The 269,084-nt window shown below is 40.3% G+C and overlaps 11 protein-coding genes and 1 non-coding gene across 17 annotated transcripts in view; 6 read left to right on the forward strand and 6 right to left on the reverse strand.

Moving 5' to 3' along the window:
* Positions 1 to 9,910, forward strand: part of fbrsl1 (fibrosin-like 1) — a 264,670-nt gene extending 254,760 nt beyond the window's left edge. The window contains 9 exon segments of the mRNA XM_054610592.1: positions 101 to 196; positions 1,664 to 1,735; positions 2,047 to 2,076; positions 2,386 to 2,457; positions 3,227 to 3,359; positions 4,144 to 4,227; positions 5,465 to 5,548; positions 6,350 to 6,602; positions 7,444 to 9,910. Of these exon segments, the coding sequence (XP_054466567.1) occupies positions 101 to 196; positions 1,664 to 1,735; positions 2,047 to 2,076; positions 2,386 to 2,457; positions 3,227 to 3,359; positions 4,144 to 4,227; positions 5,465 to 5,548; positions 6,350 to 6,602; positions 7,444 to 8,743 (2,124 nt within the window). The 3' untranslated portion in view covers positions 8,744 to 9,910.
* Positions 9,911 to 21,815: 11,905 nt separating this feature from the next.
* Positions 21,816 to 35,287, forward strand: chfr (checkpoint with forkhead and ring finger domains, E3 ubiquitin protein ligase). Its single transcript, XM_054610563.1, has 18 exons — positions 21,816 to 21,914; positions 22,687 to 22,807; positions 23,568 to 23,667; positions 23,771 to 23,880; positions 23,969 to 24,028; positions 24,130 to 24,327; positions 25,558 to 25,641; positions 27,059 to 27,224; positions 27,370 to 27,524; positions 27,847 to 28,009; positions 28,488 to 28,687; positions 28,921 to 29,049; positions 29,320 to 29,403; positions 30,292 to 30,362; positions 30,654 to 30,741; positions 30,849 to 30,956; positions 31,108 to 31,180; positions 31,920 to 35,287. The coding sequence occupies exons 2-18, from the start codon at positions 22,702 to 22,704 to the stop codon at positions 31,960 to 31,962; spliced, it is 1,938 nt and encodes a 645-aa protein (XP_054466538.1). The 5' UTR covers positions 21,816 to 21,914; positions 22,687 to 22,701; the 3' UTR covers positions 31,963 to 35,287.
* Positions 35,288 to 38,686: 3,399 nt separating this feature from the next.
* Positions 38,687 to 57,941, reverse strand: si:dkey-112e17.1 (uncharacterized). Its single transcript, XM_054611424.1, has 7 exons — positions 57,782 to 57,941; positions 49,295 to 50,267; positions 47,306 to 47,357; positions 46,393 to 46,516; positions 44,973 to 45,115; positions 41,500 to 41,742; positions 38,687 to 40,149 (listed from the first exon to the last, which is right to left on the reverse strand). Exons 2-7 carry the CDS (start codon positions 49,501 to 49,503, stop codon positions 39,442 to 39,444), a joined length of 1,479 nt encoding a protein of 492 aa, XP_054467399.1. The 5' UTR covers positions 49,504 to 50,267; positions 57,782 to 57,941; the 3' UTR covers positions 38,687 to 39,441.
* A 2,228-nt stretch (positions 57,942 to 60,169) lies between these two features.
* On the forward strand, positions 60,170 to 76,606 carry golga3 (golgin A3). 2 transcript variants are annotated; one of them, XM_054611370.1, is made up of 24 exons: positions 60,170 to 60,387; positions 61,376 to 61,657; positions 62,848 to 63,129; positions 64,133 to 64,245; positions 64,906 to 65,639; positions 65,817 to 65,925; positions 66,305 to 66,611; positions 66,747 to 66,949; positions 67,051 to 67,188; positions 67,407 to 67,568; positions 67,661 to 68,029; positions 68,482 to 68,559; positions 69,684 to 69,947; positions 70,150 to 70,244; positions 70,596 to 70,812; positions 71,332 to 71,475; positions 71,626 to 71,823; positions 71,925 to 72,041; positions 72,334 to 72,473; positions 72,585 to 72,717; positions 72,939 to 73,061; positions 73,195 to 73,359; positions 73,845 to 74,011; positions 74,613 to 76,606. In XM_054611370.1, the coding sequence occupies exons 2-24, from the start codon at positions 61,504 to 61,506 to the stop codon at positions 74,803 to 74,805; spliced, it is 4,605 nt and encodes a 1,534-aa protein (XP_054467345.1). In that variant the 5' UTR covers positions 60,170 to 60,387; positions 61,376 to 61,503; the 3' UTR covers positions 74,806 to 76,606. The 2 variants fall into 2 exon arrangements, with proteins under 2 accessions (XP_054467345.1, XP_054467346.1); XM_054611371.1 differs by having other exon boundaries at positions 62,848 to 63,003.
* Positions 76,607 to 77,061: 455 nt separating this feature from the next.
* Positions 77,062 to 87,912, forward strand: ankle2 (ankyrin repeat and LEM domain containing 2). 2 transcript variants are annotated; one of them, XM_054611556.1, is made up of 13 exons: positions 77,062 to 77,151; positions 78,909 to 79,418; positions 80,058 to 80,252; positions 80,835 to 81,019; positions 81,651 to 81,839; positions 81,940 to 82,062; positions 82,440 to 82,503; positions 83,187 to 83,366; positions 83,467 to 83,569; positions 84,068 to 84,258; positions 84,542 to 85,412; positions 85,749 to 85,880; positions 86,914 to 87,912. In XM_054611556.1, exons 2-13 carry the CDS (start codon positions 78,920 to 78,922, stop codon positions 87,122 to 87,124), a joined length of 2,943 nt encoding a protein of 980 aa, XP_054467531.1. In that variant the 5' UTR covers positions 77,062 to 77,151; positions 78,909 to 78,919; the 3' UTR covers positions 87,125 to 87,912. The 2 variants fall into 2 exon arrangements, with proteins under 2 accessions (XP_054467531.1, XP_054467532.1); XM_054611557.1 differs by lacking the exon at positions 77,062 to 77,151 and adding an exon at positions 78,148 to 78,227.
* Positions 87,913 to 89,039: 1,127 nt separating this feature from the next.
* pgam5 (PGAM family member 5, serine/threonine protein phosphatase, mitochondrial) lies at positions 89,040 to 93,277 on the reverse strand. Of its 2 annotated transcripts, none has more exons than XM_054611026.1 (6): positions 92,725 to 93,277; positions 92,144 to 92,319; positions 91,753 to 91,878; positions 91,019 to 91,113; positions 90,136 to 90,266; positions 89,040 to 89,576 (listed from the first exon to the last, which is right to left on the reverse strand). In XM_054611026.1, the coding sequence occupies exons 1-6, from the start codon at positions 92,952 to 92,954 to the stop codon at positions 89,426 to 89,428; spliced, it is 909 nt and encodes a 302-aa protein (XP_054467001.1). In that variant the 5' UTR covers positions 92,955 to 93,277; the 3' UTR covers positions 89,040 to 89,425. The 2 variants fall into 2 exon arrangements, with proteins under 2 accessions (XP_054467001.1, XP_054467000.1); XM_054611025.1 differs by having other exon boundaries at positions 90,136 to 90,269.
* A 2,217-nt stretch (positions 93,278 to 95,494) lies between these two features.
* On the forward strand, positions 95,495 to 154,606 carry zdhhc8b (zinc finger DHHC-type palmitoyltransferase 8b). The gene is made up of 11 exons (XM_054610443.1): positions 95,495 to 95,819; positions 140,669 to 140,790; positions 143,246 to 143,403; positions 144,284 to 144,456; positions 144,670 to 144,772; positions 145,212 to 145,303; positions 146,806 to 146,938; positions 148,110 to 148,215; positions 149,173 to 149,279; positions 149,470 to 150,536; positions 151,112 to 154,606. Exons 1-11 carry the CDS (start codon positions 95,716 to 95,718, stop codon positions 151,242 to 151,244), a joined length of 2,298 nt encoding a protein of 765 aa, XP_054466418.1. The 5' UTR covers positions 95,495 to 95,715; the 3' UTR covers positions 151,245 to 154,606.
* A 557-nt stretch (positions 154,607 to 155,163) lies between these two features.
* Positions 155,164 to 159,346, reverse strand: ranbp1 (RAN binding protein 1). Its single transcript, XM_054610444.1, has 6 exons — positions 159,186 to 159,346; positions 157,789 to 157,922; positions 157,487 to 157,644; positions 156,958 to 157,086; positions 156,711 to 156,779; positions 155,164 to 155,483 (listed from the first exon to the last, which is right to left on the reverse strand). The coding sequence occupies exons 1-6, from the start codon at positions 159,198 to 159,200 to the stop codon at positions 155,335 to 155,337; spliced, it is 654 nt and encodes a 217-aa protein (XP_054466419.1). The 5' UTR covers positions 159,201 to 159,346; the 3' UTR covers positions 155,164 to 155,334.
* Positions 156,381 to 156,509, reverse strand: LOC129101885 (small nucleolar RNA SNORA77). The gene has a single exon (XR_008531702.1). It is a non-coding gene; the product is annotated as a small nucleolar RNA SNORA77 (small nucleolar RNA).
* An 879-nt stretch (positions 159,347 to 160,225) lies between the features above and the next one.
* On the forward strand, positions 160,226 to 166,035 carry trmt2a (tRNA methyltransferase 2 homolog A). Of its 2 annotated transcripts, none has more exons than XM_054610669.1 (12): positions 160,226 to 160,313; positions 160,968 to 161,603; positions 161,975 to 162,083; positions 162,407 to 162,588; positions 162,761 to 162,875; positions 162,990 to 163,105; positions 163,243 to 163,354; positions 163,523 to 163,645; positions 164,013 to 164,088; positions 164,555 to 164,671; positions 164,758 to 164,854; positions 164,998 to 166,035. In XM_054610669.1, exons 2-12 carry the CDS (start codon positions 160,981 to 160,983, stop codon positions 165,152 to 165,154), a joined length of 1,827 nt encoding a protein of 608 aa, XP_054466644.1. In that variant the 5' UTR covers positions 160,226 to 160,313; positions 160,968 to 160,980; the 3' UTR covers positions 165,155 to 166,035. The 2 variants fall into 2 exon arrangements, with proteins under 2 accessions (XP_054466644.1, XP_054466645.1); XM_054610670.1 differs by having other exon boundaries at positions 160,293 to 160,342.
* Positions 166,036 to 176,791, reverse strand: dgcr8 (DGCR8 microprocessor complex subunit). The gene is made up of 14 exons (XM_054610668.1): positions 176,670 to 176,791; positions 175,315 to 176,279; positions 173,606 to 173,768; positions 172,506 to 172,648; positions 171,971 to 172,310; positions 171,636 to 171,833; positions 171,201 to 171,302; positions 170,782 to 170,880; positions 170,285 to 170,367; positions 169,974 to 170,074; positions 169,199 to 169,305; positions 168,907 to 169,034; positions 168,560 to 168,673; positions 166,036 to 167,978 (listed from the first exon to the last, which is right to left on the reverse strand). Exons 2-14 carry the CDS (start codon positions 175,999 to 176,001, stop codon positions 167,895 to 167,897), a joined length of 2,349 nt encoding a protein of 782 aa, XP_054466643.1. The 5' UTR covers positions 176,002 to 176,279; positions 176,670 to 176,791; the 3' UTR covers positions 166,036 to 167,894.
* A 1,035-nt stretch (positions 176,792 to 177,826) lies between these two features.
* tango2 (transport and golgi organization 2 homolog (Drosophila)) lies at positions 177,827 to 196,176 on the reverse strand. Of its 2 annotated transcripts, none has more exons than XM_054610757.1 (10): positions 196,036 to 196,176; positions 195,767 to 195,826; positions 195,419 to 195,545; positions 190,725 to 190,813; positions 188,823 to 188,942; positions 188,346 to 188,463; positions 181,982 to 182,049; positions 181,646 to 181,796; positions 179,693 to 179,797; positions 177,827 to 179,242 (listed from the first exon to the last, which is right to left on the reverse strand). In XM_054610757.1, the coding sequence occupies exons 3-10, from the start codon at positions 195,472 to 195,474 to the stop codon at positions 179,122 to 179,124; spliced, it is 828 nt and encodes a 275-aa protein (XP_054466732.1). In that variant the 5' UTR covers positions 195,475 to 195,545; positions 195,767 to 195,826; positions 196,036 to 196,176; the 3' UTR covers positions 177,827 to 179,121. The 2 variants fall into 2 exon arrangements, with proteins under 2 accessions (XP_054466732.1, XP_054466731.1); XM_054610756.1 differs by having other exon boundaries at positions 181,646 to 181,799.
* Positions 196,177 to 269,084: the final 72,908 nt, after the last annotated feature.

The following is a 269,084-nucleotide window of genomic DNA, read 5'->3' on the forward strand; positions in this document are numbered from 1 at the left end:
CTGTGGTCTTGTGTGAGCATATGCTCGAGTCCTATATGTATCTCTGTTTGATTTTGTTTTATGTCTTTTTGTATCTCCCACCCTCCTCTTTTCTCCCCAGTTCTTCCCCTCCTATCCCCCCACCATGCCAGGCATGCCCCCGATGCTCCCACACTCAGGACCCTTCAGCTCGCTGCAAGGAGCCTTCCAGCCCAAGGTCAGCCCCACATCCCCGCCCTAAACCCACAATCCACAAACGGGCAGATCATTTAAGGAAGCATGGACTTAAAAGAAACCACACAAGCTTGTACACAATTGATTTTTTGACAATGACATGCACATTTAGGGTCACCTTTTGTCAGTGCAAAAACAATTTAAATTCTTTTGTATGATAAGGGTACTTTGCAGGGGGTCAAAAAGGCTACACACATTCGAACATAACTTAAGCAACTAATTTAGTAGGCAGAAAAACGGTGCTGTAGTTTTGGGTTGGGATGACAAAAATTGCATATGCGCGTACGTCATAACTTAGATGTCCTTGAAGGGTATATCCATAGAACGAATAGGAAGTAAAGAAATGTAGGCCGTCTGTCTGGTGAAAAAGCAGTAGAGCTTTGTACACTGAAGATATGAAACAGGATTTAATTCACCCTTACCCCATCCTATTAAAATCCATCTATAACACTCAGACTTGACTGGACCTGAACCAGGGTCAGAACTGAGCGAGCCGTGGCAAGCTATTCCAAAGATGAGAAATAAATAATGTGTGTCTGTTTAGGAGAGCAAAGGAGAGAGGATGCAGGGGTGGTGGTGGTGGGGATGCGAGGGACGGGAATAAGTGTGAGCCTGTCTGGCAGATGCCCAGCTGCTGTGACCCGGTGTAAGCCACCAATCAAAGCTGGCCTAAATCCGCTGGCCATATTCCCAGGGGGCTCTTTCATGGGGGACCCTTTTGTTGAAGGCCCCTCCAGATGGTTCAAGGAACAGTCCAAAGCCTCTGCTAAGTATTCTTGGAGAGGAGCTGGTGAGGGGGGTTGGGGGGGGGTCTTGGGATGTGTGTTTGTTTGTGGGGTCTGGTGACACAGGTCAACCTGCAGGCTCGTCCTATCCCTGATGTAGGAATGGATTAATAAGGCTGATCTGGGCACTTAGAGAGGAGATCGGAGAGATCAGCGATGTGTTGCTCTGGCATGACTCAGCGCCTGCAGGATCATCACAGTTTTATCTACTGACGTCAGCCATACAGTAGCAGTCATTGAGGATAAGTGAGCTATAGTGCTGCCGAAGGAGGATATAAGTTTAGAGTGATGCTATTTTCATTAACTGTAGGATCCTTCAGTGCTTTTAAGACAGAGCTTCCTGCGTTCCCATGACCCAGACATCAACCCTGAATTGTACTACTGAATGTCTGGAACGTAGGGGAGGACATTCAGAGTGAAACCTATGATTGCAATAATAACTGTTATACTGTATTATGTAAGATATCAAATTACAATTAAATAGAGGTATTCCTTTTTACGCTGAAGATACTCATCATAAAATAAATATGACTTCATATAATTATTTTGAGAATAATTTAATGACATTAAAGTGTCGGTAGTAGACAGTAAATAAGACATTCAGTTTCTCTGTAGATCTGGTTGATCACCGTGTATCCTTTTCCTTTTGTCTCTCTTTCTGTCAGGCATCTAATTCCATCGACGTTGGGGGACGTCCTGGAGCAGTACCTCACACACTCCTACAGAAGGATCCACGGGTAAGCATCAGGCAGATAGCAGACCGAAGCAGTCTGCTCTTCCTCGGTGTCTTTTGGGGAAAGCCAGACATGCCGTACATACCTCATGTGTCTCAGAAAAATGTCAATGTATTTATTTGCATCAACATCTTTACGAGACAAGAAATTTCTCCTTGTGCATCTCTGTGGACACATTTATACAAAGTGCTTGAAAGAGGGAAGGGAAAGTGAATCGAGTGTCCAAACATTGCGATTTTTCAGCCAGCAGAACTGCACATTTTGGCTATTTATCTTTGTTGTTGATGATAATGATTGTCCGTTTGTCCATACAGATAACAGATCCATTCAGGACACCTGTTAGGGTAAGTTGTTGCCCTGTTCATGTTTTGTAAAATGTTTCATCTCTCTGGCCAGGCCACAAAGTCTAAAACTTCAAATTCTTCATCAACTCCTGATCAAGAAAATTCAGGGTATTGGCTGCATTTAAGGATAGCTTTGAGGTCTCTATTGAGCTAAAGTCAGGGTTAGATTTTCTAAATCGGTTGCCTGGTTGAAATTTTTGAGGAGTTCCCACTTTGTAGTTTGGCCAGAAAATATCAATGCCAGAATCCATTTTTAGCTCCCTAAAGCGAAGCCAGCAGGCTAACCTCAGTTTCTTTCAAAATTTTTAGAAACCTGGCAAGTGGTGCGCAGTGCATGTCCAGATCGCATGGCAGATCTACCACCACCAGCAGAAAATGAAGGTGCGTGAGATGGATAATGATGTCTTTCAGGATTTTTGCTGTCATGTAAAACCAGATACAGTATATTGTTAATGGAATAAGTAGGGCTGATCATGTCATAGTTGGATCTCTACCTGTAAAATATTCTATAATCGTGTTTCTGGATTCAGAAAAAACATCTGGGTGGGAAAAGGCAGATAACAAAAACATAACGGAATGCTGTAAAAGTTAACAACAATAAAAAATCTAACAGAAATGGTGTCTCCTCTTGTTCAGTGTTCTCCAAGACTTCATCACATTTTCAGAAATACAGTTAACAGCAGACGTAAAGACTCTGTGCATGGCTTACTCCACCTTAAGAGAAAGTTCATAAACCTCCACATATAAAGCACTTAGTGACAGAATATGGAGTTTTGTTGACAATTTGAACACAAAAATTGCATGTGTGGAAGTACTCCTCTCACTGACAGAGGATGGTGTGGCCTTGCCATGGAGATCATCTGCTAATGCCTCTGGCCCAGTGGTGTCAGTCCTTCTCAGGCTTTGAACACCCGTTACCAAGGATTTAGTGTCCCTAATCAGCTTACATATATTTGTTATAACACAGTTGGCCAGAATTGGAGACATGGAGCCATTGTTGATGTATCTGTCTTCCTCTGATCTCTCACCCAGAGTAGCCGAGGATAAATCCCTCTCAGTCTGTAGTTGGAAATGTTTGGTACTGTAGTCTACCGACCTAATTATCTTTGTCTGTCTCCCTCTCCTTTGGTTTGCCTTTTCTCGATTATAGCAGATGCAGCTGGATCCTCACAAACTAGACATGAATGGAAAGCTGGACCTGTTTAGTCGACCCCCAGCTCCAGGAGTCTTCCCAGGGTTTCAGTACACTCATGACCTGGCACGACCCCTCTTCTCTTCCACAGGTCAGTAGGGTCTCCCAGTACCCAATGCAGGGTGATGAACTGCATCTTATAGGACAAATTATTTCGAAACACTGAAATTATCCCATTGTCAAAGCCTTCCAGTGCCGATTTTGTCTTTATGCAAATGAACATTTATAGCTGCATGTCATAATTGTTCCTTCAACACTAATGAAAAGGCATCGTTTATTTCCGCTCATCTCATGTAATGTTCGCTTAATTACAGGGCCTTTGTTGCAAATGTTTTGCCAGTAAAGGGAGTCAGATATGTCTATGAATATGGATGACTCCAGTTAGGTAATTGACTGATTTGCCCTGCATTGGAGGGCAACAGAGAGGCGAACGGCCTTTGACTGGTAATTATGCAGTGTGTCAGAGGCACTGCTGTTATTGGTTCTTTCATTAACAATTCATGGAATATGGCTGAGGGTAACTGTGTTTTGTGAAGGAGGCCAGCTTGTTGCACAGTCAGAAACTGACCTCAATAAGCAACTATAGACTCACACACTGACACATCACAGCTGCAACGCATTACTCAGCCGCCTCCAAATTCCTCTAGCTTACATGTATATTCAACAAGTCTGTGATGCTGTTGCAGAAAATATGCTTTTAAATGTTAACCCACATTTACATTTTTAGTCCTGGCTAATCATAGGGGTCAGAATGGTGATTGTTTTTGATGGATAGTAATTTTGGTCTGTCTCTGCATGGCTGGTTTGAATGTATAACTGTCTGATTCGTCTGATTGGATAATAATGACACTGTTTTATCCTCTCTGCTTTGATAGGCCCCGGTCACCCCGCTCCCTCTCCGTATGGCCACGTCCCCCACCCCAGCGGCTTCCTGCCTCCTAGCCATTTGGCAGGTAAGTGTAAGTAACCCCATGTTCAAATATTTTTATACACTTAGCTCCTCTCCCTCTCCTTCTCTCCCTCCCTCACTCACTCTCTCTCTCTTTTCGCTCATGTTTGGAACACATTACAAGCCACCAGGGTGTCATTTGAAGCCTAGATATTTGTAGTTTTCATTTTAGGGTTAATATGGTGTCCGGTTGGCCACTGTAGTCAGTCAGTTGCGGCAGTTCTTGAACCAACTCAAGGTTAATGGTAATGAGGAGTGAAGCCATCATCGGACGGTATGATTCATAACAGTCTTAAATAACTCTGTCTGGGTTCATTAAAAAGACTTAGCTAGCCTAGTATTTAGTCTCACTTGTACAAACTATACGCATTGCACGAAATATACACTATTTTCTTTATGCTTGAAAAGTAATTCAAGTAATGGAGGGTAGTTAATGATGTTGGTGCTTTATTTGTGCATTTCATTATTTTTTTTATGCATTCATTTATTTTCCACATGAGATCTGAGACATTGTTTTGGTTCAGAGTGGCAAGTTGATTCCATGGCATAAGCCCTTGTGTCGATCCATTTTGTGCTTGTGAATACATGGTGCACTGAGGAAGAACACATTTTTCCTGACCAAGGAATTCATATGTGAGGCCGAGGAGATTTCTTCATTGTTGTCTTTTCTAATATATTAACAAGCCCCAGAGCTGAAAATCCTTAAACCCTAATCTGTTGATAAATCCTGCATTTCCTGATGGATTTTTGGGTGATTTAAAATGGGACTGCAAATTATCAGTTGATGAATGTTGTTCATTGACTTCTCAGGGTAAATGTTTGTTTTATTCCTATAAATTAGGAGGCTCTTGTCTGCGTCAGTGGAGCCCATCAGACACAGATTCCCCATATAAATCATTGTGGTCTGGCTAGCCTAATTTTTTTTACAGCTTTTAATTCCCCTGTCCTGACACTATTGTCTATTTTCAGCTCAGCTCCAAAAACTCAATATTAATTTCCCCATCAAGCAATGTTCTTCCATTCGCCCTAGCAGGGTCAGGGACACTCCACTCCAGTTAGTGGCAGTGAATCCAGGATCCAGGCGACCTGGCTACTGCAGGATTACCAGGCAGAGAGCTATGGTGGCAGCGCTAAAAAAACAGAGCTCGCTTGTAAGAGAAAAGCCGAGTGGAACGGGTTGGTGTTGGGGTGAGCACCGCCAGCCAAACCCCCCCCCCTTTTGCTAATCCCTGTTTGGCATTTTACAGATCCTTTCAGTCGCTCCAGTTCCTATGGCGGCCTCGGCAACCTTTCAAGCAGTGCCTTCGGAGGATTAGGCAACCCCTCGCTTGGTAAGCGCTGGCCCCCTCTCCTCCTCCACCGCTTTCAATCTGGCCCCCGTGGCCAGTAACAGAACAGAGTAGGACAGCGTTAGACCACAGGGAGAGCCAGGAGGGGAGGAAAAGAAAAAAATCAAGACACTTAGCTCTAGTTTCTGTGTCAAAACAGCTCTAGCCCAGGGAGGCCCAACAAGGCAGCACAACACACCACAGCAAACCTCCTCCCTGCCTTCACTTCATCCACCAACCATGTCCCCAGTTTGGCTTTAATCTGGCTGCGCTGCTGCCAACAGGCCCTCTCAGGTCTGCTGTTTGGTGGCAATTCATCTATTAATTATTTGACAAGCCCCTTCTGCACCGCCATGGAGGGCTTTCTCTTTCCCCCCCTGCATCATTCTCTCTATGCCTTTCTCTCTTTCTCTTTATCTCTCCTATTCTTGTGTGCCAAATCGGTCACCCTGTTGTGAAAATGGATGTGATTGGAATAGACATGCTGTGGAATGCTAAGGTCTCCCTTGGCTTTTCACAGCCCTCAACTCCAGAGGGCAAGTGAGTCTCCCCTGTTCATCCAGTGCGAAAAAGGAGGGGGTGAGAAGCCCTTTAGCCCAAAAGCAAATGAGTAGATTTTTTTTTCTTTGGTGGGGGGGGCATTAACCTCTACCTCTTTCAAACAGCTTCAGTGAGAGAACCTCCAGAGACAAAGACAAAAGCAGCTTTTGTTGTCGAGTCTTTCTCATCTTATGTGTCCTCAAGAAGGTTTTGTGCCCAATTAACTTACAGTGGCTCCCACGTCTGTGTCCCCCTTCTCTCCAGGGTCCAACAGCATGTTTGGCACCAAGGAGGGGCCAGGAGGACTGCCCACGTTTGGCAGCCCCCACCACGACACCTGGAACAGACTTAGACGCACCCCGCCATCTTTCCCCACCCCGCCGCAGTGGCCCAAAACCGCAGACACCGAGCGAAGCAGCTCAGCCAACAGCCATGAGAGAGAACGAGAAAGAGAAAGGGAGAGAGAAAAAGAGAAAAGGGACTCGTCCATCGGGAAGGAGGAGAAGGATAAAGACAGGTGAGTTTGAGGCAGAAGCAAATTAACATTTTCTTTTTTATGTACTTCTTAGGTATTAATTGGGGGATATTAGATTTAACTCTGTGAAAAATGATATTTCTACTATAATGCGATTACTATACATTTTTTCATCACAAAGAAGTCACAATTCAACATTTGACCTGGGACGTCGCTTCACAATATTGTATATGTGAATCCAACAGGAAGGGAACAAATCTCCTCATTTTACACAATACAAATGTGAAGAACAGACAGAGAGAAATTTTGAATGTTTTTATATACATAACAAAACTATCCTCATAAGCACTCAAATACATGATCACAACTCTAAAGAAGAAAATGATCCCTTTTCCAGCTAGTATTAGCATATATATGAGATGATAAATGATGTTTGGACAAAACGAAAAAAACACTAGAATCACTCAAATCATCTATGGAGATGGAAGATGTACTCTCAAAGACAAAAGAAAAAGTGTGACAGTTCTCCAGTCCATTAGTCTTATCCTTGGAAACTGAAATTAACTGAATTTGTGGATCCAACATGGAAACAGACACAACTCAAACAGGCAACAAGCAGCTCTGAGAAAAGTTATCTGTCAAAAAAGAATCGAAATGATCTCTGTTGATGATATTCTAGCAAAACGTAGGGTTTATTCAAATTTAAAGGCAATAAACATTATCAGAGGAGGACACGAGCATGCTAACTTGTGTTGTTTGAAAAGAAAATTTGATTCACATATTGTAGAAATGTAATCAATGTAAATCATCTCTAAATACAACCCAGCTATATGATGTTTGTTTAAACTGGCACTAACTAAACCGTTCTATTATGTCCTTGCAGGGATTCTGTGGATCGCAATCGTCACTCCAACCGTTCATCTCCGGCCTCTGCGCCAGTCAGCTACCAGATCAGCAGCCTGATACGCTCAAACAGCCAGAACTCCTGTGATTCGGGTCGACATCACAGTGGCAGTGTAGATCGGGTCCGTGAGGCGGAGAAGGAGCTGCTGGAGCGCCACAGGGAGGCTTCCACGCTGGGTGACGTGAAGGTGAAGGAGAGCCGCTCGCCTGGCAAGGAGATGCTAGAGAGGAGATCTTCAGAAGACTCCATCAAACCCGCTCAACGCACTCCTTCACCATACTCCAAGGCAGTGATCAACGAGCAGGGCATGAAAATGGCAGGTGGGCCCCCGCCTACGCTCAAGGACAGCGAGAGAAAAGAACCCCCACCTGCAGAGCTCCTCCACAAGGTGAAGAACGACATGAAGATTAAGGAGGAGAGGAAGGAGGAGCAGGAGGTCATGGTGGTGAGTTCGGAGCCTGCCCCCCAACCACCGGCCCAAGCGCTCCCCGCTCAAATCAGCCAGCCTTTAAACCCTCACCACCACCATCCACCTTTGTCCCACCAGCACCCTCTTCCCTCACAACGTGGCAATGACATTCCGGGACCTGGCTTGCACGGAGTCCCCATGGGGCACTCTCTGCCCCTGTCAATGAGTGCCATGCCCCAGATGGGCAGCCTCAATGTGCTAGACCGGGCGCGCATGGCTCCCTTTATGGGAGTGAGCCCTCTGGCAGGAAGAGAGCGCATGCCCCCCCAGGCCTTCCCTTGGGACCCTCTAAGAGAGGCCTACCGCAGCCTGGACCTGCAGCGGCGCATGGACTTCCAGCTCAGGGCGGAGCAAGGACATCGCTTCCCCAGTGTGTACGAACAGGAGCGAGCCTACCGCGAAAGGGAGGCTCACGACTACTCCCACCACGAGCACCTGTTAGAGGTGCGCAGGGAACACGAGAGGATGAGACAGCAGGCGGAGGAGCGAGAGCGCCTCCACCTGAGGGAGGAGCTGGACAGAGCACGCCTCCATCAGCTGCACCAGTCGCCCATGGAGGGCCATCTACCCCACATGGCCCCCTTTATGCCCCACCTAGGCGGCATGCACTATCCTAGACTCAGCCCCTCCACAGGACACAACGGCCCTCTGAACAGAACACCCCCGACCGCTGCACTCAGTGCGCCCCCGCCCCTTGTACCAGCCGGCAGTGCCAGGCCAGCTTCACCCAGGAGGACTACCCCCCTCACCACCCAGGACCCACGGGACTACTCCCCATCTCGCAACCCCAAAGAGGTAGAGGCTCGGTAGCTTAGAAAAAGTGCAGAGTCTCACTAGACCGCACTCAAAAGCCCCACTCTCCTAATCCGAAATCTTCTTGTGAACAAAATGCACTGCTCTTAACCAGATAGGAGCAAAACTCCCTAAGGGAAAGGGTATGATTGTACAAAGTAAAGGTGTGTAAGGCTGATTAAGCACATGCCATGACTTTATTTTTAGTGGACTGGAGGTTGGATAATGTCGGTCAAGAGAACATAAATATGTGTATGTTTGTATCCGACTTAAATATTTGATAATTATTAATATATTAATCAAATACCTTTTTTCAGCTCCGTGCAAAAAGAAAGGTCCTGAAATGAGTTTGTACATTTCCTATCCTTGTTCCATGTATAGATATCATTTCTATGAATTTTATGTATTTTGTGCATAAGTCATGCCTTTTACAATATTTATCCCAGTTGATTGTGAGACATATCCATTATGACCCACTGTAAAGACTGGATTTGGTTTCAACCTTCAGTAATTTCACCTCATGGTACCAGGATATCCTCAATGATGACAATGTACAATGTTACATTACCGATTTGTTTTGTTCATTTGTTTTGCCTTTGAGATATGCAGATAAATATATATTACGAGATCTTTGTTCAGTCTCTGTAAAGAAAACTCATGTAAATAACTTGTTGATATTCCTTCGCTGCAAAATGACCGTGTAAATTTATTAGTCTTTTTAACCATTTCTAGAAAAAACAAAAATAAATGAAACATGGGGAATCCCTTCCCTGTTGAATGCCTGGCCGATGGATGAGAAGTACAGTGAGAGGGTGTTGTAGGGGGGCCTAGAAGGATCATCTGCAATCTATGCAAAGCAGCACACAGCACCCTAAAGAGGAAATCACCCGGAGGGAGCAGACAATACTGGTGATACTGAAAGATACTTGGATCAACACGTGTTTATAAATAATGATGGAATTATTAAAAGACTTCCAAGTCAAAAACTGGACCAGCCCCAGACAGAAAAGAAGGGGACACTTTTAGTGGGCGGCAAAAGGACTTTCTCTGTCAACCTTGTGGTGTTGTGCAGTTGTTTTTCTTAGACTCTTGTATACAAAACAAGTAGAGTTTTAGGCGTGCAAAAAAATGAAAATGAACATTCTTGGTTTAAAATGTACGGAATAAAGTTTGGACCTAATGTCATACATGTCTTGTCTTTCATGCTGACACTCATCATCAATGCTGACTACAACTTCTGAATCTGTCTGTGAGCCAAACTTACCGGGTGGAATGTTGATGTTAGGCTGATAGGATTGCCAATAATGCTTGTGCCTCCATTTTCAGCTTTTAGAGTATTTGCTCATCTGATATCAGGCTATCAATTTGTAATCGCAAAGGCAACAGACTTGGCCGGCAGAGTAGCCTATGCCATGAGATCATTTGACCATAATCTGTCATGCATGGGCTGCAGAGCTCTTCAGAGGGGGATCGATGAGATTGGGCCAAAGCAATACAGGGAGGGACTAATAGGACATTGATTTTGTATGAAAGCAGGTTTTGAGTGTTTGTGTTGCAGGTAACCGGTATTGACTGGCAGCCCAGCCGCATATTGACCCGCGGTCTGGACTCATTAAGAGGAGCAATGCCTTGGAGGCAGGCTATCGGAGGATGGAGGAGAGGCTCCTCTCTCTCTCCTCATACGCACCCCCCCCCCCCCTCTCCTCATGCTCACCACTCATCTGCTTTTCTAATAAGGCCGGAAGGCGCTCTGGAGTGGGCCGCGCGGGGAGCCGTGAGGCGCCCCGTCCTGTTATTGACAAGACCTCGGCTGTGCTTGCCGCCTGTCCAGAGACGGCCAATTCATCCTGATAATGCCTCGACTACTCATCTCGCTGCTGTGTGCTGCGAGACACACCAATCCTGTCCCATGGTATCATCCCATAATGACAGCGTGGATCAAACCGTGGCCAGGTCATTAGGGGATGTTATTGAAAATCAATGGCGCTCCTGTGTCTCACACACTCCGGCTGTTTTTTTTCTAAAAGGGCTCCTTGAAAAGACTGTTTGCCAGAATGAGGCTGGTGTATTGGGAAGCCTTAAATCACTATCACTTTCAATTTAGGCTCCTGGTAATTGAGCCACATATTCCTCTGACGGGTAGCATCTGTCTGTGGCCAGCTTCACTTTAGCTCTGTGTGCTTTTAGTCCTAATCATCTAGTCAACAACAGGTACTTAACCCCTGTACTTGTTACAGCATAGCGATTTTTCCTGTAACTATTATTTACCAAGCAAGCTTTGGAAGAAGAAAAACACACCTTACATTTTCCCCCAACTCAATCACTCTGTCCTGTGCTCTATCCATTTTACGGCTGAGTGTGGAACGGCCCTCCGGAGATGAAAAGCTCCATCAATTTCACTCATCGTCTGGCAAGGTCAATTTATTTCAGAACACAGTCCATCATCAGATGGGAATCAATTGACACATTGCCTAGCATATCCAACCCAAGGTAGGTTATTACAGCTTCTGCAATTGTCAGCTATTTTCCCGAGCTATTCTTCACATGCCCAGGCTTTTGTCTTTTTTTTGTTGCAGCGATTGTTTGGGATTTTCTATTTTTACTTGTTCATAAATTGGAACACATTTCCTGGTTGATGGAATATTGTTACTATGGCAGAGCTCCCCGTAACAGCATGTCAAAAAAATGACTGTGATACAAGATTGAGGTTTTTTTTGACACGTTTTTCCACTATAATCCCAATTAATAGGATACTGTGGTATCTGAGGTAAGACATTGTTTTATTGTTCCACTAATCCTCTTCATTTATCTGTGAAAAAACTCAATGCTGAGGGTTTAGGATTGAATTTTCATGGTCTCAAATACCTCCAAAAAGTGCTTGGCACAGAGCTCACCCCAGATTCTGCGAACAGTGGAACAGGCCTAAGGGGCTTTTATAGAGCACAATGGCAGCTAATAACACAGTGCCAAGCTAATAAGATGGGCAACAAATGAATGGTTCAGCCCAAGCTCCTTTTCTCTCTTGCTCACTCTTCCCCCACTGATAAAACATCTATGAAAGCGCTTTTGTGCCGCTATGTAGTGGCTCCCTAGACTTTTCCCCCAGCGAGAGCTAATGCATTAGTTCCCATTTGAAGGCTGTTTTGAAATGGAGATTGGTAATGAGACGGGAGGCCCCTGCCACGATCACATTTGGATTGCTTTGGCCTCCGCTGGGCTTGGTGATTTGGGAGACAGTGGCTTTGCTCGGAATTCAGCCCATCTCTCTGCAGGGGTTAGAAAACCCTGACGAGAGCCATTCTAAACCACTACTCTATATCTGAACTGTGAACTGAGGGAGAGAGCACCGAGTCAAGGGCTTTGGCTGTGGATCCCTGTCGCAGCCCTCCTTGTAGACTACATGTTGTTTTGACCACCTAAAAAGGCTAGTAGCATACATCCTTCCATGTTGCCATCTTTTTTTAGCCCTCAATGTCAACAGAGCGGCAGCTGACAGAAACCAGGCCAGTCAGCGGTTAAGGAGCTGACTTGGAAACAGCCAAATGGTGTGAATTCCAGACCCCGGTGACAAAGTGCTGTCTAATGTCTTTGCACCTCTGTCCTATGACAAATATTCCGGCTGTCTCACAACACCACCACCAATATGGCTGTACAAGGAGAGCAGCCAATGCAGACTTGGATGAAGCATATACTGTAAATCACACACACAGGAACCTCAGAGAGCATGTGAAGCAGGGAGGAGTGGAAGGGAATGAAGGGAGATGGAAAAGAGTGAGCTCCAGAGCAGTCACCACCACCACCAGCCAAAATAAGTTTTCCACTTTCATTCAATTTTTGAGGATTTTTCCACCCTTAAGTGGAACCTCACAATCTCCCACACCGGCCATATTATGTACACAAACCATAAAAAAATGAATAACATTTATGCAGCTGGGTGCATCTGGCAGATATAGTTCTCTCATTCAGGGACCCACAGGATGGCACCGTGCCGCCACACAGCACTCTCTGTTCTATGTATGGGCACTAGACAAGAGAAGACTTAGGGGAGGGGTGGGTGGTGTAAAGGGAGGCTCTGAAAAGCTTCAAATGAGTTTTTATAAAAAAAAAAAGAAAAGAAAGAGAATTCAAGGCAAATGGAGGCCATACGTGGCTCGTCCAATTTGGCACAGCCGACGCACATGATTAGCCGTAGAGACGTTAATCAAAAGTGGCTCAGCATTTGAAGGGGCGGTGAGAGGCACTGCCAGCTGGTGACAACATGGCTTGTGTGCACAGGCCAAGAGTGAAGTTTATTTGAATATGGATCTTGCCGTGACCGTATTTCTCCAGAGCTCAGTTAGCAGAGCGTTCCTTGGCTCATCAGTGGGATCGCCTCAGAGCCGCTTGGCATCCGGCAAGGCGGAAGTTTTTCCAAGCCGCAGAATGAGAATTACGATTTAGTCCATCCCCTCTGGTGGTGTGGGCATATTCATAAGCATTTATTCAGTTTGACACTGGCAGAGACGCAACACCTAGTTATTGGCGTCCATGTGTGAGGATTTCCTTTCCAATGTGAAATTGTGAAATTGAGAAAAAGGTTGTTTTTACAGCCTATAAATGAATAACATATTTAAAAATAAAACATCCTATCTTTCCACATAAAACCGTGCTAAACCTCTACTAAAAACACAGAGCTTAAATATTAAATTCTCAGTGTTGCCTTAGAGCCAGGGCTCAAGATGGAATCAGACCACCACTAGTTGGAATAAGACCACCAGTACTCTGAACCGGCAACAGCACAGCATCTGTATTCAGCTTTGGAGAGTAATGGGGTGGTTTCTGTTAGGTTTAATTTGATAACTAACATATTAATTTAACTATGTTTTTAGCTTGTTGATAGGGTTAGGCTAGGGTTTGGATGGCGGTAGTTAACAGATACAGTTGCTTCAAGTTTTAAAACTCTTTATTCAAAATGTTCTGGATACGCCCCTATAACTTCAGATGCTAACGTTTCCTGCAGTCTGATCATATTCCATCACAACAAGCGTAGTCAAGAACAGGAACAGCTTTTGTTAAAAGCGAGGTATAACTCAATAAATGTCTTGATTTATACCAAAAGATTTTAAAGCTAATTTGAAATAGCTCTGGCTTGGTTTTTAAAGTTACCATTTTGATATTGGCCTCTAGTTCTCTAAATAGTAGCTTAGTCATTCATAATGAATCAGTAACTTTTGATTTTCTTTCAATAATTTCAGCAAAATTATGTCAACAATGTTATACAGACTTTCATTTTCATAGAATTTTTATCTGGAACATAATATTTCTATCAGTCAGTGTTGCACCACTACCAAAGGGAGACATTGTTAAAGGAAATTCCTCTCCTCTGAGCATGTGAACAATATATATATATATTCAAATTAACGTTCTTATACACTTCATCTGTAGTCTCTTTTTTATGATATTCTATTTCTTTCAGTTTGATACTGCATTAAGGCACTCGACATCCTTTTGTGGGGCTGTTCTCTTGATTCATATTGGATTCTTATTGCTTCTTTCAACAGAGGAAGGTACACAATGCTATGCCCAGAATGGCCGCTGGTTTTAGAGTGCATTCATCTCCTCCACAAGTTATGACCCTCACTCACAATAATAAGGTCAAAAAAGGCATAGGGGTCATATTCTTCATAAGACTGGCTTCGACAGGGCTTCTCAGCATTCCAGGCCTTGCTTTGCCTGCCTCCCTTGCTTCTTTGTAAATTTGTCTGGCAGCAAACATGCTTTGAAGGGGTCTTATCTCCAATCTAGGCAGGAGTTTCATGCACCAAGATAACTAACCCCATCTTATCTCGCTGTGTTCGTTAATGTCACAGCTTAAGGGGCTTGTACTTCCACTTGCAATGGGGCTTGCAGTGCGGATTGTTTGCAGATTAGTCAACAGAGGCCTCAGGAGGTCTTGGAACATTTTCAAAATGCTTGTCTTGTCCCACAGACGTTTGTGTATGCGCACATTAGCACGTTGGCTGCCTCCCGCTTTCCTGTGTCAAATGGCAGGAGTAGCGAACCCACAATGGTTGGTAGGCATCATTACACACAGTGAGATCTATAGTAATACACATCACATCAGACAAAGCAGTCGTGCAAGCCAAAACAAAAATGTGCATGATAGCCTCCCAAGGCCAACTATGTTGTTAGATGTTTTGAAGATGACTTGTTATTATTCTGCTGCTGATTAGCAGATATCCTTAATCAGCGATAAACCTTCTGAAACTACTTATTTTGGAGCTTACCAACCTCGGAAAACATTCAGCCTGTAATGTTTTTCACGTTTTTTATCCAGTCTATGTGGCCAGATTCATGATCATCCCTTTGTGACACAAGAGACCAGGCAGAGCTCCATTGACTTCAGCCATCTGGCTATCACACACAACCCTTGGCTACACAGTGGCTCACTCAGCGATTGATTGGGGTGTTGAAGGCCAGCTATTTAACACATCAGAACAACAAGTACTGCTATCAAGCTGGCCCTTCTCATTCCTCGTTTCTGCGCCGCCCAAGAATGTTTCTTATCTCTTCCCTTCTGCTTGTTGGTTTAAGCCAGACAGCATATGCCCACATTCCCCCTGTAATACACCGTCGTGCTTTTGGTGCAACCCTGACAGTCAGACAGGTTGCAGCTGAGTTCTGATAGGTGATATAACCCATGTGTTGTTTGGTAAGAAGTGGGCCTTTAAAAAATAGAATCTGCTTCCATATTGCAGCCTCTGGGAGGAATAAAAAGAAAAAAAGGCATTTTCTTCCCAACATGCTCTCCTGGTGTTGCACCAAAAGACTGACAGATGAAAATAAAGCCCTGAGTTCCATATCATTAAATCCCGCTCCCTCACCTGATTACATTCTTATTAGTGCCTCCATTCTTCTCCCATTATTGTTATTTCTAGTGAAACAGGCCTGATAATGTGCACTCGCTCACTCAATGCACAACCTGCTCATTCCCATCTCTGATTCTTTGTTGTCGGCGAATGGTTTTTAAATGAAAAGTCTGAGTGCGGTGTAATTATAATTCTGGGTCTATTATAGAATCAAATATCACAATGAATGTAATTTTATTTGCTTGTAATCTCTCTCATCCAGGCTAATAGGCGTTTTCAAAGGGCATGCTCGGGGGGGTTTAAACGGCGGACCATCTCTTCAGAGAACGGCTGCTCTGCTCTCTTGCTCCCCGGCTCTGTTCTTTTGTCTTTGATATGCAGGCAAAGAGCTTGACAGTCTAGGAGACGTGGGAGATTTGTCGGCCTGTGATCTCCATGCCTCTCTGACAAATGAACGCCTTTGGCAGAGCTGCTGGAGGTTCGGTTTCTCTGCCCTGCTGGAATCCTGATGAGACTACTCTGGAGCTGCTGGTAATGAAGTCGGGGCACCGGACCAAACTGCTGCCAGAAATGACCTTTAATCTACACACATGCAGGTCATTGGGCATGCGATGATTGAAGATGGCACATACACCTCTGTGCTATTACATCTAGTACATCTTTTGTTGATATGTTACAAAAACGGGCCGAAACCACACAATGTAAATTTTTATCAATGCATAATTCAATAATCTCTGCTTCTTGTTTACGGCAGTGCCAAATAATTTACATCTAATATTTCCTGACTATCAGTAATGGTGTAATGTTTTATCTGTATAGTGGGGTAAATTAGGATGCAATCACCATCCAGTCAGTTTTCATTAGATTTAGACTTAAATGCTCCACCAAGCACACAATTGCTTGACATTGATTTTGCAGATTCTTTCAGTCCATGTAATTCCTCATACAGTGTATAGTAAAGATCGCTCATTTGGTGTGTCTGTGCAAAGTAAGATGTTAACAAATTATGAACTAAAATTTTGAATCCCCAGAGGATAAATGTTCTAATTTCAGCGCCACAATGAGCAGGAAATAGCTGATATTGATTCTGGACGTTACAATTCCACACTGAGGAATCTCTAAACCACAATACCCACTCAGTGCAATACAACATGGTTGCCTTTGATTTCAGCTCTGGGCTTTAAGGGGGCTGAGTAATGATTCATTGGAAGAACAAGCACTACCCCTTGTGGCTCAGTTGGCCCAGTGCAGCATGGGTAAATGGCACCTCCAGCTGCTTCTGGGCCCCTCCTGATAAGTTAACCTTGTGATAACATGCTAATGCCTGATTAATGTTGCCGTAATTAGACACAGCTTTTCACACTCAGTTAAGAGGACATCCTCCAGCAATTAGCCCGAGCCAGAGAGAGATAATTTCAGAGAGCACAGCGGAATCACGTTCCTCAGCTCGCCTGCATTCCCACTTGGCAACATTAAGGTTTATTTTCTCATTATTTCATTTAATTACTCGTTTGATGTTTTATACAGCTGCCACAAGTAATCTTTGATACAATTAGAAAATGCTGATTGACAGCGTGGGTGTGGGACTCAATACCCTGCATTCAATTTGCCGTTGTGACCTTATCAGAGGATCTGCAGAGGAGTTCAACATTGAATGCCAACTAAACATATAATAATTTCCCGTAAGAGTATATTCTGTATGGATGGCACACCTCTGTGTGTAGGCAAACGTGCCTGCATGCATGTGCATCTGTAGGTTTGAGTCTGTAAGAAGGCAGCATGTGTTTGTGTTCCCCTCACCAGACATCTAACAATGAGGAATGAACGCATTAGTGGGGAGAGGCCCCTGTATTCACCCGGCTCCACACTGCCCATTAATAATGCACTGCCAGGGAATAGATGGGGGTTTGCAGGGATTAGTCCTCCATTAAGGACTCACTTGCTATTTCTATTAGAGAGACATGTTGGTCTATCTTAAACAAGAAAGATCAGTTCACTTGCTACTGGACTATAAAAACCTTTATTAAAAATGTCAGTGGTTTGTTAGAACAGTGGAATCCACTATATATGTGGACATGGTGAATGCAGCTAACATGAAACAGTAAGAGGTTTAGGTTGATATGGTGAAGTTGTTATCAAACAGTTGCAATTTTATACACATATACAGTTAAAAAGCAACATTATCATTAATTTGGAGTCATCTTTGTTTCCACCTGCCTATGGTAAGTCCAACATTCACTCCCTTTTAGTTCTGTTTTTGATCTTTACCGAATCCTGAAGGAAATGTCTCTTGTCTCTCTGTCTCTTCAGCTGTTAAATGCTCCACTACGTTCACGAGTTAATTGCTAACTGTGTCTGTCTGCTGTTTGGTGCTATGCAGGTAGAACGACATGGGATCCGTGAGAGTGAACCAAAATATTAAGGTTGTGGGCTGAACAGTTAAACGATGAGCTGAAACTCACTCCGTAATGCCCGAGGTAGCTGAGGATTCAGGTGGTAATCATCCGTAGGTGGATCAATAACGAGTTAATTGTTTCCCATGCCATTTGCTACATTGTTACTATGAAAATATTGTTTTAATTAATAATTTTATGCTTATAAATGAATGACTATAAAGTACAGCAATATATGTAAACATGGGTTAGAAACTAAACTTGCATGTTAAAATGACAAAAAAAAAATGTACACATACAAGTTTACAAGGTTTCTTTTTTTTGTCATTTTACAGAACAGAGCTCCACAATGAAATAAACCGTAAGATGTAGTCCCTTCACGACTCACACACATAGAACATATAAGCAAACATTTAATTAGAATATAATACAATTAAATTAAATTAGGCAGTTAACAGTTAGATCTTTCAGATCATCATATATACTTGGAGAGACTTTGGTTTAGTGGGAATATTACAAAAGATAATGGTATAATAATTTACAAAATCAGCATTACACAAAGTTCTTTGTCTGCAATTTGACCTTATTCGGTCTCAAACTGTTCTAATGAAATAGTCTGAGAAGTTTAAAAGGGAAATAAGACTGAAAAAACTGCTTACAACTCATAGTTATCTGAAATGCGACAAGGGGCCCCAACTACACACAGTTTTTTTGTATTAGGTCACTGCCTTAAAAGGTTGGATTTTTCACGATGCACTATATTTTATAAGCAACATATATCTTATGTAAAGCTACATAACTAACAACATCTAGTAGATAAATATAGTGGAATAAAAAAGTGTAGTTAGGTTTCATATAAGTAGCATCAAATGGAAAAACTCAAGTAAAGTCCAAGGATCCTAAAATTGTACTTTCCTTGGATATTGATGCATGATTTACTTGAGCTGTTACATCTGGATTGTGTAAATGATTTAAATGGTGTGTGAACACCAGTAATCTAATATAGATTCATATTCTGGATATGAACAGATAAAGATCTACAAATGGACTCAAACGACACCCAGGGACATTGAATGGACGGTTTGTGATCCTTCACAAAACCGAGTGAGCCTTCACTCACAGTGCTAAAACTGAAATGTTCTTTTTTTCTATGCAGCTTTTGCTGTTGCCAGTGTTTTTTTGCCATGATTACGTGAACTCAATTGTGGGTTTTTTCATCGCACACTGATGTTATTAATATAACAACATATTCATGATAATTTAGTTGGAGATGCATAATTAGGCAGAGAGGTGTGGTTATCATTTGAATGCACATTTTGGTCATTTATTAACTTGATGCACAGGTGAGACGATGCCAGAAGCCCAATATGGTGTTTATATGATCATTTATTTATTATGTAGACCAGAGGGACCCTGTTGTTTCTGAGTAGAGGCCAGCCACCAGATGCAAGCATCTGTTGAATAATAATCTTGTGTTTTTTCCCCTTTTTTTTACACTAGGAATATACAAATGCAAATTATATAAAAATATAAAGTTGAACTGATTCCTCATGAACCAAAATAAATGATTTGAACCCAAAGTTAACTTGATTTTACGATTTGAGTAACATAATTAAGAATGCAATAAAGTAAAAAAAAAAAAAAAAAGAGAACAACAACTAATGCTTTATTGACAATAGCCTCAAGGGGTCATAGTTCAAACGTAAATAAAGGAATGGGAAGTCTTGTTTTGATATTAATTGGCTTCATTTTTCTTATTAACATTCATCCTTATGACTATTACAGATATTTAATGGATGTTAGTGGAACTCTTTTTGTTAAGTTATCTTCATGTGTGAGTGCTGAACACAGTGAAGCCCAGTGTGATGCTACCTTCCTCACTCTGCTGCTCAGACGCTGCCAGAGGAAGTCTGAACAAAATCCCTGTGAGGTTGCCACCTTGTTGAAGGAGCAGCTTCGGAGGAAATAATGATCAATTCCCTCAATAGTGATGATGTGATGGAGGCAGAGAAGCGTGTGGCGGATCTGAACAGCACTTCACGGGCTGTCGGCACCTGTGAGAAATGCTGTGGATGAAACACTCAAGCAGCAGCTTTTCTCAAGATTGCATGATCCTGTTGCTCCACTACCTGCATGTGGCAGTGATGCTGTTCATTCCGCAGTATACCTGAAGGGTCCGCAGGAAATCGTTGAGTTTGCAGAGTACATCGAGGAACAAGTACCAGAATTTTGGCTGCAAATTGCAGAGATTATCACTCCAATGTGCAAGGGAGGCCTCCACATGAGAGAACTATTTTGACCTCATGAAGGCCGTTGTGTCTCTTGGGACGACTGGTGTGCTTGTGGCAAACATGACTAAATTATTAATCCTAAGCATCCCGAATTTGAGGAGAGGAAACCACATAAGCCCCTACTCCTCACCCCCACCCCTCAGTCCCATTATCATCCACAACCAACCACACTGTTACCTCCAGACGCACACACCAAGCTTCCTGTTCCCTCACTCTGACCACCTCATATCTCCCTTCTTCCAACATCCCCATTTACTTACAGGATCTTATGTGTTAATTCTAAAACAAAACTGACAGAAACTTAAAAAATGTCTGCTTATTTCCCCCTCAATTCCCTCAAATTAGCGATACAACTGCAATCACATTCGCATTTTATGTATTTGCCTGATGCCTTTATACAGACCAACTTATGCAAAAGCCTAAAGTGCAGCCATTTCTCATCACTTCTTTGATTTGGGAATTCAGACTGATCTAAAGTGGAGGCAAGGCTTTAGAGCCAGTAGCTGCAGAGAGAGAATAATGCCCTTATGAGTCTAAAGCTGCAAAATAGCTGGTAAACGGAGTCCTGTTAAATCATACATTCATATTTTGGTTTTTCGCATAGGGAAATTAAAGTGTAACAGTTACCACGATAACCTTGAATGCAATATACAATATAAGCATTTACTGAACTAAATAAGTACTACTTAAGTTTTGTGTGCAATGGTTATGGTAATTGTAAATATCTTTTTTTCAAAACACAATTTCTTTATTTTCTAGCATTAACTTTTCTGGTACAATCAGTGACGGAACGTAACTACATTTACTGAAGTACTGTACCTGAGTAGAAATTTGACATACGTACCTTACTTGAGTCTTTTCTTTTCAAGCCACTTACATCTATTGACAGAAAATGAATTGGCAACAGTCAATTAATGGAGAAAATAATAAGTGCATGAATTAACCAACTTCAACGGTAAAATCTTGCTTTTACATTAATTTATCAGTAAAAATAACCTGATATTATACGTAATAATGACTGTCATAGGAGGCAGTTTTCTGCATTGAGTGCTTTTACCTCTAATACTTAACACTGATTATACTGAAATACTTTTGCTTTAGGTAACATTTTATTTTATTTTTATTATTATTTATCTGTTATTTATACTGTTATTTATCCAGCACATTGCACTGCACCTTTATTGCACTGGACCTTTACTGCTTCTTTTGCACTTCTGGTTAGATGCTGAAACTGCATTTCGTTGTACTAGTAATGACAATAAAGTTGAATCTAATCTAATCTAATCTAAAATGTTCAGTGCAGTAAGCCTGAAGGCCTATGTATATATTTTACAGTACAGTATTAGTACTTTTGCTAAAGTAATAAGATCTGAATACTTCTCCAAAACTGGGTGCAAAAATAGCAAATTGTGCATTTTTTTTAATTTTAATGAACTTAAGCATGTGCCACTTTTTTTTTTTTTTTTTAAATGCACCAGTGTGTTTTGTTTTGAGGATGCCAGCCTCAGCACACCAAGCGGCCCCTCCTCCATCAGCTGATGACGGCATAATATCAACTCCGAGCCAGGCAGGAAGTGCATCTGGTTTCTAGCTGGACTATGAGGAGACGAAGCTGTTTCTCACAGAGCTACCGGGACAGCAAACTGAGCGTTTGACGGTAAAGTGACCGTCTCAGACACGTGTAACGTTACTGGCGTTTAACATGTTTGCTGTTTGCTTCCGGATTGTCTCTTGGCTGCACAGTGCGGCTGGCTGCTAATGTTAGCAGCCGCGTTAGCACAGTGCTACTATTGACAGGGAAGCCTGGATAGGTCTCGTCAGCAGGCTTGATGAAAACTTTTTTTCTGTTTAATGAAGCCTTGTTTATTTGATTATGTTGCATATCTATCCTGAAGTTGCTATTAGTATTTTATGAATGCATGAGCTTCACTTGTGAATTTGGCATACATAAAACATTATATATATATATATGTTTCAAATCAAATTCAAAGGTATAATTGGAAAACTAAGAATGGATCAGGTTAGGGTTGCAAGTTGTAATCATATTGGTATAAGTGCAAACTTGTTTTTTTTAATGAATGCTTTAATGAAGAATGGATGGGTGGATTCATAAACATTTTTTTGTGATAACATGAATTTTAAGGGTATGAATGCTGAGTGTTAATTTAAAACATATTTTTTTCTCTTTACCTTAATTGGAATCTAAAATTTAAAATCCATCTGGCTGGCAAAAAAAAACAAAAAACACTTAGTTTTATGTTTGAAGTAATCTTACTTACAAATTTTGGTTTCACCAGCATAGCCTTCACATAAACGTCACACCCATGGCTAATTTCACTTTCTTTATTCCACCAGGAGCCTCACAGTCTATAAAACAGTGCCATAAAAGTTAACCCTTTCCAAACTTGTTTTCTCATCATTTCTTGCAGAGAAAACATTTGAAGATGGACGGTTATCAAAGAGGACGGCCATGGGGAAAGCTAGTCAAAGTGGAGTCCAGTGAAACTGTCCTGCTTTTCAACAGGGAATGCACAGTTGGCAGGAAAAAAGGTAGGTTGATTTCTATATGTAACGGATTATGGAATTGACATTAAAGATGTAGCTACACCTTCAATCGTGCGTCTTAAAACTTTTTTTAACTTTTTTTAACCTGCCATAAAAGCTCAAGATGTGGTGATGTCTATTAACAAAAGACTGTCCTGTCTGTAGCATAGACATTGCTGTCAGTGTCTTGAGCCCTTAAAAAAACCTCCCCCTTGAAAATACAAAGCCTTCTTTAGTGCACCAAACTTAGACAGCCCCCTTGTGATGATAACAAAAGGCGTCCATTGAGAACATGTGTGCAGAATATTAAGTAGTTTTTTTTGTGCATGGGCTTTTGCTTAAGAAAAGGTTAGGCCTATATTTCCCCCTGTGTCTGCTTTGTTGTTGAGAGCTTTTGGGGGCTACTATTTTGCAATGCAAAGCGACTAGCCCTTAATTGGTTAGCATATGTCTGGGCAGGATTTAAAAAATGTCCATGGACCACAGTTTCAGGTGAATTTCAATAGAATGAGTTTGAATTTCCATCATGTTTATTTTAATATAAAGGCTGAAGATGTAAAACTACATTGCCATATCAACAAGAGCTGAGAATTTGTTTTGAATTAGTCAGAGGGTGATAAATGAAATGAACATATAATTTTCTCAAACCGATGCATATATTACACATTATACATTCATTAAGTAGATTCTGTCTTAGAGAGCCAGAGTAATCTGTATCGTGTCTACTGTGTTTTTTCATCGTGGTGTTTTATTATTTTGCTGCCAGGATGTTATCTGTCCTTCCCAGCCAACAAACTGGTCTCAGGGGAGCACTGCAAGATTGTGCAAGATGAAAGCTCAGGGCTGGTGTGGCTTGAAGACACAAGGTACCAGAAATTCAATTAAACAAACCATATGTCTGAATGCACAAAACCTTTTTACCTTGTTCAGTGACATGACCAATTGCATGTTTGTCTGTATGTTCTGTAGCACTAACGGTACAGTGATCAACATGTCCAAACTGGTCAAGAAGCAAACTCACATGCTACAGAACGGTGATGTCATCTACTTTGTATACAGGAAAAGTGAGCCAGAACAAAGTGAGTTGTTCGTTTTTTTTAGCCGTTAATGTTTATATAAATGTATAAGAAGGACAGGCGGATAACATTTTCTCTTGTCACCCTGTAGACATTGCCTACGTTTACCACTCAATCCAAATGGAGCATGCTAATTCGGAACATTGTTATGGTAAGTAGCCAGGTAATTCCTCACAAACTCTTTTGTCGAATGTAAGCACTTTTATTCCACAGCTGTCAGCTACTTACCCTGACTCTCTATGTAAACTTCAGACATGGAGAGGTCAGCCCACAGTCCTGCCCCTGTTCCACCTTCAGAAGTGTCACTCTCTGTGGAGCCTGTAATGCTCACAAAGGCTTCTCGTGATCCAACTCTGGAGGATCCTCAGCCCTCCACCTCCTCTTCCCACTTCTGTATCGGGAGCCCTGCCACTTCTGGTTCCGTGGCAACAACAGCCTGTCCTGCTTCTGGTAGGTTCTCTTCTAACACATTACTGAAGAGGCGTGATTATCAGCTCTCCCTCTGGAAATTAACTAGGCATCCCTTTTTTTTTATACGTTACACCCTTGTGAAGACGTAGAGGAATTATTGCTAATGAATATCTACTGTTTTAGCTCCTTAGGTGGAATGAGAGCTCTGTGGTTATGTTCTGGTATGCTTCTTGTCTGGGTACATTGACTCCCAAGAGTCTCCGCTGGTTGCCTGGTAACGCCATGGCGAAGGCAAGACTCCAGGAAGTGACTTCTTCCAGGCAAGAAAGAGTCCAGTGCATAACTCCCTATAAGATCCCAACATGTTGCCTTTGCTGTCTATAGGCTGTAGCTTCATATTTAAAGGACAGATAGGGGAGTGTGATTGGTCTTCCGTTAAGAGAGAGCACAAGCATATTTCCCAAAATAACAAACTATTGCTTTAAAGGCACTAGTAACAACAGTATAGGTTATGTTAAATTAACCCAGGAGTAGTTTATTTTTATTGTCTTGAGTAAGGGTGCTTGATGTGGCCTGAAACTAATATTATGATATTGCTGAGTATTTGATATGATAATAATATAACTGTAATAATATCATTTCAGTTTGTGTGGTTATATATATATATATATATATTCAGTCATCCCCTGTATTGTTTGTGTGTGATAGGTGATGGAATCACAGGATGCTAGAGGAGCAGACAGAGAGGCAGAGCCAGGGAACAGTCATTGATGTAAACAGACCGGCTGATGTCAGTCAATTGATTGCAACTGATCAATACTGAACTTTAAATCATCTTAAACTCAGACTGTATTGGGCAAAACAAGTCCAGCTGATGATTATCACACAGCCTTACACATCTGCAGCGAGTTTGCTCTCGTCTGCTTTATACGTTGACTGAGCCATTTCCATCAACTTTTCGCAACCTTTAAGAAGGTTGTTTTATAATTTATGTGACATTGGGACATGCTACTCCGACTAATTACCCGTGAAAAGACGTATGTTTGATCGAACTAACATCAGTCACCCGCGACTTGTCTCGTGGTCAATGTACTTCCTAGATGATGGAGTACGTTTCCTTTGTTGTGTGTTGTAGTGCTTCTCCTCTTTTTCTCTGAAGGTAATGTTATCACATCCCTTCCACACTACAGATGTAGCTTCTTATTGGAACCAACGCCTCCACAGTGGAGCTGGTATATGAAGCAACTTTTTGTCTTAATCTTTTATCAGACCAGGCTAAAGATACTGCCTCAGCACAGGACAAAGACATGGACAACATGGAGCCAGAAAGCAAGAGGAGGAAAACTGAAGACGGTAAATTATTTTATTACGAGATTAATTAGATTGTGAGTCCTATTTTTTTTTTAGGTGACCAGTGCATGCAACCTTCTGATTGCTTCCTGAACTTGAAGTTTCCTTTGCCTGTAATTGGTATTTTAGTGATGGAGTGTACGCTGCTAAGTTAAGCAGCGCCAAGCCAGATGTTGGTATTTAGGGTCGGAGACTTTTCACTGATAATAGACATCTCTGAACCACATCTGTTTCTGGTGTAATCCAGCTGCCAAATTGGGGATTTAATAAGAGCAAACTATATACTTGGAGTAAATGCACAGAAATAACAAGATAATGAAATGCTAATTAACTATGTTAATTAAACAGCCCCCCAGCCAGTAGATACAATTAAATCTGCAACATGAAATATAATTTAATGTGGTTAAAGCAGGAACATCAGTATGCAGTCGGCTTTTATCAAATCATTTGGTTGATACAAGAAGATACAGTACAAGATACTGTATCTTCTTGTATCTTGTCCACACAGCTGCTTGATACTGTATGAGGAGCTTCTCCTTGAGCTCTTTAATTCCCTGCAGCCATCTGAGGGCAGCAGGACTGTTAAATATGCAGCCTCTGATTAGAGTGCCATGCTAGCGCGCAGTGCCATTACGCGTGGCCGTCCACTGTGTTTACCTTTTATTAAATCACCTGCAAATAACAGTAAGCTGCTTTGGGATACTATGTATTCTGCCTGTTTATGCGTGAAACAGCGGATTACGGGAGCTCATTAATCCTGTGCTTCAAAACCTCCTTTCACACTTAAAAAAATAGACAGTGCAAAAACTGCTTTATCGCATTGAAGATAAGCTTTCATTGATTAAAATGTGAAATATGGTAGAATTAAGACTGAAAAAGTGTCAGATTTATGCAATTATATCACAAAACATTTTTTATTTTATTATTATTTGCTTCTATCATCATTTTACTTATTAACTGTCAAAACCCCACACCATCTTCCTCTAGTTGCAGATTTGTGGTGTTGAGCATTCACCTTATGCTAGTCTGCACCATTCAGACAACAATATGATTTCTTGGAGAAGCCAATTCTTTATTAGTTGAACTGACATTGTCAGGCTTCACTGCGATTGGCACATTTGATTCAGAGCTATGAGACTCGTGAAGTGACTGAATGAGACTGTATTTTTGAATCACCCAATCCTAAATTATTTTATGCCAGCCCTTTGGAACTTTGCGCTGCTGCAAATACATGAACCAAGATAGCAGGTGCACTTGAGATGCCCGTACAGTCTGTGTGCCCAAGAACTACCACTTCACACTTGGACAAATTACCAGAGCGTTACTTACTTTTGTTCCAACCACAACTTCTTTTTAACCTCAAGCCCAGCTCGGACGGGTTTTTTAAGCCAAAACTCATATACTGTTATTGTGTTTACAGTCAAAGATTACAATTTGGACTTGCCACACACCTCCAGCACAGAACTGGTCTGTTCACCTAAGGGAGCTCTTTTGTCTAAACCACCTGTGGAAGTGACTAAGACGGACAAGATGGAGGAGAGCCTGACATGTGTTATTTGTCAGGACCTGCTGCATGACTGTGTCAGGTAAGATTTCAAGGACCCTTCCATCTGCACAGAAATCCAAGAATGGGGGCTTGATCCCTACTTTGTGGACTTGTAAGGCACTTTGCATACATGCAGCATGTTACCAAAAGTTTGTTTAATTCTAAGTCCCTTGTTTTTGCTTTAGCTTGCAGCCTTGCATGCACGTCTTCTGTGCTGCCTGCTACTCCGGCTGGATGGAGCGCTCTTCTCTTTGCCCCACATGCCGCTGCCCTGTGGAGAGGATTCGTAAGAACCACATCCTCAACAACCTGGTGGAGGCATACCTCAACCAGCACCCAGGTTTGCACAGATAAAGAACAATTTTATTCACTCATTATTTTATTCAAAATGCCAGCACCTTTATTGACTTCAACTGAAAAGATTGTAAATGGATGTAAAAATAGCAATTACATAACAAGCATTTGAAAATTGTCAGCAAAATGCAAGTGTAGCTGAGGTTTTTGTTTTCTACCAAAACTGACTTGATTCAAACAAGAGAGAAGGAATGGCATGTAAGCAAGACCTGCTTACCTTGTGTAATTCTAAAATGGTAGACAAAAATCTCATTAGATACTGACATTGTATTTGTGTATGTGACTGTGTGTCCCTGTTTGTCCCTCAGAAAAGAACCGCAGTGATGAGGACCTGAAGAGCATGGACAGCCGTAATAAGATAACTCAGGACATGTTGCAGCCAAAAGTGGAGCGCTCCTTCTCAGATGAGGAGGGAAGCTCAGATTACCTCTTTGAGCTCTCTGACAATGACAGCGACTCCTCAGACATGGGGTACGGTCTGAATGTTTGTATTCATAGAAAAAAAAGTGTTGGTTTTGGCACCTGACTTTGATTTTGTGTTTTATATTAGTCTCAATCTTTTGACAGAAATGTATATTATTTTTATTAAAATTTTAGCCATATGATTTTTGTTAGTTTAGACAAAAACTAAAGACCTTTAGAAGTTTTCATCACTTTAGGAAACATTGCTAGACATGTATTAAACTATATGTTGCATAGGCAATGATTAAACAAAATTATTTTAAAAAATCTAAAAAGAAAATATATATGCTGAATGTTCTTTAGATGGCCATACATATGCACACATAGTGTTTTCATGCACTGTACGAACAAAAAAACATTTTACAAACATTTACTTAATCTCATGAGAATATCATTTCTTGGAAAAGCCATCAATGTTTGCTGTTTTCTGCTTGTGTAGTAAATAACTTCTCCATGTGATGGTTTTCTTTTTTGTTTTTGTCCCCAGTCAGCCTATGGTTATGTGCCGACAGTGTCCTGGCTACAGAAAGGAGGCCAGTCAGGTGCTATTTGCTACAGGTTCCAACTACTGGGTGTCTGGTCTGCCAGCACCACCGCCTATACCTCCTCCACCCAAACCACCAACTGAGGAGGGGTCCCCAAAGCCCACAGGGGAGCAGCCTTCAACATCCTCTGCCATCCCCTCAGGTGATCATGGGTGTATATTAGATGGGAAGATCAGTTGCTAAAGTTAGAATTGTCACTCAATGGCAAATTGCAGGTTACAGCCTTCTGTTATAATCCTAATACCAAAAACAATAAGATTTACAGTGTGTTCTGCATTTGGTAAAAGCATCTGAAAACCCACATTAGCACAACTAAAGATCCTCCTGCCTTCTATTCACGTCTTAGCTCCCGCCGTAAACCTATTTCTGCTCTAGGCCTGTCTGCAGCTTCTCAGGAGTACCGCTGCCCCCCCCAGGGCTGCCATCTCATCTGCACCTGCTGCCTCCAGCCAATGCCGGACAGATGGGCCGAGCCGAACAGTGAGCAGGTTATTGCTCAACGATGTGAGTGGTTCTTGTTAGTCCCTCTGCAGAGATGTTATGTTGTATGGTTGATACAATTATACTGTCATTCAGAAAACTGCATTAACGTAGAGTTAAATAGAAATGGAGTTATTATAGGACCAACTAAAATGCATGGCTAATATAAGCCAGTCAGTGCTGATAGACTTCAAATTGTTTAACATTGCCATGCATTCACATGTATGGATAGATTGTCATACAAACCCTATTTTACACCTCATGCTGTATGCATTATGTGCTGTGTGTTGGCAGGTGTGCTGTGCCAGCGTCCCTTCTGTCATATGTACTGGGGTTGCCAGAGGATCGGCTGTCAAGGCTGTCTGGCTCGATTCAATGGTATGTATCTGTTTCAGCAAAACAGCCCCAGGGGATCTCCACTGTTAGGCTTATTGCTGGGTAGTTGGCTTCGACCAGTATGGGATATTTTTTGGCTGATTGCAATATACCTTTTAGTTGACGGGGCTGATTCCCAAATAGTGTCCAAATGCAATATCTGTCATTGCGATGACTGTCAGCCTCAGACTTATAAGCACAGCTTGTTTCCCACAAACCTTTTTCTGCATATTTGTGTGAAAGAAATGTCAGCAGGATAAATGTAGGTGCTTTTAGAACAAGCACTGTATAGCATGTACAGACGTAATCACTAATTGTGCAGCATATTTTAGATATCCCACTTTAAGTCATAATAATATAATAAACATATACAGTTTTAATTTAAAAGCTTTATACACTGTTCAGCAGTAATGTAGGGCAACACAGTGATTTATGTCCAGTGTGGAGGAGACCTATGCTTAGAAGCTCAGATGAACTTAGAGTCCTGTTCACGGAGCTGCTTTATTATTTCAACACGCCTGTTAATTCCATCTTGCTAAATCTTGCATTATTGTGCACTTTACACTAGAACAGGAACCTGTTACCTGTAAATCTGCTCACTTTTTGATGCTGAGCTTCCAGTTTCTTTTCGCAACGTCTAGTGGTTTCTTCTATGCTTATTGAACTGTTGCTAAGAGATATCTTAGTCTCTTTCTGCCTTTTCAGTTGTCAGTCTGGTTGAACCATTGTACAGCGTTTTGTTCTCACTGAACAAAACATGTTCTTTTTTTTGGTGGCGATTCTTAACTTTTTAAAGGATGTGCAGCTTCTCGGATGTATTTGTACAGCTATTTTAAATGTTGTAGTTTGCTAAATGTTTGAAAGTTCAAATTCACCATTTTTTTTTTTCAGAGCTCAATCTGACAGATAAATGCATGGATGGTGTGGTGAATAACAATAACTATGAATCGGAGATCCTCCAGGTAAGATGCTAATTGTATTTGTTTGTATATTAGAATGCATTACATGTTTTAGTTATTGGTAGAGCTTACTATTTATAACCTGGGTAGTTGATTCTAACTGCTGCCAAACTAATTTACATTCATGATACTCTAGAACACAACTCTCTGGATCTGTGTAAGAAAAAAAATCAGTTCTCCAGATTACAAAAAATATGAACTTTATCAACTAAAGCTTCTACCAGCAAACATTAGACTCTGTTATACATACTATGTTAAGATGCTGTTGTTTGTGTGTTTCCATCCTTCCACCAGAACTACCTGTCTTCCAGAGGGAAGTCATGGAGAGATCTGCTACAGGAGTCTTTGCAGGCCTTAGAGCAGGGAAACTACTATCTGTCAGGTGAGTCTTCAGATCAAAACCCATCGCACTTAGTGGTGGACTTTGAAGTCCACACTGTCGTATAAAGAGAGAGAGAGTGGTTATATCCTTGATTCTGTCTCTGTCAGATTATCGTATCTCTCCAAATGCCATCCTGTGCTTCTGCTGCGGCCTGCGAGCATTCAAGGAGTTGGCCTACAAGTACAGACAGAACATCCCTCCGCATGAACTGCCAGGTTAGACAAACCAAAATCATTTTTAATGCCATTTCTGACTTTTAGGCAACTTGGATACAGAAAATTGTTTTTTTTAAGGATACAATTTTCCCTTATTCCAACTGTTCAAGTAATATCCTTGTAATAAACGTATTTGATGTTCTTTCCTCAGCTGCTGCAACATCTCGTCCCGACTGTTACTGGGGACGCAACTGTCGTACGCAGGTGAAGGCGCATCATGCAATGTAAGTCTTTTTACATATAAAGCACCACATAAACACATTTAGAATCAGGTGGTCTATCTGCCATCTAGTGGTTATATTCAGGAGAATTGTGGATTTAACTGACAACAACGAAACACCATAAATGACCCCAGTAATGTTTCCAAAGGGAAAAATATGTTGTATCTTAAAATGTTGCAGACAATGTATTGCTCCTCTTCTGTATTTACTAAGTACATTTGTCTTGCATCTCTGCTATACTGTTTGTTGATCAGTAGCCATAATTAATATCATGCACTGATCAAAAGTAAGTGTACTAAAACGTATCATCATGATCATCATATGAACTTATAAATGTTAATATATATTAAAGGTATGTATAGCAGTTTTTTACTTTTGATAGACTCCTGTTAATTTACAGACATTTATTTTGAAAAGCCACACCTTTAGAGCATGTTCTGCAAGCCAGCTGTATTGATATCATCGTACAATTTTTTTTTTTGTGGTTATTTATTCATAAATCTATTGTAAATAGTATTAGCTATACTTTAGACTGACATGACAGTGAGACACTGGGTGCCAGCCCTGTGCACTTTTTCTACCACAAGAGGGAGTCCTTGTATAAACCGGGTCCTATAGGCCCTCATGGCTGCTGTTTTAAGACCTGTATGGGAAGCTTCATCTCATCTCTTTGGTTATGTGTTTTTACATGCAGCTCTTAATTTGTGGGTTTTTTATTTTTTATTTTTTATTTTGATTTCAGGAAATTCAACCACATATGTGAGCAGACACGTTTCAAGAGCTGAAGGAGCAGAATGGTTTGCTTCTCCACCCAAGTGTCAAATGAAGATAACCGAGCATCTCGTAGACACCATCTTGTTGAATTTTGTTGTGTCCATTGTTGCTAATTGCCTTCCAGATGTTTTGCAATAACGTAATGCAGAAATTACAATCATTATCCATTTACAATAGTGACCAGTGTCTCACTCGACACAGGGGCTGTGTGAAATAATACTATGCACAATAACATTAAAGTTCAGTGTTTACTGAAGGTTTAAACTGATTTTTAGAGTGAAGAACTGGAATATTTAGCACAAGTCCTCATTTAAATTTAGATGCATTTTTCAATAGCTCATGCATTTGCCAATTCTACCAGGTAACCACATACTAGAGAAATACATTATTTGATGTTCAAAAATACTTCCTAATATGTCCTCCAGCCTATGCGACAAAAATGTTTTCTCAGATAAAGAGCGACTGAGGCAATCTGTATGGATCAAGGCCATTTATTTACGCTTGCACATGTTGCTGAGATTGTTTTGTATTTTGTCTCCTCCAGCCTTGGGAATTGTGGCTTTAAACACCTTGCGTACATTAACCTTCTTTAATTGTGATATATTTTAACAGTCTAATGACATGTTGAGTTAAGAATTCAGGGCTTCCTACATAATGTTGATGAAACATTACAGTAGTAGTGATTCTAGTGCTACAGTTTCATACCAAGACACAATCAGTTTCCAAGATCCAAACTTTATTCTACATTATAAAGTGTAAAAGTCTCACCTCTGAGGGACTTTTCTTGTTTAGCCAGTGCATTTTTGTGTTTCCAGACAAGGGCAAAAAGCCAAGCATACATACTAGGGTAGATTTATAATCCCATGTGATATTTCTAGAGGATTGGGAAGGGGATCAATGTGTTGTGACGCTGTCAGAGGGCATAGGGTCCTCTGTTGTATGCTTTTCTCTGGATAATCATCTCCAAGGTGATTAACTTGCAGTGGGGACACTTTCTCTAAACCTCACAGTAAGGGCTGAGCTGTGATGAAATGCACAGTTAGTCCAAGTAGAGTCTTGAGAGGAAAAAATAGCTTGCACTCCAGGCAACCAGTAGTGGTTAAATATGCCGTAGGGATGTTGCTTTTAGTGGTCATAGAGTAGAGTTTTCTTATGCAAATTTTTACAGAATACTAACACAGAATTCAGAATCAACAGTTTAAAGAGTCGTGCCAAAACAAACGTTCTGTAGTCATTTGGGTTTCAATTTTAGATGTTCTAGCTTAACTTGCCAGAATTTCGATAGAGGTTTATTCAGATAGTTTTTTTCTGTTTAGTTTCCGTTTGGATTTTCTCTGGTTCCTCAGGTACATATAGATACTGTTTTGTTGTTTTGATTGCAGGTTAACTACTTTGGTGGTTAAAATAATTCTGTGTCAACATGTCACTCAACAATCATGTTGCATTGGATGGCCTCTCAATTTATGACTATCATCCCCCAAGTGTCAGTACGTCCCCATCATGAAAACATGCCCAGCTAGTGATATCCCCTGTAAAAACAATCTAATAAATTAGCCTTTTGGTTTTTTGGAAATTAGTTTCTAGATATGAAATTTGAGGATCACTATTGGTGTGTAGAAAATGTGTAGAATGGGGGACAAAAAACATGTTAAAAGCTGGCCTTAGCGAAGGCCATCAGTTGGTTGAGAAGAATATGCACTAAATGTGTGATATCTGCACATAGCTTGTCCCACATAAACAAAAAGGCTTATTTTTCAGTCTTCAATCTTGAAGCTTTTTCATGGAGCGATAGTCTGGTTATGACATATGATGTGTGGTCATATGAAGAGTTTCATTCCAAAATGATATGTCCATCATCAGGAAGAAATGCATTGGAAGAAAAATATAACTTATTTTTAAAGGACATCCTTGATACTTTAATTAACTTCTGCATTTTTTATTATATAGTATTAGTAACATTAGCTATAGCTTATATGGATTCAACTTGTATTATTTTTTTTTGACTGTAGTTTCATATAAATGTCTTGATTCAAAGTGTTTGTGAAAAATGTGATTTTGAATGGGCACTTTCCTGGCCTCTGCAAGTTAGTTAAGTGCAGTTCATTTGTGGTGTTAGCAAGGTGGTATAAGTGTGTCTTATTTTTTTATTTTCCTACCCCCTCAGTCATGGTGGGTCTACACTGGCATTCCTCAGCAGCTCAGGCCCTCAGCACAAGCCCTGTCGATCCCCCGACAGAGTGGCTGGGTTTAAATTATTCCCTACCGGAGATCTGGGCGCCCTAAGCCAACAACAGAATCAAGCCGCTCCAATCAGGAATTGGTAATAAAGAGGCTTAGGAGGAGTGCTTTGCAATCTCCCTGTGGTGGGGTGTTGGAGGGCATGTTGCATGCTAATATTTACTCACTTGTTGTGCATAAGTCTGGACCGGGCTGCTCAGCAGTATGGAAGAGGCAGGTTTCATTCTACCTCATCAAAGCTCCCAGAAATATGGGAGACTGAAAAGGCATCAGTCACAGTCACATCAGTTCAAAGCTGTCACATCTCTCAATGGGAAGGGTGAAAGTCCTCACTGATGATGCCTGTGAACTTTGTATGCAATGCACTATTTGAATAGTTGGTTTAGAGTACCTGAGTTCTAGTTCAATTGCTATAGAGAAGCACTAGGCACATTAAAAAATGTTATGAGGACTTGTGTTTGAGAAATATGTCTGAGAGTTTGATAAATGCCTATTTAGCCTTTTATGTTGTATTAGCAAAGCTAAAATATTTTTGAAATTCATAGGGTTCTTATTTTCGGATTAGATTAAAAGACTGATATATAGAAACTGATTTGCTTTTGCCAGTACCTTCACTTAAAGTCGTGTATTATTGTTACTTCTCTTTGATTTCTATATCTACTCTGTGTATCTCTCTTTGTATGCTTTTGACACAAGAAGGCTGCTTTCATTTTCATCTGCTGATGGTGGAAAGTTTCGGTGTTTGCCTCAAATCAATTTTAAAGGGATACGTCAGTATTTTCAGAATCATGATCCAGTTTATTGGCAAGTAGGTTTTTACCCACAAGGAATCTACTTTTTTTCCCAGCCCTGTTTTCCCATGTTTTTTTGTCCATGTGACTAACAGGGACAACATTTTTGAAATTGGTCCAGTATTGAGCGAGAGAGCTGCAAATGCAAAACAGAGTGCAATGTAATCCTCCGAGGGAATTGAGCACAGTCAATGTACGTCCACTAAAAGTGCTAGTTTTTGCCACTAACTATAATTGTTATTATAAGTGTCTGACAACATTATGGAAAAGACCCTTCAGAGAAATAAAAAGTTTTTCTTAAATCTTTCAGGATTTGTTTGGCTTGTATTGTGTCTAACCAAGTCTCTCTTGAAGAAAAGTCTCGTTCTGAAATCTCAAAATCAGCTAAATATTTAGCCATGACATTGAGTCTCGTTTAGATAACGATAAGCTACGCTTTCTGTAGTCCTACCAGTCACTGAGTAGCATCAAATGAATCTGATTAGAAAGTGCATCTGAGAGTTGGGGGCAGAGAATACTTATTCTGTTGATGTTTGCAATCAGTCACCTTTTTTGAAACACATAATACTCCAGCAGTCATTGCAATGGCACAGTAAGCAGAACTATATTCTACCTTTTCCAAACACAACTTGTGAAAAAGGAAAACAACTACTTGGAAGACCATATTTGCAAACAGGAGGCTACAGTATATATGCGTTGTAATTATTTAAACTTAAAGAAGCAGGTTGTATGTTTCAAAAAGGGACCAGAGTTCAGAAGTGCAAAATGAACCGTCCAAAGTCCCTGCTCATTTCACAATCTCAAAGCCCGTCTGGTCACCTCTGGTTGGTCAGACTGCAAAGCACTATGGCACATTTTTTAACATACTATACTTGTACTAGACATATTGATGACATTTTTATGACACACCACATTATGTTTACTTTTTTATCAAATACTATACCATGACTTTTTTAATTTTACTTTTTAATTACATGATATTCTTCAACATACTATACTATGACTTTGGTTATATTTTTCAACATACTATACTGTGACTTTTTTTCATGATATTTTTCGACATTCTATACTATGACTTTTTCGACGTACTATACTATGACTTCTTTTCATGATATTTTTCACCATGCTATACTATAGGAAAACCTTTACAGTAATTATATGAATTTAATTTCACGTGTCTATTTACCATGAACACATACTGTAGATTCACCTCTGTTGTTTACCATGACTTTTTTCATGATATTTTTCAACATACTATACTATGACTTTTTTTGATATTTTTCGACACTATACTATGACTTTTTCAACATTCTATACTATGACTTTTTTAATGATATTTTTCAACATAATATACTATCACTTTTTTAATGATATTTTTCAACATACTATACTATGACTTTTTTTCATATTTTTCGACACATGATACTATGACTTTTTCATGATATTTTTCAACATTCTATATTATGACTTTTTTCATGATATTTTTCGACATTCTATACTATCACTTTTTTTATGATATTTTTCAACATACTATACTATCACTTTTTTAATGATATTTTTCAACATACTATACTATCACTTTTTTAATATTTTTCAACATACTATACTATGATTTTTTTAATTATATTTTTCACTTTTTTTCATGTTATTTTTCACCATACTATAATATGACTTTTTTTTTTTTTTTTTCGATGATATGACTTTTACAACATACTATTCTATACTATCATAACACTTTTCTACATGCTAAACTATTACTTTTTTCATGAAATTTTTCGACGTATATGACTTTTTTCATGACATTTCTTTTGACTTGCTATATTATGACTTTTTTTGGACATTTTTTGGACATGCTATACTATGACTTTTTTCCTGACATTTTTCGACATATAATATGACTTTTTTCCCGATTTCTTTTTGACATATTATAATATGAATTTTTTCATGACACTTTTCGACATATTATAAAATGAATTTTTTCATGACCTTTTTCCTGAAGTTCCATAATGTTTTTGACATGCTATACTATGACTTTTTCATAATTTTTTTTTGACCTATTATAATGTTTTTGACATGTTATAATATGACTTTTTTCCTGAAATGTTTTGGACATGCTATACTATGACTTTTTCATGACATTTTTCGACATACTATACGATGACTTTTTTCAAAACATTTTTCGACATATTATATTACTTTTTTCATGAAATGTTTTTGACATGCTATATTATGACTTTTTTCATGACATTTTTTTGACATGCTATACTATGACTTTTTTCATGACATATTTTTGACATATATGTTTTTTTTCATGACATTTTTTTGACATATTATACTTTTTTCATGATGACATTTTTGATTTTTTTCATGACACTTTTCGACATACTATATGATGACTTTTTCATGACACTTTTCGACATATTATAATATGAATTTTTTCATGACATTTTTCGACATATATGTTTTTTTTCATGACATTTTTCGACATATATTACTTTTTTCCTGAAATGTTTTTGACATGCTATACTATGACTTTTTTCATAACAATTTTTCAACATACTATAATATGACTTTTTTTCATATTTTTCAACATACAATACTATCACTTTTTTATATTTTTCAACATTCTATACTATGACTTTTTTTCATGATATTTTTCAACATACTATACTGTGACTTTTTTTCATGATATTTTTCAACATACTATACTGTGACTTTTTCATGATATTTTTCGACATTCTATACTATGACTTTTTTTCATGATATTTTTCAACATACTATACTATGACTTTTTTTCATATTTTTCAACATACATTACATTACATTAGTCATTTAGCAGACGCTTTTATCCAAAGCGACTTACAATAAGTACTACTAAGTACATACGATACTATCACTTTTTAAATATTTTTCAACATTACATACTATCACTTTTTTATGATATTTTTCGACACACTATACTATCACTTTTTCATGACACTTTTCGACATATATGTTTTTTTTCATGACAGTTTTCGACATATATTACTTTTTTCCTGAAATGTTTTTGACATGCTATACTACGACTTTTTTCTGACCTATTATGTTATCACTTTTTAAATATTTTTCAACATTACATACTATCACTTTTTTCATGATATTTTTCGACACACTATACTATGACTTTTTCATATTTTTCGACATTCTATACCATCACTTTTTTTCATATTTCTCAACATACTTTACTGTGACTTTTTAAATATTTTTCAACATACTATACTATGACTTTTTCATGATATTTTTCAACATACTTTACTATGACTTTTTTCATGATATTTTTCAACATACATGTCACATATTCGTATAGTATATTACTATTCCATATTAAAGTCAGTATAATATTTAATCATTATTAAAAAGACATAGTATGTTATGTCTTAAACAACACATAAAAAGTCATAATAGATTGTCATAAAAGAGTCTAGTATAGTATTGCCTAAAAAGTGATAGTATAATATGTTGTTAAAATCATAGTATTGCATAACATAGAAAAATGCTTTTAAAAAGTTGTTATAGTATGACACAAAAAATAATTGTCCAGAAACAAAGAGAAATGCAGCACCCAATCCTGACTTCTGATTTTGGTGTAACTTTGTTTGACGTTCCTCCTACCGATTGTGTAACATCTTCAGAACAAGGACACAACATGTGAATGACATAGCCTTTATTAGAACTTAACTCATGACTCATTTTAAATACTCTTGTGATTTCTAGTTCTCTCTTTATACTACATACAAGTGAATATTAGTACACTATATGCTTTTACTTTATTTACTATACTTTTACTATATTTAGAATTCCCTTTGGTAATCCAGTATCAGCCTTAGGAGTACATACAGTATGCAAACACTGTTGCAACATTAATATTAATGTATGTTCTATGCTCTGCAGCACACTTCTGGGTAATAAGTATAAGCATATGTAAGCTTGTGCTAAAAAAATACCATATGAAGAACCACATTAAGGAAAAAGCAGAAAACTGACACACAGCAGCTGTTGAAAGCAAAGTGCAATGTTTGGAGTATTATTACTCACTGAAGAGCAACAAACTGGTCAATAAATCTTGTTAAAAGTGCTCCTAAGAGTTGAGGGTCTGGAATACTAACTCAGAAAATACTTTTTTGTTCATGTTTGCAATCATCTTTTTTTTTTTAAACACATAATACCACAAGACCCATTGGCATGGCACAGTAAGCAGCATAATATTCCATCTTTGTCCAAGTAAAACAAAATAAATGGAAAACAAAGAGTGAGAAGAATATATTTGCCAGCAGGAGGCTACAGTATACTTGTGGTAAACATTTTGTAAAAATGATTTCAGAAATTAAAGAAGTAGGTTATATGTTACACAAAGTGAGTTCAGAAATGCAAAGCTGGCCCACTAGAGTCCTTGCTCTCTTCAACAACTTAAACCCCGTCCGGTCACATCTGGTTGGTCACACTGCACAGGACTGTGGACTGACTGAGAGCCGGCTTGCTGTCATAGACTGTGCGTGACTCGGTCATGGTGTTGAGTGCGTTGGAAGTGAGTGGACCAACCCCTCCTGACACCTGGCTCCCCCATGGCCTCCACTCTGGTCTGGCCCTCTGGCTCCTTGGGCTGAAGCTAGTGTCTCCAACGACAGGCTCCTTCCCATCAAATTTCCCCTTGACCAATCCATTCGACATGGCAGAAGCAGAGATCTGGTCCAGGTGCTCAGCTGAGACAAGAGGCTGCCGGTCCTCCTCCTCAGAGATGGCGAATACAGGCACGCTGATGTGGTCACTCTCACCCTGGAACTCACGCCTCTTTCCTGCCTGGCCGCTCTCAATTTGACACAGGATGGAGGGAGAAGAGCCAGAGCTGGGTTCTGAGGGGGAGCCCTGGGCATGGGGAACCCCAGAGGCTTTAGTTAGGTCTGTCGTCCCGGAAAGCAGGCCGAAGCAAGGCCCTGTGAAGCGGGAGCGTCGCAGGTTGCTGGTGGAGTTCAGACGTCGTTGCCTCTGGGCCGGCTGCGAAAGGGGGTAGGAGGCATTGCTGATGGCTGAGTCAGAGATGGTGCTGTTGTCTGCCTTGGTGTCCAGGTGAACATCCGAGAAGACCCTCCTGCTGTCCTCCCCTCTGCAGTCAGCTACCAAATTGGATGGAGCCTGGAATGATATGACATGATATTCAGAAATTTTGAATTGTCGGGGAAGAAAAAAGCACAGGTGTAATAATAATAATAATAATAATAATAATAATAATAATAATAATAACAACGCTAAAGATGGTTTCATTCCATTCAAGTCTCTCAGCTAGCCATGCCAGTGAGCCAGCATGCACGATATCAGGACCATGTAACTTTTAAGACCTACATAGACTACATAGAACTAACCATTCTGAAACCCCATTACAACAAGAAAATACTGTTTGAATGCAAGGAGAGGAGACAAGTATAAATGTTAAAAAAGTGTATTGTTTCAAAAAATCTGGAGTCTGTGTGGGAGCATGGAGGCTGACCACTCGCATACTTTCTGGAATTGTACAAAGATAAGGCTATATTGGGAAAATGTTAATGGTGTTGATAAAAACAATATTGGTATATGAGATCCTGAACACCTGCCCGGTGATGTATCTTAGGAACATTGAAATATTTGTGATTGGAGAATACCTCCACCTGACTAAAGTTTTACTTGCAGCAAGTAAGAAAGCCGTTACCAGAAATTGGCATAATGTAAACATTCCAAAAATAGGAACAGTGGCTGGAAATTGTCCAAAGCATCATCATCTGAGAATGAGGGGAGAGTACATTTAATAAGAACTGGAAGAAATCAAACTTTTATACCGACCAAATTAATGTCTAATTAAAATATACTTTTATATAGAATGTATATAGACATGTTTCTGGACAACTACTCAGTGTTATTTCTTTTTTTTTTGCATAACCTACTGTATTTAAACTTATTGTCATTAACACAACAGACGCACTTTGCTCTGTCAGCTCAGTGTAAGCATCGTTTAGGAAACATAGCTTGTTGATGCTATTGCAGTCATTTTACGTCTTAAAATCAAATTTTAGTTACATAAATTACATCACATAACAGGACAGAGTAATTTGTCAATTATAAGCATATTTTCTTAGTTACTCCTGGTAGTATCTAGAAAGTTTGTTGCTTTATATGTCCAGGTTCTGAGATATCAATATGTGAGATATCTGCATCCATCTCAGTAATATGTGAAAAAATAAAAAGTGTCTTTCCAGAGACCATGTCCTGGTTACTCTAGATAATGTTGACAGCCTCATTTCAGTTGTATCACAGGAAGTTAGTGAGAAATATTTTTACTTTTGGTGAACTGAACTTTAAGTCAAATAAGAATACCTGATTAAAACAACTCTATAGACAAGATTAACAAATTAAATTAAAACTAATTAACTGAATATAGTACTGAACACTCATCATCCTCACATGCCATAAATGGTTCTGGGTGTGAAAACATCAAAATGTTGTTGTACTGACGCTATCGACCAGCTTGGTGAAGGGACTGTTGGAGTTCCAGCTGCACCACTTCTTGTGCAGCTGTGGTAGTGGAGGGAGGAAGTCCTGGAAGGTGCGTACGCTCCACGCTCTCGGTCTGGCACAGCTAACGCTGCCTTCCTTGGCAGACCTGGTACCAGTAGTTGAGGTGGTGGAGTCTGGTGAGGGCCAATCATCTGCAGAGCTGGGGCCGGTGTCACTGTGACGCAGAAACCTCTCCCTTTGCTGAGACAGATTGAATAAATTTATAAATTCAACTGAGTAGTAGGGGCATGTAGGGCTTTTAAACAAGATATGGTAGCATGTCCACTGGAAGCCATGTTGTCTTTAGCTGCCTGAACATTTTAAAATTTGTGTTTGATGTATATGATACCCAATTGCTCAGTGTCGAGGAGCATTTTTTATGGCCTTCTATACTATGCCATGAAAAAGGTATTTTTAATGACATGCTATACAATGACATTTTTATGGCATTTTTAAAGACAATTTTTACATCATACTATAATATGACTTTTAAAATGTATAAAATATATAATTAAACAACATAGTAAACTGTAACTTTCTTAATGATATGTTTATGGAATGCTATACTATGACGTTATTATGGCATACTTAACTTATTATAACTTATTTTTTTCAATTTTGTTAAGACAAACATACCATACTATAACTGTTTTATGCCATGCTATATTATGACTTTTATGACAACCTATACTGTACCTTCATGACATTTAATGGCACACTATAATATGACATTTAATGACTTTTTCTTTTTAATAACACACTATTCTATGACTTTTTTATGTTTTACAATACAATTACAATATTTCAAGATAAAGTAAATTCTGACTTTTTCTAATTTATTTTTTATGGCATGCTATACTTTGACTTTTTAAAGATAAAGTAATGCTATGCTATTACTCTGACTTTTAAAATAACATTTTTATACATACTGTATATATACTATTTGTAATCAAATAATATAAATTACTTTTATGACATTATTTGAGATACTATACCATGACTTTTACACATAAAAAACTATGACTTTTTAATAAATATCTATGCCATATTATACTAGGACTTTTTTAATTAAGTTTTTTTAAAACAGAGTGTGCAATGGCTTTTTTTATATGGCATTTTTTAAAGATTTACTATTCTTTGATTTTTTTGTATGTCTTTCTTATGCCATTTTTTATGGGATGCTATACTATGACTTTTTAAATGTTAGTTTTAAGTCATGCTATACTTGATTACTTTTTATGACTTTTATAGCATACTATACTACTTTTTTGTGACTTACTATACTATGATTTTTTATTATCAATTAATTTTTCAATACATTTTATGGCATACATTACTTTGACTTACTTTATATTATGATTTTTTTTGACATACTACACCATGACAATGTTATGATATACCGCACTATGACTTATTTATGTGTTTCATGGCATACTATATATTTTGCATTGCCAAACAACATTTTATAAAATGACCATTTTCAATTTAGGAATTGCTTTTTTTAAATAATGTTTCTTAATATAAAGGAAAACCAATCTTCCATGAAGGCAGGTGAACTGGATTTTTTACCTACCACAGCAAGCATTTACTCTTTATTTGGCAGATGACTGGTGCCAATTTCATTCCCTGCTCTCAAACAGTAAGAAAAATACGCTTTATTTCCAAACTGCTGTCAACTAGAATCAGCCCTCACATAGTAGTATCATTGCATGCAGCAATGTGGTCGTTATGGTAGGGGTATGGTAGAAATTGACTGGCTGCCAGTCTGCTAATTGCACCTACTACATTTCCTCCTAACTCCTGAATTTCTCGCTGCAGATTGTGTTCTACATTAATGGATTAACTAGAAGGAAGTGTACTGATTAGCTTGGCCCGCTCAGTCACACAACCAGCCAGCCAAGCATTTGTGACTCACGTACCAATCTAATAATTATTTATTAAGTAAAGTAAAGCTATCAAGAGTACAGCAGGGGTTTTGGATTGTTTTCAGTAATTTGTGCTGTTGTGTATGCACACCTCTTACCATCTGAACTTCACATTACAGGTCTAAACAAATTACTATTTGAGAGGACACTTTACTTTAGACATGTATAGGTCATATTTGCTGAAGCAACCAGGACAGGCTAATTTACATGTTGGATGTGCAAAGGCGACGTTATCCTTCCTGATAGGTCAGCTGCTGTTGATTGGGAGGGGGGGGAGGGTTTTAGGGGTTGCAACCATCAGACAGAGAATGAGTCCAGATAATCCTTTACACAGAGTCACTAGCAGCTAGCTTTGTCTAGACAAGAATTAGCTAGGGGTTTAAATAAAATGTTCTTTTAGTCACTAAAGCTCTGCAAACACAATGGCAACTTTTAGATTCGACCCACGAGGTGAGAAATCAGCCACCTAACACAGTCGCTTACAAGTCTTGGTTCCAAAGGTGGGGTCTAAGACCCTTAAAAACCTGAAAAAGCTTGATACTCTCCAGAAAAACAGAAACAGTTGAATTAAGTATCTTGAATTTAGGACAGTGAGGAATGTACAAGAACATTTTGATCCAGACTTCTCCTGATCCAGGTTTTAAAGTCTTTTTGTCCCTTTATTGTTACTAAATCGAAGCTCTCCTTCAAAGAGGTCCTCTGCAACAAAATGCTATCAGATGGGGGTTCATGGCTCAATGCCCATCTACATATTTGCGGGTGTGTGGCATGAAAATACCACACTAACCTGGAAGTCCACCTAATAATGACATTGAGAAGATGAATTTGGTGATTCTAATGACCTTGGCTGCTGTTAGCCCAAGCATTTCTCAAACATTATTTACATGGACGTCTGCATCAAGGACACACACAGGCAGACCACACACTGTGTGCCAAAGCGTGCATAACACACACACAAACACACAAACACACACACAATTGGAGCTGGGAATCTGGCTCTGTAGATAATACTCCATTAGCCTAGGCTGCAGAAAAGCTTGCCAGTCCTTCAAAAAGCTGCCAGAGCGGTTTTATGCCAACTCTTATTCCAAGAGAAGACAAAAGAGAGCAGAGAAAAACATGCTTGGTTGAACTGTTTTTTTAACCCTTCTCCAATCTTTTAATTATACTCATTTCCCATTTTTGTCCTCATAGTTTTCATAGTTTTCGACGGTACCACACATGTCTTATTAGGAACACTGGGTCAATTCAAAGCAATTAATGCCCTGTCACCTCTGATGTTCACAGGTTCAGGGATAATTTCCCAAAGCAAGGAGATCACCCACTGCGAGTTTGGCCTTGAGATCAAAAAGACAGTTTCACTCTCCACTGTATAGCATCAAGGCTACTTTCAGATAGAGCTTGTGTTGTGGATCAAGCTACTGAGATTGCCATCCCTAGAGTCTGTTGTCAACCTGACTAGGTGACAACATAGACAACTGAAACCTGCAAGAAACTGGGCCTTACTGTGTGAGGCGAGAAGGGTAGCCTGTTTGGGCTAGTAGGTGAAGATACAATGAAAACCTCATCTGCACCAAGGTCGAGTTCAGTCAAACCGCTGCAGGAAAGGTCCACCTCTGCACTTTGAGAAATGTCACCGCCTGCAATGCCTGTAGAAACCGAAAAAAAAAAAAAAAACTTAGACACAAAATATATTAAGTGTATTAATGACATGGCCATGTTTTTATAACAACAACAATGCTTACTGCAATAGTACAAATGGGTTGGAGTAAAGAGCAGTTTTATATCAACATGGATATTGTGTGTACATTTAAACTTTGTACATTATAGAATCTTTGTACACCATTGAAATGTTATTTATACCAATGTGCTGCATTGATATGATGCTCCCTACTTCTTTAAGTAAGGACTGTTTGCCACTCAGAAACGCAGCAGAGTTTATGATGCTGTACTGCAATTTAAATGGTTCAGTGAAACAACATGCAGAGTAGGCTAATCTCAACTCCTGTTTATAAGCAATGTGTTTTGGTGTAAACTCCTTACACCGTGACTGGAGCACACAGAGAGGGAGACTGTACTCCCCTGTTGTTCCAACTACTCCCAGGCTGCTTTGTGGGTTAAATGCCACAACCCACAAATCTCTCAGCCTGGGTTCAGTCCCACTGAGAGAGAGAGAGAGAAGCCTTTGGATTGTTCCAGGATCAAGCCAGTGTGCTGCTCCTAAACTAATGCAACTACCCTTTCCATTAAAAACTCTACAGACCCACACAGAGTCCACAGAGGGTTTCTCAGTTTGTTTTAGTTCAAATTTATACGGCACAACATTTATAAACGCAATAGTGATGTGAAAGCTGTCATGCTCAGTATTTGGTAAATCTTTCCCAGGAAAACTCCTGGAGAAAAGTCATCAGAAATATGCTTGTATTGAATAGAAAAAGAAGAACTGGGCGGCTAGCATGAGCAGAGACAGCCACCATTGATGAACATACAAAGAAAGAGCACCACCTACAGATACACCCCAGCAGACAATCACAGCAATTTGGGTACATTCCTCAAACCCCAGGCATTCACTTTTAAATGACAGCACTAAAACTTTAGTAGATCAGTGCTTTGCCAGAAAATGAATTAATGGTAGGATTTATATTCCTGAAAGTATTATTATCATTCCTTAAATTATTGTAGTCAAAAGTCTAAACACGTTATGTAAATATAAATCAAAATGTATGACATCCACAGTATCATACAATTTATGGGCTTTGGGTTTGCTGAAATTCCTCTTAATCATACAGTGTATCTTTAAATAGGACATTTTTAAATACTTTCATCATCAATACAGTAACTTTAAATTTTGCAACAGCAATCCAATATATCGATGGATCCATTGTGTGTGTGCAGTTATGTGTGTGCAGCTGTATGTCGTCCTAACCTGTGTGTGGCGGGCTGTCATTGTTGTTGTCCTGCTCTGTGGTTGCTTCCAGGTTGCTCTGATTCTCAGCAATCAGCTGCAGCTCGCTGACCTCAGCCACGGTGTTCTGGACTCCCTCTGGCACCTACAACACCAGCATAACACCATTCAGTTAATCTACCACGCATCACTAATGATACCAAACATGTTAAGTACAGGTGTTCTCAGAAGCAATGTCTTGCAATGTCTCAATATCATATTTCACATAGTGCTCTCTGGAGCCACAAAAGGCTTCATACAGCTGTTTTTTCCCATTTGCAGTTGTACTCCCAGACACCTGTAAACTGACTCGGAATTCAGCTTTAGTTAAAATGTATTTATGTTGATTCAGTATTCTGAAAATCAGTAGGAACATAGACCTGTTGATTGTTTAATATTGGTTAAAAACGAGCTAAATAAAGTACTGTGATGCCAGATGTAGGCTTTAACATTATTGATATACAGCCTTCAGGGAGACCAACTGCCAAAATATTCCTCCTCTGACAGCATCATAGAAATTGATGTGAAGAGTCTGAATGACACCAAGTACCAATTTCAGCAGTTTTCAACTCATTATTTCATGACGCAAATCACTATACCCTGCTTCGTCATCATGTTGATCACCCATTGTTTCCAAACTGTACGACGTGATGTGAACCTTAGGTGGTGCGACTCCGTGGGGGGTGGAGGGGCAGTGCTACAGCAGTGGACTTCAGAGGCAAAGAATATTAAATGAAATGTCCAGTGATCCCAGATAAAGCTCAATTCAGAGGACTGTCTAACTGGCAAATAAGGCAATAGAGAGAATAAGACACGTAGTAGAGCAAGAGAGTGGCATGTGGAGAGGACAAAGGGAGAGGATATGGGAAGAAAGAGGGAGTAGTAGTGTCCCTACCTCAGAGTTGCTGGATGCACAGGAGCTTGCTCTTTTTGGACACAGTTTGGGTCTGAAAAACATAGAGTACAACAACAATTTAGTTTATAATTAAAGACACATTCACAACCAGCTTTTGTGAATTTTTTTCCACTCTTCTCAGAGTTTTCCACAGAATAAAAATCACTCTGGTGTTCACAATTTGACCAGAAATGTAAAAAATGGACACTATCCCATAAAACTATACTGAAAATGTAGCTTTTTTACATAGTAACCACCTCTCTCAAAATATAATAACTCCCAACATACCCATGGCTATTTCCCCTCAATAGTTGCTCTATTGTGCTGTTGGATGATGGAGCAAGATGCACCACGATCTTGCATTCTCACATGCCAAAACTCTAGCAGTTCACAGTGGTTGTCACGGATATTTTTTTGCTATGTTCTTTTTTTCCTGTAGCCATGCATGGCTGTCACGTTTTCACTGCCGATAGCAATGTCAAGTATTTGCTTCTACAGACACACTGGTGGCAATAAATATTAAATTATTTTATAACTGAGAAACTAACTTATATCACTTGTCTACTACTACTACTACCATGCTTTCCTGTCCTGTTCTTGAGTCCACATGAACAAATGAAGCATGCAGAAATGCAAGTATCCTCTTAATAATAATTACTCTTACAGCTGAATGAGTTCATTACCAGCCACCGGTCAACTGAGGGCAACCCTTGCTATGACTCTCATCCTTTTCTGACCAGAGGGGACCTTGTGAGTTACTGCTGCTTTAAACTTGCAAGATCTTGCATTGCACACCAGTCTAGTTGTTTCCAGTTATTTTTGTGAACTCATTTAAATTAATAGGGAACAACTGAATAAGAAAAATAAAAACAGCTACTGAAGCTGCTTGTGAGTTAAAAAAAATAAAAATGCATTTCCTAGCTTCTGAATTGCTGTTGTTGCTAATTACACCCTCATTTTATTGAACATGTGTTTCTAATTTCCCTGTCATTAATAGTGAGAGCCTGTGGAGTTATTGTGCCTAACAGATGAGTTGGAGACACTGAGTTGCATTTGAAATTAACACAAATCATATTAAACAGGGGTGTTTCTCACAACAAGCTGAATACTATGGCAGACACAAATCTAAACCTTCCTGGATCTTTAATCTATCTGGACTAGTAGTGTAAAACAGCCTGCTTGTTAGAACGGATAGTATTACAAACCTCCAAACTTAACCCCTCAGCCTGTGTTCATTGTCCCTTGGGATGGACAAGAGGGAACAGCTTGTAAATTACACCTTTTGATTGTCTGACAATGCCACTGGTACCAAACTCACATTGAGTTTTAATTCTCCTTGTTGTCCCTGTTTCCCCGCCCATTCACTTTCATGCAGCCTCTGTGTTTTTGTGTGCTGGAATTGATGCCAGGTGCTGTACCTTGAATGCCCCACTGTCTATGGTGAGAATGCTAAACATCAAGGGAAGCCGCACAGTTGCAGCCAAACCCAACTAATCACCAAGGGTCACCACATCAGGGACTGACGCTTCCAGCTGAGTCAACATAACAAGGTGGTGATTGTGTATGTACGAGCGTGTACATGTCTGTGTGCCTGCGTTTACTGTTAGACCAACCCATTTTCATTCATGGGAGAAATCATAGATAAGACTTGTGAATTTTGTCAGGAGAATTAAAGCTAAGGACTTAAATTGGTGTTCATTTTCATAAGTCGTGACTCAACAAAAACTTCACCTAGTGGCTGATTTCAGACTTATAACTACTTCTCAGCTTGTACTTTGTTCTTGAGCTTATCTCTCTATTGCAAAAAGAAAATTCATTTAAATGACGTGTGTTTAGTCTGACAAATGCAGCTCAATAGTGGCAAATAGAAGTAAATAACCAACAGTATTTGATTTGACATTATTCTGATTCTGGTTTTTGTTCCTAATCTATTTGCCAAGCTATTTTTATCTTATCATCCTATGTATAAAGTGATTATACTGCTGTTACCTGAATATGATGCAGAGGGCACTTGTAAGTATCATTGCGAAGAAGGCAGCTCCACTCACAGCAGCCAGCAAAGAGTCTACCTTGCTGGCTGTGGGAGCAGAGGCACGCCGGTCCCCCCCTGGCTCAGTCAGGTTGTGGTAGTGGAAGAGAAGAGCGAAGCCGCGGCCCCAGTGGGTGGTGGTGATTAGCTCCATGATGACCTCCACCATCTCCTGGCTGGAGCCGAAAACCAGCTGGCTGCTGGGAGGCCGGTTGGACCCACAGAACCTGGAGGAGAAGGTGATGAGGTCTGAGATGTAGAGAACATCGTGGGGGCAGGCGTCCAGCACCGAGTGCTGGGTTTCTGGGCTCGGCGCTGGAGTGTCAGTGGAGTGTGGCGAGGCCAGGGTGGTCTCTTGCAAAACCGTGCTTGGGTTAGAACTGGGACTGAGGTCTCCCCTGAGGTGAAACGAGGAGACGGAGTTGACAGTCTTGTCTTCTGGAGGCACGGCCCCAGGTAGGAGGAGAGAGGGGGAGATGGCGAAGAAAGGCCAGAGGAGGCATCCACGGATCTTTTGGCAGAATTTGAGACTTTGGCAATCTCCATCTTTGTGGACTGTTCCTGGACCACGACTTGCTTGACCTCGCCATCTTGAGAGGACTGCTGAGTTTTTGCGACATCCCCTACACTTTGAACCATGGGCTCTTTAACTGCTGATGAAGTTTTATCTGCCGATAAGCTGCCGGGAGTGAAAGTCACCTCTTCGTCTGCCTCTTCCTCTGCAAAATTAGAGAAAGCAGAGTACTGTGCAGCGGAGTCACGGTTTTCAAACACATCAAAGTCAAATATCTCCAGAATAAGCTGGTAATCAACAGGCACAAAGAACTGCCAAACACAGTGTGTCCCAGAGGAGTAGTTGTAGGGGAAGCCAGGGGACAGAATGAGGCCTTGGACGTCCACCACATCCACTTTGGCACCACAGTCAAAGTATACCTGCAATATGAGTCACATTAAGTTAGTCGTGTCATAATTTTAAACCTGCTTTTAAGAAATTATTACAAAAGAATTTCCCACCTTTGTCCAGGTACTAACTGCCCCCCTTTCTGAGAGTGACAATTGATGTGATTCATTCAGCTCTACAGGTAGAGCTCTGCAAAAATACTGCCAAAGTTGGGACTTATGATTCCCACTGGTCCCACCCATGCAAACATTCATGTTATTCAAAAAAAAAGTGTTGACCAGTTTTATATGACATTTTGCCTAAATTCTAAGATGAGTCATGTCGTCAGATGTGACTTAAGTGATTAAGTTATCTATGTCAAAGGAACCAACACCCAGGGAAACAATTTGAAAATAATACACTTGACTTATTGGCTGATTACTCACTGACATAAACCAGCTTGAATCTGAACTATTCAACTCTTCAATTCTGCCTTTATATCAAAGCCTGTGTTTTGCCTGTATTGCCTGCTTGGGTAACCCTGGGGAGGGTATTTCTTCAAACATGCTGGCTGTAATTCATCCCAGGTGTGTGGGGGACCTGAAATCTAAGCAGGGGCAGATGTGTGGCTGGGCCAGGGAGCTGAGGACCAGACCTTTGTAGGGGGCCTGCATGTTTATGAGCTTTCATTTTGGCCTCAGTTCTGGACTGTGGGAAGGACCCAGACTGGAAGACCCCCATGCCAGACAGGTAACAAACCCCCGGGCGACACTTGTTCTCTGGACTGGGCTAAAAGTATAAGGGATATGTAAGGAGAGTAAGAGGGCAAGAAAAGCTAAAGTCTACTGGAGCCAGACAGGCACTTTGATTGCTCCATGGACCATCTATTCCCATCTGAATGCATTTATCAAAGGCATTCCTTAGTAGCAAAATCTACATGCAATTTTAATCATGACTGGAAGAGAAGACCACTCGCACAGCCCTGCAGACATCAAGAATAAACCAAAAGCCTTCTCCATAGTTGATACAGCTGACAGCCTCACAGCCAGGCAACAGCATATAACAGACACATGGGAGTTCAGAGAGGGCACGGAGGGCAGCATGACATACACAACTAAAGAAAATATGTGTCTGTGTTCTGTTGGGTGCTGGAAGTTAAGTGTTGTAATTTTGTTCTCATATTTGAATTTCATTAAAGAAAAGAAAAATCATAATCTACCCCCCAAACCATAAGGGCATACCACAGAGTAGAAATGTAATAAGCAACAGGTCTGAACTCGTACTTTCTTTAAACCTCTTTAAATTACATGATATAAGATAATGTATTCAAGTGTGGCATGTGAGAAACATTAAATGTAATGAAATGTTTGCTGACTCTTCTGCAAAATCTAAACTGCTTAATTGAATATTTAATTTTTTCAATTTACCAAATTTTTTATGTAAATTTTGATCATTAAAGTCCTTTACATTTTGCAGTTTTTCTCTCTGACTGACATTTGGAAGCAATTAGTTTGGCACATGGCATGCTACACTTGCACTGCCTACACACTCACTAGAAATTAATGTACTACAGCGAGGAATTACACGGATGACATTTGAACGGGGCTGAAGAGAGGCAGAAGAGAGTAAGCCGATTTGGGGTTCAGTGTTTGCAGCGAGGTTGCGCAATGAGGGGGAACCACTTCACAATATGGGGGCATAACAGGGGGGAAGAGAAGGACAGCGTGTCCTCTTTTAGGGCAAGAACGACCAGTGGGGAGAGAATGTATGTTTGTTCATACTGCTGCGTTGCTGGCCTTTTCTCAACCTCCCTTAAAGACTTGTGTCACTCAGTTTTCACCTTGTTTTTCACCAGATTCAACTTCAAAAGGACATAAAAATATCTGTTGTAAATAATTCTCATTTATGAATTAATATTCTCTTGTAAGATGGGAAATCTTGTATCTGATGAAAGAGAACTGTGCCATAGACAGAGACTGTGTCATAAGGACGAGGCGGCCGGGAGGTCCCCATCACCATGGGATGTGCATGCTAGACTACACATGAAAGGGCCCCAAAGTGCCAGAGTGTTGAGTGGAAATGGGACATTCTTATAATGCCAAACATCGTGGTTCTGTTACATCACAGGCCACTCCACTGGCAGGTCGCTAATTATTCAAGGATGCCTTTTCTCATGGTGAAACAATGGGCCGCGTTGCCGTTTTTGGTGAGCCACTACACAAACGGGGGGAGGGCAGATAATATTTTAATGAAGTGATGCTAATAAGTACAAGGCAAGCCTAAAGTTTACATAAGAGCCAGCCTGTCATTATGCCCCAGTTGTGCCACTGACAGGGGCTTGCCTGGATAGAAGTAGATCAACTGAGCACATAATTGTCTGAAATGACTTGTTCAGTGAAACATCAGAACAGCTGCTGTCATTACTTAGAGGCCCCTGACAAACGGTATTGTTCTATCGTTTTCACTCTGCGTCAGTACATTTAAAAAAAACAAAAAAAAAATGATGGGGTTCATATGTCTGTCAAATTACAACAGATGCATATTAAAATCCACTGACCGATGCTGTGGAGTTGATTGTTTGTAAAGTGTGAATGTTTAAGAATATAATTTGTTTTTAACTAAGATATGATTTATCGTAAAAATATTGTTTAAAACTAATGAAAACAATTTTAACCAAAACATTTTCTATGACAGGTTGCGTTATATATAAAGAAGGATGTTGTCAGGAAAAAAAGGAAAGAAATAAACAAAAAGGAAAATAGTACAACTGTGTACTTGAGCATTACATTGAAGTGCTGAGGCAAAAAACAAAACAATTGATCCAGCTTGTATCTGTAAACATAAAAAGGTTTTGATCTCCCTCGCAGCATAAAGGTGAACAACTCACAAAAACAAAAAACATTACTTGTCAGTATGCCTTTTTTTGACAAAACAGAAGTCTAACCTAACTGTCGGTTGTAACACAGATTTCTTTTTTTTAAATCACCCAGGCTGACAACACCGCTGTGAAAACTCTGCAACACGAGCTGGCTTCTGCTAAAGTACTGTTAATACACACAAACACACACAGACACACACACACTCTGCCTCTCATGCACAAACAGCCCCGGACTGGCTGATAAACAGGCAGGCGGGCCCCTCAAAAGGGGGCAGGAATCCTCACCAGCACTGTTTACTGGAGAAGAAAAGTGACACTGCTTCAGAGGGTTAGTGCTTGAGAAGCAGCAGTTCAGGGTGCTTTCCGATCGCACCCGAGTTCTCAGGTCAGGACCGATTTCAAAATAGCAAAGCTTTGTGGACCAATCGTTTTTAGCCTGCACTGAATTCATTTTCCATAATACTTAGTCTGACAGGGTTTGAGATCTGACTGATACAGACCTGAGGAGACACAATATTAAGAACAATAAATTCCAAATTTTACTATATATTAGAACAGACATAAAATATGATTACTAAAATAGAAAATGTAAGAATGGATGGTATAAAATCAATGGGAGGATGAGACATATTTTACGTACTGTGACTTGATTATTATCTGTGTTGATCACATCTGGATTTTTTTTTTATATTTAAGCATGTTTATGCATAATGTATCTATGATCTATGTTCAATGAGTGCAAATTTCCCTGCGAGACAATAAAGTACATCTTATCTTATCGTATCTTATCACAAATCAAATAAAAACTGGAGCTATTTGAGTTAAACAAGTATTGCCACTAATAAAAAGCACTATTTCTCAATGCGCAACAAGTGAACAGGAATGACACTATTGAAAGATACAGATAAAGATACAGACTGTCCAAACAGTAATGGAGACACAAGAGGTCAGTGCTTGCAGGAAACACAGAAAACAGAAAAATGTATTACAAATATACCAATCATAAACTGCAACATGCAGCTAAAAGGTTTGGATGAGGTCTTAAAAGGGTTTTAGACACAGAGTCAGCTGCTGGTTCTCAATATCAGCAAAATGCTTTATTTGTTTTTTCTATTTTGTACACCTGCTTCTAAATACACAGATAGGAAAAAAAAAGCTCCTTGAGGTCATTTTCCACAGCTGTAAAAAGCGCTGATACTCGAGCCCAGGACTTATCACGTATCTCCCCTGTGATGTCAATGCCTATCCTGATGGGCTCATGTCAGTGGCTGTAGTTCAGGCCAGGGTAAGTTTACAAACAACTGGTGCTGGCAAAAAATTAGGCTCAAGCATTTCTAGAGTCGTCCTTGTTGGCCACTGTAGTGCTGGATCAGCATATTTACACCACCGCCTCACGCATCATGAGTGACTTATGAAAGGCGTCTTTGAGCCATTGCATGTTTGATCAACATTTTATTTACAGAGCCATCATGGACATGGAAAAAGTAGAACGCTGTAAATTGTTACCGCTGTGGTCCTCAAACTCGCACAGATATGCGACTGGGGGAGCGAGAGGACAGGCAGACGCCGGCTCTCTCTTCCATGTTTGTGGTGTATAAAACTATTAACATATTTCCTCGAAAAAGGACGTGTTGCTGCTGTGGTAGTTGTTATGGTGAGTCTGTGGGACCCTGTGGTGAATCATGAGCTTATCTCCACGGTGGTTTCAACCAGTTTGGAGAAATCATTTCCAGATTTTGGAATGTGATCCAGTAAATGCATCCATGGTAATTAGTCTTTTCGGAAGCACCTCAGTGAGAAGCCCAATGGTGTAAGCTGGCCAACTGTGTGACACAGTTAAAGTGCAATCAGTCAGAGTCTAAATGGAGACAACACCCTTTCAAAGAGAAACCACAGCACCAAAATTGTCAGACAAGCTTATGTTTTTCAAAATCATCCATATAAACTTTGTTAACCACACAACAACAGCCTATTTAATGGATTTAGCCCCAGTGTCTCTCATGTATTAGCATTACATTCCAGAAAATGAGCTAAGCATTTTCCTTCTGTTCCGAAAGTATTTCAAGAATCACTAAAGACTTCTAACCATCTGGATGAAAAAGAAATTGCTCTGCTGCAAGACAAGTACGATTTATAACCTCCATTTCCTATCAAGGAGGCCAAAAATGAGATATTTCATTGCTGTCTTGTTTAACAACACAATACAAATATGAATGTGTTGTTTTGTTTGAAAATACAAAGTAATAAAATGTTAAATCAATATCTTACCACCATAAAAATCTAAACTGTATATTTAATATTATATACTATAGATAGTATTGAAAATTAAGTTTATTTTCTATTAAACAACCTACTGCATCTGAAAATCAACCATGATCTCCTGGTTCACTGCAGTTCACTGATACACAGTGACATGTGTATCTGTTGACTGAATGTGTGTATCAGATTGTCAGATGATTCATGGGAGGAGTAAACAAATCCACTGGGGTCCCACAACTCAATACAATTACAGATGAATGTCCCCTCTTTCCATCGTAAATAAAACCTTCCGAAAGACAGAGCGGAGCAACAAAACAAAGATGAAATTCATCCTCCCTTGTTCACAGTACTGAATTGTGGACTGACAGACTAGGATGCCTCCCATATTTTTCTGAGGGGGAAAGAATAAATTCCAAGCTTGTTTATGCTGTTCCAAAAATCAACTTAATACAAAAGGGGAGCAGAGAACAAAGACATCATTTACAGTGCCCCCTCAGGCAGATAATTGCAAAGATAGTGAGCACCCTATGCACACAGGAACTAAAGCTGGAGATGCTGACAATTCAATATACCAAGGGCTTTTGTTGTCTAGTTCCAAGAATTGTGCTGCTGAGCTGCCATTCTCCATCAGCAGAAGAGGATGACTCTTGACAGGTGGAAGCTTCTCCTAGCTGACAATGTGTTCTTGATGTCCTATAGGAGATCTGTCTGTGTCAAGGGTAATCCTTCTGTGTTATGACAGCACAGGGAACATTTTGGTGCATAAATAAAAAACAGAATAAGGGATTGGAAGACTGACAGGGGGATGCTGTTTAAAGTTTTGACGATTCGCCTCAATGACTCTACTAAAAATAATTATGAAGTACATCCCTGACATTTGAAGAATGTTGTTGCTTATTTTCATTTTGTAGATGTAAACATGACTGTTCCAGACAGCTGGAAATGTAAATCAACAAACCCTGTCACCCCTTTGTCACAAGTGTAGTTACTCTTATGGTTCAGGTATTCATTTATACCAAATGATAGAATGACACCTCAGGTTATGGCATCAAAAACATTTTAAAACTCAACAAATCAACTCTAAAGAACCCATACAGAACCAAGCCTCACTAACCTTGCAGGAGCTTTAACTCTACCTCAGGAGAAGCTAAAACATGCCAAACATAAATAACAGCCTGATTGAACATAAAACAAAAAGCAACCCTGGACTGTTTGGAGTCCTCTTTTATCAGATACAAACTTTTGATCATGAATTTCTTGCATGTCTGAGGCACAACTTGGGAACTTGCCTCAATGAATATGAAAAGTAAAACACAAGGTTTATATGCTCTCAATGTGGTTCTCATTTCAGAAGTTTGGACTCTGCACGCCATTCTCTAACTCTGTGTAGAGCAGTAACATCAAAACATGCCAGTGTCATCAAAACATCCCTTTGAGAGCTCTTGAGGATACAAAGTTGGGACATTTTAAAATATAAATATATATATAAATATATATATATATATATATATATATATATATATATAGTACCAGTCAAAAGTTTGGACACACCTTCTCATTCAATGTTTTTTCTTTATTTTTTTCTACATTGTAGATTAATATTAAAGACATCCAAACTATGAAGGAACACATATGGAATTATGTGGTAAACAAACAAATGCTCAACAAACCAGAATATGTTTTATATTTTAGATTCTTCAAAGTAGTTGAATGAGAAGGTGTGTCCAAACTTTTGACTGGTACTATATATATATATATGGCAAATGTGGACAAGAGTTATTCAGCATGCTGTAGAGTTTTTTAAGATTTTCAGATGATTAATTTCATAAAAATAAATAAGGAGACTGAACGTGAACCTCGCCATGCACTGTGGGCTACATGAGGCGGATGTGTTGGCTAAATGTTATGGACAGACACTTTTTAAAATCACAAACTAACAACACGACTTTGACAACATGTTTTAGGCAAATATATATATATATATATTTCTTACACTACTTTCGCAATGTCAGCAGCAGCTCAGTATGTGCTCGGAGTGAGTAATGTCAGTCTGCGTCCTAGTCTGTTGTCAAACAGAACGTGCGCAAAACCCAATTGTAAAAAATGTAAATTTAGAAGTCCGTCGCTTTCTCCCAAACTTTTCTATCCTGCTAAGCCTGAACTGAGACGTGTTTGGCAGGAGATTGGCATTGTGATACAGTCGGCATACATGTTATCTAACAAAATGCATTTACAGTAGGCAATTAAAATGTCAACTTTTAAAAGTTTCCTGAATACACACCTACCGCTTAACACTATCTACACCGGTGTATAGCGAGCGATCTACGCACGGAGCTCGCTGCTCGGCTCTCCATACATGTGCGCACGGTACTCACTGTAGGTGAAGCTTGTGAATGATTGTCAGCTTATTGTCAACAAATGTCAACTTACTTTCTGCGCAACGCATCCCATCACGAACAGTAGGTATGTTGTCATGAAAGCATGGGCCCCCAGCGACGTAACACAACTCATTTTCCTCTAATTGTTCCTTTTTGGTGCGACGCACAGTGAGCCGTGTCCCGCTCCTCTGCTTCCCTCTCATTCACCTGAAGTATCGGGAGCGCGCTTCCATCGTTCGTGGGCGAACTCGAACAGAGGGCCAGACCTCTAGTTTAAAACCCTCCTATTCTTGACTTTAAAGCTACTTTCCCTCTATATATGACATGTACTTAATAATAATGTATATATATGTATATATATGATGACCATACACTTATATATTTACAGTACCAGTCAAAAGTTTGGACACACCTTCTCATTCAACTACTTTGAAGAATCTAAAATATAAAACATATTCTGGTTTGTTGAGCATTTGTTTGTTTACCACATAATTCCATATGTGTTCCTTCATAGTTTGGATGTCTTTAATATTAATCTACAATGTAGAAAAAAAGAAAAATACTTTTGACTGGTACTGTAGTTCTAGCTATTATACTTATATTGCCTAAATTCGTTCCTTCTTCCAATCTAGGCGAACAGATACAGGAAAAGGAAAATGTTTTATTGTTATGCTTGCCTCATGAATTCAGCAATTAGTGATTGTATTATTTGTTTATTAGCTTATAGTATTAGCAATGACTAACTGTAGTTCAATCTAAACTAAATGAATGCATGAATAAACGTATGAATTTACAATTATTTTGTCCGTGTTTCACAATTATATTGGAGCCTGGGCAAGACAGTCTAAAATAAAGGAATTAAATATAGTCACTGCTGCACAATCATTTATAAAGACTTATGTATGTTTCCAAAAAAGCAGTGCAATTGGCCACACAGACTTTAAAAACGCCTGCTCCTAAACAAGTTTAGCATCTTTTATATGACTCTACCGGCTTACGTTTTGGGAGGAAGAGAAAAACGAAGCAATTATGGGGGAAATTAGTGAGGTTGTGTTGTTTTCACACCATCGATCAGCCTTTTATTTTTTCCAGGACAGAGTCATTGTTGATACTGTCACTAGATGGCACCAAAGTAAGAAAGTTAAAAAAAATCCTTCACCTTTTCATTAAAACAAAGAGATTTATCCTTGGCTTTATAGGTCTACTTTTATTTGCATTAAAAAGTGAATTTGTGGTGAATCTAACTAGTTTAACTTTGTCATTTGACTAGAAAAAGGGAAGATAGAGCTACACTATACACCTCATCATTGTTTGTTGTCTGCAGGTGTCCATTAGTGGTAGCACGAGGCATTAGATGGTGTCAGTGTAGACTATTTGCTTGCTTATAAGATAAGATAAGATAAAATAAGATAATCCTTTATTAGTCCCGCAGCGGGGAAATTTACAGGATTACAGCAGCATAGATATAGTGCAAACAAGGTACATAGTAGAAAAAACAAACAAGTATTTTAAATAAGTAAGTAAGAAAAATAAAAAATCCACAAAAAATAAAAGAAAATCTTATAAATACAGACAGAATAATTATGGTTATAGTATTGCACAGTATTACTAAGGTCAATATAATGGTTAATTTATGCATGGACCACCGACAGTTGAGCATTGTTGTTTCACCGAAACAGCTCACTATGTGTAGGCCTACATGAAAAAAGTGATTAGGCAATTATTATTTTCAAATAAAGGGCCTGTAGTTATATATACCATTTGAACTAAAATCCAGTACAATCTCATTAAATTGAGCAGTGGCATAATATAGCCTAATGATATGCAGCCCTTGCATTCTGTGCAACGTATTGTGGCAGGTATTTAAGAACAGGTATTCAGTGTTTTAGCCTATAGCTATAGCCAGTGTAATATATGAGGACCATACACTTTTATCTTTAGTTCTAGCTATTATACTTATATTGCCTAAATTATTTCCTACTTTCAATCTAGGCTAACAGATAAAGGAAAGGAAAATGCTTTATTGTTATGCTTGCCTCATGAATTCAGCAATTTGTGATTAGGCAAAAAATAGAAAATGTTATTTTTTCTACAGGCACTTCAACGATTCTTGCACACAGCTATGCAATTCAGCAAATTGCACTTATGACAGATAGTGACAGGCTTTTTTAAAAATAAAAATAAAGACCCTGTAGTTATATACCATTTGAACTCAAATCCTTTCTGTGAAATCCAGAACAATCTCATTGAATTGAGCAGTGGCATAATATAGCCTAATGATATGCAATGTATTGTTGCAGGCTCAGCTGAAACCGGCACTGACAGCGGATGACACTAGTGGCACCTGCCGCGGAAGGATAGCTGCAGGGCCGCTGCTGAAAGTAGGGCGCAGCTCTTTGAACGCATCACATCCGCCAGATTTACCAGGAGTCACCGTTCCCATTATCTTTTTAATTAACCTAACATTACCATATGCATTTACAATATAATCATCTTAAATATGTTTGTATTTAATTGCATTTAAAGCCCAAACGTCGTGAGCAGCAGACCCCGCAGTTTGATCTCCCAGATGTGTTTTTGCGCCCTCTTGTTTCCCGTCGGACAGATGAGGGACGGACACCAAACAGCCACGTAGTGAACGGAGAAGCTCGCTAAAGGGTGAGAGTTTGTTGTCTTTTCATACACTTGCTGAAATTGTCATTTTCTAATTTCCTCACGGGGTTTTGTAACACACTGATGCGGCAGCCGGTCATCTGTTGATTGATTTTAAATATTTGAGAAATCACTCCTGTGCTCGTTAGCGTTAGCGAGTTAGCATTTTTAGCTTGACAGGTCCCGTCGTAAACACGTATAGCTTGCTAGCTGCTGTCTCCCCAGCTAATCTTGCACTAAGTCTATCCTGCTTGTCATTAGCCTGTGGAGTTTAACTAAAGCCCAGTCAATATATCAGCCTTTACACCTCACGAAAATGACCTTTTATCAACTACTGTCTCGTTGTCATTGCTCCTGAACCGGTGACTTCATCAAGACAGTGTGAACCCCGTGATGGAGCATCTCCGCAGTGACTTAGACTCCGGGGTCAAAGGTCACCATCAATAGCCAATGCATTGTGACACTGTGATCGGGCTGTAAGTCGACAGCTGCATAAAGAGCTGTTAATAAAGAGATGACCTAATGCGTGACTCTTTTTAAAATCCATAAATGCAAACAAGGGGCCTTGCCTGTTGCCAAATGTACACAATATGTAAACATGGCTTATATTTGATCTGAGTTGTTGGTGCAAATTCTGAAAACATGCATCAGAAGGAGCAGCTGCGTATGTTGAAGTTATCTCTGACTCATCAACAGCTTCTACAGATTCCTACAAAGATTTAATTAAATCAGTTGCAACTGTTTTGGCCTTCCATAGTTTGTCGTGTCTGTGTCAAAGTAAAGGAATTCATTGTTAGTTTTTCTATATTTAACGAGACACAATCTACTTAACAACCAAGCCAGCTTTGTAAGCCCTTGACTCTAGCTTATGTTTGAAATGTGTAGTGACATAACATCCTTAGTGTCTAAGACAGATGGAGCTACAACTTCTTCTGTGATGTATTTTGATCTTTATAATGTGCCATATGTATTTATTGTTTTTCTATTTTTTTAGTGCCGTCTGTGTTCAGAAGTGTCCCTGGATACTGACATCCCAGCAGCTGTCCTGTCTCCTAAGAAGATGGTTCTGTGAGAGGTTCTTTCTTGAGTGGCAGCGGCAAATTGTGACTTTTCAGTTTCTTAATGGAAATGGATAGTAACCAATCAGAAGCAGCTCAGATGGAGGCTAATGCTTATCAAGAACACCATGTTATAAAATCCAAAGCGGAAGGTGAAACGCTATTGAAACAACAAGGGCTGGACAACACACAACATGCAAAAGGGGATATTCATAATGGTGAGTACTGACAATGTCTCGCCCCTAATCAAAATCACAAGGATTTCCAAGACTTGAAATCATTATGTGTTGGACCTGTTTATAACACAATATATTCCTTTGGAAATGACAGTCCTTGTACTGCGATTAGCACGTGTTCAGCTCTGCTCTGTAATATGCAAAGTTTTTTCCCCTTTAGGCATAATACAGATAACAGTTGTATGCTGCTATGCATGACCTGTTTTGGTGGCTACTACAAGGCCCGAGGCTTTCTACTGCTCTATGTGACATGGCTCTTTGAACTGATGTGATTAATAAAAGTTACTAAATGTAACTCTAATTAGTCATCTCAAGGCAGCCACTATGCTTATAGTCTACATTGGTTAAGGGTAAAAAGAAAAATACATTTGTCAATATGAAAATGAATTAATATATTTTCTGGGAAAAAAGGTAAAAGTCAATGCAGCCGAGAGCAATTTCCCCGACAATTGCCCACAGGAAAGTTATTTTCCCAGCATTGACATCACCACCCCCACTCACTAGCAAAACAGAACTCTCCATGACTACTGTGCTGGATTTGTTTGTCAGTGGTGTCTCCTTTAATTAGCATGTGGGAATATTTTTTCAGTTATTGGAATCCAACAGTTTCATAGTGGTATGAATGTTTTCTCAACAATCGTAACTATGTTGCTGCGGACTGTGAGGGTGTGGTTTGATCAGATTTGCTTCATTGTGGCCTGGCAACATAGGCAAACAATCCCAACTGTGATCAGGTTTTGATTTAAACTCTGATTGGTGCAAAGACATATGTGTTATTTTTCCAGCTAAGCCCTCCCCATTTCAAACCATTGAGAAGAGCATAGACAAAACAGCACAGACAGAAAGAGTCATGTAAAATAACCAAAACTGTTCCAAATTTTACAGAAAATAAAGTGTTTTTGTTTGGCCTAATTGCCCATAGTATGTGGCTGATAAAGAGAATAGGTTGACAGGGCCTTAAGATATGTTTATCTTGCAAGAAGGGCCCTAAGTGTGCGCCACGTGCTGCATTAATGTTTCCAGACATCTTTTTCGCTTCAGCTATTGTAGATTGACAGAGTTGCCCAGCCAGCTTGCCAGGTGGAACTCTTTCCCTTTGCAGTAGAGTGCACAAGAATGTATCATGAATAATTGTCAAATTCCTTCAGGCTTTCTTCTCACTACTCTTTCAGGTCCTATCTGTTCAGATGTGATGCCAAATGGAAACGGACTGGCAGAGGACTTTAGTGCTGAAGGGAACACTCATATAAATGGGTCCCTGCCTCTGGCGGCCCCTCCCCAGAGCACCAGCTCCCCTGTCAACTCCCAGACCCAAGAGCCCTCCCCAGGTTTGGCTGCTTTTCCACCCATGATGCTAGAGAAGTCTGAGGGGGCTAGTGCTGAGATCATGGTTCACAAGGGTGATTCATTGCAGTCGCTCAGACTCAGTATGCCTATGCAGGAGACTGAATTGTGTAAGCATAAACTTATGTGGAGTGAATGCCCCCTCTATACCCCCCTGTATTATAACCTAATTTTGCTGTGGGATGTTTTGCTTTTTTTTGGCTTATGTACACATCCATTTTTACTTCCTTTTCTGTGTATTATCTGAACAGAATGATTCAGTGAGACTTTATTTTAGTAGTTTGAGTCTACCCCCTTTCTGCACCTTGCATACATTGCATTTGATTGTTTGGTTAGAATTCGGTGTGGGTGCTTCATTTGGAACACTATTTGGACTAATGGCTGCGTTTTGGAACTAATCCCTGTTGTATGTCATCTGTTTGGAGGTATTTTAAAGTCAGGCACAGTTGCCTTGCTGAATGTTATGAAATGTAATATTTTTAGGCTTGGCACAAGCTGTGGTGATTTAGTTTGGATTAATCATTATATCTCCCACACAGAATATATGTAGCGCATGAAGAATCCTACAGCATCTATTTTGATTGCACATGAATATGACTGATCGAATGTACAATCTGTTTAATACATTTATACATGCCGTCATTTAACTCCTTGCAATATTTGCCGCATAGTTGTTGCAGTCATTACTGAATTAAAGTTTTTATATTCGCATACACTAACCGAGCAAATGGAGACAGTGATACAGCATGGGGCACCCTTTAAATATATGAGTGTAACCCAGTACTGTTGCAGTGCAGTTTGTGACTTACTAGTTTTGCTGGCTTGTGCCAAACACAGGTTACCTCCACAAGGATTTACATAGCTAACTCCAATTTGAATAATTTGTTTACTATTGCTGAGTGACCAGTGAGGACAGGATTCCGGACCTTTTAAAACCAACATTATAGAGGTATTTACATGGAATAAACATGAGCAACATACTGCTCATTGCTAGGATTATAACCTGAACAGTCATAATACCGGGTCTTGTGTAAATAAAGAGCTGTAGTGTAGTTGGGCAGTATGAAAGTAAAGTGATTTTTTTTTTTATGGCCTAACATACTTTCTTTTTAGCCAACCTGAAGCCATCATTGGAGATGGAGAATGAGGAGAAAATTCGCATGGAGGCTCGTCGACGTCTGGAAGACCAACTCAAACAGTACAGAGTTCAGAGACACAAGGAGAGGGTGAGTTAATGGATTAGCTGTCAGGTTACGGACAGCACCAGTTATTCTTCTATTTCCCCTTGAGGTTCTAATGTTTCCAAAACCAGTTTGGCAGCTTCAGCATTATGTTAAAGTGAAATTTCAACCATTAGACAACTATCTTAATTTGATTCTGCGTATGTGTCCTGCAACTTGTGCGTGACGGCTCATTCTCAGCTGATGTTAGTAGCTAAAAATTCTATTTTCTTGGAAAAGTAATCCAAAAGATAAACAGTTTAACCCTTTCATGCATAGAGGCCACTACAGTGGAAAGCTATTCAAATGTTGTTTTATTGTATATGCATGGGTTTTGATGGCATAGTTGCACATCAGCCACTACAGTGAGCGCTATTGTAGTGGCTGATGTGCAACTATGCCATCAAAACCCATGCATATACAAGAAAACAATATTTGAATAGCTGTCCACTGTAGTGACCTCTATGCATGAAAGGGTTAAGAGGTGTAGAGGCCACAACTTTCACTTTTGAGAAATGTTTAGCAGTGTTTGGCTCCATTCTTTATAGTTTCTGTCATTGCTATTTTATAATTTAATATGGTATATTGTGTGTTTCAAGCTGAGCAGCCTTGGGTAAGATTTGATCAGGGTTGTCATAACCATGGTTCATTTCTTTTTATTTCTAGTCTCACCGCACCACCCCCAAGAACAGGCCATTCAGCACCCTGGATCCAGAGCTCATGCTGCATCCTGAGGATCTGCCTAGGGCCAACACTTCATCTATGACCACGGAGTATTCCTTCCTGAGGACCAGTGTCCCCCGTGGTCCCAAACTGGGAAGCTTGGGAATTCCCCCCTCCAAGGAGAGAAAGTCCAGATCACCCCGCCCGAGCAAGATCCACTCCTTAGCCGACTACCAGTCTCCTGAGAATGGTGGTACAAGTGGAGGAGGAGGAGGTGGAGTTAGAGCAGCAGACTCTAACACCATGAACTCCCTCCAGTCCACCATTAGCTCAACGTCTACTTTGTCTGAGCTCAGTGTGATGTCGGAGGGCAGCACCTGTGAGACGGAAACACAGCCTGGTGCTTCTCTCAAAGTTAGGGACAATGTGTCAGAAATGGACGGCAGTGAATCAGGAACGAGGCCAGGGAACGACGGCAACGACAGTGACAGCTCGTCTTACAGCAGTGTGTCTACCAGGGGGGCATACGGGATGCTCTCCGCAGCGGTGGAAAGGCAGCAGGGGCCCTACACGGTGGAGGGGAGGGAGATTGCCGCTGAGGCCATGGGTCAGTTCCCCTCCCTGCAGGAAGTGTTGCAGGCAGCGAGTGAGGAGCAGCACCTGCTTGAGCTCGAACTGGAGAAGGAGAGGGAAGGGATTGGGGAGCCTCGAAGCCGCAGGGACAGTTTCTCCAGCAGGTATTTGTCAACATCAGATGGGGAAGGAATATAAAAATGACTAAAATCGACAGTTCTTGGCGTTGACGTTGAGTTTACAGCCAAATTTAAGCCAATATTACAGTTCTCACATTGATTGCTGGAACTTACACATTTGGCATTTTAATAAGACACTCATAATGATCACATCTCTTGCAGTGTTTCTCTGGAGAGTTCAGTGATGGGCCATGATGATATGCTGCAGGTGTTGAAAGAGAAAATGAGACTGGAGGGTCAGCTTGAGTCTTTGTCATCTGAGGCCAATCAGGTAAAGTAACATTGATTTCTGTGCCTTCTGCACAATCACCTATCCATGCATATGCTGTACAGGAGTGGACAAAATACCCATGAAAGTTTATTTTTCGTATCTAGTATCTGTTTTTTCATTCACCAAAATCTTTTACTAAAGTTACCTAACGGTGCTAATTGTGTTTGCATAAACAGTGGTAATTACAAATCAGCAAACACCGTAATATGTTGTGTGCCATGTTCAACTTCGCCTGCTAATGACTGCCAGTTCATGCATCGCAGCCTCCAAAAAGATTTAATTTAGATTAATGGCTGTTTATTTACTCGCCCAGATGACTCTCTACTGGAAGCCAAAACTAATTGGGCTTAAGAGCTGACCTCACTGTCCTTTCCTCCAGGCTCTCAAGGAGAAGACAGAGCTTCAGGCCCAGCTTGCTACAGTGAATGCTCAACTGCAGGCTAAGAAAGAGGAGGCTCAAGTCAGCCAGGAGAAGCAGAGTGCCCTCACCACAGAGGTCGGCACACTGCGGAAAAACTGCAACCAGCTAGAGAAGGCCATGGTGGAGCTCCAGGGCAGTCTGGAGAGCAAGAATGCCGGTCTGACTTCTCTAAGCAATGACCTGAAGTTGGCTGAAGACCAGTACAACAGGCTGATGGGGAAGGTGGAGGAGATGCAAAACACTGTAACCTCGAGAGACAATACAGGTGTGTGATGGAGACCCAGATAATAAATTAACTACTTATTTAATTGTGCTTTTGACTTAATTAACCACACAGCCCACTGGTTTGCATATCATAACTCGTGTTTAAATTACATGTTTTGGTTTTGGACTTTTGCAGTCCAAGAGTTGCGACAGCAGTTGGGTGGTCTTCAGAACCAACTTCAGCAAGTCCAGATGGAGCGCACCACCCTTCAGAGCCGAATGAAGACTTCCCAGGCTGAAATTGATTCACTTCAGCAGCTCAGACAGTGGTACCAGCAGCAGCTAGCTGTGGCCCAGGAGGCCAGAGTTCGACTGCAAAGCGAAATGGCAAACATGCAGGTGAGGTTGATTCTAATGCAGTTGGTTTTTCCATCATGGCTCGACATTTGTCAGACAATAGTTCATGTGACACTTTTTATCTGGTTTTTTTTCCCTCCCAGGCTGGACAGATGACTCAGAATGGTGTTCTGGAACATTTGAAGCTGGATAATGTGACTCTGTCCCACCAACTCACGGAGACCCAACACCGCTCTATCAAAGATAAAGAGCGTATTGCTGTTCAGCTGCAGAGCATTGAGGTATATCTCCAACATGACTTTGTGAATATGCTATCATCAGCTTTGTAATGTCTTTATATCCACTTAGGAAATAAGCCATATCTTAAGGTGATTATTCAGTCCAAGGACCTTAGAGAAAACCAGGCTTATTTAAATGACCACGACTGAAATGTTGTCTTATTTGTTTTTTTAAATGATTGTAGCACATTGTTTAAAACATTTTACTGTCTGTGATTTAGACCGACATGCTGACCCAGGAAGCTGCTTATAAGCAGATCCAGGATGCAAAGAACATGGTGGAAGATGATCTGCAGCGTAAACTGGAGGAGTTTGAGGATGAGCGAGAACGCTTAGTAAAACTGGCCAACACGGCCAGCACCCTGGAAAGGGAACTAGAGCAGGTAGCCAAGGCATTTGTTTACCACCTCGTATGTTCAGTAAAATGTGTTTTGAATTCTGCTCTAAACTGCCTACCACTCTCAAACTTTCTTAGGCAAAGTTGATCCTTTCTCAGAAGGACATTCAGCTTCAGTCCCTCCAGAAAGAGCATCTGGAGCTGATGCGCCAGCTGACCACCACTCAGGACAACCTGCAAACCAAAGAACAGTCCATCAACCAGCTAGAAGCCCGGTACTTGGAGCTGGAGGCCCAGCTGGCTGAGCTGCAGACAGAGGGCAGCGCCAAGGACGACAACATCCAGTACCTCCAAAACGAGAAGATTGTCCTGGAGGTAGCGCTGCAGTCAGCCCGGGCTGACAAGAGCCAACTAGACGAGGACGCTGAGCGACTCGGAGAGGATGTTCTGGTGGCTTCAGATATCTTGGATCAACTCAGACAGGATGTCCAGATCAAAGCCAATCAGGTATGATATAGGTGGGAGGAGAAAAAAATAGAACGGCAAAAGGAAACTTTAAATAATGGCATTAAAAGAAAACCCCAAGCATGATTGAACCATTACCAATGACTTAAAAAAAAAAAAAAAGTGGCATTCCCTTGTCCCTTTGGGCTTCAATATATTCCCATCTACTTCTGCAGTGACACCTTGAGTTACATATGTTATGGTCAAATACTGTCTCAGACATGGTGAGCAGTAATTATTTTGGCATAAAGAATTGTGGGAATTGCTGAGCTGCTAGTGACTTGGATAGACATTGCCATGCATTTCTCAGATTGCTCTTTTTTTTACCTTTTGTCATGAAGGTGTGTATTTTCAATTTGGCTAAAGCTGTAAAATTCAAGAATTTATACATATTTCCATTGGGTTTTGCTCAATCACGATGTATTGAATAATGAAAGGCCTTTGCTTTGTTACAGATTGAAGCGCTTCAACAAGAAAATAGTTCCCTGAAGAGACAAGCTCAGAAACTGAAGGAACAGTATCAACAACAAAAGGTAATTCATCCTCCTTACCCTTACAGACCATGAAACAAGGTACAGCTTTCTCTTACTGGGTAAAGCTTTTACAAGCCAGTGTAGACTTGACATAAATTTTGTATTTTTATTACATTTACTTATAAAAGAAATCTCCCAGCTAACTAAGGTTGATGCTGATGTTTTTGTGGGTGGATGTATTGTAGAGCCAGATGGCTGTCATCTCAGAAGAGTGCTGGTTGAAACGCCTCAGTGGATTGAGCGGGGGTGGATGTTACTCATTTTTCATTGACAGGCTGTCAGAAAGAGGGTGGAGTTGATTGACAGAATGACAGAAATATGAATAGTATTGGAGTTCTTTCAAGACTTAAGCTTTTTTAGACCCTTCAGACTCGAGCATTAACATTCATCTTGGTGCACCAAAATGTACTGGTGACTGCTTTCAGCAATCCGTGGAAAGCAAAATAGTGTACCTCTAGTGCCAAAGAAGAAAAAAAACTGGCTGCATTATAGACAAACTAATATGTCCTTTCACTGCATCTGAATAACTATGTTAATGGTATGTTAAAGTCAGCGATGTGCGAGGTCCACAAATGTAGCATGACTGATTAACTACTTGTTTCCCACCATCCTCTACACCTTTAACAAGTAAGATGAGATATTACGATGAAACGTCGGTTTTTGGTTCATAGCAAAGTGTGAAATATAATTTACTCAATTTACGCTCAAACGCAGGTTCCTAAAGGCACAAAAACATACATGACCTACTTAAACAGCTGAACCTAAATACAACTTTGTAAAGATCCTGTTATATTTAGTGATGTCTTGCTTTATTTAGTTTAATGTGTGTTTTCATGTAAGAAACCAACACAAAGCTATTTAGGCTGAAAAAGTAAAGCCTGTAGAATATGTTAGAACTTCTTATTTTTAGTTTGCTATAACCATGTGAAATGTATCTCTCTCAAGCTTAGAGATGATGCAGTGTGGGATTCAAATACTGCAGCCCTCTCTCTTGCACTTTTTCTACAGTATGTTGTTAAATAATTTTTCCTGCTGCCTCAGAGTCGAGACAAATATGAGGGGCACTCCTTGAGAGCAGACTATCCTTATTTCAATAATTAGACACATGGTTATTGACTTATCAGGTGATGGTGGAGGCCTACCGCCGGGACGCCAGCTCCAAAGACCAGTTGATCAGTGAGCTGAAGTCCACCAAAAAGCGCCTGTTGACGGAGGTGAAGGACCTGAAGCAGGAGCTGCTGAGCGCTCAGGGGGAGAAGCAGACGGCAGAGCTGGAGCAGGCTCGGCTGCAGAAGGAGGTGATGAGAGTCCAGGAGCAGATGAACAACATGGAGGCCCATCTGCAAGCCATTCAGAATGAAAGGGATCAGCTAGAAACCCAGATCCAGGTAATTACAAATATACTTGAATGTGTGCAATATTTCTTCTCAAATTTAGTTCACAAAGTACTTTAACAATAAAAGTAAAATAAATGTTGATGTCAATGTTCTGGGTTAAGTACACACGTGTTTAAATAACCAGTTTGTTGTCAGCAGGTATAGTGTAAATCATATTTGTAATGTGAAGGATCCTGTTTTTCTCCCAATCTAGTCTTTACAGTTTGATCAGAGCCAACTAGCAGCAGTCACAGAACAGAATGAAGGCCTGAGGAAACAGGTGGAGCAAATGGAGGGTGAAGCCAAAAAGTGAGTCATCTGCTGGATAGAGTTATGGAACTCTTGAATGTCTCCCACAGTAATGATTTGGACCATGGTGCATATCTCTGTTATCAGGTGCTATTTATAAATATAAATAAAGGCTTTTTATATAGTGCTTATACAATCCCTGATCCTTTTTGAAATGCGGTTTTAAAAAGTACATCCATCGGCATCACTACGCTCTGTTTGTGTGCCTTCTATGTCTGTAAATGAAATGTGATTTTAAAGATGTATCTCTCCGCACACCACTTTTGTTCATATGAATGTATGATCTGCTGTCAGAACGACCTGGTTTCCCCATGGACATTTTTAACTTAATTTCCTGTCTGCATCTAACAGGGCCATCACAGAGCAGAAGGTGCGCGTGAAGCGTCTGGGGACAGATTTAACCAGTGCTCAGAAGGACATGAAGGCCAAACACAAGGCTTACGAGAACGCTGTGGGCATACTGAGTAGGAGGCTGCAAGAGGCTCTGACTGACAAGGAGACTGCCGAGGCAGAGCTGGTCAAACTCAAGGCCCAGGTGTCTAATGGGGGAAACAGCCAGGCCTTACAGGTACTGTATAAAACTGCAGTTACTTGAAAAATAAGCATTCTACAGTGTGCAGGCTCTCATCCATTTACGGTCCACAGGAATTGAAAATAGGTTACAGGAGCGGTGTGACTCTTCCTACCATTTCACAAAGATTAGGAAGCCTAAGGTAGTTTGGATACAAGGTCTATAAAACCTGTTTTGCTTGCACTGAATACAATCAAAAGTTGTCAGTGTGGCAACTGTCGTGCAAAACTGAAAAATAAGAAACATTTTTATCTCCTCTTTGAATTTAAGGAGTACTTTATGCAGTTAGCTTGTTGTACTATAAGTGCTTGCCCATAGTCTTTTTTTTTTTCACAGAAACAATTACACCGTTAAAAAAATAAATTAATAGGATAGCCTTCAATCTACCCTTGTCCTTAACTCACATGTTGTAAACATAAAGATATTTGTCATTTCATTTTGAATAATTCTGGATAACCCAATGTGTTGAGTAACTGCAACGTATTGAAATACAGTGTGGTTTTATCTGCCATCCAGGAGAAGATTAAGGCTCTGCAGGCTGAGCTACAGGCTGTGGCCAGCAGCAAGACTATGCTAGAGAAGGAGCTGCAGGAAGTGATCAACCTCACCTCCACAGAGCTGGAGGACTACCAGGAGAAGGTCATGGAGCTTGAGGATGAGGTGAATAATGATCAGTCAAATGTTTACTGCATTTTTTTTTTACCCTTTTTGATGTCGATCACAGCCCTGTATGAGCAGTATGTTTACTCTTGTCTAGTCGCTCAATTCACGTATTTTACTTTGTATTAATGACATGAATTGATTTCACAGCTTCAAGAGTCCAGATGCTTCAAGAAGCGGATTCGAAAGTTAGAAGATGCCAACAAGAAGCTAGCACTGGAGCTTGAACATGAAAAAGGGAAATTGGCAGGATTGGCACAGTCCCACAATACACTGCGGGAACATTCCAACATTTTGGAGTCTGCCTTAGCTAAGAGAGAGGCAGATCTTGTCCAGCTCAACTTGCAGGTGAATAATTGAATCTTGTGTTTTTTTATTACCCCTGTATTGTAAAGTCTTGTGGGGCTTGTATGCCAAAATAGAAAAAAAAACATATTACTTTTTTACAGGTTCAAGCTGTTCTGAAGCGTAAAGAGGAAGAGGACCAACAAATGAAGCAGGTGGTTCAAACGCTTCAGCTTGCAATGGAAAAAGAGAAAACCAAAGTCAATGACCTGAAAGAACAGGTAGGAGCTCTAAGGACGCAGTATGTTCTCCTTTTCAAGTTGAAATGCAGACGCACCTAATTTTAATTTTGCCTTTCTAATGATTACAAAAGGTCTGTAATTTGAGTATATATTTTGACATAATTTGCTTGGCACAAGGCACAGAAGAAGAAGAAGAAGAAGAAGCCTTTAAGAATTATAAAAGTTAGAAAGTGGAAATGTGACACGTGTCCATAGAAAGTCCAGTAGCTTTCGTGAAGCATTTGGCTCTACTAGGGTCTTTCGGATTGTACTAATGTGATGTGTCCTTTAGGTGGCAGCAGCAAAGGCTGAAGCGGCCCACAATAGACGCCACTACAGGGCAGCTATGCTGGAGCTGTCAGAAATCAAAAAGGACCTGCAGGCCAAAGAGGACCTGGTCAAAGCTCTGCAGAGTGAATCCCACAAACTACAGTATGTGCATTTGACTGAATTATAGAATGCAGTGACTTTTGGCAAATTGCTTCTGTATCTATATATTATATCTTACCACTGATTTGTCATTAAATATTTCTTACTCTGCAGAGCTCAGGATGAGCAGCATTCTCAGGAGGTTTCCAGGTTCCAAGAGGATCTGGCTGAGGCCCATTCACAGCTCCAGATCCTCCAGAAACAACTGGACGAGGAACTGGCCAAGCAGCCCCTCACTAACCAAGAGGTAAGAGAACGACTTGCACTGAAATATTTTGCTGATGGTGACTGTTATTTAAAAATCTTTATGAAGCAAATGCTATAGACACAATGCAGTTTGTTTTATTATATTGATTTTGTAATACTTTTTGATTTATAATACAACATTTTCACCATGTACTCTTTTATCATTGTTCTGGGAGGAAGACTTTCAGTGACACTGATGTCTAACATTGATTGCTCGTTCAGGTTGAGGACCTGAAGTGGGAGGTGGAGCAAAGGCAGAGGGAGATTGATGCTCAGAAGCAGCAGCTGGATATGATGGAGCAGTGTCAGCACAGGGAGCTAGACAACCTACAGAGAGCTTTGCAGGCAAGTCTTCAATTTCCACTTGTAAAAGATGGTAACAAAGCGTGTTACTTAACTAGATGTTTAAAGAAATAAAACGTTTCAGTATTTGCAGATGCACGGAATAACTTATACTAAAGATGATTGTCTGTCTCAGAACATCAAAGTGGAGCTGGAGTCGGTACAGGATGATCTGAGCGGCACCAGGAAGGACAAGTTTATGCTGCAGGCCAAAGTGGGTGAGCTGAGGAACAGCATGAAGACGATCCTTTTGCAGAACCAGCAACTAAAACAGGACCTCAAACAGACTCGTCTGAGGAAGGTAAGGCACCATGTATTTCACTGTGAACATTTTAGTGCTTTCCAGCCACAGCAGCTTTTTAAATTGTGTGTAAACCCCTGAATCATCATTTGTCATCACATATGAACACTCATAATTTATGCCAATATTTCAAATCGGCCAATATTGGCCTCTAATCATGTCCAACTCATTAGTCGGGCTCTAGTGTTTTGGCATCAGGACTATCACATACTTTGACTATTAAACATTAGTATTATATACATATCAGCTATAATCAGACAAAATAAATTTAAATAATTTATAAAAAAGTGTTTTTTTTGTATTTTACATTGACAGCAGTGAGTACTCGCTATGTTTTTAAACCGCTGAGGTGTACCCATTCATTTCTATGACTAATGCATACAGAACAAAGCTTTAAAGACAAATGTTGCAAGTATAATTCCAGTAAGAAATGCCTGCTAAAGATAACAGACTAAATACATACCTTAACTGTTTTTTTGGAGCAGCAGCGTATGGAAATGAAGAGTGATGGAAACCCATCCAACCCAGTGACACCAGTTAAGATTCCAGACTGCCCAGTGCCCGCCTCCCTATTGGATGAGTTGCTGAAACCATCAACTTCTGTCAACAAAGAGCCCCTCAACAACCTGCACAACTGTCTACGGCAACTCAAGTAAGCCTCTTGTTCTCACCAAATGACTTGGTTAATGGAGCTGCATTTCACATTATGAACATAAATATTGCAGCAAACAACTATTTGCTAAGTAAAGATAGCAGAGTAAATTCTACCTGAACATAGAATGAAGTCGCTCTCCCTCTGTGTGTGTGTTATTATCTGAGCTTCTTCTTGCTTTGTTGAAAAATACAGGCTGGCCATGCATGCTTTTAGTGCATGTTAGTGAGCGTGCCCCACTGGTTATCCCACGACCGCTGCTCTGCACTGTTCTCCTACAGCGGTTAGCTAATAACTCCATCCCGATCAACATAGTCGTTGCGAAAGCGTAGTACCCACCCTCTCTTTATTACTCAAGTAAACACTGTCAGCACTTTCTCTTTTTTTTTTTTTTTTGCAATGTTAGCGCTGTAAGCACCGATAGCTATGTGCTGCCGGCTGGCCATTGCCATCGAGAGGCAATCAAATTGCTCCCAATCTCGAAATCTTGCACCTTTTTTTTTTTTAACATTATCATTGTACCTACATGAAGTTTTTTGTTGTGTAGTGCTGAGCAGCTATCCAAATGCCAGAATACATGTAATGTTTATTTTTTCATCAGGGAGGAGATGGACAGCCTCCAAAGGCAGATGGAAGAACACACAGTGACGGTACATGAGTCAATGAGCTCATGGACGAACACAGAGGAGGGACTTGCTCAACTGGAGCTTGAAAACAACATCTCCAAATCATCAACATCGCTAAGCAACATGGTTGTGGAAAATAACAATGAAGCAGAACAGCAGCAGTCATAATAGAATAACTTTTCTCAGGCCATAAGAGGGAGAGTGGAGTTTTATCCACAAAGGCACTTTTCAGCCCCCTATTCCCTTTCTCTTTTCTTAACAATTGCTGCCAACATTTGGCATTCTCCCATCAGCACAGACGTGCTTCTTCAGAGTAATACATTATATACCATAGCTTTATTCTTTCCTCTTTATTTGATAGTTGTTTATATTTTTGTTATGCTATTGTCACATTTATTTATTTAGAGTTAAAAAATGACAACTTATCTGACAGCCTCTACAAGAGGATCACCCATCTCCTATCATAGATACAGATATGGTCTAGTATGGACTGTTTAACTAATCTTTTAGGCCAGTTTTCCCCTTTTGAGTCATCAGGTTTTTTTCTCTAAAATGTATTCATCATCTTCCTGGCAATATAAAATCACTGGCTTTGTATGCTGCTTAATGATGGCTGACATTATTTAAAAAAGTGTTATGGTGACAGAAACAAACCCTTAGTCTGCCACCAGACTGGCTATGAACTGTTCTTCCATTTCTTTGTGCCTGTGTACGAGAGCAGTTTCTCATCTATGATTTAACTGATGTGGTTACACATCCACATGATTTCTAAGCAGTTGATGAAACATCAATCCTTTTCATGGTGTTAAAAGTCATGCGCAATTTTTTTTTGTATTGCCTCTTGTTAAACTGCAGTGTTTCTTACATTAATTGTAACCATATCACATTGGGTTCTTACACTTAAAACATTAATCTCAGTTATATATGGAGGTGTTTTGTCTAGCATGGACTGCAGTAATTTGTACGCACAAAAGCCTTAAGCAATCTCTAATATGCTGATAAGGACTCAGTTGGTTTGAATGAGCATATTTCTGCTGAGGGTGTGTAATATGTTATATTGTATGTTTGTGCAAATCCTTACTGAAGAACGGTTTATTGTAAAATAAGTGGGTCACATCAACGGAGAAAGAAAATTGTACAATGAAGCAGGAATGTTACTACTTCTAACAGCAGGTGCAATCAGTTGTGTTCATTTTCTGTTACATTTGGTACGTATTTACAAGAATTTACTACCCCTAAATCAGATGTTATACTTGTTTTATGCTGTTTCATGGATAAGGGGATAAGTTAATTGTTTCTAGAGGTTAATATATAAATTTCCTTTTTTTGTATGATTGTTAAGTCATAATTGTTTATTAGTGTAACAAAGATGAAATACAAAACATCAAATGCAAACAGCTGCACTAAAAAGTCAGTGTAGAGGGGCCATTCAATGGTACAGTATAGCTTTCTTTAAACAACCTCACTGCAGCTGCTGTGTTGATGTTCATTCCCACTCTAAAAAAAATGTTTAAACAGCAATGTATGCTTATGAATTTCCAAAGGGACAATACATATTTTGAAAATAATGCTTACTGAGGGAAATAACATCAAATGTATTGATATGCTGTGTTCTGAATTTTTTGTGGGGACTGTATCTTCCAAACTACCTTTCACTGTAACGTTAGGTAGGACGTAATAACATTTGCTCTACAGCACTTGCGCTCGTGTTGCTGTATCTTTTATCTTTTTCAAAGATTAGAACTGATTCATTCCTATGTTTTAACATTTGTGTTGGGGATGTGATTGTATTTGTCATAAAATTGCACTATTCATCTGTCGTAATAGCTTGCGCTCATTCATTATAGGTTGTATACAACAACTTCCTAAATACAGTACCAGTCAAAAGTTTGGACACACCTTCTCATTCAACTACTTAGAAGAATCTAAAATATAAAACATATTCTGGTTTGTTGAGCATTTGTTTGTTTACCACACAATTCCATATGTGTTCCTTCATAGTTTGGATGTCTTCAATATTAATCTACAATGTCGAAAAATAAATAAATAAAGAAAAAACCTTGAATGAGAAGGTGTGTCCAAACTTTTGACTGGTACTCTATCTATCTATCTATCTATCTATCTATCTATCTATCTATCTATCTAGTACCAGTCAAAAGTTTGGACACACCTTCTCATTCAACTACTTTGAAGAATCTAAAATATAAAACATATTCTGGTTTGTTGAGCATTTGTTTGTTTACCACATAATTCCATATGTGTTCCTTCATAGTTTGGATGTCTTCAATATTAATCTACAATGTAGGAAAAAAAAGAATAAAGAAAAAACATTGAATGAGAAGGTGTGTCCTAAATTTTGACTGGTACTGTACGTCCTTTTTTTTTTTCCCCACGTTGAAGTCGGTATTTTAATCAGGCACTATGTTGGACAGAACGGGGTCCTCGCTCTCTGCATTTTGAAAGCGTCGCGGTGAAGATACCTAGCCACAGTAGCCGGGGAGAGAGGAGGAGGAGGTGGGCATGGCACTATTAAAATGATAATATGTGACACTAGCAGTGCTCTGCAGATGATGTTGATAATCGTTTCAGGTTATGTGTTTGGTAAGAATACAGAAATGGTGTTCCTCTACGTCACAACCTATGCTACTGCTAACCAGTGGCTAGCGTCTTGCCATGCTAAGTGGCTAATGACTGTTAGCATGCGTGTCAAACTCCGGATTTTATAGCTAACACACGTTGCCCTCATATAATTCGCTTGCAACTTTAACTAACTAAGAATCCACTTTGGTAAATAAAGTTTATTTCAGTTTGTGAATGAATATTTAGAGGACCGTCATGTTGCCTCAGACAAGCCCGATCACGGTGGCCTGCAAGGGATTGTGCCAACACGGATATTCCTTTAGTATGGTGTTTAAACCCCACACTGCATTTCTACCAATGTGTTATTTCGTTTATATAAAACAGATGCATGTGTTGTTGACCAGAAGAACATAGAGTTTGCTAGGTTATCGTTTCCTTTGCATTAGTCACGTCTGCAATGGGAGAGTACGATGCTGCATTCAAAGCTTCAGGGAAAGTACGTAAATATGAGAGACGTCCTGATAATACAATTTTAAAAACACATTTCTGATATTATTTTATCCCAGATATCCATTTCCTGCGTAACTCGTGTCACCAGCAAGCATACAATTGCATGAGATTGTAGGGAAGTAGGGTATTAAGTTAACGTACAACTCAGTTTTGTGAGAATAAAAGTAATTGTCAAGACCGGTCACTGTTTTTGTTGTGATAAAGTAAAGTGTCCCAGGCCGGTTTGCAAAGTATCTTGTCAATCTCTGATTAGTGCCTTAGAGAGAAATGTGACCGTGCACTTGTTGTTTGGCTCCCTATCACCCTCCAGGTTTAAGTTTTCCCACAGCTCTGGAATGCAGCGTGCTCCCTCCCTTGGAACTGAGCATGCGCAGAACATGTTGTAAACAATGAGCGTATTCCAGACCGTCTCCAGCTTTGTGTCTGTCCAACAGTTTATCTGTGCAAAACTAACAACGGTTTCCCTCAGATCCGCCTGTATTAAATAAAAATGTTCCATGGTAAGTATAGGGACATGTTTGTTACTAGATGTCACCACGTGCAATTTGATTTTAATCGACATCTTCACCACCAAGACGTATCAAATGTGTTGCGTTACAGCCCGAAAACCCACCTCGAGTGACAGACTTGGGCGTGACAGCATGTGAATGAACCGACTCTTATCGTTATAATGCATCCAGTTTTTCTGTTTATTTGTTATAATTAGTATTTCAACCCTGTGCTTTACTCTTATCAGTGTTGATTTTCATCCGAGCAGTTTGGCTCATGCTCCCCGGCTGCTAAATATGGCTTGTTGGTTAGCAAGCCAGCTAGCAGATGCTAGTTCCACTGTAGTGTGGTTTTGCTCTTGTAAGGTATAAAGTGTTGGGTTATTCATGTTGGTATCTGTACCTGCAGTAGCACTTGCTTTATTGCAAGACAAGTATGCATTCTTTTTTTCTTTTTTTTTTTTTTTCTGTATGTGTGGCTGTTATTTATAAGTAGATGCTGTCATTTATTATAGTCTACCTGGAACTAGAGAACACAAGTGGAATTATTTTAATTAATTGAAACAGTATAATTCTGATCATGAGAAAAAAACAAAAAAAAGATATTTTTCTAATTTCTCTACATAGTGGTTATTTCATTTATCAACAAGTGCTGGTGGTAGTAACTGAGGTGTATTGTGTTTTGTTTTGTAGGGAGCTGAAGCATGGATGAGGTTCTGAGCAGGCTGAGGGAGCTAAGTGCTGCTGAACTGCGTGAGGAGTTTGCCCGAGCACATGTCAAGTGTGGTGCCATCACTCCTTCAACCCGATCCACCTTTGAGAGAAAGTTAGCTCGAGTCCTGGCCGGGCCAGAGAGCAGTGCCACTGATTCGGACAACAGCTCTTCAGCAGGTGTCTCGGGCGCTGAGGCCTCCACTGCAGATTATGCCAAACCCGTGTCGTATGCCACTTCAGCAGTTGCACCAACCACTGCTGCGACAAGCAGCAAGCTTGCTCAGGCCAGCGAAGAGTTGGACTTTGGCTACGGTGTGGGTCTCAACCCTCCAGAGGAAGAGGAGATCTCAGTGAACACAACCTCAAACAGCTCTGCGGAAGGCAGTAACTCTAAGGGCAGAACGGAAACCCCTTCAAAGTTGGCACAAGTGTCCCCAACCTCTTATTTTGGAGTATGCCCACTGTGGGAGGATGTTTTGGCTAGAGATGGTAAGACACTTGTTACTTGTCCAACAGATTTCAGTTTTACACATAGAGAGTTTGCATCACAGTTCAGAATCACTTGCCAGGTGGTCTTCAATTTGGGAGTTGAAGGAAAGAGTATAGATGAGCATGAAAAAATGGTGGTAAAGCCAGTATCATTTCACAGAGTCATAATTTTATCATTCAGAGAGGAAAGAGCTCTATTTTTTAGTTAAACTTCTGGCTTTATACTGATTTTGAGGCTAAAGTCAAGCCTTAAAGATGATCCTTCTAGTGGATGAAAATATTTATCGTTATCTCTTTGGTGGTAAGCAGCAAGGCAGCAGGACTGCCTGAACTCTCTGGAATAGATTATCAATCTAAATTTATCTTGAGCTTCCACAAAAATCAATGCTGGTAATGTTAACCTGTCTTTCATTGCAACTGCAAAAGCATTGGCACTTTGTAGATCCCCCATCAAAATATGATTTTATAGGCTGACTCGACAGAAATGAAATACTAATAAAACAGAATGTACAAAATCCTTCAGCTACCAATTAGAAAGTCACTGAACACACAGTAATAAATGAAACAAGAAATTTGAGCATGTAGAAAAAGTGGAAGGGGATAAAAGCTGATTCTCAGTGTGTTTTTATTTGTCTGTAGAGAGAGCACACGTATACACAGATAAGAAAGATGCCCTTCATGCTGTTAAGATGATGAAGGGAGCCCGCTTCAAAGCCTTCCCCAACCGCGAGGATGCTGAGAAGTTTGCTAAGGGGGTCTGTGACTATTTCCCGTCTCCCAACAAATCGACAACTTGTGTATCTCCTGTCAAACCAGGCCTGGTCACTAGTACAGGTAAGCTGATACAATTCTATTAAAAAAGGTGCCCTAATCAATACTCTTTATTATATATTTTATCAGAAGCTCAATCTGGGTTTCATCAAGTCATGGCACGCTGATCTTTTTGATGATGTAGAAAGCCAGTTCTCCAATAAACATGCACAATAACAAGGAACAGGGTTAAAACTAAACATGAACTTGTTTCCTGTCAATATAATGCTCTCTTAATAATTAAAAGAATCATGCTATAATGCATGTGTTTCCGAATAGAGTTATCTAAACGGTCACACTTTGCACCTTTGCCATTAGCAAGACCATTTTTTTAACCTACATTTTTTTTAACGTGTTAGTTGTCTCGTTTTCTGTAATTCGGTCTTTTACTGCCTGATAATTCAGTGTATAGCAGATGTTTTATGGTAGAACAATTAATCCACAAGACTGCTCAATATAGTGGTGAGATCCATCATTCTTTCCAAGTTTTGTCAGGTCGATAGTAGCTGACACTAACGGATGCGTGGGGCACACCAGCTTTAAACACTATTTTGAGTTTTTCACAGCAGTGCCTGTCCTTCACTTTCTTCTCCCTCTCCCCACCAGACAACATGGAGGTTGATACCATAAACCGGGAGCGGGCAAACAGTTTCAAGTGCCCCCGCGTCCAAGACCTGACCGCCAAACTGAGGAAAGCTGTGGAGAAGGGCGACGAGGTGGTCTTTAGCGAGCTGGTTTGGAGCAACCCACGCTATCTCATTGGTTCAGGGGATAATCCCACTATTGTGCAGGTGAGGATTTCTTTTCCTGTGATGTCTTGGTGTACTCAGTCTCAGATTGTCTATTTATTGCAACTTTCTGAACCAGTTTCTTAAACATAGAATGGATTGTAGTAATGCAGCATGTTTTGAGCTTGTGTGAGTAGTACTGTTGTGATTTCTCAAACTCTGTTTGCTATTTATAGCGATGCATTAGCCTTACTTAGAATGTTGTCGTTTGTTGATACATGAACATCTTTTCCACATTAGCGCCAACCTTTGCGCTAATGCCTTTGCCAAGATTGCAGTTGCTAAGATGAAGAGAGAAATATGACCAAGTGTATGTTTGTTTATGAGTCTATAGTATATAGTTTAGAGACACATTCAAGATTTTCTTTTCTTTTTGTTTGTCTTAAATTCAAAGTATTAAATCACTCTAAGAAGTTGGTCTTTTTAAACCCACATATTTGATGCTATTACATTGAAAATACCAACTGTTGTGATTAAAAAATAAAAGCTGGGGTGTTAAATCCCTTACTTCAGCAGGTGATGTCAAGGTCAAATGCTGCTTTTGCACGAAATGAAACATTCTTTCCTGTTGATAGGAGATTAAAGAGGATTATGTCCTGATCCATACAGTTGTTCCACTGTTTTGTCTGGTTAGGAGGGCTGCCGGTACAACGTAATGCACGTGGCAGCCAAGGAGAACCAGGCAGGAATCGCCCAGCTGCTGCTGGACACCTTGGAAAACCCAGAATTTATGGGGCTCATGTATCCAGACGACCAGGAAGTTATGCTGCAGAAACGTATCCGCTACATTGTAGATCTTTACCTCAACACCCCAGATAAGGCTGTAAGTTCTTTTACATAACCAGCATAACCATATTGAATTAGATTATTTCAAAAATAATGTTCATAGGGCTATGTTCATATTGTTTGTCTGTATGTTCCAGGGCTTTGAAACACCACTCCACTTTGCCTGTAAGTTTGGGTGCCCAGACGTGGTTAATGTCCTGTGCTCGCATCCTGACAGCGATAAGAACTGTAACAACAAGGACGGCCAGAAGCCGTGTGATGTAAGGAGTTTTATTTTTAACCCTTATTGAACTTCGTAACATGCCCACTGAGTAACAGAACCTTCAGCATAGCCTGGGTTGTCTTTGCTGGTAGTTATTCTACAGAAAGCTACTCTGCCTTGCGTAGTGCTGCTGAACACTCATTTCCTGGCACTCGTTGCTGAGGGGAGGTACAGCTATGCTCACTCAGATCTTGAAGCTGTGACCTTTTTAGCTTGCTTTTTTAGTCTTTTGGCAACAATCACTCACTGCACATTGAAGGCTAAAATTAGATTTAGAGCATGAGCAAGTTTATTTCCCCAGCTAATCCAGCAACAGTTGTATGTTGTCAGCTGCACAAACTATAAATCCCTACTTTTTCTATTTCTTTTCCACAGCTTATTTGTAGCAGGAAAAATAAAACCCAAGAAGTGAAGCAGAAGATAAGTGAATATTTGGAGGGTAAGGACACACACACATTTCTGAAACAAGCTGTTTGTTCCTCGTCTCCCCTGGTACCTGGGGGGCACAGGCAAGTGCAATTTAGTGTACTTTCACACAGTAAGGCCTGATTTAAATAGAAGCAGCATGTAACATCCTATAGTTTCAATTTGGCAATAGGCGTCAACATTGATTTCTCCTTTTTTATCTGTCATGTTAGCCATAGAAGGAATTGGCCTAAAACCATCATTAGCAGGCCGAGGTGCTATATAATTGGGTTAGAGCTTCCGAGTTACTTCAATAACTGTCTGTGGGTACTATTGAATACATTTCTAACTATTTTGTATTTGTATTGTAAATTACATTATAGCTCTAGATGTGTGTTTTTGATTAAATCCCTGAGAGTCAGCCTGAGGTGTGAAAAAATCAAATAGACGGATAAATCTGAATGTTTCAGTGTTAGCCTGGTTCTGTACTGAAGTAGTAAGAGCAAGGCATTTGGCATGAAGTTCTTCATACTGTCTATCTTTACTCACTGTGCTGTGCAAGGACTGACAACACCATACAAAACAGACATTTGACAACATGCCAAATTTGATTTTGTTTTGAAATACACTGCCAGATAAGGTTTGATTCCCACTGATGCCACCCTCAATGAAAATACATGTGTAATATATGATTTTAAATTGTCTGTTGTCTCACAGACCGCTGCTATATCCCTTTGCTGAGGGCAACCGACAACACCTCTCAGCCCATCATCAGTGATCTGTGGTCACCTGAGTCCTCAGAGAGTCTCTCGCTGACCCAGCGGCACACAAGAAGCCCAATGGATCCCGTGATGATGGTCACAGCCTTCGCTGGCCCACTGAGTCCTTCTAAAGCAAGTTATTTTTGTCTATGCTTCCTCAAGTACAACGTCTCATCATTGCATTGCATTACAAACATTTACTGACCAGCACATATTGTTTTTTGTCCTGTAGGCAGATGATTTCCGTAGGTCCTGGAAGACACCGCCCAGAGACAGGGCAGCGCTTTTCCACCACATTCTTAAGTCTGATCACGACCGTGGGGCAGAGAGAGTGGGCAGGTTAGTCCACCACCTTATTTAGCTTATGTTGTCTTTAGAATTTTCTATGTATTCTCAGATATATTGTGAGATAACTGCAGGGTGATGCTACTGGGCTTATTTCTGTGATGCATAAAGACCATAGTCTGGAGGAAATAATAATAAACATGAATAAACATGTTTTCTTTTGGGGATTACAGACATGTTGGGCCATGTGCTACACACCATGTGTTCAAACACGGTTCATTCTCTGTTGAATGTCATTTCCTTTCTCTGTCTCTCTCTCTCTCTCTCACTCTGTCTCTGTCTCTCTCTATGCCTACCCTCATTTGTATATATATTGGGTGGACAAATTAATAGAAACACCAGGGTAGCACAATACACTTAAACTCTACCACATACTGCACCCTCCAAAATTAGCATACAGTCAAATCCTCTGTAAAAGAGTTTCAACAAAAACTGAGTCCTGGAAATTGAATTTTTGTAATCTAAACGATAAGTCATCTTTTATATCTCCAGAGACCTGGCTCATGAGATGGGCCACCCATGGGCTGAGTACTGGGACTTTCTTGACAGTTTTGTGGATCTGTCATCAACTGAGGGGCTTCGCAAGCTGGACGAGTACCTTAGCAAGAAGGACTTTAGCCCGCGGGCTCATGAAGAGGCTGGGGAGAATGAGACCAGCAACAGGTTCAAAACCCCCTCTCCAGGTACCTTCCCCCACTCCATATCTGAGAAGCTGCAAAGTGCTGAAACAAAAAATGCGCTGCACACATTCCAGATCGCTTTCTCTGACTGTATCTAATAATTGGCATTGTTGCGTAATTAGTATTCTCAGATATAGCTCCTGTATGATACAATATCATATGAAATGACATGGAAAATATTTTACAAAACTGCATAATCTCCTGCCATTAAGATTTATATGAAGAGTACACTTTAATAATGAAACGTTTTGAGTCAATTTTGTACATGCATCCTCCCTGGTTGCAGGCAAGCCCAAAAAGTTCTGCAACTCCATCTCTGTTGGTGCCTTTCTGGACGAGGGTGATGACATCAGCCTTGAGGAGATGAAGAACCGGCAGAACGCAGCACTCACCTGCCTCAGATCCTGTGCTGCGTCAAAGGACTGCCTGAAAGGAGCAGTTGGTGGCCACGAGTTCCACATCCTGCCCATCCCACTGCACCAACGCGGGGCCGACCTGATCGAGACGGCGGCAGAGCAGGACCTGCTGTGCTGCTGCGACGACAGCCTTCTGACGCCCGGCGTCGTCTGCAAAAACGGGGTGTGCTCCTCCTCCAGAGACAGGACTCACAATGGGGAAAAGGTGACTCCTCGCACCTCTCCGTCCTCCTCCTGCCTGCTGTCGCCCATCTCCAATCTCATGGCAGACTTTGAGCTCATGTCTCTGCAAGAGCCGCTGGACAGCCCCGCCAGCTGCAGGGAGCGGAGGAGCAGTGGCGGGAGCCGGCACAGGGAGGTCCGGGACTCCCACAGCTCCTCCTTAGCCGCAGACCTCAGCTCCGGGCTGAACCGCCTATCTGTTGGTCACAGCAGTCAGGATGGTGAGACCGTGGAGGTGCCAGGCCGGAGAACAGAGGGCGGAGGAGCAGAGGAGAGGAGCAGCAGTGGCAGCTCAGAGGAGTACTTTGAAGCAGAGGAGAGTCTGGAGGTGTTGGGCAGGACTAGGGGGTCAGTGTCAGGGGGGCGCAACTTCTGTGCTCGGTCCAAGTCATGGGATCATGGGGGGAGGGACCTGAGCAGCTCAGGATCCTCTGGGTCCTCCTATAAGTCCTTAGATAACGCCAATGAGTTCCTACCCAGGACCCCGCCGCATATTAGAAGAGGACTTTTCATTGACGGGTGAGTATCTCTCTCTGTGGAGGGCCATGATGTTGTCTTAGTTGTTGAAAGAACTTATCGATGCTCAAATTGAAAATGTCTCTGATAATGTCTCACAAGATGTGTCAAAATCTGAAGTAGCGTTTCTTGTCTAATAGCTTTGGGGTGCTATAGTCTCTAATACTAAGATAGACAAGTAAACTGCAACACCAGCTTACAACCCACAATTTGACTGCTGTTTGGGAAATGTGACAAATGCAGCCAGTTACAAAAGGGTTTGATAATACAATCACAATCATAACACATGATGATAATAATACGTTAGATTAATCTTGTTAATTATTATTGTTTTTACAGGGATTCACCATCCAAGTTGGACAGAGAGGTCCTGTCAGCAATAGAAGGCTTGGACCTCGATCCCCAGAAGTATCCCAGCATTCACAAGTGGAAGAGCACAATGAAGTCGTACTCGGCGTCAGACATGCAGAGGTTAGTAGCCTTTGCTGACATTTCATAGCAATATGTTATTCTCTATTATTGGTGTACTGGCTGTACCGTGTGTTCATGGTGCTGCCCTGGCCTAAAAAGTGAGAATTTTGGTCTCAGTGGCTGATTAAATCCGATTATCAGATTATAGGCTAAACACTGTTATAAATATGTATTGTGTGGGGAAACCTATCCGTTTCAGAGTTCAATGCACGATCTCTGTTGTTTGTCTGTCGACTATGGTATTATTGACTACATTTACATTTTTACAGTCTTCATCATAAAGCATATTTAAGATAACATTAAATAATCCTTTATTAGTCTTAACAGTCTGTGTTCTCTAAGATTGCTCATACAGTTTTCCTACACCATGACTAATATAAAATGAAAAAATTCACTTAATATAGATTTGTAATAGTCCTGTAATTGACAAAAATAATGGTCACATATTATTACAAAAAGCGGAGTAAACATGGTTGGTACAATATATATTCAAGACAGATGTCTGGTGCAGAGGGCTTTTCAGCTCTTGCAGTTAAGATGTTTTGTGATTACAGTCACAAGACATAATGGGAATTAGTTGTGAGGTGAAATGCTGAGGGGCGGAGGGTTTTGTGCCAGACAATAAATTTGTTGCATTAAGACAAAATCATCAGATTCATCTCTTAGTAAAAAATGCCTGCACACTGACAAAGTTCAAAGAGGCTCTTAAGATGCCAAAAGAATGTGTTCATTTCAGGAAAAAAGGGGAAAGCTTCAGACATGGCACATAGCACCTTATATACTGATGATGGCACCAAAAGGTGTGTGGTGTGTCAGTGTGTGGGCATTATTTTAACTACCAGAAGGGAAAAAGGTATACATCTCAGCACCAGGTGCAGTAATTGTTCACCCTGTCAACCCCATGCAGCTAGGTTGTGGTTGTTTTGTGCTATGGGACGATAAAATCTGTACTCGTTTTGCATTTCAGCATAAGTCGCAAGAGTAAAAATACTGTAAAAGCAACTACTGACTGGTGTTGATGTGTGTCGTCTAGCTGGTCCAGCCCTGCGGTGGTAAAACCACGACTCAGGATGCAGCATCAAACTCTTGGGTCCCCGGTCAGCGGCCTGATGTCTCCCACCGGCCGCTTCAGTCCCGCCCGGCATGTCGCCTCGCCAGACTTCAGCCCCAGCCGTTACAGCCCTGCCAATGCTAGCTACATCCAGCGCATCCGCCTCAAGCACTTGAACGAGCCATCGATCTAACCGACCACTCTCCTCCCCCACTACGGCCATACCCTCTCCCAGCCCTTACCCAAACCTCCCTTTCCCACTAAAAATCTAGCTGCACCAAGGTGGCTACCACCAGAGCTCAGAAACCCCATACCTAACAGAAATATGCACAAGTGTCTGGAAGATTTGTATTAACGATGTATGGTACTACTCCTATGTAATACAGGAATTCTCATCACGTTGGGTTGTGATGTACACTCAAGACTTTAAAAAGGAAAAAAAAAGAAACCTTGATAATTTATGTACTGTACGGATGTGGGCCATGTTGAATTGACGGTAATGTTATTTGTGGCAAGTGTGAAGCACCTGTATCATAGCCTGAGTCAACTTTTTTGAATATTGTGAATACAAGCCGCACTCCCCAAAGTTAGTTCATCACTAAAACCTTAGTGCGGAATCCTCCAACAGGATTCTGTCACTGAGGATGTTCTTTTAAAAAAAAAAAAATTGACAATATTTTAAAAGTTATTTTTTGTATGTTGGTCAGTAGCACAAAAATTAAATGTTTTTATTAATGGTGTTAAAACCGACTGCCATTTCCTATGTTTTCCTCAGTTAAGGAATTGCCTTAATTTTCTGAAGTGATGGACCAGCTCTCTGTCAGTTTGGACACACTCTCTAGCTCATACGTGAAATATCTGGGAACGGCAACCTCACTGGCTGCGTCAGTCATAGGTGATTACGGCAAACATGGGATAAAACTGATTAGACTGAGATCTTCCATGTTCTTATTTTGTTCTTCAATAAATGCATACATTTTCCATCTTTTTTTTTTTCTCAGTGGTTCCTGGACACGTCTTGACTTTTCCTTTTCTGCCACAACCGGTAGCCTTAGACTGTGCAATTTTCTGTTGTTTCTCTAAAATATATTTCATTCACAAGCATCTCCCACAGTGTGAGAAAGCGTACAAAAAAACACATCTGGGAAGTGAAATTTCAAATTTGTCTCGTCGGGGCTAAACCTTAAAATTGCCAAGTCTTAGACAACCTTTGAGCTGTATTAAGAAATTTTAAACCACAAGGGAGCTGAAAGACTACAACTAAATAAACAAAAACAAAATAATGTATTTATGAGCTTATTATAGTCATCTTGTTAAAGAAAAACTGCCTTACGCTTACAGAGAACCCAACTGAATAGACGAGCGCTGCGTAGAGTTGGATGTTGATTCCCAGTGGGATCGGCAGTATTTACAACCCTTTTCACTTTACAAAAAGTAGTTTGATAGTGTTCATTTCAAAACTAGTAGTTAATAGAGATTTAATGCCCGAAGTTGTCATGAATCTTTTCAATGGTTCAAATTGGCTTTCAGTGAACTCATGTACACATGGCAGGTACTCAAAACTTGTCTAATGGTGGAATGTGAATGTACAAAAATCTGCTGTATCCAAATTATTTGTTACTCTAGGGATAAATTCACTGCTGTATGAGGGCTTATCAGCTAAGTCTAGGACAAAAAAAGCCAATCCTTTTAAATATTCAGATTTCCACTCTACTTAGGTTGAGGGAAACAAGTGTTCTGAATGTACATTTTTTTGTGAACTAAACCTTTTTATCCGAGAGCACAAACTACTTCACTGAGAAGATTGTATTGTCATCCTTGTGCTCTCAGGTGACAACACATCTGACTCTGGTCTCTGAATGTTTATGAATGTGGAACTTTGCAAAAATGCACCTAAAAAACTTAAAACATGGTTCTTGTGCTTTTAGCATTCTGTGCTTTGTTAAAAGTTAAACTTTCATGGTGAATTCTTTTTCTGTATGTCTAGACCTCATTTGCTTTCAACTAATCAATAAAACATCACTCCTACTTAATTGCTTATGTGTAAACATGCTTTTTCAAGATTTCAATTTATTTCAGAAAAGAAATGTGACGGAAACTGATGCATTTAAAATGTTCTTTTTATTTACTACAGCTGCACCATACAACACAATAATCCTCACACTTCAGCCTTGTGTCATGATGGATGTAATGCTAAGAGCGGGATTTGCATTTACAACAGCTATACAAATACAACTTTTTTTTTGGTTTAAAAATCTGTCTCGTGAAAAAATCCTCAGTTACATTCAGGAGCAGCTGTTGATCACTTCTGCTGGCATTCTATGGCACGGAAGTAATCACAACCACAGAGTCTACTATTAGATGATGGTAGTTAAATTACAAAATAAGAACATCAAAAGTAATTTTCAAGACACTTAAGGAGAAAACTGAGCTTTGACCCTGCAACTAACTGACTGGGAATCTGAGTCCCAGAAACCTGCCATGCGTTGGGCCGTCAGGTCCGTGTTAGTTTGTCCGGGGGCATGAATCCTGCGTCTCCCAGAGTTCTGAGGGCCACCCTGCCGCTAGGTCGGATGGTGAGCCATGTGATGCTGCCGTTGTTTAAGCCCATGCGTAACCAGCCCTCTGGAGGAAACTGTAGAGCCCTGAGAGAATAAAAAGAAAGATATGAGCACTGGAGCTACTATATACTTACAGCTCTTAATTAACACATCATTTGATATGTGTGATCTTGTCCTGGAGGTAGTCATTTGGAGGATTGTAATCCCTTGTCCTAACTAATTAGATGTACTAAATGTCAACCAAGATGCATAGTCAACAAGAAATGCAAAAAGCTGTATGCAGCATCTAGAATATCAACATTTTTTTTTTTATTGCTTATTTATAATACTTTTTTTTTTTTTTTTTTAATCTTGTCTTCTTCTACTATGTCTCTTGTGTGCACTTTACTCTACGCTGCTGTAAGCCTGCAAATTTCCCCACTGCGGGACTAATAAAGGATTATCTTATCTTAACATTAAACAGACATTTACTTATAAGAATTCCATTTAGAGCAAAATGACAAGAGTGAAGCAGACACTTAATCCAAAAAATCTCATGAAAAACAATGCTGCTTAGTTTATACACAATGGTTAGCAAAGCAACAAGACCAAACTCTAGCCTCGGCTGAGCTCGGCCCACCAAGTCCCGCCTGGCTAAACAAACCTGCAGACAAAATAACGGATGACATTGGCGTGACACACGATGATCTCGTAGCTGTCCTCCTTCTGCTTGGGGTCAGCCCGGTGGATGTAGCGGCGGAAGGCTGCCTCAATGCGCGCTCCATCTTCATGGTACTGCTGGAGGATGGTAGAGAGGTTGAAAGCCATTTTTGTCCAATGAAAGGGTTCTGTTTGAACCCCTCAGTCAGAACAGAGGCAATAGATGATGGTGCTGTGCTTTGTAGGGAATGTGTGAAGTTTGGTTCCAAAATAGGGACAACTATATAGAAAATCTTACTACTACTAAAGATAAATCAGCACTGAATCACTGAGGGCAGAAACTGTTTACATGGGTTATTTATAGGATTGAAATATAGTCCCAACTATGTATTTCTGTCATGAGACTACCATGATCTAAGTTCTTATTTTAGAAGGAAGGCACACTGTAGTTGTTGAATATTTTCTAATGGTTTGAATAAAACCATACTTTACCTGCATGGCTAGATATCATTGGGGTACGTTTTTTCCCCCCAATTGGGTTAACCAGACCCCTAAAGTCCTCAATAAAATAATAACATTTACCATCTGTTTTTTTAGTAACAAATTATGCAACAATGATGAAATTTACATTTCAATTAGTAAAATATAATAGAAAGATCAATCCTGAGTTTCCAGACTCCTTTAAACATGGCATTTTGGAATGTAACTCTTCCTATGACACATTCCTGTGGCAGTGCACTGATGTATTGGCTGCTTTCATTTTTTTGCAGCTGTAAGCCTAAACAAGCACTTCACAGGACACCTGCACAGTCGCATGGGCAGCAAAAAGGTTACCTAAACAAGGATAAGCAAATGTAGAAAATCAGTGTGCATGCATCTTCTCTCACCACAGCATCGGGCTTCCAGTGGGTGACCGGTGGAACGGGTTCGATGGGTGCCCCCTCTCTCAGAAGATCACAGCTCACGAGGTCCACTCCTAGACCTGTAGGACATTCAGGGCAGGGAGGAATGTTAATATACATTTGTGATGTTCAGCATTTCTGCACCGGCTTTAAATTTGTGCTGTATAGAATCTAGGTTGCTAAACACAAAAAAAGAGACAGTTTACAATAATGATAAACATGTTATGAATAATGTATCAAAACTCTTATGTTTTGAAGTATGAAAATGTATCATTGACAGCATATTGATATTTAGTGGCATTCATGCTGGCATTACATGGGTGTATAATTATTTGTAGATTTGATAGCTATTTTATCGTCACATAATTTGTCTAATAAACTCCATATTTTTATAACAATATAAACTCAAAAGACAAAATCAGAATTAATAACTTACTATGAGTCTTCAGCTAAACTCCTTTAGCTGAAGACTGCTTTTATGAACCACAAATATAACAATATGTGGATATACAGCTAACATCCAGTACACACTAGAGTTGAAAAGTAACATTACACCAGTACTGTGAACCTTAATAACCTTAAATGTTATTGTTGATATAAAAAGTATCCTAGGAAATCTTGTTCCCTTTATTTACTATCCACACTATTTTAGGGGTGGGGGAAAATAACTTGTGTTTGACTGTGCAGCTCTAAAAGGAAATGTGGCGTCTATCCAATACCTGAGAGGTGTTTGCTGATAATATTTGCCGTCTCTGTGGCCCTGGCCATGCTGGAGTGAATCATAACATCATACTTGAGTCCCAACGCTGCCAACCGCTGGCCCGTGAACTCGGCCTGCTCACGACCTGGAAATGGAGACACAACGGCCATTAAAACAAATGACTGATCTATCAGAAAAGGTCTGGAAAAAAAATATGTGGGTCGGAAAACTGGCAAGTAAAATGATTGTTCTACTGTCAGGGTGATACAATGCATGCATGTACAGTCTCAACACTTATTAAAGCTAGTTCCAAGCATCAATGTGTACTTGTGACCCCTCTGTTAGACAGAAATGACTCTCCAGACTGCTGCCTATTCAACTTTGCAGGCGACTTAATTGCAAATAAGTACCTAATGGAGTGAGGATTCTCTCCTTGTCGCTGCTGCCGCTCAGGTTGTACTGGGAGTGCCTGATGAGGAGGATGTTGCGTGTAGCTTTTGGTTTGCTGTTGTCCTGCTCGGAGCTGGGGTCTTCAGTTGCTGGAGCACTAGTCTTCTTCCCATTGGTCAGTGCAGATGGGTCTCTCCTGAGCAGAGGGGTGAGGTGAGGTGAGGTCAGATGATCTTGAGATTAAGTGGCTTTGTCTGTCATGGTTAACTTTAGGAATGGGAAAACTGGGTTAACACAATATGATTTAAGATCAGATTAACACTTTGAGAACTTCTAAACCTTTTGTTTTTAAGAAAACCTTAAACTAAACTCAAATAAAAAAAGGTTTGGGGGCAACATTATTGAACAATATGGATCACGACATCCTAAATATCCTTATGATCCACTCTTAGGTGTGTTATGCATCCAAAACAACAACTCAATTTAGCAAGAATTGTGTCAAATATGCACAGCCTGCTATTAAATGACTATTTGACAGATTTGAACGTGGCGTTTAATCCACACAAGGTGGTAGGAGGACAATGGCGGGAAGCACACGTACTTATCCCAGTTAAAGTCCCACGAGTGTCCGGTCGGTGCCGGTGTGTGGCTGGCAGGTGTCCACGCGGGTTGCGCCGCTTGCAGAACTGCAAATCTGGACCAGCGTCTGGCCGCCTCGCCGCGCTGTTCGCCGAAGTAGCCGCGGGAGTCAGCGGCAGCGGCGGCGAACACCAGCACCGCGGAGCCTCCGGCGAACCCGCAGACAAGTTTCAAAGTTCGCCTGTACGACATGCCGCGAGCCGCTGGGGAAGCAGACTAGTGCGAGCTAATTAACGCTAGCTGAGCTTATCTGGTTTACCGCTACGGAGGTGTTAACGCCAACGCGACTTCCCCTCGCGAATATATGGCTTTCTATTGACTCAATTGCGTTTAAATGTGAAATTCAAACTCCATAAAGAGATGTAAAAAAAACGCTTTCTGTGCCACGACTTGTACCGGGCGGTGGCTCTTTGCTGGAAACTAAAATTACCGATAGCAAGCTAATAAAGGAAGCAGTTTCCTACAAACATTACGGTGGCTCGCCCGAGCCTTTCTCTTTTTTTTTCTTCTTCTTCTGTGAGTTTTTTACGGTAGCTGTCATCCTGAGTGTCACATTACTGCCCCCTCCTGGAGAGAAATAACTCCTACAGTCTGAAGTGTTTGTCACATTTGTATTGTTTTTTATTCCATTCTCCTGAACTTGTGCCATGCAATTAAATCCTCTTTTGTTAAGTAATAGATTAGTCTTTCATTTCGCATTTGTTCCGTCCAGTATATGTGCGATGTAAATGTTCATTTATTGTCTTACAGAGCCTTCTCCTGGACTTTTGGGACTCATATACCACAAATAAAGATAAAGATAAGATAAAGATAAAGAGGTTTTTATTGTCATTGTAGTGATACAACGAAATTCCGTTTGGTAGCCCTCAGCCAGCCAGCAGCAGCGAACAACAAACACAATAACAACAATAATCCATGAGCAGAGTGCAGTGGGTAATCCAAGGTTATTGAGTTTGTTTACCAGTTTTTGGGGGACTCTTGTGTTGAAAGCAGAGCTGAAATCAACAAATAGCAAATGTAAAGTACATTGGTGCTATTAACTTTTAACTTTTAAATAAGGACATAACAAATGGCTGTTGCAATATGAAATTAATTCAACCACTTTGTTAAACCAACTACAGAGTGTAGTTTATTTTACTTTAAATCATAGGCTGCAGTGCTGGCAAACTAGCTTGTGAAGATACTCTATCCCAGTTTGTGTTGATTTTCGTTCTTGTCTTATCATATCTAATATTACTGTTAAAAACATTTGTGCTTTTTTTTTCTTACCACAGAATCATGGGAGTGCTACTTGTTTCGTTGGAGACAGTAAATTACATTTGTAGCCTACACAAATTGCCCATTACGCCTGTCTCTGAGCTTTTTGTTTTGATAGTATTTGTTGGCAAAAATGGCACAAAATCTGTTTTTGTTTAGGAAGTTACATTTTTATTTGGCTATTGTCTCATGTTCATTAAAAAAAAAATGTAAGCAACTTCTTGTATCGTTTATTGGATAGGATCGGCTCTGCCTATTTGCATCTTTCCCTGGCTTCCTGATGGAGGCAATAATCACCTCCTTCCAACCCGCTGATATTCTTATATCTTATATTTCTTTTAATTTCTTCAACTCTACTCTCTTACAAGGTTATAATTTACAACCACTAATGCCTTCCATTCAGCCCAAACCTTTACCAACACATAGCTACTCCAGTTCATTTAGTAACTGTCTAACAAAAAAAAATTACAACTCTCTCTCACCACCTCCTTTCACACTGTCTCTCCTCCCCTGACACTCCCACCCATGATCCCATTCCTTCCATTTCCCTTCTTCCGCATTGATGACGACTTCCGGTCCTCGCCCCCGCCCGAGCAGCTGGCTTTCTCTCAGTTTGCACAAATCCCAACGTGTGCCACTAGAGGGCGCTGCGGTCCTTAAATCCACAGTAGTAACTACAGCGGAGTTGCCCTGATTATTATTCCCTCGCCTACTCTCTGCTGTAAAAATCCATTCAACATGTAACATTTTAAACACTGGTTTACAATGTACAAATCAACACACAGTTACAATAACATTTCAAATCTCTTGTTGGTGATAGAGGACTGGGTGAAGTCATTTTAGCAACTTAAATTACATTTAAGCATGGAAGTCAACTCTCTGTAAAAGCCTGTTTTTTTTCCATGCATGTACCCTAAGTTTGTTGATTCTCTCTCTGCAAAGGGTGACCACTGCCTATCAAGACCAGAGCCAACACCTTCTGTGAGAGTGTAACATTAATCTAATATAAGATAAGATAAGATAAGATAAAATAAGATAATCCTTTATTAGTTTATTAGAAATAAACAGGATTACAGCAGCATAGAGGATAGTGCAAACAAGAGACATAGTAAAAAAAAACACAAGATCAAAAATAAGTATTATAAATAAGCAAATGAGCAATAAAAAACAGTAACTGAAATATTATATATACAGACAGAAACTATTATAACAATTGTATTGCACAGTGTATTTGTATTGCAGAGGTGTTTAGTGTCATGTGGTCTACTGGGAGCAGAGCTGGTTGTGCAATATACATCCATATTGACAGAATCGTTGAGTATTTGTGGGATAAATATAAATATTAAAAAATAAATGGGTGTTAATCAACATTATAGCTCCGATCATTTACTTGTGAATGTAGTTGCAGAGAGGCTCCACCTTTCCAAGCGGCTCTGTGACCTCACCAGTGGGCTGGATTGTAAGGGTGGGATTTCCAGGCTTCCAGTGAGTGAGTGAGCGCTGTGTATTCCTGCCTCTCTATCTTAGGATCTATGCGGCTTCAACGATAAAGCAAAGACGTACCCTTTAAGACAAAACAAACCCCCCAAAAAAAAGCCATAGAAAAAAAGCCTAAATATTGCATACTGGATCTTTTTTTTTTTTCTACATGCGACTCCAATCGGAATAAATAATTGAGGAATGTGGAAATTACAGAATGCCCAACAGCGCTGGAAAGAGATTTAAACCCACCAAATACATCCCAGTGTCCACTGCTGCCACACTCCTTGTGGGATCGACCACTTTATTTTTCGTTTTCACGTAAGTTTTGCATCGCTTCTTCTTGCTCTCATTCGTGTTGCGTTTTTTTTTTCTTCTCCTTCTCCCTACACTGACTGTGCGTGCCCACAGATTGCACAGGCAAGAGTGGATCTGCAGCTCGAAGTTTGCATTGGGGTGGATTCAGCCACTTAGGTAGAAGATGTGTTTTTATTTTATTTTTTTATATTATTGGAGTAAAAACGCTTTCTATCCCAACGGGGGGGTGGGGATCTGGTAGCGGTTGTGTATAAATGTGTGTATATAGGAAAAAAAACGCAGCCCTGCTTTCATGCGCAGACTGTTCATCCACGGGCTTAATACCTGCGAGGCAAACTTACAAATAAGCCATGCAAGTTTAACAGCGCTGTTATCGTGCAGGAGACCACAGCTTAGGCCGCGGTTACTCACTTTCCATTGAAGAAAAATGCCGCAGGCAGTTGTTGATGAGATTAAAATGGTTGCATTGGCCCAGCAGGCGGTTGTGTTTGATTCATGCTCACTCGGTTGGTATAGATACACTGTCACACTGTCACACAGCCTATCAAGAGGCATTCTAGTCATTGTAAGCCCAGGGGTTCCCGGAGTGGAGTCCTGCAGGAGTCCCCGCCTAGGTTTTATTGCATCTACCAGCATGTGTCACCTTATGTGAATTACACAGCCATTTAAGGGTTTTCCTTTGGAGGGAAGAGGGATTATGAGCAACCCCTGACCAAGCACACAGGTCCTTACTCTTACTCTTTCTCTCTCTTTCTCTCTCTCTCTCTCTCTCTCTCTCTCTCTCACAGACTGATATTATTTCACTTTAAGTGACTATGTTCTGACATAGCAGGTGACAGTGGTTCATCCACACTGGCTGCAATCAGGATGATCACATAATCACACACCCTTTCAGCCAACATCATTGTCCCAGACCCCTCCATCTGATTAAAAGAGGAAGTAAGTGCTATGAATTTAATACTGAGCTTGAACTGTAGGTTGGGAGATAGAAGCAGAGAGAGTGATGTGTCTGCTCTAAACCAGCAGTCCCACATACAGTACAGTACAGGTTCCTCGAGTGCTGACCCCTAGGTAAATTCCTTATTGGTGAAATTATCAGCCAATCACCCCAAAGGGGGGGTTGGAAAATCATGGTTGAGTCCAACCTTTAGACTATGCAGTGTCACGTTTTCTGCCAAAGTATAAAACTGCTGAATGTGAAAACTCACCCTCAAAGGTTGGAGGGTTTAACAATGTTTTTAAAGACCTTATGTTGTTGTGGCTGATGGGAACATGTTGGGCGTGAAGATGATGTGTCACTGTTTTTTAACAAAAAGGAATTTCTATCATTTCTAACATACATTTTTTACTTTATATGTCTCCAATTAATAGCTGCTTTTGAGCCAAGACTGTGTGTGTTTGTTTCATTCAATAATTTATTACTTTTGGACATGGATCTGTGTTGGATGCAAAAGAGTGTTGCCAAATGTGTTCTTGGCTTGTATGGACGAGAAAATGCAGGAAGACACAGAAAATGCTTAAGCTGCACCCTAAGTGGTTTTGCATTCTCAGTCTCAGGTCAACGACCAAGACTGAGGGAGACATATGGTGTTTGTGGTTTGCGTCGTTAGGTTGGATTTTAGCTTGAAAAATCCCAGCAGGCCTAGGTGTAGTGTCTAGGGCTTTGCATAAACAAATGGCCTGATTTACAAGCCTTGATGTGGAAAGAATGTGTTATGATTTAATAAGAGATCTGCATTTTGTTTGCAAATAGCAGGAGTCTGATTTCTTTTTTTTTTAATATTAGCTGTTCTTTTGCTGGGGTTCACGTCAATCCAAACATCAAGGTCCAAACCCCCCAAACAGATGGTTCAAAGCTGAGGATTAAGACTTTACTCGATTGCTCCTTCATTTCCTCGTAAAAAGGTCCGGAAGATTGAGTCGAGCATAATGGAACCCCCTGGGGAGTAGTGCACATCCAAACTAGGCCATGTCTCCTCATTCTCAAACACACACACAGAGTCCATCATGTTAAACACAGAGTCTAGCGGTGTCTTTGACTGGAGTGCAAAGCTACACGTTTACACTACAAACCATAGAACACTTGTGTGGTATCTACATTTTATTTACCAGACTCACATGCAACAAGTGCAAATGTAGGAACATTTTAGATTACTATGCAGCCACAAGCGTGGACATGAAGGGGTTAAAGAACTATACTAAGTCCATCATATACAGTCATGTACGGCTTGAGTGCCTGGGCACACAAATCTTTTTTTATTCCAAGGCCACAGTGTGTAAAAGGTCCCACTATTTCCAGCAGGCCACTTGGTGTCATTTGGGCAACAGAGGATGAGACCTGGGGCCAGCACTGGCTCACACACACGCACACGCACACGCACACGCACACTGTCCATAGTGTGTAAGTGTGTTTGGCTTACTGATGCCTAACAGTTTGTGTTTCTCACAGAGATTGAATTAGAACACATTTTACAGAATTTATATCTCCACAGCATGACCGCGACTCAGCACAAAAATACTGATGATAAATTAAGCTTTTAGTCATGGTTTAGCCACCATAATATTATCCCAGCCTTATCTGGGTCTATAACTAGAAGCTATAATACTGTAGCTTAGACCTCTCACTGTGTCTAAATTGGTCCCAGCGCTGTATGGCTACACTGAAGAAGCTTTCTTTTACCTTTACATAATCCCTCAGGATGGCCTCATCACTGCCCTTGACCATATGCCAAAATGATAACCTGTTCAGGACAAAGAACTGCCAGGCAGGCCATTATAATTTGTTGCCAAGCCTAATAGTCCATACTTAAGAGTATGCATGGATGGTTGTGTGGATCTGTCAATTGATAATCTAAACAAGACCTTGATTCAGCAGTTTTTGCAGTGTGAAGGGTGAAGTATGAGTGTTGTAGTCAGTGGTGGAGCTATAATCACCAGGCTGAGAGCGGTGCAGCACATGAGAACAAGCTTGTCAGGAATCTAATCTTCAGCTTCCACATCTGTTTCCTCCTTTTCACTGTACATCCATTGAGTCGTGCTTCATTCAGATCCTACCCAAGGCATTGTTTTGCATTTGTGCTCCACTCTTAAGGTTCCTGAAGAAAATTTTAATGGCATTTCCGATTTGAGAGAGAGTTGTCGCAAACATTTGAAACAGGGGGATGCTACACTGTGAAAACAAGTGCTCATATGTTTAACCCTTTTAGGTTATGGTACATGGTTAAATATAGAACCATTTACAAGGTTCATTATATAGAGCCCCTGTGTATATAGTTACCCCATTTACACAGTACAGGAACTTAATTACCTAATTAGCTAGCTAAATGGACGTTAAATGGCAAGAAAATAGTGTAAATGGTGTAGAGCAACCTTGTAGCTCTCCTAAACCAGTAGCCGTGAAGGCTCTTCTAGTTTCGGTTAAAAATCTAATTTTGAACCTTTTTGCGGCAAAGATTTTCTTGAAATATATTTAAAATGCCTAATGTGGGCTTACATTTACTTTTTTATATGTATGTAAACTCTCCATGTTCACCTTTCCCCTTCTCACTGTGTAACATTGCGGTTTTCCGTGTCCAATTAATTAAAAGTCTAAAAGCATAATTGAAAGCTTGTTCATCGATCTTAATACCCACCCTGTGTGGTTATGTATGCGGAGCTGCTGTCGTCTTTTTGTCAAGGGGTTCGGTAAACAAGCTTGTAACCATTAATGCTTCACTGCTTGGTATTAGTGTCCATTAGGGCCCGTTTGCCTTCCTTTTGTGTGGCATTAGTGGCTTCGAGTTGCCCCGTCTTTGACTGCAGTTAAAGATATTATTGATTTAAACTGTGGTGTTTATGCTCGGTGTGGGAGCCCGATCGTCTTAGCTGCCTGTTTTTAAATATTGCTCAACTGACATTGGGCCTGATTTGGGTTTAGTTTGTTTATTCAAATGTATGATGAGGATATATTGCCAGGCTTGAGATGTCGCAAGGACAGAGCATTTCTCAGGAGGAGGAAATTACCAATTGACATGTTATGAATATGCCCTTGTTGCTCTTTCTCTGCCTTTGCTCATGAAGAAGCATCTATCAAAGCAAGAAACCAGAGAATCACAGCATCCATGATTTGATACTCATGTGCAGCATTATGAGAAATGAACAGGACTTTTGTTTCATACTCGAACAACTTTAACCTCCAAGTGAGCTTTACAAATATATATTCAGGGACTCCCATGAGAGCAGGAAATGTTAGCTCTTAAGGCAAGCTCATCAGTATTCCTCTTCAACTCCCACTCATCTTGCCATCAAAAAAATTTTTGCTTAAATATTACTATTCTGTATTCACACAGTGTCACAGCATTAGGTTTCAGCTCCTCAGCTGAGGTGGATAAGGAACTATCCTGTCCTCCTGTAACACAGGGGATAAAACTTGACTATCCCGACAGGGCCAAAAGTAACCCATAGACGCACAAGCTCACCAGGGCATAATATTCCCTCAGCCTTTTCCATAAAATCCATGTACAGCAGTTTGTTGAGATAACTGGGGATAAAAACAGCAGGTCGGTGCGGTGTGGCTAGCTTTTTATCAGATTAGATAAAGATGTCATTTCCTCTGTAGGACCTCATCCGTCGGCACCTTGAGTGAAGGTCTGGAGATTGACAATTGCAGTGCAGGTTTATGTCACTTCTGCTCTCAGAAGGTACTTAAGGTGACAGCCAAGGGGTCGTATTTCTCTTTGAGCTAGTGTAGGAGATAAGGCAAAATTTATAAAAAAAAATTCTCCATTATGTTTTTGACAGCATATTTAAGCCGGTGTTTTGGCTTATGTTTAATTTTCGTTCTTACTGTGGTTAATGGTTTACCACAAGGCACGTTTCCAACGTGTAAGATCAACAGAGATTGTTTACCAATCCTCTGATCCTGCAACCTCACAGCCTTAAAGGATAGCTCTGGCTATTCAAACGCTTGTTTCTGAATAAAAGTAAACACAGAAAGAAGCCTCCTGGAACGTCCATTATGGCTAACTGCATAGGGATCTACATCGAGATCAGCTTGCACATTGGTTTGGTTTACATGTATGAGGCTGAGAGTAGCTTTCCATTAAGCGTCTCTTTGTTCTAGAGACGTAGTGGATAATTAGTCCCAAAAAGCCACAATTACCACATTTATAGGAAAAATGCCAGGAGGAAATAAACGGCAAATTTCCTTTTACAGCTCATACAGCAGCCACATGGTGTATTAGTCAAATGGTTACAGCTGAATGTCCCACCCCCAAATGTCCTGATTTCATCAATACAGAAACCAAATTCCCTTGAAGCTCTGTTGCTTTGATACCATAATTTAATACCATTCTCTATTACTTTCTATTTAAATACACCAGCACTGTTGTGATTTCCATTTGTAATGTAGAACATTACTACTCAGACACTGAACTAAAGTTATAATGAATGTAGAGAATGTTCATGGGCCTCTTCAGGGAGTCTTTAAATGAGAAAGAGTGCAGTGTTACAATTAATTTGATCTTGATTGTTCCCAGTTAGTGCACTTTATATACATGTTTTAGCTCAAGGCATTATTGTACCTTATCATAGCCTTAAAAAGCCACTAGAAGTAGACTTGTCTAGTTTATAAGTCTTTAGTGATGGATGTAATTCTCAAATGTTTGGGCATCATTATGATCAGCCTGAACATTCAAAAATAAGATAAGTCATGGAGCTGGCTCCTGTGGTAGAAATAAACAAAAAGGCAGTGAGTTGTAGGTGGTCGTAACACATGCAATGACTTAGTCTATTGTGTCATTGTTTACATGGTGAAAATACAAATAGAGATAATGTTGGAAGGATTTGGTTGGATGTTTTTACAATGTCATGTATCAAAAATAAAAGTCTCATTTCAAGCAGTGGTGACAGCAGGATAACTCATGGTGTTATTATAGCGGGAGCTTGATTTGGCTGAATCTGAACTCCATCGCTCATAATATTTTTAGCCGCCGACTGTTTGACAGGGATGTGATCAGATGTGAGTTTTAAACAAATGTCTTGATCTAATGTTTCAATGATCTAACAGATGGTGTGTTGCTGAAGGGACTTTGGAATAAATGGCTTGGAGCTAACTATATACCAAACAGCTAATACATGAAGCACACGCACACGCACACGCACACACACACACACACACACACACACACACACACACACACACACACACACACACACACACACACACACACACACACACACACACACACACACACACACACACACCAGTCCTGTCCGCCCGGTCAGGGAGCTGCCATATATCTATCTGTCGAGCCAAGGTATGTCCAGCTGTTGTGTCTCCTCAGAGTAAATCTCTAGAGTTGTGCTTCACATTGGGGTCAGGAGTCCAACAAAGGTCTTTTTTTAAAGGCTCCTAGGGGGGCCGAAGAAAAATAACATTAATATTATTTGTTATCTTGATAATATAATTACTTCTATGTTCACTTTGTGTAGACCATGACTTCTCCTGCTCGCAGTCCTAGTCAGACCCACCCTGCATCACACTGTGGCCAGGGTTCAAATGCAAACTTACTTTAAAGAGAAGGGTAATCTTGAACTGCAGCCTCGTCTTTCCTCCATCATGGTTAATGTAGGCCTGAGCAGCAGGCTGCTGGCAGAGCTTCCATACAGTCAGGGCAGACTGCCTCCATCGGTATTGATGAGTGAAGCAGGCCCAGAAAATAAAAGACCAGGTCTTCTAATCTCATTCAATCCCAGCCCTCCTGTCAGTGCTTGACAACTAGGTTAAGATAATGCTGACAGATCCTCTTCCCTGGCTCTCAACTGTGCTTCCTAGAGCAAGGCAACTGCCTACTCTACATGCCACACAAACACCAACCAGTGCCAACTTTATATTACCCCAGGCTTCAGGTCAAGGCAAGTTTACCTTGATTTGTTTCCTCTAATCTTCAACAAAATCAACATTGCTGTCATCTACTCTACAAGATGAACAGTTATTATGTTGTAAAGCTCCATTTTAATGATCATGTTTGTACCAAAAAGCAGTTTCCTTTGTTCTTGTACATTTTTACAAAAAGGTTATCAGACTCCAAAAATGCAAAGTAAGGTTACAGTTCTGTTACTGAAACCAATGCATTTCATAATTCTTCACACTATGTACAATGTGTTCCCTGTTTTGTGGAGGGATTGAAAAGAAGTGCTAATTTCCAAGAGAACCCAATCTGCATATGACCATATGTCTTTAACATTGTTTGCAGATTTGCATGATTTATCATAAATGAATAAAAGCACAGACAATCTAATCTGCAAAAGCAGGTGATAAATTATCCAAATTGTAGCATGTCCATGGCATGATTTTCAAGCATATGTTGAGTTTTAATAGAAATCAGTGCTTCTAAAATTAGCCTGTCCTCTTTCTACCAAGCTCGGAACTAGTTTTTTTTCTATTTTGTAATATGATTGAATCTGACAAATTTAATTTGTCTTTAAAAGCAGAGAGGAAAAGTCTTGAATTTGTCTGAAATCAATAGAGTTGGATGCATATTTAGATTTATTCTGTTGCCCACTGCACTTCGTGACTGTGTTCCTTTCTCAGTCTATTTAAAGTCCTTTTGGTTTCTCTGAAGCAGTGACTTTCTGGAGCTCTGGTGCTTGCCAAAAAAATTAATTGTGCCCTGTGATGCCATAGTTGAGCTAAATGGATACATGTGGATTCAGTGCACAAAGCAGTGTGTGGGCGAAAAGTGCGGGAAAGAGCAGCGAGGTGCTCTCAGAGTTCGCTGTACTCCACCAGCCGAGTAAGCCGAGGCCGCCTGGAAAGTCTCCTCCTGGGGAACATGTGGGATTAATTTAGACCTCCAGCCTCTCCCTCCAAGGGTGTCTCCACCCTGTTCCCCTCATGTTGTTTTGCCAGAGGGAGACCATGACTGGTAATAAGTCGAAACAGAGGTCTATGTCTTAGCACCCTCAACCAGAGTTGCTTTCTGAGTGATCAAGTAGTTTGTTGCCAGGTACCAAGTTTTTACAAGAGTGAAGCAGCGTCCATCTCTGGGATAAAGAGTAAGACAGACAGAGAGACTGTGAAGTTGGTGGCTTTAGAAGTCTGTGGATATGAGTGGGCACAGAGGACAAAGCCACTACCTATTTATCTTTGTGGTAGAGTTCAACCACTAATCACAAGCCAATCCAGATATCACCATTTTTGACTTGAAGCCACTATGTGTGGATTTGTTATGTGATTTTATCCGCTTTCATATTACTCTGATGACAGTAGTAATATATATATATTCTGAAACATAAAACTTCAACCTGATATTGTTCTTATATAGCCGTCTGATGTGTTCGCGTGAGGTGACATTCTATTAATATAAGTGGTCGCTCTCGTCTTTGAAGCCACGCTTCCAGGGGGCTCCAGCCAGACTCGCCTCTGTTAGACTATCAACCAGTCCCTTTGTAGTTAACTGTAGAGGCGACCTTCTCCTGTCACATCTGTCACATGCTATTATTTCACACCACTCTGGACAGTTTATGAATAGGCATCAGTTTTATATTAATATTTATTGGAGCGTAACCTGCCAAATGTCATGTACTTATAGATATGTCCTTTCTTGTTCATAAACCCATATACAATCATATGCAGGCCTTAGCACCGATGATATAAGAATACAGTTTGGTATATTTCTGTGACATCCAAGGAATTGTGTTTTTTTTTAAAGCTTTAAAAAGCAGACAAAACCTGTTTTATACATTTAGTGGTTCATTGTGTTTAGCATTAGCTGTTGCCTTCCATCCAAGCCTTTTTAGCTTTCACCCACTCTCCATCATCCACTCTCATATCTGAAAGTGGACTCCTCTGGCAACAAACCTCATAAGGCAAATACAGCCCATTACTGTAATTTATTGTTGATTTTTTATTTTTATTTTTATGCTGGACTTAACCGGTTTGTTTGTCAGTTAAAACCATGCCAACATGCTAAGCTACAGCCAGAATGCGGAGACAGAAGGTAAACCCCCAGTGAATCAGTTTGGTTGAAAGCCTCTGTACTCTAACCAGTTACTATGTTATCCGCTTGCCAAATGTCTATTTAAAAATAATGGCATCATGCTTGGCAGTCAGGATATTTTAGAATGAGGTTAAATTCACAATGGACAAATGTATTCAGCCCTCAGGCCTTCAACATTCTCTGTGGATTCAAGGTCCACTTCCACCTAATATAACGTGCCTGACTGTCATATGGAGAGAAATTTCTGCCACAGTTTGAATCATGAAGCTAGTTTTGAAAGGTCAGAATGTGGACTCAATTTGAGGTTCCACGTCATCCAGTTTCAATTCTTTAAATGCTTTTCATTTAAGTTCCATGGATTGTTTTTATATAGTTATCGTTGCAAACCAGTTAAAGACCCACTCATGCAGCTGTGCTATTTTTCTTACCCAATTTGGCAGACAATATAAAAAAATGTGTAGTGAATTAATACCCTTGATGGTGGGGAAGGAAGTTATTGACCACATCTATGACAGAGGCGGTGCTCTGAACCCTCTGCTGGAGAGCATCACAGCCAGCTTTAAGCTGTGGATTTCCTCTGTTATACTGTTTTCTTTGGCCCAGCTGTGTGCAAAATGCTGAAAAGCCGGCAATTTTTTGTGAATGTTATCCATGTGCAGCGGATGAAGTCATAGTTGCTCTATCATTGACTGAAAAACAAGGAGAGGAAGCTTCACTTCTGGCTCCTACTCCTTTGGAGATAGTGAAACACTTACATAAACTACAGTAAGCTGTTCACTGGCTCTATTAGTTTTATCTACAGCACTTTTAACATTTTAATGTGATATGGGTCAGTCAAGCAATTTAATTGGGTGTTCTGGATATTGCAGTTTGTTTCTGCAGCTCTCAAAAAGTCTTATCTCTTCCAGGTTGAGTGTTTTCTGTTTGTTTTGCCTCATGTCTTGGGGGAATAGTCCTCACTACAGAAGTAACCTAAACCAGCATTACTCCCAAGGCCAAGAAGAACATAATTTACCAACAAGGTTACATTTAGTTTGTGGGGTTACAGGTTATGTCATAAATAGTCTGTTCATGACTACAACCTTAACCCTAACGTTAACTTGTTATTGGATTTGGAGGTTACACTCTAAAAACCTGAGCCATTAAAAGTAAAAACTAAAACTAAACTACTAAAAGTGAAAACCAAGCAGTCAAAAGGGTTTTTCCTTAGCATGCGTATAATACTAGCACTAACTAGCTCTACCCAGCAATACAAGAACAATGCTGAAGCTGGAGACTGGGTTTTTGTTAGCTAACTCATGAAGCTAACGTTAGCTAAATTAGCTATCAAGCTACCGCTTAAAATTGCTAGCTAAAACTGAGAAGCTTGCTCTTGTGTACGAAATCAAGAACCCATTGTTTGAGTGGTTGTAACCTTTATCATTGTAAACTGCATACGTGCAGAGATTGGAAAGCTTGACACGCGTAGCAACCATAACTAAGATGGGCGGATCTTAGTGAATGGCCTACTGGGAGGTCTGGATGTCAGGAAGTGTGCCATGTCACAGCCTGAAGTGCTTTAAGTCCTCTAACTAACTTAGTCCTAGGTAAGGAGCTTCATCCGACCTTGTCTCTTCCAGGCTGAGACGAGTGTATTCTGTTTGTTTTGCCCCTTGTCTCGGGGGAATTGACTGAAATTGTCCATCTTGAGAGAGCTAAATATCAAAAGACCTGAAGTCGAATAAGTGATGAACTACAACAGCGCCCTTGGGTGTCAATGCTCAGGGCGCCATGGATTCAGTACCACACCACAGAGCCACTCCAAATTTGGATCTTAGTCTGAGTCTTAATCCGACCTGCACACGGCACTGATCTAATTAAGTGACCTGGCTGCACCCAGTTAGTTCAGCAGGCTAAAACCATTTGATCAGAACTGACATCAGCGGCAGACTTTGTTGTTCTCAAAGTCTGTTGCACAGCACCCCGCCCCCATCCCTTCTGCCGCCATGTGCATTCTCAGCAGTGTGAATACTTGCTAGCATCCAGATTAAACTGCTGGGGAACTATTAGCCACCCTGCCAAATCCAGCTGATCCCTCAATTGTTTTAACAGTATCATCAGGGCCACCCTGCTTACAAAAGAGTGCCGATCGGCAACTCTACACTGACACGTACTGCCCCTATGTTATAATGCCCATTGTATATTTCCTCAAATTCACATAAAGTCATGACTCCTGAAAAAAAATAAAATTCATATTTAGGTGTTAGGGTTTGACAGAGTTGGGTTTGGGCAAAAAGTAAGACAACTCAGGGTACCGTCCATTCTAGCTGCATGTAATGTGAAGCTTACAAGACTACTCCAATTGGACCATGTCGAAGTTCCAGTCAAATATTTACTCAGCTCAGTATCTCAAGACCTTTTCCCCCCCGTCTCTTTCTCCAACAGAAACTCTACTTCAGTTCCACTTTACCCACATATGTTTAATAATGCAGCAGTTATAATGTACCTCTTTGCATTATTCCCATGAGCATGCTGGCTTTTAGCATCACTGAATATCTGGAAGGATAACCTGTGAATATCAATTGGTTTGTTTTATTGATCTTTATACAAGTATACTGTCCTCTCTGCCCACCTTAATTCATTTTACATTCTGATCCTGCATGTTCCTCTGCCATGTATTTTGTGAAGATGTCGGCTCTTGTCAATTCATATTTTTCTCCAAGCAACAGTATATAAACCTTTCTGGGAGTTTTAATCTGCAATGGTCGAAATAAAGAGCGGGCGACTTGAGGCAGGTTGCGTTCACAGTGACAAGTGCTGCAAAAACACCTGTGATGATTCATGTCCAAAGAGCACAATTCCATCATCGGGTCTCGGCGTTCAGTTTTTGACAAGGGAAAATGTCTGAGTAGATGCATATGAATTCATATTCTCACTGTGGCAGGTTAAAGCCCCCCCTGATGTGTGCCTGTGGGTTTAGCCTTGCCTGCACGATTTATCTTGCTCCATGTTAATAAAATAATTCATGGTTGGGGCACTTATCTCCGATCGGCCCCAGCATTCCTCGTTCCTAAGCATATTTCTGCTGCCCTTAATGCGCTGGGAAAATTCAGAAATTCCCGTTGAGAATGTGTGCAGAATGTTATTAGGGAGTTTTAGGTCATCTTTGGAGACTCTCTGTCACATTTTACTTTGCAAGTTTTCTTTCCTGATTTCCAGTATCAAAGTTTTATTTTGTATCTTTTTTTTTTCAGATTTCTGAACTTACTCTGAGGATTTTCAAAATTTAAAGGAAATGCATTTCTTCAACATGATAAAGCTCGAAGTAATATCCATGCATTAAATAAGATGGATTAACTGCATAAGAGTGTAGTTTACAGTTGGCCTTGCCACAGGAAGTAAACCGTGCAATTTGGTCTTTGGCCTTTGTGACTGACAGACGTAATTATTGTTTGGGGAGACTTAATGAGCACAAGTGCAGGAATTGCTTGAGAGATGACCATCCAGGGAGCCACAACTCCCGGGAACGACCTTGTGATTGATTTGATGGAAAGCCCAAATGAATAGTTTCCAGAAGATGGAGGAGGTGGAGCAGGAGGTGGAGGAGGAATCACAAAGAAAGTGCTGAGCAGTCAGAAACTACACCTGGCTCCGGGAAGCACTGACGATGTAAACAATTGTTCAGGACGGTGCAAAAAAGGCAGCAGGACAGCTGTCTCAACCTCTGAGCTAAGACTTTAAGGAGCCCATACGCAATTGTAGCGCACATGTCAAGTTTCAGTCGCAACCCTTGAGAAACGTCAGTTCAGCTGTGGCAGTGATGGGCAAGGAGTTAGTGTTGTTGTGTCTGGAGGGTCTGAGAAAAGGTCGATCCCTCAGCAAGGGGTGGCAGGGAATGTGACGACAGCTGCCCCATGGAGCCTGCTTTAATGCCGCATGGGTTGAGGTGTGGTGGCAGCTGGAACAGGAGAGCAACGGTACAGTGATGCAGAGCTGAGGCTAAAGAGAAGGAAACTGAAAAAGAACAACATGTCTCCAGGCGTCAGCCTCCTGCTTCGACTGTAGGTTCTCACAAAATTATATTTTTAGACCATTACTAATCGAAATCAGAGCATCTGTCTCGCAATGTCAGGAGCCTGTCATGATGTTAAGTGAGGTTGACTTTAACAAATCTGTAACATTTCCGTAATGCCTGATTTGTCATGGTAACGAGCAGAAAGTGACTTTTCACATAGGTTAAAAATACAGTAGTGTACTGCAAGATATCTTTGAAAATGTACTTGTAAGGCCAACTATGTATGTACAGTAGACGCATTATTTGAAAAATAGCCTATTTAAATTATTTGAAATCACCAAGTAACCAAATGGTAGAATTTCAGAAGTGCAATAAATGTGTCTGAAAACCCTTTTTGTTCCTATTGGTATGTTCAATTTTGGTAGGAATTTAGACTCAGCTAAATTGTATTACTTATGTGTGAATGTAATCATTTCTTGGCAGAGAAGGTAAAGTATCCAATTCTCAACTAGGTGCTGATATCAGATCTGGATGTGCTTAGACGTCAGAGTAACATGTCTAGCTCAGACTCATAGCACTATGTGAATCAGGCCACTTGAGGCCAAATGGCAGCAGAGAAGCAGGTCGAGGCTGCTAATAGACTCTCCGGGTCACTTCCTCCCATCAGCCTCCTAGCTTGGCATGACCTCGCACCTCGTATACACGTATACAGCACAACTACAAAAACATAGCTGTGTAAAAGATGTTGATGCTTTAGACATTTAAAGGCCTATTCAGACTTTTTGTTCCCCAGAGCTTGCAAACTTTCAAGTCTTTTTTTATTTTTAAATAGCTATGATTAGCAAGGACATTAAACATGGCTGCAGGAAAAGTGTTATATACCGTGACCCTCCGCACCCCTATGCGTTTCATTAGTATGATCACGGGTAATCGCTTCTCCGTGTCTCCCGGGCTCAGAATTCAATGTGACTTAGCCTGTGGGTTAGCAGCAGCAGCAGCAGCAGCCAGACATGTGATGCTGTCTCCCTCTAAAGCAAAGTTGTGTTCTGAAGCAGAGTGTTTGCAGACATGTGGCTCTCCCCTGAGAGAGGCGTCAACTAGGAGTGAGGCTGCTGGTACAGCCGACACATTTTTCAAGCCGTGTCGAGGTGATGCCTTGTGGTGCGCTTAATGAAGCACAGGCAGAATGAGCAGGGCTATTGATCTTCCCTCTAATGAGTTATGCATGAAGCAGGGACTAATTACTTTCTGATATAATCTGAGGCTATACAGTGGAGAAAGTTGATGAAGGCAGAGTGGTATGGCTGAATCTTTTTTAATCGGGGTTCATGTCAGCAACATAGACACTAATAATGAAGTTGGTGACTTAAATAAATTAATATTCTCTGATTCAGGTTAAATAATCTTGGGAGTATACAGAAATGAACAAATAGAAAATATTATAGGTATATTACATAACAATTTGCTGAAAAACAATGTATAGACTGATTAAAATAAGTATCCCTCTATCATTACTTATGACCCACTAGAAGTGTGTGGTTGTGTCTGTATCTGCAGAGACACTGCCCTCGGCCTGTATCTTGTCTTTCCTTCTTATTTTGCTATGTTCTGGACATTTCTGGGCGTCAGCAAAGAGCATTTGGACCCGACTCGGGGGTGTAACCCCCAGCCAATAAGCAGGGCATGCCGCCTGTTCTTATGTATTTCATTGAGAGGTTTCGCTATATGATGCATTTTAGCCCCTTTTAGCTTCAAGTTTTTGTTTTATGAAGCACAACTCAACTGTTTAATTTAATTCTGACAGCTTGCATCAATCTTGTTTCCAGGCTCTGCCAGGAGCTGTTGTTTTTTTTTACAAAAACTGTAAAAAAAAACACTGTACACCACCTGCCCAGCAAGAGCAGACAAACAAACTTAGTCGGTGGCGACTAAAACAGAGCTAAAAGGATAGTAAATATCTGATAAACATTTATATAGCCACACAAGTCCTAATGACTGCTGATGTTGCACAACCAAATTTTAAACAAATCTGGCAAGAGGGAGTGCTGAGTTACTGTGTATATTAAACTACCTGATTGGCAATGCAAATTAAGTTGAATGTGTCAGTGTTTCAGCATATACGGTTGTTGACATTTCATTTGTTGGTAGATTAATAAGGGGACGAGATTAGGTGGATGCAAAGAGGTGCAGTAAGCCTTCGTCTGTTACATTCCTCATGGCCCAGAGGAACCACTTCACCCCCCTGTGTCAGGCATCGCCTCACCTACAAGGCTTTCTGCTTCGAGCTTGTCAATCTGTAAGCAGTTTTGGTCACTTTGGCCGTTCATCATTGACCTGTCCTCAGCTGCTACATGGGCCTCCAATAGAACAGCAAATGTAAAGTTTTAGTATAGAAGTGCAATGAAGATTTAAGTTAGAGGCCGTAATGTTAGTGCATTTTTAAACCAGTGTTAAGGTCTAACCATGCAACTAAGCAAAATGTCTTCTCACACTCTTTCAGAACAACAGGGCTGCTGTTGTCCTTATCTGCCCTACATACAGACCCTTAATGCATGATAAGTGTGCTTGCTGCTCAATCGCGAACAGTGTGTGTTACTGCTTTACATTCTGTGTGTGTGTGTGTGTGTGTGTGTGTGTGTGTGTGTGTGTGTGTGTGTGTGTGTGTGTGTGTGTGTGTGTGTGTGTGTGTGTGTGTGTGTGTGTGTGTGTGTGTGTGTGTGTGTGTGTGTGTGTCAAAGCCCAGAGAGCCAGCGTCAATGGCTGCCATTCAAGCACTTCACTGTGCTCATTTACAATCTGCTCTCCACATTGCCAGGCTAAGTGGTGACTGAGTGAGACCTATTTTTATCGCCCCCCCCCCCCCCCCCCCCTCCCTGTAAATGGAGCACAGCCTCTCTCATTGAAATGGCTAACAGGGCTAAAAGTCAGTTAGTTGTCAATCAGCAACTAGGGATTGCGTAGTTGTACTTTTTCCATCTTTTTTCAATTTAAAACAACTGTGTGGCTTTTCTGGTACCTGCACTTTACTATGAATATTGCTACTGGGAGAAATTAGGAGTTTAACTTGGCTGTGACACTCAAGAATCTCAGTAGCTTTTTGGGCTCGTTTAGCCGGCCGCCTGATAGCCCTTATCTTGAAACCATATCCAGAGGACATTTTTATCACCCTTCAATGTGCACAAACCAAAGAGCCTGACACGGCCTGGCCAGTTTACTGAGCAAACAGCTCTGATGAACTTTTTATCTTCCTCCACTTGAACATTTCGGCCAAATACATCATCAGGTAAAGGAAAGTGCAAACACTAGTAAATCTTAGGACTCTTAAGTGTCTTGATGGAGACGTTTACTTCTTGGCAATATCACTAGCTGATAAATTTCATAATCACAGAGTCCTTCCTTGCATACGGTCTGAGCACCTGGTGATAATCAGTCGACTTGTAATGCCTGGCTGTGGCTGTGACCTCCTCTCCACTGTGACAATGGAACAGATGGGCCTGGGGCTTAAGTGGAGAGGGATTCTGCTGATGACACCTGTGCATCACAAGTGCGCTTCCTGCTCCTGGAGCTGTGTGTGCAAAGGAACCAACACTGATCTCAGATTATACACTGAGACCGGATCAGGCTCAGCCAAATTTATACATGGGGGGATGTCGCTTCTGAATATTTAAGGGATACGGTTGGCAATGCTTCTGGTGGTTTTCATAGGAAATTAAATAATGACTTATCCTCATCCTGTCAATGTAGTGTAAGGTAAAAAAAACGGCAGCAAGTGTGCACAACCTCAAGAAATACTAATCAGTTCGATAGTAGAAAAACTATGGCACACCATCAAAGCAAACATTGCCTGCAGAGCTTTGCATTTGGATAAAATATTGCTGACGCGTTTCCTCAGCACAGAGGAAGGCCGAACTATAAGGCTGTTGGATAGAAAATTTTAGCAAATACATCTTGTTCTATGTAGAGATCCTCTACAGATCAATATGATGGTTTATATATACCAATATATTATTGATTCTGGGATGCTGAGGCAGTAGGTCATTAAATAAAGACATTTCTACGTTAAGAAGCTTACAAGAGTTTTCTTCGTTAGCCTTTATCAGTACTCTTTTCTCGCCGTAAACCTGCTGCGTTTCAGAGGAAATGGAGTGTGTTAGCCCCACTCGGTTGCTCAGGTTCTGCCGATCTCCTTGATGCCAGGGCCTAATGAGGCTTGCATCATGCCACAGCTGGCAGAGGCCCAGTACCAACACCAGGTACTCTGCTGGAGGCTTGTCTCCTTCTAGAAACCACCGTCCAGGCTGTTGCACTCCTGTTAGTAGATTTATTTTAACTGCACTGTTGGCTACGATTTATTTATTTCAGAGCTTGAAATTGGAATATATTAGCATCATCACATATCCATAACCAAATATCATCATCACAAGTACTGATTTCTAAACTAAAGATGTGGCAAAAAAACAACTACAGGAGTTCCTATGTGGTTGAAAGCTCTAGAAAAAGCATGTATCAGTCAATGGAGGGGGGCTTATGTCTAACCTAGGAAGCACAGCCATAACTGCTGATGCTCACACCCCCACACACACCTGCCCATAGTCATGCTTATACATTTACACAAAGACACACACATACACGGTTGGCAGTGGCTGTTTATCGTGTATAAACTGAGTGTTCTGGAAAAACAGTGGCAGCTGGTGAAACTGGACGCTGCTTTACTAAGCAGGGTTCAACAGTAAAATGCAGCAGGTTGTTCCATACTTCACTCCATGAATAACATAATGAGGCCCTGAAGCCAACACTTTAATCCTCCGAGGTACAAAACAGCAGTTCAAATATTTGGTGTTACACAGAGGAAATTAGGTTTGCTGATGGGGAGGGAGGTGGTTTAATATAATGCGTAACACCTCACACCATATAAACAAACAACAGACTGTCACTACTATTACAGTTGGTCTGTTCCCTTGTAGAAAATTAAAACCTCCCAGCAGGCGTTAAGCTGGAATGATGAACTTGTTTGCTGCTATATAATATATTTATTTTCCAAAGCACCACTAACCCCATTTAAAGTGATGATATTGGATGGGTTTCAAATCATTTATTGGGTCTTTAGTGAAGCCTGATAATGGTGCCTGAAAGGACTGTTGCTATTGAAACCGCTAATTGGTTGCTTCTAGCATCACTCTTTGCAAATTGAAAGACTTTTAAACTGCAGGTACCTTTCTTTTTAATCCGCTGCTTTTCATTTAATAATGCAGATAGATTGACACTTGCTTTCATGGGTCTGAAATGGATTAATGTAGTAGCTGGTGCCAGGCCTCTGTGTGTGTGTTTGTGTGTCTTCAGAGAAGCACAAGTTATCTGGCAATTTGTTGAACACCATCTCTTCATATTTGCAAGCCCTGGACATCATCTTAAAATTGTTTCGTCAAGACAACCTTCTCAGCACGAAATTGTTGCACCATTGTAAAAGTGTCAACAGGCTTGAAGCGGTGTCACCCCCCTTGGTGTGGGGTTGTGGGCGTTTTATTGACGGGGCAGAGGCGAGTTTCGAGGCAAACAGAGAAGCAGAGTCAGCGTTAAAAGAAGAAATGCAACGCATTGTTTGCCTTGTGCCAAACTCCAAATATAGGTATTTAAACACAAAGATGCACTGAAATTTCTCCTTTTGTGTGACCTGACAGCCTGAATAGACAAAAAAACAGATACAAGAGTTACAAAAAAAGCTGTTGGTACACAATGTAGGGGCAAGCTGAGGACAAGGTACTTAACTAAGGCTTTATCTTGTCATGGTTTTTGGCAATGCAGCTGTGAGTGTGTGTGTGTGTGTGTTTGAACTGTGACCTGTCACAGCTTTCAAAAGGTGTGAAGTCATCGCAGATGACAGTGAATGTGACCTGTCACAGCTTTTCCCTGACTAATCCCTGCAGATGACAGTGAATCACCTGGTTTTCCCTGACTAACAAAATCACAGCGCAACAATTATGTTCCTATTACTGCCCATTGCATCTGCTGCTTTAATATTATATGCTATTTAATGGGTGCTTTTAACCAAACCTCCCATACCAAGTATGTATGCACTCTCCTGGTGCAGTAATGTACTGCTTTTATCCAAAGTGGCTTCATTAGAGGGCGTACATATTTAGTATGGTCGGCTTCTGATATAATGGAAACTTCAGTCCAGTTTTACCTTGTTGTCAAGCCTTAAGGATGTAAGGAGAGCCTAGCTCATCAACCTGGCTGCATGAGCTGCTGTAAATAAAATGTGGTTTAGTTCTAATTTAAGTGTTTACTAAGTGTAGATTTAACAGTCTATAGTTCTAAACTAGTTCTCTGGGACATCAGCTGGTAATTAATATTTACACAGACTACCTGCTAGGTGTAATTGTTGCATAGCTCAAACTTGCTTAAATATGAATTTATCAAGTATTAGAGGTAGTATGGAATATATTTGACATACCTCCATGTGTGCATTTAAAAGTAAAATAAGTAATATCTTCATTGAAAAGTACTGGTAGTTAAGTTAAATATATGCCGTCAAAAAAAGGGACTGCAGTGACTTATTTTTAATAAAGTTTTGATTTTGCTGTGCAACATGCTTTCAACCAATTTACACTTACAAGCTAAGACATAATTTCATTAATGGTGCAATCCTATTTAGTACACGAGTATTTGAAACTAGCAAATCCTTACTAATCACTTTGAGGAACTTTACACAGTTGATTATTCATAGCTGGTGCAACCCAATCTTAAACCCTCGACCCTGTAAGTGTTTGCTCAACTCATTGACCTTAATGATTTTGAGGTATTCTGGCTTGTACAGTATGTATGATATAATGATACCTCTTTAAGCAGGGCAACAGTCTATCACTCCAATACAGAAGAGAACATATGTGGTGATGTGTCGCCTGAAACCAATTAGTATTAGGATTATTGAACTGCTGTGAGTCACACCACTAACATCGATCAATGTTTTTGACTGTAGCCGCTGTCGTCGGTTGAATGTGATATCAGGCACAAGACCTAATCAAATATAACAGGGCCCTTGAACTATCTCTGATACAGTATTCAATCAAACACATTAAAGCATGTTACACTATAGGAGTGCCGTCTGAAAGGGCGTCATGGCACACAGACACCTGAATGTGTGCTGATTTTAAATGGCACTTCAGCAGTCTGACTGAAATAGAACAAGTTTCTCTTACATTTGCCAGCTATAAATATTTTACAACCTTCAATGGAAAACTCTTTTTGTCTTTGTTCTGCACAATTTCAACAAGACCAGGCTCTCTGTTAGATGGGGCAATGGCTGAGATGAAGGACGGCGTATTTCAAAAAGAACAGTTTATAGTAGCACGTTGACAGGTCACTTTAATGTTAGATTGGTAGTAGGAGAGAGAGGGCGGGGGATCCAAAGCCTGTCATGCTGTTTCCTCCACCATTTCTGAAAAAAGTAATTTGCTTTTCTTGGTGATGATGGATTTAACTGTTGGGGGAGATCAGTTGCCGTAGAAGATGGAGCCCAATGGAATTCTTTAAATAGTGTTTAAGGAAGCTAGTTGATGCTGATGCAGGGATTAAGATAAATGCAGTGTTTTGCTGTGTAGTGTCGTCATCGAAGCCTGACTAAAGCAATCCAATTAGGTTTCAATTAATATGTGATTTACAGGCTAAAAACAGCACATTTGAATTCAAATTGTCGATAACTTATACTGTTTAGTGTGTAAATATGTCTGCAAATAACATACATCTTTAAATCTGACCATTTTCAACCTTGCTTTGTTGGCAGCGTGGAAAAGCCTTGAAACAGCACTGAGATGATGGGACACGAAAAATATTAGAATCGGTCTAACTTACTTTTATTAACAGTCAAATGTTTGTCCTTTGTGTGTTAATTACTCAGTAATGGTGCTGCCGGTCCTTTACTGACCCTCTGAGGATATTGTGGGGTGTCAGATCATTGCTGTACTCTTCCAGTCAAAATGTCACGATGCTCTCGGACCCAAGAGCTATTTCAGTGTAGAGGAGTGAGCCATTTGAGGTGAATCCTCCTTGCCTGACAAATGTTGGCTCAGCCTTTTGGCATTACAGCCACAGTGTGTAGGTAGGTGGAAAAAGAGTAGAGGAGAGGGAGGATAGAAGCGGAGGAAGACGAGACAAGAGACACTGTGTGTTTTCCTAGAAACTGCCTGGAATCAGAGCAACCGCTTGTACCAGAGCATTGCGATGCAGCTGTTCATTACCTGCAGCAATTGTAAGTAAATACCTTATATTGATCCCCTTGGTGTTCATTATAAAGTGAGAGAAGCAAAAACTGGCAGTTTTTCTCTCATCAAGCAATTTTCTGTCAATATTGAGACATTTTATTGAAAATTTGTTCTACAAAAGGTGTTTGTGTTGCAGCCATGACCTTTGCACTCTTAAAGCAGGCACCCAATAGATGCAGCTTTTTTTACGAGGACACCTCACAGTAATGGGCATAATGTGTGTCTCTGGCTAGGGTGACAATATGGCTGCTGACACAACCATCAACAGAAATGTCAACATGTTTTGATGATGTTCAGGACATCCCTGATAAGGTCAAGAGCATGGGAGGTGTATGGTGTGGCGACCGTTTGAAAACTAGGGGGGAGTGGGAAATGTTTCACAGTTATTGTTAGTTTTAAGGATTTTATAAACCCACAACTTTGCTGTTCTGGTTCACTTTTGCACATATTTCATTGGGCCCCACAGCACCTTGGCCTTGTCTGATGATGTTGTGTGGCTGTTTGGCAAAAGTTGAGAGAGGTTGAGCTGATGGAGTTTTTTTGACTGGTCTCATTCAAATTAATGAATTAATGAGTGGGCTGCGCTTTTTCACGCAGGGCTGATGTCTGTCTGGATGTGGCTTCATGGCTTAAGAGTCAACACCCAAAAAAAAGCATCTCTGGTGTAAATGGGGTAGATGTTTCTGAGTTTCTGACAAAGTTCCCAAAGTTGGGATCTAATACGCACATGTGTCTTGTTGCCTGTAGTCAAAGAGCAATCAGTCAATTCAAGACAAAGCTGAACCCGTTAACCTTGGAGTCACAGATTATAACTGTCAGATGAACATCTACAAAGACATACAAGGGTCTGTGTGTAAAGTGGTCTTGGTGGTGGGTCCTCCCAGCCGTCCCAGAAGCCTCTTTCTCCTACCTGCTGCTGGGTCGTCATATTTTCCACTGTGGGTTGAAGCAACAGACCATCCAGGCTCAATAGAGCCTCCATTCATTCATTGAACCGTGAGAGGGAGGTGGAGGCTGCACCCAGTAACTGCTGCTGCTCTCTTCTCCTTGTGAATAGGTGTGGATGTAAAAGGTTCTGACTCATGAACTGTTTGTTTCATGGCTCAGGAGAGATCTGGCGCTGGTCATAATCCAGACTCGAGGGAGTTTTTGTAGAATGAAACAGAGAGGCAGCATTGTTGCGTGGAGATGGACAGGCTTTGCTCTGTGGTCTGTGGTCGTTTTTAATGAGATCCTGCGTTCGCATACGTGTTTACTGGAAACCCTTCCTGCCAGTTTGTCTGAAATACACTGATGAGCAAAGTGTTGCTCTACTGAGGAGCTCAAAGAAACCAAAAGAGATAATATTTCTCTGCTGATCAAATATTTACCAGCCTGGGAATCAAAATGTGCTTTTCATGATCAGATTCCTGGTTTAACAAATTGCCTTCATGCATAGAGATTTTGTCCATGCACCCTTTTTCTGCCTCTCACTTTATGATTAATGGTTCAGGGTTGAGATGAAGGCCTCTGGCTGACAGTGGAACAATTAATACCCCACCCCGCTGCTTTTCTATGCAGACAGAACGAGACAGACCCCCCACCACCAGCCCTCAGCGACTGTCAGAAAAATGCTGAACACTACAATACAGAGCCAGTAAACAAGATAAATAATCCTCTAATTAAATATTTTGTTTTGGCTGGGAAGTGGGCATGTTAAGTTATTTCAGTGTTTATTTAATAGTGCAGCCTGGATGAAGAAAATTTCATATTCAACGGCTTACAATCACATGACATTTGTCTTTCCTTCACAGAGCGTGACTTTGGAAGAGCCAGTAACATCAGTCCCCCAAACACACACACACACACACACACACACACACACACACACACACACACACACACACACACACACACACACACACATCACCAGCTCTCTTGGCCAATAGAGTAGAGACTTCACAGTGTGTCTCTTATGGCTGGATGTCTGCCACTGTAACAAATTGAACCAGAATTGAATCTCGTTGTCATTTCCATACTCCCTGAAAAGCTGCATTACTTCAGCAGATGCGATCTTTACGTATTTATTTGTTCTTGCATTGCTAAAAACCTATATTAACACCCCATCTGTATTCCACATCCTCTACCATCGACTTCTGACATGAAGCCAAAAGCTCACTTCACTTTCTTTTCACTTCAAGAAATCCCTTTGCTGATTCAATCTCCTTGAAGGAAAATGAATTGCCTACTTCTATGTTGTGCAAGAAGGGAGGTGGTCCGAGACAGATAAACAGTTTTGCTTTTACTGTATCATTTAAGGCGGTGAGCTGATACTTTAACCGTGAGGAAACTACAGTGAGTATTCAGCACCTATAAGTCAAGAATGCCAGACTTTAACTACTAGAAATATCAGCAGAAGATGGAGAGGAGGGATGTGATTTCACGTGATAGATGGTGTCATAAAGAGTTCACTGTCAAGATGAGAAGCTTTGAAAGAGATGATATCGGGACAAAGTTTGCTCTGTGAAGTAGGGGTGGAGGGGGAAAAAGCAAGGGGAAGTCATGGCCGGGTTGCTGCAGGATTCAGCCCGCTTATGTAATGTCATGGGACATACTGATGGTGTCAGGCCTGTTGTAATTGTCACAACGAGTGTCTGTTCAGTCCGACGCCTGATGGGCAGAGCAGCATGGATCTGGCTCATCATTCACTGATGATGTTGCAAAAGGGCATTACTCAAAGTGTCTGATGTTAGAAACTAAAACAAGATGTGAATTCATGGTTAGCAGAGATTCAGAAATATGGCTAATGTGTTCAAGATTAACTCCAGCTCATTTAATCTTTTATTGCCTTGTTCTTCTGTTATTTAATTTTCACAGAATGTTGAATCAGCGAACTAACACACTGAATTTAATTGTCATTTGACAGTGTCTGAACTGAGACACATTATCTTACATGGAATATTAAGCAAAATGTAATTATTTTCTATTATCATGCTACCTGACTTGTGTGGTAGATGCACCTTAGAATCCACTTTTTGTTGCACTCTCAGATGGGAGAAGTCTCACCACACCTGCTGATACCCAATGACAATATGTCCACTTCATATCCCACCTAGAGCATCACGCCACCTGTACCATCTCCACCTGGCTTTATGTCTTTCTGTCATCTCTGGATGTTTTCAGGGCTTTTGTGTCACTGAGATTTAGCACCAGGAGAAAAAGTATGGACACAAAGTGTTGAGTGTATCTCCACCAAGCCAAAAAGGCTGCAGCGCCATACTCTTTATCGCTGATGGGATCCAGTTTTTTAAGATCTGAGTGAATCTTCAGCCCCAGGGATGTTGGGATGCATTTGGCTTCAATAGGTCCAAACTTTTCCCTCCAAGATGATTCTTTTAACTGTTAGACTGTTGATTTTATCAAGCACACTTAATAGAGTGCATACAGCCTCAGCATGGCTTACATGTAGCTGACAGTGATGATGTCATGCTTTTTAATTTAATTATATGGTATGTCTCGTATTGAATATATGTATCACAAATTACAATAGATTTCAACAAACTTTTATTTTTTGCATATTTAATTATATGTATTTATTTTTTATTATGTCTAAAGGCACGCTAGCAGCAGTCCAATACCGTTGACTGAAATATCTCAATAATTATATGGTCTATTGTCATGCATTTTGTGCTTATTAGCAAATTGGCATGCTCACAAGCCAAACTAAGGTACACATGTAACATAATATTTGCTAAATATCCGCATGTTAGCATTGTTTATGTGAATTTGTTAGCATTCTGATATTAGCATTTAGCTCAAACCATCCCTGTCTAGGCTCTTAGTCTTGTTTCTGCATGATTTAGTTGCTCTGGGCTCCATTGAAAGGCTTGGTTACCCATGATGCCTTTTCATAGTTTTTCTTTCAGTCTGATATGAATAAACGTTTATGGGGGACAATAAAAACATTCAAGAAATTCAAGCATGTTCAATATAAGAACATGAAGTAAAAGCAGATATCAGCTGCCTCATTACAAAAAAACACATTGTCTAGCTACCAAATCCCACGTCATTGAAACCCATTATCACTACTGGTCTGTTTTTCATGGTGAACTCATCGGGCCAGGCCACAAAAAGAAAATCAAGGGCTTTTAAGAAAGCCTGGAACACTGTCCCACAGTCAGACACCCCCGGCCTTTTCCTTCTTTTTGTATCTTGCTGAGCCGACGCAGCCGATGCATGTCACATTGTGTCCGCAACAAAAGCCAAGATAGCACAGACCGCACCAAATTCATATTTAGAAAGGTCGTGATTGTGCTCCTGTGAATAGCTGGCTCCACGGACTTGCCCCAGGGGGCCTGTCAACCTTATTCCCCCTTAGAACAACATAACACATTTGGACTACTACAATAGAATTTATGTCCCCTTGCTCCCTGGCTCCTTCACCCTCTTAAAGCCATAGGAGTGGAGAAGGATTACTCTTTCTGCATTTTTCAAGGCTGAATCCAGACCCCACTGGTTGTTCCTAGATGAAATTGTTTTTTCATTACAGCTTTTCAAACAGTGCCCAGAGCAATTCTGTCAGCGTGATAAGGGTAAACTTGGTCGTATTGAAAACGAGACAAATTGGGTTCTGGCTCAGGGGGAAAATTATAATTAGCAGAGCTTAAACTCGGCTGCTTTCATGAGAGTTTGCCGTGCTGTGCTTTTGCCGTGATCGCAGGGTGCCATCAATCTGCCTTGTGGCCGCTGTCAAAGACAGACTTGCACCATATTGTCCCGTCACTCAGTGCCCGCCAGGTGTTGCACAGCCTGATGGGCCTCTCTGTTTTTCAAGAGGCCTTGAGTTCAAAGAAAACAAAGGAGAGTCTAAAGTATATCTTGTAACCCCCTTCTTACTTTCCACTTCTTCCTCCTACTCCTCCGATTCCAACTCGCCTCTGTCGTCCATGTTGCCATAGCACTCTGTGTGAACTTTCCTAAGATGTTTCCTTAGTCTGGGATCAAGGAAATCTCCACTCTTTGCTGCCCTGAATGTTAATGACTCAACTTCGCACAATAGGAGTAGAAGTGCAGATAGTGCAGAAAGATAGCTGAGAAAAGCCTGTTCAGAAACGCTTTGACTAAATCAGTTCCTTCATTAAATGCTTGGCTGAGGAAAAATCCCACATTTTTATTCTTGACATAGACATGGAAGCTCTGCCACCAAGCTGCTTGTTAACAAGATCCTGCTCTGAGTAAATTGGCTCCTATTGGCTCCTATATGCTCTGTCCTCCTCTGACTCCTGGTCTCAATATAAATTTCAAATCCTAATCTATATTTATGCTATGCTATATCTATTTTCATTTTAAATGTGTATGATCATGTTTCTTGTAGCACTTGTGTAGATTCCAGGCCTTAAAGCATTTATGTGTCATTCATATTGGCAATCATCTCTAAGTTTTACTTACTTGACACACAGAAAACATGTCATACTAAATTGAATGAGAAGTGTCAATTCACCATTGTATTTGAAAATAGCACGTGCAGCCAAACCATTCTCCACTCTCTCAGGGGGAAGGGTGGTGAAAGCTTTGGTTTCTTAAGTGGTTTTCCTCATGCACATTTCCATAGCTCATTCAGGACCCAATGCGTTTGTTTCTCTGCCCATAATCCAGGAAAGGCAAAAAGAGGGAAGAAAAATAGTTTGGGGTGGGGGAAGCACATACAGTAGAGAGTTGGTGGGAGAGGAGAAAGAGGGTTGGGATTCCATTGGGTGGATTGGAGAGGATTTGGTCCTCTAAATAGAAGCACCTGTTCATCTTGGATTAGAAGCAAGCAGAGCTCTATTTTGGTTCAGTGTGGATGCTTGCCAATCCCGCTCTGGGTCCTAAAGGCTGCCTGGGTGTGGAGCGCATTCCTGGTGCTCTCATTTGGATTTATAGTGTGTTAGAAATCACTATATGGGTTTAAACGTTGTTATCTTTGGACAGTCTTTGTGCTTTGCTAAGCTATTGCTGGTGCAGATGCCTGGCCACTTGCTGATTACTGGCTACCAGCAGAGTGACTGGTCGGCTCCCGGATGCATCTCCAGATGTCAACATAATTGTGTTAATTATAAGTGCAACAGTGCTAAAAAAAAAAGCATGCAGAATCTGGATAAATGCAAGGTAAATTAAGAGATGTTACTGGCCTTCCAGGGGTTGTGCCTCAGGCAAGGGGTTGTGATAATGAGGCAGGTTAAAAAGGCTGGGAAGGTGTTAGTGCAGACCACATAAATCACAACAGGTGATAATGAGGTCAAATGCTGTGTAAACACTAGCCTGAAAATAAATGTGCCATTGATCACAAGGTTCATAAAAATATACAGATTAGATCCAGCTGTGAAAGTTGCAGTTGACACCTGCCATAAACATGCATACCTCTTGTGATAAAATTGATCTTTTACAGTTGATGGTATCTGCTGGACTCAAGTCGCCATCGCCCTGGCAAAAAGCTTAATGCAACAGATTGACATTTGGGCCAATAAGCTTATTCGCTTTCTTGCTGGGAGTTAGCTGAAGATCAATACCACTCTCATGTCACTACAGTGACAGCAAGTTATCTTAGCATATCACAAAGACTATCCAAAGGTCACACAATCCTCCTACCTGGAGCTATAAAGCCCACTAATTATTCTGGGGAATATTTTCTTGACCCAGTACCAGTTGCCAAGCTACTTGAGCAAACTCCAGGAAGTTACTCCAGTTACATATTTCCAAAATGTCCTACTATTCCTTTAAGCCAATGAGGAAGTTGGCGTTTAATTTTTTTCTTCTATTGTTTGGCTTGGTGGTGATTTTGACCTTCCACCTTTCACCCATGGTGGCTTCCTTACCTCAGCTCATGAAGGTCTTTTTCCTTCTGGCCAAATAGGGATTTTCTGGTTTCAGTATTATTGGGAAAAGATGACAGCATGTGGAAAAACCCCAAATCCACGAGCTTCAGAAAACCTCCTTTAGAGACCTGATAAAAGGATTCACATGTGCACTCAGCCATGCAGCTCGGCAGACCTTGCATGTGGCCATTTGGATTCACAACATGCAGTACATACAGTATGTGGGAACACATGACCACCTCAAAAATGGCTTGTGTGAGTGTCATCTCAATGTAGTTTGGGTGCACTCACATCTGCATTTAGAGGCATTTTGTATTTTGTCAAGGTATTTTACCTTAGAAAGTCATTTCCACCAATACTGTCGGGTTTTATCCTGAATATGTAGGTTTTCACCTACAAGACAAAGCAGGATGTGGTTTAACAACATTGGTTGGTCAAATTCTTCTGCAACATATAAAAAAAAGGGTTTTTGACTGTTACTTTAAATATCTAGCTCTAATTGTTGTCAGCATATTGGCTTGCCCCACCCAGCCTACTCAAGGGGATTTTTTTGGCTGGCTTCAAACAGACTAAATCACAGATGAATCTACTCCACCTATAATTGGGCCAGCATGTGTATTTATAGACAGAATCAGTCTTTCCAAACACATTTAACACAAAACAGAGCTAGTTGTACTAAATGGCCTGAATAGTGCTCCATGTAAACACCAGCTATGATCAGGGTCTCTTATTAGCATCCTGTGAAACGACCACTTGAGCAGCTAAACACTCAGCTGAAACTGCAAGAAAAGAACAAAAGGAGACGCAGTCCGTTGGTTTCTGCGTTACTCTGCATAGCAGTGGACTAGCAAATAAATTGTTATCCTTCTCATCTTCTCCAGGGCTGTGCTCTGAGTAACAAGTTGATACAGTCAAGGAGCAAAATACATTTATCTTAATAAAGGCCATCAGTCTTCATTCCAGGATGTCGCCAACTCGCTACTCCCCATTAGTCTGTTGAGCCTTTCAGCGAATGATATGTCCAGGAATCGCTTAACAATTCAGTAATGAAATCCCACACCCTTAATGTGTATATGTTGTTATTGTAAAAGCCTTGCGGAGCAGCCCTCGAGATTCCCCCCTTATTGAATCAACTGTGACCTGACATCAGCGTTTATCCCTGCATATGGCTCCATCTATGCTCTGACTCTCCAGCTCTTGCCTGCCGCGGCTGCAGGGGGAAAGGCCTCAACAGCCCCCGTAAGAGGATCAGACCTTACATATTGCTCCACAATTTCATTAAGAGTCACAATTCGCAGGGCTGTCAGTGCCATAATAAACTCCCCAGTGCAGCGGGAGCAGATGGCGCGACCTGAGCGTCAAGGGACAGGCATCCAGTGGAATCCCCTTAATAAGGGAAGTAGGCCAGCAGCAGGCGCTTTAGAAGATAACTCCTGCCTTTTCAAATGGTATTTTTAAGATCCTTTGGTGTGTTAGTCAATCCAGATGAAACTGTAAATCCTGGTTTGGCTTTTCAGGGAGTCAGCAACCATCGGTTTTAATTTTTCTAGGTGAAATTAGCTGTAAATCAGTTATATCAGCAATAACTGAGCTTCCATCGAAGCTTTTGTATCTAAAATGTTATATTTTTGTGTCAATGCACATTCAGAAAAAAAAATTGGTTTCTAATTTCTGACCGACATGAAAATACAACTGTAAATTTTATGAGCTGTAGCTAATTAAGGTCATTTTAGCTCCACAAGAAGCATGTCAAAAAGGTAAATAAGCACAGGAAGTAATTCCTGGTTAGAATTGTAGGTAGTAGGATAGTTAGCATTGCATGATAACATTGGCAGTTTACAGCAGATAAACACAATCTTAATCCATTCACTTTTGCCATAGTGATTTATTTTTATTTTTATTAAGTCTAAATCCGTTAAAACGTTTTCTAGGACACCATCCTACAAACTTCCTGTGTATATATATATATAAGTATTTATCTTACAGTCCCCCATGGGCACTGCTTATTTGAATAAATCCAAAGCTTGTCAAGGCCGCTATCCCTAGTTATGGTTGCTGCTGTAAGCTGTGAATGGACAGCACTGGCAAACTGTCAATTATTGTTGTCAGAATTTAACCATAATTTGTCAGATCTGATCTGGAGCAGACATTTTGGCTCCCTAACCCTTGAACTCGATCCTCCCAAAAACAGGGAACCGCTCACACATGGAATAATCCGTTGTGAAACTGTTCCTCCTTTCCCTTTTATCTTGCTTGGAAACCTTTGTGCCAACATTTATATTGCCACAGGGCACTTTTTCTTTTTGGCCCGAAGCTCTTCCAAAAGCTATCCACCCCTCTTATGTTTCAGTCAGCCGATTTATAAATGCTCCTTTTGGAAAGAATGGACGCTTGATTGAGTTTACATCTCAAGATAAACTCTTTTTTTAGGTGGTGGATACAGGACGCTGTAACTGTCCCAGTGAGCGTTAAACGTAAGCAACCTATATTTACATCTGTCCACTGGCAACAAGTTTGCCAACTAAGCAAGGCTTACTGGGGGTGTGATTGGCACATGATGTGAAAGAACATATTGATGCTCTTCGGAAAATGCTAACGCTGCTGTAATATCAATTATGCAACCGTTCAGTGTTAGCATGAATGTGTCCATTTCATGAATGTGCCCATGTATGTGCCGTCATGCCGTTCTGTGATGTGACTTGCTGTACGCTGGAGCTCTAGAGCTTGCATTGAAGACAGGTCAACCCAGTTTATTGACCCTCCCACCCTCTGCCTATCCCTGTCTTTGTTCCCACAGAACACTGGTGGGATTCTGCCCAGTGCTGCCAGTCTCTGTTGCTTAAAGGAACCATTGTCTTGTCTGTTGCAGCTCTCTAAATCAATGGGACTCTTTGTTCCCTCTGCAGCAAGTAGGACGTGGAGACCCAGCGCTTACTGACGTGTCATGATTGCAGCCTGCTGACCGTCGACTCAGCACATCATATTTGTGTGTCTTCTGCGCTTTTAGAAAGGTTGCAAAAGGATCAGCAGATAGTCACATTTCATTCCAAACCTCGTGGCTTTCCAAACAGGGACGTAACAAGGAACTATGATATCACAGAGCTGCCATATTGTATCCATCGGAGGTTTCCAAATTCCATTTTTTTTCTGAGCCTCTGTAAATGAGTATGTGCAAGCATGCTCCTACATATCTACTGTATGTGTAGTTTGTGTGTTTTTGCTCATTCATCTATGAGCAAGTGTGGTCATGCGGACATTTGAAAGAATTGTGTGTGGATGTTCATTTATTGTGTGTGTGCGTGTGCGTGTACGTGCGTGTGCGTTCTCAGCCTCCCTGCAGTCCCCCCGCTGATCTAGATCACCTCCCTTGATAGACAAAAAATCCTCGTTTGACAATATACAATTAAGATTCCTGCAGATGTGAAGGAGCCGCTGATGAGTTCCTTCAGTAGGAGAGAGGAGGCGTGGAGACTGAGATGAAGGAGGAGAAAGAGAGGGGTGGAGGAAGAGGAGGAGGATGGGGGGAGCTCTTCAGGGAGGTTTAGTGAAAGCACCTGCCTCAGCTCTGGGGCTCATGATGGATGAAGAGGAACAATTGATAAATTGAAGGAGGGAGGGGGAAGGAGCAGGTCTGAGCGTGAAGTGAAGGACACTTTGTCCTCCTGCAAATTCTTCATGGCTGTTAAGCCAAACATTAATGCAGTGCAGACACAACAACACTGGGAAAGGAGTTAAATTCTGGAAGGAGATTCTTTTGAAACGTCCCAAGATGGATTTTTTTTTTGCCCCAAAATAGCTTATTTTATCCAAAGATGCTCTAATTTAATTCGGTCCTCCCATTTGAACCTCTGTAGCTCTGTTTTGACTCAATTTACATTTTCAGTGGAGTGAATTTAAAGTGTCTTGTATTTTGGCTTCTGTAAGTCATTACCACAGATGTTGTATACTTACTGCAAATAAATAACCTGATTGGCAGCTTCTACTGAGTCCTAAGTAGATTTAAAATTGAATGCTAACTGGCCGGGTTAGTTTAGAAATTTGCTTTATAGCCAAATGTTCATTTATGATGCAAAACGGGTTGGATAGATTTTTGGAAATGCATTTATTCACTTTCTTGCAAAGAGGTAGATACATCTATCATATCTGTCTGTTTAAGAAGAAGCAAGAGATGGTTAGGGATCTCACAGTGATGACAAGCACATAATCCCCCATAAAAACAAAGACATTAGTTCATACCATGAGCATACAGGTAATTTACAAAATATACTGATAATCACATGGCTACAATTAGCACCTTCACAATGAAATACACATATGCACTCCTACGCTAACCATAGCTATTTTCCACCTACATCTGGTGTAGTCAGATCAAGACCCACAGGGAAGTACATCTGGATGTCAGTGGTGGGAGAGCGGGTCTAGTCCCAAACCTAGTCTGTCATGATGGTATGTGGGCTGCTGTGGAGGCTAAATTATTATGGAGCCCACCACCACACCCCAGAAGCCTCCCTTCAGAGTCCGAGACACTACACATGGAACACACGCACTATACTGTAAATGGGGAAAAATAAATGGGGAAAGTCCTGTGAGCCTGCAATGTTTCAAACAGTTTCCTGAACAAAAGGCTTCTTGTGCTGCATACAGACTGTCTCTATTAAGTGTTGGTCTCCTACTTTACTCAAACCAGCACCTTGCTGACTGAGACATTTTCAGAGCATCTTTAGGCATTAAGAAAATAATATATGGAATGAGCTGTCCCTTTGTGTTTTCGTTTTAATATCACATTTGTAAAATTCAGCAATTTTTTTGTCACTATGATGCAGCAGGCAGCAACATTGACCCTGCCTCCCTCACAATGCATTGGTATTTTGTGCTAAATATATATTCATTTGTGAATGAATGTGGATTCAATCTCCTTACTCATCGCTTGGCGGCTGTATTGAATTGGAAAGTACAGCCTTATGAGCTGCATATGGACAATCGTTTAGGATTAAGACTTATACTCATATTCCAACTCTGAAAATCCCAAATTGTCTTTAGGGAAAGTCAAATAATGGCTTTTTACTATGATGTCAAATCTGTTAAAGGTGAGCAGAAGGCCAAAAGAAATAGCCCGAGGTGTCAAGCCTGGAGATTGGGTTTTAACTGAGCACATGTTGGAACTGAAAGAAGGGTATTTCAGTTCTGGTCAGTGCAGGAGTGTGTGTGAGGAATGTTCTCAGTTTACTATTAACTCTGTGAATCTATTAACTCTGTTTTATTACAGGAGGGAGATTCTTCTGGTTTTACAATGCCGAGCTGTAGTTTTTGAGCATGTTGAATAATGATGGTCCAAGTTGATGATTCTGATGGCTCTGCTGGCGAAGGGTTTGTTCAGTTTGTCTGTGTGTGGCATAACATCAGTGACCTCTGAGTGAGTTCCTGCTCTGTGACATTAACTGTTTCTGATGGTATGAATCAAACTATTCATTTAAACTAATGTTACCATCACCTATGGTGGAAGTGAACATCAGCTAACATAAACCATCACTTAGAGGCACAGAGTGCACCTAAAGATTAAATGAGACCGCAGCATACAACATATTATCCTTTTCAAATATTTAGTTGAAGTCATGAGTATTAAGACACACCCCTGCTCACTTCAAAACATTTAAGGGTTTTCCCACTACAGACGTACTGGGTCTGATATGACTGGAAGCTTATGGTGGCTAATGTCAGCCATTGTATCAAACCTTAGGTAGCTATTGCTGTGGGCTATAACTGACAATACTGAGTCTGTTTGCTGTCTTTCTAACTTGTCTCTACTTGTGCAACTGTTACACTACATTTTATTGTTGACAACGAGGCCACAGTGGCTGCTGCTAAGCAAAAATACTTGTTTTAAACGACCCTAGTTCCAAATTACAGGGCGAACAAGTTTGTCTTTCCTTCACTTTGAAACTGACGCTTTTAAAGCAACATATTTACTCCACATTGTTCCCATTATGTTGATGATTTTGTTAGCGTTTCTGACACTTAGGCTTTTGCTTAGTAGCCAGTTGATATCATTTATACATAAACTCAGGATTAGTTTGTAATGAAATGATCGATGCCCAATTAAATAATGCAAATAAATAAACTATTATTCTAAGCTTTTGGAACAGCAAACTGGAAAGCTTGGAAATGTTTTTGTCAGTGATGCCTGAAAGCTGTGGACCTTGAATATGGCTACAAGGGGCCTGTTTTATATTTAACATTAGCAGAAAAACATGCAATATTAGGCTTGTTTCATTTTATCACACTTTGTCAATTTCTGGCAGTTGTTGCCTCTCAAGTTGCATTTACATGGGCCTCTCCAGGATTATTTAGAAAACATTCTCTGCCTTCTGGTATGTGACTCAAAGCTTTGGCTGCCTTGGAATATGTGTCGACATCTCCCTTTGTTTTATTACCAGTCGAGTCTTGTGCCATCTATCTCTGCCAACCTCTGTACCAGCCAGGGCCGGTGTGTGTGTACATTAAACTGATTGATGAACAGTTCATTAGGCTGATGGGCTCAGCAGGGGCAGACAAGCATCCGGCAACAAGAAGTGGATTTAAAATACAACAAGAATTTGCTGTGGCTTGACACCGGCTGCATCAGCGTTTTAGCGTGACTCTGCAGCCTTTGTGATATATTTTGTGCTGTGAGGACAATTTTCTGTATGAGAAAAAAAATTATTATTGCTATTACTTATAAAGGTAGCTGCGTTTTGTTTACATAGAGACTGCCATTGTGCTACATTATATGGGTAATTTATGGGATTAAATTGGTTAGCAAAAAGAGGATGCTTTAGTTGTTAAAACGACTGTTTGCTCATCCCTTTTCATCAGTGTTTTATGAAAGGTTGGTGAGTGTTGTGCTGTAAATATAACCATGACCAGAAGGCTGATCCACCAGTGACTGCCAGCATTGCCCACAGAAAAGCAACAGGACTATGCATAGCTTGGCTTGAATGTATGTGTTTTTTAAAATCTCTATTTATTCAAATTTCAATTAAAGTTTTACTTACGCAGACCAGTGATCAGCTCTTATCCTTAAGTATCAGTTCAGGCCTTGAAGAAACAAAAGAGTTTAACCCGAAACACAGAGCAGGTCTTCTATATACACAAGTTAAAACCTGGCGTGGCTGTGTGTGGGTCATTGAACACTCTAAAATCTCCACATTGTCTGTTGCAGACTGAGAGGATTACTCTGTTCTCTGGAGAGCAGCTTGTGTTTGTGTTTTGTGTGCTTGTCCACTCCCAGCACAACGTCGGCTTCCTGCAGGAACTGAGAAGAGAATTGGACTGACCTCACTGGTGAAGATGGAGGCAGCTTGCAGATGGCGCTTGCAGATAAATAGCCAGTACAGTCATAATTGTTTCGGAGAAATTGGGGTTGGGGGGGCCAAATGGCTAGAAGGGTCACTATGCATTAAGGCATCGACATTAAAGTCAACGAATTGCGTCGTTTCTCAAAACTCTGTCAGGCCTTTGTGTTTATTTACTTGTGTGTGTTTGTGTCTCTCAGTATGTTACGTATGTCTGTGTAACTCTCCACCATCTGCGGTATTTCTGGAGCACCTCCTCAAGTTTCGCTTCCTCTTATCTCTCCTTCTTTCTAGAACTCCTGAATCTTCATCGTCGTGGTTCCGGAATAACCCTTTGCTTTGGTTGAGAAGTGCACTGACTGGCTTTCAGATACAGTAGATGTGTTGGATAAGAAACAGGGACTCAAAGAAACATGGTGGAATTTTTTTTTGCGGCAAAATCAATTAATTTCCCTTGGATCTGTGGATTCACTCTTAGAAGCGTAGTACACCATGCAAATGTTTCGCATTGACTTTGGTGAACATTGACACAAATTTGCTGCAATGATCATTAGCACGTCGTTTAAACAGGGCTTAATGGTGTTGTAGAGTCCAACACAGAAGAAGCTATTGTAACTTATTAGCTGTGTTTATCATCCTTCTTTACATGTCTGTGTTCTGTCATAGTATAAAACCCTCCAAAAAGAGGCATCATCTTCTCTTTAAACAAATATTGCGAACTTATTGTCCCGTTAGCAACTAACTTGCTTGGTTATTGACAGTTAGCGAGTTGTTGTGACTGAATAGCGCTAGCATTTTCCTGGCTGGCTAGTGTGTTAGCAGTTAGCTGGTGGACCACTGTGGTTCGCCAACTAGCCCAGCACATATTTAGAGAAAAAACGCACAGATGAATTTTTCTGTGCCACTTTCTGGTTTTACCGCAACTGTTAGTTGAATGCAACTCATTGTCATTGTTGCATTTACTGTACGACACTAATGTCCAACTAAGGTCCAATTACCTGAAAAAGGGTTGCCAAGGCAGACTGAAAGACTGTTGCCACTTTGTGTCATAACTCTTGAAGTTCCTGACAGTGGCCACAAATGCAGGCAGCACTGCTCGGGGCTTAGAAGAAGATGGCTGGGAATGTAACACAGGGCAAGCCAACTTTTGCAGGCATTGCTTTCCTTCCGTACAAATTAGCCTGGCAACTGAGTGAGCAGGTTGTTGATGGTCGTCTGAAGCGAGGGGCATCCATGTTAACTTAATCCACCCACTCATCCCCCCACAAAAGCCAAGATGTAGATTGGGTTACATGCAGATGCATATTAAAGACTGGCAGAGCTCTACATGCACACACACAGGCAACAGTTGCATCGGCATAGCTGACCGTCCTTGCTCCTGTGGTCTAAATACCCACAGATATTTACTGTACTTGTCTAGTTAAGCCTCAGTGTCTTTGGCCGTATAAGCCTAATTTATTCCAACTGACCCATGGCACTGTTCTGGTTTCCAGTTTCCCCACAGGGAGCTTGAGAGACTGGCAGCACATGTGTCATCACCACTTGGGGAGATTACTCTACACACCAGCCCACAGAACACACTGTGTTTGTGAACGCATCCACATGGGTGTGTTTGTTGAGCCAGTACATTGACACATGTCAGTGCAAACTGTTTCATCAGGAAAAGTGATTGACATTTGTTTAATTGGATTATGAGCACAGACGTTGTTTTGTTAGAGGTTTACCGGAGTGTGTGAGGACATGTTGGGAGAGTGTATATGTGTATGACATTTCTGCTTTTGTGGATTCTTTATCAGGGAATTAAACAGAAAGTGTGTGTGTATATTTATTTTAATATTACAGACAGTAAGTAGGAGGATAGGGGGAAGAAAGGTGACACTAAACCCCTGCCTTTGAGACACACACTAAGTCATTTCTCTTCCATTTGGAAATATTTGTTTTATCACCAGAGATCCGCTTTTGCAAAACGTGACATCTACTCCCACAATATGCTAACCCACATTAAAGGGAGACTCTGCAAGGGATATAAATGAAATATTGTTTTCCCAAATCATATTAAGTTATCAGTGAAAGTTGACACTTTAACACTGCCAGTGTTACAAGAAACATTGAGAATCAAATTAAGTTGATTCTCAATGACAAGTAATCACTCATTTTTTCAATTTAATTTTAGATTTTCAGTTTCTTGAGCTGAAATAGCCATGTTATGTATTGACTGCACTTATATCTTGAGAAAGAAACAGTTAATTTAAACAGTAACTTCTTAGATACAGAGACAGGCTGTGTTTGTAATAGTATGAGTGCTCACTGGGCTTATTTATAATGTGATTTCATTTACCGGGGTAAGCTGGTTAAACTACATTTTGCAGCTGAGGGAAATTGAAATGTTTTTCTCTACCGGATAGATTTCCTGCTCTCCTCTTTCTACAGAACACAAAAATGGGGTTATGAATATGTAAATTACAAAAGGACAGCTTGTGGGGGCAAAGCATTTTATTTCATTTCAAACGGACCCGTTATGCAATTATGAATATGCAAATTACACTGAGCTCTAAACTGAAATGCAGATGAAAAAGTGTAGCCTTCCCTGCAGCTACAGAGGTTCCTCCTCTTCTCAGTTGTCTTACAGTGAAGCCAACGATTCCTCGAGGCTATCTTCAATAAACAGAGCTGAAATGGGACCTGATTTTTTTTTTTTGTTTCCCGATGTCTTAAATGTCTGTTAATTTGCAGTATTTTCATGCATAATAAACATTTTCAGAATATTTTAGGTTTGACACAAGAAGGCAGTTTCACATGTGTCTACCGAACGGAAAAAGTTCCACTTTAAATCTGAGTTGAAGACATTTGCATTCAAGCAGGAGTTTGTGACTTTACAACTAGTTTGGAAGCCAATTTTGGTCCAGCAAACAACTTGGTGTGGAATGGGCAGAGCTTGTTATGGAAATGACTTACCCTTTTCTAACATTTTATAGACTAAAGACTAAACTTTAATGAAAATACACACTCTAAATGTGAATATACAACTAAATGTTGTGTTGCTGTGCAGTTTGTCAAACTGTATGAATAACTTGGGCTTGAGGATCTGAATTGCATGATACCCAGTCAATCAGTGTAGCGCTGCCTCAAGCTGCTCTGCTGCACACCTCCAGCAGGCATCACCATCACCATCCAGCACTGTCAACAGGCCTGCTGCTGTGAGTGTTTGTGTTTGGACTGCTAAATGCCACGTATGTGAATGCAGAGCCTCAGGGATGTGTTACGGTTTGTGGGATTGGCAGGTTCCAGGGGAGTTGGTGAGCGGTGCTGCCGTTCATGAATCCCACGAGGAGTGAAATAAGTTTGACAGAATTTGAAGAGTGGGTATGAATCTGGATAAAAGCAGTTCAGGGCTAATGAGGGCAGGTAGGAGTGAACCTAATAATCAAACCCTCACCAACAATTCCTCATAGAAAACGATTCCTATTTTTCCCATTATGACAATTCCCTTCCTCAAACGTGAAATGACACCATCCTCGCAACTGATACAGGATCGGTGGCTCTCAGCAGGCAGTCTGCAGGAAAACAGGTGTTCCATGTGGGTCCAGCGTTATTTAATTAATCAATGGAAGGATGTTCTCACCATGTGCTGAACACATTACTGTAAGTGCTCCCGGTGGCCATGCAGAAGAATTGAGTGTTATAGGTGTCACTCATGCTCACAGGCATTTCAGTCAGATAAGGCCTTACTGATAAAAGGTGATGTATTGATCCTGCAGAATATATCTTTAACTTTAAATGTTTGAATGCCAAGAAAAGCTAGATATGTTATGTTTTCTGCAGAATACTCACCTGTACTGAAATGTTGGTAGTCAAGCGCCATTTTATGAATAAAAGTGGCAGGCGATCACAAGGGTACCTTTAAGGTCATCTGACCGTGTGAAAGGAAATGCGTTAAACAGTCTTTAAGCAAACTTTTTAAGCACTATTCTCAGTTATTCATTATCTAACTCAAGGATTTGTTTCTTTTCATCTGGATTCTAATTTTACTTTAATATCTCTCCTATTCTCCTTCACAAGCAATAACTTGGCTTAACTGTTATTTAATACCAGGCTGTAAAACCAGAGTTTGATGTCTCCAGGGTTCTCTCAGCTTGGAGTGGACACAAATTGATATCCCCTGCATTACAAACTGAAGGTGTGGACATGGAAAGACACGGGCAATTACCCAGACAGGGAGTGTCTAATGAAATTATATTATTATGCTATTGATTGCATTGGGGGCTCGACGTGTCTTTATGAGTAGCCTGTTAATTGTCATATATGATTATGTGTTTTTAGATAGAATATTAAAACAGTACAACAAGAGCATGGAGCATGTTAACCTTGAACAAGCAAGCAAACAAGTATTTAATTTGCAGCCATGGTAACGGTTTGAGCGGCAATCCTGTTTTCAACTACTGAATGAATTAGACACATGTACATATTATTCCATCTCCCTTCATTCACAAAGACTGGCATCTTGTGAACCTTCATGTTGGACTAAGGAAAGTGCTGACCGTGTCTGTGCCAGACGTTCTCTTGATTGACTCAGTTTTTCTCTTTGATGGTTCTTCAGACTCTGCCCTCCACACTCAAATCACCCCACCTCCACCCAGAGCTACTAAAAGAACCGATAAGAGAAACTTCAAAGGCTGCTTCAATCCAAAAGCAGGCAAATGAAGGACGGACAGATTTGAGTAGTCAAATAGCTTTTGGGTGTGTCGTGTACAAGGCTTTTCATGGTGCAGTGGTGAAGGAAGTATTCAGATTAATTTACTGAAATAAAAGTACTTGTATCACACTGAAAAAATTGTCTGATACAAGTGAAAGTCCTGCATTGAATATGTTAGTAAGGTATTTCAGCATAATCAGGAAAATGTAATTAAAAAGTACTCAATGCAGATGCCCCCTGTATTTGTTATAATATTATACAATATATCATTATTATGACTCAACATTCACAATGCTGGTTTGGTCCAACCAATAGTACATCTTTCCAAATGATTATAAATAAATAAATAAAATATTGAAAGGAAATCAGCAAATCCTCACATTTGCATGAAAAATATATGATAATAAAAAAATATATATTTATATTTCCATAGGTTAATTGGTTTAGTTGCCCTTTTGTTATAAGGTTAGGTTATTTATTTTAAAACAAAAGATCATATTTTATAAGCCCTTTGTATGATTTGTCCACACATTTTTTTTATTTGGAGTTGCCAAGTAGTTTTAGTGAAGTAAAAAGGACAATCTATGGAGTAGAATTAAAAGTGGGCTGAGATGAAAATACTTTAAGTACCTGAAATGTGTACTTAAGAACAGTATTGAGTAAATGTACACAAATGTTGTGACTTTCCACCACAGGTAGATGTGATTGATTACCGTAGCCCTATTTAAACCTGCTTCTGTGCAGACCAATCCTACCACCTTAAAAAGCCCCCTTAGTTCTTCATCTAGCACCTAATTACTTTACAAAGGCCGCTGAGTGGTTTTCTCCCTCGATAGGGTTGGGCAGTGGGATTAAAGGGCTCATTTCAAAGTGTTCCACTCAGATTTAGTTTAATCAACAGACTCAAGCCTGTGTTTTTTAGGGTGGCAGCTGAGGATTTGTGTCCAGGCTTTTTTTTTATTTTGGAAAGACAGCTGGGTTGTCATCACCCGAAAGCCTGGTGTTTTCTCTAATCTTAAAAACCCAACCAGAGACACCCCTACTGCTGCAGTGACTGGGATACCCCAGGCTAAGATTCTGTCTGTCAGTCCATAAGCTGCTGCTGGATGAAGCTAAGTGTGTGGATGTCTGTGTGTAACATATGATTGCACCATGTCTCAGGGGTGGATATCAGATGCAGCATCTTTGTAATCCACAAATGAGATGAGGCCTCTGAGAGTAGAAAGATACAGACGGGGAAACTAGTGCTGCACAATTTACAGTGAGTTAAAGCTGCAGTTTAGATTAAACTAATACAGTACAATACTATTTTTGTTTCAGAGTCATGTTTCTGGAGACCTGACAAATTTAAGCCCACTTTCCTTTAAGCCCTTTATGGTCTCCACCAACTCCTGATGGAAACATCTCGGTCTTTAGCGGCTTAATGCTGCAGGGCTGATAATTAGCTGTCGATTTGTCACCACGAGCAACTCCTCTCACATTATGCATTTGATCCACTGTTAATAAACAATATTGTTTAGTGCAGCTTTAAAAAGTACATGTAAATATCATCCAGTGTATCAGAATGCAAACATGTGACTGTACATATGATATTGGTGATGTTTTCTTTCCCTGTAGTAATCACAAATCGAGTGACTCTCCCATAAACAGATTTTCACAAATTGTCAGTTAATTAATTACTTGACAACATACTATATCATTCATATTTATATTCTAGCAATGGTTTGTGACTGGACTTAAAATTTTGCAGAGTCATGCTTTGCTGCTATCGCTTTAATTGACTATGTTTTATTGCATTTGGTTTTAATCATAAACCATATGCCAACCTAAGTCTTTTGGATAAAATTATCCACCAAAACTTGAGTCATATTTAAATGGAGAACACTGCAAAATGAGAGTCCAAACTTCTACTTTAACGATGCTAATTTATGAAGCAAAAAAGTAAGGCTGCTGTGAGGAAAAGGTGTGCCCTCTGCCAACGGTCTGCTGTCTAATATTGATCCGACTGAGGTTAGTGAGGATATGTCGTGTTGCTCTGCCAGCCTGAGGAGCAAGCTGTGGATTATTCCTCTTTAATCCTTTGTTTTCATCTTGCTCTTTTTCTCATTTCAGCCAGGAAATGAAATGTGATTTCCATCTCTTTTACTCCTCTGCATAAATGTTATCTTTACACCTCTGTCACAACGATGTGCTGGGCATATTTTAGGGGCTTTTGATCTTCTGTTTTAAATGCTGATTGGCTGGAGGGTGCCAGCTTCGTTACCTCTCCAGCTCCCATTTGCAGGCATTTTAATTACCACAGATATCCCAGGCCTTTCTCCCAGTTTGGCCAGCAAGGACTCAACCAAACTCATTACATTACTGCAATATTGGCAGCAAAAGCCACTTCAGCTTATAAGCTTGGTCCAAACTTTTTAACAGTATCATGGTTACACAAGCAGCTAAAGTGGCTTGTGAACAGTCTTGATAAGCGCTCTATAGTTATTTGTTACTCCTACACAATTAACCAACGTCTGTTGCCTTAATCAGGCTTTCTCTGTCACGTTTTCCTCCCACGCTGTCTGCTCCCAGACTCCCTAAAATGGTTGCTGTCAGCTTCACTTTTTATTTTTTTGTCTTCCTTCTGGCTTGACTGTGTCACACTGTGGGCAAAAACACATGATCCTTTGAGAGGCAAGTAAATTGGGATTTTGTAAGATGGTGGAGCTGCATGTGTTTGCTTTTCTTTGATCAGTTCTTTAAGTGTTTGTACCTTGTCTACTTGCTGCCAAAGCTGTGATCACACTGCCCGGTACGACTCACTAACAGTCCTCTGCGTAAATGGCAATTCCACTGAAATGTACTTTGAGGTTGTTATCTTGTAAAAATAAATATGTGCCATAATATACTGCTGAAACTGTATTCAGAGAATAACCAATAACACTTAAAATACCAATCTTTTAGTTTGTGATTTTTTTTCCATTTTTAGTTTGATATGACAGTCAGATAAGATAATTACAGTCTCATTGCATCTACTGACAGCGTGCCTCAACAATGAGAATTATATCACAAACAATACTTGCCATGTGATTTCCTGGTGGGGTCTCATTATAAGAAATGATATCACTTACTCTAATGAGTTTATATTATGCATGTAATACATAGGAATATCATCATGTGAGCTACATTTTCAAGTGGCGCAGTGATATCTTGGAAGAATGAGTCAAGCTTGCCCCACTCTAGCCCTCACAAAGCTGCGGACCAGTGCAGACTGGTTATGCGAGAGGCCACCTCATCCCCGTTAGCGTCTCTCTATTCTCTGTTAGTGGCTCCCTACAGCCACGGCTCTGAATAATTCAACAAAGCAAAAGAGGACTGGCGAAGCGGGAGAGGAGATATGGATTGAAGATGATCTCGGGGGCCAGGGTAGCAGGAAATTGACTTTTCTGACGTCAGAATTTTCCAGAGAAGCATGCTTGAAAGTGAAAGTGTGTGTGTGTATCTGTTACGTGTGCAAGTGGGCGTGGGTGTGTTAATCATTCTGCTCGGAAAGAGAGCTGGAAACACAAGTGAAAGTGAGAGTCACTCTCCTCCCTCTCTTGTGAGAAACTTTATTAATTCATAAAATGTTCTGAGTCTCTTACCTGCAGGATCTCTGCAGTATGCATAAGCGTTAACACATCTAGGTGTTTCATTTCTACAGAGACCACACAAACGGTTGGCCTGAATGATACCACCCTAGGACACACACAGTGTCTTGACATTTGAGTCCAGGTGATTGAGCTGGTCTGTGGGTGTGATTCAGATGTCTCCACAGTTGAATATTTCACAGCACCGATTGAGTTATGACTTGCTGGCAGCAGAGAAGGTCAGTCTTGGATGAATTTAAAGGGTGTTTTATGCTGATAACCTCGGTGGCTGACCTGACAGGTTTTGTGTGAAACATAATTTACCAGTACAGCGGAGAGTTACATCAGATGCATGTGATGGCAAGCACCCTAAAACTAGGATGAAAGAAGAGCTGATAAGACCTGAAATAAAGGCTCATGCAGGTTTGGTTGGCTTTTCTTTTAGACATGCGAGCAGCAAGGCTCTATGGATGTGTGTCATCACTTTGGTCTAGAAATATCTCAACAACTACAGGATGGAGTGCCATGACATTTTGTACAGACACTCAGAGTCCCTAGTTGACAAATCCTGCTATGGTGATCCCTGACTCTGCATCACCATGACGTTGATATTTGTGGGTTTTGAGTCAAATGTTTCAATAACTATCTTTTAGTTTTGCACAAACATTCATTTGCCCCTCAGGAGGAATCATAATAACTACAATGCTGACTTACCTTTTCAGCTAACTGATCAGGTTTTACATGTACAATTCTTTGGTTTATGATGACAAATTAATTCTAAAGTAATTCTAAAGAACCCTTTTAGGCTAAGAATCAACCACTGGGTTAATTCATTTCATATTATCTCATCTGTTAATTGGCAAATAATTACAGTACTTAGAGGATTATTCAGTCAAGCTGGCTACCTTTAGTGTTATTTCATTCACAAGCTCTGGCATCCACTGTTTACCTTACTCTAATTCACTCTCTGTAATCAAGTCTCTAATTATGAGGACTGCTTCAATTTAGAACCAGGACTCATAAGAGGGCTCATTTAAACATGTACATGGTTACCACTAAGACTCAAACAGAAACACATCTATGATCTCAATGTGATGGTGGTTTAATGTGAGTGACTAACCTAACCTCTGTCCCTTTATTTGTGTCTCTAGGTGCCCCTGGTTGACAAAGGTAATCTCTCCCGCTGTGCCTCTCTACAATGGCTTGGTCTTCCTCTTCGTCTTGGCCAACTTCAGCATGGCAACCTTCATGGACCCTGGTGTTTACCCCAGAGGTTTGTATACATGTCTGTGAGTGTGCAAATTAGTTTTAGTATCAAGTGGTGGTGTATGTGCTGTTTCTAACTTCACAGAATTCTGGGGAAAAAATCTAAAATTTTCATAAAAACACTTTCATAATGTACGTGCTCATAAGTATGAGTCATGTTTCCTTCCTGTTGAGTCCTCATGTAGAGGGTGCACTTTTAAAAGCACCACATTTATCAGAGTACCGACCCACCCAGTGCCTCATTACTCTATTATCCGCCTTGCTGCCTGTTACAGTCCACATGCTCCACATGCAGTATCTCTCAGCTGCTTGGTCCGTCAAACAAGCTGCACTGACTTATGGTCCTGATGCAAACCTCTTGTCCTCAGTGCTGGGTTAAGTAATGATGATTGAACTCATCCCTGGGGATGTTTGTAATGCGCTTGTAAATGATAAGCACCTGTCTTGTGCTTTCTCTGCTCATAAAGGGGTAATAATCATTAGGTTGTATCAAGCTCAGGTTATCTGTCTCCACAGAGGTGACAGTGACCTTCTGCTGCCGCTGCCCTGCTGGATTTAATAGACTACTGAGGAGCTCTCTAAGCTCTTGATGTCATATCTCACAGGGAGCAGACCCACCAGTAAAGTTTTAATAAAAACGATGAAATTGCATCTGTTTTAAAAATCACTCCGTCATCCAGATTGTAAAAGTGAGAATGAAAGGTTGGCGTGTACTGAGGGTTTTTCCATTCAGGTCAATGATGTATGGCACGGCCATTTATTGTCATTTTCTTTTCTGGGGAAACTGCAAAATGAGGTAATAGACACATGAGAGAGATGGCCGAGGCTCAGTAAGTGACATTTCAGTTTCCCTGCTGGGTTAAAAGGTGTTTTGACATAATACAGGCTCTTAGGAAAATGTTCATATACTGTGTGTATTTCTTTACATATTACAATCATAAAAGGAGAGTTCAACCTTTATTTGTTGTATTGTTTATTTGGTCAACATACAGTAGACATTAAAAAGAAAGTGTTGGCACTAATCAAAATAACCAACAGTGGGTCCTTGACTGTGTATAACGTGAAAGGCGGTCAATCAAGACAAAGCCTCAGAAAATAATCATTATGTCTTTGAACAATTGCTGTTGTATATGTCAAGCTTCTCAAAAGAAGACCCTGAACCCTACTGTTTGTTACCCTAGGCAACAGCTACAATATTAGCCATATATATATATAATGTAAAACATGTGTGGATGAGAGGATTTATTACTATATGGTCGACGATTTGATCCCCATTCATAACCAGCGATGCCTGTCATGCTGAGCTTTTGCACCCTCACTCAGTGTGTGGTTATAATTGCAAAATCTCTCCTGCTTGTAGACAAATCATTCCAGTCCATAATGTCAATAATATTCAACCTGACCTTCATGCAAGCAGTTATTTTTATCAGGGCAGGTGTCAGCGATTTAAATTCTACTTGAAAATGACTGCCCTTTGAAAGCAATTGTGGTAAGAGGATTAAGCCTATTATGTATTTGATTAAGATTCTCTAGATGCATATAAATACAATAGTATAATATAATGATATGTATGTGCTTAAAATAATTTTAGGCAAATAATTATAATTTCAGGCAAAAAATGATTTTAATGAAAGTGTAAATGTACATACGTATGAAGTAGGCCACTGCTTTGTCTGCTGTATACTTCCTGCATCGCACATTTGTAGAAGAAGAACCTGTCAGGGGAGATGCAGCGTAACTGCTGTTTGTGTCTGTTGGTTTGGCAGGCAGTTTACTTTTCAGATCTATTTGATGAGACTTGACAGCCATAATAACAGAGCAATCTGTGCCTATGAAACTGTTTATTTCTGTGCTGTACCTTTTGTATCTCTCTCGTTTTGCTTTCTGATTGTGTATGTGTGTTCTACCTGGATCTCGCTGCAGTTATTATTGTACTGTGAAATTATTTTCTATGGTTGGAGCTCCGTGTTGATCGTTTGAAAGTGCTCTTTGATCAGCTGAAAGACATTTTATTTTCCACAGTGGCTCCAGAGCAAAAAGCTCTCAGTCGGAAAGCAGCACCATGAACAAAGCTTCTCATAAACAGTTTCACTGACTTCAGTGTCACACCAAGTGCAGGGGAAATGTCACTTGTACTCTCATACAGGTTATGGGTTCAGTTACATGTCAGGTCAGATAGAGCAAGGCACGGCTCTGCCAGAGGTTTAATTCCCTAAGCAAATCATTCCAGTCTGATAATGTCTGAACTTTTGAGAAATGAAACCAAACAGCTTCTGTTATACATGAGTTACAGTGTGCTTTTTTATCAGTCTGTTAAAAGCAGAATGTCTAGCTCATGTCTATAAAAACATTTTTATTTCTCTGTTTGCTGTCTCTGCAGACAACTTACAGTTTTTCCTAAACTCCACCATATACACCTGTGCTCTGTTGATGTGTGTGTATTTCTTTATGTTTCCCCACAGCCGACGAGGACGAGGACAAGGACGATGATTTTCGAGCACCGCTCTACAAGAACGTGGAGATCAAGGGCATTCAGGTCCGGATGAAATGGTGCGCCACCTGTCACTTCTACAGGCCGCCTCGCTGCTCGCACTGCAGCGTCTGCGACAACTGTGTGGAGGTTTGTATGTGTTCGAATACAAATGTGCAGAGAAAACAGTGTATATTTAGTATACATGCAGGCACTGAAATCTAAATATGCATCAAGGTTAGACGGATATATCAGCTTTTAATCTACAACTGATGCTGTTCTGCTGGCATTGGGCTTGTTTGATGTGATATAAGCGGTTTGTTTGTATATAGCACATATGTTTGGAGAGTTTTCTCTCCTGCAAAAAAATTATATCTGAGACAAACGCAGAATATATAAATCATTTCTAAATAACTGTGTTTTATGGCAAAAAAAAAATCCTCATTAAAGAACATAATTACCGGCATGAATGACAGCTTTTGGCAGCTTCAAGCGTAAAAATACTGTTATCAGTAATGGCTTTCAAATCCTCATTTGGTCTTACAAATATACACACACACACATCAGGACATAAACACACAGCTACACACAGGCTGCATAATTACACAGGCTGTATTTCTGCACCCTGTTTCCTTTCAAAGAGTGTTGTTTTTTTGAGTGTTTGTGAAAGCCTAGTAAAAAATTTAATGAGGATGTGGATTGTCATTTACACATCAACTGATGAAAGTAGAAAAAAGAAAGGTGGTATTGCATATTTATTGGAGTTTAAAGTTGATTATGGATTGAATTTTTCATTCAAATGTTTTTTTGACCCTTGCAACCAAAAACATTTTGTTCCTTCACTTGTTTTGTTTTAGTGAAGAGATATAAACTAGTGATAATAGATGAAGCGTAGGTCAAAAATCATAAACCCAAATTTACAATCAGACTAGCTGTAGGTCATATAATTGATTACCTTATGAATAAATTACATAGATTTCAGACGTGTAACTCCCTCCTTCCCTCCCTCCCGACCTCTCTCTCCCCTCAGGACTTCGACCACCACTGTCCCTGGGTGAACAACTGCATTGGACGGAGGAACTACCGCTACTTCTTCCTCTTCCTGCTGTCGTTGAGCATCCATATGGTGGGAGTTTTCTCCTTCGGCCTCATCTTTGTTCTCCACCACCGCGAGAGACTGGCAGCACTGCACACCACTGTCACGTATCCTTTCGCCGCTTGACTGCAAAGCCTGCTTCTTTAATGGACAAAGAAGTGGTTATTAAATTAGTTTTTCAGAATATTTCCTGAGTGGGAAATATTGGTTGTAGTAGCTTCCTCTGTCTTAAAGGACTCAATGGAGTTATTCTTACAGTTCATGTGCTTGTTTCCTTGTGATCCTATATTGTTGTTGTTGAGCTTGACCTTTGTGTTCAGTCTGGTGGTGATGTGTATAGCAGGGCTTTTCTTTATTCCAGTCATGGGACTCACAGGTTTCCATATGGTGCTTGTTGCTCGAGGTCGAACGACCAATGAACAGGTGAGTGTAGGAGCTGCCGACGTGCTTGTTCTGAACGTACACACACACACACACACACACACACACACACACACACACACACACACACACACACACACACACACACACACACACACACACACACACACAAACACTTTTGCCTGTTTATACAGCGAAAGTCAACAGTGCTGTGCCGCTCTGCTTCACACAGACTCAAACATTCACACCTGGAGCTGTCTGACTGTTGGCAACCGTGCTTGCATTAGGGAACCTTTGAAATAGCTGCAGAATCTTGGGACAAGAAGAAATCCCACAAAAAGAAATCCCATGCATCGCACAATTAATCACCTATTTTGTATTCATGCACTGGACCTCTGTGTGTTTATGTGTGTATGTGCATGTGTGTGCAATGTGGCCTTCCTTCGCTGCCGACTCTAAACAAATCGTTGTTTTCTCTCAGGTGACGGGCAAGTTTCGTGGAGGAGTAAATCCCTTCACCAAAGGTTGCTGTGGCAACGTGCAGTATGTCTTATGTAGTCCCCTGGCACCTAGGTAAGACGCTTTATTATGCTGTAAGTGTATGTGTGTGTGTGTGTGTGTGTGTGTGTGTGTGTGTGTGTGTTTGTACACAGTAGATGCTTTTCAGGGTTTTCTTTCTGTCAGCACACATTTAACTCTTTTTTAAATTAAATTAGCTGTATTCCTGCAGAATATGTTTGTGTTTGGTTACGCAAACACAAGGGTTGTGGCCCATTACAGCTTGTGACATCCATGCCATAGCACCAGTGCAGTAACATGTAACTGCAATAATAACACAAGCTGCACCATTGTATGTGTGTATGAGTGCATACACATGCTCTGAAGGTGGTTGCGGAGGTGTGTATCCAGTTCTGCTTGTAAGCGGCCAGCAACCCAGGGGGAAGGCAGATGGCTGAGAGGATCGAATCACTCTGTAGAACAGTTAATGGGAAACAGCGCGCAACTAGTCAATGTGTTTTTTACACGCACACACACACAATCGCTAAGAAGCCTGAACACCGGTTTTACAATCTATAAAGATGAGATCCATTCCATTAAAATCAACAGTGTGACTGCAGGGAGGCAACAACAGGTGGGGACGAACTGCTGTGTTACAAGCATCTGCTGTTAAGTTGTTGCAGAGTCCCTGATGGAAGATTTTGGATTTACTAAACCATTGAATCAAAACATGTTGGACCTGGCTGATACCAGTCACATTCATTTAGTGACATGGATTTATTTTATGTGTGGGATTGATTACTAAAAATGTATGAAGACTGCTTAGAAAATATACCACACCCAAGCCTCCACGCCATTAAATATTGAAGCAATTACACTGACAGCCCCTTTAATTATTAAAAAAACCCTGTATGACTCACTTAAATGTGTCTTTTTTAAACTGTCTCCCTAGCCAGATGGGATTATGCAAAGTGCATGACTAATTGCATCATTGTACTCTGTGCTGAACATGGGTTGATGGTGGAGTATAAGGTGTAGTGTACCAAGTAGAAGAGGAGATGGAATGAAATGAAATGAGTAATATTAGACTTTTTGGTGTTTTTTCATAGGTTTACATACATATTCAGTGCATATATCTGGTCATACATCTTTATAGCATGTTTAGAAGTTATTCTGTGTGAACATGAGATACATGAACCACAGAATATTTCTCATCTAGAAATAAAGATTAAATTCGAAAGGTTTAGGGTGCAATGAGACTAGAATAGTATAATTTCTGAAAAATTCAGTTTGTTTCTCTACTGAAGACAAAGGTACTAGACCCCTCCTTTCCATGAGTCGTGTATACTTTGATGTGAATAACTGTAATAGTACATTGTGTGCTGTTTCGGCTGTGTTACAGAGTTGTATACGTTTCATCCTGGTTGCATTCAGTGAGGCACAGTATTACTAAAGACTGCAGATGTAATGTCAACGCTGACTGCCAGGACTATACTAAAATGTATAAATCTGGAAAGTCCTGTGGCGATAAAGAATCTGTTTGTTCTGAGAGAACCTGTTGCTCTTTTTCTATGCAGGTACATGTTGGACCCCAGGAAAAAGCCCCATGTCAAAATTCAGCCCCCATTCATCAGACCTGACCTGTCACAGAGGCAAATCACCATCAAGCTCAGCGACAACGGCATCCACAGCACCATCACCAGCTCCAAGGTGAATTCTTCACAATTACTATAGAGCTTTTTCCTCCATCATCCAACTGACCTACTTTTTATTACTAAAGGCAACATATAAAAGGATACAGTAACTCGCTAAAGTCACATTCATTAGGGAATTTCCTCATTTTTAAAACGGGATATTATCAGAGGCTTCACATCAAAGCCAAGAGAGTCACAGATTGCTGGAAAATGAATCTATACGTTCCCAGTGGGAATACATTAAATGCCCACCAGTCCCCTTTTGGCTCACTACAATGCATGCAGTCCTGCAGGTGTAACGTTACGATTCATACCTTGGGCCCCCCAGACGAGATGACTCTGTCCTCTCAAGGGCACTTATTTATTTAAAAACAAAAAATACAATGAATTGGATTTATTTTTTTAACAACGAAGGGATAAACTTGTATCTTTAAGGGACTTTGAAAGCAAACATATCTCCAAAAAGTTAACGATTAAGAGACCACAGCCAGTCGTTTCAATGATCTTGCAGAGTTGGAAAATGTTTGATATAGGTAATTCATGGTCCTTTTAAGCAGGCATAGCACAAATTTCCCCGCTGCGGGACTAATAAAGGATTATCTTATCTTATCTTGTCTTTACATGTAAAATGTACTCATGTAATTTCAAAGCACAAAGTGATGTCGCTGGAGTCAGCGTCAGTTGGGCCTAAAGACTAATCTATGTATGTTGCATTAGAAAGAAGAGTTTCTGCTGGAGGCTAGCAGCTCGAGGCTACATTAGCTGCTACTTGCAAAACACACTGGAATTAATGGATCAGCTGTTGGCAGACGAGTTGCATTGTGGATAATGTGGACTTCAGGTTTTGACATAGAAGAATAGTAAGGTGGAATAAAAAATAAGACATCTCTGGTTCTGCTGCATCGATTTGCGTTTTAAAATGTATGCAATGCTAAAAAAGTTGGGTACTCAACAGCAGTTAAACATTTTTTAACAAATGAATGCTCTTTTGAGAAGAAAAATGTTAATTCAACGCGAACATCTTTTCACCAAGTGTGGAATCTTTTCACCAAGTGTGGAATCTTTTCACCAATTCCAACTGAGAGTTGGTTGGTGCATTTCTACTTCTAACTCAAGCTCTTCTCTATTTCATCTGCTGTTCCCCCACCTGTCCTGGATGTTATAACACCCTGCTCTCCTCCCTGTAGTCCAAAAGCAGCCTGGACGGCCTCGACGAGAAAGAAACCCAGCCACCGCTGCCGCCCAAAGCTGACAGGTACAACCAGCTGAAGAGTCAGCTGACCTCCAGCGAAGGTAAGAAACACGGGAACAAAGTGTCCCTGTTGTTCAGTGACAATTCTCCCCCTCTCTTCTGTCAGTCATCACCAATCCCATTTCTCTTTCTTGCCAAGCAACAATTCCCCAAATTGCCTGTGTGCGTCACCAGTATCCCAGTGTGTGACTTGCCTCTGGTTTAGCGTGATAAATGTCTGTCTCACTGGCAGGTCAATGGCCTGTTTAATGCCAGGCCAGAGAATAGGTGTGATTTGTAATAGGGAGGCAAATCCTGCTCACTGAATCAGCACAAGATTTGTGTTACAATGGAGAGACTTCAGAGTCAGTTATTGCATCATGAATCACCACCTTTTTTTAATCCTAGTGGCGTGTAGCAATAACATGGAGGGATGGGAGATGAATATGGTCGAGAATCAGGAACTAAAAAAGACTGACTGCCTTTAGAAGTCATCTGTGTGAATTAGGAACTGTGACATATCCTGTTACTGTGGTGGTGGTTTGACAGCAGAGAGCCTTAGCTTGTGGTAACGTGTTATTTATGCTGTTGATTTTAATAGTCATTCAAATATAGTGGGAACCCACAAGAGCAGGTTCCCTCCAGCGGATCTCCAGAGCCCTGGTGCATTACATCAGCGAGTGACGGTTTTCTGCTATTCAATGGAGCACTATCACTTCCTGGTGGTACTTCAAAGTACTGCAGCATGTCTAAATGGATCGCCTCCCTTTTTTAAAGGCAAATGAGAGGACACAGAACAGGTTCTGACTGACTACCCAGCCACTCCAATTCATTTTCATTCAGTAAGGATGGTGATGTTGTGTGGTTCAAAAACTCAATCCCTACACCCTGATGATAAAATTCAGCTCGGGTCTTGTTGCTTCTCCCATGACTGACTTTCAATCAGTGCTGGTATAATAGTGGCATTTCTATAACCTGCACAATGTTAACTCTGGTCTTCTTTCTCTGTTGTGGTGTAGACAGTTCTCTCTCTGGAAAGACCCACCCGTCCACTCCAGCCATGTACAAATTCAGACCGTCCTTTGGCACCATCCCCAAAGTCCACTACCACGCTGCTGGAGAGAAGGTAAGGCATGATTTCTATGTGAGAAGTATATTTTTAATATAATATCATTATGTTACTATGATTAGTAGCTCTACCATATAGCCTGGGGTTTGTTGCCTGTTGCAAAAGTCTCAGTAGCAGCTTTTAAGGACAAGGACTTATCATATTTCCACTTTGATTTGACTTGTAATTCTGCCTTTTTGTTGCTCAGATTGTCATGCCAGATGACCGGAAGAACTCGGCCATCTTGGAAGAGGGTGTCCGTGGTCATGACTACCGATCTGAGCCCAACCTGGACCTGCCTGAGTACACCAATACTCCTCTCCACCGCACCTTCCAGTCCTCTCCCCTCCAGCTGGACGCCGACCCCATCAACTCCCACTCACTCAGCCTGAAGCAGGGTCACCGCCGGCCAGAGAAGGGCCAGCTTCCAGCCCTGCAGCCGCAGACAGTCACCTCCACCCCGTACAAGAGCGTCTTTTCGCCCAACACGCTCTCCAACCGTAATGGGAGCTTGTCTTATGACAGCCTGCTCAACCCCAGCATCTCCCCGGCCGCTGCCAGCGAGTGCATGGCCCATCGTGGTATGCCCTCCATGGGGTTCCACTCGCCCTACCTGCCCACCAAAATGTGCCACATCCGGGAAACTGACTTGCAGAGGCATCAGGTCGCCCCCACCTACAGTCCAGTGATGCCACCCAGAGGAGTGGGCAGGCAATCCCCTCACCTAAAGGACAGGGACCCATCCCCGGTGCGCTATGACAACCTCTCCCAGACCATCATGGCCTCCATCCAGGAGCGAAAGGAGATAGAGGAGAGAGAAAAACGGCAGATACTGCATGGGCGCTCCCAGACCCATATCTATGCCCAGGACTCTGGCGTGTTTGATGGGGGTTATGGCCTACCCCCCAATGCTTGCTACCCGGATGGGCCTCGTGGCCCTGGCTCCAGAGGCCCAACACCCCCAGCTTATGGAGGCTCCAGGGACAACCTGATGGGGGTCGGCCTGGTGAGCTATGGGCAACGAACCCCCGTTTTGCGCCATGCCGGCTCCACGCTGGGTCGTGCCCCTAGGACTTCGTCCACCTCCCTGCACACAGATCACAGTAGCAGCAACAGCAACCAGAGCAGGGCCGTTTGCCCTGAGGGCCTTTATCGTTCCCCGGCCCATCAGCCCCACTCTCCTGCTATGCCCCGATCCCCCTCCTACTCCCACCAGAAACACTCCTACATCAGTGCCCTTGAGAGGACAGAGTCATCTCGTCTGGGGGGCCCAAGGTATGAATCCTAACGTTACACCTGCGGGACTGCATGCATTGTAGTGAGCCAAAAGGGGACTGGTGGGCATTGAATGTATTCCCACTGGAAACCCTGCTCCTTCTGGTGGACACAGCCAGCAGTACATGGGCACTAGTGTACTCGCCCTTACTAAGGCAACGTATAGCATTTGTATAAAGTGTATGGTATTTGTTAAACTGTAATGTCCATTTATTCATGTTAAGTAACTGTCTGGTGTGAATTCTTATGTTCTGTTCTAATTTATGTTTGCCTTTCTAGTAAAATATCCATTTTTGTATTCTTTTACGAATGAATAAAGTTGTGTAATTCCTCTCATTTCTTTTTTCTTTTGCATGCTTTTCACCTACTCTTCTAACATTTCCAAGTCTTCTGCCTCACTAACAAGTACACTCTCAACTAGTCATCCATATTGCTTTTTTGTTTTGGTCGTTTGAAATCGTCCGGACAATTGATCCGCATGTTGCCACAACGCTTATTGTTTTGTTTGTGTTTTATCTCTTCGCCTCTTTGTGTTGAATGATTTATCCTTGTTCTTCTCTCTTTTTCCCACTCAGAGAGGCCATGAAAGTTAACGGGCAGATGGACTGCCACCCCAATGCCCAGGGTTCCACCATCAGCCCCAGTCGCCACAGTAACGTCAAAAAGGTGACGGGTGTAGGAGGCACCACATATGAGATATCAGTGTGAGCAGGAACACTGCATCCACCTCCAATGACAACAACCACACTGCTGATGAGATATTCTCTGATTTTAGTGAAGATAACGGACAGTCAGGGGCACATAGCGCCCCCTGTTTTGGATTAATTGTCCAATCAGAGGATGTTTCTGCCCTTGTGTGGGTCCGTCTAGCCAAATGCCTGTGTATGTTCGTACCGGAGGGTTTTGTTTGTCAGTTGATACCGCTGCAGGCTGTATGAGTGAGGAGTGTCTTGTCATTATCATTTTGTGGCTTATCATCTTGGTCGTAAGAGGGTCGTAATACTGTTGTCTCTCCGCTGTGGTCATGAAGCGTTCCAAATGTCACACAAACTTTCCTCTAGCAAGTGCTGATGCTGAACAAAAACACTACAGGTGAATTAAAACTCTTCTGTGACAAGACTAAAGTCCTTTCCAACTCATTTGATCTCAAGAAGTCAAGGTGCTTCACCTTAACTTGTACTGTTCATGCCATCTCCAGCGTAGTTGTACAGCTTTGAGAAATGATGGAGGACCGATCAGTTAGATCAGCACCAACTGCATTTGCAGGTAACACAAGATTATTGAGGTGAGAAGCTGGGGAAGGGGATATCCAGAAGGGGAAGTCCTCGTATCATGTCTGGTGGTTGCATTCAAAATGTATTGAGAAAGGCGTGTTGATAACAAGATAAAAATAAAAATGAAATTCCTTGCTTATCAAAAACAAATTTCTCAGGAATGAATGCAACCAGCAGAGATCCTAGTTGATATTAATTCATAAATGATGAATGGCTCCTTCTATGTCTCAGATTATAAGGGCTTGAATACAGCTTAGCCCCCTTTATTCACATCACAACGGTGCAGTACATCATCATAGGCCTCTGTTTGTCTTAGTGAAGTTCAGTTAGGTGATTTAAACATGACCCATGACACAAGTGCTGGGCAGAAATATTGGCATCCAGAAATATTCTAATACCTCATCCCAAGAAATCGGAGTCCAGCCTTTCACAACCAAAACAACTTTCTGTTTCTGTTTTGTCAAAAAAAAAAAAAAAAAAAAAATAGATACCTTGTTTAGTGTGTAAGTTGTTTGTGTTATTATCATATGAATAGAGAGGTGTAGAGAAACAAGCCATTGTCCCATGTAGTAAAATGAATATAACTGGTCATCCATTTATTATTTTGTATTTTTTTTTTTCAATGGGGTTGTTTCCTTTTTATATAGCCAGCCTTTCAAAAGCTATGTTTGATACATTTTTTTATAAAGTTAATTAAGCCTGGAATGGATGTTTTATTTTGAGTGGAGTTATTTCTTAATAAATTATAAATTCAGTAAATAAGTGAGGTCATTATAATGGGTAAAAAAAAAACATAAATATAGCTTATTCTACCTTGGTATGATGAAATGTAAATTACAAGATATGTGATTTGAGCAAGTGAAATATTTAAATCAGTCGTTGACTCGTGAACGGTCATTAAATTGCCAATGTGTGCTGTACACAAGTCAAGGATTGGGCTTTCAACAGATGCTGCCTTGAGATTTCCGTGTCAAAAGTGGCTACATACTCCTTCATTTCTCAGAGACAGTAAATGGGTGACATTGCTACTATGTCACAGTGACATTACGAAGACTGAAAATGTCAAATCAATCAATTTGCAGCAGCTGTCTGGTACAGCTCCAGTATTACCCGGCACTCAGAGATGCAACACTTTTTTTATTATTAGTGTTTTTGCTGCTGATTGAAAAAAAAGTCACAGAACATGTATTACTTTCGACCATAAAAAAATTATTGATAAAATCCAAGTTGACAGTTTTAATTTATATTTTGCACCAACTGAATATGAAAAAAAAAAAAAAAACATGCCGGAACTTACATAGATGTAAATTGGTAGAATTGGTCCAGCTACATTTGCATGAAGAATAAACCATTGTTGCCTTTTAAGAGGAAAAGCTACACACACAATGACATGTGGCTCGGTGAAACACTATTGTACACTAAGGGACAATGAGCTAACGTTTGTGTTTTGTACGGAGCAGAAAAATGGCAGGAGTGACACATGTGGGAAACTTGTAGGAGTGGGTAAGAAAGTTGTGAAAGAAAGGGCAACGTACAAGGTAATGATCTTGCTTCATTATGAAATGCCCGCTTTCTACAGGATCTTTTTTTCTTCCCATTTCTGGTGCATTCATAGATTTCTTTCTCCTGAGTGTGAAGGCCAGAAGCTGTTGTAGAGTCTTGCTTTCTGACAGGTTGGACGATATCAACACTCACCATAGTAACAACCTTCTAGCTCGTATGGTCTCCCTTCTAAGGATACACTCAGCTGCCTTACCATGATAACAGGATACTCTATTCAAGTCATGTATATCTGAATTGTTAAACATTGTCTCTGTTGTAAGGCTGTGGTATACAGGGATACTTTTTTTTAGGCCAGATCTGATGGGTAATTGTCAATGGAACAGCTAACTGGAACATCTTGAAATACCTGAAAAAGACTGTTAGCTGCTCAGTTGCCTGAAAACACCCCCCGTCTATCATGACCACATATGAAGATAAAAAACACTTTCGATGTCATTCCTCCTTAAGATGACTGCCATTGGTCCAATGTTCTTTTTTTGGGATGGACATCGCTGCAGGTCAGGGACCATTCCTGACAGTCAGTAATGAATCTGTTTTATCAGCCATGAGCTGATTTTGTTTTCTGAAATCTAAATAGAAAATTCAATATGTATTAAAATATGGAATATATTATAAATGTACATGTTCCTATTTTTGTGAAGAGGAAATATTTCCCGATCCGAGCAGAGTACCGGTAAATAAAGTTTCCAACTCTGAGTGATTTTTGTTAAAAAAGGCCCAATGTGTAACAACTGCACAACATTCACAGCATTTTATATTCCATAGATGTTACTTTAGTTGACTTTACTTTTTCCTATGCACATAACCACTCACATTATCTTGACTCCTCTTACAACCCTCAACACAATCGTGTTTTATTTATAACTGCACATTTTATCGTTAGCTTCAAGTGATTTTTACATGAACGCAATTGGGTCTTTGACAGCTTTTATTCGAAGGTGGAGGAAAAACTTCAAATCATTTGAGTGCAAATGAAAAGCAACATTTCATCCATATACATGTATTTACAGATGCACTGGCACTTTAGAGGCAAGGTTAAGAACTCATTTAGTGGAAAGAAAAGGAGAGGGTGGTGAGCACACAGATCAGATAGGGCACACTCTGTTACATATACTCTACATGCTTTAAGTCTGGGAATGTTACGATCTACAGAAAACTTAGGTCAGAGCATAGCTGTACCAAACTCTGATGAACCGTTGACTTTGGACTTTAAATGAAAAAAAAAAAAGGAAATGCTTAGCTAAGTGCATCTGTTCTCCTATCAGTTAGCTGTCAGTGGACACTGCGATCTGCAGCACACATCTGATGCCCCTCGACTGTCTGGAGTGGATTCCTCTTCTATTCAGTTCCCAACAGAACTAATGAAAGGAGGAACCAAAAAAGACCTACTTCTACAAGGCATCCACTGAGAAGTCTTCACCGTACTTGCCGTTTCTAACAGTGGAAGCATGGACAGGGTAAGAAGGCCCACTGAGATGCATCATGGGATGTTTTATGTATAATGCACCTCCATAACGCCTGGTCCCTGACTCTGTGCTGCTAACAAGCAGGCTACATTATCCTCTCCGCCTACAAACAAACTCTGCTTCAGAATAACAAAACAAAAAAATACCCCAATGTGGGAATTATCACTATCACAAGCCTCTTTTCACAGTTTGTTAAATGTAACACAGAACTGTTGATGACAAGGATGGAAAGCATTGCATTCCATGGTGTGGTGCAAAGAGGGAAAGGAGTCGGCTTCTTTTTTTTTTTTTTTTTTTTCATAAATTGAAATTCGCTATCTTGTATTTCCCCCCCCCAGTGGCATCAAAGGACTTGTGATCTTGAGGCAAAACAGATAATAAAAATAAAAAAAAACTAATAATATGCAAGTGTCCAAATTCAGTTCATTTAGAGTCTATTGTAGAAAAAGAGGAAAAACTGATAAATTGAAGATCAGCAAAGCGAGTTCTTGGTTCTCAATTCTTCTCCTCCTCAGCCTTCTCCTTTTTCTCATCTTCTTTCTTCTCAGTCTCCTTTTTGACCTCTTTCTTTTCGTCTGACGCCTTGTCCTTTACGGAGAGTTCCTCCAGCTTCTCTGCCACTTTGTTTGCGGTATCAGTGTCGCCTGTGGTGAAACAGTGAATGTGCGGTTAAATAAAAGCTTTGAACGTTTCAACACAACTTATTTGCTAAGCATATACATTTGTATTCACAGATCACATTCCTAGTGGTTTACTTTGCATCTCAACTCATTGTCTTAAGAATATTGCACATCTTCTTACATGCACTGTATGCAATATATGAATTTCCGTTGACCAATTGGCCTTTTACTTATTTGATCATACTAGAAAAAAAGTTAACTAGAGGTGTGAAAATGTCCCAATTATAAGATGCATTGCGATGCGGGCATTACAGACTCTGCATCAATGCAGTGACAGAACAAAGTCGGGCATGTGTATTCATTTCAGCTCAGTACGGGTCATAACTGTTTTGCTTGTACGCTTATTTTTCTCCTTTGTTTCACCGTGGGCAGAACTTTGCACAAACACACACACACACACTGTGCACGTGTGTAGTAGTAGTAGAGACAGCATTCAACACTCAGCAATCCGCTAACTTGTTGCTCTCACTACAAATATAAGCTGCTGTTTCAAAGATGGTGGGCATAAAAACATGCATGCAGGCTGAAATTCAACTGTGGGGTTGTTCTGTTTGGAGATGCAGTGACTTAAACCATTATTATTATTTTTTTCTGACAATATTTTTTGTAATATCTATGCACTGGTACACAGATACTGGTGTTGAAAAGATGCAGCTTTTTATACTATAGACTGTTGTAGTCTGATTTCTGAAAGTACTTTCTAAATAAAATAAAAAAGAGGGGAAAAAATAATATGCAGTGTTATAGAAAAGGAATTATGTGATATATTGAAATGCATCAAGAATTGTTTAAATTGTTGACAATTGGGTTGTGAGGCCAGTGAAGGTGCATACCTGCTGCGTTTAACTGATAAATCTGAATTGTAATGTAGCAGAACATACTGACACCAGCCTTTTAGAAAGCTAGTAAACTGATATATTCTGCATATTCATGTAGCAGACAGAAAAAGTTCGAAGCCGGAGTGAACAGCTAAGAACAGAGTGAGTCTGCATTTTCATAAAACTTGTCACACAAGATATGTTACCACTAGTTTGAATTTGATTTAAAACAGTACTTAATACAAATCAGTCAAAAAACGCATATCAGAGAACTTTCTAGTTTGTTGAGAAACATACTTCATATAACCCGCCTCTAATCTTTAAAGGCAGAAAAACTATATTCTATAAGGAATATGGCTTTAGTTTCATGTACCTTCTCCCTCTAGAGTTTTTCTGGCCTCCTCCTTGCACTCGTCAAACTTCCCCTTGAACTTCTGAGCATCTGTAAACAGAACAGAGTTAGTGAACATTCACATCAAGGTGCTGCTGTATGATTGCCAATGTAGCATGAATAAGCAAGTTTAGATGCAAAAAATGGACTTCTTCCAGGAGTTTGTCACGTCAGTGATGATCACTATAGCATCAGACTTAAATCAATGGTTTGGCGTATAAATACTTACTCTCTGCATTTAAAAAGCGTATTGCCAGGAGTTCAGGTTTGGGGCTTTCGTCAGCATAATCTGCTAGTGTGTTCCACACCCATGCCCTGTCACTGCCAGCATTGGGCTTCAGCTCCATGGTAGGTACAACTGTTATTCACAAGAGGGGGAATAAAGAAACACTTTGAAGGCAGAGATAAAAGCCATTACAATATATGAGGTCATCATATTAAGTGGTTTCATAACAATCAACTGGAAATTGATGAACTGATTTTTGCTAACGGCTAATTGCATAATCTAAACATTTTGATTAGTTTTCTGCCATTTCCGTTGTTACCAAAACCAGTATTCCATGTTTACCTACACTTGGGGAAACTATTAATCCTCTTTACTGGCTCCTTTAAATTGGATGCCTTTCAGCTCATACAGGATATACTTAAAATATATATATCATACATATTGCTTGTTGACATACATTTGCTCGTGGAAATTTTTTTATTTTTCTCACAATACGTAAAATATCAACTTAATAAGTGCCAACTTGACTCACTGTGGTGATTAGCACAAATCTTCAAGGTTCGGTCTCTCCTCATCAGGAGGCGGATTGTGCCCTTCTCTTTGTGTTTCAGCAGCTTGACGTCGCCGGTTCCTCTCTCCTTCCACTCTGGTGGGTCGTTCTCAGAGGCAAACCGATATAGTTTAGCCCGCCTGGGAAAGATATGGTATTGATAACATATATACACACACACACACAATATACTGGCTGCTTTGTAAAATGTATATAAGATTACAACACTTGATAAAATAACATGCGAGTGAACAAAGGAGTCGGAGGGTATTTAAACAACTTACATTTTAAAGAGTTCCTCCTCATCTTCTTCTAATGTTTTCACATCCTGCTCTGGAAGGGACACGATCGGCTCAAATTGGGGATCATGATTAGAGTCCTCTGTATTCTCTGCAGTGGTTTCATGTTCTTCCTGGTCCTAGAAGGAAAAGCAGTGGATGCGTTAATTTAAAGAAAAAAATAAACATATCTGTGTCAGACATTCAGAGTAAGTTGAAGCAATTAGAAATGTGGAATAGGTAGGTGTGATTCTTTAAACATTCACTGGAACCAAATGACTTCTGACAATTGACCAACTGGCCATGAATGCCTCAATGGAGGGATTTAAGAGCTCATTGGTTAAGTATAGCTTTTGTGTGGGAACGGGCAGAGCCTTTAGTAAATCACTTTTGCTGAGCCAAGCATCTTTAATTCAATTTGGGGTTGCGATGTTCTCACGGTGATGTGCTAACGACTAAATATATGCTACAAAAATGGAAGGAACACATGTTCTTCATCCAAAATCCACACAAAGGGCGCAAGTTCATAACCTGTGAGAAAGTGTAAAAAAAGACCCAATGTGAATAACTGTCATTTATAAGAAACTAAGCACACGTGGGAGACTCTCCTTCCTCTGGGTGGAAACCCTTCTTCTACATTGTGCTTAATTAGTTAGCAACTTAGCTAAGGTGAAGCTATACAAATGCTACAGACATTAAACTATAATGCAATAATTATCATTTATTTTATGGACCTTGGTGGCTTTAATGATTTGTTATACATCATGTCATAAAACATTTGAGTTTGTCGCAGCTGCATTTAACCTCATCACTGTTCATAAAGAGTTGTTCAACTTAGTTACAGTAAGACAACTCATTGTGTAGTTTCCTAGCTCACCATAGTTAACAAGGCCTTTTGCTAGCAGGCTAGCCGGGAGCTAACGCTAATCTCGTGACTTTTCACACCACGGTGGGTGTCTCTAACTAATACCACAGTTTATTTGACAGACATTCAAATTACATGATTTTGGGGCTAGCTGACACTTCATGCAAAGTAGCATTGTTACTGACAACAGCCCGATAATACGCAGTCACTGGCTCCAGCGCCCTGCTACCTAAGCTAGCTAAGGATCAGCGTATGATGCTAAAGGTAACATGCTGACTGGCTGCACACCGTCAACATCCAACCCCAAGAGCACCCACTCCGGCACGGAGCATTTCCTACTTTCATAGCACCCTATGGCCCTTTAAATACATTGTGATTAACGTTAGCTTAGCTAGCATCACCAAACACATCATTGTCGGCATTTGCGGCTCGCAGCTTCCTTTACTAACTTTAAAACATAAAACACCAGGTTTTGCTAGTAAATTCCGATTTGAGGGCCAAGAAAAGGCTTTGGATGAACTAAAATGCGTGGTCTCACCTTCGGGTCTGCCATGTTAATTTAGATGTTTGTAGATTATGGAAGTAGTTAGATAGATTCAAATCCCAGACTGGCCGCCGTTTCCCCCTCAGCTACTCTCTCACTTCCTGTTACAGCTTTCGCGCGCCGAATTTCCTACGTATAAGCGCGCACACATTGCCAAAGCGCGCGCACCGCCTCTCTGGTCTCCTCGCCTGTATCACAGCTCAATCCTGGTTTTATCATAAATATATATACTGCAAAAATGGTAGTTGTTGATATATTCAAAGATATAAAACCCTATGAGCCTTTATAAACCCTTTTCCCCCACCGTCTGCACCTGTATTCACTAAAAATGCAACATTTAAAGCTCTGTATAGTTTGAATAATTAAGGCCCTGAATTAGATTTTGTCATTTCAGCTTATAATGTGCTGTTATGGTGCATATGGTAGGTCTACTGTTTTAATAATAAAAAAAAGCCTTTCACTTCAAGAATAATACAATAGGTTAAAATAAGTTTAAACAATTATGTTTAATTGAAAACGCATTTTTTTAAATTAATAATTACACTGAATACAAAGACATGTAAAGTACCTAGAGGGCCGATATTTACACACTGAAGAAGATGGACATTCTCTGGTCTCTTCGCTTGTATCACAGATCACACTTAAAAAAATCCTGTTTTTATCATAAATATCTACTAGTCGTTAAATATCTACTAGTCATTAATATATTCAAAGATATAAAACCCTATGAGGCCTTATAAACCCTTTTCCCCACCGTCTGCACCTGTATTCACTAAAAATGCAACATTTAAAGCTCTGTATAGTTTGAATAATTAAGGCCCTGAATTAGATTTTGTAACCTCCTCTGTCATTTCAGCTTATAATGTGCTGTTATGGTGCATATGTTAGGTCTACTGTTTTAATAATAATAAAAAGCCTTTCACTTCTTTAATTACACTGAATACAAAGACATGTAAAGTACCTAGAGGGCCGATATTTACACACTGAAGAAGATGGACATTTAAAAAAAAGACGACTTCCCCTTTAAATGAGTTCAGAGGTCTCCGCTCCACGTGGTTAAATCAACATGGCAGCGCCCAGTACATTTTTGTAAGAGTGGAATAGAAAGTTGATTATAGGAAGGTAGGAACATGAGACACATTGTGTTGACTGTGAGTGATTGTGACAGTTAATGATATTTAGCAGGACTCGAAACAGAAAGCTGTTAGTTATTGAAATAGATAATGGCGAATCGTTTTCTTTTAAACAGGAAAGAACGTGTTTCCAGTGTATGTTAATTGCCATATCAGCCTTTAGCCCACAGCAGATACCTCTTTGTGCAGGGCAAGTGATGAAAGGCTTTTAGCATGACATACAGCCCATCTAAAGAACCATAAAAGCAGTTAATGCATTTACATAAAAGCAATATTAAGTTGTTAAGGTTTCTTTGCCATTATCACCGTTACATTACATTACATTACTGTCATTTAGCAGACGCTTTTATCCAAAGCGACTTACAATAAGTGTATTCAACATAGGTATTCAAGAGAACTACTAGTCACCAGAAGTCATAAGTGCATCTCCTTTCTTAAATAGCATCTAAAAGCATAAACCTAGACGTTACACCTAGATGGTAAAGTTAATTGTGACCATAATAACTATTTATAATGTCTCCTATACCAAGCTTGATATTTGAACACAATCTGTCCAGCTATCGTTTGATTAAAATAAAATAAAATGTTCAAAGGACAAATCAAAATGAAAGTCTGGTAACGTTTTTTATTGTTATTTTCACAGCATCAACATTGAGATGGCAGATGTTAGCAGCAGCCCAGTGGCTGATACTCCACCCTCAAACCAGGAGAAGCCTGAAGACCTCCCTCAGGCCTCCAACAACGACGATGCGAAGTCTGACGACAAAGCTGAAGGGGCGAGCGAGACGGCCTCTGACCCCGGCATGTACCGCTACATCAAAGAGGACCTCTTCACATCTGAGATCTACAAAGTGGAGATCAAGAATCTACCCAAGTTCACAGGTTTTAACGACCTGAAGAAGTTCCTGGCCAAACACGGCCTCAACCCGCACAAAATCAAGCTGTTCGGCAAGCAGACGTTCGCTTTCGTCACCTTCAAGAACGAAGAGGAGCGGGACAAGGCCATGAAGATGGTTCATGGCATGCAGTGGAAGGGCCAGGTGCTGAGCGTCAGGCTGGCCAAACCCAAAGCAGACCCCATCCTGAGGAAGAGGAAGCAGGAGGAAGGAGAGGTGGCAGGAGGGCAGCCTCCATCCAAGCGAACGGAGGGGGACGAGGAAGAGGAGCCGCTCAGCGTCCAGATAGCCAACGTGGTGACTCCTCTGTGGAATGTTCCTTATGAGGAGCAGCTGAAGAGGAAGGAGCAGGAGGTGGTGGGGGTTCTGCAGAGGCTGGCCAAGTGAGTGGGGTCACTTATGTAGAGTCTGATTCATCCATCCATATATACATGTGGTACCATGTGTGTCCAAAGCAGATCTGCTGTAGGTGTTGCACAGTATCAACACTAGTATTTGACCAAATGTCTTTTTAAAGGGCCACACCATATTTGTGGAAGCTCCTAAAGCTCTAGTACCATCTTTTATTCTTCTCATTGTATGAAACACTTTAAAAAATTAGTGTTTAGAAAATCACATTAAACCCCCTCCACGCAAATGGTTATTGTTTAAGGCCTTGTTGCATATTTTACTGAATGACTGCAAAAATGTTCTGTGTTTGGGCATTTTGCAAATCCAAAATACGCATCAATGCTACGCTGTTTCTTTTTCTCAGAGAGATCGGCAGCACCAACAAAGCCATGTTGCCGTGGCTGTTTGCGCAGAAAGGGAAGTACAACAGAATGTGTTGTTCTCTGGAAGCCATCCGACCATCTCCTACACAGGTATATATCCACATGTTGGGTCCAACTCATTTCACAATTGACCTGACAAACACATACGTCACACTTTCACAAGTACATACAACTGTATAAGAGATAAGTGTGTTAAAGCAGACGGGATCCAGTAGGCCGTAGTATAACTTTATTTTTAAGTAGCACAATAACCAATTTCTTTGCTGTCAGTCGCCTTGTACAACACTTTTGTTTATATTTTACACTTAAGGTATCAATTAAGAAAGTAAACTCCATTGTTTCACACCTTGTAATGCCGTAGTGTCTAATATCTCCTTAATCCTGTTCTTATTTCTCTACCTGTACCATGGCAGACGGAGTACAGAAACAAGTGTGAGTTCCTCATTTCAATGGGTGCCGATGGTGAGGATAAGACCATTGGTTTCCGCCTGGGAAAATATAAAGGCGGCTCCTGTGCGGTGGTGGGGCCCGCTGAGACAAGCCACGTCTCAGCCGAGGCCAAGAGAGTGGTCAGCGAGTTTCAGAAGTTCATCAGGTACCATTACATGGTCGAGATCGTCCACAACAAGGAAAACCAAACGACTTTCACATGCAATATTTATTATTCGTCTATTTCATAGACATGCAACATAAAGAATCAAGTAGTCACACCACAACGGACACGTTTCCACCATTGCATTTAATCCTCGCTATTATTTTGCATACAGGACAACATCATACTCTGTGTACAGTCCTGAAACATATGAAGGACACTGGAAGCAGCTGACTGTAAGGACTACGAGGACCAAGCAAGCCATGGCTGTAGCGTTCTTCCACCCGCAGGTGAGAAGGACAATCTTCTCTTTATGAACAGCGTGTGATCCTGTTTCTGTTAACAGAGTCACACAGTTAGATTTCTTCTTTTGATGTCTCTTACTTGTTTTAATGACTCCCTAGAAACTTGAAGAACAGGAAGTCAGTGCGTTAAAGAGCTCCATGAAGGAGTACTTTACAGAAGGAGAGGGGAAAGACAGCGGAGTGACCTCTCTTTACTTTGTCAGAGAGGGTCAAAGGTAAGCAAATATCCTGATGCTCAGTTGGGTGGCTAAGATGACTGACGGTATTAGAAAACAAATGCAGGACAAACAGTGGAGAGCAGACTATAAAAATCTCTAAGTACTGCACTAAATGAGTGTTTTTGTTTTACCAGGACTTCGCCTAACCTGGAGGACTTGCCCTGTGAGCTGGTGGCCGGAGAGGGCAGCATTCACGAGGAACTCTTGGGTCTAAAGTTTAGAATATCTCCTCATTCCTTCTTCCAAGTAAGAAAGATTTACCTCGGAGGTTTCCTGCAAATTCATAGAAAAGTACTTTGGTGTTTACTGTTGGAGTTTTGTATTGTTTTACGACACACAAATACCTAATATGGTTCCAGCTGTGGTTTGTTTCTTAGTGTGCCGGTTTCTAAATGTGTCTGTGTTACCTGGCAGGTGAACACAGGAGCTGCGGAGGTGCTGTACTCTGCTGTGGGGGAATGGGCCCAGCTGGACCAGGACAGCACAGTGCTGGATGTGTGCTGTGGGACGGGAACCATCGGCATCTCTCTGGCTAAGGTGACATAGTTGTTTGTAACGGAAACCTAATTCACCTGTGGCTGTGTTTTGATAATGACAACTGACAGGAGTTGGTAATAGATACTATAACAGTCTGCACACATACCTTTCTGTGTATTCTGTTATTTTTACTTTTGAAATGGCGCGAAGAATAATGCCATTCTTACATTGCATTCAAGTCCTACCCTCCTCTCACACACAGCGACCTCTGTGCTATTTTAAATGCCTTTATCAGTGTTCGTACAATAATTGGCAAAGAGATATAACAATTTTTCTTAAACAAATCCCTTTTTGAAATGTTCCATTCTTTCTGTGAAAGTGGTGGTTGTGGCAGGTTTTGACGTCTTTGTTCTCTTTTTGTCTCTAGAGGGTAAAGAAGGTGATTGGAATCGAACTGTGCCAGGAAGCCGTGGAGGACGCCAAAGTTAATGCAAAGGTCAATGGTAAGAGGCCAGATAACATTAAATTACCTCCAGTGATTTTATATATGAAGTGTGAATATTCATAAATATAGGATGGTTGGTAATTAAATTAATAGAAGTTCATTCAACAGTTTTCCTCTGGAATAATAAAGTTCTACTGTTTCTGTTCTAATTTTTACGCTTGTCTTTTTTTCCGCCAAATTTTTTGTAGAAATGAGAAAGTATTCAGTGTTTTCCCATTTAACGTTGTTCTTGTCGGTGTGTAAAGAGCATTACGGTCATAAAGATGGTATTGATAATTACAATCTGTAATTGGTAGTGGTAGATGGGTACTGTGCGCTCATGGTTTCTCAAAATGACCTATTTATTATGACGATTTCACACATGTCTAGTTGGATAAAATTGAGTGATGACATGCATGTAAAACTGACAGGTTGGTGGAGGCTTATAATGGCAAACCAGTTTTTCATTTGTTTTGTATTTGAAGGTCTGAGTAACATTGAGTTTCACTGCGGAAAAGCCGAGGACGTGTTCCCCAACATTCTCAATGCTCTGGTGTCACCCAACGTCACAGCCATTGTGGATCCACCGAGGGCAGGCCTACGTGAGTAAACCGCCAAAACCATGAGAAATGAACGTCACTCACTTCAGGATTTGTCCAGTTATAAGATTTCTGTTTTTTTCAAACAGATTCCAAGGTGATACTGGCCATCAGGAGGGCGGAGCATCTGAAGAGGCTGGTTTATGTAGCATGCAATGCTAAGGCAGCCATGAACAACTTCATTGAGTGAGTCAATTGGTGTTTTCATTTGGCTGTTTTTAAGCAGCAGTAACAATGAACAATGTGTTTGTCAGTTTTTATTAACTTGTGAAATTGAAAACTAAATCTATGATATGGTGAATCTTATTTTGGAACTTTCTATCTTTTAGTCTGTGCAGGGCACCATCCAACAGAGTTCACGGGGCCCCGTTTCGTCCGGTGCGAGCCATGGCGGTGGATCTGTTCCCTCAGACCATGCACGTTGAGATGCTCCTGCTGCTGGAGAGAGTGGACTACGACTCCCAGCAGCAGACCAGCAAGCAATAAGGAAGAGACATTCTGTGCGTTCTAATACCGACACTACCATCCTATTTAGTTTGCTAGAAAAAGATGTCCTACTGCATCCGGTCATATTTAAGTAAGAATGTGATTTGGAATTGTTGTCCGCATTTGCACTGAAATGCCCTGACAAAATACGTTCTGTTGCATGCAGTAGGAATTCAATTGGGCCATACTTCATCATAATATTGCAATTTGAACTTTGACACTCCTGCTCATATCTGCTTTGCAGAGGATGTGGGTTGGAACAGTCAGAAAAAGCATACTTGCTTGCAAACTGCAAAATGCAACCGGATGCAGTAGGACATCCTGGTTTTTTTGGCACACTGACTTAAACATACTTTGTATTAGAAAATACTTACTCTTTTCTGGCATACTAAATAGTATTGTAATATGGGTTTTTTGGCTGCTCAGAGGATCTTCGCTTTAGAAACAGGCCCTGTCTTTTTTGATGGGTAGCACGGGCTTCCCATACTAGGAATGTATGCACACACGCTGAACTCCTTTTGAAATTTATGTTTTCCTCTTTATGTAATCTGCAAGGCCTTATAGTCTTAATTTTAAGGGGAGAGTTCAGTCAAATATCATTTACCCCTCACCATTCTTATTTTGTAATGCAACATTAATTCATGCCTCAAATAAAGTTGGTGTTAATACAGTATGCTTTGCACTGTATTTGGGTAACTGAGCATCATGGACTGTCCCTTGGCCTGTTATGCCTTTTTTATTCTGAGAATTTTTTTGTCAGATACGTTCACTCAAAAGTAGGTTTCTTTTGAATTATGTCTTAAAATCACAGCTATCTTGATTCAAGTTTTAGTCTTCGGCCTCTTGATCCCTTGTTCGACTGTTAAAAATAAAACAAAGCCTTTCTAATCATTAGTCAAGACATTTTATTTTGCATAACAAATATCGCTAAAGTCATGGAGCTTAGGTTGCAGATATACATACTTCATTTTCTAGGCAGCAACATCTCAAACAATTCATTGGTACAACTCAACAGAAATGTGTAAAAGCGGTATTTTTTTCTTCTCACACTGACACACTTGGCAAGACAAACGCACAGAGGGGAAAGCACATTCTTATAGCAATTTACAATATCACAACAGCCTTGTGTTTAAACTGATGTCCTTGAATATTCTGTAGAAAAAGAAAAAAAACATAGGCCAAATACTTGACAAAGGATGCACAGCAGTTTCTATTTTGTTCCAGCAAGTAATGGGTCTATGCATTTTCCTCTGCTATAGATGTTTCTACTGTACAGTTTGCAGCAACATTACTTCTATAAAATGCATAAGACTGTATGTAAGCTTTGGTATACACACTTTCATCAGCTTCTGTTGGACTAAATTACTTGATCGCATTTTGTTCACATTAGAGTACCAAGTAAATTTTAGAAGGCTGCCTTTTGTAAAAATGCATTCTACTTGTGGTCAGAAAATACTGTCAAGATGGCAAACACACAACAAAAAAAAAAAATTACACAATCCATTAAGACAAGTCTTTAAAATCTGCACATGCTGGAGGCATTTTTCCCATAAGTATGTGATGTTTTAGAGGCTCTCTTCAGTAAATGTCTAATTGGCTAAACAATAAATGCTTTATCAGGTAAAGGGGGCTTGGTCTTTCCACTTCCTGTTGAAGGGTGTTTTAGGTCCAATGTTAAGTATTATACTCTCAGCCCTTCATGAAATGGATTAACTAAGGCAACATGATTTCTTAAGGGCACCACTACTGAAATGTACCGAATGGTTAGTTGGAGTGCATGGCATTTGTACTTAAAAAGCTAGCGAGAACTAAGCACATTAAAGAAATGAACATTTGTCCTAAACATATCACAGTACTCTGTGCTTGGGTTTACTGCAGTGTTGGCATGGGAGGCAGGACTTCTCATTCTAGTATCGCCAAGGCAAAAGAGTGGGGGGAAAAAAAGGCAACAAGTACCTCCAAATGCAAGTCACCTCAAATATCCCAAACACAGTTATTCCTGTACCAACAGCATGTTCAGTCAACAAAAATAATTGACAGGACAAAAGTGCATAACAATAGTTCTCAAAAGTCATCACTTCACAACGCATGTTTTTAAATCGTGCAAACCAAGACAGCAGCTGTCCATTCGGAGGAAAAACAAAACGGCATATTTTGTATTTATCACCCAAAATATCCATAACACCTACCATTAAATATACCCAATGAACAAGTAACTTTGTTTCCCTATGTAATGATTGGTATAAATACACAAGTACTAGTAGTCCCTTTGAAATACTTGAAGCACAAAACAAAACTAATAGGTGCTTGTACTCTAAGATTGTGACTGTTGAAAAACAACACTTCAAAACAAAACAAAAGGAGTGCAGTGTCTTTTTGCGGGTAAAGAGGCATGCATTTCTATTTTTTGATGTGGTTCATGTGTTATCAAGTCATGGTATCTTCTCTGTAGCCTGGAGTGACTTTTTCTTCTAGCGCCATAGCGAGGCTGCACCTAGAGAGGTAGACGATATTTGCTCTAATGTCTGTTAGTTCATTTAGACCTACCCTTACATCTACCAGCTGAACCAATACAACATGGGCGAAGGATGCAAGCAGTTCTACCGGCCTGGTCAAAGTGGAACTATATTGCCATTAGATTTCAGTGATGCATAATTAAGTGATGGATGGATGGATGGAGGGGTGTGATGTCGGACAGTGACTGGGTTTCAGTGCCGTGGTTCATCAGTGATTTCCAGACTTAAACGTCAACAGTGCAGAGGGGTTCACTCCCTGGCTGGGCAGACTCCATTATGGTCATCTTGGGTTTCTTCCTTGTTTCCTCCTGGTACAGAAATACAATTAATAAACCATATTGTGAGGAGCACATTGTGAAAATGGCACAAGATGTCAAAAATAAGGAAGCTCAATCCATTCTCATTTTTTTTTTTTAAATATACAAATCTTGGCAGTGGCCAGCAGAGACCGACAGCTATGCTCGTAAAGAAGATGTGTAAAAATGCAGCGTTTTCTAAGCCTCAAGCATCAGGTGAAACTGCAGTAGAGAGGACTAATTGAGACCCTGCAGATTTACTGTTTGCCCAAATAAAATCCTGAGCTTCATTTGGTATAAAAACTACCCCTTTGTTTTTCCCTTCAATGAGCTCTCTAGTGACAAAATGTCAGATCTACAACAAGTAAACCCCTTTGGTTCCTGTTGAAGGAAGAAAGGATGAACAACTGTAAAAAATAAAAACAGCCCTTAACTTAAGCGAGAATTTCTAGAGAAATCTCAGCACAAAGTTACAAAACAGCTTAAAAGAAAGACGTGATGGGGTTGAGACAGTATATACGTTTAACACTGGGTATAATTAAAATCACATTTGGTTTTTTTTTCATGTTAAACAAAAGGGAACAATTTCTTACTCTCTGCTTGGCTAGTTTCCTCATTTCCTCCTGCAGTTTGTTCAAAATATGAAGGTTTGGCTTGTTCTTTTTGGCAAACTGCTGGAGCTCGATCACACTTTTGTCAGAGCTCTCCTGCAAAAGATTTTGGATGTTTTAAAAGTCATTGAGATGTGCAATCTGAATTACCAGGATATCACAGTTAAAGTTAACAAGGCAATGTGTGAACATGCCAATCATCTTAAAATCAAATATTTACTGTAGATAGAGCTTAACATAGAACAGAAAGAATAAGAAAATACTAACATTTATTTTCCAAAGTTTTCCATGACCACAGCTTTACAATAAGTGTTTAAGGGAGTCCTTACCTTCTTGACCATCTTATTGCTCTCTCTGCCGTACATACGCAGCAGTGAGCCCCAGTTCTTGACGTGGGGATGAAGCATCTGCAAGATCTTCTGAGATGCTAGCTGTTTGCCAACCCTTTTGTTCTTGCCTGGTGGCACATGTAGAAAACATGTCACTGAAAGCTACATGTATGTTCGCTCCACAAGGTCAAACTAAACAGACATGGTGATTCAAATTAACACCAACTTCAGCTCTACACATTGACCTGTTCAGTCTCATCATGTGTGTAGATGAGGTTTCGGGTCTACTTACACCAGCCACGCACGGTGTGCTTCCCACATGTCATCACATATTCACTCTTCTGGTTTTTCCCTGGGATCACCTCAAACTTGATGCTTGTGTCTCCCATTCCATGGTTTCTAAAGGAAAGACACAATACATTTTAAATATATCTGCTATCACAACGGGGTCAGAACAAGTTATTAAAGGGAAGTTTGGAGAAGCAGACATGAGTACCATGTACTTTGTAAGGTGGCAGCAGCCAAACATTAGTTTGATCCATCAGTTTGTTTGTTTTTGATGTTGTTCGACTCGAGTGAATTAGAATGAACCCTTTGAAACGCTACAGGGTCCTGCCTGCTTCTCCAAACTAGTAGCGTGCCGACCGCCATCTACTGTAGGTTATACACTGACTAATGATAAGCTCCTCATACAACCCCACTTAAAAAAAAATATACAAATGATCCTTTTAGTATTAAAGTCTCCCCACCACCGGCTATTAAGATTAATCGGCAATGCCAGTGCCAACAAGGACCGGTTCACCCAGCAACGCAAACCACAAGCAAACAAATCATTTCCTAACAGCAGAGCACAGATAAATCATATGTGTAATATATTATTACGGAATAATATAGAAAATGAAATAAATAAAAGTCACTCTTGTTCAATGCAATGAACTGAGTTCACCAATGCAATGCACCGGATTAAACTCTTAAGCTTGTCATTAAATATAGAATCTTCTGAAAAATAACAACCAAAATATTTATTAAAATGCTCTTTATTGGTGGCATCATGCTTTAGCTCTTACCTTTTAAGGCACTCATGAAGAATCTGATATGGCGAAAGTAGTCCTGCTTTGTTGGTCAGCTCGTACACTCTTGAGTCTTCTATATTGATATGATTAAAATACTGTGGAGCAGAGTACACAGTGTTACCAAAGATGCATTAACATTCAAAGGGAAACCTATTCTACCATTGGCAACATTTCTTGTTGTCAAAATCATTTCACCTGCCTTCAATTTTGGGGAAACATACTTGAACTTTAGCTTACGATGTTCCACTTCATTGAAAAAGATTCCACGTAACAGACATAAATGTTGGAAATAGGGGGAAAAGTACCTCCAGTTCATCGCCCTCAACAGGCTTCTCCTCCGAGGTCTGCTTCACAAAGTCAGGGATGAGGATTTCCAGTGTGGCTCGAGCTGAAGTTTACCACAAATTACCAGTGAAAGCAAAAAGTAGTTTTACGTATTACAACATTTAGATTTCCTTGTGAGGTGACTGTTAGCGATAGGAAGTTAAGTCAGTGGGAACAACAAAGTCTTCCACTTACAAGTATTCTTGTGGTTCTTGTCAGGCCACACCAAACAAGGTAAAATACAGTTTGATTTTTACACACAACAACCAAGTTGGCTATTTATGGCTAGCCCGTCAACCTATAAAATACCTGTACATTATTGTAACAAAATATGTCCAACCTCTTGCAAAATCCCTCCATAAGACCTCCCAACAATCCCAATGTCTTTACCCCCAGCAGTACTCTGAGCCAACACAATGTATGTTCAGTTGTGGAATACACCATCCAGTCAATAATAAAATAAATAAAAATAACTTACCAGCTTTATTCTTGGCAAGTTTTTTACTGCTTGCGGTTCCTGTGCCGTAAGTTACTCCATCTATAACGACTGACGCTCCAAAGGGTTCACTTGGGTTCTCTATGGGGCACACAAATTCAGATAGATTTGATATTTTATAACTGTCAACAACAAACTTTTATGTATAAGAAGGTAATAGCAATAATTGTTTGTGGACATTTCTGTGACTACAAGGGGGTGATGGAAATGTAGGCCCTGGGTTCCAGGTGACAACAAGATGAGCAGAGCAGATTTACACATCACAATAAGTAGCAGTCCCACCGTGCTAACTCACATTCTTTCAGATTAACAATGTATTGCTGATAAGGCAAGCGTGACAATAGTGACATAGGACTTCATATACCTCAATTCCCTAAGGACACGTACAAAAAAGAACTTACCACATTCAAAAAAGTTGTAAACAGGTCGAACCTTTAGGACACGTTGCATATATTCATGCAAGATGCAAACTTCAGACTTCCCGTTAGGGTTGATGACAAATTCTGTTAAAATAGAAAAATGGAAATACATCAACAAATAACGCACTTTGAATGGACAGCTTTGATAGTATAGATATGTCTTACTCACAAATAACACATATTGACAAAAAGTACTTTTAAAAGTTTACAACATTTTTTTAAATCCTCTTTTTTTTAGTGAATCTGTGTTTATGTGTTTAATAGCTTTTTGTTCTATGGTGCACAGTCATAAGCTACATCAGGCAATATCTAAAAAGGACAGTGCTGTTTTGTATGGTTTCATTGGTTACCAATATTGAAAAATAAAAAAAACACCTGCCTTCCTCTCATAGAAACATAAACCTGTATAACTGTTACCTTTCTTAGTGGGTGCATCTTGGACTGACAGTGTGATGAGTTTCTGGTTGGCAGGCAGGATAGGTCTCTCCGTTTCTGCCTGCTTCCTCTTCATGTCTCTGTTGAACTGCCTTCGCTCAGCCCAGGTGCGAAACTTCTTCACTGTGACTTGCTCAAAGTCAAAGCATTTTTCCAGGTACAGGCGAAACTCTTCAAGATCTGCGAGGAGGTTTTATCAAGTTACATCACTCGATAAAAAATAAAAAATAAACAGCCTGATCAGGTTCAGCAGCGATAGACTTATGAATTACCTTTCAGAAGTCTATCGCTGAACAAGATCTATGTAAAGCCCTTACCTATGGACTCGTCCTTGCACACCTCCACCTTGGCCTTGACTTGTCCTAAGGCTCCTTGGGCAGTGTCAAAATGGTGGGGCAATTTAACTGGCACGCTTTTATTAGTGGCATCCTTTCCATCTGGCCCACCGTCAGCCACAGTGGAGGGAGGGACGTTGTCCTGGTCCTCGGCTGTAGCCTCTGACTTGTCTGCTATGTCTTCACCATTGGCCTCCTCGCTGGGCTTGACAGTAGACTCCTCAACATTGGGTATCACATCCCCATTTAGCTCCTTTTCCTCATGATCCTTCATTTTCTTGTAGTGTAGACAAGGGATGCTGCTGGTCGGAGGGTCATGTTTCTGTATCAAGAAAGAAGACCAAGTTGCGTAACAAAATGTTAGAAGAATTGTGAGTTCAATGCCATGGCTGACAAACTCCTGACTTTAGAGAACTGAGCTGGAATGTTTCCATGACCTTAAAAATAGATTACAAAGTCTAGATACACAGTTAACATCAGTGTGGCAAACTATTTAGACATGACACTTGCATCTTACCCTAATACTGCCAGTCCCCAGGAAGTAGGGTCTGGACCAGGTTACCACCCTGGTCTCTCTGTGCAGGTAGACAGGAATGCCCGAGTTATGGAATGTCATGATCCATCCATCAGGGAGAGGCTCAGTGGGTGGACGCCCACGACCTGGCATAGGGGGGGAATGTAAATTCACCCACTCTTTACGACACTACTCCTTTTGTGCAAAACTCATTATTGTGTGACAATCAGTCGAGAGGTTTTCAGGCTTAGAATTACTATTAAAAATAGTTTTAATATAAAGTTGGATTTATGTTTCAATATTAGGTAAGGTAAGAAGGGTTAGGACCAAACATGCAAGTAAAATGTAACTGAACCATTTGTCGCTTAACGGTTGAATATCAACATTAGACAATCCATTAAGTACTGATCCAAAACATTAAAAGACACACACAAACAGACCAACACAGACAAGTTTTCAGATCAGCACTACTTTTGTTCTTCCAGCTAGATGGATTAAGTTTCATACCATGTTGTAAATCAGATTACACACCGTAAACACGTATTTGATCACTGATCTACAGAGTTTTGAACAAAAAGCTTGTTTGAAGAAGAAAGAAAATGCAATTTGTCATTTCTTATTTCATACTTTTCAGACTTCAGTTTATTTAGTCAAGTTTATTCATTTACCATTAAGATTTCAAACCTGATACGTCAAGTGAGAGCTTGCATGTAGTGTTTTACATCTCACCACCTGACCAACACCAGTGTGAATATGTCAAAGCTGCCCATCAGCGTGTGCTTTTCGATTGGGTTACTATTTCAGAACACTACAACACAGAAAGGAGGGTTATTTGGTTGCCCATTGTAGTTGTGCAGTTCTTACCACTATTGTTAACCAATTTACCGGGTAAACCCTGTACTGTAATCTATAGAAGCAATGCACACCATTGTGTAAAACAATGAAATACTATAATTTCTATCTATTCACTTGTAACAGATGTAACACGTATGTAGCATACACTGCTTAGAATTTCATATTGCATTGTGCCCCATAGCACTAAAACCACATTTCACAATTCCTAGTTAGTACCAGGCCCTTAAACAAATAGATCCACCACTCACTCTTCAAGACAGTCTTAATTTTGGTCATCATGGGCTGAACACCTCCTTCACCATCTGATGGATGATCACTGTCCCCGCCATCTTTGTCCTCTGACGGACGCATCTTTTTTGGGACTGGCATGCCCTCCTCCAGCAGAGCATCAACATCATTGTCAAACTCCTCCTGGAAGAGTCAACGGTTAAAGCCGGGAGAGAAGGATGGGTCACCGGTGTAAAAGAGTTAAGTCTGATGGGATGCCATAAAGTCAGCAATTGATGGAGATAATAACAAAACAGTGTGGCACTCTACCACAATAAAGGAAAACTCATCAGTGCCACTTTGAGGCATAAAAGTAAAATACTGCAGAGTTAAGAAACAGATAATATTGAACCTATATATTAACTTCTACTACAAATGAAATTACAAATGTTGTGCAGCTTTAATATACTATTGCATCAACAGAAAACCCAGCATTTAATGGGAGACATTAAAATGACACTAACCTCTTCCAGCACCTCACTTGTCATTTTCAGTAATAAAAAAACAAAATAAACAAAAACAAACATTTCTCTAAATGTGTGCTGCTTAATTTGATTCTGACGTATCCACTCACACCTACTCACGCAGAAAATGTCTGAAATGTTGCAATATTAAATCAAGAAATCATTACAACATGTTCTTAGTTCTAGGTACACTAAATCTAGACTACATGATCCCCAATGTTTTCTCCCAATTCATAGTTACCCTGGTTGTACAATTTTTTCCCCCAATGTAAGCACTGAGCATCACAGTGACATCTTTCAATTATCTACAGTTACCAGGACATTGTTACTGGAAAGTTTAGTGGCTGTTGAGTTTTTCCAAATTTACTTTTTATGCTTTAAAAAGGCCACAAATCCAATGCCGTTTAGCTGCATTGTACTGAGGTAGAAGTATTATAACACCAAATAAAACTAGAAGTATCTGCATGGGAACAGGTGTTTTTTCTTTTTTTTTTTAATAAGGGTGACCTGACACCAGGGAGAGATAGGGGCAGTTAAGTAGATGCAACAAGGTTTATAGTCTCAATTAAAAAAAAATCATCAGTAATCCTAACAAACCCCCCACTAATTGTCATTATTCTTGGCCTCCTTTATGCTGCATTCCCACTCAAATCTGCACTTTGTGTGTAGGTTTGTAGGAGTGTCTCCAGGTATTAGTGAGAAGACATGATCCAGGAAGTTATTAATCATTTTTACGTCAAATTATAATATTATGAGATTGTTATTACAGCAGCTGTAATTTTCTCCTCAATCTAATCATGATACATTTAGAAGTAAGCAGCAATATAACACTATTAATGTTACACATTATTCTACGGAGAATAATTATTATATTCCTTTATTCCTTTATAAGCACTTGCATATATGACTGGTGCAGTCTGTGTGTTGCCAGTTGATGTTTCATTGCTTTTATTTTTATTGAACGACCTTTTTTCTCTCTATAAATAAAATGTGGTGTTATCATTATTATTTGTTGTTGTTGTTGTTGTTGTTGTTGCTGCTGCTGCTGCTGCTGCTATGTCTGCTTTGCCATAGCAGTGGTCTCATTGACAGAAATGGGATGGTTAATGAGACAGTGTTAATAATGCCTTTTCTTATTTGGACTGTATTGTATGTGCTGTAGTAGGCCTAAAATATTTCAGTTTGACAGTTAAGGGCAAAATGGGTGTGTAGCTGAACAGACGTACCTCATACGAGAAAGAAACGGCCTCCTCATCTGCTTGCTCCTGCTGAACTATGACATCAGACTTAAAGCCACCATGCTCTGCATCATCATCATCCATGAAGTTCTCGTAGCGGTCGTCCAATTCATCCAGGACAGCAAACTCTACCTTATTTTCCAGGTCTACCTCAGCCTCCTCTGATCTTCTGCCTGCCATGTTCCCTGCGCCAAAGCTTCCCTCGGATACTTCCTGCTCACTAGTCGAGTCATGCAACTCACCATTAACGCTGTCTAAGCCATCATCACTTCCTCCCTCCTGCCCTTCACCTGTGTACAAAACCTTCCTGTCTTTCCTATTGCTGCTTTCAGTGAAGCTTACACGGATCTTAACATCTCTGAGCAGCTTGAGGTCTGGTAGAAACCCGGTGACTTGGGGAGCGTGGCGGGCTGTTCTGGGGCACGTTGGGTTGGGATTAGCCTCCTCTGAGAGGTTGTTATAGAAAGTTATAGAGCCCTGGCCGAGGGGCTGCTGTGGCTCGGCTTCCCCGTCCCCTGGGGTGTATGTGTATCCATCACCACCAGAGCTAACGTCCATTACCTCTGCGTCACTGGACGTTTGCAGGGGAGGTGGTGGAGGTGCTCTGCCCTCATCTTGGCCAAAATCATCAGGTGGCTCCAAGGGGAGAGGGGGTAGCACATCATCTATCTCCATTTTCCTCTGTCTACTGGACTGCAATTTACACAAGCTGATAATATATTCTAAAATCTGAGCTGTTCAGAGACTCTGCTTATCTAAAGCCAGAATGCATGCAGAAGCACATCCCTGTTTAGACCACGTACCAGAGGTGAAAATGCTAAGCTGACTACATTGTTCTTTTCATTAATGTAGACAGCTTTCAGAATCACTGTCTCAATTATTGGAAATCACAATGCATTCAGCTTAATATGGGATCTAGGCACTGATCATCCTCCACTGGTATCTTCTGGAAGCTGGAAAAAAAAAGGACAAGTGAAAGTTAAGTTAGTTTAACTTCAAGCCTGTTTCTTAAGATACTTAACACAGGCTACAAACTCACTAGTGTTACTACTATGAAGCTGGAATTAAATTACTTCAACGTGACGTATTGTTGCATTTATTTTTGGAATATGATTAATGTTTATCAAAGTTCAAATAGCAAGCAAATGAACCCCCAAATATGAAGGCGAGGGACCTCGTTTTAGCGCATCTGTTCAGTCTGCAGCTGCACATCCGGCCGCTGATAACGTTAACATCAATGCTAACATGCTAGCAAGCTAGCATAAGGCTGTCACGTTACAAAAGCTACGCGGCTGCAGAACTGGTAAGCTAGTCCGAAAACAGTCTATTGCACAAGTACTCACTGATAAATATGACACGACTGTCTTCTATCGGGCACCAGGCTACCTTTCAATGTGATTATATTCTAGACGCAGCGCCATACTGCCTGAACTGCAGCCCCGCCATCTTGAAGAAGACCACAGCGGCAAACCAGGCTAAGCCCCGCCCCCAAGTACCGGCATTTACAAACTGATCCTCAGCGGGCCAATCAGAACGTCCGTCGTCGACGTCAATTTGTAGGACTCAACCAGAGCCGTTTAACGAAAGAGTCGCGTCAACGGAAGTTCAAAATACTTGACTTCCTGGAAGTACTTGGCAGCGACAGTAATATATATACACAACAGCAAAGTCACTATAAAAAGTAATTAATAACACATTGGAAATATATCTAAAATGTCAGCAGACATTGCTGTTAAACAAATGGTGGATTAGAGTGAAGATTTCTTGACTCTAAAATGGTTCATTGGAGTGAACGGAGATGACGTGACTCTCTTTAAACGGCTCTGTTTTTACCCAGAGCATCTAAGGATTCAACCAACCCTCATAACAGCATTTACACATGTTGGGCTATGATAAGCAACCAGGGATAAGCAGCATGTAATTGCCAGAATAACCAAGAAATGAAAAATAGGAACAAATTAATGAAGATATATATATAGATTTTCCGAGCTGTGATCAATATTAAAAAGAAAAAGAAAAATATGTGTCAGGGAAACAACTTCCAACATCCAAAGTTTAACCAGGCCACACTGACAAAATGTCTGTATACTTTCTCTGCAAAGGTGTTTATAAACACAGCTTGGTTTTCTTTTGTGTTGTCACCACCAGTGTATGTGGTTATATAGTAGTGTTATATCCTAATGTGTTGGGACAAACTGCATAAGGATTATATGCAGTGCAATTTATTATCTTGCCAGTTGGGGTCTCTATTTACCAACAGTAGATCAGTAACAATGTGTGGCAGCCCGGTCAGTTAAATACATTTATTTAAAAAAATAATAAATTACTTGAATAGTGGAGATAGTTTCTTGAATGATTTAACTATTTATATAAAGTTAAATCAACATAACATTGATTGACTTTTCATAGTAGGAAATGTTATTTTTACTAATAACATTACTGTGAACCTAGAAACAAAGAAGCAAAATGGAATTCACCCATAATTCATTTAATTGTTTGCAAGTGTACATTTCCTAATGTTATACGTGTGAAAAAAAGGCCCATAGCATTTTGAGGCGTATAAAGTCTGCTGTACACTACCCGAGAAAGCCCTATGGCCATGCGGAAGCTCAAAATCTGACAGTAAATCAAATGACATAAAAAAAAAAATCAAGTTATATTATTTGTGGGTTCCTCTGAGTGAGTTACCTCACCGAAATAATCCTCTTCACACAAGATAGTGAAAATATCCCTCCAGGAAGTATGGAGAGCTACTGTAAATTGATAAAATAATTTACATATCTGCACAAAGCCTTCTCCAGTTTGAGTTTTTAAAACCACTTAACAGCTTGCTTTAGGTTAGTAAGTGTAAATATTTTCCCCTTCTAATTAGCGTCCAGAGACATGTATGAGTAACGTGTGGATAAATGTCAGGAACACAGGAAATAAGCGTAAAATACAAACGGTACAAGGAAGAACCAGTTGTCTTTTTTAAAAGATTAAATGCAGAAATCACCTAACAGTTGCACGAACATGTTTAATTACTTAACAAAAGTGTTCCTCACAGTGTGATTGTGTCAACAATCAATGGATGTAAAGCCAAGAGAGTGTTTTGATAAATGTATTTTATTGTCAAACGGCTGTAAAATGCATTCTTTTTTTTCTTAACCCTTGAAGTGGTCAGAGAACCCTTGCCTAAAACAGTTTGCATTCAACATGTGTTGTAACCAAAACCGAGGCTACTCTTGTGCAGTGTTGGGGCATAACTAAGAACCTGCAACAGCGTTACAGTAGTCCAACCTCATTTATAGTTATAACTTAGTTATAACTCTAATGTTTGACAATTACTGTAAATTCAAATCAGATTATACATTCTCTAGAAATATTCTGATGACCCGAGGATTTCCCATTAAATAAACAGAAAATAATTTAGATTCTAGTCCAGAAATTGTGTGTTTAGTGTTTATTTAATAATAAATAATCTTGTGCACTACGGTATTGATTGCAGGTTACCATTAATCTGTTATGTTTTAGACCCAACCCTGCTGTTTTGTGTGTAGGTAAAATATTTTCCTTTACAAAAATGTTCTTTGGCAATCTTAAATTAGCACACATTTTAGCACACAAAAGATGCATATCAACTGAAATCAAAAGTAAGAAATACATATCACTGATGTTATTGAGGCAGCTAGTATCAACTAGCTGAAGAAAAAGTGCAGACGAGTCTTCATGTTCACATGGCTGCTATGGTGCAGCTTATGACGGAAGGAAAAGTGATGCAGAAAGGCACAGAGTGGGTTCCCCTCTATCATTTCTTCACACCTGCAGTTTGAACTGGAAAGAACTGGTGCTCCAGTTGCTTGAGTCACAGTTGAGCATGGTGCGCTCTGTGAAGGTCACATTACCTTCTGCGTCTATCAGGATAATTGTATTGGTCCTAAATGGGAAAGGATACAAGCAAACACACACAAAAAATGTAAAATCAACAACTTAAAATGCTAGAAGAAAAACCCCAAAGAACACAGGCAAGTGGCATGAGTAACACTGTGGACAACTATGATCATTTAAAGTCACATTTGTGGTTGTATTAAAAGTGAGCAGGCGGTGGAAGGCAGTGCCTTGCTAAAGGACACTTTGACGGCTCTGGCAAACACTGACCCTTAGACCTTTTGCCCACAGGACAGTCTGTGTCTCCACTAGTCCACAGTGGCACCACAGTGCAGACAATCCCCCTTTTATTTCCTCACTGTGTGGGATCGATTATTACACTGGGGATTTTTGTGGACCGACAGTTCTGTGTTCTCTATAATCCTGCTGGTCGGTCAGCCCGGGTGAAGACAACCAGGGAAGAGAGGAGAGAGATTTAGTGGAAGTGGAAGACACTGACCTTGTGCCATAATGTGGGGTGCGAACAAACACTGCGGACTGAGCCTGGATCTGGGGCTTGCTGTAACCATCACCCTGGCTCTCATGAACTGGATCAGGTGTGTTCCTGTTAAACAAACCCACAATACACGTCGTTGAGAAGCTTTAGACTTAGCATGGATCATTCTTTGTCGTATCCCCCATGCACTATATCTAAGTCAGCTATCCACTGCTGTTACCCAACATGCTTCGTCCTTGTTCTTAATTTCTGTCTCAAACTTAAATAAACATGCTGGTTTGCAAACTTTCTCTTAACTCACAGCTCACTGACATCTGTGTCTAAAAATATCTCAGGCAAAATATAGGTCATGCAGTTGAGTCTTGATACCTTTTATACATAAACAACAGCTACTAGACAAAGTTCTCAATAATGTATCATTTTTAAGGTCAAGTCTCATAAACGCTTATCTCTTTAGACAAAAGACACATTGCACCTAACCTGGTAAGATTTTGCAATGTTTACCATAAACATACTAAAATATACACTCATCGGCCACTTTATTAGGTACACCTTGCTAGTACCGGGTTGGACCCCCTTTTGCCTTCAGAACTTCCTTAATTCTTCATAGTATAGATTCAACAAGGTGTTGGAAACATCCCTCAGAGATTTTGGTCCATATTGACATGATAGCATCACGCAGTTGCTGCAGATCTGTCGGCTGCACATCCATGATGCAAATCTCCCGTTCCACCACATCCCAAAGGTGCTCTATTGGATTGAGATCTGGTGACTGTGGAGGCCATTGGAGTACAGTTAACTCATTGTCACGTTCAAGAAACCAATTTGAGATGATGTGAGCTTTGTGACATGGTGCATTATCCTGCTGGAAGTAGCCATCAGAAGATGGGTACACTGTGGTCATAAAGGGATGGACATGGTCAGCAACAATACTCAGGTAGGCCGTGGCGTTTAAACGATGCTGAATTGGTACTAAGGGGCCAAAAGTGTGTCAAGAAAATATCCCCCACACTATTACACCACCACCACCAGCCTGAACCGTAGATACAAGGCAGGATGGATCCATGCTTTCATGTTGTTTACGCCAAATTCTGACCCTACCATCTGAAATCGAGACTCATCAGACCAGGCAACGGTTTTCCAATCTTCTATTGTCCAATTTTGTTGAGCCTGTGCGAATTGTAGCCTCAGTTTCCTGTTTCTTAGCTGACAGGAGTGGCACCCGGTGTGGTCTTCTGCTGCTGTAGCCCATCTGCTTCAAGGTTCGACGTGTTGTGCGTTCAGAGATGGTGTTCTGCATACCTTGGTTGTAACGAGTGGTTATTTGAGTTACTGTTGCCTTTCCATCATCTCAAACCACTCTGCCCATTCTCCTCTGACCTCTGACATCAACAAGGCATTTTCGTCCACACAACTGCCGCTCACTGGATATTTTCTCTTTTTCGGACCATTCTCTGTAAGCCCTAGAGATGGTTGTGCGTGAAAATCCCAGTAGATCAGCAGTTTTTGAAATACTCAGACCAGCCCGTCTGGCACCAGCAACCATGCCACGTTCAAAGTCACTTAAATCCCCTTTCTTCCCCATTCTGATGCTCGGTTTGAACTTCAGCAAGTCGTCTTCACCACGTCTAGATGCCTAAATGCATTGAGTTGCTGCCATGTGATTGGCTGATTAGCTATTCGTGTTAACAAGCAATTGAACAGGTGTGCCTAATAAAGTGGCCGGTGAGTGTGTATATATATATATCTCATATTACTAAACGTAGATAAATAACCTCTACATGTCAACATTCATGACATCATCAATGTCAATTCAACCATGTCAAACTTATATAATCGCTTTACATCCACCCAAAGCCTTTAAATCAATAGAAAAGAAAGTATTTCTATATGATTATTCACAAACTAAAATTAATTAAATTGTTATGGTGTGTGAAGTGGGTGTTCACCACTCACAGCTCATCATTATTGAGGACGTTGAGCAGCTCTTGCACAAGTCCATCAGAGGACAGGGACTGGTCGCTGACTACGCTGGTGAAGTGGCTTTTGCCTTGCAGCAGTTTCCTCCATGGAGTGTCCAGCAGCGAATTACTCAAGCCATAGATTCCTGCTGAGGGGCATATGAAGGACACAGACACAGATATACACTGGTGAGCTCTGTTAGAGACCGTGTGGCCGAAAATTAATAAATAGATAGATAATCGGAGAGCAAGAGATCAACATAGAAACATGAATGGGCCGTAGGCCGAGAGGAAAGGACAGTTTCTACAGCAACCGTAGTAAAACACAGACCTGGTTTTAGATGGATGGGTTCAGGGCTGCCTCTGTTTCCATAGTAACACATAATGTCTTGTTTGGCTCTACATGGGAGAAGGTAAGATGGAAAATTACAGATTGCATTTCGTGATGATTAAAGTTGTTCTTGTCTAATTATGAAGGCTTTGTCAGAGTCACAATGCTTCTCTGCTCTTTTTTGCAGAGTACCCCCTTTCTTCTAATATATATAAATATATATACACACACACACACACACATCTTATTATGGGGATATTCATGTACTTTTAACTATTTATGGTTTCCTATAGAAATCTATTCATTCTGAATCTACTCATCTTCTTTTGTACGATTTGTGTCACATTATCTTGTGGAAATATTTATTTTCTATCTAATTTTGTCTGATACAATTATAGTTGCTATTGCCTATTATTTTTGTTATTATTTTATTGGGGGATTAGAACCTGTTGGATTCTCCACTTATCAGCACCTGATTATTTAAAAAGGCACCCCTGATGGAAAGGAAGCCCAAAGCAAAAATGAAGCAACATGCCAGTATGGTTTCCCTTTTCTTGTTTTCATGTAATCTGTTGATGAAACAGTGTCTATCCTGGTATCCTGGTGTGTGCTGGAACTTTGATTCTTTTTAGTTTACAACAACGATGATGTTCAAATAAGTACTCCTGAGGGAATCCTGTAAAATGAGTGCTCAGGGTGACAGAGAATATGAACAGTGCACCTCCAATTTTCTTTGCATTCCTGGAAAATAGGAATTAAGAAGCTTGTTTAATTGGTAGAGGCACTTCAAATGGGAAAATACCCAACAGCATAGTTAATTGCAGCATTTAAATTGATCCTAAAGGAACAAATGGGTAAAATGAATGCTTTAAAATACAAATTAGTGCTGCAAACAACTTTGAGTACCACAAAACCATTTAGTTATGGTGTTAGATCTATTTGCAAAGTCCTCAGTTAGAGGGAATTTATTCAGTCTGAAAAATCTGTCTGACATCAAGGGCATCTGTGACGGCTTTGGTACAGGAGAGTGAATAATAAATTATGACCAAATCCTTTGAACCAGCAGCGGAATTAATTTTTGATGTCAATTTTATGACAGCCACACCAGTGGCATCAGTCAATCTGAAATGTGGCGCAACACTGCTTTAACATCGAACTTGGAAAGATTCCCAGTCAAGAGCTGGAAAGACGGGAACAGAATATGCTGCTGGGCTCGTAGCTCTGCTACAAACTTTATTGGACAGTTTTAAAAGCCAAAATACAGATCGGCCTTTGGTCTCTACTATATCAACATGAGCAGAACATGTTTGCACCCATTAACAATGATTTTATATCAGATGTTTGGAGCGGACACAATTAGTTGATCGACAGCAAAAAATCCCCACCCACTAATTTGATAATCAATGCAGCAATGTAATTCACCTATGTTTGATTGTTCGAGCTTCTCAAATAAGACCATTTGCAGATTTCCTGTGCTTTATATTAGTGATAATTATAATATTTTGGGGTTTGAACTGTTGGTCAGACAAAACAAACAATTTCAGGATGTCTCATTGTATGTTGAATTATGATAGGCATTTCTTTGTTATACTATTTTCTGACGTTTTATAGAACACACAATTGATCAATTGATCTTGAAGCTGAAGTTTTAAACAGATCTTTCAGAAAATTGCTTCAACCCGGATGACCACAGAATATGAAGAAATGCATATGATAAACATGAACTTCACCTACAAGGTGGCTATACTGTTTCAAGAACCTAGTTGAGATTTATTTATTTGGTTGGAATTATTACGCACTCGAAACATGCATCAATTAATGTAATGGAAGATTTTTGTATATTTTGTTTGTTTGCTCATCAAAGTGAGACTACTGAGGCTTGAAACAATTAACTGTTTTCTTGTTTTCCTCGACCAAATGCATTGGAAGAAGTGAGGATCATTATCTGAGACATATATACACAATATATATACTTGCATTTAGCATTTTAACATGTAGGTTGTGACTGTACTAATTAAAGATGTAGGTTGTGACTGTACTAATTAAAGATATCTCATCTGATTAGTAAGTTTATTATAATTTCTTCCATGCAAACTGCCATTGACTGAGGAAATAACATGATGACACACATGGACATGAGCAAACCACACGCACGCACGCACACAAACAAATGATTAGTGCTAAACTTGCTTGTCTACAAACAGTTTTCCTTGTGCAGAGGTCATCCTTCAGTGTTTGCGCAACCACTCCTCTGTCTTGTGAAAATGTCCTGGAGCAAAACGTCTGATAAAAAGGCAGGACAATGTGTCCAGGCAGCTGAGAGAGAATCCTCAAAGCTGTAGGTTGACTTTACACGCTCTCTGACAACAACAAATGAAAGACCTTAATATTGTTTCCAAGTTAAACGCAAACCCAGATGAACAGTCTGAATAAACAACTGCTTTTCCTGTGTTCCTATGGTTACTATGAACACAGCAGCACTGGCCAATGTTGACTCGGGGGACAGCAGCAACCCCTCATACATGCATGTACACGGAAGCTGCTCAATGGGAGCCAGATGGCCCTGTTACCTGAAGGAAAACTGAGGAATATTTAAAGCTATTAAGTCAACAATGTCTGAAAGGCCTGGTGTTTATGTACACACTTTGGCCGTGATATGCATCAAATTGGCCGTGGTGGTAGCAAGTGGAGGGATTTGCAGGGAGATAGCTCTATTTCTGCTATTTGATACCAGCTAGAATATAGAAAGTCACATCAGGTGTGCTGTGGGTTGATTTGGGCTGAGATGAGGGAACAGCAGGAGGTCAAGGCCAGTAAGCAGAGAGAGAAGAGGGGGGGGAAAGTCGAAAGCAGGCTTTTTTAGATCTCGGTAAGAGAGGTAATCAGTATGCTGGCTGGGAGACGGTCTAATGAAGAGTCCTCTATTCTGAGGCTTCAGAGCAGTTTCCCCATCGCCAGCTGTGGTGGAGTTGCCTGGAGATGGTTGGATGAGCTTTCGACATTATCAGTTCAGAATGTAGATGGGCATGTTGGTGAGGGCTCCTGGGTAACGGCAGCATGTACTGAGCCATTCTAACATTATGGCATCTATACATGGTAATGTTAGTGTGTCAGTCGGTTCACCGTTGAGTGAAATATCTAAAAAAGCTATTGGATGGTTTACCAGGAAATTTGGTTGAGATATCCATAGTGCCCAGAGGATGAATGACTTTGTAGATTCCCTGACTTCTCATTTAGCACCATCATAAGACTGACATTTGCATTTAAAAGTAAAATGTCTCAACAACTATTGGATGGATTGCCATGACATTTGGTATTGATATTCACATCCCCCTCAGGATTAATTTAAATGATACAGGGACTTTTCATCTAGCTCCCTCATCAGATCACGACTTAACTTTGTTCAATACTTTGGTTTATGGCGAAATACTTTCAAACTAAGATGTTTAATGTTATACCTGCTTTGTTAATCACATGTCATTGGGAGGGCGTTAGCATGCTGGTGTTAGCATTTAGCTCAAAACACCACAGGGGGGCTGACAAGGCTGTTTATCTTTGTTATGTTAAGATACATAGTACAAATTATAAACTCAATTAAAACTAAATTATACTGACATTTTCACGTGGAACCCCATTTCATCAGCTACTGTAATGTGACCTCAAGGTGACCCCCAGACGATAAATGCAGTAGAATAGAATATCATTCAATTTCTTTTATAACTTTGGTAATGAAATCTTATCACAGATGACCTAGAAAAGTTAGCCTACATAGGATCAGAGAGACTTTCATGGGAAGGTAATAAATCTAGTGGCATTCAGATCAGGCCCTGGTGTAAAATATTACCTCATACTAACAATCATAAGGCCAAAATTAACATTATTTTGATTTTTGTGGCACTTTTAGGACATCTGGATTCACTCAATGAACAATGCAGGCTATTTCAGCCATATGCTGTGAGAATCTACTGCTAATTCTATTCAGAACAAAAACATGTTCTATTTTAGTCAAAGAGAACAGTATTTCCCAATAGGAAATCTTAAAAATCTTCATAGTTGTTCCTCTTAAAATGTTGAAAGTTCATGCACCCCTGACACTCTGGAGCGAGCGTGCCTGATGCTCCACTGTTTGTCTTGTCTTGTCGAACAAGTTTCTGCCAAGAATTACAACACATGGTTTGAGGCCACAAGATTGAACCACTTTTTAAAGTCACTTTATCAAAGCAACCATTCTGCCTGACTGAAAGTTATTTAAGTGAGGCATTTATTTGCAGGCAAACATCAGAGATATTCAATGAAATGGATAATATCTGGGCATTGACCTAAAGTATGAGTGACGTATGAAATGGGATCAAAAACAAATGTATAGAAAAGTCAGATGGAATGTTGGATATGGAGCCTTGAGAGCATCAAGCAGAGAATATCCTCGATCTCAATTTGAATATAGTGTGTGTGTGTGTATATATATATATATATATATATATATATATATATATTATTATACTTTTTTTTAACTCTACAGAGGGAAGGTTAGGACTAAATAAATCGCATGAGCAACTTAACCCAAAATAGTTATAGATTATTAATCAAGGCTATATTGGTTTAACAAGCATCACAATTAAAAAGGAGTAATACATAAATCATGGCCAGACTGAAATATTTAAATGCCTCTCTGGGTTGAATATTAAGTGTACACCCTTTCTCCTCATTGCATCTCAATGAGTGTGATCACACACTCTCTAAAAAAAACTGAGTGAATACAGACTATGCTTAAAAATGGTGGGCACATCCTGTCCTCCACTGCCACCCCATCATAAATCATGTGCTGGTTACAGATGAATGAGAAATCCTCTAATTGTAATATAGTGCTACTCTCTATCCACCAGATGTTGTTATTGATTCGGAAAGAAACAGGACGCCTTGTTTTCATCGGAGAAAACAAATAGGCTGGTAATAACGGTGTTTATTAAGAAGATGCAGGCTTGTGTGTCATCTCTATCTGCAGTGAACGCAGCTTCAATCAGATGGCTATTTGAGGCATGGGGCTGTATTATCAAAGACACTCAACATTTTAAAAGTTGGAGGGTGGAATCTTTTTTGGACTTTCAGAAACCAAAAATACAAGAGTAAACTTGTAAGGAATAGCCAGTCTGATCTCACATTTTCCCCATCATACTTCTAAAACTAGGACAAACAAAGTCTGCACTACAATGCAGATTCTTTTTTTTCAATTCTGCTTTTCTCTGACTTTTTGCCATGGACATGTAGCCTTAGATTCAGTCTTTTGAAATCCATGTATGTAGCCATCAAGTTCATATCTAAAGCCTCATGGTTCTCATCTTACAACAAGTCAGAAACACTAAAAGTCAGCCAGAGAGAGATGTCAACCAACCAATAAAGCTAACATTAGCTCAACTACAGCTGATTAAATCTGCCGGTGACAATTGTCATTTCTGTCACCTCCGGCGGAAATCAAGGACGAATTATTTCAATAAATTGCATAATTTTTGAGATAGGCAGCCTAAAAAAAAAAAAAAAAAAAAACAATACTAGAAAATGTGGAAGAAGGGCTGAACAAGCATTAGAAAAAACATCTTGAGAGGAGATCATCCCTGAGGCCAAGTTACCAGGAAACATGGCTCATGACACCAAACTCCACTATGAAAACCCTGTTTTTTTTTCACCCCCACTAGGGATACAGTTAGGCAGGGAGCTGTGTTTGAGCTCAACCATCAACCTCTTGCTGGCAGAAACTGAGACCTGTTTCCATGCCAATTGTCTACAGGGGCCTCCACCATGACTACTATCTTGGCGTGCACTAATCCCACTTTTACTTTATCCTCTTTACCAGACCACCAAATTCAGTCAAGTCAGGCTGGTGAGACAGAAGGCGGGGGAAAAAAAAGAAAAGATAAACCCTCATTATTTTTAATGCTGTCTAGATTTTTCTACATCTGAAACCCTGAAATATGAACAGGTTTTCCTTTAGAAATGTAATGCTGGCTTTCTTTCTTTCACAGTTCAGCAGCTGAGATCATTTTCAGTTCTGTCTGCTAAGCACGCAAAAGATGAAGAAGCAGCCTTTGCGGTTTATTATTATTATTAGGTAAGGCTAGAACTCGGAGGAACTGAGTTACGACCCGTTCTCAACCAGTTCTTTACTGACAGTCTCAGGTGGCCATAATTAGTTTTTCTTTCTACCTCTGGAATAAATTTCAATTTACGGCTGCTTTCTTGAAGACAAAAGTGTCGTTTTTCAATCAAATCCCAGTACTAAAGATTCTCATGATGTTAACACATCTTTGACTCAGGCCTATCAGTTGATGGATCATACACTCAGATAAAATGCACCACACCTTTAACTCACTTGAATTCCGCTGTGAGGAGGTTGAAGCCATTGTACAAGTGGCTTTCTGCTGACACCTTCTTTAGGTAAGAGTAGCTGTCCACATCCTTGTCCATAAGGTAGTTAGACACTAGAAATCCTACAGAGCAACAAAGGTAAAAAGAAATAGTTCTTAATTATGCACTCAATGAAACCAGCCTAGTTGTTAATAATAAATACATATAAAACATGTAGATATAAATAATAAAAAAAAGACAGATATCTCAAACTTGCAGCACAAATTATTTCACCAGACCCTTTAAAATGTAGCCAAAATGCAATGCTGGATGACAAATAAATATACAGTACCAACTTATTAAACGTGTTAGAAACAGTAAAGTTATCAATACATCTGAAGTGTCAGCAACATGCATTCCCAGGAGACTGATGGGTGTCTGATGTACCACTACGCATTTGATGAGTTAACATATTTGTGACTTTTTTTAATGTTTGGCTCACCTCTTCCCTGTGCATCGTGGTTGAGACACCCTTCCATGTAGTTGGTGATTGCAGCCAGCTTGCCCCGCTTGTTGATCCCCAGCCATGTTCCTCCCTCCCTTCCACATTCAAGGTCCAGGCCTGGTCAAAACAAACGCAGTAAGATGCTTTTTTAAACGCAGCTCTCAATGTTCATCAGACTTCATCTGCATGTAAAATATATCACACGCTGTTAGCAGCCATTAAATAAGACATTAGAGGTAGAAGTAACTCTTGGATTAACGACTTTCACATTATGTCAAATGACAAAAAAAGGGTTCATTATGTGGGATTAATAAAAGTGATTTCTCTATAGAATGGATCAGTTCTCACAACATTCAATACCCTTAGTATCCATTTCCTCTGTTTCTGTAGATTTTACACATCGGTTTACACTATGTGCAACAAAGCAAATCTCTCTTAAGAAGTACATTTGGTGACAGATCATTCACTGGCATAATTTGGAACTTCAATTGATAGAGCTCCAATTGGTTAACGACAATTAATTGCTAGCGTTTTTTGGAACAACACAGCAGATCATATTAACATGTTAAAATGTCACATTTTTCAACAGGCAAGCACACAAATCAGCATATGAAAAATAAGGTTAACAGATTATAAATAACAGTTTAATCTAACAGCTGTTTTACGACAAAGCAAACCCTCAATCCCATTGCAGCGAAATGTCCTTTCTTTGAGCATGAAAGGCTCACAAAAGGCAGTAAAACAGACTGAACTTGAACTAGCCTGCATTTAGATACATCTTATGAAACACTCCATTAACTGTCTTGATATTAAAAACAACACAAATAAGAGAAAGTTTAGAAGGAGTATATCCTTTGACATGTCTTCTGACTGGACTATGTGTAGCTTTGGCAGTAATTAAATAAACTCAGTCCATCAATAAATCAGTTATTTTATTTTCCACATTCCTCTTCTTCGCATGACATGGAAAAAGAGGACGGCATGTTCACTGCACTTCCTGGTGATCAATAAAGACAGGTCACCCTGACAGTGACCGAGAGGGCCAACTGGTCTTGGCTCCTCTGGGAGTTAATGGAAACTAGCCTGTTCCCACTGGGAGCTATAGCTTACTTCCCTTCTCGTCATGCTATGTCTCCTTCAGGGCCTTTGCCCCCCCACTCCTCTAGCCCCGCGGATAAGGCAGAGACATTTATTCCTGTCACATCGCATAAAAGCAGCCATCAATTAAGAGCCCACTACCGGAGTCCTGACCCCTCCATTACCGAAGGGAGAAGGAGACTGATGAACAACGGGGGCTATCTGTGCATTTCTTCCTTCGGCAGAAAAAATAAAAGGATGATTGATTTCCTCTGTTTGGCTATAATGTGTATTGGACATCAGTCAATTAAATATAGTTTACTGCGGGTGGGGATATCCTGTGACGGAGGGGAGGAGGATTGGATTCCGAGGTGAAGGAGACAGATTTTTCCTTGATTATCAAAAGCCATTTAGCTTGGAATAAAACTGTAGTCAAACACGGCTAAATATCCAACATCTGCTGCGTTGTCACATAGTCACAGAGCCAAGAGAGATTTTTTTTAAAGTCTTACACATATTCCATTGGTCTAGATTTAACACAAATTCTTCTTCATTGGTTAAATATATTATCTGTTGCCTGATTTTGTATTGTTTTGTTTGCAACTATTTACTGTTTTGGCTACGTTTTCTTTGGAAAAGAGCCTCATCTGCTTGGCCAGATAGAGACAAAAGCCTGCACTTCAAAACACAACTAACTGGTATAACTTGCTTTATGTTTACTTTTTAATCACACATCGAAGAAGACCAGCAAGAAGGTAATCATTCAGTATGCAAGCTAGTGAAATGGTGAGTGGTGAGCTGGACTCAAATGTACAAACTTACCGCTGAGGATCTCAGTGTTGCTCTCCCAGAAGTCTGCAGCTTTGGACGGCCTGCTGTAGAACTCATCTCGGTTTGCAGCCAAAATTAGCCTGGAGAGAGGGAGCGGGGGGGGTTTAGAAGTTGTTCTGTCATTTTTGTTCATTCAGTGAGTCTTGTTTATTTGCTTTTGCCCTGATCCAATAAGGTATTACAGAAGGCAATTGCTGGTATCAAGAGCAGATCCATCATCAAAGACTCATATTGGCTAATGAGTTGGTAGACGGACCAAGTCATTCGCCGGTTTCAGGATTTATTGTTACAGATTTTCTACGACAACCAGCGTCTTTCTCTCTCTTTCTGCCTTCATAAAGGCCTCACATATGTCCAAGAGTCTTGAAGTACAGTAATATTGCAAGTTGATTGAGCATGATGCAGAGGATACAAAAGGCCAAGGTTACAGGGAGGAGGAGGAGGAGGAGGAGCTTTGATGACCAAAGAAGAGAGGATCAAAAGGAAGGCAACAGCTAAAGGGCAATCCAATATGAAAACTTGTCTTTATAGGCAGAAAATAAAGAGGAACAGAACTTGTGATCAAAGTTCACCCATTTCTGTGTACTAGTCCGTGTAATACAGCAGTCTAGTGCATCTGCTTTTTATTTCCTTTTTCGGTGCTTTATAAAAATCAACTAAGAGAGGGGTGGGTGATGTGGACAGAATTCCTGATGCGGTTACTGTCACAGTTCTATCAACGCTGATGTTATGATGTTAGGTTTGGTATTTTGAGAGCCCTCACACTTTCTGCATGTGAGGAGGCTCTGGGTGTCTTGAGGTAAATATAAGTTGGAGAACTTAAAGAGGTCTTGACCAAGGGTAACACAGAGTAAGGTCTCCTCCCTGGTGTTTATACATTTTATAATTATTATACAAGAATCTTTTTTGACATGGGACCTACTGTGTTAAGCGGAGCACATGCAATGTAGCTTTAAGTTTTTGGTCTATATCTGTCCATGCAAATAAGGCGTACCAAGATATTCTGTGACATTTTTATTGTAATAAATGTATATTTAAGTAAGGACAACTGAGGCTCATCGAGTTATTCTTTTATTCATCTAAGTAAAGATTGAAGTAAAAGTTTTCCATATGACTCATGATGAGTAAAGTTTTGTAATGTTGTTGATCAAAATCCTTCAAAATCTGATACGTTCTCACGTTTTTTAACCTGGTGGTGTTTAACTCATGCAAAGCAGGCAAAGACAGACCTTACCATAAATAACTTTATTTCAAATTATAGTTGGGAGAACATACCAAAGAAACCAAATAAAAGTCTGTCAAAATTTTGGGGGAAATGTGTGGCATCTAGAATATTTTCAATTTTCAAAAGGACAAGCCAATGCTTTAGATGACGGATTGGAATTAGATTATTTTTCTAAACTGCATGATAAGGAGGTAAAACTATTTAAAATACGGAAAATGTATTTGTATCTGAGGAGCAAAATTGTATCTGACATGACAGATCTAGATAAACCATCTCATATTGCGATGCTGCTTGCGCTCGCCTTGCGTCAGTAACCTTTACAGGTGTTTAATCAGTTTTTATTGCCCAAGCAAGGCTACAACACAAACATTTACTGCTACTACCACCAATAAACAGCCTGAACAGCGTCGGACGCAGGCTGCCTGTCAGTGAAGCGCTGCACTACACTTTGACCTGCATTGTTATTCAGGGTGTCGGAGAGTAATGGTGCCCTTATGTCCGTGGCCATTAACAACTACAAACTGCATCGTGACCTGTATCTAATGCAACACCAGCCGTTTGTTTCTACATGCCTTTACCAGCAGGTCACTACTGGCACAAAGCCACACACATGCCCACAACTCCTCATCCAGCTCATTTCACCCATTCAGCGGTTATGAAACACAGGAAACAATTATTCCTTTGCTCAGAGGAAAAGGTGACCTATCACTACTGCACCATGGGATTTTTGTTGACATGAATTTGCATTTTAGCAGAGTTGTTCGCTGCTGCTGGCTGGCTGAGGGCTACCAAACAGAATTTCGTTGCCTCACTACAATGACAATAATAACCTCTTTATCTTGATCTTTATCTTATACTAATTGTTCTACACTTATAGAATTTGAGTTGAGATTGTTGAGATATGGATTTAAACACTGCAGAGGAGCACTCATGCAACCTTTGGGCGAACTACACAGGAAAGAGGAAGGAAGAAAAAGCAAAATGTAAAGTATCGACCTCTATAATAGCTGCATGTTGTTTCTGAGCTTACAATGGTCCCCCTATTAATCTTGTGCGGGAGCGTGGATCTTCTTAAGAGCAAACAGATAAACAGAACTGGCCCTAATAGGGGTCGACCTCTCTGCATCAAGTGATGATGATAGCCCGTTCCCATGGCACTGTGTGAGCCACAACTGCTCCTGGAAACAAAGCTTACACTAATGATGCTCCACCAGAGAGAGCATCTGCTACCGGATCCTGAGGGGGAAAATCACATGCGAGCCGCTCTGATCACACTCAGCCAGCTGCATCATGTTGGAGAGATGGTGAGATGCAGAGAGGTATCAAAGCTTTTCATGAATACGAACTCTGATTGTTTAGTCTATTCGGTAAACACAGAGGTTTGTGGGCTCGCAGCAGCCACTTTTGCTGCGGAATGATGTATATAAAGGATATTCATGTTTCTTATAGTATCAATCTGTATCATTTTTGTGAGACCTTGACCCTTCACCTTGCATTAAAGTCATGTTAAATTTCCACTTGATCAACTATTTTCTCTGATGACTGGTATTTTGGAAAATATATTAAATCTGCTAAAAATATAACAAAAAAATATTGCAATCCAACAACTGTTGAGATATTTCAGTCTGGACCATATTGGTGGAATGATCGACAGACAACGAGGTCCTCAGAGCCACACATTCCTAAAAATATTCAAATCTAACTGACAGGAGGCCATGATATATATATAATTAGCATATTCATGTTCCCAAAGGAATCAACCGTTCAGGCTTTGGACATTACACAAGCTTCCCTCTTAAGCAAACGTTGGGGTGAAAATGTCAACTTTCTTACGGCACATATCAATTTAACTGGCAGATTGCCATAAGTTACATCATACTCCTAAGGGGATAAACACTTTTTGCAGTTTGTTTATTCAATCACTTCTAAAGGAAGTGCTATTATTATTATTATTATTATTATTATAAGCTTAAACAATAAGAACAACAATAAGCTTAATACATTGTTTGTTGTTTGATTGCAGCACTGCGTTAAAACAATAATAAAAACAGTGCCGGAACATGCTGAACACGAAGCCATTTAACCCCCGTAGGTATATATTCCTGTCATTTTGTTCTGTGTGCAAAGTTAGAATCTCTTTTTTTAATGGAACTGAAATAATGCCTTTTTTTTTATTTTGTCTGTGTTTTCTGATTATTTATTTTGATTTCCACATCACTGCAGCAAAAGAGAACTACTTATGCAACCGGTAGTCTATATATAGCCCTGATGTTACCACATTAGGACACAGTAGGTTTCACCTTTCCCCAGGTCGAGGTCTGAGTCGGTACTCATACCACACCTCTGCTGTGATCTCCTTAGGCAGAGTCAGACTCCCAGAGGGAAGGACAGAGATGGACTATGGCCGGGTAGAGGGTTCACTCTCAAACTTAGCGGGAGTGTAATGTGCTGGACTTGACGTCATGCTGTAACTCACATTGGCTGCACATAGTGCACTGGTCTCTGCTGCCCACTGAAAGGAGTTAGCATTAACTGACGGGTAGGGCACATGGAGGTTGTACAAATATTCAGTCAATATGAGCTGTATTTTCTGTAGTAAGCAAGTACATTATTTGCCTAATATTGAGGGCTATTCATGTAATCCGGTAAAAAAACGTAAGCAAGAATGACACCTCTGTAATCGGATGTCACATTTCTATAAAAAATATAAAAACAACAGAAAAACTCTCTTCCCTTAACTCCTTTATCACTACACTGCTGTTTGTGTGGGCACCTCTCAAAGCTCCAAGAAGCACACTACACAATCCTGGAACAAGATGAAATACAGAACATTGCAGCATCGCCAGAGTATGACAGCAGTGATGTTAAGACTTGAAACTTGAAAGTTTGTTTTTTTAACCTTATATTCATTTTTTTATATATTCTGTAGCTGCCTGTTCTAACATTTCACTGAAGCCATACGTTCAAAGTGAGCGAAATATTTAAACCCAGCGCTTTAAAAAAAATTTTTTTTATAGTTGCATCAAAAAAATGTATACACATTTCTCAAAAATACAGCCTCTCGGGTATTTTCTGAAAACCAGCCTCAAAACATTGTTTATCAGGAAGGCCCAATTAGTGGGTACTTCAGAATTTTAAAAGGTTTACATAAACACACTGCATTGCACAGGTTCTTATGATGTTTAAACCTAAACTTGGTGTCTTCCCTCTTGCTGCTTGACACTTGTACAAATAAAGACATGTTTGCTATCTGCTCTAGAACAGAAAAAATCAACAGTTAGCCATCGTCTCTGTCATAGGTTTGAATGCAGCTCTCTTGTTTGCTCATGAACTTCTCATAAGGATATGTAAATGTCTGCAAACACAGCTGTAGGCAAGTGCTTTTCTACACATGTTTCACGATCATCTGGGAGCCAGCCTATCATTGTTCAATGTTTGTTTAAAAGGCTTAACTGCTCACCTGTAGGCATTTTTGGACGCAGGCCGTGGGTCAAACTTGAAGAAAATGATACACATGGATGGATGTGTTGTGGGATTGATGACAATGTTTCACTCAATCCTCGCCTGCCTTCAGATCTCAGTCATGTCTGAAAAAGAACCAACAGAAACAAAAACACTAGTAAGCACAAGTGCTTCATTGGTGTATTAGAACATGGATGTGTGTGCTGACTGTAGGAATGAATCAGTTGCAAAACAAGGAAAACAGGGTTGGGTGTGTTTCAAGTTTTAGCACAACACACAGACTGTCTGCATGTTCATGTGCATGTGTTAGAAATGCACTTTACTATTGATTACTTTCAATACTCACACAGTGTGCTCAGCTGTCAGACAACAGATGGACCATCCAGAGTGCATGCTTTGTGTCCTCCTGTGCACATGACCAATGTTTAGAAGAGCAAGTGTTAAGCATGATCTCATAAAAAAAGGTTTAGAGAGCAAAGGTTGCAAAACATGATGCACAATGTCATTCAACGTTTCAGCACAACGTGGTACTGTAAGCAATGACTAGCTAACGTGACCTCCCGTACCTAAGTTGTGCACATGGGCCTGCACATCATTCCTAAGCTACTTGTTTACCTGCTGTCTTGATCACAGTCCTCTGCTGTGTAGTGTCGGCTTGTTTTGCTCGCTATACCGTTACACTCGCTGTCAAAAGAACTCATAGGAAGTGTAAACACCGAGTCCCCCTCGATTTGTGTCTCCGTTCGTCTCATTAGCCTCTCCAGCGGGGCGTGAATATGTGTTCTCCGTGCGTCGGCGTGAATCCCGCCCACCCCGGCACTGTCAGTGCTTAAAACGAACGCCCTTCCAACAAGGCTCTGAAGTGCGCTGTGATTGGTCAGTTTACAAGAAGTAAAGCGACCACAAGTTAACAGTAAACAGTACTGATTACATTTCCGGTTATTTCAAATTAAAATCACAAGTAATACAAACATGCTTTGTGAATGTTTTAAAAATATTAGGCTTGGCTTGTTGGGACCAGAGATAAATTGGAGCACAGTTTTTTCTTTAATTAATTTAAATAGATACAAGGATAAACCTTTTAATACATTATGCGCCAAATAGTTTACTCTGATTGAAATAAGGGCCGACACAGTCAAAAAACACTAAATTAATCCATGATTACACCATTGCTTAACATATGGCGTACTACTGGGGAGGCTGTCCACTATCTTTACATTTTAAATCAATATAATTGCTCTTTGCTGATTTTGCTGATTTATTCTGCACAGAAAAATATATATATTGTTATGTATATGTTTTACTCTGGTATTTGTGTGGGTTTTGAGAACTTTTATTTTGAAAAATGATTCACTTAGAGTCTAAGTGAATCATTTTTCAAAATAAAACGTCTAAGTCTTAGACGTTTTCTTTGTATTTGTGCTGACTTGACAATGTCATAGTACCATCAAACACAACAAAAGGAGCACAGAATAAAGAGAAATAGAGGATGAAACAGATGATAAAATAAGATAAAATATAACTGGTTCATATGAGTGACTAACTGTTGTTGTTTTTGACACATTTAATGGGCGAGTTAATGGAAATAATATTTTTTTCTATAAGCAAGTATAGCATTGACTACTTACCACATGAGAACATTTAAAGTAATAACAAGAGTAAATGATTAAATAATTCTGCAAAAAACACAAAATTTCCTCCAATGCTGTGCGAATGGAGATGGGGCGGAGCCACTTTGTGACAGACAGCATCCAGCACTGTTGTGGATGAGAGGCATCGAGGCTGCCCTGCCTTTCATACAACACCCCGTCGCAGTCACTCATTAGTGATAATTACCGATACTCGCTTCGAGAAGTAACTTTTCACTCAGTTAGGATAGGCTTCTTCGTTTTTGCATGGGCGATCAGCAACCTGACAACTACAGTTTGAGATATTGAGTTTTTTTGTTTTTTTTAAACAGGCTACTATCCCTGCAGCAGACACATTGCATGCAGAGACGCGTCATTTAGCCGAGGCTCGGACTACTGCACATCACACCGGAGCTTCTCTCCGCTCTCCACCATCAAGGATGAACAGAAGAAACTGAGGTGAGATATTATGGATGGGTTACACATCCCTGCCTTCTCGTGCAAAATCCATGTGGTTTTTTAGCCTGGGCTATTACAACTCATAAGGAGGAGGGTGTGACAGGAATATAATACAAAATAACAGTATAACAATGTACATTTACATTGGAGGAGCTCAAAATAAACGGGTAAATGAGCAGGTGTTCAGATGAGGCATATTGATTATAATAGGTGTGTAAGAAAAGCTTATTATATCAAATGCATTGATTTAAAAAAAAAGAGAAAAAAAAGAAAGTAAAATATGCTGTCTAATGCAAAGCTCTTATCACTAATGAATTGCAGCCAAAGGCAGCGAGTGCGAGCGTCAACGAGCTGTCAATCATCTCATCTTTACAAGTCCATTGTTTTGCCCATTCTGTGTGTGAGTGAGTTACCATGGAGAGTCTTCCGGTTCTCTCCTCTAATTACCTTATTTGGAGATGGGGGTGGCTGTCAGTGGCTTGGGCTGATGGTGTTGGTTAAATGCTTCTGTATTCATGTCCCCATGCCAGTAACAGCCAGAATGAATGAATGAATGAATGGACGCTTCAAAACAACTACCTGAGCTCAGGCCATCACACAACCTCAAATAGAAGTTCTCAATAGACTTTGATTGGTTCTGCCTCGTCAGCTTTTTTCCACACCCAGCGAGCACTAAACGGCCTCAGCTTGTAGTTGGATGCAATGATGTCAATTAAATGTGCACATGTGCAATTCATTTGCATTAATGTCCACCATTAAAAAACCTTTACGATACTGAGCTCCCATCCTGCTGTGATCAGCTTCTGATAAGTCAGGTTTAATGTAGAGATGTTGTTGAAGGCTACTTTACCTGTATAAGTGGCAGTAGCAAGCAATCATTTGTAATATACATGATATATATTTTCAGAGACCTGGTGTGGTTTGCAGATTTAAGAAACTTAATGAGCATGTTGGTCCATATATTAGTGTTTGACGCTGGTCACTGCATATAGCTGCTTTGCACGTCGTTGCTATGAAGTGCTGTGTATTGAAGATGGTTGAGTTAATTGAGTATAGTGGTACTCCTACGACCTTTTTACGTACAAGGTGTGTTAGTAAGTGTTATAGCATAACTGTCTGTGACTGTGGACGGGGTTGAAATATGGAACAAAATGCTTAGCAAACTCAGAAAAGGGGGTTGCAGGTGCAGGAAAGAGACATATTCATACTGATCACTGGAGGCTTGTAGGAATGAGGCCAGGTGGTCCAGATTTCAACGGTCAACTCACTCGAGGACCTTCATGATATAAATGCACTCTGTAAACATGTTATTCAAAAAGGGAAAACATTGCTGCAAAATCTATTTTAGATCGGTTGTGTCCCAAAGATTTCTTGATCACATGTGGACCTGAGAACTTAGTCCGTTTAGGCTTTTCAGATATCGCAGTGCGACAGCGGGAGCCACACATGTTGGGAGCCACAAGCTTTTTGATGCCTGTTGCTACACAGAAAGTGTCAGAATGGATCAGCATATTCTAAATTCAGTCTTTGTTATTACAGGTGGAACTCGCCTGCACCCACCATTATAGTAGAATAGGATCTTCCCCTCCTGAAAGACTTCATACATTGCGTTCTGTCGGCCTAAAGCTGTAAATGAGTTCATAACAGTAATATTCAAGGCCTCCTCAGATGCTTCTGTGTCAGCACATCCCTGCGCCCACAGAATACATTTAGGGCTCATTGGCAACCAGGAAGCAGCTTATTTGGAACACAACATATTTGCAACTCAAACACAGAGCAGTCTCTGGACAGGGCGAGAATTTCCATACCACCTGTTACTGGGCTGAAAACCGAAAAATGCTCCGTAACCGGGGGAATACTCGAATACGTTCCATGAATGCTAATGTTAAAAGAAAATCATATCTCATCTGTTTGCGGATTACATTTTCAAACACTGTCTTGTATGCTCACAAAACATAACAACATTGTCTTGTGCCGTATTATTTATTCTGTATTTCCTGATGCTAAAGAGCAGAGTTATTGAAATTCACTACCATAATCACCAGTTAACAAGCCAATTAATGACAACCAAACATAGCTGCATATTGTGGCAAGGTCATAACTGTTGTTGTTGTTGTTGTTGTTGGTGTTGGTGTTGGTGAATTTAAAGAATATATTTTTTTTTACCCAGCATATCCGAGCCCAGATGGATAGATTTAGAGTTTTTGTCCATGGGACCAATTCTTGTATCAACACTTGACGATGTTAAAGGTTGAAATGTAATTTTTCTAATGGATTTGACAAGACCTAAGGTCAGCTTTTATCTCTAGAGCAGCTCATGCTCTGATGCACTAATTTATTTGGAAGTACGACGCCTGAAGGAGATTTCTTATTCCTCACTGTCAGCCCTGCAGCGTGTTAACAATTTGAATACAAATGTAGGAGCTGGTTACTGTTGGATTCTGCCTTTATCTCAAGTCTGTAGGAACTGACTTGCCACAATCTAAATATGATTCCCTGGTTTTTGCATGCATTGGACAAAAGCGGGTGCACATTAGACAGATGGGTCATAAGTGGAATCACAGATCAATAACTTTGTTTTAGTACTCCTGAAGAAAATAAACTAATAGTCAAGCAGCAAGGCTAAAATGCTACTAAACCAGCTATTTAACCATACCTGTTTCAGAAATGTGTCAGTCAGAAATAGATCTGATGTTATACTAGTCCTTTAAAAAAACAAAAACATCTGTATACTTTTTAATGTTGGATAATGAGGAGCATATTTGCTGCTAGTGGAAGAGATGAAGGAGTTATCTGCAGCCATAGGTGTTAGTTATGTGTGATGGCATCATAGCTACCGGAAAAAGACAGTACAGGGTCTGTTCCATGAAGGCATACTGACTCGCCCTTTGCTCTAACACTTGTGTGAAATGTTTCTGTATTTGAACCAAGTTGGCAAGGAAAATCTCTCAGCAAGAAAGTTGTTTTAGTGTAAAGGAGCATAAAATTCTTGGATTTTTCACAGTCCAGTGTTTCTAGAAGCTGATAAAAAAATATGTATGTGTCAAAACAACCAGTAACCCATATTTTGTATGGGTATATAAGTCCTCATGGTGCTTCAAAGAGGAGAGTACACACTGGAAAAATAAGTCTCTGTGCATTAATTGGTTTTGCAACACACTGTAATAACAGTTGCAATGCATTGCAATAGACCATTGTTATATTAAGGTCAAAACATCCAAGGATGAGTATTCAGAATTTTTTTTGTTCCCAACAGAGAGTCAGTCTATTCAGGCTGAATATCGAATTAATCCAGTAAAATGTTTTAATGAAGAAGACAAGGACATTTAAAAAATATATATATATTTGATTATATATGATATAATCTCACAGATTATTCAGTTTGTTTACATTAGATTGTCTAATTCATATTGTCTGAAGGCTGACACTTGATAGGGATTAAAACCATTTGCTAATTTACCATGCCAGGAAGGTAATACGTATTATACAGTAAATATCCTCCCAACTCTTTTGTTTTTTTGTATTTCTTTTTATTTCACCAAATCATTTGACCTAGCCAGTTATTTAATTAAATCTCAACAGCTTGCACCCGGGGAATGTTCTCCTGCCTTCAGTTGTCAAGAACTCTATTAACAGCATTTGTATATTTTGTCTTCTATTTTTAATTGGATGGAATACTTTTTTCCATAAATCAATGGTTTTTAAGCATTAATTATATGGCCCTATATTCTTGCAGAATGCAGTTGTGCAAGAACAGGGATTAAGGGACTTCAAAGCAAAAACAGCTAATAGCAAAAGGTTTGTGTTTGGAGATTGAGATTTACATTTACATAATGTTGGTAAAGCACACCAAGTCTTATGTTTCATATTTCTTTCTCATCCTAATATAGCAAACTCGAAACGTACAGGTATAATTAAAGAAGTCTCAAGTCCCATTGAAGTCCACATGTATAATAGTTAGACCCTGGACAGACATACCGGTGCTTTTATTGTTATGACATGACAAAATGTGTGTCCTGTTTCTAGAGGTCTTAACAATGAACTTCCAATCCCAATGAGAGACAGTGTGGATAGCTGGCTGTTTGTCTATTTATATGAGAATTTATAATTTTAGTTGGAGACCCAGCAAATACACCCACCCATCCTAACAAGTGCAACAAAACTGTCAGAGAGCTGTCAATCAAGTACAGTCGTTACTTGGCCCCACACAGTGTAAGCTACAGTCTATCACTCTTGGTTTGACCATGAGCTTTTCAGTACGAACAATAGAGAAGACATGACCTATTGAAATAACCCTTTGCATATGAACGTGTATATATTACCAGTTATGCTCTACATAGAGAGAGGGTGTTACGTTATTAATCATATTAGCCTTATACCTACCTCATTATCATTTCATGGTCAGTGTAGCATTTCATTACTTGGTATGCATGGGAATTATAAAGCACTAGCAGTATTTCATAGAAATGGTACAGATGAAATGATATGCTTAATGCATAAAGCGGAATTCGTGTTCAAAATGTATGCGGTGTTCTCCGACTAGAGTCTCATAGAGTGGTAATTATCAGCAATACTGTCATAGTGCACATGAATTATTTCAAGGGATACTGACAGTCTTATTCCTGTGTATTTATGGAGACTGAAATCTTTGTGATTCAGAGCTGTTCTGTGTTCTACCATGCATGAGCTGAAGAGGTCTGATAGCAAGTAGCCAGGGGAGAGCTGGTCCCGACCCAGAGTGAATGGTCCTTTGTGGGACAGACACCTGCAGAGCTCTGCCTCCTGCTCTTTAAGTGATTAACATGCACCTCCAACCTTCCCTGGCCTTCCCACTCCCCAGTCCCTCGGACACCCACCCTGGCACTGCTCTGTTGTCTTGGCACCTGTTCTACATCGCCCATCCTGCAAAGGCTATAACTCATGTCTTTGTCTGGGCTGGGCAAACACAGTGTGACTGCAGAGCTGTGTTAGAATTGTATCGATTGCTACTGTCAAGGGGTAAAATTTAGGAGTTTGAAAAAGGTAGACTGTGTGACTTTGTTCTAGCAGGGGATTTTGAGATTATATGTGCAAAATACCTGTTTGTCTTTAATGCCAGTTTTAAAAGGTATTTGCTTTTTCCGGTGAGCCAGTGAAAAGACAGTAAGGGACCAAGACATGAGTTTCACTGCTTATTTCTGCCAAAAAAAGTAAGAGAGCAAAGAGGCCCAGTCTTACAGTTAATTTAACTCCTTTTTGTTTCGACTCAAATAAGTTAACAAATGGGTTAAGGTTAAGTAAAATATATATATTATCCAATCTGTAAGAAAGCCGAAAAGAAAGCAAAAGTTTGAGTCCCCAAGTTTAGCTTAATCTTCAAACTTTTAGATTTGTATTAGCAAACATTAACATTTTAATATTGGCACGGAAGCTAATATATTGTTTAAAGGAACTGTGTGTGAGACTTAGTGGCATCTAGTGGTGAGGTTGCAGATAGCAAGCAAATACACGACCCTCCCTGTTTCCAAGCATGTCAGAGAACTATGGTGGACTTCATGTAGTGATAGATATCTTTAGGATTGTATTACTACAAGGAGCTACTTTTATCAACACTTGAATTTTTTCATGACTAAGTGATTGCTTTAAAAAAATATATATATATATATATATATATATATGTATGTATGTATGTAATTTTAAAAACAGCAATGTTTACAACAGCATAGTCAATATATTAAGTCATTAATATCCCACTGGAAACAAATCAAAAATGTCAATAAAATAAATAGCATTCCTGAGTGAAGTTTATAAATGATAAGCATCAATAATGAAGACTTACAGACATCAGTCAGTGTTCATTCCCTCTGTCCTCCTGTTTGTGTTTTGTAAACTTCTCTGCTGGCTGAAATAAAATCAAACTAAGATAAATTGCAAACTACATACAGACAGCTTTGTTAAGCTTGTTTGTAAGAAAAAAAACCCTGCTGTGGCCGATCGGGCATGCTGTGCTTGTGTAAACATAGCAGCTGTGGATGACAGTGGCCGACTGAATTAGGTTTCACTTTCGTTTACATGTTAATGCTTGTTTAACAGATGTATTGGCTTATCACAAATATTTTATTGCAGTAACAGTAACTAGGTTGTAAGTTAGTAACATTAACAAACATTCTTCATTACTCCCATCACAGCTTTGTTTGAACCAGCAGATCATTTTTTCAGTCTACAGTCGTTTACTATTATTATGACACATGTTTTCAGTAGGTTTAATTTTGTTCTCTGTCTGATGCTGTGCTGTGTCCTTAAATACCCGGGTCAGTGCAGGCAGCTCGCCTCTGCCAGACACACAATGACGTTCGTGTCAAAATTGGTTTTAAATAAGATTTTCGTGGCATCATCTCCCTACCCAGTTGTCGGGACCTCAGGCTGTGTTGTTATTAGAATATCAGCTTTTTGTAACATGCTGAGACGCTGATAATCCACTCCCCTTTCTTGCACCCGCTCTGTGTCATAGGCTCTGCATCAACATAGAGCGCTGATTGAATTCCTCTCCTGAATATTCCACCCTCTACCCCTCCTCAGCGGATTGATGTTAGCTGTGTACTTTTATTTTCCCTCTGTAAAGCGCACACACACAGACTGGTACTGAATATTCTCTCTCAGTTTGTGGTAATGTGGTGTCCATCTAATGGCTTCCACTTGAGACAGTGACCAAACAGAACAGTGAATGTTCTGTCTGTCTGTCCATGCTCTGACCCCCCTGCAGCGACACCCCCATCCTCCTCCACCCAGACTTGGGTTTTAAGGATTAACCCTGCCCTTTACATTCTGGCCTACCTTGATTATGTCCAGGGATAAGAGCTGCTTAATTGTAATCACTGGAGCTGTCCTGTGCAGTGTAAACACAGAAGCATGGATCAGCCACAGCCACACTGTACAGTAGAACGTAGAAAAACAACCTTTCCCTACCTTTTCAAAAAATTCCAAGATGGCAACATTTTCTCACTATTTGACCATCTCTGTAAAGTAGGTTATGTTTTGTTGACAGTTAGCAGGACACTTGTATCTATACGCGGCATGCCAATTTAATATAAAGTGTCTTATTAACGGCCAAAGTTAGATGACACATCAACTCCAAGTGTACCTATTAATTATTATAGCATTTTAGGAAAGATGATGTTGCAGCAAATTAACTTCAAGTCAGTGATTATGAGTATGACTCTCTTTTGTTTCATCATTTTATATGATACCGCAGGATTTCATTCTTGTAAGGAAAAGCTCTACCAAGCTCAAAACATGTAGATCTACTGGAATCTGCTGTTCTGATGCCCCATGTTATACTGGTGCCATACTGGTGAATTCATAGCTGAATGACAGCAAAATAATTTTGAATTCATTGACATATTCAATAGTTGCAAATCTTGAGCATACTGATTTTCCTGCAGCTGTTTTCGTTGATCATTTGTGGCTTTGTTCCTCTTTGACATTTGCACTGAAGCTTGAAAGTGTGAAATGAAGTTGGCACATCATTAGATGGTTCAAGGGGGGATAAGGCACTTGAACAAGTGGTAATTTCTTAGCTTTAGAAGGTAATTGCTTCACAAGGGAAGGTTGGGGGGGGGAACTTGATGAGATAGTACAACACGTAACTATTTGAGCCCAAATGGCAAGAATCCCACTTTTTTTCTTACTATTCTGATTGAAGTGACTCTTTCCGTATGACTAATTCGTAACGTTTTTGAATAACTCTTTGTCAAGTGCAGTATTGATGGCCATTTGCTTTGTCAATGCTGTATTTTGGTTAATTTCATGGCTAGGATGTCAACACTCAGCTGTAAAGTGGACAACATCCATTTTGTTGACCTCAGGATTACATCTCTGCATTCGTCTGCTGGCTTCTTTGGACTCATGGGTGGACGGTCTGCAGTGTGGGAAAACTCTGTCCTCTTGAACTTTCTACTTAGTGCAGGCCCAGCCCTCTGGAGAGTACAGCTTGATGTCTGTTCCACTCAAAAGGACATCTTTATGCCAGAAAACCATCCAATGAAGATTTTAAGAGTAACAAGTATATTGAGAGAACTCTCATGTTAAAGGCAGTCTAGCGGAAGAGGTTGGCCATCTGGCATGTTAGTCGTGTCAGAGCTGAGGTCAAATCTCAGGCGACCTGTCCTTGGTGCTCTAGACCATCAGAGCCAATTACTGCCCTCTTAGAATCCCCCTTGGATGCACTTTGTCCCATTTTCTTCCCCCCACGGTGTAAGGATGTTTATACTAGGAGTTAAGTTGCATTGAATTCCGTTGCTGTGAAATGATCAATTCTCTTTTTTATTTTATGTGTTATCACCCACTTTACATAGCTTAATACCTATTTACTTTCTTGCCCAGAGCTAGACGACAGGATCGATCCCACTCGCCACATGTCTGTGAGGTAAATATGAAGCTACAGCCGGCCAGGAGACAGTTAGCCGAGCATAAAGACTGGAAACGGCAAGCACACAGCATGATAACAAGCAGTACAGAAAGGTCACACTACAAAGCAAATGCTGTTTTTTAAAAACAGTCATCAGATCACTTTTTGGAACAAGGATAGTGATACAAAAAATCCCCCAAATTTCAATGAATAGTTCGACATATTAGGATAAAATTAATAAATTAATTAGTTTTCTCGCTAATTGCTGCCACTGTCATATCTGTCCAATCGATATGAGGCTGGAGCAATCAGTGGATTAACTTAAAAGCTGGAAGTAGGACAAACAGATAGCCTGGCTCTGTCTGGAACTAACACATTAACCTACCAGCACCTCTAATGCTCATAGTCAACTTGTTTTAACACTTTTTGACACTAAACTAAGTTACCAGTCCAGCTTCTTAAATCTGTATTACGGAAATATATGAGAGTGGTTGGCCTGACCTTTCAATTTTTTGAACACCTGACCTTCTCCTCTTGTTTAATTGTTTGAGCTTTAAAGATGAACATAACAAATATTGTTGTCACTTGCTAAATGTACAGGCACACAGCACACTGACAGCAGGGGATTCCTTAAACGGAATTTGAAAGGACACACAAAGAAGCAGCCAGTTTTAGACTGGAGAGAAAATAATCCTTACGGGTGTAAATGTATGCAGATATATGTGAACCTCATTAGAGATTTAGATACTGAAGTTATTTCCTCTGCCTGCATTGATGTTTGCTGCCCTGCCACGATTATGTTTACCATAACATTCACAGGAAGTGTAATTGATGTTTGGAAGTGAAGAGAGATTACGATCAATTTGGGGAATTATATTGAAAATCACAATTACAGCTTTAAGGGTATAATGAGATCAATGTTACATACTTTTTTTTTAATGAGCTATAATGAAACCAATCAAAAAATACCATTGTTTTCTCAGTAATAACTTAAATGTTCATCACTCCCTGAATCAGAGATTCTTATAAATTCAATTTATGTTCCTGGCAGTAAAACTTCTTCTACATATTGTGAAAGTGATCGTACACTTTGTTTCCTGAGGGTTGTTGCATTGTGGGAAATCCCAAACTACCTTATTTAAAGGAATGGTTTGACATTTTAGGAAACACATTTACTTTCTTTCTGACTGAGAGTTGGATGAGAAGATTGATACCAACCTCATACACTCATATCTGTCTGTTTATGTTGTTTGTTTAATCTGTAAAAATAAAACAAACAAACAACTACAAGATTGGGTTTTACAACGGGTTACGTGCTGGACTACTTCTTGGCTGGGAGAAGTGACTTCTTCATCCTTGGTTGCCTGGCAACCTCACAATGACAACAAGATGTCAGGAAGTCATTGCCTTTGGACAGTCAGATGATTGATGAGCCTGATTACAATCTTTATGCTAAGCTAAACTAACCATCTCTCGGCTGTAAATTTACATTTAATAGACAAATATGAGCGTGGTATCAGTCCTTTTCTTCCAACTCTCTAAAAGAGAGTGCATAGCTTAGTTTATTTCTCAAAATGTCAAACTATTCCTTTTAAGTTGAATCAAGGAAGGCTGAGGAAAGAATAGCCTGTAATAACTGTAAATTGCAAAAAATTTTAACAGAATTTTATAACTCCTTTAAATTGATTAAGATATCAGCGATTAGTTAAATTGTAATGCTTGCATATACAGTTTGAAGAAAAAGAATACACATTCTATGTGTCCATTTTCATGTTTGTCGCTCTGGCCAAGCAGTGACTTGACCGCTGATTTATGCGGCGGTCATGAAGAGGCTGTCAAATAAAGACAGGAAAATGTTTTCCTCCCCTACTTAAGAGCTGGCAGCACATATAAAGGGACACTGTCAGAACATGAATGTGGTGGAGAAGAAGCCAGCGTATTCATCAATGCCAGCTTTATGTGTGGGAGAGTTTTTTGATGTGCAGGGCTCGCGCTGCAGCGGTCTTCTGTTGAGGGTGAAAGCCAGGAGCTTTGCTCAGCTAGGATTGAGCGGTGGTAGATGCAAGCTGTCTCTCCTTCCTCCTACAGCAGAAAATTCTCCTCAGACTCGAAGAGAATTGAGTAGAGTGTGGAAAATAACAGTATACCATCCCATTGCGAGGTATTTGGGTGATTGGAAGTGATTTGTTTTGAGTTTATGACAGCTTATTTGGAAGCCTTTCTTAAATGCTTATTTTTGGGTGCTGGGCTGGCTCATTAATAAAGCATGTTTTCCATCGTCCTATCTCGCTATCTATTTGAAGTGTAGATTTATCAGATGCAGAGATCTGGGTATCATAAACGAGAACTGAAAATGAGGGTCTCTATGCCCCCCAATGTTGTGGCTTTGCTAAAATCAATACAACCACATGTACGGTACTAACGTACACGCTGCACAGACAAAGCCAAAAACAGCCAACATGTCATATGGGACTATAGGACAAATCAAGCCGACCCGGCACTAAAATCCAGGAATTAGCCTGAATTCTTTGGCTCAAAATTCACCAACAAGTAGCGCTTGGTTTGGCTTTTTTGTGCCATACTTTGAAAAGTGTGTAAAAATTGTAACCACTCCACATTTCCTCTGTTGTTGCCATGGTGTCTGCACTAACTTGTCATCATCACATCTGCGGGAAACACTGTAATCCTCTTATTCTGCTAGTATCCCCGCTGCCAACTAGAATTCAGACAGGGCCCGGCCAAGCTGCTGCTGTGTGACCCTCTATTTGTGTCGTGGTGTTAGGCTTGCATTACATTTGCTATTCATCAAGTTCACTGAAGTCATCCTGGGGCAGCACTACCACAGAGCATCATGGGATCCTACAGGCACCACCCTGGCATGAAATGATCTGGATTGATCTGCGTGAGCCAAATGTGCAACTCCTTCTTGCCTGTGTGGAAATCAGAGACCCAGCGGTTTCTACAGACGGCCTCTTCTTCCATTTCAGCTGAGCTCTTTGATAGTGCTGCAGGCCCGCGAGTGGGTGCTGTTGGATGGGTGATTGGTGTCTCACTTTGTAGCTCCAAGCCAGCCAGCCGCACAGAGCGGGCAGGGGGTCCCGGCTACCGGAGGTCCATGGGGAAGGAGTAGAGAAGGAAAGAGAGAGGGAGCAGGAATGGAGGAAAATGGAGAGAGAACACTTAGCATTACCAGAGCTCTGATTGATTTAAACATTCAGAGCATTCGTTGGGGGTTGTGTAGTGTGTGTGTTGGAGGGGCTGTGTAGTGTAAGGGCTGTCTCTGGGAAGAAAAGGATTCACTAATAAGGATGAGAGAGGCAGCCAGCAGTCTCAGCCTCCGTGGTTATCGAACCTCTAACCTTGACAGAGTTAGCGCTGTGATATCTTTGCTGCAATGCAATGCAGTGGATGTAAGCTTTAACTATGAACTCCATCCGTGTATATTGGTGTGATATCTTGATAAGTAGCTCCTCTTTTTTTCTTTTTTTAATGTTCTCACCAGTCATAAATTATTTAAGTCCAGTGAGGAGTAGGAATAGTTTATGGTTCAGTTCCCATTAAGGCACTTAAAATAGCCTACATATATACAGTCATGGCTGGCAGTGTCATAATCTATGACTTCCACTCTGTGATTATCATAAAAATACATATATACAAGAATATTTTCAGAAAGCCTTTATTTCTACCTTTCATCGTTTTTATATTAGCTCACTCGACCAGTTGGTCAGTTACAACCTGTTTGATTAATTGACTGCTCAGGATTTTTGCTTTGTTGGACCTCATTGTAGGAATGTTTCAATGTTCAAAGATCTCAGCAATTACTGTGGTTATTAAAATGTCAGCATAAATTATGTTCAAAACTACTACTACATCTTGTAATTCTGGTGACAGGATGAATGTAAACATGAAAACCGTCCATAAAACCAAAAACATTTAGCTGAAAGACAGAAAAAACCTTGATAAAGGCGTTACAAAGTAGATTGACTATATGTGGGTTTGTCTCAACAAGCAGCCAAAGAGGAAACATTAAGGTGGTTTACCTTCCACCACACCATGGCTTAGAGAACTGTGAAAAAACATTGAAGATATGTCTTACCAGAACAAACATATCCGTAAATAGTGTTATCTTTCAAGAACACTGCACTCAATATCTTTTGGGCTGTATAGAATGAAATCAAAGCTTAATAAAAACACTGACTCCACAGCACTGACTTACTCATCCTCTATACACTGATATTAATACAGTGTTTCACAAACACCCACCCCCTTTTCCCATCACTGAATCACTTCAAACAGATGCTGGCACCATGAATGACAGTGAGTAAAGGAAGGAGTTTGGAATTCCTTGCTGGAATTATAAGGAGGGAAAGGGTGGGATGGATGCAGGGGCTGATGGGATTGAATGGTAACTGATCCCTTGGTGTTGCTGGCATGGCATGGCAGAGGACGAAGCCATGACGTCCCACAGGGATCCAGTGAGCCCGACGCATTCGTCATGGTGAATGATGTAACGGGCTTTGTTAAAGGATTGTGTATGATGATCTGTTTGTGAGTGTGCACTGACTCACTGTAGGACATATGCCCAAGCACCCCTTCTCGTGGAGGGTGGAGATCACGCTGCATGTCCACAACGCTGTTCTGCGCTGGCTTCGGTTGAATTAATTTTAGTTTGCATCAGCATTGCTACTCTCTCCTCATCTCTTAGTGTTCTTATCACTCTATAAGCTTGATAGCGTATCCCCATATCTATAAGATGTAAGCAAAATGTGTTCACTTGTCTTGTCTCCATCATGGATTGAGTGACAAGATAAGGTGGTGTAACCTTAGACTTTAGACTACAACCTGTAAAGATTACACACTTCATGGAAAATCTCCTTTCTCATATTCACTGGCTTAAATTAGATCTCTCACTCTGTGTTTGTGTGTTTAGAGATCGACGAAGTAAGATAGATATGTGGTCTTTGGGATCCCAAAAACTTGTGTGATAGGAGGCATCTGAAACTCAAGCAAGCAGACAGTCATAACTGTACTTTAAAGCTTCAAAATAAAATATGACCTGAAGTGTATTTAGCCTCCTAGAGAGTAATCTAAATAATGTGAGGTGAGGGGCATGTTAGTTATATTGAAGCTGCACTAATCAATATTTTTTGTAGTAACAATGGGTTAAATGAGTAATGGGGTCACTTGTAGTGACAAACCCACAGAATTATCACCAACACTGCGGTCGATTAATTGTCTGTCAGCTAATTGTTATGATTTTATGGCCAGCAACTTACTGGTGCAGTAAATTTATCACTGCACCAGAAACATGATTTCAAATGAACACTGATTATTGTCAGAGTCTGATGTGTAAAGAGTAGGGTGACCATATTTTCAAAGCACTGAACCAGAACCCTAAAGTGTAGCCTCCTGCACGGTCATGCACATAAACATTCATGCATGCAAAACACAGTGATTGCATTAGTGAAATATAATACAATACAATATAACAAAATCTAAAAATAATGCATTTGTCAGTGTGCACAAGTGCAGGCTGCTGGCTAAATGGCTGTCTGTGACACATTGTCTGCCAGTTATGGTTTATAGCTATCTGGGCTTCTTAATATTTTTTATATTGGCATTTACACAGTGCACATCCAAAAATTGTACTCTTGCAGAGTGTGCAGAATGCAACATTTGCCGGGTACTTTATGAAGGAAGGTGTAAGAATGGTGCAGCCCTCATACTATTCGCATACAAGTAGATGAAATAATAAGGACAAAGATTGGGCTGGTTGGATGGAGATATTAAACTGAGTAAGGGGGATGAGAGGGGGAAAAAATGAATACTACACCAACCAACATCGCATTGCTAAGGTTAGCGGTGGAAGGAAACCCAGACAACTCCCATAAAACACCAACGTCCTTTTGCCTTTTTATAATAAAATCAGGGTTGACCTTGCCATCCTGCCCTGTGCTGCTGTCCCTGAGCCTGCCCCTATCACCAACATCCTCTACATCATTATAATTTATACCTTTTTTCTCTTACCCTCTTGTCTGTGTCATTACTCATTAGCCCATAGCCATCCTCGTTAAAAACATACTTCACGAAATTGTACATGTCATATCACAAACACTGGCCAAACTCGACCTCCCAGTTTATTATAAAGTGTAGTGTGCTGTACTTGTCTAAATTTCCTAATGTCTGTATGTTTTAAGACTGTCCAATTGTCCCATGTCTTTTTGTATGTCTTATTGCACCAATCTCCCTGTGTCTATTTGTAATTCTATATTGCACCAATAAAAAAAGTTGATAGTGTCTACAGACATCCAACTTAATGTAATACAATTGCAGCAGACTTTGTCTAACTGGAGAGGTGATTTAATCAGGGAAGCTTATTAGATTTGAGGCTGCGATAAGGATACTTTGCCCACTTTTCCGGTCCTTTCAATCACACAACTGAAAACAAATCAAACTACTTTTTTTCATAAATTGCGAAAGCTGCCATATTTTCCACTAATAGAATTTAAAAGTTATTTCGGCCTCATAAGAAGAATTTTCCTTCATGAATGAGAAGAGATTCTCTTTTTAAATAACCATAAAAATGAATTAACTTTGCTTAGCTTTGGGACTTTAGCTTCTCTGACTTGATGGATATTAAAGTAAGTGTAAGCTATTTCTTTGGAGTGAGTGAAAACTACTTGCAGTCTATCCATCAAACTAATGTATGCTTTCGGATATTCTCAATTGTCTCAAATAGTTTTCTTTTTGGAAGTGTAACCCATTCTTTTCAGTATGTTTTAGATTTGCATGACACTTTAAAGTCAAGGTCTCTACCTAAATAAAAAGAAATATGACAAAAGGATGAATTGGACTCATTCTAACCTTTTTCTGCTCTTCAATTTTGCTTTCTAATGGAGAGGAACTTTAACTGAGATATTTAATCTTGACCTTTTCAAAATTTAGCCAATTGAAAAAATAAACTAAAGAGGAGAAATTGTGATTTCCACGCACATGTGCTCCCCGTTTGACCTTGAGGAATGCATTTATTTAAGTTTCACAGCCACAATAATACCCCATAGGCAGAATCTAGCCTACTTATATCAAAAACGTTAATTTCACTCCATCGGTATTCAACCCCCAGATGTTTCCATGCCAGATCTGTTTATTATGCAAAAAGAATCTTAAAATAATTAAACTCTATGACAAGTGATATGACCCCAATTACCTAATTTGAGCTGTGGTAGCAGTGTGGACAAGATTGCTGCATCACACTGTAAGATTTGGGCACTGCAAATATCAGGATCTTTGCAGAATCACAGCATGTTTTCTCTAATAAGGATTATGCACTATAACACTCAATATATAAAAGGCTCATCAGAAAAAAGATGCTCTTTTGATGCACTGTTATGTCATTATTGTTTGTCCGTCTCAAATGACCCTGCAGAGATTGTAGCTGAAGTACAAGATTCAGTATAGTTAATTCTCTGAAATTACAGTGCAGTCAACTGCTTAAACAAGTTTGTAAATACAGAGTAATCCTATACACTGTGTTTTTATAAATTGTTTCAGGCAAGAATGGTCACAGTTTGAAATGGCCTCAAATAATCTCCTGTCTCAATATAATGGTGCAAGTTAATCTGTCGCTCCCTGTTTGTACTACACTGCCCACAAATAAGCAACACTGGTTAAATCAGGGGGATTTAGTATGTATATTACAGCACTGCAAATCAATTGGTTGACCGCAGGCAACTACGTTATCTAAGTGCAGCTTGACACCAATTGCAAATGCCATGCCATCTTCTTGCATGTCTCTCCCCTTTTTGTAACCGCTCCCGCCGGGTCTGCAATCTGCATTCAGCTGTTTTCGGGACAGGATATGAATATTCTGAGCAGTTCTTTTGCATTCACAGCAAAGCAAAACAAACCCCTCCAAAAATAATTATTTGTTAATCGTGGCATTTGCTTAAAGATGCCGAGAGGCAACCAGTTGTTGGCCCACATTGCACACCCATATGGGGCCTCCACCTAGGGACCCAGTGTCTCTGTGTGAATGATTGACAGGGCTTCAGCACTGTAACAGCAAGGCCTCTACCATGTACCATATTTGTGATGAAAAAATTGCCCCCATCGTCCTCCCCCCTCATCTCCTCCTCCCTCTTCTTCCATCCTAATCTGCTCTTATGGGTCTCAGCTCGTGGCGTTTTAAACCCCTTCGTCTCCAACAGCTGCTGAGGACAGGGAGGTATAGAGAGATTAAATGAATCTTTGCAGCCCCCTGAAGGAATCCCACATGCCACCCTGTCTCCAGACCCTGCTAGCGTCTTTGATCCACTGTGTTTTCTAACCCAGTCGAGTCCCACTGGGTGCATGGGGTTCCTACACATGCCAACCTACATACAGACCTCTTAGGACTTCATGGTGGCTGTTGAGCTTATGAGTTGTTTAGTTAGGCAGATAAAAGGCTCAGTTGCTTTCAAACCCATGGCACTAGAGGAAACCAGTGCAGTGAGAGCGACTTGTTTGTGCTCAATATTTAGTTTTGTCAGCTTTTTCCACGGTGGTTATGGACCTACCGCTCATGGGTGTCATTATTGCTTTTCTTTCTTTTTTTCTGCTTTATGGTCTTTTATTTGAAGCCTTCTCTCCAACTTTAGATACCAGTGCAGCACACAAATAAAGCAGTGGAATCAGTGACATCCGGATGGATCAGCCATGATGATCAACCTCTGGGGAATGCCTGCCATCTCATATTAGCCAATTGCAATTTGACCTATGATGGCCCTGGATGATGCACAGTCATATAAATGAGGGTGGATATCATTTTTCCTCTTTCCTTTCATGTAGTTCAAGGTCAATCCACAGACCTGTTCAACAGGAGACGTACATCCTCTCTGCCTTTCATGTAACCTCTTTTGAAACCAATTCAATGTTGGCCATCTCTGATAGTCATGTAAGACTTCTCTTCACATAAATGGATCCAAATTGAAACCTAGCTTTCAAGATCTGGCTAACGGGTCATATACAATACTGCAATCTATTCTAAAGTCTGTTTGTGAGAAAAGGCGATGTTTAAATCACGCCATGGATCAAATTTCTCCTACATGGACACAGAGCAAAGCCCTCACTAGCTGGCGCATGATGGAAATTGAAGCAGTGCATGTGAAATCTCAGGGCTGCTGTAACCCTGGTAACGTTCAGAGGGAATTTGGAGGATGGGTGATAGATTATTCTCAGTGAGCAACCACTAAGCTAATACAGTCTGTCCCTCAAGTGTGTTTAATTTTCACATTTGGTCCCCCCGTACAAGCCTCCCATGGCTTTTAATATCAGTTTACTAGTGCTGAAGTGAGCATAGATAACTGGGAAGTGTTATGTTGCAATTCAGTAGTCAGTTCACTGTAGTGTGTTAATAAATCCGCCAATATGTTTGATGTATATTGTCTTATCTTTCATCTTAGCCTCCCTGTCTACATTTGATATGATGCATTTTAAATCTTTCATTTCTGAATAATGCTTATTTTTTAAGCAATATTGTTAATATAGCTTTACCTCTGCTCTAGTAGGCTAACAATCTTTTTAGTACCATTGGATGAACATGTGTGCTGGAAAGTAGTGCTCAGCCACATGTTGCGTAGGTTTACACGTGTAACCATAGACACTGTATGGTTATGTCAAGGGTATCAGTAAGGAAGCTGGCAATGCTCCTACTTTGGTTTCATATCAGGCTCAGTACCTTTTTTGCATAATATTTGACTCTTTTAATTTTTCTTTACTGTCAAAACAAAGTCTGTTGTGGAACTAGCTGTCTTAGCAGTCAAAATGTATACATTTACACACTAGCAGGACTGAGACAGCTTTTTATCTGCCTGCCAGTATCGTGGCTGTAAGTGACATCACCTGAAGGATCTCAGTTTAGTTTAAACAAAAATAGAAAATTCACCTGCAACAACTTTAATACAAGCACATGGATATCAATATTGGTAAAAGTATATTTAAAAGTATTTATACAAATATTTTTAGTGATTAGTTGTCATCATGAATTTTAAACAGTATCACCATTTAAAATAATAATAATAATAATAATACTTTAATTTTATATAGCGCTTTTCTAGGTACTCAAAGACGCTTTACATAGGGCGAAGACAAACAAAACAAAAAAGAACACAAAGGAGCAAACAAAACAAACAAACAGAACATTTTAGTAAAAAAGAAAACTGGAGAATCTGTGCGGAATGAGTCATGTAGTGGAGGGAAATAATCAATCCTTTATTAGTCCCACAAGGGGGAAATTATTTCTCTGCATTTAACCCATCCCGGAGGAGCAGTGGGCTGCAATGAAGCGCCTGGGGAGCAACTTTTAGGTGTCTTGCTCAAGGACACCTCGGCATGTTGCCGGTAGAGGGGTTTGAACCACCAACCTTGTGGTTACGGGACAAGGGGAGGGAGCAGGGGTTAGCAGGTGAAGGCGAGTTTGAAGAGGTGGGTTTTGAGGGCTTGTTTGAATGATGATAGGGTGTGAGCCTGATGGATGTGGATGGGGAGGGCGTTCCAGAGGGAGGGTGCAGCAACTGAGAAGGCCCTGTCACCCCAGGTCCGGCGCTTGGTCCTGATGGTCTTCAGAGTGTTTGCGCCGGCGGACCTGAGGCAACGGGTTGGGGCGTGGAAGGGGAGGAGGTCTGAAAGGTAGGGAGGGGCCAGGTTGTTTAGGGCTTTGTAGGTGGTGAGTAATATTTTAAAGTCTATCCTGTATTTGACTGGGAGCCAGTGGAGGTTGCGTAGGACCGGGGTGATGTGTTCATAGCGGCGGGTGGAGGTGAGCAGTCGAGCGGCACCCGCATTTGCTGTTTGTTTGTTATGTTGCCAAATAATTGGGCTAAAACAATTTGCCTGAGTAGTGATCTTTATGTGTATTTTTTGCCCCGGTCTGCCTATGTTAGTCCTCAGACCCCAGAGACCCATCGGCCCGAAGTATGGTGACCATCATTACATTGAGTGCAAAAATACATTAGCTCTTACTAGGAGCCACTAAGCTTATGCCCATCTGCTGCTAGCAGGGGATTAATTAAATGATTCTGCCTGGCCTATTACCTTGTTATACCTTTTGTCATCTGTTTGGCCAGGAGACCCAAATTAAAGCATGTTCCCCTAAATATTTAAGATATTAATTTGTTATATGTATCTGTGGAGAACCGAGTTCGTAGCCCTTTTGACTTGGGCTTGTGTAGGCAAATTAATACAGGGTGTCTAGGAAAACATTACTGAAGGAAATTGAGTGTGATTCATAAGGGGCAGTCGTTTATTATAGTTTTCCGTTATGACAGAGACCTTATGAAAGTCAGCACAATCATGCTTGTGTATGACAAGCTCCATGTCGTTCCTCTGTGCTTTGTTCCATCACGCTGTGAATAATATAATCAGTCATCATTATATACACCAGCCATGTTCTGCCAAGACTCAGTGTAAGATTGCATTATCCCAGCACCGGTGCATGTTTACATCTTGATAGATGTAATACAGGTGTGTAACTAGTACTCTGCTCAATGCAAATTAAGGAATAGGCTGTCACTCCAACTAATTGTTCCCTTTTGGTTCGTAGTTTACCCTCATGTATTTTTGTACTGTTCAAACAGCACAATTACAAGCAAAGCAGTACAGACAGGTCACACGAGAAGGCAAATACTGGCTTTGGTAAAACCGTCATCAGATCACTTTAGAGCTTTTGTCACCAGAAGAGTGATTAAAAAATAATCCCTGAAATTTAAAGGAATAGTTGGACATTTTGGGAAATAATTAACAAGTTCATTTGTTTTCTCACTGATCAATGCCACTGTCATATCTGTCCAATCAATATTAAGCTTGAGCTAGCAGCTAGTTAACTTAACTTGAGTGGCTGGCAATCAGATGGCTGGCTCTGTCTAAAGGCAACAAATCCACCTACCATCACCTCTAAAGCTGACTAACAAGTTATATCTTGTTTGTTTAATCTGTACAAAAAACTGTAGTAGAAAATAAACAGGCTAATTGTTTCCTCCTGTTTCCAGTCAGTATGCTAAGCTAACTGGCTGCTGGCTCAAGCTTCTTCTCTCTTATTATGATAAGATAAGTTATGGTAAATATAATTTGGTATGGAGCCCATTCCCACTCCTTAAAACGGCTACAAAATTCACAGGGCATATCAGCATTTAACTGCAGTTATTAGGTGAACTGCAGTTATTAGTTAACTGCAATAATATTGCATGTTTACACGTTGTTCAAAAAGCAGAATTAAAGAACATCTCCAGAGTTTGCATAGGTTGCTTCAAAAGTACCTTCAAAGAAAAGCTTTTTCCTGACTCGGTAAGCCATGTGGCTGGAGGGATGAAGCAGGAGGGCTGACAGCAATGCACACAGGAGAGAGGATTCTGGCGGATTCAATCTCAAAGCACCTTGGGAGCATGGGCATTATTCAAATGACTTTAACAGGCTAGTGATAAGAGAACTTCAAGGGTTTCCAATTAGCACAGAGCCTTTCTTTTTTAAATCTTGTGATCAGATAATGTTGCCTTTTTTGACTGCAGTGATTTGGCCAAAATGAAGAGGTGATTTCGAAGGTCCATTTGATTTTTGTTGCACCCTCCATGGTTGTGGGTGTTCTTTCAAGAAAAGCGTATTGGCAGCAGTCCTATAGAAGAAAATGGTTTTATTTTGAGCACATCATTTCTTTTACATTTTAATGATTGAGAAAATGGTCAGAGCAAAGGGAGGGAAATATCCTTTCCATTGTGGGGGGTTGTTCTTTGAGGAGTGCAGAAACACCATTTTACAGTGATGGAGCTCAGTATTTAGATCCACTGCATCAGAATGCAAGCGTGCAATTCTAATTTGGGCTTAATTTGATTTGGTTTGGAAGTCCTGATGCTCCTCAGTGACCGTGTTACTGAGCTGCCATATAGTCGGAGGATGCTCCCAGCCTGCTCCCGTAGACCTCAGAAGAACCGTTATCCTTTCAAGGAAATGAATAGCTGATTGGTTGATTGATTTTACGAATCCAAATGGATAATATGTTGAGTGCATTTTCTTGATTGTTTTTCCACTGTTTCTTTTATAATAGATTCAGCCCAGTGTTCTAAGAATTACATGCATACTTGTGATTTACGTCCACTGCCAACACTCAGTGCCAGTCAAAGTTGGGGTCGGTGTATCGGTTTGTAGCTAATATTAGCACAACTGTCATGCAGGAAACTTTATTAGCATTAATGTGGCTGTTTTTATAAACAAAACCACCATCTCACTACATCTAACCAGATGTTGCCTGTCTAACCACAACCATACATTAATTATTGTATATTGGGCTCCATTTGCAATTATTGTAGAAAGCGAGAATTTAAAAAATGTTGGTAATGTATGTAATAAAATAAAATAAATATCATTGATCTCAATCAATGGTTTTGCAGAATAGTGCAATCCTCCCAAACAATCTGGTCTCCTGATAAGGTTAGAGGTTAGGTCTCCTGACCAATGGAAGAGCCGGCACTCTGATGCACACAAACTTACATAAACACGTATGAGGTGTGAGGTGGAAGCAATGTATTTTAGGTGCTTTAGAAATGACCTTTTGTTGGTCTGGGGAAAAAAAAGGAAATTTGCATCTGGACAAAGCTCAGCTCCTTCAGGAAATCTCTTTCATAAATTTGTATTAAATCCTGTTGTCATATGCCTTTTAAGTAAATGTAGTACTCTGGTTGGTCATTTGCACACATATAGCATCGTGTGTGTGTGTGTGTGTGTGTGTGTGTGTGTGTGTGTGTGTGTGTGTGTGTGTGTGTGTGTGTGTGTGTGTGTGTGTGTGTGTGTGTGTGTGTGTGTGTGTGTGTGTGTAAGTGAGAGCTGCTGTCTAAGTGTTAGAGATTAATCGGTTTAGTGTAAAGAGAGCTAATTATAGCAGACTGGGACCTGTACTCAATGCCCAGATCACACACACACACACACACACACTCTGTCTCTGTCTCTGTCTCTCTGTCTGTCTGTCTCTCTCTCTCTCTCTCTCTCTCTCTCTCTCTCTCTCTCTCTCTCTCTCATACAGACACATACACACACTCTGTACATATACAAAGTAATTAAATAACGTATTAAGACCTGTAAGCCTTGTTCTATAGAAGTAAAGCTACATTGGACATCAGCGTCGCTGTGCGAGTCACGTCTAAACCAATATTGCCTACGACCTGTGGGGCCCCTTTTTGTTGTATGGCAGGATTGCAATATGCACTATGTGAGCCATATTAAAAACATGGTTTCATTTCATTGAATATGGACCCAAGACACTTATTTAAACAAGAGGCAACTTGTGTAAGCATCATAACCAACAGAGAAAATAATGAAAACTGAAGCAAGGTGCCGGACAACCCCAGCGTTTACTTGTTGTGATTATAGGATTTTATTCCTTGTGAACTGCCTAGTTAGATACTTCAGTTTGAGTATTGCTTTCTCCATATGCTGGTTTAGTCTGTTATGATGGGCCTTTGTACTCCTTGGAGACCCTGAGGCCATATGTGTTCCCTCCTTCCACAGTTGGACTGTGTCCTCTTGTATTGGCTAACAAACACTCCAAAAATACAGCAAACTCCTTAATAAATATACTTAAAGAAAATCAAAAAGTACAATAAAATTATTTTAAATCCAAATAAGGGCTGCATGTCTTAAAAAAAAATCAATGTTCGGTTAGAAATGTAATATGAAAAAAAGCATAGTGGGAGCCAGATTCAGTGTGAGCAAATACTGCTACCTTTTTTCAGTAATGGGCTACGTCTTTCTGTGTGACCTCTGTAATCCTAAAGCTGTTGACCAATCCCCGGCGTGGCTCAAAGCCCGCTCCTTCGCCCTTGGTGACAAGTCGTTTAACAACGTTGACTCCGACTGCGGCCCCCTGTCTGCCCAGCAGCCATCGATGTGGCCTGTCTGGAAATATCGAGGTCAGGCTAAGCCACTCGGCAGCGGTTTCTAGGGCACGACACACATCAGAACCGCGGTAGAGTTGAAATCTAGTTCAAACAGCAGCTGGGGGAGGTACTTGACGTCACCTAAGCCCCCCGAATACGAACACTGCCTCCTCCCTCCATCCCGCCCACTTCATAACCGGCGTGTCGGCATAAATGGCTCGCCCTGGTGGGGTTATTTTCTGTAACATGCCCATCAATCGGACCTGCAGGAGGCTGCGTGCTTTTAATGTGGATAAGTGGTTAAGCTGCACTGTAGGATTGAACCCTTCACAATGCTATGTGACAGCCAATACAAGAGCAGGGAAGTGAAAGCGAGCAGCCGGGGCTGAACTCTCCTCAGGTTAACGTATGGACAAGTTGTGTTGTGCCTCTCTGCATTAGCCACTCAGATTGTTCTCCGATTAAAGCTCCTTATGTCCCTGCACAAGTTTTGATCCTACACTAAGACTGCAGTTTTTAAATAACACAGAATCTGCTTATTTTTTCATGAGCAGGAGTTCTTTCGCTGTCAGCTTTTTTTTATGGTAACATAAAGTGTTATGTAAGGAACTTTAACTACAAAGAAATGTGGTCTTCTCCCTTGCTGCTGTTGCCTTTTTTATGAGAAAATGAAATGGCTTGACACTTGTAAAAAATGCCTAAATGTTCCTCCGAGCCAGAGGTGAAAATAGAGAACACACTGTGGTGTCACAGGTTATTATCGCCCTGTGAAAGGTTACAAATCAATACTTGTCATGACAGCAAAATCCTCTTTTTTTCAAGTACTGCTCTACTATAAAATGAGAATCTCTAATCTCTTTTTTCTCTCCTCCTCCTTCAAAGCTGTGGACATAATAATCTGACAGAGAGCCTGGGTGATAGTTATTATTTTTTTTTTTTTGATACAGTATGTGGATTTTTGGATTTGTGATGTAACTGCAGTCTTGGTACAACATAACCAGTACACTGACAAGGCATCTGTCTATCGGGTGTAGTGATTATCTGACAGCATTTGGGAGAGTGTGTCAGATGTATTGATAGACAAGACTGGATATAATTTAGACATCACCATTTACAAAACACATTTAATTAGGGAGGACAACTAGAATTATGAATATTGACATTTTTCTATTGACTGGTTCTTCCCTTTGCATCTTTCTCTGCTGTATCCAGTCACACTCCCTTCAGGTTGGATTGGGCTGCATAAAAGTGATTTTATCATAATTTATCTTATTTTTTGTGGTTTCATTAACTCATCACCTGATCTGTAAAATGTCAGAAATGGTGAACAATTTTCACAATTTCTTGCATGAGACTTTTTATTTTTCCCTGTGTAGCCAATCTGGCCTGATACTTACATATTTTGGTTTGACTCCGGGTCATGTTTTTGGATGATGAATAATTAGACAAGGATAACTGCTGTCTCTCCTGCCCGAAGGCTGTAAAACCCAATTATATCAGCAAAACTACTTCACATGACTGAGTCTCACACCTCTCCTCAGCGGGGCCTGCTGCCGACTGACCTTTATGACTTTTGGGTCTTTCATTAAAAAATACACAACAAAATAAATGCTCCTCAAAATGAATATACACAGAAAGAAGTATCTATTTTTTGTTTACTCAATTGCAAATATGCAGCGATTGCTATGACATTTTACTAAGAATGACTTTTACGTCTTCCGTGTGTGCTATCTCCTTTATTTTCATGTCCTTTACCCCTTCCCCCCCTTCTTTCGCTTTATCTCGATCGTTGCCATAGCCACGCTATCATCTCTGGAGGAGCCTCTGACATATGGGAGGTGATCACGTTTAAATGACACATCTCACTAAGATGAAATCTTGCTGCAAAAGGATTTTCTTCTTAACACAGCGCAAGGATTCGCTTGCCTTTACAGTTGATACTATATTCCCGCCTTTGCATTTTCCTATTCCATTCTATCTGTCTTACTGTAGATTCGCTGAGATTCTTTTATCGCCCTCCATTTCCTCCATCTCATTTTTCAGCTCCCTCAAAGTGAAGAATCAGATTCTGGATGGTGTAACATACTCATCAAGGTTAGGTGATATGTTTGATGTAAGGATTTAGGTTGAGCTAACTTGGCTGCAAAAAAGCTGGATTGAATGACCATTACAAGGAAGAAATATTTTAAGGTTTTTAAATGTGCTTGGGATATTTTGGATATTTAGCTGGCGGACATTTCTTTAGATAATCTGGCCAAAGTAATTTCCTCTCGAGTGGTGGTGTGACGATTATAGTGTTTGTGCTTGACTGAGAGCCAGGCCAAGCTGACAGGTGTAGGAGTGTTAGGAAGGCCTTGGAGGAGTTAATTTGGATTAACCTCCTTGGCCGCCGAATGGGAGGCATTTTCACCGTAGGCTTTATGTTCGACATAGTTCTTCACGCAGGATTCAGCCCTTGACAACAGCAGATTCATTGATGGGGGTAGTCATGCCTGTGTGCTTTGTGACTGACAGGCGAACTGGGCAGGACTGACACCCCCTGAATTTATCTTTACGGTTCATTATCATTTATTTTGCATGCTCCAATATTTAAAATTGCCTGCCAAATCTGCCTGCCAAATCTGCAAACCCCCCCCCCAACACACACACACACACACACACACACACACACACACACACACACACACACACACACACACACACACACACACACACACACACTCACATAATCAGTTGTTTTTAATTTGTGCTTATTGCTTGTAAGGGACAAAGTAAAGCCTCAACAGCTCCTTGTCCCTGTTTGTTTGTCCGTCCATCCATAGCTAATGAGGCAGTGTGAGTGAGGCTTGCAGCAGCCCCTGACTCACCTCGCCTGTATGCTCTCCTATGAAATGCCCACAGTTACTCTCACCTGCATACCTTTTGGCTTGGTGCCTGTTTGAATTTGGTGGTACATGGGACTGTTCATGGGGTGCTATTTTAGGAGGTGCCTTACTGAATTCATCATTATTTTGATCTGAGCAATACGTCAGAATTAGACTTTTTGCGAACAATAGCGTGCAATCTCAAATAACCATAAAGAAGCTGTTAAACCTGCATTAATGTATTTTTTAGGCCAACAGTACAAGCTAAAACCACAACATTGACACATTATCACCTCGTAAAGATGCTCTTTAGCAGCTAAATGCTCCACTATTTTCACCAGCTGGTTTCTAGCTGTTGTGCAGAGCCTACAATGTATAAGTCTTTTATTCAGTTTTTCACTCTAAGGGTGTGTTAAGACAAAAGGTGAATTTAAACGCAGTTAGATGGCATACAAAGCTGGCCGAGGAGGTGAAGATGCATCCATGCAAGAAAATCTTTCGAGCAAATAATTTGCACTTGGGACTTCATGAACCTAGAATTTATTCATAAATGCACATAAACTAGAAGGAAAATAAGAGATAGACTGGAGTAATATAAGATAAAAGAATGAGTTCCTGGTGAGGTCTGAGATCAACTGGAGACTGAGCTGCCACACAAACACATACAGAGTCGGTTGTTAGCCAGCTTCCCTCTAACGTCTCTCCTGTCAGAACATTGACTGAACACATGCTTACTGTGGCTCAAAACGAGGTTGATGACAGCGTTAAGATCAAACCAGATCAGTACACTTCAGGCCAGAAAACCAAAACAATGCAATTCTAAGCTCATTATCAACAGACGATTTGCATTTACAATTACATTTAACATTTACGCCAAATAAGCCTGTCCCATTAACTACTTAATTCAAATTGTCACATCGTTTACCAGCAATTATATGTTAAATCCAAAATGAGTGATTCATATGGCTTTGACTCAACCACTGTTGAATCTGAATGAGTTTTTCTTTTGGTTCTCTTTCCCCTCTGAACTGCTCTGCACACCTGCTCTTGTGTAAACAGCTTCACACGCTCAAGATATATGGCAGCTCAACAGGTTCAAACCCATATCGACTGTATCCTATTCATGTAAAGCTGGAGTGCCCTTACATAAATGACCCTTTCCTGCTTTTGTAATCAGTTTCTCCCACGTTCAATTTGTTCTGGTATCGGGTCAGGGATAGATGCGCTAGCAGGTTGCAAATCATCCAACCAGAATTAGTGTTTGAAAAACATTCAAGATCTCTGCCATCTGGAGGATCCTAGTCACAAGCAGAGTTCATCAGGTGCAAACATGTGATTGAACAATTTGTAGTATTCTAGGTAAAGTACATCACAGGTGTTCTGTTGTTGCGCTTAGAGAGAAAAGGGAAAGAAGAGAGAAAAGATAGAGACCAGGGCTAAAGGTAGATAAGACGAACAAGGAAAAGAAATAAGAAAAAAGAAAATGTGTGTTATGTGTAATTATATGGTAAATTGGACGATAGTGAAAAAATTCTAGAGCTCAGAAAGTGCTTCTGTCGTATTCCATAATCTTTATGTAAAATGATGCAGGCATCTGTGATGGATGAAGTGAGCCTATCTGGTTAAAGGTTCTGACATATCTTGTATTAAAATGTCTTTTGAAGCAGAGTTTTGGGTTTATTAAAATATTGAAGAAATGTTGGAAATGGGATGAGATTTCTGTGCAAATGGATTATTTCAATATTGACGGTGAAGCCTTGGTTCTTTCAGTTAGAGATTTGAAGGGTTGATTAAAATGTTATGAAATATGAAAATGTAAAAACCTGGAGGTTTAAGACGTGGTGGAATATTTGCAGGATGACAGTTTTGACCCCCTCAAACTTGATATTTTAACTGTTGTCTCAGCCAGTAGTTTTCTCGGAGGATATACTTTCCCTGTTGAACTTGGAACACAGCTCTGCATATTTCTGGAAGAAAAAAAAAAAGGATGTATGTTTTTCTTGAAGTAATGTGGTGTAGGTCGTTTTATTCGTCGTAAAACTCCGGGTTATGTGGTTTTTGCATTTAAGATACTGGCTGTAACATTAGGTATGTTTACATTTAGAGGATATCTCAGTGCTTTAAAAACCAAACTTGTTTCGGTGTGTGGTTCCAACATTTCTAAATATGAAAAAAAAATGCTCTTTTTCACTGTATTTAATTTTGGATGATGGTAATGAAGACAAAGCAGCAGTAAACATGTCATCTACCACCAGCAATGCGTTTACCCCCTGGGCTGTGCAGAGAGAGCTGTTTTTTAAAGGAACTCAAAATAGTTGGAATCATGCAGTGAACAATGATAGTACTGTTTTACAATTAAAATACCACTGGAACTCTCTCTGCAGGGGATATTTAACCTTTAAATATAATACCTCCTCAAGTCCAATCGGTGCATTTGTTTTGAAAAGCATTGTGAGACTTATGGTAGCGAGATTCATCACTCACCCCAGGTTGTATTACCACTTGGTCAGAGGTTTCTGAGCCTGGGTGACATATGGATAAACGCACAGACAAGCAATGAATAGACTCCTGTCCATCGTCCCTGTCTGGATGTTAAAGTGATGTCAACATACGTCAAGAAAATGGTTGCTGCTGCATTCTCACAGCTCTTTCCCTGGATGTCTGTATTGAGAGATACTACAAACAAACGTCCCGTTTTATTGCTCTCAGAACATCTTATTTATTTACTCCTGGCAGAAGTAGTAACGTGATACTACAGAAAAAAGACTATAAATATATTAGATTTAAACACTATTGGCCCGCTTTAAGTGAGGTGTGTTGGTCGTCCCCCCTCTGCCTTAGTGGAGCACAATCCCATCCACGTACCTGTCACTCATCCTGATGAGTTGTGTGTTGAAACAGTGTGTAGCCGAGGGCTGAGGTAACCTGTATAAATAACAGACACTAAAGCCAAAACTGAAACTGCAATAGAAAATAAATAAATCAAAGCGCATCATATTTTTCAACTAGGTTTTTCTTCTTTCTTTACTTTCACCACTGTTGTTGCCATGGCTCTCCTGTGCTGTGGCCTTTGCACTTCTCCCTAACCAGCAAATATAGTTCTGGTTTGTTTTTCTCTGCATGTAGATCAAACCATCACTATAACCAATGCTTGATATGTTAGTCCTCTGTGCAATAGATCTCCATTGGAGAGAGGCAAAGAGATATCCCAAATTCCCTCTGCAAAAATGTTTGTTTTTTAATATGTTGAAACAATGAAACAAGAATTTTGAAGCTGGCTTTATGCAATGTTAAGATTTTTGTTCTAGAAATGTATGCCAATGAGAAATTAGCTAATTATATTTCATGAGATAATGGATAATTTACAAATGTAATCATAACATTTAAGCCACAAGAAGAACGATTGCTTTAATATAAGTAATCATCTGCGGAAATCTCTTAGTTAATGTTTCCCCTATTAACCTGTGTCTCCCCTTAGTCCACCAATGAAACTAGTCCTCATCAAGAGCACTGTTTAGAGGGCATTCGTCACCTGTTTCTTAAGATTTACATCTTCAGTTGGAACGAATGGGGAGACTAAACTGTTTATATATACAGTGTCGCCTTGTTACAAGGCAATGATTAACATTCAGCTGCACTTCTATGTGGGTTGTGAGAGTTGTCAAAAAAAAAAGTTTTTCTAGCACACATGTAATTACACATGCTGTGATGCTTTCTCTGGGTGTGTTTTTGTATCCGTACTCCTATAGAGATATTGTGGATATCGTGTTTGTGTGTATCTGCATGTATTCGTGTGTGTTTGCGGATGAGTGAATGCTGAACGAGCCAGTGAATGGGAAAATTAGTGAAAAAGCAAGTGCCTGAGCAAGGGACTTGGTTGAGTGTGTGTGTGTGTGTAAGTGACTGAGGAAACGAGATGAGTGTTTGAATGAGTGTGTGAGCGAGTGATTCATTATTATTGATACAGTGTGTTTTTTCTCCGTGTTACTGTAAGTGTGGCTGCAATGTGGTTAATGTTGTCTGGCAGCCAAAAGGTCTGCAATCCAGTATAATAGAGCATGTTGTTGGAGTAACCGGTGCAACAGTCTGAGTAGCTGCTGCTTTCCGCCTCACTCGCTGCAGTGATCTCCGTTCACACTCCTCCACTCTTCTGAGGGATGCTCGGCTTTTCTGCTGCCTCTGGGAGATCTTCGCCACGGATGACGGGGCAGGAGGGACACCAACCAGGGCAGACCGTCGTTCCATTACTGACTCCTGCAACTCTAATGGGGTAGTTTATGCGGCCATCCTGACACTGGTAGAGGGAAAATGCTTCATTTCTGGTCTATATATGCAAAGTGGTCTTATAAAGTACAAACTGTATTTCAGTATTGTTCGGGTGACCACTGCATAACATCAGTCTTGGATGTTTCTTCTGTTTCTCACTTACTTAATTAGCTTCATATGAACTTTGGAAATCATCTTGACACAGAATGTTCATATGATTTATATTGGAAGCAAGTTAGGGAGGTATCTCTCACTGGTCTGTATGAAAAGGAGGAAGGATTACACAGCAAATAAAACCCTTTCCAATGTATATATGGCCACCTGATTAACAGATTCGAAAAATTGTGAACCTCATCTTTAAGTATCCTATTTTTTCTCCTGTCTGCTAGCGACTCAGCATTTAATGGTTCAAAGGTCTGGTGCCCAAACAGTCTGTTGAATGATCCACCCATGCATTGATGGGCTGCCATGTTGCATAATATAGCTTTTCAAGTAAGGCTTTTAGGTAGTTATCTAATAGTAACATTTACATTGCAATAATCACAATATTGTACCCTTAAGTCTGTATTAAAGAGTGAAATATGTAAAGTATTTCTTTGTGCACTCTCTGACCTCAAACTCTGATTCAAGATCCATTTTAAGCTTTTAAAGCAGTTAAGCAGTTTGGTAGAAATGTACATGTTAAATGTTACTGTTGAGTTTTTACATATAAGAAAGACGGTTACTTGGACACATTAAAAACATCCCAGTTAAAAGAATGGCACTTTCAATTTTCAATGATCATTTTAAAAAAGCACATGCAGCACCAATGGTCTTTTTAAAATAGCATTAAAGTAGTACCTTTAGTCATATTCCAGCTTTCTTTGTCTTCGCCAAGATTTCTAAAATCCACTAACTTAACCAGTGGTTTTTTTTTTCAATGAAAGAAACCAACACATTTTCTCTGAAAACCACATTTTGACCAGCTTTGACATGGTAATGAATGTTTGAGAGATGGGGATCTTATATATTCCTTTCATCCTCTCAGGTCTTTGCTGGATCACACATCACAGCGTGTTGGGAATGATCAGGGGGAAGACCTCTGAGTGGCACGGAGGATTCATATCCAGCCTCCCTCCAGAGCTACATACTCCCTGGATCTCTAGAGGATTCTGTGGTGCAGAGGAGAAGCCAGCCGTCTTAGATATATAAGCTGCAGCCTCCTCTGGTCCCTTAAAAGCTCAGTCATTGTACACACAGACCCATTTGTTTTCGGCCTGCTCTATAAAAAATATATCTCATGCCCAGTGCTGTGTGTTTTCACCTTGTTTTTTATGGTTTCTGTCCTCAGCACGGGGAGGACAAAGCTTAGAAAAACACTGCCTTTCTTGTGCTATATTGAACTTGGCATACAAAAGTACAGAATGTGAAGCTAGAGATACTAGAGCCGTGTCTGGTGGGGGTTGAGACTATATCCGACAAGCATAAATGCCTCAAATTCCAAGCAAGAACATTTTTTTTTGTACTACACTGAGAAATGCTCTTTATTTTCCATGCTGCGGGAGCCACGTTTGATGACTCTACGACTTTAGCAAGATAAGCTGGCTAATTAGTGTTTAACACCTGAGCTCCAACAATTAGCATTTCTCTGTTTCTTCCAGCCACGATGCAGCAGCAGAAGAAGAATAAATCAGAACTGCCTCTCTGCCAGTGTGTTAAATGTTGTCACACCCATAGAGGGCAGCTGTGCTCTCCACATTCTCCCCTCTCGGACTGATGGAGTAATATGCACAGAGAGAGAAAGAGATAACAGTTTGTAGAGATGGTGTGATTTTTTTGTGTGTTGTTTATGGCTTCAGCCTATTTGTGTGTGTGTTTGTGTGTGTGTGTGTGTGTGTGTGTGTGTGTGTGTGTGTGTGTGTGTGTGTGTGTGTGTGTGTGTGTGTGTGTGTGTGTGTGTGTGTGTGTGTGTGTGTGTGTGTGTGTGTGTGTGAAGCAACACGCAAGTCCCTAATGAAGTCAGGCATCTGCCAGAGACAATACACAAGCTTGTTCAGACCCTGAACTCTCTTATACTCACTTTGTGTCACCCTCTGTCTCCCTCTATCTGAATCTTTTTCACTTAAAGGCTTTTAAAAGCCATCAACATGGCTGGGCTTACAATGCAGAAGAACAACCATTGATTACCACTTAAATGACTTGGGGTAATGAATCATAAGCACAGTGAATGGCCGGTCCCTAACACTGAGGCATTTAATGCAAGCTGAAAAAAAAGGCAGCTCCTTGCAGAGTGTGGCTACAGCTGAGCTGTTGTTCTCTGGTAACACAGTTGGTTCAGGAAAAAGACTCTTGTAGATGAAATATGTTTTTGTCAAGCAGCCGGGGAAGAGAAAGAGAGAGACGGAGCATAAGCTGGCATGAGATCAGCTCTTTGTAGCTGTAGTCAGGGTCCTTGAACACACTGGACTGTTATAAACTAAACAATTTCACATTAACACTCAAGGTCCGCCATTAATGGGCCCAGCTATGGCCAGCAGACAATATTGCTTACACACACGTGCTCACACACTCTAAGTGCCCACTGTCTCTCCACTGTTTAATTCCGCGGCTGATAATTATAACTGTTATCTGTTGCCTCTGAAAAATTATCGAGCTTGTCAGCACCCATTAATTTACTCTGTATCATAAATTAAGTGGATCGGGCTGCGTTTTATCCCTGTCTTGCTGGAGTAAATTAAGGCAGTTTTTCCAGAGGCTAAGTCTGCTTTACTGTACTGTACGTCACACATGACAGACTTTTGTTCTGCTTCCCCGTTGTTTAAAAGCCTGGAGAAAATGAGTCTGAGATAAATTAGCCACAGTCAAATGTGTGCGCATCTCCAAACTGGAATGAGGATATGTCGTTTAAGCTGAGTGTTGGAGCTGTTGGTTAACATGCAAATAAATAAACTGTTCCCTTGTTAAGAAGATGTATAACACAAAAAAAAGACCTATAACTGTCCGATTTATGATCAATGTTCCAGAAAATGTTAACTATGAAAGCCTTTGCCAAGTGTTGTTGTCAAAAACCAGAGCTGCAGGAAGCATTCATCTGCAACCATTCTCCTGCCATATGTCATTGCTGTATGTCCTGCTTGTTGCTGCAACATGATTTGTACTCGGGGCTCAAATAAATCGTGTACCTCAAATCAGCCAGTGCACAGCAGGAGAACCATGTGGCTACCAGCCGGATTGAAAAAAACATGATTTATAGGATCCTTTTGTGTATTGTACTTAGACAACGCATTGTGCATCAATCCAGCTCTCTGACGGCAGAGGGGTATGTAGAGCATCATACTTTACATACCTTAAAGTCACTGTCCAAGCGTTGGTGTTTGACAAGTTGGGAGTGAGGATTTTTTTTATATGTCCACCGATAAATAACAAGAAACCACAGTAAGTACAGAAATGCCGGAGATGTATTCAACCTGTGTGTTTAATGCCTGCCTGCAAACCAAATGAACCAAATTGGGATAATGATGAAGTTTAAATTAAAGCCGTGATAATCTAAAAACAGTTGGTCCACCAGAGAGCAATGACAAGAACATTTCTCACTGTAAAACGACCTATTGCTAAGAAATAGAACTCCCATTCAATTTAGTGTAAAAATGTTTGGCTTATTGAAGTGAGAATCTATACGTGGACAATAAAAGTTCATGTTGCAAAACATAAGCTACAATTTTGGGTCAAAGTTCAAAAAGTTTAACAAGATATGAATTTTCTTTACGTATTTACTTTGCCCATGCAAGCTAAGTCAGTAATATGCCGATTATTTTGGATTGAATGGATTTCCCTGTGAAATGTTTTTAAATGCTGCTGTGACCTTATCTTAAATCAATAATTGGTGCAGTCAACTAGCACAGACCCGTCTTGCATCGTAGTTGTTGAATATTTAACAATGCGTCAGATATCTTTTTAAATGTGTGCTTAGTTTGGGATGAGAGTGAGTGAGCAGTCTTGCAGTATTTAGATGGATAAACAACCACAACCCTTGTTTCTAGATAGAAGGAGAGCGTTGATGCTGTTTGACAGCAGCACAGACGGCCCGCCACAAAACTCCCTCACCAGGGAGAAGCCAGAGATGTGGAAGTCCACTACTGCTGCTCAAAGCCCTATCAGCACTTCCTTTTTCCCTCTCTATGTACCCATCCAAATCCTCCTCGTACTTTTTTCCCCACCTTGTTTCCTTTTCTTTCTTTTTTTTCCTCTACTCCTGTCTCCATCACTATACCCCCCCCTTCCAATCTTCTCTTATTTCTGAACCCCTCTCCTACAAATGCCATTTAAATTGGACGTAACTTTTGTGGCTGACGACACCGACAAAAAAGTGAAAGACGAGATATGTATTTTTCCGCCTCCAAACACACACGAGTGTCACATCCTGGCTGTTATAGGGGGAGATGCTGGGCTGTTAGTGGCATAGTGACTGGAATAAACAGATGTGTGTGCACATGCTGGTGTGGTCCTGCATCCACACTTGTGAAGCTCATTATCTGAGCAATGTGCTATGATGTCCGGAAAAAGGATTGATAGCCATTGCAAGACATCATCGCCCATTCATGGCTCTACAGTTTTGTCGGTTTTGCTACTCGGAAAAGGAATGCATTGTTGAAAGACTAAAACTTCACAGCTCACTTTCAGCAGCTTGGCCTATTTTCTGTCTTCCTCTGCCATCTTTCTGTTCCTGCTTTCTTATTTACTTCTCTTTGTGTTTCCATCTCAACAGCGTTTGGCCGGTTCTCTGCCACAAAGACTAATAAAACCATAAACCTTTTATTATATCATTTGTTGAGCAGAGCAGCTTCGGTCAGTTTATCCACCTGCTGCTGTACCGAGCCGATATGATTTTGCCCAATGTGGTTTGTTTACTTTTATATAACAGTTTGGGCTATTTATGCAGCTTCAACTTTGGAAGCTGCCACTATGAATACCGATCTCTGCTGCTTTGCAGCACCGCTGCCTCTGCATGGGTATTTACCGCTCCTGGATGGGTCCCAGACTCAGATATATGGCTGAAGGCTTAAATAGATGTCAGAAAGGTCGGCACTTGCACTTCTATTGGGAGAATTCAATATGGTGTAACTTTGTTGGGTGTGAAAGAAGAGGCGAGGTGAAGTGGGGCTGATGATATAAATGGACCGAAATGTTCTGGATGTGCAAAAAGGTTGCAGAGTTCCAGCCCCTTTTTGTGCAATTTAAAAAAATCCAACTTGCCTGCTACTCTCTTGTGATGGTATGGATTTTGCTTTTGAAGTCAATAAGGAATAATAGCTTTTATCTGACTTACATTACATTACATTACAGTCATTTAGCAGACGCTTTTATCCAAAGCGACTTACAATAGTTCACCTCACCTTTATTCTGATATGATTAGTACATTTATGTATTTGACTCAGGACTATCACGACTGCTGCCTTCGAGTGTTTCCAATTCTGAATTCCAATCAGCAAGGGTGACATGGCAATTAAATATTGAATCTTACATTTAGGAAGCCAGACTGCCTAGGAGCAAAAGGAGGCTTTGGTGTGAGTGTGAGAAAGAGTGTGTGTAAAAACATGAGGACAATGCAGTAGATTTTTGTTGGCATTTGTAAGTGCCACAGATAGGGGGTCAGGGCGAGAAAGAGATTCAACGGAGCATTAAGTCCCACTGAATAGGATTTGACTCTGTCAAAGCGCTCCAGTTTTCATAACAGCGTTGAATCACCATTTCCATTTCTCTAATTCTTTCCATCTTTTGTCGCAGGCAGCAGACTTGGCAACTATTGTTTGACACATTGCTTGTGCCAGAGAAAGCTGTGTGTGTGTATGTGTGTGTGTGTGTGTGTGGGAGAGTTATGACTGGCTAATACATAAACTATAATAGGAGGCTGCTGCTTTTAATGCCATATCAAGTGGAAGTGTCCACAATTCTTTTTGCCTGTATCCATTTTACATCAGATTGGATGTTAAATGGAAAACATAACAGGACTTTTCATTTAGCTGCTGATGGATTTATTCAAAATACACATAAACCCATTTATTTGGATAATCATGCATTTTGTGTTTGTATCATGTGTTGGGATTTGTGAGGCCGTAGAGTCAGGAAATTATGCATAGAGAACTATTTTAATTTAAGAACAGAAAAATGAAACGAGTGTTTCAAGGATTTTCTGCAACAGCAGCAATAAGCTTCTTTTTAATCTGTGTGCTGAAGATAAATGAATATTTTATGTCTGAGGAAGGAGCAGGAGACAATAGGTCATAAAGTCAAACATAGACGTACCTGTATTAAATCTGTTCTATAGTTAAAAGATTGGATCCACAGTCTACAGAGGGTCATTTTTACACCGAAGGGAATCACTGCAGAAACTTTAGAACTTCAAAACCATTGAATCCAGCCTTTGAGGCACTTTCACTAGTTTCCATTATGCCTCAGCTGAATTATTTTTTAGGAAAATCAATTCCATCAAGGTGAGCTTTGGAAGAGGTTTAGTATTAACATTCACAAAAATATTAATCAGCCAGCCACTATGAGTGGGTGAAAAGATGAGGGAACAAAAGTTCTGGTGGTTTTTCTGTCTCCCCAGAGGGGCTTTAATTCAGTCTGTCTTCCTCACGGAAATCCAGTAAGACCCCCCCCCCTCCGCCCCCACCTTCACTATCCCTTGATCCCATTAGCAGTGAACTCATGGGACCTCTAATCAACCATGCAAGGTCACCCAGTCATTGACAAAAGACTCTGGCTAAAGTGTTCGTTTCTTGGCAGCAAAGGTCCGGTAGCCTTTAGATAAATGATGGTAGCAAATACTGTAACCTGAAAATGTATCAGTCCAACATTTTATTTAACCATTTTATGAACCCCCCCTGTTTTGTCAATGCTTAGCTAGGTAAGCTAACTAGCTTCCAGCTACAGCTTCCTTATTAGCATACATACATGAGACAACAACAATCCTCTCCTCTAAAGTAAACATATTTTGTGGAACTATTGCTTTAATACCGTCATATCATGGAAAAGCATATTTTAAGTACGCTATCTGAGTTAATTTTAAGCTTAAAATGAAAGGTGATAAGTACCACTTTTGTTTAACAAAGAATTAACAAAGTAAATTTACATCATTTACATATTGTGGCATGGATTTAGTCATTATCCCTCTAACACTGTGCGTGTGTGTACATGAGCCTTCTGGACAGAATCACTACTGTTAACTCCCTCCCTACTCTCTGTCTGTGTGTGTGAGGAGTGCTGTCATTGATAAAGAAGCCAGATCTCCCAGCAAATTACTTCCACGTTACGTCATCTGTCAGTATCAATTAACCTCAAGCCGCTAAGTCTGAAGAGGTCTGAAGCCAAGCTCCGCTGAAGCCAAGAGCTGCAGACAGTGAAGATAATCAGGGGAAGTGTTGTTGAAAGGCCAGAAAAGTAGACATGCTGCAGGTTTGAATCCTGTGTCATATGGGGATATCGTTGCCGTGAGTCTGGAAGATGAAAGGCGTTCTGTCTAGTAATCGGTTTAAGTGGTGTTTTTTATTTGGCCTGTTAATTCACACATTTTAACATTGGCCACTGACTGTGTGTTATTCTCTTTACACAATCTCCACTACCACCACCACTTGTGTTCCTATGGTAACGGGGAATGTACCCCCTGGCACCTCAAAATAGTGTTTGTGTATTAGCTCTGCCACTAATGTGCTTTTGCAGTGGAACCGCTGCTGACGGATCTGGATCAGGAATTTCTACAATTAAATGTTAAGTGTTGCTCAGCTGCAGCTATGAAACTAATAAAAACGGATACTTCTTTCAAAGGATGTGCAGCGTGAAGAAATTAATTCAAGTCACTTGATAGGGATGTTGTCATTGGTTGTGAGTGCAAATCATATTTACCATACATTTTTATGAATCTTGGGCACTTTTTAAGACCTGTCAAGATTTTTTTAACATGGTGAATTTTCTATTTTCAATGGACTGACTACAATCTGGGACACACAGATCATTTGTAGTCTGTTATCCGTGACAGGAGGATCGCCATTGGGCTAATCTCCCAAAAGTACCACCATGCTGCCAGCCAAAATATGGTCCTGCCTGCCTGCCTTCCCTCTTCATCTCCTCCTGTATTATCTTCACCCTAGCCTTTGTTCCCAGCAGGTGATCAGACACACATACAGAATGTTTAGAGGTTGCACTGTGTCTATCTACAGTATTTAACACACTGAATTACAGGTATTTGTGCTATGGCTGTAACTAACGTTTATTTTCATTTTCTGCTGATTATTTCCTGGATCAGGTGATAGAGTACTTTTTCTTTTAGAAATTGTAGTGTAATTCATTACACCACTAATTATTGGAATACAAATCATAGAATCATTTCATACTATCCTCTAACGTCACATACCACACTGCTACACAGCATCACAACTTAAAGCTGAAAGAATATTATGCTAGTTGATCAAATATTTTGCAGTAGTGTCTGGATAGGCAGGTGTTGCTCCAGCGCACCCTGACTACTGAATCAAACTCCTGCCTCTTCTGTGTTTGTGCTGGGTGGTGTTCTGCTCCTGTTAGTCTTAACCTGTCCTCTAGTCTCTATTTTAGCTTTCTTAAATACACTTTACATTAGAACAAAGTCTAAGTTCTCTGTCAGACAAGCAGGGGCTGCCTGGATGTTTCTGCCTGGTCGCTTTCAAAGTGCCCACCAGACTGTAACCAAGGCTCGGGCTTAGGAGTGGAGACTGTGTGCATGTGTGTGGTGGGGAGGCAGGTGGGGCAGGCAAGCTCCTCCGACCCCTCTGAGCTCCATCTGGACCGTTGGGGGGGGGGGGCTGTCATTTAGGAGTGCAGGTCCTGAGCGGGGGAGCAAATTGCTTTTTAATCGATCATATTCCCAGTAAAAGCCACTCCCAGCAGCCACTTGCCTACTTTCCATTCTATTTATGGTAGCTGCCTGCCCCTGTCTTCTGTATGTGTGCTGTGTGTGTGAGAGGGAGGGAGACAGAAAAAAGAGACGGTTAGGGTGAGTTTTGTTGACCACTTAACGTCAGTAAAAACAGAATCATGTTTCCCACTCTTCTTGTAAGTATAGCCTTGTGTGCGGCTCTACTTTTGCTCATTAAAATCAGAGAACTACAAGTACCTTGCAATACTCATGTGGTTATAGATGACATGAAGGCTGATAGCAAGCTGTGCTTTTGTATCAGCATAAGACAGTGATTCCAGGGCAATGAAACATGAGCATCAGACAGTGCTCTATTACCAACACAAGAAAAACCCTCCCCACCATTAAACACTACAGAGCTACAGTCAAACATGTCATGTGCTTTAATAGAAGCCCAACAGGGCTGTAATGTGATCGTTTTCCCAGCTCCACTTTCTTGCATCTATTTTCAGTCTGATGCCCAGTGTCTCACACTAAAAGGCGCTACTGTGAAGCGTGCATGGGTAATAAATTATGCCCAACGCTGCCGCTGATTGTTGGATCCATTTTCTAAGATGCCGTTGTTTCCTACTAATCTGGCCCTCGGGGCTTTTGAAAAGGAAGTTTGAGTCTGTATTTGCTTGCACTGTAGAACATTATTTTTGTTCTTTTCATAAAGCATTGAATCCCCTCCTTTGTAAAAACAAAAAAAAAACCTTCAGCTCTAATGGTGTCACATAAAAGAACCTGCAGAATGAGCAATACCAATGAATAAGGCCGTCGCTTGCAAGAACTCCTGTCAGTTTTCTTTTGCAGGCCTCCCAGGAATTGTAAGACAGGTTTTTACTATCCGCTGAAATTTTGTTTTTGGGTGTGCTTTTCTTTCACTGCAGTGCACCAGAAAATGTATGACTATTTAATCTGACTTTGGAGAAGTTGCAAATTCAGGATCTAATTTAGAGGATACCACAGTTATGAAACTATCTTCCAATTATTTTGAACTTTATCTGCTTTTTTTTTTTTTACACTGCTGATAGGCCAACACACTGCAACCAAATAAAAAATGAAATTAAGAAAACGACACAACACATTCACAGCATTTAGAAGTAAATACTTATTAAATACTCCCATTTTACTACTAAAATGGGAAAATTGTGAAACAATTTATTTGTATATTAATTGCTTGTGCTTTGTGTAGTTGAAGTGCGTGTTGAGCTCCCAGGGTTACTGTTGTACTTTTACTTCATTGTCATGTATGTCTGCAACATCTGCCGTCTATGGATTCATTCTTATTGTAGCCTTTCACGTGTCAGCTGCACCACTCAGCTAACAGAGGTATAGGAGTGGTAGTGAAGAGAGAGAGAGAGGAAGGATGGAGAGGTATGTCAGGTACCCAGCTGGAGGTCCTGCATCCTCTCTGTCAGTATCTTGCCGTGGTCTCGCCCCCTGACCAAACATGCCCCATGCTGCTGTCCGGCTCTGCTGCTGTCCTCATGTACCACTCATCGCTTTTATTCAGGCAGTTCTCTGTTGTTTACTGCTCATCCTCCCATGCTGGGTGAATATTCTTTCATACAGATTCGTAACTGATAAATCTGATAGCTGCTTTTCAATACTATCAACCTCTGACATGCTGGAGCTTTCTCTAACCACAGCAGCTTGTCAATGTGTTGGTGTAATTATTAGTGTAACATGTCTAAAATGTCTTGTGTGTTTTTTAAGTCTGTTTCCTTTGTTTTACTCTTGTTTATGCTTTATTTTTACTATTGTGACGCACCTCGCGACTTGCTAAATGAATAGTTTTCAACCAGACACAACACTGCTACACTACAGGGTTCTAGACTAGAAAACCCCATGTGGTAGCAGCTTTAGGATGTCTGTAAAGTTTGTACACTAATCAGCTAGAGTGAAACCACCTCCGGCTTGATTATTGGTTTAACTACAATTGTAATTGAGATTGCATAGCACTGTATGCAGTTGGGGCATACAGTGCCCATCAAACTGCCTGAGTCTGCCTTTAAATTTATTAGATCATTTCTGTTTGCATTGTCCATTTCGTAGTTTCCTATTTTTTGTTAGTAGTTAGGTAGTTGTAAGGTAGTCTGTCATGTTATATTACCAACAGGGGTTTTGAACTTTGCACACCAAATAGCAGAAACTCTTGATTCTCAAAAGCAAGGATGTGGCTGCGATTAGATCATCTTTAAAAGAAAGAGTCTTTGCCATTTTGTAGACATACCTGTATGCTTAGTTACATTAATACAGTATCTTCCTCTATCTGAAGGGAAAGAAACAATTTTACGTATGCCGGTTGCCAGGCAACCAGCAAAGGCTCCAGGAAGTTACTGGTCTCACTCCCCTTTTGGACAGAACCAGCTGTTTGCCCCTTTTTTATCAGTCTTTGTGCTAAGCTTAGTTAGGGGGATTTGTGTGAGAGTGGTTTCATCTTCTCATCTCACTCTCAGCAAGAAAACAAATAAGCATTTTATTTCCCAAAATGTCAACAACATTTCCTTTTAATACTTATATTTACTAGGATGACACAATATTCCTAAAATCAATTCTCTTTGTTTTTCAGGTGAAACAACTAAAGTGTTGTGGCTCTGCTGCGATAAATGTCAGCCTGTCCTGATTATTGAATGGGTCTTTCTTCTCAACCGAAGGTGAGTTCATCCTTTTTTCTTCAAACAGGTGTTTTTCTTTTTTACTGTTAGAAGTGGATTTATCGAACTGGTGCTACACTCACTACTTTGTTCTCAAACATTATCTCATCTGCAATAACGCTGAAAAAGACAGCAGATCAACAGTTTTAATGATAGGTTACAGACACAAAATGTGGTTTAATGACTGGGGAATAGACAACTTACGTGAATCCTTTTAACAACCATAAAACAGATTATATGGGACAGTGTGTATTTGGTTGCATCTGGTGGTGTGGTTACATATTGCAACCAATTGAATACCCTATAGTAACACTTTCTGCCTTGCGGCCATCTTCCGAGGACAGCCATACCCTAATATCTACTCTAGGGGTAACAGAGGTCAGATGGTCGCTGGCTGTTTTGCCTTCTGCCGTTCATATGACTGCAGAGAACTACGGTGGCCTTCAGGTAACCCAAAACCGTGAAAAAACTAGAAACATGGCAGCGCAATATGGCACGCTACGTGGAAGAGGACCTGCTCTCTATGTAGATATGACGGGATCATTCTAAGCTCATGAAAACACAACGATTCTAAGTTTTCAGGTGAATACACAAAAAAAAAAGAAAACATTGCTATACATTTTTTTTCCATTTCTGCTAATAGATCCCCTGAAATGCTACACACTGGTCTATTTTAAAGCAAATACACATTCTCCACCAAGATACTGTATATTGGTATTTCTTACACAGATTCCAAGTAACTGCTGTAAATGCACAGGATGTTTTTAACAACTTTCCTGGGTTGCCCTTGCTTTCACTGTCTTCCAAAGTACTGATGTTCTTCTTTCAAAGAGGTAAAGTTTTGTTGCCACCTGACAAACAATTCAAGCCTTGATGTTGGTTGCCACAGTGCTGTAAACTGAAGTTGAACCTATTTGTGAAAGCTCTGCTTCCAAAAAAAAGAAAATAAAGTTCAGCGAAGAAGGCAGCCTTTTCTTTGGTCACTTTGACAAAAGGAGTCTCTTTAGCCTTTGATTTACAAGAACGCTGAGTCACTACATTATGTTGTTTTCTTTTGTTACTTAGGTCAATCTTGTGTCTGGCAGCTAAAGCCGGTCATTTGCATAGTATGGCTGACTGAAAAAGTGGACCCCAGCTCCAGGTCATGTTTTGTTTCTGTCTCGGTCTTGTACTTTTGGTTTAATGGGACTGAGCTACTGCGCTGGCTGTTCTTGAGGGAGCAGTACATCACCAGAACGGCATCTACGCATCTCTACCGGGAGTTATGGCCCGGCCTCGGATGAGATATCAGCTTTAAATTTGACATGTGGGGAAGATTTAAAGACTTAAAAAAAAAAAATCCTACAAAATGGTGAAGACTCTGACATGCAGTTATTGAAAGCACTGGTAAGGGAGATTAACCCAACTCCAACCACCTCCAGAGGGCTATGATTCCCCCCCGTTGGTGCCTTCTTTGATATTCCCCTGAGAGGAAGGGCTGCTGGGACAGAACCACACTCCCACTCCCTATCAAATGCTGCCTCAGTGCCTGTTAGCATTTTAAAGTGTACAACTAAAAGCACATTTGTTGTCAGTTTGCTCATTTTTCTACCTCTCCAAAGCCCTCAAAATCTTTCCTTTATGATACACCAAGGTGGGAATAAGTGGCCACCTGTGGATGGCTATAAGAGGGGTCAAATCACGGACACATGCGCAATTTCTCCTTAAGCACCCTACTGTTCAACCAGGAGTCATTCCGTGGATGAGGCTGAAGACGATTTCGAATTAAAGCCTGTGTAAATTATTTATCCAAGGAATTTCTATTCCTTTCTGAAAGCTGAAAGTTCTTGTTATAATACTTACTTTGCAAGGTAAGGTTGTGATTGCAGAGCCTAATTATTCAAATATGGCTCTATCTTACTCTGGTTAGTAATGTTTAGTAACATCAATTATTTTACTCTCTGAAAGAGCAAGCAGAGCAATAACTTTATTTTGTCCATATTATATTTACTTTTTTATAGTTATAAAATAAATAATATTGCTACTATTTGTGATCACACTTCAATGCCATCTTACCCAGGGAAATTGTTCTCTTTAAAAACCATGTACACTGTGCCCTTTCTCAGGACAATGCAGTAGACCTTCAATTATATATAATGTTGACATTAAGGAATAACAGGTTCAGCTTGTAACCCTTACCAAGTAAATGCTAGTTGGGAAAGGTTAAGTGCACCAACATAAGCACAGTGCATTTATCCATCCACATTCCCCACTCCTCAATTCAAAGGAATTTTTTCCTTGAATCCCTGGCACTCCAAAACGGCATCTGTTTAATTAACTCTCTGGAGCTTCAATAAGAAATGGACATTTTAATAGAATGGAAATGCATATTAATCTACTGGCAAGGGGCCAATTATGGTTGACTGTCACTGTGAATGCATGCGTTGTGTGGATATGACCTCAGTGATTAAACTCTCATCTTCTCAGATTTTATGTAATAAAACGCCAAAATAAGAAATAGATAAATATAATTATATAAAATATAGGAAAGCAACTTATCATGGATGAAGATATTTCAGACTTTTATTTTACCAGTTCATTGTAAAAACAATTATATATGCAACATGGCATAAAAAACTTCTAACTAACAGCAGGGCAAGACTACGCAAAATTTGACTGAACTTCTAAAACTGATGACACATATGTTATAATCTTCTCATGTGGAGTCGGCCTATAGTTTTTTAGCCATCTGTGTGGTTGTGCCACTAACCTGGGGTTGTTCTATCCGCTTACATTTTGATAATGTGTTCATTGCACTCAGTTGAAAGTGGCAGTAACTAGAAAACGGCGTGCACCTTCATCTCGTCCATCCGCTGGGGTCACCCTTGCTCATTTTAATTTGGAGAAAAGTAATCACCAAATGACATACATTTAGTTGGCTCAGCTCTGTCCTGCTCTTTCGCTGAATGGGAACGAAATGGTTCCAAAAAGTTTTGAAGTTCTTATTCCTGAAAGTGGTGTTAAATTTGCAGAGGAGGACTTTTAATAAGGCAGCTTCAGCCAGGACTCACACAGATGTTCTCTATGAGCCAACAGGCCCATAGCCATGAACCACCAGCTTTCTCACTAATGCACTACATTATTCTGTTTCTCTCTCTCTCTCACTGTCACCTATGATAATCTGGTGTTTTGTTTTTTGAATAGGTACCACTGGCCCACAGCCCAGTGATGCGCTTTGGCCTGATTTACAAATAATTAAGATGGATGAGAATTTATTAAAGCTAATCATACTCTTTGATTCAATTTTATTTTGGTCCCTTTGCTGCCATTTTCACATTACATTTTTTTAACATGATAAATATGAGCAATTCCACAAAATAATTGCTACCAAGTGACATTAAGGCCATGTCACCTTTTGAAATAATTTCTTGTCATCCAGTCTCTTAGCTTTAGGAAGTCTTCAGATTTTGTTTATCACTCATTTTGATTCATTAAGTTTTTTAAATGAGCCTGAGGCCACTGTTTATCATTTTATGCGCTGAGGGCATATTAATGAGCCAGGGAAAACGCCTTTAATAAGTTAATGTACACCAAGTGTGAAGCGCTTTCTTTATGACTGGATCTGGCAACGTGAATTGGTTGAGACAGCGGATGAAATGGGTTTGCAGCTGTGTAGTTAACTCTAGTCCACAGTCTAATTTGCAATCTTTTTATGAAATTACAGGTTGTAATGATAAAGCCTTCACATTCTTCCTAGCTATATTTACCACAGTAATGAGTCTAACCCGACTTGTAACATGCCATTTCCAACATTTCATGTGCGGAAAAGCACCTACAGCGCAAAAAAGGTTATAAGCCTCCTTTTGCAGATGCAATGATTGCATGTTTGACCTCAGAAAAATGAGAGTGGAGCAGAGGTGTGGCTGATGTAAAGCATATATTGGCAGAGGCTCCAGACATGGATGTGGTCGGGTTCACTTGTAAGTCTGGACCGAGGTTCCCGTGTATTTGCCACACAGTCAACCTGCCACTATGAATATACTCCCTTTCTGTCACGGGTACCACATTAGTTAGACCAGTGGTTCTCAAATGGGGGTACGTGTACCCCTGGGGGTACGTGAAGGCACTCCAGGGGGTACGTAAGATTTTTTTAAAATATATTTAAAATTAGCATCCATTCAAAAATCCTTTAAAAATAGTTATTTAATAAATATTCAATAAAATATAAGTGTAAGTTCATAAACTGAATGCAATGCAACAATGCAATCGTCAGTGTTGACAGTTTAATAAATCAGACACTGATGGCAGAGCGCTGTGTATTACATCTTTTTTTCAACCAAAAATGCTTTGCGCTGGTTAGGGGGTACTTGGCTGAAAAAGTATTTCACAGGGGGTACATCACTGAAAAAAGGTTGAGAACCACTGAGTTAGACTATAGAAACGCTTTGGGACCAAATGGCTTTCAGTGTAATTGTATTGTATAGCATTGAGGCATATGTTTACAGCTGCTCTCAGTAATAATTATATCCTCCAGTGTAGTGGAGAGTGTAGTGAGCTCTAGTGGGCCTTGCTTTCTGGGGGACAATGTTGGATGTTTCTATTAAATGCTCCTAAATTGTGTCTCGATCCCAGGAGGACTGCTGTCTTTAGTTTGTGACATTGCCACACTTTCTTTGACTGTGTTGCAGTGAAGACAGAGTCAGTGTCAGGGATTCCCCTGAGCTTTTGTTTTGTAGTATTGGTATGGAGAGTTGGAGAGATTGTTGGTCTGCTGGCTGAAAAGATCACCGTCCAACCTGACTGTGTTTCTAATTTAAACTTCCTTCAGGTCTTTCTTCAGGCAGCATAATAATAAAACAGAGCAAAGAGATTGAATATGAATACAAATATAGGGGAAAAAAGGGTTGCAGTGAACACAATCCAGCTAGATTTTCCAACAGATCAAAAGAATATGAAAAGTCTGCAACAGTATTGTGAGATGTGCGCATCTCACAATACTGACACAAACAAGTGTGCAGAGTCTCTAATGACAAATAATTCTAAACTTATTTGATTATTTGCAAATGTTGCTGTGCAGTTCCGACGGCTGTTGATTAGGAAAGCTACCAGGATATGGACTTTTAATAAAAAAAGCAAATTCCAAGAAATAAATACATGTGAGTGCCCCAGCAGTTATATTTAACCCCACACAACACAAGTACTTCTTATATGCTTCATACACATTTAGTTGCTATGTTATTTACAATAATATCAGCAACTACCGCGATCTATAGCAAAGCTTGCCGTTTATTTCCAGTCCGTGCATATGATGGGAGGTAGTGCAGCATTGCCCTTGCTGTTGTTTTGAGACTGTATTTGGATGCGTGGCGGTGATGCAGCAGAGGGTGGCAGCGGCGGAGAACCGGCGAGCGTGACTAATCTGGGGATCTCCTGTGTGGTGTGTACGGCTGGCCGTCCTTCATGCCTCACGCCTCCCTGATGGGGGCCGCACACTCACTGCCTTACACGCCAATAGAGGGAGGGTACGGTTCAATTTGGAGGTAGCGTTATAGATCCCAGTGCATTATTACCAAATATAGTGTAGTTTAGACTTTCATTAAGCGCTCCAGCAGGTAGCGTAGAAAGTTAGAGGTGCTCTTAGTGACACTCACACTTATGTTTGTATCCACTGGTATTTTTTGTTTCTTCTTTATAGTCAGTAGAAAGTAATGAAATGCATCTCCTATTCTGCTTTGTTGCTATAACTAATCTATTTGCACATGATTATGGAAATTCTGTCTTTGTTCGTGTCCCCTTGTTCTCACATAGGCTTTTCATTGTTTTTAGCTTGGTGCTGCTGTGGTTGTGGTCAATGTTGATCAAAGCAGGCTAAGGGAACACTGTTTACTGCCATTGGAGCAGCACTTCTTATGTGCACTTTTTTGGCTTGACCAGATGCTCCATAAAACACATTTGCCACTTTCTGTAGGTTGTTGGGAAGCTGGTGAGGGATTGTGTATTTGGCTCTAGTACAGCCTGGTTAGTCAACTAGAGCTGTGGAGATGGACAGAGAACCTGTTTGTCTGTTGTGCCTTCCAGGTGAGTCCATTATCAACAACAGTATCATTTTAATATTTTAGTAAGAATATTTGAGATTATCCCAAATGATTCATTTTTGGAACTGATGTTTTAATGTGTCTTTCTTTAGATTTATTACCAAATTTGTAACCTCATTTGACTGAACAGTCTCCCCTTTATACAAATTCACTATTATATTACAGCTCTACAGAGACCTACTAATTCTGTTTTAATGTTGCAGTTTTCATTTTGACTGTCATTACAAAAATGATTAATGAGCGCTCTGAACACAAATCCTGTCCTTCTTGTGAGCCAAAGGAGAGACATTGGGAACGTACAGTGCTGTATTAATAGGATTGCTTTGTTCTTATCCAGCTATTCATTGGTTGCATGTGAAAGGGAAAAGAAACCCAATGCAATCCAACTGAATCAAACCTTTTTTCACAAACTGTTTTTGTTGCCGAAGACACTTTGTATTGCACAGAGAAACAACAGACAGGTAACAAAAATACAAGGCTCACTTCAAATCCAGGATGACTGTAGCTGGTTTATGCACTTAATATTATCTGTCTCCACCAACAGCTTAATAAACATTAACAAAAAAGTTGTGGGTCACAAAACCAAAACGATGAGTAGGAAGATGCTTAAACGCACCGTGGACCTGAGGGAAACAGCTGATCTGATCTACTGAGTCTGACGATGATTCTCTGTGGGTTTGTCACTCGATTAACACCCTTAAGTCATTTAATCCAATGATAATATAAAATGTATATAAACTTTAACTGTAGATTACAACTCTGTATCCATCATATTAGATGGCTCCATCTGAGTAACTTTATTAGATGAAATGCCATTATTCTTTTTTTCTGTATCAGTCATTCACCCACGTGTGACTGTTTTTGTTGCTTTTTCTTGCTATCTTTTTAAACTGCTACGAGGAAGCCTATAGCTCCATAAGTTTCTCTTTTTCACAGTTTCTTTGTAGACAGAACAACTGATTGAAGCCAGAAAAATCTCTCTCTCTAACTCTGTCCATGTCTTGCTGCAGATACAGCCCGACACCTTAATGCTTCTTTTTGTTCTATATGTGAAACCCAACTATCAATTCCATGCGACAGCTGAACACTGTGTGCTTTCATCTCTCACTAAAGCCGGTGCTAAAGTCGGTGTGTTACAAATGTACAGTTATCGTGGGCATATTTAGCTAGTATAGTATGTTTGCTTAAGCATACACGCTGTATTTGTATGTGTGAATGTGCAGTGTGAGTTAGGCATCACTTATTTCTCTTAATAAATATGTGCTATTAAATGTGTGCGTGGTTGTTTGTGAGAAGGAGAGAGAGGGGAAGGAAGGGAGTTCAGCCTCCTGTTCTCTGGCTGCAGAAACACTGTTATGGAATGTTAATTGGTATGACTGGTCTGACTCACAGATAACACACAAGGCCGCTTTTAACAAACCAAGGATCAGGATGTCCCGCTGTTTCGCCCCCACTGAGACAAAAGAGAAGAAGAGGGTGTGTGTGGATGAGATGGGATGTTTTTTTGGAATCCCTAATTTTTCCTTTCCTGCCTCTCATCCGAGCTTCTTGTTGCCTCATAACAAATAGAAAAACTGAAATATTGCAGAGCATGAGGTGATTCACGGTGAGACTCAAAGCGCATGTATTATTAAGACTGGAGCGTCGCGTTTTTGAAGTTATGCTAATGAGAAGCCTTTTAGTGCAACAAATCTAACCGTCACTTGAATCATTTCTCTGCCCGTCCCTCTTCTTATCCCCCTTCTCATCCGTTCTTTTTCTTCTCCGTCTCATATCCGTTCAAGGGCGCAGCGTTGGCATGAAACCCTGCACATGCAGTTTAAGGGAGGTGATGGTAAATTAGACTGCAGCTACAGAAAGCTCAACACAGACCTCTGACTGGAGGCTTCCCCTCCCACATGCAGTCTATAATAAAGAGCTCATTTTTATTTTCACCTCCTCCTCTTTGACATATATGCATTTATCACACAGAGAGCATTGAAGATATAGACATCTGTTTGGATGTTCTTAATATATGCACACACATAACCCCTCAAAATCATCTCATTACGTTGGAACAGAACAGAATCACATCATCTTACTTCAAAAAACACAAATGATGAATCTTTATGATGCTGAGCGGTATCTATCTTATTATGCTGGAAACATTGTGGCAGAAGAATTTGCATCCGTGTGATCTTGCATGTGTGTTCGGGTGTATTAATATTCCACCAATAACCCAGTAGACACCAAGTAGAGACATCCGATGTTGTGAATTGAAGCACACTGAGAATTGCAACAAGTATTCACGGTATTAGCCCAAACTTTTATAACACTTAAATGTTTCAGGATGATGCAACTACTTCTACTGAATTATTCATACATAATTCTGTTTAAATCGAACAACCACATCAAATATATTTTATCAGATAAGGTTGATGTTGACTGCCTGAAAATGATTATAAAAATAAATAAAAAATCAGCAGAACAACAAGTAGCCGTTGTGCAGGGATGTCAGGATCCGTGAAATACAGTATTGTCTTATCTCTGTGTCCTGATTAATCCCTGGAGACAGAGAATGAACTTTCAACAGGATAGATATTTTTTGCAGATGCCAGAGAGCAGGGAGTTGCAATAGTCCAGACGACCGGTGAGCTGGTTTTCGGTTTTTAGTAGACCGAAAAGGTCTAATCTGTGAAATATTTCTAATACGCAGAAAACAGCATTGTACCTTAGATTTGATGTATTTGGTTTGTCTGAACCTGCGTCAGTGATGACACCCTGAGTATTCTGATTAGTTGTTACAGATAGCCAAGGTTCCATCAAAATGTAGCAAAAATTGTAAAAACTATTTCAGAAAATCTACACAAAGAAAACGTGAATTTGTGCATGTTTCTATCCACTGCTGTTATGCTAGTACTAGGCGTTAGTTATTCAAGATAAATAGTGGGAGGCGCTTATGCTCCAATCAGGTGACGTTACACCAGTAAAGAGGAAGAGGACACACGGAAATTATATTAATTTAAAGTGTGCCAATTCAATTTTTAAAGCAGAAATCATTATAAAATTTTGAAGTTTATGTTTGTTTCATATATTAAGTTTAGGAAGGTTACAGTCTCCTCATCGTTCCACACAGATCAGATGTTTTTCATCTCTTCAGAGAAGAAGAATCTTTATTGGACATTTAAGTTACATACTTCATGCATGTCATGATGTATTTGTTTCTGTTCCCATTGCACTTGGTTGCATTTAGATTTTATCGTTACATCAATTAAGAGTATTGGTAGATATGATATTTACACGGTCTTGACTATGATTAGCATCTCTGTTTTATTGCTATTTAGTTGTAGGATATTCTTAGATATCTTCATGTGGAGACAATGGTTTGCAGGGTCACAGCTTAAAATAAAAACATACAATCCTACATAATGGATAATGAGCACAGGAACAAATGTACCAATCACCCACCACAGACAGCAAGTTTCCTCGACTTCAGTAGTAAGTCTGTGGTCTAGTCATGGCGGTTCCTATATCATTACACTTCGGGCTTTGTAACTCCCTCCTCAACCAGAGGCAGAATGCAATGAGTTGAAATAACAACTAAATAAATTGTGTTTGGACTCTGCAACCTTCCAGTGCTTCCAGTGTCAATAAGCTTTCCAACATTAGATTTGGGGAGCTCCACAAGTTGTTCTTGAGCACTGGCACTGACTGCTGTTATTGATTTATGTGAAAGAGAGCCAGGGATTATACTGTTGTAGACGCAGTGTAAACTTGAGGCGTGCCTTGATTGTAAATAATAACAAAAAATATCTGAAGGTTGTCCACAGATGTTGAGGTGTATTTTATGCGTTTCTGTGTACTTATTAGTTCATTCAGTGTTATTTTTAACACTGTCTTTATCTTTGTCAGGCCAATGTGCAATATTAATTGTAATTTACTTCAACTTGTCTTAAATTGCTGCTAATGTCAATTTGGAGAATTCTATTGTCCCATAATGTTACAGCTGAATGCAGTTTCAGATGCTTTCCCACAAAGCGGATCATAACATTCTTTGGAAAGCTATTAAGGTTAAAGTATGTAATTTTAGTCCATAAGTATCGCATTTTAAAACCCTCTTTAAAAATATATTGCTTTTTACCCATTCCAGATGTCCATAAAACAGAGGGATACATAGAACATTTTGTTGACTTTGTCTTTCTTTATTTTAGGGGTAGTATTCAGTTTCAGGTTAAAGGAATATGTGGACATTTTCAGAAAAATGCTTATGTGAGTTTGAGCTGAAAAGACGGATGCCACTCACCTGTTCATATTTTAAGTATGAGGCAGACGTCTAGCTTAGTTTAGCAAAAAGACTGGAAACATTGTAAATGAGCTAGCCTGGATCAGTCCAAAGAAGGAGTGTGTTAATTATTAATCATAGTGTTACAGTAATAAGTGAGTGTTAGAGGTGCTTGTAGGTGGATTTGTTACCTTGGACGGATCATCAAGCTGTCATAACAGCATCAGTTACCACAAGGATGTGACGATACATTAGTCAATCTGCAAGTAAATATACAGTTGTATGAGTATGTGTTTGAGCAGAAATTTGCAATTCTTTGTCACCCTCTCATAGCTGTAATTGTAGAGATTAGAGTAGGAGCTCCCACTAAGTACATGAACTCCGATTTCAACAAGCTCAACACAGAGGTGACCTGCACAAATGTCCTCAATGATGTAGTGGAAACAACAGAAGAATGCAAATTAAGTGCACTTCATACATGAGGAGCACGCATATGGGTCAAGAATGACTTTAACACTGGCATGATGGTGTGACTCACTGCGATTTGGCTACACATATGTAGATGTATTTTTTAAAATAATGTATTTACTTATTTACATTAAAGGAACTGCCCACTACAAGCATAGTTTTACTAGGCAGCTCCACTGTTGCGGTCATTGGGTTATGTGCTTCAATGAAGGCTATCATAACAGATACAGAGGGAGGTGAGGGTATTACCAGTCTATTCATTCCCCCTGATGAATTCTTCAGTTATTTTCTACTGTCTGGTTTCTGGCTGCCTTCTTTAACAGACAAGGGAGGATCAAAATGTCAAACTTTTACGTTTCCCAGGCAGGAGCTGATTTTGTTTGATTGCTGACGGGTGACAATTTCTCCCTCCACTGACTCCCAGTATGGGCCCACAGCGAGACCTCCGTGCTCCAGAGAGACCACACATGGAGGTGGAAAGGGGAGGTGGAGTCTCTGCCTCACAGTCATTGATCTCTATCATCCTATTCAGGTGGCGAGTAGGCTGTTTCATCCCCCTTGTCTATAGTCATGTCAGACCACCAACTTCAGACTTAACCACACTACACACAATTTGGGCTGTTACTGACAAGAAAATCTAATCCAAAAGGTTGTAATACACGTGCACTAGCAGTCAAGTTAGAGCTTTGATGACCAAAGACAGCATGCATCAAATTCTGATAGTGTCAGAAAGTCATGACTAAACAACTGCTACAGTACATCCAATATCTGACAAAAATACATCATAACAATCAGAATATAGGATGAAATAATCCAAACTACATTGATGCACCATTGTATAAACTTTTTTTTGAATAATATATAACTAAAACATGAGAGTGGTGCACAATGCAGAACTAGTTGATGCAATTTTTTCCTGTTTACATCGAAACGCTTTCAGCCACAGGGACTACACGATCCCAACGTCCTCCAGAGATTGCAACCAAGATTGTATGGGACCCATCTCACACAGTGTGACATGCAATGAACATTCAAGATTGGTGTTATTCCACAGTGTATAGGGGCCATCTGTGAGTGTGTATTGCTCAGATTTAGCCATAAAAGGCAATCAGCGTTCTTTTCCGTTCGATTTGAAAAGCCTACTCAGCGTTAGCAAAAAGCAGTGACGCAGGCTTCAGTGCTGATGCATAGAACCAAAGCAATGTACTGCTGTGGACAAAGGAAGCAGCAAGATGTATTTTAGATACCTCAAAAAAATGTACCACTTCAGACAAATACATTTCAGCCTAAGTGTTAGCTATATTTAGAATATTGTCACCGCTTTATCTTGCCGTCAGACTGCCCCTTCCGACAGGGAGCTGAAGTAGTTATCTGTGCTTGTTTGAAAGCCACAGGACTCCTGTTACAAAAACAATAATTCTACTTCGCAGAACATTGTAGTTGCTGGTTTACTGCTCCTTCGGTTGTGTAGTTTGTTTGTGTTATTGTGTGACCTTCGGATCTGAACTAACGCGTCATCCACAGAGCAGTACATTACTTAGCTTCTGTGCCGGTACAGCTGTGTGCTTGTCCAAGCTGGGGGTGTGCCGACCTTCATCTAAGTTATCAGTGGTAACCGACGTATGAACACAGGGTATTTTATTTTATTTTATTTATAGTACTTTAATAAAATAGTACCACAAGGGTGAGCAGTACTGCCAATAATGAGTAAATTTATCTTTATGTAAAAAAATTAGGTTGTGTCCCTTTAACGTTACCTTCAGAAAGAAAAAAAGGAATTCCTATAGACAACCAGTGTCCATATCAGTGGTGATATCCAATATATGTAGGAAGGCCAACTGGTTTCTGTTCTCCACAGTCCGATGGTATAGAATAGTTAGAGTTCAGGAATGGATGCTCAGGTTCTCTGACTAAAGGACCCCTCTCTCTTTCTCTCTCCTTCTTTCTGCCTCTCTTGTCTTCTCTGAATGAGGGAAGTGGAGCTGGGCCAGGGTTGACCACTCCTTCTGTTCCTCCCCACCTTCATTGGCCTCCGTTTCTTCTCTCGTTAAACGCAACTGACGGCATAACTGCTCACATAGATCCCCCCTCTGTTCCCCTCGTCCCTAAAGACCGGGAACGGCCACTGAACAACCTGGTCGTCAAAAGAAGTATTAGTGTTACTTCTCCTCATCTCCTGGGAAACAAAGGGAGAATCAATAGTTTTTCATTAACCTGTCTTCCTCCCTGTAAACCATTAGGTATAGCCTTGGGTGCCACAGTAAATGCTGATAGTGTTGGGGGGATGATATCGCTCTCTGTTTCACACTCACACAGATACAGTACACACCTGTCCAAACATACATATTTTATACCTGAGTCTCTCTCTCTCTCTCTCTCTCTCTCTCTCTCTCTCTCTCTAGCAAATCAACGCACTTTCATTGTGATTTTGTCTTAAAAGAAGTGCCGAACCAAACCAGTATAGCTAAATTTGAATTTTCAACCAAAGTTTATGCATTCCAACCATACTGAGATCATGACTTCGTGAAGAAATACATTTTATAAACTTTACATGACAGTTCTTCTACACCACAAATAAGTATAAAATGATGACAGTAGAATGGAATAAATTGATATATTCCAAAGACCTTTCAGAATTTCTCTAAAATGCAGATGTAATTAAACCAATAAGTCTTGTGATTCCAAGTAAAAAAAATTTGTAGAGATATTTTTGCTTTAATGAAAGTTCTAAGTGATGTATCCATATAAACCCAATGTGAATCTTTGCCTATCATCTATAATGACTTAAAAAAACCCGAACAAACAAGACAAGGCAGTAACACAAACCATTAAACCTAGATTGGAGTTGGCACATCTACATAGAGCTTTGTGTGTTCCTTTCTCATTGAGTGCCTTCCTCCTTCTCACCCTGACAGCTCTACAGTATCTCACATCTCTGTATCTAAACACAATGTAGCCAGTGTTGTGGAATGACCTTGCTCCTTGTACGGTGCCAACTTCCGCTCCGTAATAGATTAATCTCTCTTTTCCCATGTGGGGTTGCACATTGTGTGTAGCAAACACAAGGTGAGACTGTGCTGCTTTATTTTAAGTTTTTTTCTGTAATGTTGCTTGTTTAGCTCAAGGTTCTCCGAGGAGCGAGCGGCACGTGTTCGAGAACGACATCTGTCGTACGTGAACGTGGGGAAGTGGTGTGTTTTGTTCATGGAAACCTGGCGCAGTTGTTGCAGCTGGCTTCATCAACAAGTGCTGAGGTGCAGCATAATGGGTTTCATCTGTGTATGCATGGCCACCACTGCGTTTCCTGTCATCTGCCTTGTAAGCATGTCTCTACTGAGGCCATTCAAATTGTAAGTGCTGAACAGGAGCTGGCCAGATTCCCATCTCTGTTCCATAAAAGCTAGGAGAATAAATAAAACACTGAATCTCACTATGATGAGATGCCAAACATGGAAGTGATGCAGAGGCCGAATAATTTCTCACAGAGAACAAGTAGTGAAATAATGAGTTCAAATCATCCAAGATGGAGAGCTGAGTTATTAGAGGTGATTATCTCAGCCAATGAAGGCTGAAATTGAGCAGATGATTAGGAATGAATACATTATTGATGCTTATACACGTGTGTACAATACAGGGAATTATGCTGCTTGTACAAAATGTCAGTCTCCGACCACAAAGGCAACTGCAACCACAATGAATCATGGAACCTGCTTTGACATGGAACCCACAAGTCAACAGAGAAGGAAGCTACATTGACCCGTCCAGCCTTCAAAATCTAACCAGAATTTTGAAAGTTTTGCCAATCAACTAGATTTTTTGAACAGAAGATAACCTCTGAATGAGATTGGTGACCTGCCAAAGTGGCTGGTAGAGCAGACCGATTTACTGACCGCATCCAAAATTTATCAGCATTTGGCTGGTCTTAATTTGCTGCCCTGAAGGGGAGATGAAGGCGGGATGACTGCCATGGCATCGCCTGGATCCAGATGGCCTAAGACAGAAGGGGATGGATGCAAGCATTTTATCAGCAGCCTATGTTCCATGAGCCACTCAAAGGGCTCAAGTACAAACAAAGGCAACTCTTGGTTTGCCAAAGTTTGCCCATTTATTTTACTTTATGCACTGCTGCCTGTTTGACAATAGAACAGTGCCTGTTGAATGGTTATGTGGTGTTGCTTTCTCTGCTGTCATACTGCCATGGGGAATAAATGAACTGTCAGAAGTACATTGTGCAACCTTTAACCCATTTTTTAAGGGCATTTTGGGAGACCTTTATTGAGCTATAAAGTAACACATTGTCTCAAAACTAATTTGTTCTGCTGATTTGTACCGTTTTGTTTAATTTCAGTCGTCACATGCTTCACTTATTTCCCACTGGTGGAAACGGGTAATAGAATGGTCAGAGTCATCTACAGTTGGTTTCCAACTACATCAACACAACTCTCATCTAAAATACTGGTCGGTTCTTCATGTTGGCAGAGTTTTCAATTTTCTAAACACTGGAAAGATTTTCAGTCATAGGCTTCCATGAGTAACCTACTCTGACCCATGATGGTCAGTTATTCAATTTCTAAATGAATATTTGACCACTCAAAATGTACATTGAGAATAGATTTCCATGTAAAAACTCTCATCATCTGTTTGTTGTTTGATATTTTACAACAAATATTTGAATGGTCAAGGCAAGGCAAGTTTATTTATCTAACACACTTTATACTAAAGCCTTGCTTACAGTATAACAATGTTACGCAATATATTGAATCATAAACCTGTATTGTGATACATATTGTCTCACCAGGTTATTTTCGATACACAGCCCTACTACAAAGTAATCTTTCACTTCCAATGCAAGGATCTGTTGTCTCTGTCAGTATTAGCTGTTGCTGGAATGTCCCTGAGACTAATTTGTCTATGTTTACAGTGCTTGGTGGTTACAGTGACTCATGTTTCTATTTTAAATGTGTGATTTAATTCATCGTGGAGACCCAAGGAGTCACCTTGTTTAAAGATGTTTTGGCAGAAAGAGAGGCGGAGCAGCCTGACTCAGTGGGGCATCTATGGGGATCACATGCAGCATGAACTCACCTCACAGCTCCCAGAGAGACCACGCCTGTGTGAACCAGACTGCACATCATTATGGGAGATCTGACTCCTCCAATCATGCACCACACTGCTCTGTGCGGTGCTGTGCCCTGGAGGATGCCCCTAAATAAGACGCCTTAGTGTGAAAAAAAGAAAAGCAAGGGCGTCTGCATAACTGCGACTTATGCATGATAGATTCAACCTTCATCGGCTGATGCTGCGAAACTGAAGCATTGCAACCTCCGTTGTTTCTCACAGTATCTCTGTGATCTTAACACTAATTAGGAGTTCTTTGTTTATATCAACGTACATTTGGGATTTACGCAGTTTGAGGAGTCTGTTTCAGATTTAACTGTCACCACTTTGATCAAAGTGATTAGAATGAGGCCTCCTGTCTAAGCAAGTATTCAGACATGAGCCTCATTTTTGTTTTGTTTTGGTGAAGCCTACAACTGCTGTCTCTCACGCAGCTGAAGAGCCTCACAGTAACGGGCGTCAGCTCTGATAAGGATGCGATACATACATAGTTTTGAAATTGGATGGCCGTGTCCTTGGTTTGCCTTTATTTCCCCGGACAGTTCTGTAATTGCCATTCCCAAAATGCTCTTTGATTACTGCTGCCGTGTCGGGCAGTTATGTGCTATTGACTCCACATTAGGAATCATTTGGCTCATTGACTGCAGAACAATACAGTCACAAATTCCAGGGCATATTGTCAGCCTATTGCTTTGAAAGCATGAAGCATATCTATCTTTGTTCTTGTTTGATTGTGGTAATATGATAAAGAGGGAAAAAAGCTGATATCCATTTTCAAAATGTGTTTGAACTTGATCTCTGTTATCTGGAGCGAGATTCAGCTCCTGTGATTGGTTCTCTATGAGACTTGAATGACTTGTTATCTCTGCTCTGTTAGACCTATTTCACTGCCATTTGCACAACAAAGACGTCCTGATCAATACAGTACATTGTGTGTGTACTCGTGGTTCTTGTAAAACATTGTCACACTGTTAAAAACGAGTTTTCCAAATCCAAATGTGGCAAATGGCCTCCTTAAGATTCTGTCAATACTCACTAAGCACCTGTTAAGTGTAAATCTTTGATTTCTAGCTTTGTTTTCTGTCGTTTTTGTTTTCTGTTATTTTGTGATTAAACCCTTATTGCAGGGTTTTTCACAAGTGTTGCATGGAGGCATGCCATCATTTCTCATTGTCATGGAGACCCATCGTCCACAAGCGTTTTACAGGTTAACCTTGTTTACATGCAGTAGTTCAATCAATGCTACTTATGTCTGGGGCTAATTTCTTTCTCCTCCACCTCCTCCTCTTCCGCCTCCTGCGGGTTGTCTCCTCTTCCTCCTGTGAAAGATAACTGGCTTTGATGATACACACAGAGTTATCCAGCTATAGGCTTTACACCGGTGAAGGTCTTATTGGGATTATGCTGTTTACACTTATCTTTCATACTGTGTGTAGAGTCTCACCGTCATATATATAAATATACCAATTATTGCCGTCCATCCTTCCCTATTTTACTGTGTAGTGGTTACCTATAACAAATAAGTAGCAGAAAACAGAGATTTACACTGTAATCTGTTCTGAGTTATTTTTTCACAACAGTCGCTTTAGCAAACTGCCTCCTTAAGACTGATTTCACTACATTTTCTAAATGCATCCAGTGTGCCTTAACACAGTGACATTGTCAATAAAGGCACACACAAGATTCCTTTCTTAATTAGCTAGAATGTGTGTGAAACTGCACCTTAATTAAGGTCACCTTGAAGCTTCAGATTTAACTCTAAAGATGCACTTTTGCAAGATACACAAGTATGTTTGATGCTGCAATTACTCTCCCAGAAATTTACACTACTAATTTGCAGCAGCAAATATATTGCAAATACCCAAGAATTAAATTTGTTATTAACATAATGGATAAGGCATAAGGAAATGTTTTAATTAATGAATGCATAAGTTCTTAAATGTTATTTCAGAATGTAGCAGTACAACATTCACTGATAATGTGGTTTTCAGTTACTTTCAGTTTGCACAGATTGAGGAAGGGCTTACTTTTTGTACCACACAGAATTCATGGACAGGCTTTACTTGCACAATATCCACTTGTTGCAAGTAAAGCCTGTCCATGAATTCTGTGTGGTACAAAAAGTAAGCCCTTCCTCAATCCAATGATGTTTCCAATGAACATAATCTAGCCAGCAATTACAGTACATTTCAATCCAAAACATATTTAGCAAAGAAAAAATCTGTATTGCCTAATTTCACATGCCATGAAGCAAATATTGTGTAATAATGAGTCCATGTGACACTTATCCAGAACGGTGTCAAACAGCTGTTACTACAACAGATTGATGAAGCCAACAATATCACAGACTCTATCTTTGAAAAGGGGCAATGCAATTGTTACTATTTTGACAGAAAAAAGTAATTATGATACCTTGGGTTTGCTTGAGAAATATAAGAGTATGTTTTATTTTATCCCATGCTGCAGTAACAACTGGTAAAGGAAACAAAACACCAAAGGATGTGTCAGTTCTGCAACATAATCATGTTCCTAGTGTGCAGTGTATATATAACTGCTCATTTATCGATCACTGCTGAAATAGGCTTGTAGCTGGGAGCAATGCACACTGTTTAACATATGAATAAAAGAGCATTCATTAGCTTAATTCATCCAGAGCCTACTTGTTATCTTGTTAACCTCAGTGTTAATTTATTCATTTTGAGTGTCATAAAATTTTGGCTTTTTTGCAGTGTGACTCCATTTATTCTTGCACTGTACTGTATGTGTGTGTGTGTGTGTGTGTGTGTGTGTGTGTGTGTGTGTGTGTGTGTGTGTGTGTGTGTGTGTGTGTGTGTGTGTGTGTGTGTGTGTGTGTGTGTGTGTGTGTGTGTGTGTTGTGTTTTATATTTGTGGCCAGGGCGCCAGTCCCTTTGGAAAGAGCAGTGAGGCATTTTACTCCAGGAGGGGGCAATGCTCTGACCCCAGAGGGGAGCCGAGGCAGTGCAGGGTCAATAGAGATGTACCACCTCAGCTGCACAATCTGACAGACCTAATGAACCTATTTGTAATGGTATGCTCTCCCTTCAGCTACGGCCCTGTTATCAGTGGCCAAGCAAGCTGGCTGCAGCAGGGCTGAGGCCAGCTCATCAGCACACCGTTCTCTCTGTGTCTTCTGGGCGCCGAACAAATGATTATGTTAGGCTGACTGGATTGTGGCTGTGACATTAAGACTCTTTGTTACAATACCAGATAGATTATTTGTAAAGAACATTGCTGTCAGTGTTATAATCAATAAATACATCTATTTCCCCAGCTTGGGACCAGTGGTAAATGACACCATATGGGGATGTCTTTCAAAGGAATATTAAGCCATTTTCTTTTCTTGCTCAGAGTTAAAGGTGCAGTGTGTAGGATTTGTCGTCATCTAGCAGGAAGGTTGCAGATTGCAACAAACTGAAACTTCTCCTGTGTGCCAAGCATGTAGGAGAACTACGGTGGCTGACGTGAAAACATTAAAATGCAAATGGCCCTATCTAGCGCCAGTGTTTAGCTGTCCGTTCTTGGTTGCTGTAGAAACATGCTGGCTTTTTGAAGAGGATCAGCTCCGTATGTGAATATCAACTGCTCATTCTAAGGTGAAGAAAATACAACGATTCTTGTTTTCAGGTGATTATATACTAAAGAAAACAGACCTATTAATATGATATTCCATTTCTGCCAACAGATCCCCCTAAATGCTACACACTGTAGTTTGAAATGAAATGTTTCACATATTAACAGTAAATGAAGCCACAGTGAGCAGCTTATTAGCTTAGTGCAAAGACTGGAAATGGTGAAACATTTGGTAGCACACAAATAATATTGGATTCTCTGTTAAACATTCGAAGCCAAATAGACAGTTTATGACTTCATTATTGTTATGACCAGAACAGGCTATGAAATGTTCCTGTTGTCTGTTTTCATTACCACTGACAGTTATTTAAGTCGGGGTTATAGTCGTGTATTCAAGGATTAGGGCACAGCCACAGAGCTAAACATGCTGATGTACATTTTTTTTATCTAATGTAAGTGCATGTCTGAGCTATAAAAGCTAAAGAGACAGCAGATTGGTCAGAATGGGTTGCTGTTTATTCAACTGTTCCAGGACAAAAAATTGTGCATTCCTGAATGTGGATGTTCCTAAGTATGTTTCATATCAGCCTCTTATCACGCTTGCAGAAAAGCACAATGTCCCATGGTTTATACTTTGTGAAATGATTGGTAAGTTTTAGGCAACAAATGTACTTGGTTAAGGTTAGTGGTTTGGTTTGCGTTTAAATAATAACCTAACCAGCTTGAATAAATAATAACCGCCGTTAGCGGACTTTCTTATGCCGCGTTATGTAACAAGCCAAACAACATTACATAACAAGCATAAAGTCAGCGTTTGCTTTTGGTTTCCCACACCCATCCACCACCTTCCCACCTCCCCTCAGTGGACTTTCTTGCTTGTTACACTCATTATTGTACCATGTATCTTTCAATCATGGTCCCTCTATATACTACCTCACTTGCTCTGACCAATTAAAAAAATGTCGACATTCAGAATATCTGTTGTTTGCAGAAACGTACACATGTTTGGTTTTCTCCAACACATTTATCATGCCAGGAGATTGTTGAAAGTGAACATTATCCACTTTTCAGTAACACATATCTAGCAAAGTCATCTCCGCTGCAAACCTTCTGCTCACTGCATCACCACGCTCTGTCAGTAAACAAAAAAATAACTTAAACATGGCACTTGCTTGTCAGTAGTCTCCTTTTCAGTAGTGAGTAAGCTTACAATACGGCCATAATCTAAATATTAGATCACATTTAAAGTCTCAGTGCTTTGTTGCTTTGAAAGGATGTTTTATCTCTCAGGAGAATGATTCAATATTTAATAGCTTTAAAATATCTGAGATGCTTAGGAACTATTGATTCAGATTTTTTTTTTTTGGGTGTTCCCAATATTCAGTTCTTTGTTTCTGTGAGGTCCCTGCCCACCTTCATGAGGCTATGCACATATCTGAGATTAATTGCAGTTCCCAAATCTGACACCCCATTGTACCTGAGGAACCACTGTTTAATCACCCAGATAGCACCGAGAGATTCTTCAGGGCTTTGCACAGATTAAGAGGACATTACCTAGAAATGAGTGAGGGGAAAATGGTCCATGTGTTTTTAAATACTCACTGGAGAGCCTCAGTTATATGGTCTTTTATTTTGGCAATTTTACTTTTGCCTATATTTGTCCATGGACAGGCTTTGCATACTTCATATACAGGCTTTTACATACACTGACACCTCTGCTCCAGAGAAGATGCACTGGTGCTTTAGAGTTTAGGTGCCTTGCTCAAAAGAGGTGTTGAGTCAGGAGAGTGTCACGGTAAAAAGCTGCACCCTCTGGGCCTTCATCTCACGTGATTGAGAATTCGCAGTAATGCGTCACAGCTAGAGTACAGTAAGATGTTTTCTTTCTTCCACACTGACAAATTCCCTGATACACAGTCGCTCCGCAATCGATTTGTTTTTGTTGAGGACTGTTAAATTTAGGATGAATTTCTGTCATGCAGAGCACTCAAGGTAACTTCAGGTTTTTCCCTTCATTGTCAGAATGTTGGCAGCAGAATTGACTCCTTCCCCGCCTCTCTTTCTCCCTCTTATCGACTTCTCTTCTCCCTCTCGATCTCTCCTTTCTTTTACGGTCTGTTGTTTGTCAGCTGATGCCTATCGAGCAGCAACAGACAGTTTTCCATCCGGCCCCATAAAGCCGAAAGCACTAGCCAGAGAGCACAACAAAGGAAGGATGCAAATCTTTACAAAAGGGCGTTTTTTGGGGGGGATTCATCCCTCTGACTCTGGTAAACACTATCAACAATAGCCTTTTTGTAAACAAAATGGCCGGTAGTAGCTTTTCAACAGAACAGAGTGATGTTCTTTTTTTCCAGAATAGTTAATGATTCAGTTGGGTAAACAAGGATTTAATTGTCTCTCAGTGTGCAAAGCCTTGACATTTGATGTTAAATTATAGCTATAAAACACTGGGCAACACTGAGGTGCATCTCACTGCCAAGCTGGCATAGACTGTGGGACCTATTCCATTTAAATCTGGACTGGATGGAGGTAAGGCAGGGCCACATTAAGCTAAGGCATCTCAGAATGTAAGAGTATATCACTTAAATTGGTTTTATTTGTATTATTTTAACTTGAGGTTTATGATTTGATCCCAGAAATGTAAAAGAACATGTAGGATAATGGTCATTTTTATTCTCGAAAAGCTCTAACATCACCTTAATTTAACAACAGTGACATTCAGATTCAGCGGGTTAGATTGATTCGAGGTATGACTCTGCAAACACACTCAAAGTTAGAAAAGGTAGTAGATGTAACGTCTTGGTCTGAGACTTTTTCATCAATAGTGGAAAGAGCAGAGCAGTGCCAAGCAGGGCAGGCAGGACTGTGCTGAAGAGTGAGGAGTGATGGATTGAGGCTCCCTGTCTTACAGAGTGACGGCTCAGAGAGAGCGTGTGTTACCCTTCCATCAGCCCCGGCCTTTCTCACTGGCCTTCTCACTTTCTGCCACGGCCCCAGCATGCACATTAAGAGAGAATATCGGAACAATATAAATGAGAAAGTCTTTCCTGTTTTCCACAGTTTTCATCCCCTCCATCACCTTTCACCTCTGCGGTGGAAGGTGATGGAGGAGAGCTTAATTTGAAACCAGAAATGTTGGGATTGATTCTTTAACTTTCAGTATTGGACAATGAGGGAAAGTTACTTCGACACCGGTAGTTAGTTTTTTTGAGATTAGAGAAAAATCCCCTTTTCTTCTTTTGTATCAGATTAAATAAATAATTTAGGGTGGCATAATTATTCACTTTCTTGCCACGAGTCAGATGAGAAGATCTATACCTATATATCTTTACAGTAAGGTAGGCTGGTGGGCTGGTTGTTGGACTCAGGCTGTCTGCAGAACAGGGGCGAAAGAAATAAAAAGGTCACCAGCTTAATGCTTTTGGAAACCAGCCTCAGAAAGTTTTCTAGCATGTAGGCCAACCTTTATGGTACAGCTTCTTGTTTTTTACTCTGCAAGGATACCTTGAGGTACTGTATCATAAAGAAGAAGAAGGCTCTGCTTTCTTGGACAAAGCCAGGTTAGCTGTTTCCCCCTTTTTTCAGTCTTTAGGCTAAATTAAGCTAACTGACCACCAGTTGGTAGCTGCCAACTCAATGAACAAACATAGAGTCGGATCTTCTCATTTAACTCTCTGCAGGAAAGCGATAACACATATTTCCAAAAATGTCTGACTGTTCATTTAATCAGAATTTTGAATGCAAGACTTTTACTTGTAATGGCATATTTTTAGGTTGTTGTATTGATACTTTCACTTAAGTAATAGAAGTAGAGAGAACAAAACTGTTATTTCAGCAGATCTTCATATGGGCCACTACACAGCATGTGGTAATAGTGGTACCAACTATATAAAAAAAATGCAAAATGAAATCTGTCATGGTGCCCATTTCCTTTTGAACTTCATTGAGTTCAAAGTCTAGTGTGGCCTAGCGATGTAATCATATGTGACAAAAAACTAGACAAGGACCCCTTGTGCTGTAGCCGTTTCTTTTGGTATGTTCTTCTAGTCTCTAGTGGCCAGTTTCGCTCCAGTTGAGCCACCTTTCCGTTCCCAATTCAGGAAATTGGGCCTTATACTAGCGTTTCTAAAAATAGCCCCTTTATTTTACCAGCAATGTGGTTGTGGCCAATTACAGTTGGCTGGATTCCCTTCCTGCCCCGAGGGAAAGTGCAGTCGTTTTAAGAGCCAAACCGTCCTTCAGTCACTGTTGGTGCTTCGATTGATAGTAATTGACTCTCAGTTGAGAACTTTCTGAAGTTTGTAAGATGTTGATGTTATATTTTGAGATGCAATTACCACTTCCTTTTTTTTGAGCAGAAGTTAATTATTGAGGCCGACTTCATGACGGGAGATGTAACTGCCAGTTTCGGCACCAGTGGTGACCTTCATGCTGGAAGTCCACTCCACACACACATACGCACTTTCAAGCCTCACCACGCATGAATGGCTATGTTGTTGTTGTCTTTTTTCACCAGTTAACTGCAATTAGACTCAGGATTGTCAACAATTAATCAGTTGTTCTCCCCTGGAGTTTTTAATCTGCTCGCTCCTGGTCACAATATGTCCTTCTTAATTACACAGTAATTGGCATTAACAAAGTGTTTATTGTTGTGTAATGAACTGTGGCTTATAGCGGGGAAAAAAATAAGAAAGGAGGCAAATTGGGAAGAATCTTGGTTACCTTTAATTCAGAGTTAGCAGGGATGTAGTGCGTCACTTAAACACACCCAGAGTCGATTTTCAGCCTTTTTTACTTGGAGAATATCTTTTATCAAACACTTCAGACTGGAATAAATGTGAAAAGCATAAAGCTCCTTTATATATGATTATAAGTCAGGGTCCATTAAGGGAATTGTCTGTAAATTGATGCTTCTCTGACAGTGTAATCCATTTCTGTCCATATCAGTGTTTGCATTATGATTGTTTCAGGTCATGATTACATTTTTTTTTACGTATGTGAATGTGACTTGCTTGGTGTCACGGTGCTTCTCTTCACCTCTGCTGCAAATAGAGGCAGCTCATAACATCCCAGAACAGTGTTTGATCTCCTCACGGCTTTGACATCTCCAACACACACACACACACACACACACACACACACACACACACACACACACACACACACACACACACACACACACACACACACACACACACACACACACACACACACACACACACACACACACCTGCCTCCTTCTCTTCCCATCTCAACGTCCCTCTCTCCCACTTCTCATTCTCTGATACCCCAGATAAAGTCTTCCGCTGTCTTTGTGGATAGCGATGAGAGGCAAGGGTTTCGTCAGGCTGCGGTGGTACCCGTTACATAATTGACGAGTGCAGGGTTGAGGCTGCCCGTCATGCGCAAATCCCAGCATGGATCTTTTATTTCAAGCAGCAGCGTGTAAAAACTCTCCTCCTCAGCCGGTCTCTGTTGTTCCTTCAGGGAGACTGATCGTCTGTATGTTTCATAGGAGTGTGAGGGGGTTGAATTCACAATCACCAGCCCCCGGTTTGATCTGCACACACACTAAAAGAGTCCTAGAAATCGATACTCTCAGCTTTAATCAATCATTACCTGAATGTTATCGTTCAATCCTACCTAAAACTGAGATTATCCGATATGTCAAAGTGTTATCATTTAAGGGCTTTACGTTACCTACCATTTATCAAACTGTGACTTTGTTTTGGGTTGGTGCTATTAATCATTCTGAAGGAAAAGCTGTCAGCTTTTTTTTTTTACCAAGATTGGATGACTTCATTTGTAATGAATCTACTTTCAACAGCAGAACATTATGTTCTTTACGTGGAAAATGATGATGACTGATTTTGTGACTTTGCAGACCGTAAACAATGGAGTGCAGAGAAGCAACCACCTGTAGTGTTACAAATTGTACAACTGTCGTAACTATTGTTTCTTCCACTACCTTTAATAGTTTTACATCAATGTAAACCTTGAGTGGATACGCTACAAGGTAGCTGGTAAGTTTTTGTCCCTGAGCTGACAGAGTTATATCTCTATATTGGAGGAAACATGAGTGAACTCAAGCAGCAAACTGAGACGGTTCAGGTGAAACAGATTTCTCACTGTGCCAGAGGTCTTATTAACCCCTCTGCTCTGATCCACGTGTCAGCCCCCGCTGAGATGAGAGACAGAAAGGTAGCTCTGTATACAGCAGGTTATTGGTTATTACTACTGTCTTAGGTGACAACCCGACAGAATGGAGATGGGCTGGAATGAATTAGCTCACAATAGACAAATTCAGTACGTTCTTGGTTGGAATATTTGCTTCAGTCTATGTTGTGATCAGCAAAATGATCAAATTCCTTGTGGTTTCTCGTAAAAAAAAAAAAGAATGACAAACTGATACTTTACCTACAGGACAAACATCCCAAGTCTTTGTCAACCAATAGTTAGAACATATATAAAATATTTATGAACTATACTTTTACATTAAATGTAAGACTAAATTCTAAAAAAAAAATTTTTTGTAGTTATCTAGTAGAGAGACTGATGCACCACATATACATATTTAAAACATAATTTAAGAAATGAACTAAATTAGTGCTGCATACATTTAAAAAAATAAATAAAATACTAAGCAGCAATGCACATAATCTTCAATCAAGCACTTGCAGATATACGGTTGACCAACACATTTGTTCAGTTGTGCAGTGTTTCATCTGATAAGGCTTTAAAGTCATGGATCTATCATCTGATCTGATCTTTCTGGTTTGTATTTCATTGTCTCATCGGTACTTGTAGCAGCACTGGAAATTGGAATTAATTGAGAGATTGCAGACGGTTAATGGATGAATCATATCATATTTAATTAACTTTCTTTTGGAAATTATGCAAACATTTATCACACTTCATCATTCTGAGTTAATCCTCAAGTGGTTTAGCCAAATAAGCACCACAAGATATTGAGAGCTAAATTTCAAATAAAGCAAAATAATAAAGCTTGAAAACAATGTCACTTTTTTTCCACTTTTCATGCATTCTCATGGTATTAATAATCGTGGAAAGTTAGCAGGCTAGTTTAACTGAATAACAGCAGGCTGGTATGGCTAGAGCTGAGATATTATGTGGCAAGACAGCACAAGGCTGCATAACTGAATCTCTGGTCCGCCACTAGCTTCACATCATTCTCTGTTAAAATGAAATCAAAATGAAATACTGCCAGCCTATCTACAACAAGTTCAATTGACAGCACTAAAAATAGTCACATTCAGACTACTGACTTCAGTTGAACAATGTAACAAGCTAATGGGTTTCTGCAGGCATTTCCAAACCATTGTGGTTAGCTTAATCAAGGCTGTATGCATTGTGGGATATGAGTCTACCCTAAACAAAGGGGGGGGGCGTCTTTTGTTTCACTGCATCTCAAAAGACTGTGGTATGAATAATATCATTATTTGTTTTTTCTCTCTGGAGAATCTATTATCAACTCCAGTCACAAGGTCTGGGAGTGCAGTGTGGCTGGATGGTTCCCCATGTTGGGTTTCTAATACGTGAGTCATCATTAGGTGATGATTCCAAGGTCATGGCTTGGGGATTGCATTACTGATCACAGTCTCCCTGTAATGAATCTGTGACAAATTCATCTTTTCAAAGCAAGCTGCTGGAATATGTAAGAAAACCTAAAACTGCACAGTCCAACGAACAAACAAACCAATCAATTTTCAATCCTTCCCCTTGTACCCTTCAAACTTCTCAGTGATCTCTGTTGCTTTGTTTTGGCAGGAAATCATTCTCACTTAGCCAGGGGAGTTTTTTTCAATCACGCCTTCTCTATTTACATCTTGAGAGGCGGTCCTGATGGGGCTAGATGCTTTCTTCCTGCCTTAAATGAAAGCAGCGTTAGACAAGGTCAGCTCTCTAGGATCAGTGCTCACAACTAAACCACTCTTCTTTTTTGTATGATGCAAGCCTGCCTGTATGTCTGGACTAATGATGATGGACTGTAATTTTTCTCTTGGAATATACAATTAACTGCTGCTCTCTGCAAACACAGCCTGCACACACAGGAGGAGCATTTGCAGTACAATGTGTCCTAGCTCTGCTTTCAGCTGAGCAATTACCTGGAAATACAGAGCTGTCAGGGGATTCTGTTGGAGCAAAGAGTGCTCCAAACCAGCTGCAATAGGTTGCAACTTATTCTGTTTTTATTAGACTGTATACTGGGGAGAGCTAAGTGAAGAGAGCAAAGCAAATGAAGAGAGAGAATGGAGGACATGGAATATGAGTCATATGTAAACCTAAGGCCAAACAATACTTCCTTATGGCTCAGTAGGCTAAAGAAGCTTTCATCCCCTCTGGTGAGTTGCTTTTGCTAACAACTCTCAATAACTTTTCTTTAATTCATTTAGACAGGGTACAATTTTAACATTTTTGTTTTATCTTGTATTTGACCAACAGTCAACGGTTGTTTCTTTTATAGCAATAGTTTTGGGGAAATATGCTTATTATTTTATTTATTTAAAAAAAAAAATGACAAAGTTGCCCAAACAATTATTCATGATGCTCACTGCAGCCGCAGGTATCATGTATCAACCCTGTCTCCTAAAAATTCTGTTCCCATACAAGTAAAGTGCATTCTTGATTACGTTCGCAGGAAACATATTTTCTACTGGATTGCAGTTGCAGTGTTAAATACATTGTTAATTGAAACAAAACGAAACAAAACTACTTGGTTATGTTAATGCAACAAAACTACTTAGTTAGGTTGGGTAAAAGATCATGGTTGGGCTTGAAATAAGTGTTTAACAACATTAAAATAAGTCAACATTGAGCTAAGGCTTTACATGGGACATGAACAGAGGCCTTCTGGGTGAAAGTCCTGTGTTAGTTTGACCCATCCATCCATACCAGGCCTCCTCCGTAGGCGGACTTAAATTAAAAACATATTTGTGATACTTCAAAAACAAACGTAAGCCGGGAGAAACTGTGTTTCTCACAGAGGATGTATTAAATGACTCAGTGTGAGTGTGCATAGCCACTGACAGCTGAGGAAAGACCTTCATCAGTGTCGCATTCTCCAGACAGTCAGCCCTTCAGTCAGTCAGTCAGCACGCAAACCCACACTCTGCATTCATTATTAATCACAGAATTACACTGGGTTGCTCTCCAAACGATGTGGGTCGAAGGCGGACAAGTCTTCATAGAATATGCAATTGTCTGCATAATGCAGGGCAGGTGAGGTATCCGGCGCTGATATGAAGCGCAAATATTGCATGAGGGCTTTGCAGTTATTACTGTCAAATGACGACGCCGGCATCAGGGGCAGTGGTGAAGATTGTCAACACAGAACCAAGAGCAGAAAAAAATTTGCTGACTGGGTGCTGTGTAAATAGATCTGATTGGATGTGGGTATTGGGAGTATCAGCATCAACATTCTATCAGCTTGAGGCAGCTTGACTCATTTCTTTTCCCACATCTTCATTTAACCACGGAAATGCTTTTTTGAACTTACACAACATTGTCTTGTTATTCACACTTTACTCCTCAGAGCTGAACAACACAGGTTCCTGAAGCATTATGACGTCCAATATATGAGCAATGTGTCAGCACTGTATCAGATTTTTGCCATTTACCAACACCTCTTTAGCCACAGGAACCCCTCGACTGCACTCCAGAATAATCACAGACTCCCACTTCTGACCTCTGATCAGCTCCACAGGATCAGGAAGGTATAATGCCAGTAGCTGAGGGTGGACGGAGCATCATTCATTGATTTCTCATCATCACTGACAATCAATCTCACCTTTCCAAAACCAGCTTTTTGTCCTGCTGTCCTGTCAAACCAAAGGAAAAACTACAAGAGCCAAATCGAGAGCATCGCATCACATTAAGTATAATCAAGGCACTGCTGTGAACTGTGACTGTGTGTCGAGATAATCCCCATTCAGGAGCAATGTAAAGTCTCGTCCAAAAGCAGAGACAGAGAGAGGCGAGGTGATAACTAATGCGGCCAGGCTTAGCTCCATCTTTGATGTTTGAACCAGAAATCCAAGGTGCTCAGAGCCTATCTGTC

Source organism: Anoplopoma fimbria, chromosome 13 (assembly GCF_027596085.1).
Source record: "Anoplopoma fimbria isolate UVic2021 breed Golden Eagle Sablefish chromosome 13, Afim_UVic_2022, whole genome shotgun sequence".
NCBI classification, from domain to species: domain Eukaryota; kingdom Metazoa; phylum Chordata; class Actinopteri; order Perciformes; family Anoplopomatidae; genus Anoplopoma; species Anoplopoma fimbria.

Bases quoted from the DNA above. Each gene is read 5' to 3' on its own strand.
- chfr (XM_054610563.1), top strand. From the start codon at position 22,702: ATGGACGGTTATCAAAGAGGACGGCCATGGGGAAAGCTAGTCAAAGTG. The intron at 28,010-28,487 runs GTACGGTCTGAA...TTTTGTCCCCAG, and splicing joins AGCGACTCCTCAGACATGGG to TCAGCCTATGGTTATGTGCC. The intron at 28,688-28,920 runs GTGATCATGGGT...TTTCTGCTCTAG, and splicing joins ATCCTCTGCCATCCCCTCAG to GCCTGTCTGCAGCTTCTCAG.
- si:dkey-112e17.1 (XM_054611424.1), bottom strand. From the start codon at position 49,503: ATGGTGGAGGTCATCATGGAGCTAATCACCACCACCCACTGGGGCCGC. The intron at 45,116-46,392 runs GTTAGGACGACA...CGGTTTCTACAG, and splicing joins TGACAGCCCGCCACACACAG to GCATTGCAGGCGGTGACATT. The intron at 41,743-44,972 runs GTAAGGCCCAGT...AATCTGTCTCAG, and splicing joins TACCCTTCTCGCCTCACACA to CAAAGGGAGAGGTTTCTGCG.
- golga3 (XM_054611370.1), top strand. From the start codon at position 61,504: ATGGAAATGGATAGTAACCAATCAGAAGCAGCTCAGATGGAGGCTAAT. The intron at 64,246-64,905 runs GTGAGTTAATGG...TTTTATTTCTAG, and splicing joins TTCAGAGACACAAGGAGAGG to TCTCACCGCACCACCCCCAA. The intron at 74,012-74,612 runs GTAAGCCTCTTG...TTTTTTCATCAG, and splicing joins AACTGTCTACGGCAACTCAA to GGAGGAGATGGACAGCCTCC.
- ankle2 (XM_054611556.1), top strand. From the start codon at position 78,920: ATGGATGAGGTTCTGAGCAGGCTGAGGGAGCTAAGTGCTGCTGAACTG. The intron at 84,259-84,541 runs GTACCTTCCCCC...CCCTGGTTGCAG, and splicing joins GTTCAAAACCCCCTCTCCAG to GCAAGCCCAAAAAGTTCTGC. The intron at 85,881-86,913 runs GTTAGTAGCCTT...TGTGTCGTCTAG, and splicing joins TCGGCGTCAGACATGCAGAG to CTGGTCCAGCCCTGCGGTGG.
- pgam5 (XM_054611025.1), bottom strand. From the start codon at position 92,954: ATGTCGTACAGGCGAACTTTGAAACTTGTCTGCGGGTTCGCCGGAGGC. The intron at 92,320-92,724 runs GTACGTGTGCTT...CCCTCTGCTCAG, and splicing joins TGGGACTTTAACTGGGATAA to GAGAGACCCATCTGCACTGA. The intron at 91,879-92,143 runs GTACTTATTTGC...CTCCATTTCCAG, and splicing joins GAGAATCCTCACTCCATTAG to GTCGTGAGCAGGCCGAGTTC.
- zdhhc8b (XM_054610443.1), top strand. From the start codon at position 95,716: ATGCCCAACAGCGCTGGAAAGAGATTTAAACCCACCAAATACATCCCA. The intron at 140,791-143,245 runs GTTTGTATACAT...GTTTCCCCACAG, and splicing joins CCCTGGTGTTTACCCCAGAG to CCGACGAGGACGAGGACAAG. The intron at 145,304-146,805 runs GTAAGACGCTTT...TTTTCTATGCAG, and splicing joins TGTAGTCCCCTGGCACCTAG to GTACATGTTGGACCCCAGGA.
- ranbp1 (XM_054610444.1), bottom strand. The intron at 157,087-157,486 runs GTGAGTCAAGTT...TGTGAATAACAG, and splicing joins GATTTGTGCTAATCACCACA to TTGTACCTACCATGGAGCTG. The intron at 155,484-156,710 runs GTACATGAAACT...GTTTCACCACAG, and splicing joins AAAAACTCTAGAGGGAGAAG to GCGACACTGATACCGCAAAC.
- trmt2a (XM_054610669.1), top strand. From the start codon at position 160,981: ATGGCAGATGTTAGCAGCAGCCCAGTGGCTGATACTCCACCCTCAAAC. The intron at 163,106-163,242 runs GTAAGCAAATAT...TTGTTTTACCAG, and splicing joins TTTGTCAGAGAGGGTCAAAG to GACTTCGCCTAACCTGGAGG. The intron at 164,089-164,554 runs GTAAGAGGCCAG...TTGTATTTGAAG, and splicing joins AGTTAATGCAAAGGTCAATG to GTCTGAGTAACATTGAGTTT.
- dgcr8 (XM_054610668.1), bottom strand. From the start codon at position 176,001: ATGGAGATAGATGATGTGCTACCCCCTCTCCCCTTGGAGCCACCTGAT. The intron at 172,649-173,605 runs GTGAGTGGTGGA...CCCCTATGCCAG, and splicing joins AATTAAGACTGTCTTGAAGA to GTCGTGGGCGTCCACCCACT. The intron at 167,979-168,559 runs GTAAGAAATTGT...TTTCTGTACCAG, and splicing joins GGAAACTAGCCAAGCAGAGA to GAGGAAACAAGGAAGAAACC.
- tango2 (XM_054610756.1), bottom strand. From the start codon at position 195,474: ATGTGTATCATTTTCTTCAAGTTTGACCCACGGCCTGCGTCCAAAAAT. The intron at 188,464-188,822 runs GTGAGCCAAACA...GTTGCTCTGTAG, and splicing joins CCACGATGCACAGGGAAGAG to GATTTCTAGTGTCTAACTAC. The intron at 179,243-179,692 runs GTCAGTGTCTTC...TTTCCCATTTAG, and splicing joins ACCCCACATTATGGCACAAG to GACCAATACAATTATCCTGA.